We start from the raw sequence: 249847 nt of genomic DNA, 5'->3' as shown, positions 1-249847 counted from the left end.
GAAAATTTTTGTCTTGAGGACGATCCACGTGCGGGTGTCGAAAAAAAGTTTCAAGACGAAGAACTGCAAACTTTACTGGATGAAAATCCATGCCAAACTGAAAAACAACTTGCAGAGCAGTTAGGAGTAACTCAACAAGCAGTTTGAGTTCGATTGCATGGAATGGGAAAAATTCAAAAAGCAGGAAAATGGGTTCCTCATGAGCTAACCGAAGACAATAAAAATCGAAGAGTTGACATCTGCATGAACTTGCTTTCTCGGTATAAAAGGAAGAATTTTCTGCATAATATTATTACGGGAGATGAGAAGTGGATTTTGTATGACAATCCTAAGCGCAGAAAAACATGGGTTGACCCAGGCCAGCCATCCACATCAGTTGCAAAACCAAACATTCATGCCAAGAAAATCTTACTGTGTGTCTGGTGGGATTGTAAAGGAGTCATTTACTATGAGCTTCTGGAACCCGGTCAAACTGTTACAGCTGACCGTTATCAGGCCCAAATGATCAAATTAAGCGATGCTCTGGAGGAAAAAAGACCATTTACGGGCCAAGGAAGTCGGAAAGTGATATTGCTGCATGATAATGCTCGTCCGCATACAGCTAAACCGACCCAGGAACTCATCTTCTCGTTAGGCTGGGAAATACTCCAGCATGCGGCGTACTCTCCAGACTTGGCTCCTTCCGACTTCCACTTGTTCAGATCCATGCAGTCTCATTTAGCTGACCAACGATTCTTGAATGTTGAAGATATTCGAAAATGGCTCGATAACTATTTTTCGACGAAACCACTAAGCTTTTATCACGAGGGCATCCATCGTCTACCCAGTAAATGGCAAAAGACCATAGACAGTTATGGAAATTATTTTGATTACTAATATTTTCAATAACTATGTTTTTAATGAAGCTTAATTTCGCCAAAAAATGCTCAGTTTCTTTTTGTACACCTATTAGTTGTCTTATTTCCAAGCGCATCAGATCCAATGACGTCACCCAAGTTTTCAATTTTAAATTAATCTAGTTTAATTTTAAACTGTTAGCAGATATAACCCGAAGTTATTTCTTTTGTAAGTGGCCAACCTGGTTCTTATTTCTAAAAAAAAGTAGCCCTCGTTTGCAACAACTACCTCTATCTATTTCTGCTAATAGGTAACTGAAATGCCCCACTAAGATATCAAAAATGGGACACCATTATATATAGAATTCGTTTAATACGAACACGCTTAATACGAGATCACGGTTACAACGTCCAATTTATAAAGTTGCGTCAAAAATTATATAATATAAACACATATATTTGTGTTTGTTTATAACGAGGTGCTGTTTAGAAGGAGAACATTTTTAAGTCCTAATATTAAAAAATAATTGTATAAATGTTTGGACATAACAAGCAAGCTGAGTAACCAAATATCAAACGAGTCGTCAGTATAAAAGATAAAAAAAAAAAAAAAGTAAGAGAGAAAGAAAATTAAAGAAAGCCGTCGTCGTTAGGCGATCGAATTGCAAAAGAAATGTTGACGTCTTTAAATTTATATTGTTGTTTTCTAAGAATTCGTCAAACGTTAGAGTTGCATTCAGTTTTCAGTTTTCATTTTTCAATTGATATTCGAAGTGTTCACACAAGGGAATATTGTATGATGCACGTTAAAAGTTTTGAACAAAAACTGTGAAAAAAGTTAAAGGTAAATTATTAACATTAGATAAAAAAAACTAGAATGTATTCATAAATTACAGAATGGCTTTACAAAGGCTATCATTTGTTCTCATTATAAATTGAAAGTTCGACTGTTTCAGCCATATGGAAAAATCGGGAAAAATCAAAAGATTATGTGAATCAAAATCCCCAAATGTAGACAAAGACTTATTGAAATACTTTTCTATAAAAAGAAATGAAAAAGTTCTCATTACGGAAAACATTAAAAGCAAAAAAAAAACGTTTTTTAACTTGACATAACATCGCAATTCAACGCTTCTTAGATGGAAATGGTTTTTTTACTTTCATTTATATAAAATCTATTAAAATACTGGAATATAATACATCACTGGAAAGGAAATTTCAGGTAGACTCCAATTTTAGAAAAATCCAAAATGGCGCACATAAGAAAATCCTAAGTAGTCTATGATATCTCAAAAACCAATAGTCAAGTAAAAATACCGATTACATCAGTAGAAAGCCAGACAAAAAGTGCTCTAATAGTGTTTCATTATTAACTTTCTCCAAATAATGGTTTTCGAGTTTTTTTGACAAAAACGAAAATCCATATTTTCGGTTTTTTGGATACTTACGGATATTTCCGAAAGTATTCGGATTTTTAAAAATTCGCAAATGAATTATTGTTGAGCGCCAAAATACGTAACTTTTACACCTCCATTTAACCGACTTTGTATCTCTTACCGTTTCCGAGATCTCCATGCATAGACTCGAATTTGTTACACTCTGTATACACATACATACCGGGTGTTGCATCGCCGGACCGGCCGCCTTAGGAAAACCCATGTAAATTCCAACACCATCTAATATTATCTCCCTTATTCGTTCAAGGGCAAAATTGTATTACTTTTTTGAAGATCCTTTTATGAGGGACTTGCATGTAAAATATGAAAAATTTTCTTCGCACCATTTGCGAGATATTTTGAAAAAAACTTTCTAAAATCTACAAACTTATAACGCTGCCCTGATATTTTCCTTAATTAAAACATCAGAAACCACCACCTTATTATCTACTGTGACATTATGTAAACGAGTTTTGTTAAACAATTCTATCTTTATTAAAGTTTCTTAAAAAATATCGTACACAGTAGCAAAGAAAGTAAACATGATTAAATGATACTACATTGGAAACAGTTTTTTAGAGGAAAATATCAGGGCAGCATTATAAGTTTGCAGATTTTAGAAAAGCTTTTTTCAAAATATCCCGTAAATGGTGTAGAGAAAATTTTTCATATTTTACATGCAAGTCCTCATAAAAGGACTTTCAAAAAAGTCTAATACAATGTTTTCCCTTGAACAAACAAGGAAGATAATATTAGATGGTATTGAAATTTACATGGGTTTTCCTATGGTCAGTCCAACGATGCAACACCCGGTATATCTTATTAGAAATACAATAGACCCGATACAACGAGCAATCATTTATAATGAGAAACTTTGCCTGTCCCTTGAGTCTTTGTATTAAGCGAGTTGTACTGTACTTAGCTGTAACTTTTCACAAATATGTTTTCTCTATGTAATTCTTATAAATTCTATAAATTCAATTTCTCTTGCAGTAATAACAAAAACAACAGTAATGCGAGATAGTAGATAATAAAGGCTTGGCTTGAGTAGTATACCATTCACACATTAAAACATGTCTGGGAGCTGCACTAAAAAATCAAGAGTCGCCAGATCGCTTCACATCGCGTTTTGTGGTCCAAATGCGCCATCAGTTATTCACATTCACAATTAGAAATTAGAATCAACGTTTTAGTACCCTGCAGTAATTAGGTACTCATAATTCTATAAGCAGTTCACTCAACTCGCACGTTCAAGGACCGTTTGCTTCCCTTTAGGGAACACTGGATAGGTTTGTAAGACTCCACTCCGCTCAGCTTACCGAAGTACTCAATATACCGCAGAAGGTACCACTCACTGAATAGGCATCGAAACGTTTGGCGTAAAGGAGTATACCGATTTTAGAACGAAGTACGGATTGAATCGACTCGGCTAAGAACAATCTTAACATCGCCACCAGAAGCTGACCATTACCATTATGAAATGTGACGATATGAATGTCGTGACTATGGTTAATCAAAATTGTTTGGTAGGTACCATATGGCTACCAAGGATACTAAGGATTGTGGCTAAAAACAACCGAAAACGTAGCCGAACTGAGATTCTGTATTTACGTCTTAGCATTATGGAAAAAGATCCGAGATACGTAGGGTTTAAAATTTATAACACGGTACTCCACATTCATGGAAGCTTCGACGTGCCGGACAATATAAAATTGTTTAAAACATAAATTAAATCATTTCTAATTGGAAGAACATGTTCCGCAGACGATTTCATGTCTTCTTCTGCGCTGTATTTTTGATATGTTCATAGTTTATTTAAGTGTTTGTCTTTTATACAGTCGTGGTCATATAAATAGAACACGCGAAAGAAAAATTCTGTTATCCGTAATATTCTATTGATTTTGTTCAAATTTTGTATAACGAAAATTCAAATCAAAACTCAGTTTACATGTTCGAGCAATTTTTGAAAATTTAGTTTGTAAAGTGCTCTTCAGGGCCTTAAAAAAACCTCTGTTTTGGAAACTTTTTCTGTGGTGGAAATGTTTTAATATGATTGTAATAATCTTGTAGAGGGGATTTTTCTAAGTATACCCTTAAAGTTTGAACAAAATTGAACCACTAATAAGAGAGTTGCAGCCTTTTAAAATCGCCAAAAGTAACGATTTTCAAGCAAAATGATGAAATCGGGTCGGGGCGATTTTAAAAGGCTGTAACTTCCTTATTAGTGGTTCAATTTTGTTCAAACTTTCAGGGTATACTTAGAAAAATCCCCTCTATAAGATTATTACAATCATATTAAAACATTTCCACCACAGAAAAAGTTTCCAAAACAGGTTTTTTTAAGGCCCTGAAGAGCACTTTACAAACTAAATTTTCAAAAATTGCTCGAACACGTAAACTGAGTTTTGATTTGAATTTTCATTATACAAAATTTGAACAAAATCAATAGAATATTACGGATAACAGAATTTTTCTTTCGCGTGTTCTATTTATATGACCACGACTGTACGTTCCATTTTTTTAATTATTAGTTTAAACTGATGTTTTTGGGCGTAAAGAAGCACACGCATTGAATTGCTCCAAAAGGGTCAACTTAGCTAAGAACTATTGGCATGTTTTGTCATGCATGTGATTAAATGTCCTGCCAGGCATTGGTTCGGCACGAAATCATCCCATCAGTTTTTGCATGCATTTCATTTTTTCATTTTTCATCATTTCATTCGAATAATTCGAGGGGTAAAACCTGGGAAGTGCTCCGAAGCCTTTGAATCGTCTTCTTCATACATTCTCCCAGATGAAACTAATTCTAGAAGATTCTTATTTTTAATGCTACCTATTTCTATCTCAAGACATAAAACAAAACAAAATTGACATTGTTATTGCCATTTTATCTCCTTTAGAAGATGCTATAATTAAATGTCGACTTTTTAACCATCTGTTTATTTTCTGTGACTTTTATAGGTTTTTTAAGGACCGATTCAATCCGTGTGCTCCTTCGCGTCACAGGTGTTAATGCCGATTTAAGCATAAGTACCTTCAGTAATATTTAGTACTCTGCCGATCCGAACGTACCGTGCCGAGTCGGTCGTTCCGTGCCAATTCAACTCGTGTTCGCGTTTACGCTTTTACTCTCTGTGGTATATTTCGAAATTACATGGTCTATCTTAACTGAATATAGTGAAGAAGTACGTGTTGCTTGAGTGGAGCCATATACAGGGAGGACCTAAAAGCTTGTCGTATGTCCCATTTAAAATAAGAAAGTTACGGTGGGTGCGACGGAGGAGGCACGGACCTTAGGTCCTCACTTTATATGTATACAAAGTATCTGCGAACATAGTGCCATAAATTCAACCACATATTCTAAAACCGAAAATATCACGAAAACTTCGTATAAACATATTATATCGAAAGGTGCTTTGTTTTCGATGTCCAAGGTATAAAAGGTTGACTCCTGAGAATGATATTTTTATTAATATTTTCGAAACGTTTCGGGATAAGTAAATGAAATTCTGTGCTTTATTATAACATTTTGTGCTCTTTCTGAATCACTTTAAACAAATAGCAACATTTTTCTAGAAACGAGTAATACAGGGGCAGTCCTTAAAATGTACCTAAACATTTTTGATGTTTATTTAATAAAATACAGCATTCACGATTTGTTGAGTCTCAATTTTCTTGAAAACTTTTGGAGATTTCAACTTTCGACAAAAGTACCTTCAAGAAAATCTTCAAATTTAACATTTTTCCTATAAAATCTTCAATAAAGTTAAGTACAAAAATGTGTAGGTACATTTTAAGGATTGTCCCTATACTATCCGTCTCTAGAAAAATTTTGCAATTTCTTTATGGAGATTCAGAAAGAGCACAAAAAGTTATAATGAAGTGCAAAATTTTATTTATTTGTCCCGAAACGTCTCGAAAATATTAATAAAAAACCATTCTCAAAAACCAACCTTTCACACTCTGTAGATCGAAAACGAAACGCCTTTCAATATATTTTTATATGAAGTTTTCGTCATAATTTGAAACCTAAAATACGTAGTTGAATTTATGGCACTATGTTCCAAGACACCTTGTATAAAGAGACTAAAATTTGCTTTTCTCCGATAACTTCAATGCCAATAATATTCTCATATTTAATGTTAAACTTGATATTACAATATCAGACATCATCAAAGATTGAAACTATAAAACACGTGGGCAATTAAATGATTTTAAAAAGTATAATTTGGTGTTGATAAGTATCGGCGAACTAACAGATTTAGGTGATAAAAGCAATACTTCTTTTTATCATAATATCTAAGACTAAACGTAAAAATCGTGAAGGGAAAACTAATGTGAAATCCTGAAGTGCACCTGAAAGATGAAAATGTAGATAAAAAGCTGAATTCCATTGCCTGTTCGTGTTGTCCATTATACTCGGTTTTCAAACTCCTGGTAACTTTGCCAGCTATACAATTTCCGGAGAAAGGACGAAATCAGAACAGAGAACTGGTCAATTTCTCCATTCCCATTGAATTTCTCTTGCTGGCAAAGTGACCAGGAGTTGGCTATTGCTCCACATCACATCTTCTACCAATGGGAGTGCAAGTGGGAATATAATAAACGGCCTCTCATCAAGCCATTCATTCAACAATTTTGTAAAGGACACGAGCGAGGGAGTTAACATTCAGTGTTGCAATGTTCCTTTTAAGAGATGAGGTAGGTGTATTGGGAACTTAAGATTTATAAAGTTGAAAGTGACATTGACTAAACCAATTGAGATTTTCGCTTCCTTTAACTCTCTCAACTAACATCTATCACTTATGTATGTGACGTTGAAATTAGCTAACAACATTGTAGTTAGTTGAAACTACTCATAGTATGAAAACAATAAGTATCACAATAAAAATAACAATATTAATAATTATAATAATATTAATAATGATAATAATATTAATAATAATAATAATAATAATAATAATGATAAACAAGTGGACTGAAAATGATCAATACATTTTAAGACAAAAGGTATGAACGAGGTTTAGGAGGAAAAAGCACGCGTGCACGTAGAGCTCGCTTTTGCCATAATTATTTAAGCACTCTTAGATTTACTAAAGAAGAAACACATTAATATAACGAGCCTCCTTTTTTGAAGTAACAGCATAGTCACCCAATTAAAAAAAAATTCTGGCGGAAAATAGCAAGGGTTGCGCACATTACTTCATGTTGTGTTTGTTACACGTTTCTAACTCAAAGACGCTCTTCACTTTTAGTATAAAAGCCAATCAAAATTTGAAGCTTTAAATGTACTCCTATAAATGAAACAACAAAGCGATAAAATATCCTAAAATGAGCACAACTCTTTGATCTCAGGAAATATTTTACTCTCCTTCAAAAGTTTTGAAGGTGAGAGCGTTAAACGCGACTACAAAGGATAGTAGAGATAGTTTTTTACATTATTGTTTGAAGAGCTCATGTAATGGAAAAATGCTATCAATTTCCACACTTTTCGCTTAAACCTGGTAAAATATAAGTGTTTAATTTCGTATGCAACGCGGCGTCGGTTGATAAATTATCAGTCATTTAAATTTGATTGTGCTTTTCATGACACAAATTTAGTAGCGGTAAAGATTTCGGCAGTTTGGAAGCTAATTTAACAGTAAAACTAAGAACGTGAAAATTCATAATTATGCTTAGTATTAAAATCAGACTACAGGAGTTCTTACGTTTTCGTAATCATTTAAATCTCAAACTCTTGATCATTTTCCTAAATATCCCTATTCAAGAAGATCACATGTAGCTAATTTTTTTACCAATAATAAAAACAAAAATTTAACAATGCGGTTTCCTTTAATATCTGTCATAAGTTTAAAACCTTTGGGATTGATAAATGACTGAACTAAAAATACGCGAAGGAATCAGTAAAATTGCATTATAAATTTCAGCCCAGGCAGGCACATCCTCAGAGCCATTGTGAGCTATAAAAATCGTATCAAAGCTTAGCGTTAGCACAAACACATCTTTTAGAATCTTGCTTGCAATAAGCTGGTGAAGTGGCTCTACCTTGAGCTCCATAAATAGTGAACAACTTTCTATGTACTACATAAACGTTCTGGAACTTAAACATCTTCCACCAACGCCATCCCATTGCTTCTTTACACTATAGGGACTAAATTGTCAATCTATAAGGCGGAAAAAGGAATTTAAAGGAAATTTCATTTTTCTTTGTTCAAAAAAACCCTTCAGGCGTTTAATGAAAAGATACAAAATCTTTTCCCGACGCAATAGAGAAAACTGTTATTTTATCCGGGAGGATAAAACTCAAAGCTCGTTAAGCGCCCACTCGCTCAATCAGATAATCACTTTCACTCGATTAAGCGACCGGATCAATCTGGGATTGCAAATTTCAATGCGATTGTCAAAAAAAATATGATTGATAGTTAAATTCCTGCGTTTTGTAGAAAATTTAGAGGTGGGATGGAATGTACCCATAAGGGCAACAAAGCGTTATTAAAGTTCTAAAAATATGGAATAATTGATGCTGTACTGTGGGCGTTAAAAGTATCCGATTTAAATATTCTTCTTTTCTTTTGAGAGAACGAAATGAAAAGGGAAGAAAAATAAACGTGAAAATAAGCCTTTATCAGACATGTACCTTTTTTATTACGTCGTGCAATAAGGCTTGTTTATATGCATAAATGAAACAAGAGAAAAAAGAGGAAAATTGAGTAAAAATATACAGAAATCTGGGGCAGAACTCGAGGGTTTCACAAAAGAGGATTAACGAGAAAGTGGATACATGTTAGGGATGCCACTGAGAGTGAAGCACATCATATGGCACCTGCATGACGGCAATCCTCTTAGCTGGAAAGCATCCGAAATTAATAATATATGTAGGTAGACAGATAATTGGGCCTCTGGAAACCTGAAATTTAAACAAAAAATTCTTGCTAATGTAGCCGAAAAAGGATGAAAGGGAAAAAAGGGGGAACTACAAGCAGGTTTCAGCTTAAGCTTATTATAAAACACCCAAATTAATTCAAAACGATACTTCCAACTTTGGGTATTTCCCCAATAATTTGAGCTTGCTTCTGGCTTCCTCTTTTTCCTTTCATCCTTTCTAGGCTACACCTGCATGTATATGTCTTCGAACATACAATGAGTCCGTACTTACTTGCATGCGCACATGTCTGATGAAGCCAATAAGTAGAAACACGTGTCGCTGGATTTCTTACCACTCCTTTTTAATTTCTATTTAACGCTCCATTCTTTTTGCGGGCCTGCCACTAACAGTTCGCACTTTTGTAACAAATTTGAGAAACGGAAGTCACACTATTCACCCTAATTTGAATTTAATACCTAATAGGGTTAAAAACAACGAAAGTGGCGAACATTTAGATAAAATTTAAAGTCGAATATGTTGTGAATCTCTGATAGGATTGCGGTACTGTTTGAAGACTTACAGTGGGCAAAGATTTCCCTTCCTGACTGGCTATGACTGGTCGCTATTTTTTTTTAGATTTACGCTTAATGACACAATACAGCTTCGGTTATTCCACGAAGTTTTTTTGATAAGAGAAAAACCAGGAAGCTGTTAATCTTCCAATGTAAAGCCGTTTCACTAATACCTTTCCATTTAAAAGCCTATATCTAACACTGAATGGGGTTTTAAAATCTTTCAGGAAGGAATTAAATGAAACAGACTGAAATTCAACCTTTCAGCATACTTCTATAAATACTACTAAACTCTAGCAGTTTTTTTATTTGATGTAATGTAAAAGACAATATAAATTTAGCGAAAAGCCGGGGAAAATGGAGAATGCCTTCCGTTTCTGAACTTCAAACTTGCGACTGCATTGTTCGAATAATTAATCACTTTGTTTGTGAAAATTAATACCTGAGAAATATTGGTTGGCAAGTAATAATATGATCCTGTGTAGGTGTAACATGGGAAAAGAGACGTGTCTCAAACAAAAATGTAAAAGGAAATAAATAGTGCTAAAAATACACCTTTTACCTGTAAGGCATGGGCTGCGCCCATTTTCAAAGATGTTCTGATGTTACCTTTAGGACCATCAAAATAAAGTTTGTTACCAAAGCTCAACTTTCTGATAGCCTAAATTACAGAAATCTTTTTATATGCGAGGGTTTCAAAAGTTGTTGTTGGTTTTTTCCTCTGAGAAAAGTTTCTAGTTTAGTGATTGGGTAACGTCGAGATAAAGAAAAACTGACTTGAAAGTTTAAGTTGCTCGCATTTTATTGAAGAGTCCAAGTTTGAAGGCAATTTAGGAATCCGTGATGTTCTTTGTTCCGAGTTTTTCTGGATAGTATGCAGTTAGAATTTTCATTATCGTAAATTAACTGAAGAGTCGATAATCTGCTATTAACAGGTTATAAGATTGTTGTTAAAAACGTACACATTTGAAAAGTGCGCCACAAGTGACGCAAAACGAGCGGTAAACTTGCCTTACTGCACGTATTTGCGAGCCGAGTTTCACTCTACCGGACGTATGCTGTAAAAAGTTTTGCCGCACGGAGGGAGTCGGATTACGGTATATGCAAAGGCTCGAACATATTGATACCGCTCAAGCGATGCTTTACCGTGCGAAAAATCTCGTAATGGATTATATGTGTAGATATTCATATTGCACTGGTGTACTACTTCTAAATTTAAAATCTAACTAGTGGGAAACTTACTTTATCGCTTCCAAACAAAATTGTCAATATTTTCCGAACTTGCAGATTTTTTTTGCTTTTTTGCCATCTTCCAGTACAGGAACATAGCCAAGGATGTGTTTTTTCCAGTGCAGTTATGTAAACCTTTACTTTGGTTACGTCATTGGATCAGCTTTATTCGCGAATCGTGAAAAAATTCAAACATTTCTATTTTAAATGAGCCATTAAGATATCTCACAGCTCAAACCAAGTGAAAATTATAGTCGAAGATTCAGGAAGAAACGTCTTAATTTTTTGGTCCGACAACGGCGGTGAAGACGGGGTTGATAATCGGACGTGGAAAAACCGTCCATTACCTACATAAATAATATAATCATAGCCGTACAACTAGTTAACATTTATTTACAAAATGAATAAGTATCGAAAACTAACGATAATAACGGTGATATCAATTTTCCAAATCGTCGGTGGATTCTCCTGTCTCTAACATAATCCTGTGCTCCGTTTTCTTCTTGTTTTTCCGCTTACGTCGGTTGACGACGCCGACGGCTTCATCCATCATCCGAAGAATAAGTGTCTGATCAGAAGTGTCGAGTGGGGCCACCGAAATGTCGCGAACAGCCCGGAATTTGCCGCAATTGTTGAGGTGTTCATTTTCCAATCGGAAAAAGTTCCAAACGAATCTCCTGGGAAAGTGTTATAAATCGTGACCTGATTAAATCTGAAGGCTTGGATATATGGGACAAGTTTTTAGTCTATACCAACAGATGAGGCAATTATTTTTAGAGTGGAATAACATTTAGTGAATGAAAGTGTGGTTTTATACTTCGAAAAGAAAAAAATATTGATTTAAAAAAAATAGCGATAAGGAAATTATCGTTTAAAAATGACCTTAAATAGAGAATTACATCGCGAATTTCGTTCTTGTCACCGAATTATAAATAAGTTATTCAAAAATCTAAAGCGTTTGATAAGACACGATGATGCACGTCTTTTGTGTCCCTTAAGACCCGTTCGTGGTTACGTCTCCGCCGTCATAATGTATTTTTTGTACGAATAAAGCCTTCAAAATAACGTATGGAAAATATTGCATGAATATCATTTTTCCAATGCTAGTTCTAAGCGACACAATTATTGGCTGTGTTGAATTACTAAGGAATACGTTTCATCTCTCAGTTTCCAATACAATCGAATAATAGGCTAATACTCCTTGTTGACAGACTCGAACAACAAAGAAATGGTATCGAGTTGACACAATCAAAACTAAGAAAAATATTATAATGTTATCTTACACAAGTTTAATGTTATGCTAGATACTACTGACAACGCTGGGGCTGCTGAATGTCTTCAATGTCCTCTTAGCATTGTCGGTTGGGAAGTAAGTAAGAAATATAGAAAACAAAACGACAGAAAGAAGAAATTGTATCAAGTATCATGTTTTTTGTCATTCACTGGTGTTAATATTTATTGTTTTGGTAGCTAGCTCAGTTAACGTTTTTTTCTAATTATTGTAGGTCTAAAAGAGGACTTATTTATTAATATTCTGGTAAGAAAAATCTGCTAGCAAGCTATTTTCTACAGAAATAGTGGTTGTGTTATTAGAGCCACACCATTTGTTGAAACTGTCATAAAGTTTTAAACGCAAACCCTTTAATTTTTCTGTTGTTTCAAGTTCTCACTAATTAGTATCACTAAATCAACTTCACTCATTTAGATTGACTGAAAGTGAAAATGAATACTTTTCGTACTTACTTGACAATTTTTTTAATTAATTACTTTTTTTAATATTCCTGCAATTAATTACTTTGGTGTAGTTATCTAAGAAAACATCTGTTTGCTCATTACGCCACTTAAAAACGATCTTAGAACAAAATAAATTACGTTCTTTCCTTTAAGAACAAAAGCATTCAAACCATACTTGCTGCAAACATACTTTAATTTTCAAGATTGCTTTTCCAACATTTCTTAGTCAAATAGAACAAAAGTTTTCCTTTTCACTTTAACTCAAAGCGTACACTGAAAGCGTATTGACACTTTCAATATGCTTTTAATGTAACTGAATCTGAACGAAAGTGAAAATGATTTAGCGAGATTGCTAGTGAGAACGCAGTTTATCGGGTGATATAGTTTAGGCGAATGCTTAATTCGCATAAAGAAGTAAGGGATTACAACATATAAGAGATAAACATGAAAAAATGATCAAATAACCGTTATACTTTGCGGTCATTTATCTTTTTGGAACCAGTGTGCTACCTTTTTTCATCAGTTTTTTGCCGATTACCTTTTTGATTTATTGCCTAATTTGTATCCAATTACATTCAATTATTACCATAACTTAGTTGATGTATATTTTTGGCTATAATTGCACTAAACATTTACGTCATCAGCTGCTCGAGACCATATAAAAATTATTAATCTATTTGTTTCTTTTTATCAATATCGCTGTATTGAAATATGTATATTCATTTTTTTCTGTACCTTGCCTCATGATTGCGAAAGATTTATGCTCATTGTAGTGATTTCTAAAATTGAAGATTCATCGTTCGCGTTTTAATTTTATTATTTTTTATATTAGTTAATATTGATTAGCTCAGTTTTATTTATTTTTATACTACATTTTTTTATATTACATTTTTTTATTTATATACTACAAAATAAAGATAACTAATAAGAGTCTGTAGCTCAAATTTCAGCGTTCTAACTATGATAGTTAAAAAGATATATGCTTTTCAATTTAGAGCTATTTGTTGCCAAATCAGCCAAAAAAAAATGTTTATTTTGAAAACGGTTCATCGTAGCTATGACATATGATGCATAAACTGAGGTTTAAATCTTCTGAGAAATTCGAAAATCTAATAAAATACTGACTGTGCCATTTAAAATAACAAAGATGTGTTCAGTTACACATACATCTGGCAACGTCGCAATGATACCAACATTTTAATTTAATAGATCAAACTCCATTACATTGGTATCCAAAATTTCAGATCTCTAGCTATATTACAACCCCGTAAACTTTTAATAGGACACTCACCGTGAATGACCCTGTATAATATTGATCATTATATTGAATGTGGGAATTATGTTCAGACTGACAGTTCAGCTGCTGAATTGAACGATCGTCGTTTTTCCCGCTATAATGGCCTGTGATTTAATTATATAAGAACAACATGTTTTTCCTATGCGATGTCGTCAATTGAATTTTTTTAGTATGTAGCGTAGGTAAAAATGTCATTTTCACGCTGACATGTTTTTATAGAATTAGGACCCTATGAAGTGGTTTTCAGTTCGTGAAAAACTATAGAATTTTAACTTATCTTAAACATCTTGAAGATTTGCCAAATTTGATCAATTTAATATTTAGGCCAAACCTTCTATTGTTGTTTGGTGAAAATTTAACAAATAGCAGCATTTTGCTTCACTAAATTCCGTACAAATGAACCTAAGTGGAATATAATTTCTAAATCAATGCTGATTGCATGCAAAAAGCCCGTTATTTATCCTTCAAGGGTATTACTAGCCAAAATTGAATACATATAGAGCATATGTGGCTATTACTAGAAAAATAAAGGCACAATAATACTGTCGAAAATTCGAACCTTATATACATCTATTAAGTTTATCAAAGAAATCCAACCCATCATTACGGAAACACTTCGTCACACTTCTTTAGAAAATGGAATCAATAATTGTTTGTATCGTTGTAAGAAAATGTAAGAAAAAAAATTAATTCAACAAGGAATCCGATTTTCTAAAAATAAGTAGTCAATGGGGCACCATAAAAAAGTTGGTAATGATAAAGGTGCTTGAACCTATCAAAAATATCACCCCCTAAATTGAAAAATCATTTTGAAGGTTTTCCGACAGTGCTTATGATATTCCTCGAATTCTATAGTCTTACTAGTATAAACTAACTTAACCATAACCACTAACTCTCACTTTACCAGATAAGACACGAGGGAAAATACGTTCTCATCTTCTTTGTTATCAATTGAGGACAAATTTTAATTATATGGCCGAACTATATTTTATAGACAATTTTTTTAGACTGCATAACATTTAAAATGATAACAATCAATGAAGATCCTTACCTAAATACTTCTAATGGGGCTAAAATGCAGACCATGGTGTTTTCCATCATATAGCCCATTTCTGTTAAACCGACCAGGAAAGCCCAGCCGAATCGGAGAATCAGATCCTCGACAATGGCAAAATAGTAAAACCACTAAAAAGAAAAAATAAAAAACTTTAGGGGTCTCAAACCCCATGAGGTATAAAAAAAACTTGACGTGCATACTATCTAAAATGTATGTGCGTAAGAAATGCTACAAATATTGAAAAACTTGCAAAAATAATACGAAAATAAGGGGTTTAATAGTCATAAATTTTTTGCTCACCCAGTATGATTCGAAAAAGTATCAAAATATGCCCCCCCTTGTATATTAAACTATTTGAACGTCCACCACAGTAGGAATTGAGGTTTTCCCAGACCTTTCACCGCGCAGAAACAGTGTTGCAGAGATGCATTACCTTCATTATGACCATCATCACATATAGTGGAAAATGGTCAAAAGAGGAAGACAGCCGAAATGTAAACTCATATGAGTTACTTTAATTATTAGACTCTTGCGGTTATATTGGTATATTATATTGATCATTACACGTTATATTCAATTACAGTATGTTGATTTGCTCAAATTTACATTTCCATTTAGAATAAATGGACGCGAATTAGTCAGGTAGGTGGATACATTCTGTTTGGGTCCTATAAAATTCACCAGGGAGAGCTAAAATGAAATGCTGCAGAGAGAGTCATAAATAAACCGTTAAGTAGATATTGTTACGTTTCCAGGCTTGGGAATTTTCCTTTGAAAAACATTTTCCGTATTTATTATCTTGCTTGGAGAATTCTATTAAATCTTATAAAAATGAGAAAAAAAGAAGCATAATAAGATCTACATATTTTAATAAAAATCAGTGATTTCAAAAAACAATCTTATCTTTGTATAGTTTATGCGAAAGAATATTCTTTCTAAACAGAAATTATAAATCTATCTCCTATGGGTGATTCTTGACAGTTTGCAGTCATTGCGACAATTAGAAGCCAAAAATTCATACAACAATTGCCAGCAAACAAAAAATCCAACTACAAGATTTACACACACACACTAAATAAAAAAATAAACAAGAAAATAAAAATACTCTTGTTTATCAAGATTCCAGCTAATAACTACAACTGCGACTTTAATCATTTTAGTACGATTCATTACATAAATTAAAGCAAATCAAAATACCACAATCGAATCTAATATGTAATACGTAACTGCATAGCTGATTCATTACATGAATTAAAGCAAATCAAAATACCACAATTGAATTTAATATGAAATACGTAACTGAACTGCGGTGGATAATGACGCATTGGAACTGCGGTGGGCGTTTAGTTAATCAAATACTATAGTTACCGCAACCAAGCTTTTTGACCTTTACAATTGGAACACCTTGTATAATGCATATAAATTCAGATATTTTGATAAAGTTGATTATTTCCTTTTTTACATTAACAACCAAACTTCAATAGGTTCAAATTCACTCGATAACATCAGTTTTACACGGATGAAAGACTGACTGCTAAAAATTCATTTTCACAAATTTTTGGCAATTGATTTCGTCTAGTAATAATTAGAAAAAAATTCTTCGGCCTGCAGCCATGGGACCGTACTATCGAATTATTTAGCTTCATTTTCTACACAGTTTGCGAAGAACTATCAATGCAGATTTTACTCGATTAAATTTCTGAAGGTCTCAAAAATGATCTATAATTAATTAACTTTACTCCGATAACAAAAATACTCAGATAAAGAATAAAAAAATTATATGTATAAGAGCATATTTTGGTAAAATTTGAAGATGTCCGTTTTTCTATAAACGCATACACTGTGTATAACTTGAATTAAATTTTTATTACAAAATCAGAAGATTTGAATTTGTGTCGAATAAGATTCAAAATAAATATAACTTACTGTTCCCGAGTAAACGATCTCTTCCCTGAGAAATCGATTATCTCCCGCCTTTGCGTCGAAAAGACCCCAATCGAGCTTTATATCCCATGTGTAAGCATAGCAAGTGCTTATCAGGGAGGCACAAATCCACAAGTAGAAAAATGGAGAAAGTTTACCGTCATTTGGTGAATTATCTGAAACGAAATCCAATCTTTTTACAGATATTTACATATTCTCAAAAAGGTAACTAATCTGGGTATATTACTCAAAACAAGAATAGATATATCGGATTAATTTTACTTAATTTAAACGACCTGTAGGTACATACACGTGAAAATACGTTGATCAGGCCGACAAATTTAACTTAGATATGAGCCTCATGATAAGATAATTCTAACACGTACAGCCTAGAGATCCGTTCTACAGATTTCTCTTCGCATTCCTGGTGTTAACCTCAGGCATCGCAATCTATTGAAAATTTCCGATAAAAACTTAAAAAAAACATGATTTTTATTTCAATCTATTGCATAATGTTAATCAGTACTAGTATGGAGCCTTTCTTATCTTTCTTTTATTTTAGTTCAGAATAGCGCCTCAAACAAAAGTAGCGATTGTTGGAGCGACGAAATTGAGAGTTAACTGAGAATAAAATTCACCCGTTACTAATTCGATTCGGATGAAATTCTTTGTTAACGTTTCAGTGACCTGAGAAAAAATTTGCTATAAAATTAAAATTTACAAAATTAAAGGGTATTAAATGCGAATATGAAAACTACTAGTCTCAGTCTCTAAGGAATGATAGTTGTTAACAAGAGTCATGTCATCATCTTAAAAGTTTAACTTGAGGTAAGTAGTTAAAATAACGTGTTAAATAATTCTTAAGCGGAATTTGAAGGCGAAAAAGTATGTAATAACAAAATTGAAACAAAAAACCGATTCTGTAACAGGTAAAGTCATCCTTACATTTTTTATTAAGAGTAGAAAATATCACCACTGAAAAGGAAGTAGCGTACTTCACGGCATTAGCTATATGGGGAAATGCTTCTTTGGTGTCTCGGTAGCGTCTTAGACACTGTGCGAACCGAAACCAGGGAGGCAGACAGGCCATAAGAGCTCTGATTTCCATGAAGCTTTCAACACAGTAATTTGCATCTGAAAATAATAAATTTTATAATTAATTACAGAAAATATAGAATTCTCAACCAAAATGCAATTTATCTTTTAGTGACTCGTGAATATTGAATATGTGTGACTATAGCGAGAGTATAAACTGTAAAAGTAAAAAAAAGTTTGTGGGACTGGTCAGTTACATGTACGGTTGCAGATTAATACATTTTAAAAACTGTAATAACTAATTTTTCCCCTATTACTTTTTAATGAAGAAGAGTCGGTCATAATCTCGTCATCATGCCCACTATTGCTTTACTTATGGTTATCAAGGAAATAAATGTCAAACGAAATGTCACCGTTACCGTTCGATAATTAACATTTACCACACTCACTCAAGTGTTGTTAGTGGAACTCTTACTCAATTCACAGCAATTTTTTTTTAGATAATAGTTATAGGATTGGATATTTTTGTAGGAATTAAAATAAAACGACTGCCGGATGGTTCATTCTTTATTGGACAGACAAATTATACAAAACAAATTATCAAACGCTTTGAACAGGATAATGTATATAAGGCGGTATCAATGTCTGAGGACCTACATATCGACCTTTGAAATTTTACAGATTATTTGCAAAAAATGAATATATCGTACAGACAAGCAATTGGATCTCTGATGTTCCTTGCTACAATTGGTTGGAATGCCTAGCAGATATTTGAGCAATCATACTAATGTACACTGGAATGCTGTAAAAAATAATCAAGGACTTAGCTGGAACAGTAGATTATGAAATTTCTTACCTGAAATACAAAGATGTAACTTTCTACAAAATTTGGGATTTGGATCTTACCAACGATATATTGATAAGACGATTAACCATATGCATTTAAAATAGTAAATTCACCAGTAACTTAGAGGAGAAAACGGCAACGTATTGCCTCCTTATTCACAATTAAAATAGATACGCAGCAGTGGCACAAACAATAAAAAAAATTGTGGCTTCAACAGTTCTGAGGAGACAACATAATTGCCATCAGATTTTTAGTACACATTTTATCACTGAACCAAACACATAAGTATCCAATATCATTTCATCCGAGAGTGATCTCAACTGAAGCACCGGTTATAGTTATAGACATAATATAAATTCATATAACACACTATTGTATGAAACGTTATCTGATATAATTAAAAAAGAATATGTCAAATTTAGAAGCAGAAACGGATTTATTTTGGTGCCCTTTATTTGAACATCATCCAAAAAAAGGAGTTCAAATCTGGCTACCTTTCTGACCCATCTATGGCACCACGCCTTCCGAAATTTAAAATTATGTGCAATTAAGTACCTTATAATAAAAAGGATATCTTTAATTTGCATGCAGATAATAAACTGATGTGACCTAAATAAGTCATTTTGTAGTTGAACATTTAAAAAACTATTATGTCGTTGTAGGTATTATTATATAAAACATGTTTAGAATTGTACACTGAATTCGATTAAAGAAGAATTGGAAAGAAAAACTGAGTGGTTCCAAACAAAATTGACAATAATATATATACATAAATATTACATTCGAAATAGTTTTAAAATTGGCACAAAGCGGAAACTAAATCGACTTGTCAAAAAATCGATTTAATTAAAGTCGCGTTATTCCAAAGGTATTTGATACATTCCATAATAAATCACATGTTTGTATAAGCTAGTTTTTCTCCATACAGTCGGAAAATAAAGTTTTTTGTCAAAAGAGTCCAAATCTGACCACTCTGTACATCATAATTACAAGTGAAGAGTTCCAAGAATAAAAATTAAGCCCCATTTGTAATAAACAAAAATTTATGGGTCGTTCAGAACTTTTATGTGAACTCATAAATATATGTATATAAAAGTCAATTTTTCCATAAAAATCATTAATTCGTGTTGTTAAAACACGCCTGTCACATTTTACTTACCATTGCCATTTGACCAACTTCCATTGCTCATATAAAAGCAAATAAAATACTGTATATCTGTAAAAAGGGTGACTAGACTATTCAGCTGATCAGCTAGCCAAAAATCTGCGAATGTTACGAAGAAAAACGGAGCCGTCACAACTTTGCCCTGAAAATTAATAACAAATCTTTAAAAACATCCACGATTAAAAAATGTGTAAATAGCTATGGTAGTACATGAGCAAGTCAATTATTGGACCCGTAATTATTAATTCTGAAATCAAACAATTTAGTTTAAAGGAAAACATCCAATAATTGAAATTAGAAGCAAAATTATCAAAATAAATAAAAAATAAAATAAAAGTACCTATGCTCAAAATAGCAAATACAAAGCATGCATCAGCTACTACACACCAGCACTCGCAGGGCCCAAAATCGCGCCTCGTATCTAAATGTTTTAGTGGGGTTTAAAACGAATAGTAACATCATGGCAATCAATGCCAATGGATGTATGAATGCTGGTAATCCCACTTGGTCGCTGAAGAGGAAACACAGCACCTAAAATCCAATACTACACATAATAACTTGAATTAAATCAATAACATGTTTCCATTACAGAGACCGAAATTTTAGAAGACGCCCATACTATCTTTGATATCGACGTGTTAGGGCTTGTGTAGGGGACAGAATTCCCGTTAATTAATTTAATGTATTAGTTCGATAAGTTGTATTCTTCATAAGCCTAGTATTAAATGTGTGACTAGTATGTAAGAAATCCGTGTGCTACGCCTATGGACATTACTCGTTTCTCTTGCCACTTTGTCCGTATGACCAGATGTTGATTCGCATTTTGTTTGATCTTAGACTAACTGTGTAATAAAACTCCTCGCCGACCTTTTGTGCGTACTAGAATTTAGACACGTTCTCGATGCTGGTCATAAACGCCCTCCAATAAAACCCAATTATATTGTTAAAGTTAGGCAAGTCACAAGGACAAATCTAGAAGAAGCGCCGATGATGACCTCTTAGTTTCTGGTACGCCTATGTACGGTTACCATTAACTTTAGTATTTAAGATTTTGCAAGAAGAAAAATCTCTCTCTTCTTGTGCGTCTCCGTCGACCCTTAACTCCGTACTTTGCACGTTACTCGTACGCGATTACTTTACACACGGTTCCTATACACGGTTAATTACTACACTAATTAACTTGTCACGAAAAGTTGTTATTTCTTTGCTACATTACTCGAAGTTGTTAGTGAATAATAAACCTTTGTTACCGTTAGAAAAGGGTTTTGTTTTCATTTGCACGAACACGGTGTCTCTGAGACCGCGAACTCAGGGTGGTCCTTCGCAAGCATCCAGTCCATTGCTTACTAGACGTATCAAGAATTAGGCCATGTCTAATCAACATCTTGGTACCACGATCCACGAATAAACAGTTTGGTCCTTCGAGCCGGATCAACATTTTTGGTCCTACGAGCCGGATCAACATTTTTGGTCACTTCGAACCGGATATCACGGGACTGGATCAGAACCTGTGGAACATAGGACATCGAAAGCGGAATAAGGAGTAGAACGGTGGATCCCAAGGAGAGCAAGAAACAATCCCGGTGAGTCATTTCCTTTTTATCACGATTTTTCCTCTTTGAATTTGCATAACCTCATAATCCCGATTCCCATTTGATACTTTAAATGGTCGTTAGTTGTATGAGATTGATACGACTTATTTACTTTGGTTTATGCTCGATTTATGCACATTAAAGAAGTCGAAACTAGTTAATTTCTCCAGTAGTACTTCTGTTTGAATCGCGTAAATTGATTTATTTTAACGCCACGTTATCAATAGTAGTTAAAAATGACCACTAGAGCTCAAAAAGAAAAAATTTCAAAACGATCCGAAATGGAACTAGGCTCAGCAGAGTCTCTTAGCGAGAACGATGAATTTAGAGAACTTTTGCACGCTCGCAGAATTTTAACTAAACGTTTATCCCGTTTTGAACAGTACCTTCGTGAAAACAGAGATATTCAAGAAACAGTTCAATTAGAAATCCGCCTCAAGAACGTGGAGGAGGACTATAATCAGTTCGATAAAGTACAATCTCGTCTAGAATTTTTAAGCTTAAACGAAGAAGAACAACGTATTGAGATCGAATCAGCCTACTTTAATTTAATTTCAGAATTAAAGCAGTTAATAAATTCAATTAGCAAAAATCAAAATTGTACTAATACTCATTTAGGAAAACAAAATTCACCAAGAGGTCTGGGAAAATTACCAGATTTAAGCTTACGTTCATTTTATGGCAATTATGAAACTTGGTTCAGTTTCAAAAACATATTTGATTCCTTAGTCCATAGCAGAACCGACTTGAGTGAAACAGAAAAATTGTTATATCTAAAATTATGTTGTAAAGGCGATGCGCTAAATCTCATAGACTCTCTCGACATAACTCCCGATAATTATACAATCGCTTTAAATCTGTTACAAAAAAGATACGAGAATAAAAAGGCAGTTATTAACATTCACGCTAAAGGTTTAGTTCTTAATTTACCAAACGCGAATAAAGGATCATCTGTAAATATTAGAAAATTAATAGATGCAGTTCAGCAACATAAATCATCATTAGGAAAATTAAAATTACCCGTGGATCAATGGGATGTTTTGTTGATACCGATAATATTAAACAAACTGGATGATAGTACTAATCACGAGTGGGAGCGGAAACAATGTAATACTGAATTGCCGACTGTTGATCAATTAATGGAATTTTTAACCGAAAAATGTCGTTCGTTGGAAGCGGTTCGCGGCTTCTCAACCGTACATTCAAATAAACATGATAGGGATAGAATGCAAAACAAAGGCCACGAGAAAAGAAACGAATCACATCAGTTTAAGAATTATTCGTATTCTTTGACCGAAAAAATCAATAAGTGCTACATCTGCACCGAAAACCATTTCATTCATCAATGTCCTCGTTTTATCCAATTATCAGTGTCGAACAAATATAACGAAATTCGAAGACATAAATTGTGTAGCAACTGTTTACGTCCAGGGCATCTGAAACAGGAATGTAGATCAAGAGGCTGCAAAAAATGCAACCAAAAACATAATAGCACGTTACATATAGAGAAACGTTCAGGGAGTGGACATGTTCAAAATTCTAGCAACAGCAGCACTAATGAACCTTTCTCATCATTAACTGAACATGAATCATCGATCAGTTCTCCATCTAATCCTTCGGCTCACGATGTATTGAGAAGGTATGGAGAATCCAAACAATCTACAGTTTTAACAATCGGCCAAAGTAACGCGGTCACGTACGATACGGAAAACAATCCTTTGGCATTATCATCGTTAGGTATTGATAAAAATCAAGTACTACTATCTACGGCTACCATTCTCATCTCAGACAGAAAAGGAAATTGGCATAAATGCAATGCCTTACTCGATTGCGGAAGCCAGTCAAATTTAATGACAGAAAACTTCTGCAGAAAGTTAAACTTAAGTCCCCAAAAAATTGACCTTTCATTATCAGGTATCAGTCAAATTGTCACAAAGATTAATCAGCGAGTGCACACGAAAATAAAATCCAGGTTCAACGAATATGAATCTAACATAGCATTTTTGGTTTTGCCCATTCTTACCGAAAATCTACCCTCATTTAGATTTCCTAGTTCGGTACTTCCAATTCCAACAAATATCAATCTAGCTGATGAAAAATTTAATGAACCAAAACAAATTGATGGTTTATTAGGGGTAGACATATTTTATAATCTGTTAGGTTCGGGTAAACTTAAATTAGGAAAGGGATTGCCAATGTTACAAGAAACCTCTTTAGGCTGGGTAATATCGGGCAATTTAATATGCAGAGAATCTCAAAGTCGGAAAGTAGTATGTAACCTTGCGACTAGTATTTCAAATAAAACATTAAATGACTCGTTGACGAAATTCTGGCAGATTGAAGAGTTTGAAAATGTTAAATTCCTATCTAAAGAAGAAAATTATTGTGAGGAATATTTTAGTCAAACTACAACCCGCGACATGGACAATAGTTTTGTCGTAAGGTATCCGTTCAATAATCAAACAGATTTTAGTCTCGGTAACTCCAAATCGAATGCCCTAAAGCGGTTAAAAAATGTAGAGAAAAGGTTAGAAAAGGACAAAGACCTCAAGAAGCAGTACGTAGAATTTATGACGGAATATGAGAACTTAGGCCACATGACGCTTCAAGGGCCCATTGAAAAGGACATCTCTATTCCAAACAATTCTTATTTTTTACCCCACAGTGCGGTACTAAAGAATTCTATTACCACGAAGTGTCGCGTCGTTTTTGATGCAAGCTGCAAGACAAGTTCAGGAATTTCCCTGAATGACACGCTTTTGGTAGGACCAGTAGTACAAGATGACTTGTACTCAATTTTGATACGTCTAAGACTTCGCAAAATTGTTTTGAGCGCGGACATCAAAATGATGTACCGATGTATAAAAATTCATGAGGAAGAACGGAACTTCCAAAAGATTCTATGGCGACCAAATCTTAATGATCCGATTAATGTGTATAAACTCAACACGGTAACGTATGGCACATCGAGTGCACCCTTTCAAGCCACACGTTGCTTGATAGAATTGGCCGAGCGCAACAAAGACAGGTATCCACGAACAGCAGAAATAATTAAACGCTCGTTCTACATGGATGATCTGCTGGTTAGCATTGATTCGGAAACAGAAGCATTCCAAATTTATAGGGAACTCGACGATATTTTAAGTCAAGCTAATTTTAAATTGAGAAAATGGTCGTCCAACAGTAGCATAGTTTTAAATAGTATCCTACAAGCAAACAGTAACGAAAATCACGACAATTTAATTCTACCTCATGAAGATAAGCATCTAAAAACTCTTGGAATCAGCTGGGATCCTAAACAAGATACTCTGAAATACTCAGTAAATATTAAGTACGAGCCATCCCATGTTACCAAAAGGACTATTCTTTCGAAAATTTCGCAGATCTTTGACCCGCTTGGGTTGATCGGTCCCGCATTAACTAGGGCCAAGTTAATCATTCAAGCTCTATGGAAATTACATATCGGTTGGGATCAAGTAGCCCCGAATGACGTAAGACAGATTTGGGAGGAATTCTCGAATGAACTGGAGTGTCTCAATGAATACAAGATCGATAGGCTTGTAATTCCAACAAAGACGAATCATATAAGATTGTACGGATTTTCTGATAGCTCCGAAAAGGCTTACGGAGCCTGTATTTATGTGGCCTCGGAGGATGAGTCAGGTAGTCGCGAATTACGACTGTTGACAGGAAAATCAAGGGTAGCTCCAGCTAAAAAATTGACCTTGCCTCGACTTGAGCTTCTAGCGGCCCACCTTTTAGCCAAACTAATGAATACGGTAAGACAAATTTTAGACATACAAATATCAGACGTACGATACTTCACGGATTCTAGTATTGTTTTGGCATGGTTGAAAATTGATCCTGCTCACCTTAAGACCTTTGTTGCCAATCGAGTGGCAAAAATTAATGAATTGACCAAGATAACGGAGTGGGCTCACGTGCCAAGCAAGGCCAACCCTGCAGATGTAATATCGAGAGGATTGAGCCCAAGGGAATTGCTGGGATGTGATCTTTGGTTTCACGGTCCCGAATTTTTAAAGAAAAACACATCAAGGACGGAAGCGAACTTAGATAGCCATGAGGTTCCCGTCGATGTCTTGCCCGAATTAAAAAATAATCATACCACAGTATATAAAACAACGAGTGTAAATAGCAACAACTACGGACTTAACATTTTTGATAGATTTTCTACCTTCTTCAAACTGCACAGAGTAGTAGGTTACATATGCAGACTTAAAAATCGATGCCGCAAAGTGATGAATAAGTCAACAGCCTTGACAGTTGAAGAATTAAACGAGTCACTGCTTTTATTAGTAAAATTGGTTCAACGGGATAGCTTCGAAAAGGAAATTTCCGACTTATCCAAAAGTAAAAAACTCCCAAGCGAAAGTAAAATTTTGAATCTAAACCCATTTCTCGATTCAGAAGGAATACTTCGAGTCGGGGGACGTTTAATAAATTCACAATTTAATTTTGAACAACAACACCCTATTATATTACCGTATAAACATAAATTCACTGACTTGATAATACAGAATGAGCATATGAAACATCTCCACGCGGGAGTTCAAAACTTGCTTTCGATAATTCGCCTCAGATTTTGGATAATAAACGGAAAAAATGCAGTTAAACGTAACCTTAGTAGATGTATAAGATGTTTTAGAGTAAAACCGAAACCTTCGAAATTTTTAATGGGTTCCCTTCCGACCGCAAGGGTAACGCCTTCACGACCTTTTTCAAATTGCGGAATCGATTATGCAGGGCCTATACTCATAAAGGAGGGTACGCTGCGTAGAGCCAAATCCGTAAAAACTTACATATGCATTTTTGTTTGTTTTGCCACGCGTGCAGTACATATCGAACTGGTTAAAGATCTTTCGACCGATAGCTTTTTGAATGCTTTGGAAAGGTTCTGTTCCAGACGAGGAAAACCAACAAACATACATTCAGACAATGGTTCTAACTTTGTAGGGGCCAATAATTATTTTATCGAACTCTATAACTTAATAAATAATGAATCACACATTAACGCCACAACTACATTTTTAGCCAATCATTTGATAAAGTGGCATTTCATACCCGCGCGTAGTGCCCATATGGGAGGATTGTGGGAGGCGGCGGTGAAATCGACTAAGTTTCATCTTCGCCGCGTCTTAGGTGAATCATCTCTAACATACGAAGAGATGTACACCCTATTAGTAAAAATCGAAGCTTGTCTCAACTCGCGACCACTAATGCCAATCTCAAACGACATAAACGACTATGCACCCTTAACTCCCGCGCATTTCCTTATTGGTGACTCGTTGGCAAGTTTACCACAACCCGACTACCAGAACGCCGTTATCTCTCGCTTATCTCATTACGAACGACTTCAACAACTCCAGCAGCATTTTTGGAATAGTTGGTCCAGAGACTATTTGACAAATTTGCAAACTCGATGTAAATGGAAGAACACTGTAGATAAAACCATAGATATTGGAGCATTAGTTTTACTGGTGGAACACAATACTGCCCCACTGCGCTGGATTTTAGCTCGAGTTGTCGAACTCCACGAAGGAAAGGATCATGTGATACGTGTAGTGTCAGTGCGCTTACCCAGTGGAACTATATCGCGAAGATCATTGTCGAAAATATGCCCATTGCCCATGAATAACAAATAACTCTTTGTAAATAATTTAAAAGGTAACGACCTTTTAACGGGGCCGGCATGTTAGGGCTTGTGTAGGGGACAGAATTCCCGTTAATTAATTTAATGTATTAGTTCGATAAGTTGTATTCTTCATAAGCCTAGTATTAAATGTGTGACTAGTATGTAAGAAATCCGTGTGCTACGCCTATGGACATTACTCGTTTCTCTTGCCACTTTGTCCGTATGACCAGATGTTGATTCGCATTTTGTTTGATCTTAGACTAACTGTGTAATAAAACTCCTCGCCGACCTTTTGTGCGTACTAGAATTTAGACACGTTCTCGATGCTGGTCATAAACGCCCTCCAATAAAACCCAATTATATTGTTAAAGTTAGGCAAGTCACAAGGACAAATCTAGAAGAAGCGCCGATGATGACCTCTTAGTTTCTGGTACGCCTATGTACGCTTACCATTAACTTTAGTACTTAAGATTTTGCAAGGAGAAAATTCGCTCTCTTCTTGTGCGTCTCCGTCGACCCTTAACTCCGCACTTTGCACGTTACTCGTACGCGATTACTTTACACACGGTTCCTATACACGGTTAATTACTACACTAATTAACTTGTCACGAAAAGTTGTTATTTCTTTGCTACATTACTCGAAGTTGTTAGTGAATAATAAACCTTTGTTACCGTTAGAAAAGGGTTTTGTTTTCATTTGCACGAACACGGTGTCTCTGAGACCGCGAACTCAGGGTGGTCCTTCGCAAGCATCCAGTCCATTGCTTACTAGACGTATCAAGAATTAGGCCATGTCTAATCAACATCTTGGTACCACGATCCACGAATAAACAGTTTGGTCCTTCGAGCCGGATCAACATTTTTGGTCCTACGAGCCGGATCAACATTTTTGGTCCTTCGAGCCGGATCAACACGACGTATGCGTTATATTTAAAAAAACTTACTCATACTGAAATTGGTGGCATTGCCGGGCGAAATATTTTTACGTTTAAAAGTAATTTCGCCTATGGTGGTCCACTTTATAATTCTAACGTATCACAATATGGAAAAATACGTGCTACGCAAAAATAAGGCTCAATAAATCGTCGTTTTTAATGTTCTTAACGTTTTAGATTACCTTTGTAGCAAACTTCACAAATACTTTGGTTATTTAGGCAAACAGAAGTTACAAAAGATAAAACCAGGAAACTCGTTGCCAACGAAACAAAAAAATTCTCTATATTTTCTTTAGTTTGAATGATATGAGAAATAAACCAACAGATTGTGATTCTTCAAAAAAGTGTCTTCATGTCTCATATTCATCTTTTTATCATGAGTTGTTTTTTATTTATTTTAGTAAAAGTTAAAATTTGAATATTCGTTTTTTCTATTTGCGTAATCCAGTTGCTAGAAATTATTATCTTGGGCACACGATATAGTGGAAAATTGATTAAGATTATTTTTGTACATACCGAAACTGACCACATAATCCCAAAAATGGCAGCCAACTCAATAATATGTTGCTCCGACAAATGATTCCTTGGATCCATTTCAAAAATCAAAACATGATTTACACCAGACGTTCTCCAGCCATAAATATTTATACCCCATAGGAACAAGAATTCTATTATGAGTAAAGGGCCTCTATACAGTCTAGTTACTATTCGCCAATCTTCTTTTGATGTTCGAAAAATCCCTGCAAGTACAGAAGAATATCAACAAAAAAGTTCTACTTAATATACATGTTCAAACCTGTTAATAAAACAGCCACAATTAATACGATAAACGCCCCGGAAAATAATCCAACTTTAAACGTTGTCCAGGGACTCTGATGCTCTCCAAGAGGAGGCACTCTAAGCCTCTTCATGGCCCGTTGCCTGTCCCCCGATTCTAAGTCTTGAGTAAAAGTTGTTTCGGTTTCCCTTATGAGCCTATCAATATCTTTATTGGTGTAAAAATGTGAAATCTCTACGTTTTCTGTTCTCCAACGCGTACCTATGTCTACAGTTAACAGCTGGAAAATTATAAATGTTCGTATTTTAGCGCAATTTTTAAATTTGTACGAAATCGGCGATTTTAAGGCATTTCAAAATTTCAAATGTATATCATAAGTAAATTTTCAATAATACTCGCATATCTAATGTGAAAATTGAGTTAAGCATTGCATTTACACGGGAAATATATCAATATAACCACAGTGAAAAAACCTACCTTATCATGTTTCTTTAATATTTTCCTAAACCCAGTAAAATTTAAGTTTTGATAATTCTGGAGCAATATTAGACTTAAGTAGAACTCGCTAAAGGCAAGTTTTATGTCCTGCATTTTTCTGGCTGGCACGTTTTTTTTACGTAAAATGTTTTGTTTTATAGACTTCTTCCGGCTTTTGGAGGGAAATTCCACTTCCTGGGTTTCGCTCAGCTCACTTTTTAACGTTGCAAACCGTCTAGTGGCTTCAGCTAATTTTTCTAAAAACAAGTAATAATATTTTTAAATTCCAAAAAACCGCACGTTAACATAGTTTATCCTATTTGATTATATCACTACAAATAAAAATAAACTCTAATGTGTACTCAGTGAAAAGTATGTTTTATAACCATAGAGCCTAACATCATTTCTGCAGAAAAGTTTGAAAAATGGACCGTTTAGGGATGTTTCAAAGGAGGAAACTCTTAAATTACTTATTCGCGGATAGAGGCAAAGCTAGCACTCAACAACCTCATGGCATAGATCAACGATTTTCTGAACTGGTATGGCGAGGGACCTCCTTCGATACAAAAAAATTTTAGTAACTGAAGACGTTACTAACTGGATCCGCAGCATGTACAGGACGGTGCGGTTTCCATGGACATAGGGTATTGGCAGAATGGTAGGTAATAGATAAATTTAATCCAATTGCATATTTTCAGAACAGTAAACGGTACATGTTCAAACGACGCTTATACCGGAGCTTGTTTAAATAACTACATATTTAAATTTTTATTTTAATTAAAATGTAGTTGTTAGTAAAATAGGATGTACATACATCACGGTGGAAAATGTCCTTTGCTTGTCTCGAGCAACATCTTTTGCTCCCAAACCTGGATGCAACCGATTACGCATAAAATGGAAGAGGCATCAAATTAGAATAACCACATACAGGATTTCACGTAAGGCTGCTCAAGTGAGAAGACATACAAAAATGTGTCGAATGCGAAAGATGTGTAGAATTTTCATAATTTCGGCAATAAAACTAGCACCGTTTTCAGAACCTAGGAAGATTTATTATAAAAACCAAAATAAATGTTTTGCTTTTTTTGGAGTTTTTGGAAGAACTTTTTCTTTCCGTGGCTGTTATATTAAATCTAATCAAAACCGCAACATAAACTGAGAAAAACAACTCTGCTGAGGACTCTTTCCTATGAAGGTGTCCGATTGTACAATGAGCTGCCAATTGTAGCTGAACAACGTCATGGTGTTAAGGACTTTAAGAAGTACCAGAGAATTGTTCTTGGACAAGATGCATTTTTTTGATGATTATTGTTTGTTATTTGTACAAATGTGTGAGTTGCAATATTTGTGATATTGTAAAAACTGATTATAATGCTAATTAAACGAAATCTATTCTAGAAATAAGCTTATAAGCAAGAATGATGCAGCTGAATATGTAGAGTGTGTTCCATTTAAAATAATGGTTTCCACTTAAGAAAATGCGGCTTGGATTCCAGTCTAATCATAAGAGTAGAAATTCTGAAAGTGTTTTATTTCAACAGCATGCACTATTTTTAATGTACTAGCTATTTTTTAGATTTCGTATAGTTGTAATATTACTGTATTTTGACTGTAATCGATTGATATTTTACGATGCTGTTGACCTTAGTGGAAACCCTGTGTATACAATGAGCTGCTGTTTAGAAACCAGGTACCATATTAACATCCTATTAATATTAGTTTGAAAACTTCTCGAAAATTTTAAATGGTAATAAATGAAAACAAAAACTTGACAAATTGCTCTCAGGAAAATATTAATTCAAATGAATCTATGATTCATCTGAATCCACATACTATGTCTACAAAGTGGAGTAGGAAAAGTATAATAATAGAATCCAAATAATCGTAATTTATTTATATGGTGAGGTCAGCTTTAAAATACTTACCCGAATAAAAAGTATTAATTTTTGTGAGTTCCTTGTCACAAAAGCTAATAAATTGTTCATCAAATTTTGCAAAATATCTTGTCAAAATATCTGGTTCAACCAGTTCTGCAGATGGTGCTTGTTCCACTGCAGCATACAACATTGACTTCATTTCCTATGGCAAATAAAACAACGATATATATTAAAATACAGGGACTTCTGAAAGTAGGAGAATAATTATTTGTTTCACAAGGTGAAAAACCAGCCAATCTATTACAGCAGCCCTTTTTAACAGTTGAGTGGAACACGAGACTTTTAATGCAATCTAATTTCAAAATTTTAAACCAAAATTTCTCGAAAACATTAAATAATGATCTCTTTTCTCCTCTGCACTCTTCATTTCATGAATTTGTGATTACAGAAAATGCAAAAGTAGCAAAAAATATTTCGGGAATAATAGAGAGTCTAAATCGTGTGTCAAAGTCACATGGTTATTGAGGTATTTTCTGGGGCATTGTGCTGGACACACTCAAGGCATCTTAAGATATTTTTAAGTATCTCTAATGTATCGAATTTAATATATTTCCAAGGTATTTTCGAAGTATTTTGAGATTTAAAAGGTATTTTGATGAACAGGGTCTTCACACGAAAATGTACTCTTAAGCATTTTATTTTAAGACTTCGAAAAGTGTGTCACATGCAAATATTGCATAGAATTTTCTTAAGAATTTTATAAAGTTAAAGGAAAAAAAATGAATATCGGCTTTTTTAGATGTGACTAAAACTTTTTTTACCGTAAGGTATATTATTGAAAGTAAGGAAAAATGCATTACAAAATTATTATAAGTCGACAATAATACTTCAGCTGATTTTAATAAGATAAATTAGATCTAACGCCTGGCTATTAACTATCATTAAAATGAGTTTTAAAATTATTACCCCCACAATGGGGCTATAATTAGTAGAAAATTGAACAGTTATTAAATTTTTTGCTTCTATTGTACAATATAAATGTTTCCTGCGATACAACTAGCAGATTACAAGAAAGTGTGAACTCTCTGTAACCCCCCCCACCCCAATTCTTTTCCTAGACCAAAAAAAAAAACGAAGCAAAAAACCCCACAAACGTTTTGAGTCAGTACAATAATAGTCTTAAAATTAATGTACCCCTAATGCCGCTATAATTAGGAGAAAATTGCATACTTTCTTGTAAATTTTTTGCCACCCTTGTACAATATAGAATAGAAATATTTTATTAAACATCAATTTACGCCAAGATTTAGATTTAGAGTCAACTTATCTTATTAAAATGGACCGCGGCATTCTCGTGATACAGATTAGCTTATAAAAAAATATGAACTTTTTGAAAGATCCTGTATTTTTTTGCAGATTAAAAAACTGAAAATCGCCCGAAATGTCTCCATATCCAGAAAAGCAATTAAATGTTATTAGAACGAAAATTCTAAAATTTCCCCATCTACCAAATGTATTAGATTGAAATGTAACAATTCTGCATAGTTTTTCTTTACCCTGTATATCCTTGAAAATAAAGCTTTTATTTAGAATTATTCTTCAACTATAATTCTAAAAAATAACAAAATATCTTTAATTTATAAATTTACGTTAAACCATTTCCGAGATATCGGCCTTCAAAAATGACGCAAAATTTTATTGTGTGTTATTCTGTGAGCAGTTCACATATAGTTTAATAATATTAGCTTTTTAGAATCGTAGTTTGTTCCAGTTTCTGTTCTACATAATGATATGCTAAACAAAAAATTCCTATGCAAATATTATGGAAGAAAATTTCTTAGTTCACATGAAAATTAATGGTGAAAGAGGCCAATTAAAAATTTCTTAATTCATAGTACTCACGTAGGAATCCCTAGTCAAGCATGTTGCTTCAATGAAAACAGAAATTTTTCACTTGTTTGAAAATTAGTAAAGATACTACAATTAAACTTTTAATTTTAAAATTAGAATGAAGAGTCTCATACATGGAAATAATATACAGGGTGTTTCATTAAAATAAAAGAAAATTTCAGACAAGTCTTGAGAAAGTAATTGGCAATTCTTTTTTCTCTAATACTTTTTTGTTTGACATATTTTTTTAACTCTTCAAATAAAAAAGTTAAGGAGGATGTAGTATGTACTTGCACAAAACCCTATATAAAAATTAATTAGCAGTCTACTCCTCATTTGATTATGAAATTGATCTGACATATGCATGTAGTGCTCAACAATGATTAAACAAACTTTTCCACAATAAAAGACTACCCTGTATGTACCATTAACATTTAAGACATGAGACAAGTAGATTGCTTTGGTAGAGAAACTAGGCAAGTGACTTGATTTAGGTACTTGCACCAGTAGCCATATCCATATGCATGATCCATTACACCCTAATGAATTAACTATGAGATTAATAAAAAAGCTAAAATTATCCAGCTTTATCTCATATATTTCCATGTAATTTATAGTCTAGAGGTAATGATAAGTAGTCTAGTTTAACTAATAAACATAAATACATGCAAACAAATTAAGTTTATGACAAATTAGAGATATGAAGCTGTGGTAAACAGGTATGGTAAAAAAGTTGTAAAGCTAGAATAAAAAGAAATCTAAAATTTTGATGTAATTTTCTTCCCATGTTATTTGTTACTATGGCAAATAGAAGCAAGAGGATCAAATTTGCTTTTCCATAAAAATTTTATTTTTCTGGAACTGACTTTGAACAAAGTAACTTAGATTTAAATAGTGGTGAAGTATAGATCAGATGGTTTGACCTATTTATTTACATACAGGGGAGGACTTCACAGAAGGGTAATTCAGACAGAAGTTATTAAATCAATAGCTGAGTAACACTATTTAATAATTGGTATTTTATAAAAGAACTGCCACCTTGCCACCAATTTCATTGAAATATCAGTTTAATAAGTTTTGCCTTAATCCACCCTATGATGTGGTTCAATATTTTATGTGGAGAAACGGTGGTGGAACATAGACCGAAATTCGATAGCTACTTGTTAAACACAAAAGCTATGGTTTCAGATAATATTCACTAAAAATCCAGTTAAAAAACTGACTGAGAAGATTTCAATTTATTGAATCAAATGTGCAATGTACAACATGTAGCCAAGATAATCTTTAATCAAGGCTTTTAATATATTTTATAGTGGCTATATCTATTTTTGAGTCTAAAAATAAAATAAATAAATCTAGGAATGATCAGAAAATTAATTTATTGTGCCACTTACCTCGTAATTTATATATTGCTTTCGCCATTCCGGGGTAATATGAGCTGATAGATGTTCTGCAAACTTCATTCTCGGAAATTTTAATTTAAAAACAAATTAACTCTTCATCTAAAAAATTACTAAATAAATCAAATTTAAAAGCCTAAATGTTTTGAAAGAGCATCGCGACGCCAGATTGACAACGACGGCGACAGCAGATGAACCTGTATAACATTTACCTTTAAAACATGAAGCAGAAAGGCAACAGCGCATAACGCTACAATATTTGTGAACGCAAGAATATTTAATTCACTAAACCGGGAATAATAAATTTTGCATTTTAGATTTACAGACTTGATATTGTTGCAAGGAACAATTTCGATATTTGTATGCATTCTGATATTATGAGCCTTTGAACATCAAAAATATATTCTGAAAAAAAAACTTGTATCTCTACAAACTATGAAATGCTACACGGGCGCCATTTATAACATTTTTACTGACGTTTGCAATATCGATAATTGGTCATAACTATACTAATGGACAACTTGTTTCATTAGTTTAGTAAGTAAAAGATTAGAACAGTTTTACAGCGCATTTGTGTCTTTATACTATTTCAAAAATAGCTGATTAGTGACGTCGTTCAATCAACTTAGACGCATGCGTAGTTCCCCGTTACAGCATTTGTAGACGACGATTGTCAGCTGCTTAAGCTTGGTTTTTATCAGTTAAATTCTTTGAAATTATTACTCGCATTTGTTTTTCTGATTATAACCTCAAAAAAGGTGCTATATTAGTGCTATTCCGAATAATTTTTTTAAATTATTATATTTTCACTACTACAGTTGTAGTTTAACAATTTTTTAATTCAAATAACCTAAAGCGTCATAAGTACTAAACAAAATTAAAGAAGAAAAACTCTAAAGAATGTTGGCTGTATCCAAAGATTTATGCTTGCAATGTTTAAAAAATGTTGGTGTTATTTTGGAAAAATCTACTTAAAACCAACTAATAAATTCTATGAATTTTCAGAATTTTATGTTCTGTACACTTCGCAACATTTCAATTGTTCCTGATGCCAATTTCATTAAAGATGTATCACTGGACTCTTATAAACCAAAACATCATCCTGGACGAATGGATAATAAAATTCTTACACTTCCAGATACTTTTCTTAAGGCAGTTCTAAAGGCAGTTGAAGGTATGGTAAATATGGCATTACCACCTATTACACATAGTGCCGTAAATTCAACATGTATTCTAGGTCCCAAAATACGATGAAAATTTCATATAAAAATATATCAAAAGTAGTTTTGTTTTTGATATACAAAGTGTGAAAGATTGGTTTCTGATGATGGTTTTTAATTCATATTTTCGCAATGTTTCGAGATTAAGTAATGAAATTTTGTATTTGATTGAAACTTTTTATGCTCTTTCTGAATTTCTAGAACAAAATTACCACATTTTTTCAGGGGAGGATGAGTAATATAGGGGGAGTACTTAAAGAGTACTTAAACTTTTTTGTACAAAATTTTATTGATGATTTCATAGGAAAAATATTAAATTTGAAGATTTTTACATAAAAATGGTACTCCTGTTGAAAGTCAAAATCTCTAACAGCTTGTGAGAAAATTGAGATTTATCAAATTAGTGGATACTATGTTTCATTAAATAAACATCAGATTTAAAACTCAGTTGGCATTGAAATGAAACAAAAAAATATGTTTTTACATTTCTGTACATGACAGAGCACAAAAAGTTACAATCAAGTACAAAATTTCATTACTTAATCTCAAAATGTTAACAAAATATTAATTAAAAACTATAATCAAAAATCTATCTTTCACCTTGCATATCAAAAATGAAGCTACTTTTTTATATGAAGTTTTCATCATATTTTGGGACCTAGAATATGTTGTTGAATTTATGGTACTACGTTTAGAGACACCTTGCATCTAATACCTACAATTAAAATTAAAATTCAAAGTTCAAATTCCTGTTAGCTACTGACTGTTAGATTTTGAATATTTGCATGCTTGTGAATACAAGCATTCCCAAACATTGCTGCTGATTATTGAAAATATTTAATTATCAAAATAGACTAATTACCCCACTAATAGTTTTTACATGCTAAAAGTTAAATAACCTGATTTAAATTCTAAAACAAAAGATATTATTTTTAAATGAATTCCCAAGGTTTTTAATAAGGATCAACTTTTAATTTGTTTTAATGCTGCACAAATTTTCAAAAAATAATTAAGTAAAAAAAAACAAAAAATATCTAAATAAAACTTATGCAAATATTTACCATTTACAGATTATCCTATAAAAGCAGTAGTGGAAAGTGGCAGTAAACTGACTAGACATTTGAAAGGGCGCGTTCCCCTTATGGAGAAAGATATATTTCAATCAACAGTCAATAAAATAAAGAACAATCTGGAACAAAGGCATCAAAATATGATTTTAAAAGACGAAGAAGATGAGCAAAAATTTGAGAAGATGATAAATGATAAGCTTTACAACATTTTAAAGTATGGATACTTCTAAGGTTTATTTATAAACTGCATGTAATTTCATTATTAGGAGAAAAGTGTATAACTGGAAGCCTATTAAATACGACGTTTATACATCTTTAGCATATCTATTAGGGCGAGCACCTGCAGAATATGCAGTATTAACAAAAATATTTAGCGAAATAGTTAACAGGGATAAAGAATTTACACCAAAGAGTTTGTTTGATTTTGGATCAGGGGTAGGAACAGTTACATGGTAAGTTTATATGAATGATTCATTAGCCTTTTTAATCACCTGGGTTAATAATTGAAGGGCTGCAAATGCCTTTTGGAAGAAGCATATTTTTGAGTATTTTAACGTAGACCCGTCTGCTGATATGAATGACTTGGCACAAATTTTGTTACAAGGCGGAAAAGGTACCGGAAATGTAGTTAAAGGGACTTTCTATAGGCAATTTTTACCTGCTACTAATGTAAGTCAATGTGTTCCTAATTCATTTCTTAAATTTAATTATCTTTTTAATTATATCTACAAAAAACCGAATAGGTCAAATATGATCTGGTGGCGTCTTCTTATTCTTTATTGGAACTTCCATCTGCGGAGAGTAGGCTAGAGACTGTGTTAAATTTATGGAATAAAACGCACCAATATTTAATAATTGTTGAACAAGGCACCAATGCTGGGTTTAAGGTATCTATCTTCACAATATCTGAAGATTATTTTATTTAAATTGATTAGAGATATAAATCTAGTTACAAGTAATGTCTTTTAGGTGGTCAACGAAGTTAGAGATTTCATACTAGGAATTGATAAAGAGTCAAATAAAAGTCATGTTTTTAGTCCTGTAAGCATGGCAAAACTGCAATATACATATATATTTTTCGGTTTCACTTTTACATTCCGATTTCAGTGTCCACACGACAGTATGTGTCCACGATTTCTGGCCAATGACGGAACTCCTTGCAATTTCAGTGTACGTTATTGGACTATGCCAATTGGGAGTAATCCTCAACTTCTAACTGAGACATATTCGTATGTTGTATTGAAAAAAGGTAAAATAATAACAAAAAAATCATATATTTTGATAAAGGCTCTGAACCTTTAAACTTATAATAAAATTAGAATCTGCAATGATTTTTAATGTACCTAATACATTTTTTAAAAATAAATATATATTTTACCATTTGTAGGACATCGTGAGAATAATGTCAAATGGCCTCGAATAGTTCGCGCACCGTTAGTCAGACCAAGACATACAATTTGCCGAATGTGCACTGCAAATGGGAAACTAAGAGAAGCCACGTTAACACTAAAGAAACATGGAAAGTAAGTACACATCTTTGTTTTCTTTTCTTGATTAAGGCGATAGAACTTAGCACTGATTGCTAAGTTGTATTGAACTATTCTGCCGCACAGTACAATCAGTTTTCTAAAGCTTGAAGTTCCTCTTTTTAAACATTCAGAAAAAACTGGTAATTTCGATTCTCTGTTATTTTTTCATGTCTTTATATTTGAAGATTACTTTTTAGGGTACTTTTGGGCAGACTAACTTGCTAATACTATTTTAAAATTTTGACATTTGGTTTCTTCATTAATTTCACTTTTTTCTAACACGGACTTTGCTTTTGAATTACATAAATTGTTTGGTTTTGAGAGCCAAAAATATTTTATTTTATAACCCATAATATTCATCCTATAGCAAAATTATTACTAGGAAAAAAAGAAGTACGAATATAATGATTCACAATAAATGTGGTTATACTCTGCACTGCTGAAGCTGCCAACAAGCATCACAATATGTAATTGGTCCTACTGTCTACTACTTTTGCAAATATACACGACCAAAAAATTATACAAAAACGTAAAAATGTTTCAAAATTAAATAAGAACTTCAGCTCTAGAAATAGATGGTAAGGAGCATGCGGCAGAAAGATTGGTAAAATGGGATCCTAACCACCGAAACAATACCAGCCTATAGATCAAAAGTCGTAGACAAAGCATTTTTTTTGTTTTATTTTTTTACTTTCAGAACAACTTATCATTGCGCCAGATCTTCAAAGTGGGGTGATTTATTACCTGTAACTTTTGAGGATGAAAATTCTGATGCCGTTCCTGAAAATAATCATACAAAAAGTGATAATGATATAGATAACAAAAAAAACTGAAGAATATAAATTTTACAACACGGTCAATTGTTTGTATTAAAATCTTGAAGAAAAACATCAACTACTAAATTCAAATAAAAACGGCCACCCATCAAAATATTTGCCTGATTGACACGTAGTTCGTTTTCATAGAAGAAAAACTCATAAAATTTCCATATTCATCTTTAAAGTCAGAAGCTCTGGTGAAGGTTGAAATGGGTTCATTTTGTATCTTTTGGGAGTACCAAATTTTACAGGGTGTTTTTTAAAAAGTGTCTGATTTTCATAGGACGATTTCTCGGGTATTTTTAAAATAAAAAGTTCATATAAGCATGGATCCATCACTAAGATAAAAGTTAAGTTTTTCATCTTACAAAACCCCTAAGTACCAAGTTGCGTCCAAATTCGATACTATTTCAAAAATTACTTAGAAAAAACAAAAATAAAAATAAATTTTTAATACTCTGTAGCTCGACAAGTGAGGCCTTGCGGACTCATGCTTATATGAACTTTTTATCTTAAAAATACCCGAGGAATCGTCGTGTGAAATATCAGATACTTATTAAAAAACAACTTGTATATGTATGTATGATAATTAAAATACGAGAATTTACTGTCAGTGTTTTATTTTAATAAATGTTAACTAAGCATCATAAAACGGGTTCATCGTTATAAAAATGTAAAATATAAACTACACATTACACGCAATTGTAATTAATTCGAATATTCATAAGTGAGTACCTTAAGCAAAAACCAGCAGTGCCAAAGAGTCATAAAATTTGTTATAAGCAACTCAAAGGTTAGTTCAGGGTTACGTGAAATGATATCGGATTGGCAACATTTTTTTTTCAGTATTCTGGAATTACAATATTTTTGACATTGGACTTTTGATAAATACCCTTCAGTTGTTTTGCCCCTGTATAAATAATGGACAATAATTTATATAAGCTAAATTTCTAACCTTCTTGATTCAGAAAGACACTCAGAGCATTAGTATATTTCTCATAAAATTTGATGTTTGCTGAATTTTTAGCCTCACTAATTCTCAAACTCAACCACTGGTATACAGGGAAAAAACATCTGCATTCCATGGACATCTAATATTCTTAATCACTGGGAATAATATACATCCGAATTAACTATAAACGGACAATAGAGACTATTAAATCTGGTACTAACTAAAATTATACACAAAACAGCCTCTTTAATATTCAAATAATTTTAACATTATTTTCCATATACTGAACTCAAAAAAAGTCTCTGCACAAGAGGTAGCAATGCCATAAATCAAAAAATTTGTACGGTTTGCTACCTAATCACTTTCGAGTTAACAAAAATATGGCTACATCGGTTCATAAACTTCATGGCACTTTACAAAAAATTATTTTCCTTAACAGCGGTCTTACGTGAATGAAATTTCGGAGACATCGGCACGGTCACTTTGCCCGTTGGTTGAATTTTCAACTCCTTAAACTTCCTGATGGGTTGTGCCTTATACTCCGCTTGTTTGCGGAGTTTTAATATCTCTTCCTTCTCTCGTTTTTCTTGTTCTTCTTCCATGGAATTTTTAATCGTGGCCTGGATTTCCCTCCTCAATTTTAATTGTGATTCGAATTCCATGCGTTGCTGATATCTAAGTTCGCCTTCGAGTTGGAACGGTTGCACTTCAGTTAGAGGCTTAGTGTTTTTGGCAACTATGAAGGGCTCTTTCGACAATACCGTAGCCGGTTGAGCTTTAAACTGAGTTGTTAGATTTTCCACACTCGACTACGAAGGAAAAAAATCTGTTTAAAGAACCAGAAAAAATACATCTTTATGTGACCCCAATTTATTACTTATTATGCTGTCTAGTTAAAGTTGATCATACATTTTGAGACGTCACACCGCTGTGAGAGCACTTATTTGTTTATACTCTGTATACTTACCGTTACTGTGCAATTCCGAATAACTTTAATGTCGCTCTGGGCAGTCGCGGGGTCTTTTTTACAAATAAATTTTGGAACAGGATTCGCGTGAAACTCCCTCGCCTTTCGTTCCTCTTCCAATACCTAAATATTAATTTTGCTAAATGTAATACCTAAATCATCAATTATTTCACAAGTCTAAAATGTTAGGGAAGTTGGATAAAGAATGGTGATAAAAGCCCAATTAATAACGCGATTTGAGTTTAACAAGTCATATTATTATTTGCAAGTGGACAGGGATAAGTTTTGGCTATGCATTGAATAAAACTATTTTTTCGTTTATTTCATCTAAACTGATAATGAGTTTTTCCTGTAAATCACTCAAAGGCGGTGCATGGTCATTGTGACCAAACCAATCACCTGTGTTTGTCACATTAGTGGAATAAGAAGGGTTTCAAACGAATCACCATTCTTTCACCCTTATCTTGGATAATGCAGTCGTGCAAAAACAGACTGACTTCAATTGAAGTCAGTCTGTTTTTGTGAGAAATTGCAGAGAAATTTCTCTTTATACCAGTTAAGTTGGACATGTAATACAAGATTTTCTATTTTCTAAAACTAAAATGTGCATTAGGAACTGTTTATGATTTTGTTGATGTCCATGTGTGTTTCAAGATACGTATCAGACTATTGGGACAACTTTAAATATAGCTTTCCTCCTAATTTACAACACGCAACTTTTCAACGAGGGCTAAAAGAAATATTAGGGGTGGATTTCCTCAGGGATATGCTTATTGGCGAAAATAATTAATTTTAAAAAATATCGTTAAAGAAGTTCGACGAGAAGGAGATCCTCTGGGGATGCTGAAACAGTGATTTAACGTGAAAGAACCTGAAGAAACTTTGCAAAAATCTTACAAATCATAAAGGGATTTAAAAAAGAATTAATCAGAATACTATAAAAACTTGTAGAATTGTACTAGGGTCATTTGATAAGAAACAGAGAAAGAATTGGTCAGTTGTAACCTATGGTTAAATCCAAGTCTAGCCAAAGTTAGTCCAATCTTTTCTGAATTACGTTCTTGCGCAGTTAAAGAGACTTGAATTAGAAGTAGCTTTCATTCATATTAACAATTTAAAATTTAAAAACTATTGTAATCTAACACAAAAAACTAGGAAAAAAATATTCTTAGGGATAATTTGGGTCTGTGTGTAAATTGTATGTCAAAACGACATGTTTGCTATATCAATTTAGGAAGTACGATAAAATTGATCTAACATCAGAAACTGGGAGCAATGTTCGAAAACGATTAGATAGATTTAGTTTAACTATCTCTCAACTTCACTAATAACGGTAAAGTGAACATTAAATTTGAGACACACTGAATTTACAACAGTAAAATATGTAGTTACAAAAATATTAACATACCCGATTGAAATGTGCCTGCTTCCTTGCCGCCACTCCTTTATCCCTTTTATCAAAACTAAATGGCTGAAACATAGTTAGGCGTGGTTTATCTTTCGGAGTTTTAGCCAACTGTTTGTCATTTTGACCACCCGAATTCATCCTGAAACTTGGAGGTACGTAGTTCTTCATAAAAGAAGGGGTCACAGGTTTCGTTTGTTCGCGATGCTGAATTTTGGCTCGAACCTGTGGTTTCTCGGTTCCTTTCATTATTGGTTGAGCGTGAAATACAAATTTTTCTGGTGAAGGCGCGACCTGTTTGTAATGAGAAATTCACATATATATATAATATATATATATAATATATATATATATATAATATATATATATAATATATATATATATATATATACATACATAGAAATTGAAAATCTGCATTGGTACTATGCCCAACATTTTCTAAAGCCGGATTTATAAACTCGACGATTAATTTGGCATCGGTGCCAGCTCCAAACGTCGGCGTTGTATTCGTAGTACAGCCTGACGATCTAACATATATTCTTAAAATTAGATTTGCAAGACTTCGAAGGCTCTTAGACCTCACAGACGAATACTCGAACTTAGCCACATCAATATAATCCCTCATTTTATGTTTAATATTTCTCCAAAAATCAAAATCTTGCGCAGCCTATTATTCATTGAGGCTACGGTTTTGCTACGAGCGCCAACGTCAAAAGGACAAAATTGGCTTTCGCGGCATTTAAGCAATGGTTCAGTGACAATTTCACATCTGACGATGTATACAAATGGACCAAGTCAGTTTATTGGCATTTCTCTTTCAGAGCCAAAGTCATAATTAGGATTCAACGTCTAGTTTATAAATCCCACTTAAGCTTTATAATAGGTACGACTTGAAGACCTGAATATCCACTTTTCATGAAAAATTTGAATAAATTAAAAACAGATACATACCTTTTTTGGCGGGACTTGGGTGATATTGAAGGGCTGCGGTACTGTTACAGGTTTCTTCTCGACTGGTTCTAAGGGTTTAACTGGGCCGTGTAATATTTTTTTATTCACAGGATGCGCCTTAATTTTTAATCTGGAAACCATGGATAACTCGATTGAAAATCAAGTTTATACACATATTTGTGCTACAACTATACTTTGTTAGACAGAAAACATGTAACAGCCTATGACTTTTTTTTATTTATAGTGTTTCAGTTTTAATCTGTTTTTCAACGGACGGCAGAAGATCGCAAAATTAGACAACTTTGTAAGAAAACATCAGTTTAAAAACGCATATTACTCAATAATAGATTCGGTATATACAGGTATTTAATTCAAATTATTTCATTGATTACTACAAAATTTTTGAAATATGAAATACTTGATTTTATAAATCCAAAGAATGTGATTGTTTTATAATGTTATATAGATCTTACTTAGACGCGTTTAGATCTTAAATTATTCAAAAAACCATGGAAGACAGTCATAAAACATGCAGCTTTATACACATGGCATTTACTTTCTTACCTAAGTGTAAAATTGCAAAAAAAAATAAAAACCTACTTTTGGGAATTTTCAAATTCGATTAATTCTCTTTCGGTGTGCGACAAAATATGGTGTTGTTCTGGCCTAGCTCGATTTTTCGTTTGTAAAGCCGGACTTGCCGGAATGGTCCTGCAAAAAAAATTACCGATGGGCTATAATAAATTTTCAAGAATCTTAGAAGAATTCTAAGTTTCACTTAAAATCCTGCTGTAGTCGTTTTTGAGATAGACAGAGAGAAATAGAAGATACTACTGTAATACTGACTTAATCTAAGAACTTTATTAAATTAATAGAAAAATATAACAAAAAATAGAGACGTGATACCTACTCACATCAATTAAAAGTGTTTTGGTGCAGATGGCAATTTTTTTCCATTGCTACTTACACAGATAGTGGCTTGAATGCATGTTCAATCAAGTTGGGTTTACTACGAAACCTGGTTGGTGTTCGGGTTTGAAACTGATTTACAGCTTCGGCCAGCGGAATATAGGCGTTGGCGGTCCAATTTTTAAGGTTTTCGACAGAACCGAACCGCTTGGGTTGAGCAAGTTGATTCTGAAATAAACATTTATTACAAAGCTTTATGTGGAATTGAGACTATCGACATATCTCTAGTAATAAAATAATAACAATATAATTGTATGATAAAATCGACCTTACCATGCTGCCTTTGTTGAATGTCCCACGACTGGGAAGATTTTTCGCATTTTCCTTTTGTTTAAGAATATTAGAATTTTCCCTCAGGCTTTGCGTCGCTTTGAGATTTGGTTGATTGACAATTTTTCTGAAATATATCCATTAAGAAACTAAAATGGCCGAAAAACACACACAATCACCAAATGGCTAACGACATAAAAATCCTATTAATAAATTTATCCGCAGACTTACCTTGCTCTATTTCTGGAATCATAATCTTCTTCAGCTCTTTCATAAAACATTTCCAGGTTATCGACGCTGATTGATTTTCTAAGAGTTGATCTTTGCATCATTTCTGTCGTAGTTTGAGTATATTCCTTAGAACTTAGTGGAGATGCAGATTCTTCCTCTATCATTGAAAAAATTTTAATTTTTTCCTTGAACGGATTGTTGATCAATCACTAACAAACAATCTGTTCATGTTTTATTTTAAAATGCTTTTATAGTAGAGAAGTATTCCCTACTGAGGAAGATCTTACTACGATGTCGTGACTTACCTTTATTTGCTGCATCCTCGGGATCCACTTCTTCTAAAAAAGGACCAATAGCAAATAGAAGAATAGATAGATCAGTATGGTTCAGTTATACAGGGTGTCTTGGAAAATAGATTTCAAAAAATCCAATAAAAATAATTTTTTAGGAAAAATAAAAATAAAATCATTTTTTTATAATGCATTAACAAGATGATTCAAAATATCTAATAATATATAGGATATCCCATTAAAAAATAATGTATTATAGTTTATTGTGGCAAAATCTTCATTAGAACCCATTTTTACTCTCTCAGAATTTGGTTGATAAAGAAAATACAAAGGGGGTCCTAAAATATAGAGGTTTTAAAAATACCTGGTATCTATTAAACCAGGGTGGTAACAACTTTTCTACCATTGTTAACCTTTGGTTTCATAAAAATCAAGCACAAGATTACAAAAACTATATGCTCCTAACTTCAATAGTAACTGAGAAGTCCCATAAAAATATAAAATTCAAAACACCTTGTGTACCACACAAGATTTGAATAAGTGAACTTAGAGTTCTTGCCATTGCAACAAAATTAAAAAATTGTATGAGTATCAACAGTTGATTTGCAAAGCAGGTAATAACATACTTTCTGGGAGTCATGTTATGCCTCTTCTGGCAGTTACATGTTTACTGTTAAATTTTTATGTTACACTTGTTGTCACATGCTGTTTTTAAAAGCACTCATTATTTTTCAAAATCATTATCATATTAATATGTTGTATTCAAAAATCTAAATTTTTGTGCAATGGAATAATGACAAAGCAGTTTAAATGCATTTTGAAAACATGGATTGATACAATCATTAAGAAAAAACATCTTTAAGCCGAACTTGGTATCTTCTTCCTCAGTACTTCTGATATCAGCCCATCTCATGCCAAACTTGTAATAATAAATAGGAAAAAAATAAGAAAGATAAAGGCTATTTGAATAAAAAGATGGATTCAATGCCAAGTGGTACAGATCTAATATCTGGAACATTTTTACTTGGCAGGGTCAATCCTTTGACAACTGTTGTAAATACCATGCTCCATTGGTCATTCACTCGAATAAACCTATAGGGTAGGTACACTCTCACTTTCTGCCCTAATTTCTGATAAGTGAAAGTAATATAGTTAAATTTGCAGAGTTCTTGGAATGCAAGAATTAGAGAATTCAACTTAGATATATATTTTAAAAAAATTACTTCGCCGCAAATTTGGCATTCTGTAGCGTTGCAAGTACCATAGCTGAACAAAATATAAGAAGCTACAAGGGCTATGGGGACTACAGTAATATATTTTTTAAATACATCAACTTACTAAAAAAAATGTCGGGGTTGCTGTCTCTATCGTCCAATTGGTCGTCTTGGGAAAAGTCTACAAACTGCCGGGCATTGAAGGAATCAAAGCAGGTATTTTCCATGTTTCAATTAATTCGGAATTAAATCACACAAAACACGCAAACTAGCTAAGGAGAGCTTTGTATGAGAACAAAAAGAGAAAAATAAGTTACAAATTTTATCTCTAAACGTGACCCTGCACTTTTTTGCCAATTTCAGTTAGCATAAAAACTAAAAACCAAATAAAAACTTAAAACCAACAGGGAGAAAAGCAATCAACATTCAAACAGGTAACGGCCAACGGTCGAACTGTCAACAGAGTCGATAGCTGAGTGTCGAACATCGATTATCGAACATGGATGACAGGCGCACATTCAAATGAGGTACTTGACTTGTTCCATGACACTTCTTTATCTAATACATTGGCAAATAGGTTTAGCATCACTGCCGCTATTCTTGAGTAAGTAGCGCAGGTGTGCATTAGGTAGATATAGACTCTGGAAGCCGCTATGCATCGTAAATATTCGATTCAATACTAGAGGAACATGTGAGAGAATTTTAGACCCAATAAATTATAATTTTTTGGGTTTAAAATTAAATTTGAGGATTAAAACCGACTTTCTCAAGTAGGAATAAGATTTTTTGCGATTAGCACCCCCTTATACATCCTTTCATGTGCGCTGATCGATGCCGATTTTTCGTGGTACGCAGTGTAGTTTAACTCCGCCCACTATGAACGACTTAACCTAATCTCCAGGTGAAATACACTCGGTGCAGACCCTACAAGAACTGTGAACGCGCCTCTCAACTCATGAGGCAAAATTAGGCTTTTAAGATGTTTCGAAGCGATTAAGTTTGTGGTCTCACTCTCACGTGGTGCTCATATTCCTCTTTTATTGGGCCCACTATTCGCGCTGCGTTGCCGCTTCGAGGGCCTTTTCTTTTATTTTCCCAAACCTGACACATGGCATTTAACATATGGATATGACATGAGTAAATGTCAATTCATCTTCTATGACGTCACCGCATGACGTGATATGAAATTCCAGAAAAAGTATTTCACAACAAAAATATTGCCTCATTAGTCATAATGTGAATTTATTTATTAAGATTTTAAAAGTAAGTACAAGCTTTAGTATTTGCGTTATTCACAGTGTTAAACAAATAATATCGTTAGCTAATGGTTTTTGTAACCTGGAACGGCTCTCTGCCTTTAATTTACATTAAAATTGAAATAAACATTTGCCACATTGGCATCTACTTGATTAAACTTTATTTATTTACTATAAAAGTGACATGGATATTCTCTTTAAGATGCCAATACAGGCGCCGCAGTGGACAGAATATTTATCTTGCCAAGTGTGTTGCAATCTCTTCGATGACAAGCTACGCAGCCCCATAAGCTTAGGATGTGGACACACAATATGCAAGGGTTGCTTGTGCAATTTGCACCGCAAACAATGTCCTTTCGACCAGACCCTTATCAATGTAGACATAGAACACTTACCGGTAAATACCGCCTTGCTGCAACTGGTTGGGCCAACTGTGAAAACAGAGATCAAAGAAGAAATCCTTGACAGCACAATTGTACCCAGAAACTGCCATAATGACTATTTAAAATGTAAACAATATGTAGAAGAGCTTGCCTTGTATTTGAAGCCCCATTCTAATGGAAGTGGTAGTATATTGTCAAGACCAATGCAACGTAAACTAGTCACTCTGATTAACTGTCAGCTGGTAGAGGATGAAGGAAGGACTCGAGCCATGAGAGCTGCTAGGTCTCTTGGCGAACGAACAGTTACAGAGTTAATATTGCAACATCAAAATCCTCAACAATTGTCTGCAAATTTGTGGGCAGCTGTACGTGCTAGAGGATGTCAATTTTTGGGGCCAGGTACTAATAATTTTATAACATTAAAATATTTGCCAATTTCATGAATTCATCAATCATCAATCAAAGAAACAAATGTATCAGTGAATCTTTGCATACATATCATACTATACTGAATCTCATAAACACATTTTCTTAATATTTCTTTGCCATTCTGCAGTATTAGTTAATGTACTTCCACATTTTAGATATATGTCTCAGGTATAAGATCTTAAATGATAAAAATGATAACAAGGAGAGTATGTATTGAGCTTTCCATGTCTAATGTCACATTTTTCATCTTTTGGTGTCACAGACCCAGTATTGTTAACACTATAACAATGATTGCTAATGTGTGTACTAATGTAGGTCAAGTGTCTTCCAAATGCTTTAAAACTTGGATTCACCAAAAAAAAATTAAATACTAATAGGTACTTTGTTCAACACTGAAATGATAATTCATTGCATCCTCTGAATACTAATCCTGAGGAGTTAATGACATAGAGGTAAAGATATAATGTTTTGAATGAAAACACATTTAAGAATTGTCTTTATCTATAGATGTAGGGATAAGGCCTTCAAAGAATGAAATTTTACTATTTCTAAATTTTTAGAGCTTATTTACATCTATTAACAAACATAATAAGTCAAGAAACAAGTTTATTTACCTATTAAAAGCAAATAAATACTACCCTGCAATTTCTAAAGATATCAAACCTCATACAGTACAGTAAAAGATTAATTTGTTGTCTAAAGCAATATCAGTCAGTTTCTAGGTATCATCAGTATTTATTTATGTTAAGATAATAATCAATGAATTTCATTTTTTTAAAGAGAATAATCAAGTCCAATGAATATTTTTACCATTACTAAAATTAGTTTATTTGTTTTCTTGGTAAATTGTAAAAATTGTAAAATTTATTTAAAACATAGAAGGTATGGTACTTAAAGATACTTTAGCGTTCCATATGTTAATCGTTATTGGGTGTTTTTGCATCATCACTAATACACGTAAATGTAAACAGGAATAGACAAGTCTTGGTTGTTTATTATGAGTCTTTACTTTCATTATCAATTCTTTTGTTAATCTTATCTGCAAAATATGATCACTAGAATAATATCATAGAGTACAATTTGCACACAATTGTTAATTCTTACGTAAGTTTTATATTACATTGAAAAACCAGTGTCGCACTCTCTGTAACTGCAGTTAATTTCGTATGAGGTTCTATGGTTGGTGCAATCCTGCTGCACTGTGTGGACGGGAAATTGTCAATTTTTGCAAAGTTAATGTTTTTTAGAGGAGGAATAATTAATGCTAGTTGGATTCAGGAAGGACAATTTTTAAATATTTCCTTCACATTCTTGGCTTGGGAACAACCTAAATATGTGGTCAAAGTTTGCAACATGCAACAAATATACATTTCTTCATGAATTTTTTTTGGCTTTATAATCTTATGTATCTCATGCACTCATGCATAAAACTAATAAAATTTCTTATTGAAATTTTTTTTACAGAACCTTCAGTTTTATGTTTATTTTAAAAATGTTGTATTGACAAATTAAATTTTTTTTTCAATATTTTGTAAACCAAATGAAAGGTGGTAACAGAAAAAAATATGTACAAGTTATTCTTGTTAACTTAATTCTCATATGATCATAACAGAATTTTCAGTTAGTCTCATCTGAACTTTTCTCTTTGTAACAATGGATTTAAAGTAGTTATATTATTATTAACATTAACAAGTAAATCCTTTTGTTATTTATTTTTAGCAATGCAGGAGGAAGTACTTAAACTTGTGTTATTGGCGCTTGAAGATGGATCTGCATTATCTAGGAAGGTTCTAGTCATGTTTGTTGTTCAGAGACTGGAGCCCCATTTTCCTCAAGCTTCGAAAACCAGTATAGGCCACGTTGTACAGTTGCTGTACAGAGCTTCTTGTTTTAAGGTATGTAAATTTTGTTTTGTGGAAAAAAAACAATTCTTAATTTTTTCGCACAAACGTGTATGTAAACCTATAAACGTCTTTAACTAGGTCTCTAAACGCGAGGGTGATTCTTCATTAATGCAACTCAAGGAGGAGTTCAGAACTTACGATGCGTTACGTCGCGAACACGACGCGCAGATAGTTCAAATTGCCACCGAGGCTGGCTTAAGAATAGCCCCCGACCAATGGTCGGCTCTGCTTTATGGAGACACAGCTCATAAATCGCATATGCAGAGCATTATAGACAAGTTACAAACACCACAGTCTTTCGCACAGAGCGTACAGGAACTAGTGATTGCTTTGCAAAGAACTGGCGATCCTGGGAAATTGTCAGTTTTGAGGAATCCATTGGAGCTTTTGGCTGCCATCGATCCCAGTCCAGGTGAGACAATATGTAGTGTGAGATTGATGATATTGCCCAATAAATTGGGCTCATTGAGTTGTTGTCATCCTTACTTGCAATATTTCACATAGAATCTTCGTCTCCGGATTGGAAAGAATGCACTGATTGTCTGGAAGCAGTGAAACAAGTCGTGGCTGGATTGGTGGAATTTATCCAGCAGCACGGAAGTCGAAGAGTGCAAGATACGTCTCATTCTCAACATGCGAAGTATAAAATCAGCATGTGCCGAGATTTGACGCTCAGAGGTAGTTGTCCTAGAGGAACCAACTGTACTTTTGCCCACTCGAATGAAGAATTGGAAAAGTAAGTGTTGAGGTTCCTTCGATAAACGAAAACCACGAAAACAACAATTTGGTTTACGAAAGTGGACTGTATTAAATTTCACTTATATAAATAATGGTAAAGTATTGGTCTAAGTATGAAGTGGGAGTTTGCTTAGTTGGGAAGATTACGAGTTACGTTTACGATCACATGTCTAGAGCGAGCACTGGTCAAAGAGAGCAAAATTATTGCAATCATCCCTTAAGTACTAAACCCGAGGAACTTCAACCAGGGGCGCACCAACACCAGAAACCCTTACGGGCAATGGTCGCCCCTAAGGTCATAAAATCGCCGCCATCTGGCAAATACCTATACAAGTCGCTTTCATTGAAGTATTGCGATCCGCCGAATTGCGGATCGCGGCAAAGGTCCAATTTAGAAAGCTTCCTTTGACTAGTAGCGTATTTCCCAGCCATAAAGAGCCCTTCGATATGGCCTGATGGGTACGATGGTCTTGCGCCCAGATGGAATCCTTCAAATACGTATCGATGCCCATGGGCGTAACTTAAAGGATGAAAGTACAAAACAAATTAACTAAGCAAACTACGCCAAGAAACAATAACCTAAAGTCCTTAACATGAATAACCTAAAGTCCTTAACAGTAAGTTTGTGTTATGTTGTATTATAAATAACAGTGAAACTTCGCGTCCATGCTAGATCAACCTAAACGACTCAAAGTTGTGTTTATCAATTTTCTAGCCTCGCAAATTTCAACGTTTCTAATAATAAACTTACCAGAAACAGTGTAAATATAAAAGAACACCATTTACTTCCATCAGGTATCGAGCCAAAAACCGTAAAAACAACAACCGAAGCAAAGAACATCGCATCGAGTGCCAATCGCCCATCGAAAAGGTTTTCCCACAACCCGAAGAATATTACTCAATACCCAACAATACAGTCAGCCCAATCCCCATGCAACCTATACCCATAACCATTCCAAGGATGAGTTACGACCTGCCCTTTAATCCAAATTATCCAGCTTCTCATGCGCAATTCGCCCAACCCATGTACTCTCAAGTGCCAACATCTTACGCTGCGCAAGAAATCATGCCGACGACTGCGCACAATGTGGTTTTATCCAATGGTACACAGGCGGTGTATCCAGTGTCTCAACAACAGGAGTTTCAGAGTGTTACAGTGAATTCTGTACCAGGAGTTGATAACGGAAGGAGAGGTTGGGATCATATGGTAAACAAAATTTAATTTTTACGCCAGAGAACTGTACCATGAATACCCTCCCTTTTGGATCGAGCATTTTTTGTCAAATTTCTACTATAATGTGTAACTTCTGATGGCAATTTTACATGTACGTAACATATGATATACAAAAATTTCGTGAAAACGTACATACAGGGTTTGGCAAAAAAATGACGGTCAAGTATCTGTCAAACCAAGTAACGGAGAGAACGAAAGTTTTTTTAAAGTGACCTATTTCAAAATTGAATGAGATATTTGGATGAAATTTGGAGGTGTTACTAACTATAAGGGATGCATAATTTTCATTAAAACATATTTTCTATGCTACTTTAAAAAATCAAAATATATGAAAATCAAATTTTGTCGATTTACTTAAGTCGATCTAGTCGTAAACAGTGTAGATACAAAAGTTGTGGGGAATGTTACCCTTAATAAAATATGTATCAAATTTTTTATTATCAATTTTATTCGATTTCGAAAAAAATTCCACTTTTAATGAGCAGTTTTGTCATCTCACTTATACGTTTCTTTGTTATAATTATTCAGGTCATGAAACATCAGGCCTATCCTCCTTCCAAGCCGCCACGAAACCAAATGAAAACTTTAGCTGAATTACAACAGCTGCGAAAAGAGGTTTTGGTTCAATTGGAGAAAGTGGTGGGTAAAAATGCTGCTACGGAGATCTCGAACAACGCTTCAACTCTGGCGAGGCAAGAGTCCCAGCACGATTTGGACAGTCCATCTTCACCGTATAATTTCTTGATCGGACAAATTAACTCAGGTAAGCTACTTTTGTTTTCATCAAATTTGGTTTGTCAATAATATTGTCAATTTAATCTTCCGTTCTTGTTTTTGTTTCTTTGTTGAAATTGAATTTTCTTATTCAGGACCAACATTTGTACGATCAGATTCAATCTTAGCTGCAGACGACGACTACGTCCCTTATGAAGGACCCGCCATTAGTAAATTTGGTCCCATATCTAGAATGCCCAAAGATGGCAACGGTCTTAGTCAGTCCGTTCAGATGTCTGCTCCTTACAGAGAAGGCAATTTATCTTCAAACCTGGTGAGTAATTTAATATTTTTCGTTCACTCACGAATTTCAGATCTTTTAAAATTATTTTTGTATCTGTATTCATTATAACGCGAAAATCGTCAAAATCGCTATAGACATATTTGAAAACATACCTCGCTTCTTAAAAATTATTTAGATTACGTTTGTCATCATGGGATATTTTAGTTAATTCAAAGGACAAGTAGTTACCATTACCTTAAACTTGTGGCTGATTTTCATAAATTTTGTGAAGTCGCATTTTGACATTTTAGGCGTAAAAACAGTAACTTATAATCTATAGTTACACGTAATTTTAAATCATAATTTCATCGGAAACGAGATCTATTTCCATATTTCAAATAAAGTACTCTGTATATCTGCTAATTTTTGGATTTTACGCCAAACATGAGTAATTAACATGTAACATAACCTATACCTATTTCCTACCCTTTTCGCGGATATGGCATCCCGTTTTGTCATGTTAACAATAATAAAAGTCGATTCTTACTATACAATGCGTATCCATTCCATATTCTTGCCATATACATTACATATAATTTTGAAAGCATATAATTGAGCCGTCGAAAAAAATCGTGGCGGTTATCCTGTGCGGGAAGAGGGATAAGAAAGACATCTTTCTAGTGAACGATACCTATATCATGCCGAAGGAATCCATTAGATATCTTGGCGTCTAGTTTGGCTCGAAAACATAAAAACTCACAACACATAAAAACATTTTAGTTTCAGATTAATTTATTCTGGGGAGTAATCGCATAAATCAATGTTTGTTGAAATTCTTTCTTAAGTAACGTTGTAGTAACTTTTTTTAGAATATAATTTCTTCTCCTTAGGCGAGGAGGCCATTATCATCCGGGAGTCCAGTGGCATCTTGGTTTATTAACAACAACAACCACTATCATCAAAATGCAATCCCATCAGGCCACACCATTGTGGTACCTCCTAGTCCGGGTGTGAGTGAAGGTTATGTTACTTACGGTATGTTTAAAGGTAGGTTTACACAGCAAATAAGGTAAAATAAGAAATAAGATAAGAATTAAATAACAAATAACAATTTGTTGAACATTTTATATAGACCGACTAAGATAAAATAAAATCATTCTTTTGATAGTTTAATCTGCAATTTTAGTATTGTATATTTCTAATGTTTTTATTTTTATTATGGATTAGGAACAATTTGCGGTAACAGAAGTGTTAGCAAGAAGTTCAAAGTTGCAGAAAATAGATAATACACTACATTTCATCTCTTATTTCACTTCTTCACTTATTTCTTATTTTATCTTATTCACTATATAAATCCACCTTAAGTCAAATTAAATCATAATAATTATAATTACATAATAGCAGGAAGCAGTGGCGTATTGAGATTCACTTATCCCTAAAAAAAGTTGTGATTACCAATTTAACGCGAATAAAAAAAGGTATATTTACATAACCAAAATTTTACCGAAATTGGCAAATTCAGTGAATACTAACAATAGTGAAGAAAGGATCAGTGATTTGACATTTTTAAAAGAATATATTAATATAGGACCCAAATCAAATATGACTTATGTCGCATATTGTACCAGTTTTTGTAACTGAAACCGTTTACTCAACGGATGATATTCATATCAGTAACAACAATGGTTACTATAGTTTTGTATATACAGAGTACAATGTGAATATGTTAAAATATGTACAATCGTACCCGTAACATAAAAATATGAATTTTTTAAGTAGTTACATAAATAACTCTCATTTGTTGGTTTTAGTATATTATGTGTTCTTTCCTCGTGAAATTAATCAAATAATTTTGTATTGGTATCTAGTCAATTTTTTTAGTCTATATGCACTCAGGCGATAAAAAGCGACTAATTACAGTCACCATACTGCAAAGAAGCAAAACCGATATACGTATAACGAAAATTGTTCATTTAGAGTTTTAATGATTAAGAGAATATTATTAAAAATGTGAATCTTACACAAAATGTTATTATTTTTAGGGTCACCTCAGTATATTCTGCACTCACGCCTTCAAGACACATCGACTAAGGAGCTTCTTGCCGAGTCACAACGAGTCCAGCAACAGCTGCGAAATCTGGAAAAGCAGTTGAATAACTTAAAACTGGCCTCTCAAGGAGTTACGTCCTTAAGCGAGAGCGAACGGCTTGCGCAGCAGCTTCATGTGATTGAGCAGGGTATTCAGGAAAGACAGAAGGAGGCATGTTTGGTAAGCTTTTTTTTTCTAGATTATTTGAAAGTTTTCCAAATTTTTGAACTGACGTATTCAGATTTGTTGCCCTGAAGAACATGTGCCTAGATGATATAATAATTTCTGGACTTAAATATAAGCTTATTAGCTGGTAATAATGAAAACTTACATGAATTCATTTTTGCAATATTTAGAACAAAATAGTCCACTCTTTGACTCAAGGCAACCGAAGTTACAACGGAAACCTGCCGGCTAAATCGACAGACGATGCCATGTTCGAGCAGGATATCGCCAACGACATGCGCGAACTAGAGTTGCGGCTTCAAGAGGAGTTGGAGGAGTGGAGTGAAGAGGACTCTCCTAAGTAATGCCTTTCTTCCAGGTAACAGATGCATTTGTTTTAATGAGCGAGTATACGCTTTTTACAGCTTAAGCTGTAGAGCCCCAAATGCGTCAGCAAATGCCTTACCAAAACTTTTTTTGGGTAGGGCAGCTGTTTGATTAAATTTTTCATTGTTCAAGTAATTGACTGATTGAATTATCTGAGGTTTATTGAATTCAAACCTATTTGAAGTATTTAATAATATAATTCGAGCGACTTTTACGTGCGGTTTACATCATCGCAAGGACCTCGAAATCTACGTTGCGCAGTCGAGATCTGATCATGTGAGGAATCAGTCTATTTTTTAGAGTTATTATAAATCGTATTTACAAAAAAATGTTTATAAAGAAATATTTAGGTGTTCGGTACATTGACCACTTCTGTTATAGAACACAGTCGGTAGATGAGAAAAAGAGCTTATTTTTGGGCAATTTGTAGTGGTTGGTAATTTTGTCAATCTAAAGTCCTATTTTTACTATATTGAAAATATAAGACTACATTGTTGCGTTGCAGTTCGGATGGGTCAGGTTAGAGTACGGATTTCAGGTGTTGAACCAGCATTTTTTTAAGTTCAAGGTTCCAAAGATTTAGCACACTTCATCGTGCATAACCTTTAAAACTTCAATTACACCGTGACAGAAGCACTTGACCGTCTACTTTTACAATACCTAACCGCCCTGATGACGCAAAAAAACTTTTGTAAATGAACTTTAACGAATAAGTGATGACAGTATCTGTGAGTTAGCAGAAAGGACGCTTAATTTAGTTCCGGATCCCATTTATTTGTGAATGAATTTTTAACTAATGGTGGTTGGGCATTCTTATTCATAATAAGTACCAACCGGCCAATTTCAATTTTAATGAATTCGGCACGACGTTATTCCAGTTTTATGGGACATTGAGGCGTGCGTAAACAGAGTTTTGGATCAGCGTGTTTGCCGGCATTTTGGATGTTTCTGTTTTAGTATCAGTTTTTAACTTGATAAATTAATAATTTAAAGAAGTCGAATCGGCGGTTCGCCATCTCTAACTTGTCTTCCAGTTATTGAATCGATAAGTGATAAATGTAGGAGGCCCAGGTCATATGACTGCTCTATATTGTTAAACTGAAATAAATTTTGTCAATATATAAAAGCACAGCATAAATTGCAAATAAAACTTTTATTTTTGAAACAGAACGTGGGATAATGGATTTTGATGATACGACGTATTTCATCAAAGTGATCCATCAAAGACTCGTCGCATCTTGTTTTTCAAAACAGGAATTGTGTCTGGTTTGTTAATTGGCTTAGACAAGAGTTTTAATTTAAAACATAAAAACACAGGAATAAATTGCACGTAAAAATGCGATAGTGTGAATTTTTGTGTACATGTTTATTTTGTAATAAAAGTAGAATGTCGGCACTTTTTATGAAATAAATGTGTTTTAATTGCAATTAAAATGTTCTTCTATTTAGAGACATGATTTATTTCCGATTTTGAATTAATTTTTAACTTTCTAATTTAAGAGGGTTAAAAAAATTAAAACATAGACGGAATCTAATTCGTATGATTAAAAAGTTATAGGTAAGGGATGTCTGAAGAAAATTACAACTAAACGTTATGTAATCAGCAACTAAATTATGGAATATGTTTAATACAAAACCAATATCATTTTTTCGAAATAATTGCTAAATGCTTTTGTTGATTTTCACTAATTTTTGGAAGTAGAGTTACTATATAAATTAGTGTGTTTTGACGTAAGCCGGATCTTTTTTAATGCATGGAAATATTAAAAATGGCGCGTGGTTTGTACATTAAAGTTTGTACTTTTGTTACCTCCTGTACGAATAACTTTAGTTTTTTCTCTGCCACAAGGTGATTTTATTTTGAAACTTTTTATCTTTTGCAAATTTTCTCTAAGTATACAGTTTCTCTACAAAAAAATTATTTACGATACTTTGCAATTCATCATCGTTGTTTAGTCGGAATGAAACCATGAAAAAAGTATCAATTTTAAATAATTATAAAATTATAGTTTAATTACTATGACAAATGTTCAAAATGTTCACTGTTTTCCTGAATATACAAATGAATTCGTTTCAAAAAATTAATCCGTACTTTGGGCATTGTGTCGGGCTTATTTTTAAAATAATCTTCAGCCTTAAAAATTCTTTGCTGTAACTCAGCTTTCGTAACTATGAGGGAAGCATAGACTTTTGATTTAAGAGTTCTCCACAGGAAAAAATTTGGAGGCGTTAAATCGGATTATCTTGTTGACCAATTTTCGGGTGTATCATTGCTTCTTTTGATCCATCTATTAGGATATGTTTCATTTAAAAATTTACGAACCTTTATACTAAAATGAATTAGCATCCTGCAGTGCATAAATTACATTTCGTTACAAAGCTGTAATGGAAGATCCTCTAATAAATCAGTTAGAATGTTTTGCAAGAAGAGTAAATAGTTATCTCCACTTGACTGATTTGGCGTTACAACTCGTCCAATAAATCCAACAAAACAAAAAAAAAATTAATTGCTGAAAAAATCCTATTTTACTTCCTGGAAAAAAATCAATATTAGTTCCTGGGAAAAAAAATTCTCAAAACAGTTAATGTCTCGAATTAATTTCGATTCGAGACAGAGATGTACGCAGTTGACACCTGAAACACAAAAAAAATTTGGAAAATCTTTGGAACAGCTCAAGTTTCGATATCATTATTCGGCCACGTCTAAAGATGATCCTAAGTACCTTCCAAAAGAGTTAAAATCACAAATCATTTCGACTTTCAACTAAAGTTTCAATTAGGTCAGTCTCATTGATTTGACAAAACTTAACTGTATATAAAGTGGGTACAGAAAGTATTCGTACACCTCGAGCTTTCACAGTCAAACCCATATAACTAATTTTAATCAAATAGTAAATTTAATTAAATGTGCAATTAAAGTAGTTCCAATCTTCATCTATTGGAATACAATAACATAATTCGGGGATGACAGTAATATGTTTTAGTATAACATACATATTTATTTCAAAATGAAAATACGATCCAAAAAAGTATTCGTACAAGTACCGCAACATAAAGTTTTAATGAAATATCAAAGAAATGGAAGTTTGTCAATATTTTGTTGGATACCCTTTAGCATCAATAACAGCCTGTAAGCGTCTTGACATTAAAGATACTAAATTTTGAGTGACCTCACTAGATATGATAGACCATTCTTCCTGAAGAACTCTTCGCAAATCTTGTTTGTTTGAGATGACTTGTTTCCTAATTTCCTTCTCTAAGTGTGACCACAAATTTTCAATGGGATTGAGGTCGGGAGACTGTGGAGGAGTTTTTAACACATGGGACACATTATCCAGTAACCATTCTTGAACAAGTTTCGACGAATGTTTCGGGTCGTTGCCCTGTTGGAATCAATAAGCGTCTGCAATTCCCAAATTAATGGCACTTTGCTCTAAATTTTCATTTAAAATATCGCGGTACATAAACCTGTCCATGGTTCCATCGATAAAATGAAGATTGCCAACGCCTCCCGAAGACATACAACCCCAAACCATTTGACTTCCGCCGCCGTGTTTCATAGTGGGCTCTAAATATTGTTTTTTCATAGCGTTTCCCGCTTTCCTCCAGACGTATACACGTTCATCTGATCCAAAGATATTAAACTTATTTTCATCAGAAAATAAGACCCTTCGCCAGAACTCCATTGGCTTATTTAAATGCTCTCTTGCAAATTGCACTCTTTCTTTTGATTTTTTTCATTAATCCAAGGTTTCTTTCTAGCTACTCGGCCATTAAATCCAACTTCTTTTATAACATTTCTAACACATTGGGCAGATACTTTGACGCCAGTAGTAGATTCCAAATCTGATGCGATTTTTGCAGCACTTTTCGATGGATTTTGTTTAATGCTCCGGATAATGTAGTTGCATTGCCGGTTGTTAATTTTCCTTGGTCTTCCTTTACGGCTTCTTGTTAGTACATTTCCCGTATTTCTAAATTTGTTTATAATATATTGAACCGTACTATGGGCTTTTTTAACGTGTTTGGCTATTTCACGTAAAGATTTGCCCTCTTTATGGAGGTCAACAATTAGATTACGCATATCAAGACTTAGTTCAGCAGATTTTCGAGGCATTTTAGTAATTAATAATGCATTCACTTTACAGCCACAACACACTGACAATATATAAACTATTAATGCCAAGATTTCCAAGTTCAAGCGAATAAAGAATGTTAAACATTTGAATTTATCTTCGTGTACGAATACTTTTTTGACCTGATATTTCTCAGACGATCCAAAACATGTTAATAAAAAAAAAATTAGCGCAATTTAAAAGGTAACATTTAGGTGCACATTTACTATAATATCTGTTAGAACCGAAAATTTTTATATAATACGATTTCGAACGATATATCAGTGAATACAGAACATTAGATATTTATTAGTGAGGTGTACGAATACTTTCTGTACCCACTGTAACAAGAGACAACAATCGGAATTCACCTCCTAGCATTAAAACTGTGAACCAGAATCAAGTGAGTAACATCCACTTTCATTCACAAAATGACAGTTAAACGCCGCCCACTTTCACTCACTAAGTCATTGATTTACTAACGTCGTACCTCATGAGTCTTTAGAACAAAAGAAATTCCAATTATTATATTAAAGCAGTGCGTATCACGAATATTCTGTTCATCGCCGCACTAACATTAGAGTGAATCATGTATGAAGTGATATCGGTACGAAAACGTACAAAAAATTTATAAGCTGCCTTTTGTAAAGGCACAACTGATCGGTCTTAGAAACGATATGGGATAAAAAGTAATATGCAATGCCTGCATTTAGCAAAATGGGGAAAAGTTGAGAATTTATTGGCAGTGGTTTCATTATGTAAATCTACCCCGACGGAATAAAAAATACATTTTCTATTGAATTTATCAAAAAAGAAGTCTAAAGTTTTTCGAGAACAATATTAATTTAGAACTTCATATGGCATTAAATAGGTTATACTCATAATTTATATACATGTGTATATAATAGAGATGAAGCCACTATCAACCTTGACATTTTGTCTCGGTTGTTAAAAACTTAACAACTTCGAGGGCTGAATAATATATGTGAGTTTATAAATTTAATGCTCTTATAAACAGTAGTTATAAGCATCATGTCGCGATCTTGCTATGGCATCATTTCCTTCATCAAATTGTTTAAAATTGGTAATTTTTATTTTCAGCACGTTTCTGACTTATGCAGGCAAGTATTTCAATATTTGCAATAAATATGTAAACATAATTCTACCTCTCGATGAATCTCCTGAAGGCTTTCTTACCATTTATTTTTATATTGAGAATTATTGAGAACTCAATTAAGAATGTGTTTCTTCTGTACCTTGTATTTCCATAAATATTCTACCAATCAACCAGGATGGTTCTATATTTTTTTCTCCTCAATTTTAGGAGTTTTTTGGCGCTGGTGTTGACTTAAATGATGGGACCTGTTAGTGTTAAATAAATAATAAATCAATATGAACGATTTCACGGTCAACCATCTTAAAATTGCAATATCGAATTAATAAAAGGCTGTAAGTCCGCCATTTTGAGAAATATCTGTATATTTATTGGTGTCATTTTAAAGTTTGAAAAAATACTTTTTTAAATAAGCCACAACCTACGTGCTTTCCATTGAAAAAAAAGTAAGTTTATACCATATCTCAAAAATAACAACTGTCAGAAAAAATCAGGCTAGCTTATAAATAAACAAGCTCCTTACGCCGGCTATTGAATTGCTTCAGCATATTACTTTCACTATGTTTGCTTTTAGAAGACACTGGTTCAAAATTAAAATTTGACAATGGTTAAAAATTGAAAAAACGAATAAAATGCCTTGAGAAAAATTAAACAATCAGAAATCAAGCAGTGAATTAAAGTAACTAAATAATGTTTCAGGACCAAACATATCGGATACCTCAATTTAGACTAACCGTAATCGATAAAATTCACTAAAATGAAGTAAAATGGTAGGTGTTTATTTATCGAAATGACACATTAAATAGTATAGGAGATTTATAAATGAACATTGCCAACGTGCCAAGTAATTATTTTTCTTATTACAAATGTATCGATTTTGATTAATACACACTGTGTTTTCTACGGTATATAACAGTAGTTATGGACTAGGCGAATGTTTGTCTATTATAATTTATCAAAATTGATGGGTTGCCACAACCCATCAATTTTCAACACCATCGCCAGGATTGTCTTACAACCAATTGCCTGATTTTATATCAAATATATTCCATAATTTTACCGTTGCCTGATTTTAATAGGACACATCGTATATTTTGATTTTCGTCGTAGCATTAACTTTAGTTAAAAAAGTAAAATCTGTCCTTTCGTTTTAGAATCGATTTAGAAATCGATGATTATCTAATATAATCTGAATAGATTGCACAATAGATATACAGTTAGGTGCAGAACTGAGTCAATACTTATAAAATTCGTATTAATGGTGGCATAAACAAAATATCTAACAAGTATTCAAAGGAAGGCTTTTATTTTCAAAAAGTACATTAACATTAACATTAAAACCATACAAAACATTTGCCGAAAATAAATGGGGTACATCAAATAATCCTAAATAACATTGGTTCAGTTTTGCTCCACTAATATTAACATTGAACACTTTGGTCGACATTGACACTAATATTTGGTCCAGAGACCTTTAGCTTTTTTAACAGCTAGTAGACGTCTTGGCATGCTTTTTGTTAGTGTTTCACAGAAATCAGGTGGAATTTGGTCCCATACTTCTTCTATTCTCTCCCATAAAACTTTAAGTGAAGATGGTGGCGAATCGTAGTCGTCGACCAGATGATATTTCACGTAAGCCCATAGATTCTCAATGGGATTTAGGTCGGGACTTTGTGCCGGCCACTGCAAAACCTGAAATTTTTGGGTACCCAACCATTCCTTCACAGATTTTGCGGTATGCTTGGGGTCGTTGTCTTGTTGGAAAATTACTTTGCTAGTGGGATAAGGCATATTATTAACAGTATCTATTAGGTGATCATTTAAAATGGCTTTATAGATGTGCTGGTTCATTATCCCATCTATTTTCTTCAATGGGCTAACCCCATATCCCGACATACAGCCCCAAGCTTTAATACTTCCTCCCCCATGTTTCACCGTCAGAATGAAATCTTTTAGTTTCATGGATTCTCCCTCTCGTTTCCAGCTCCAATGTCGACCATCTGTTGCATATCTGTTAACTTTAGTTTCATCAGACCAAATAACCTTCATCCAATCCTTCTCGGTCCATGCCTCATATCTTTTTACAAAATCTAGTCGTGCCCTAATATTGTTCTTAGAAAGTAGGGGTTTCTTCTTCTTCTCCACAGCAACAAGTTTGGATTGATGTAAAGCTCGTTGGACTGTCCATTTGCTCACCGATTTCCCAGTATCCCCTCGCAGCAACACGGCTGCTTTGGAGGCCGAAGAGGCTTCACCACTGCCCAAATATCTAATTACTCTTCTAGTATCTTGCACAGACATCTTTTTTGGTTGGCCACCTTTATTTATTTTTAAGGAAATTTTGCCCTTATTTTTTACCCTTTGTACTGTGGATTGACTTATATTTAATTGAAATGCGATTTCCCGTGTGGATCTTCCATCAATCAGTGATTTTTCAATTAATTTTCTTTGAAACTTTGAAATCGGCTTCATTGTTTAAAGATTTTGAATTATGATGTTTATTAACGGAGGATATGCGATTAAATGGTTCGTACTCGTCTATATTAGCTGCACACTGCATTTTATGGCGAGTTTCTACTTGTTTGTCGACTAGTTTCTCGATCGTATCGTTTTTGTTCATGGCTGGAATTTGACGGTGCAAAACTGAACCAATGTTATTTAGGATTATTTGATGTACCCCATTTATTTTCGGCAAATGTTTTGTATGGTTTTAATGTTAATGTTAATGTACTTTTTGAAAATAAAAGCCTTCCTTTGAATACTTGTTAGATATTTTGTTTATGCCACCATTAATACGAATTTTATAAGTATTGACTCAGTTCTGCACCTAACTGTATATAGATTAGTAGGAATATAAAGAGTGTTGTAAAGGAAGCGAGACATAAAAATTGTTTAGTTAATGCCCTACGTTTACGGTTTATCACTTGCTGCTAGTTCTTTTTAATAATCACCAGTTATTTTTATTTCTAAATACGTATACATAGTGTGCTGAACAAATTTGTTCTGCATTTTACTACAAATACATGAGATGACATAGGGACTTTTGTTTTGGTGAGTCAACTCAGAAACATTTATAATGGAAACAAATTAACCGAAGGCGATATGGAATTGCTATATTCAAGAATTATTTCACCTAGAATATCTGTAGGGTAAGTTTTTTTGCCAAGGATTTTAAATTTCCAACTGTTTTTTCAGCATAAGAATTTAACTGGTGGTGATATGGATTACTAAAGCGAAATACATAAGACCACTTATTACCACGAACTTGAATTCCTTAGAATTGAAAGGCACGTGGTCAGCGGATAAAAGATCATGGCCGCCAAACTGGCGAAGTCTTACTACAAGACTTAATTATATCTTAGGCAGTTTTGTTTTCATTACTGAACGTTTAACTCAATTTGAGAATGAATCGACTAGAAGTAAATAGTTTTTATTTATTTTTACAAATAATTCTGAAAAGGCAGACTGCCAAGGGTGATCGCAAAATCATAATCTGTAAAAAGCTGTCTAGTACGCAATTTTGCTTTAATGATACTCAAATGAAAGCTTTGAATTAATACCAATTTTTTTCCTAAGGGAAGTCGATATCGTTACTTTATTACACGAAAACAGTCTCATCGGACAAGTAAATTTCGTTTTTTAGTGCATATTAAGATGTCAGCTCTTTAGATAAATTCTTGTTGAAATTTGGCCATTCAGTTTCATAATTATCGAATATGGTTGTTTTGAGGCTGTTCGAGGCATGATGTTTTGTAGCACAATTACTAAAATTTTCTAATTTCAAGTAGTCAGAAATAGCTGGAGTTTTGACACTTCGCATAAGAACTGTGTCTACTAGGACCAGTTCAAAATTTATGTTATCCTTGTTAATTCTCTAAAATTTTTAATAGGACACACGCGAATCACTCTGTATTATTTTCTTCACATAAGTGGTACGAAACAAAAATTGGCAGGTGTAGAAGGTTAACCGCTCCTTAGGTAAAAATTGATGTATATTTAAGACGTAAGACAAATATCTTACGTTTCAAAAGCTGAAGTTAGACTTTCAAGTGTAAATACCAAATTTTTGCCGGTGTTCTATATTAATTTTTTAGCAGAGCTAATTATCGTAGAAATATAATCTAATTGACAACAAATCACGCTTCAAACCTCTTTTTGCATCGCGCCTCAGAAAAGGGTTGGTGAAATGTCATCTCTTTATAAATCATACTGTGTGTGATTCGTATATCAATGTTGTAAGTTGATATTACATTGTTGACGTGAGCATTTGTTTGAAAATGCATCTTGACTAGAAATTTGGTTAAGTAAAAGAGTGGTCGATAGAAATATTATTATTCTTAATAATTATTATCACTATATTTAATTATTTAAATTTATTTATATCTAGGTAGTTTTATGATAGCTAGCCAGAGTTGTGTGGGGAGTGCGGTGTTTTGTCACATTATGTCATGAAATTTATCCTTAGTAAATACCTTCTTGTCTCCTATTTTTTTCATGTAGGTATACCATAACATTTTATGATCGCAATCATATTTTACACGGCTGTTTTGAAGTAGAATATTTTTTTTTGTTCTCCCATGGCAAATTCGACTTAACAAGGGTTCAGGAACCTTGTTCGAATGACAACGATATTGTCTAGTACAGCTGCTATTTGTGACGCATTGGGATAAAACTCGTTCATCCACTTAGAAGTTCCTCAGTATTTTCTGATAAGATTTTCTTTCAGAACAGTACTCGGAAATTTATTGACGTTTATCTTGTAAACTAACAGATGTCAGGATTGTCTATTTACGTTAACTTGCATACTCTTCGATATCTTTGATACTAAACCTTCACTCTAGGTTGTCAATGGCTTTAGCTAATCAAATTATTTTGCGACCTTGAGTGCTTCAGATGTGTTCAAATGTCTTTTCGAATGGATTAGATACTTTTGTTTATTAAAATTTATGAAAACCCTAGAGATCGTAGGTTTCCAAAACACTCGCTGCGCAGAAATCAGTTAAAGTTGTGCTATTGACTGAATACAGGATGTCCCAGAATAACGTGGATAGAAGGGAACCATTGATTCCTGAGTTGAAAATACGCCGACCAAGCTCAATTTACCTATGTGGGAAGTATTGAAAAAATAAACTTGCAGAAAAGTTTGCTTTTAAATATGTTATAGACATTGGTCAAGAAGCAATAATAATAAAAAATTGACATCATTTTCCCTCTTGTATTTGAAAATTCCATGGAGTTTAAATATTTTTTCACGTATCCGTTAGACAAGGATCTTTCTTCGTACCTTATTATAGTAGTACTCATCGATATAGACGAGCGTACTAAATTTGCTTCAAATTGTACAATACGTTTTTAAAATTATTAGAGAAACCCGCATTTTTTAATTTTTCAAATAGGAAAATTGAGCTAAATCGACCTATTAGAGCGTCCGAAATTAATAGTATCCTAACGCTTCTCTTATTCTAGGACACCCTGCATATTTTTAAAATTTTGGTAATTCTGCAACTTCTTGTAAGACTTGTTATTACATTTTTATTTGCTATTTTCCTTAAAATCATGGTTGCAAAGCTTACTAGTTTGAATTTTATTTCCTTAGTACTGCACATATTAGAGTTTTCCATTATATGTTAGTTCAAATTAATTGCTCGACGTCTACTGACTAAAGTAAAAATGTAATAATAATAATAAGTCAACCAATCAGAGCATGATCCTAAGACGTCATATAGTACATTTGGACTGTTTTTTTAATGTAATTTAATCTTTGGATTTGAAGATCGAGGTCTTTCTTTAAAAATGATGGGCAAGTTTTACAAGATGTTGTCAAATTGAGTTCCATAAATATTGAGAATTCATGTTAGTTTAAGCTTCTCTGAATTGAAAAGGGGACACAAAATCTTGAAAGAGATTTCACACAGACATTATGGTGTTGACATAAATCAAAACTTAAGACAACACAGGAAAAGAGAATTTTGTCCCTTTTACTTAGTGTGATTAATTGTCATGTTTACAAATAGAAATTTGTTATAGTGAATTGTTTTCTATTTTTCAACTTTTTGGTTATACACACATTTTTCTGTTTTATTCAAGAATGGCTTAAGTAATTATGGTTAGTTCAGTTTTCGATACTTTAATTCGTGAGGGCCTTATAAATTTCATCAACATAGCTTTGCAGCAGGCAAAAAAAAAACTTTATTTGTTTTATTTCTTTATTATTTCTCTGTAGCATTTTTATTTTATTTATTTTTCGTGAACTGTAATACACAGACTATGTTTTCTTTCAACAATATTTTGTGCTATAATTTAAACGTGTTAAAACGACTTGTAATTAACAAATCACTGACAAAATGTGCTTATAATTGTTCATAAAAGAATACATTTTTTGTTGGTCTTCAGTCATGTATTTAGATCATTAAACTTTAATTTAAAAAAATTCATAGGTGTTCTATGAAGAAAGGTGCGCTTCCTAGAGTATAAACACGTTTTTTTATTTATGTTGTATCAAGTGATAGCTCAAAATTTGCAAAGAAAATGCGGTTTTTTAATAATTTTGCGATGATTTGATAACCCTTATAGATATTTTGAATTCCATAGTATGCTGAAAGTGTACTAAATGACAAATCTTTTTCACCAGTTTACGCCACACTCATCTGTAAAAACTACCGTTTCGAAGATCCCAATGATGAGTAGTTCTTAAAGTGGCACTATGTGTAGTGTATCAATCTTTTCAAACATTTTTTAAAACAAATATAAAATTTTGTTTACAATCCAAAATTGATTTTTCTATTCACTTACGCATGTTTTTATTTAATAGATATATTCAGTTAAAAGAAACATTAATTTTAGCATGTTTTAGGTATAGGTATCGTGATCAACTAACCATAATTAGTGTCAATTCGAGATCGATTCCCTCTTGCAATATTCCCTTTGGCTGTGTGTACGAAACGTGGACTTGTTTTTCCTTTTATTACCTATCTGTAATCTGTAATGTATTTTTAATATGTTTTATGTTTGCCGGCGCAGTCATATTTTAGTCATATATGGCAATCATTTTTAAACGTCATGTTGCACATGTGGTTACTTAGTCCTACTTTATATTGATTACATTAATCACTAATGTATTTTAATCATATGGTGGAAGTATATATCTTATACTATATTAAAAAATTTATTATTGCATTAATAAATGTTGTAACCTGAAGGTATTGGGTTTCGTTTTATTTCGCCTTTACAGTACTTACCTACACCCTTTTGCAAACGAACCGGCAATTTCATGAAAACGTTTAAAATAAATAGCTATTAATGTAACGAAACACCTCCAGAGGAGGTACGAAGTCTCATGCGTGTAAAACTGTAACGTACTAGGCGGTAAACCGTAAACGTAGATTTCTAATTAACCAATCTACAGTTTACCATAAAACATCTAATATTAATAATAGATAACAGATGATTTTAACTAAGACATGTCATTGAAATGTTAATGCCTACTTGACCTTTTTTATGGTTAAGTTGAAAAAGTAACTCTTAACGCGCGAGCTTGAAATATTGCACACAAGTCGCAAACTGAGGAAGTCGCAAATTTGTGTTGAATTTAATACTTGTCACTCCTTCCTTTCCTCTCCCTTTTCCCATTAATTATCTTTTGCTTTCTTAAATCTTTGAAGGCGGAAACATTAGCGTTGCGCATGTGGAACAATTTCTTGCAATTTATACTATAGGGTGGGATTTATTTTTTGTTAAATTGCGGTTGGGAATACCCCGTTTATTTCCTTTATCTTAAATACCACGATTCCTTGATTTTTTTCGCTTACAGTTCATAAGTGAAGAATCTAATGCTGGTTTTCGAATACCAGTTTTTCAGTAAGGATAGGTATTCGAATTCAAGTATAATTTTGTAGTCATATTTACAGCTTGCCTTATATAAACTTATTAATATCTCGAAAACTATAAGAAATAGAGATATTACTATGCGATGATAAATTATTATTAACAGTAGAATGCATGACCCGATTTTTTTTCCTAGTGATACAACGATTTTCAACTCGTAAGACAAGAATCTATTGGTACCATTTGGTTACAAGCTTTCTAATACCACTATTCCAATTCAAGCTTATGTTTGATTACTAGTACTTATCTCTAACTGTTTTCTAAATTCCAGCAGTTAAACGTGAACTTGTTGCAACTTGTATAAGTAAAAAATATGGAATCTTAAGTTAAAATCACATACTAAAAATTAAAATGTTCTATATGACTATTGTTCTCAAAACAGCATCGATAATATCCGCAAGTTTGCGATGCTTAGTCTGAATAATCTGTTTCTTTATACTTCATTCGAGTAATTTCGACTACAATTTTGTGTATGATGTCCTGAATGTCCTCATTCTTCTTGTGATATATCAGATTCATCATCGTGTGATATATCAGATGTAAGCCGAAGATGCTAGACATATGTGCGGAAAATAAATTAAAGGAAAGTAGTTAGTAAAAATTAGGAATACCAATCATAAGGAGAATCTAAATTTATACCGAAATTTGGGTAAAAAAATTAGTTCTTTTCAAATATAAATTGTTTTTGTTTTTCGAATTCAGACAAATCATAGCACTTTAATAGTAATTAACAGGTGTCCGCTCTAATACAACGACAAGTATGTAAAAAACCAAATTTGCAATTACTTAGCTCTATTTTTAAAATGAATGTAATATGAACATTTTCAAACCGAAAATCTCATAATAAATTATTCTCCCGTGAAAAATCTTAAACAGAAATCTAGAGGTACTTCCGGTGCCATGTTGAAAGTCGATCTGTTCCATCTGAAAGCAGTTGAGGTACTTTTTTTTTACTAAAAGTATTAAATCTATCCGATTGCCCTTTATTTTCCTGTGCATCTAAACTTCTAGTACTTTGAAACGGTTACTCAAATCATTTGAGAATATAAGAAAGATATTGGAATTTAGCAAACATATTCTGATATGTGCATCCTTGACGCGACGAGCGTCACTTTATGTTAGAACTGAAAAACTGATCGCATTATCGATCGAAATTCAATTTCCTTCTAGCTTGAACACAAGAGATGATCGAACATTTTTTAATCACTTTACTAGGCTTGTCTCCAAAAAGGACACCAAGAGTGCTTTATTCGTTTTTTCCATGTCCTATAATTACGAAAATTTCCAATTTAAGTACCAAAATTTGTTCATTTTGTACGCGATAATCATATAAGACGATTTGGTCCTTTAGCAAGGATAAAGAATACGGCAAAGAGCGGGATAATAAAGCAGATGAGCATAAGGACAGCATTTTGGTTGGTTAGTAGGTAGGCAGCGGTGAGTGGAGGCAGGCAAGGAATGGGTACCGGATCTACGGACCAAAACAATGACAAGGCACTTGAAGATGAAGAAAATACATTGAGGGGGACAACATGGGCGGCAAGGTCAGCATGGATTACATGGACCGCATGGTCTCCAACGATTGAAGCAGTTACATGGACCACATGGAGGGCAGGACCCTCAGGGTGGGCAAAATGTGGGACATCTGCCACCTGAAACAAAAGAGAAAAGGAGTATTAAAAAACTGTGAACTTAAAGAAACCAACTATACATTAATGGACAGTTGCTCCACCTTCTCAGCCAGTGCGTAAAAATCCATGATAAGAAAATTCTATACAGCTTAAAAAAAAGTTAAGGAAAGTATGCAGTCTCATGTGAAGACCTTGTACAAGGTTTACCTAAGTTTCGACCTTCATTTCCATCGTTGCCTCCGCAAAGAGTGCATGAGAGTAACCGTACGTATGCTGGATAGCATTGGTATTGTTCCAAATTCTTCTCCTTGGGGTAGTATTCTGTCTTCCCTAGATATTTACAATTTGTGAATTCTATAGAAGTTAAACATTTAGGGCAACCACGGGTTGACCTTGGATATTCGTCTTGCAGCCCTGCAAATCTATTTCTTAGTAGACTCTTTAGATTAACTAGGTAGCTAACCATTATGTTTACTATAATGTCTGCTCACATGTAGGATATTAGCCCCAAGTTCTCGACTCTGACTTCTTGGTTCGTTGCTTTTAAACTTGGGTCTCCTGTAACAGGCCATTATCTGAGGAAGGTTGCAGGGCACACACGTGTGTTATTTCGGATTAGGATCGCACACCGGAAGAGATAGGGGCGGCACTGGCAATACAGGAGGTACTCTCACGAGTTGAGGTGATGGTGGGCAAATGGAGGCTGAGGCATTCGGAACGGGACAAGTACCTTCAAATAATTTCCACTCACTTAAGCAAGCAATATTACGTGTCTAACCTGGGATATAATTCGATGGGAAACATCCAGAAAGGCAGCAACCTGATGACAGGCATGGATGCGGACAAGCTGAAAGACAGCAGGGCTTACTTAAAGGCGGGCATGTGGAGCTGCAAATAGGCAAACAAACTTTCGATAACTGATCCGAGGCAACTATTTACTGACTAGCAACATGGGGCGAGACAGCAGGGTGAATAGCAGAATCCTGAGTCTTCATCACTTCTTTGATCCGTGATGCACCTTAAGTCATTTAGAAGATTCTTCTGTTTCTGACTCTTTTCGTGGCGCATGAACGCCATTTCGGTAAATTTTCATGTACCAAATTTGATTGGTTTTGCGACTACAAGTTTATAAGTCGTTAACGATGTGGGACTTGAATTTGGAACCTTATTTGATTCAAAGGAAAAATTACATACGACTGAGATTTTGACGTTGAAACATTAATTTGAGGTATTTTGAGATGCTATGGTAACTGAGGACAAACTGGAACCCACCTGCTAAAATAGGCACTCTCTGTTAATAATGATGTCATTTACTGTGGCCTGAAGGCCGTGTTTCTTGTCATTTCTGTGGGGATGAAGCAAAACGGTCAAGGTTGCTATTACTGCTAGCGTCGATTCACAGTTATACGGTGTCCTTCCAAAGAGTACCAGGGGCACACAAGAAATAAAAAATCGCATAATATTTGTTGCTATTTGTGAAAATAAGTTGTAAAACACAACCCTCATTCGCCACTATTCGGAATCCAACATGAAAAAGACATTGGCTTGAGTCAAATCAATAGGAAAAATCATGTATGGCCTGTTATTTTTTCCAATAGCTGGAAAATGAATATGAATAGGAAAGAAACATAAAAGCCATACAGGTTTCTACCTTAAAGAAGGTTTGCAAATTTCATGAAATTATGGTCAGTGCCCTCATAAAAACATTGGAGCGGCTAAAAGACTTCAGAAAAGTAATCACTTTGTGAATTGGCGGCATGATTTAGAAAGCCTAATTTACTAATTATGCACGCCATAAAGATATGTACACGCTCATCATTTAACTTAAATATCTCGAAAATTATAAGACCTACAAACAAAAATAAATCCCCGTATTTTGGGCGACAAAACTTTAAATCATAAAAATTCAAATATACTTTTTTAATTTTTAGGGGCTCTATCGCCTGATACATTTTTTGAATAATATCTGAATCGCCCTGTACTATTATCTAATTATAGAGCAACAAGTATGGCCGTTTTCAGAAAAGTATGAATATGTATCCAGGGAATAATTAATATTTTGCGGCAAAATGGAACACACGTAAATGTAGATTTTATAATCATAAAAATATGGGAAGTTGTGACGCAAAATTTTCCATTTTCCATGCAGTATCATATCAAGTGTATAACGAATATGAAATTTTAATATGGATAGTATAATCTATCCGTTTCATTCTAAAATACAATCGAACTTCAATAAGTCGAAGTCGATAACTCGAGTTAAAATTATTGTCATTGGAACCATGAGTCAAAATAGCGTGTACTTTTTACTTGATAATTCTAATTTCTTTTACTTGAATATCTCGATAATTCGAAAATAAACTTTAGCATTAGACTTGATAAGTCGAATTTTTCGGGGAATTTCCTAAATACATACAGTGTGTCCGGGTTAAGGATTTAACACTTTCGTAAAACCTTTATTTCTTAATCGATTTTGACGTTTTTTTTTTTGTTAATTAGATATTCAAAATGCGCATTCGTCTAGTGGATACGATCCCTCTTTATCCATAATCATAACCAATTACGTGCATTTTTATGGGATCAAATTTCGGAAAATACTATTAGGGCTTTTTTTGGGATAAAAACGAAAACAGATTCTTAATTAGAATGACCTAAAACTTACCTGTTCCGATTTTCATTTTTCTACTGTACAGGATTTTCGAGAAAATCAATAAAACATGTTTTTTACGTAAACAAATTTTAAAATTGGCAAAAAAATTTATTTTAACAATAATAATTACAATAATTCTTAGATTTTGGTCTCCAGCTTCAAGTGAATGAAGAAATTTTGGTTTAAAAGGTTTCTTACCACTTCTTTTTAAACATTCCCAGATATGGGTTTTAGAAATGTTTAAATTCTTGATAGCATCCCTCAGACTTGAATGCGGATTGGTATTAAAGTAATCTAAAATTATTTGGTTTGCTTGAGGCTCGCGATTACGTTGCTGGTCCGGTAGTTTTACAATTGTCCCATAACGATCAAAACGTCTGTTGATATTTGCGACTGTTACATGACTAATATTGCGTTCTGGATGTCGTCGATTAAATTCATTTGCTGCTTCACGAAAAGTACGCGTCCCATCACCAACTAATCTTATTATTTCTACTTTTTCTTGCAGCGAATAAGACATTTTTCGAACTTTTTACTTCTGTGAAATTGATTATGTTACGAACAGCAAGCCAACAGTTAGTACCTAACAGTTCGTAACCATAGCAATATATTGTTCGTTTTCACAGCACACTTAACTTGTGGATACCGCATACATTGCAGGTAGCAAAGGAAAAAGGAAGCAAAGTAATGAATTAAAAATATCTGTCTAATGTTTAAAACACTTTGGCATAATTGAAAGAACAAAATTGCAATGTTCTTCAACAACTTGTATTCTGGAATTAAAAAAATCTTACGTTTTGTGCTCGTATTACTAGTAGAGAAGCTTGTCAGAGCATAACTCCACAACGACTAAGTAAAGTACTGAGAAATAATCGTCGACGTATTGAAAAATGTATACGAGAATTTGGGGGGTTGATTGAAAATATCAAAATTTAGTTAATTATTGTTAAAATAAATTTTTTTGCCAATTTTAAAATTTGTTTACGTAAAAAACATGTTTTATTGATTTTCTCGAAAATCCTGTACAGTAGAAAAATGAAAATCGGAACAGGTAAGTTTTAGGTCATTCTAATTAAGAATCTGTTTTCGTTTTTATCCCAAAAAAAGCCCTAATAATATTTTCCGAAATTTGATCCCATAAAAATGCACGTAATTGGTTATGATTATGGATAAAGAGGGATCGTATCCACTAGACGAATGCGCATTTTGAATATCTAATTAACAAAAAAAAAAACGTCAAAATCGATTAAGAAATAAAGGTTTTACGAAAGTGTTAAATCCTTAACCCGGACACACTGTATATGAGTCTGCACTCGGTTGTTTTATATCGAAGAAATGCGGACAGTTCGGTTTGTGTCCTGCATGAGTTAACCTTTATTATTTATTTTTTGATACAACATGGAATATTCGTAATAGTGCGCTTACTCGCTTCGTTTATTACATATTTGTTGCAATATGTCATTGAAACGAACGTTGAAAACTTTATCTATTGAAGAAAAGTTCCGCCTTATAAAAGAAGTAGAAACTGAATCTCAAAAAAAGTATAATAACTGTGAAATATGGCATTTTAGCAGGTACACTGTTTATTATTAAAAAAAAAAACAAACAGTTATTAACGCTATTAAAAATTGAGAAACTAGTGGAAGTTCGAAGAGACTTAAAATGCCAATGTACGCAAATGTGGACAAAGCAGTTTTAGAATGGTTTAAATCAGCAAGAAGTCAGAATTTACCTATATCCGGGGTATTAATTAAAGAAAAACAGTTATTATTTAGAGGAAACCTGGAACAACTGAACTTCAAAGTAAATACAGATTGGCTGGATAATTGGAAATGAAGGGTGTATTGATTGTCTACCATGATAACTGGGAAATTAGGATTTAAAGTATTTTTCTTAATCTTGGATCTAACGTATCCCATAAGACGGCTTGTGGAGAGAGTAGTGATGTGATTAAGGACTAAATGGAAACGTGACATATTACCTCATTGTCTGGAAGGTTATGAAGCCCGCGACATATTTAATGCAGATGAAATGGGCTTACTTTTCAAATATCTACCAGATAACACCTTCACTTTTAAAAATCAAAAATCCCATGATGGAAAGCATAGAGAGTTACATTGATGGTTGATGCAGACATGGATGGATTAAAAAAATTGAAATTACTCTTGACTGGGTAAAAATGATCAACCCCGTTGCAATGCAAATACAAAGGCATGAATGACAAGAGAACATTTCGAAGAATGATTGTTGAAGTTAGACAAACAATTTCGAGACCAGAAAAGAAAAATAGTTCTCTTCAGTGACTACTGTCCGGCCCATCCTAAAGATATCCAACAAAGGTAAAAATGTATCAAACTTTTTTCCTCTGAATATTGTATCCAAATTGCAACCACTTGATTAAGAAGTGACACAAAATATAAAATTTCATTATCTCTATAGAATTTTGAAAAAAACTTAAAGTCCTTCGAAGAGAACAAAAAAATCAACATTACAATAACCGACTATGTTGATGAAATAACTAATGGATGGACTATAGATATAAAACCTGAGACAATTTCCAACTGTTTCAAAAAGCAGGTTTTTGGAAATTTTCTGAGTGAGATGAACAAGATGAATTTTCTTTCATTTTTTTAATTAACCTTTTGAATGGAAAAAGTGAAGAAGAAATTCAGCTACAAATGGAATATGAGGCTTGGGAAAATGTCAGAAGTGTCCAAGGTCACACTTTTGATGATTTTATGTACGTAGATGACTACTCCTGAGTATCCCACAGACTAAAAAATGATCAAACTTTGCAGTTCTGAAACAAAATCTGTACTATTGGAAAGAAATAAAGATGGCAGAGAAAGTGATGTAATGGAGGATGACTTGGAGGATGATTTGCAGCAATCACCATCAAATGAATTGGTTGTAAATTCGATAAGTGTTTTGCATTTTTATTTAAAAACCAATGAACACACAATTGATTTTCTTTATAACAGTTTAAGATTACAGCTTTTTTTGAAAATGAAAATAAGAAAAACACATACCAGTCGCAAATAATCCAGGTTTTTCTTACAAAAATAACAATATGTACGCTTGTAGCTCACATGTTACGTTATGTATGTATACTATTTTAGTATGTTTGTATATTCGATACTTTAAACAGTATACTTTGAAAATACATACATATGCGTTTTATTTGATAACCCGAAGTCCTGCTAGCTCATTTTTTTTGTAGCAAGTTGCGATTCAATTTATCGAAGTTCGACTATATTTAAGACCAATAATATATAAAATAAATACTTTTTCAATCAAATATTTTTTCTGTGTGGCGCGTAAATACTTTTTTGCCATGGTGCATCAATGCATTATTAGGTGAAATGCGTTAAGACACCATAGTAAACAACCTCATTCGGTTTCTTTTCAATAGCAGCGCCATCGGTACCTAAATTTGCCATTTCCCTTGGAACACTTCGCATGTCTGATCTGATTAGGGTATGATCGGTGGTAAGCAGCAACACTCAGTATACAAATGTTTCCGGTATTCTTGCAGTGGCTAGGCGGTGCCGGTTTGTTTCCGGGGCGGTGCGCAGCGCCACCTACTTGTTCGACCGTATAAAACAGTCCCTCCTTTCTATTGTTTTAAACAAAATCACATCGCCATTCATGGTATAGTTTGTTATCGCGTGTTCTACCAAACGTGACAAGGCATAATAAGCTTGTTGGTGGAAAATGGGTTTTATGAAATATTTACCGCGGTCGTATCCGTGTTTGAACTCCTCGTGTTTGGTATAATAAATATATAATAAATAATTCAGATGGTGCACTAAGGCGGGGTGTCGTACTGCACAATAATTGTCAAATGCTTGAGAATCTCGGAAATTTTACAAAACGAGCAAAAATCGAAGCGTGTTCAAAACTGCATCTTCTTCTCAGATACTAACCGGAACTAATGATCTCTTTGTTCAAATGTTTTTTATTCCAAACTAGATGAATCTATAGTAAACATACGTTGACAATTATAGAACGAAGTGACTCTAAAGTGGCAATTTCCAGCGATTTTTATGCAAAAATACCGGCTTGGATCCAATTTTTTTGTCAACAATTAAAAGTTACGACACCAATTGAGGAATCGAACATGTTTTTGTTTCATATCTTTGGAGGTGTTTCAGTTTTATCCTAGAATTTAGACTTCATACTTAACAATCTGAGATAATCAAGGTTTCTGTTGTAGAAATTCGTATGCTACTTTGACACCAAAATGCGAATAGCCGTAAGAGCTTTCTGTTTCTAGTCAAGAGTAAATTCAAAAATCTCTTAAATTAATGATCAAATAAAAAATTCAAGCATTTTTATTTGTGTTGTAAACTGAAGATGTCACTGAGCTGAGTTAAAATTCTACAAAGCTCGGCCCCTCGGTCTCGAAAATATTCTAATTCGTTGCTGACAATTAAAATGAATTTCAAGGCAATTAATCAGACTCAGTTAAAAATTTCCAAAAAAAAATTCTCCGCCTAAGAATTGTCTTCGAGCTCTTCAACGATTTTTTGACTTGTTTTTCAAGATTGCGCCAAGGTTGAAGAATTTCACTTAACCAGAGGCGTTGGTCCGAATATTTTTAATGCCCACTACGAGTTTTTTTTAAGTCAAGTCTTTTTAGAGTCGTGTCGCAAGTTTTTCCTATATAAGGCAAGGCAGTGTTAAAAGTTAAATAAAAATTCTTTGGAATTTGAGACGAAAAATTGTATCCGATTTTGAACATTTCGCCTTTCGTGTCAAGTTGTAATGTAATATTGCCCTTCTTGACATTCGTTTTGTTTGAAAATTACCAAAGTCGAGCCGAATCATTGGGATGTCGAAGTCGGCGAAGAATAGAGAGTTGGTTAAATGGAGGCAAAAGCAAGCGAGCTCAGGTTTTTAACAGCACTAACTCTCATAAGACCGAGCGTGCAATGTAAAAATAACCAAGATGTGCTAGTGGTGTTTATCTAGAATTTATTAATCACCTCGCGTGAATGGACATTTTTATGGGGATTATGTTCAATAATGTTCCGTTGCAAAATAAAAAAAATCCATGCAGAGATTTCGGAAATTCACATGTAATTCTTTCATTTTTTCAATACACTATACTATAGTCGATTTCTCTTCAAGAGAAGAGTTTTGGAACTGGCCGTGTGCGCCAATAATTTAATGATCTCATACTAGTTTCTCTAGCGGGTAATACGTTTATATTATATACATTATTATTATAATTATACATTATTATATAATACATTATATTATATTTTATTAATACATATTATTAATAATAAATTAAAGTATCAATAAATTTAGGTCATTGTCGCTATGAGAAAGGTTGGTGCACCTAGAGAGATTAAAAGTTGGCTCATTGAAAGAGACAGAGACACGTTACGGGAAATCACGGATTCAATTATAGTCTAGGAAATAGCCATTGACCATGACGTGACAAATTGCAACTCACTTGACGTCCCTTTGATTGAATGGGTATAGGAATCGCAGACATGAAATCCTATGACGTCATGGTCACTACATATTTCGTAGGCTATATTATACTTATTTTACACAGGGTATTTCTTAAGTAGAGAGCGCAAATTTTAGGGAACATTTTTTGGGCCAAAATAAGAAAAAATTGTGTATAAACATATGTATTGTTTCGTTTCAGAAATTCAGGGTGTAGAAAATTAGAAAAAATATCGTTTTTTACTGTTTAACAAAATGCTTGGACCAACTTAAATAAACTATTTCGTCATAAGAATATTATAGAATGTCTTTTAGATATATATATATATCTAATATATATAGTATATATATTAGAGTTTGTCCAGCAATTACAAAGGGGTATCCGTGAGGCTGGTCTATCCGAATTTTACACAAAAATAGTAATTCTCAGTAGATTATTGCAATTTTTATAATTATTGCAATTAGTTCCTCCCCAAAAAAACAACTTTTCTGGCCCTTTTTCGTACCTCGTCTGGTTTTCGAGATTAAAATTAAAATCCAGACTCTTGCATATCTCTGTACAAACCTAATACGTGTACCCAAAAAAATGAAAATGAATGGAGGGTTGTTTTTTTAACACCCTGTGCTTTGAAAATGAAACGATTCCGGACAATATTAATTTTAATTTTCGGAGTGTTTCTGCTACAATTTAATACCATACGAAGTGTTTAATAGCTGTAATAAAAGTTCTCGCATATAAATAAAATACCGGGGGCGGCACCTTCATCAAATGTTATGTGTTGGATTACAAACGATATACGAGTGCACTGCGTTTTTTTAACGTGGAACATAGGATTTCGTATGTTAAAATTTTAATCTCATGTTATCTTCTGCTCTATTAAACTTAAAGCCATGAAATTGGTAAGACATTATTTTGGAACCTCTAAATATACGCTTGTAAATCAACTGAGTTAAAAACATGCAAAGGGTCCTGATAAATGTATTTGTTGGAATAACATTCAGAGTAACATTCTCCATGGTTAAGAAATGTTATGGTATTATCAAAATATAGAAAGACAAATTAACGAATTTACAACTACTCGATTGCACCTCTACCTTTTTATATCTGGAGGGTCTATTTTCTGCCCCTGTCTTTCCTTTTCCGTTCCTGAGACATACCCTAGCCCTAAAAGGGATTCCTCAATACTTAACTATTTAGTAACAGCGGTAGAAATAATCTCATTCCACAGTGCTTCATCCCTATATGTATTCATTATCGTATTACTAACTTTAATGCTATAATATTAAAACTTATGAACTACCAAATCTCCGACATATTTAATTGTAATCTTTTAAAACTTCTTATATCTAAATGTTTAAAACTTTTTCATCTCACTTTCAGATGGCATATCAATATTTAACACATGAAAGGTGAAAAGTATACACACTTAAAAAAGAAAAATACATTTTTAGGCTTTTTTTCAGTTTTTTTTTAACTCAACTGATTTAATAGTGTAAAATTAGGAGTGTCAAATTAATATTTGCCAAGTTTCATCGCTTTAATTACCAGGACAGAGGCCAACATGGAATTGCAATTTTAACAATTGAAATTCTATGTTGTACGTTGCGGGTTACAAACTGTATAATAAAAAAAATGATGTTAAAAAATGCACTATAGAGTATATTAATTTAGCTTTTTGAAGAATTGGAAGTCTATCAACACAAACACACACAGAAGTTTTATACAAGTACAAACAAGTTTTTTTTAATAAAAATATAAAACCGTAAGTTGTAACACGTACACAACTAATATCAGAAATTGCATTATCATGTGGGTTGATACTGGCAGATTTCGAAAAATGCATAATAACTGCGTTGGACAGTCACTATCATACACAAGTGACAAAGGTAGATAAATATTTTGTGTTCGCCATATTTTTGAGAAATATTGTTTGCTTTGACCTCTTATTATTGTGTGGATTGAGAGATGCAGATACATAAGTACCTGGAACACAAATCAAATAATTTTTTATAAATTAGATAACAGTGTGAGATAATAGTATATTATACGCCAAGGTTGTGAAGTACATTATTATGACCCCTCAAGTTTAAATCCCGCAGAGCGCAGTTATCTGAGTGATCTGAGACGTGTGGAACATAAGTATTTCACAACCACGGTGTATGCACGATTTTTTCCACTAAGAGATTTAAAGATTTAAATAAATTATAATAAATTTACCTAAATTAAATATAACTTGAATTCGAAATACAAAAAGAGAACGTGTTTTGAATCATAATATCAACGGTGGCGTTTCATTTAACATTCATTTCCATAGCATTTCCATGGCAACCGCAACAAAACAATAATGGGGATTATGACATTTTCACAGCCAATCGGCCACACGACCCAACGTTGTGGGCGATTTACTTGCTAGGTAATTAATGAGCCCTATTCGTGTCATTATTAACCTGGTATTCAACTATTCTAAAAAAAGGTACTTTCACAGGCATTCAACCGGCCCAATAATCGCGTCTTTTATAGCTAGTGTAGGAAAATAGCTATTTATATGATTAGTTTATGACACGAGTTATATAAAATAGCATTTCATAAAGAGCTTAAAATATTATTTTTCATAATTTTTCACTGATATGAACAAAATCACAACAAAATAGAAACACACATACTGAATATGTTCTAGGTGCGTCCTGTGTTTCTAGATGATTGTTTGAAATAAAAGTACTTGCTTTCATTATGTAATGAGTTATGAAATTTAAGCTATTTAGTCATCGGTGTTCATTAGAAAAACTGACACTCTATTTGTGAAAATAAGTATACATTTTAAAAATAACGTTTTTTCGTAAGCCTAAAATTTCTTATCATTTTTTGACAGCTGTGAATTTTGTTTTAAAATTGACTGAAATTTTTTTATTTAAATATTTTGAATCATCTCGTTTTTTGAAAAAGTTTGCTTGCTGAGTTGATCTAGCCGAGTTTTTATTGTAGCTGTTTTAGGGAATACAAAATAGGGAAAACAAAAATAAGATAAATGCAAACATTTTGGGAAAGGTTATCTTGAACAAAAGCCCTTATCAGATTTTTTTTTTGCTTACTGTAATATTTGAAATGTAACATAAATTTATCTTTTTTAACAGGAGTTGTAGTAGAGTATGAACGCTTTAAAAAGTTTTTTCTAAGCTTTAAAATGATACCAATAACCTCATACCCATTCTTTGAAATACGTTTGATACGAAATACCTTTTTGTTAAAAATAATCTATTTTTATTACAAAAAATAAATTAGATTTTTTAAAATAATCATCATTTACACAAAAAATTGGAATTGTTAGCTTAGATGAAGCGATCCACCAGTCGGTGTGACTTATACTTTAAAACCGAATCTCATTTTATATTAAGTTTCTTCAATTATTTCCTTCATTTTGTGCCTATGTATGCTCAATTTCATTCTCTATTTATCGTTCATAATCAACTGCAAGCAATGCACACGCAAAACACATTTGATTGCCAATTTCTATTTTGTAATTTTATTGCTTCCTTCATATTCATGGTACCTATTTCTGCATAAATACTAAAAACTTCAAACTTAAACGGGAAATTATTACATCGCAATATATAACCAGACTTTTTAAACCGGGATAGTTAGCAGCGAAATGAGATGCAATTGGTGTCATTATGAGGCTTTAGTTAAATGATAAATATTCGCCTTACTATTGCATTACCGACAAGAAAATCCAAAAATTTATTAAAACGCATTTAAAATTCCTAACAATAAATACCCCATAATTTCTAATTTTTTATACCGTACATTCTCACGGATACACTGGTAGGCGTGGTAGGAAGGGATCTGAAAATAATTAAATATAATTGAATTTTCTGGACCGCAGACAGTGAATTTCGAGTGTTCTTGTGGTCTCGAGTTACAGGTCCGCCTAGGGCTATCGCTAACTGTTCATCAACGATTTGAAGGGATGTAATGGACCCCTGACCAGGAGCAGGTGTAACGGAGTGACCCATTCCAGTAAATCCACGAACAAACTGCTCAAATTATTCTTGGGAAATCCAGATGCCAGGAACTTCCATTATTTTTTAAAAGTTGCAAGTTCACTGGGCCGTAAATCGCCTTTCTAATTATCTTTTTTCCTGCAACTATTATAGATTTCATGGTTATCAGGAATGATCATTTTCGTTACAGCACGTCTGGGATTACCATTTTTAGCTGTTGTTACCTCTAACACATTTAAAAAATTATAAAATTTTGTGGGCACTTCTGATGAACGTACAAGTTTTATTATTTAGTCCATATAATTAATATTTGAAGGTGAATGCCTGCGTGTGCCTAGTCCTGTCCTGTGGCCAATGTTAATAAAATCCTAGGAGGAGCGTTATATTTATAACACAATTTCTCTCTCTCTCAACGCAGATAATGGCGTTAATAAACACCTTGTAGGCCTATTACCAGTTTACTTAGAAGATGCATTTATTTTATTACGACGCCTACGCAGGGAAGGAATCTACAAGCATTTATACGATCAGAAAGGTAGAGGATTAATAAATTTATTGTTTACTGCGGTAATTATTATTTTAATCGATTTGGCAGTGTAACGATTATTGGTAAGCAGTTGGCTTATCTAAAATGAACACCTCATACACTTGTGCTTTGGGCGAGACCACCCTAAAAGGATTTTAACGGGCTTTCTGTTTTAAAAGCTTGTACGATTTCATCTTTACCAGTTTTACTTCATCAGACAGAGAAAATGGCAGATTCCAAATTAACATTTTTTAGGTCACCTGCGTTGTTGTTTATGGGCCACTTAACTTTCGAAAATTATGAGCTGATCCATCAGATCGGTATCTTTAGAATTCCATGATTATCAGAAAGCTAATTACCCCCATTTAATTAATTTTTTTTTATGTTGGGGAGTGTTTTGGTACATCATGTGTTTCCTACTGAAGAACTTTTATACTTTGAGCTGTTAGGAAAGTAGATTGTGGTGTGTGTTTAAACTTTGGCACCAACTTAAATTATCGAAAAGAGAGAAATACTTCTACCATCATGTTTAAAAATATTTCGGGAGAAGTCATCGTCACATTCGTGTGTCTAATTTACTACAACACCTCGAAGAGCGGTTTCGAGTGCATTGACTTATCAGCTAGTTTCATTTCCAGTCAATTATATCTAAACAAGAAGAAAAATGGTAGAAAAACAATATTGGGTTTTGAATTACAGGAAGAACCCGCTAGTAGAGGCCCTTGTTTTCAGCCGTTCAAAAATCAATGTGGTTTTTCAGTTAATTTTTTTTTGTTCAATTGTAGATCAACCAAACTGATAGAAGTTAATAGACTAGAACCTAGTGAAGATAACTTCTAAAAGTTAAAAAAGTAGATGTCAATTCGGGCCAAAGGCGGGTGTTTGTTGTACAGCCTGGTAGTGTAATTTTAATAATCGAATGGTCTTTCGAATTCTAAACTCGGATAGGATAGATGGTTAGTGATCATTTCGTCTAACTTCGAACACAACTAACTGCCATTTTATTAAGTTATTGTACTCATTTTTCAACAGTTCAAGACATTTTCTCTGTACAATCTTCCTTTCAAGCGCCCAAATTTCTTAGAGAATTGAAATTGTAATAGCACACTTGTTCATGAGTACAAAGTTACTGAGTTCATAAGTACAAACATTATTAGCAGAAGCAACCTGAAATAATTGGCTCAAAAATTAGGAACCGGCATCAGTTTTATAGAAACGTTTCTAAAAATGTAGGAATTTTGAATAAAAACACTGAATACCAAACTCTAAAAATCCCTAGTCTTGTTTGTATAATTTTTTATAGGTCACCAGTATTCTAAATTACCTGCACAGTCACTATGAAACATATTCTATATGCAGCAATTTTTGAAATAATGGAGTATAAGTTACCCATTTTTTATATTCTAGGGAGCTATAATTTGCAAACTAGATGCAAATTTAAAAGAGTAATAAAAATACGAGAATAAAAATACGGTATCGCCTATTCTGCGTCGTACCATGATGCCAAATAGGCAGCTCTGAACACGATTTTGAGGCACATTTTCTATTCCAAGTAATTCGCAAATTTCAACCTGTAAGTTATGAAAATTGAGTAATTTTGTTCTATATTATTTCAAGAATCGGTGAAGATAGGTAAAGAAAATACTTCATAAAAATTGCGCCAAACCACCTCTAAAACACAAGATGACAATAACATTGGGGGTATCCCATATAAAAAATCTAATTTAGGAATACTTCAATTTCTTAAGATACCCTGTATATTTGTCTATAGTTAAAAATATGCGAAGCACGTCTTGCTACACCTGTCATACTTCATTTTTTCCCTAACTAGTGTTACAAAATGTGTCGACCTATTATCTAGGGTTAGCACACACTGTGCAATAGTTATGTGCTGTTAGTTAAAAATAGTTAAGATGCATAGTTTTATGTAATGAATGGGATTAAATAGAACGATTGAACCGAGGATCCGCTATATTGCACAAGTTAAATAAAATAGCGCCGCTGAGTGACTCACAACTGAGTTTCAGACATGCTTTTTCTAATTTTGCTGTGCGAACGTATGATGATGAAATTATAACAAAAAGGCATACATTTGAACATATTTAAGCATCGCCCCTCATCTATAAAACTAACTAAAGCGACTATTATTGTTACTAGTTGTGAAGTAAAACTCGCTTAGTCATCGGTTTAAATTACGAAAACTGTTATTTTCTTTGTTGTAATAAGAAAAATATAGCTATTAAGCCAAAGGTCGACGACAGAGTTCAGCAAATGAGTGCGGTAAAGTGACTTTACCGCACATGTTTGCGATCTGACAGTAGTATCTTTCTGCGTGTATGGTAAAAAAGGGGGTTTTAGCGCACGCCAGTCAAAGTGGAACCTGTCACAATTTTTGCGGGAAATTAATATTGACATGCGCGCGGTAAACCTTTTTACCTCACGTTAATATTTAAATGACCTTGTAAAAGATAATGAAGTTAACATACATGCGCTTACAGAAATATGTTGCCCTTAACACGTGCGAAAGTGTTTTTCCTCACTGGATTGCTGACTGAACGCCGCGAACCGGAGTTCGGCCAACTGCAATCAGCATGAGGTAAAGTATCACTTTCTGCACTTGTTAGTTATATTATAGTTATTATTTATCTTTGAACTTAACCTTTTAAATTAATAAAGTAACATTTCGTATAAGTTCTTTTCTTCATCCGGATATTCAAGATTTGACGTTCAGAGCTCACCGAGGCGTGTCCTAAGTCGGCTTCGCAGGCTTGCTCCGACTGAAGGGTACTAATTTGACTCTTTAATATTCCTATTGTCATATTTTAAAATGATGTTCTTTCACGCTTTGATTAATTGAATTAAAACACTGTATAATTTCGTATTTAAAATTTTGATAAGGCGACGGCCACCTGAGTTGCATGGATGGCGGTAAAAAAATTAACTATATTCGATATGTAAAGAAGCCTTGATGTGACCTGATAAAAAGTCACAAAGCTGTGAATTTTAAATTACATGTTTTTAAATTTTTTTAGAAGGAATTTCTTACGGAAAAATAATGTCGAGATTGTTATCTCACGAACAGATGCTGAGGTTGCTAAAGAATCACCAACTTTATGAATCAGTTTTCCTTTACTAAAAATATGCTGAAGGTATGTTGTAATGCTTGTGTAGGTAATTGGTCAACCCTTGCAGTGTTTCAAGTTGATTAACTGTTCTTTTATTCCAGATAGAGAATCCCAAATTATTTACGTTAAAAAACTGGAAAATACCTAGCGTTTTGCAGGGCGTGTCAAGTAAATGGAGTAGGAGGTTTCGAAAACTCTGCTAAATACATTTGCAATCGCGTGACATACGATTTTTTCAATTTACTGATTATTTATACATTTTTTTGTTGTCTGTATGATTTAACAAAACAATAACATAACAGCATGTTAAGATACAAGTTTTATAAGGCAGCGCATTGTCGCACCGGTCCGATAAAACTTTGCTTTCAAGTAGAAAAACTAGACAGGAATCGTACACTTTCTGGGCATTCGTATACAAAATGATTTACATTTATGGATTCGATTCTCGTAAAATTGTCATTTGAGTTTTACACATGAGTCATAACAGAGTACAAATAATCATAGCAGTACTGTAATGTAGCTCATAATCAAACTACTATTAGTACGGTAAAGTAGTCACAATAATTAGTGTTTTACGATTTTTATGATGAATTGTATAAGAAAGTCCTTAAAGTACTCCCGACATATTGAGAGACTCGACAGTCAGTGAAGTGTTTTGTAAGGGGCAAATGCTTTAAAGGTTTTTACACACGAATATTATTCAATATTATTTAGTAAAAGTACATCAATATTACAATGAATTGACAGATTTAGGCATCAAGATGTTTTTTTTTTAAATTTAATACGTAAGCACGTAACTCTTGTAGAATCATCTATTATAGTTAGCATTCTGACTAAAAGGGTTTCTCCATGAAATTTAAAAATACATATAGTATTGCACTATATTGATTTTGGTGAATGGACAAATTTGGTCCATGGACAAAATTGGTCGTGCACAGAGACAAGCAGTCTGTTCAATGCAAGGCATATCTCCTGTAGGTTCAGGTCCTTAAGAAAACTGACTACCTCTTCCGGTACTGGATTCTCTCTTTCGATGGTCTCAGCAGAAATTTCCTTAAATGACTTGGTATGCCTGGCTTATCTTTCCTTTTCCCCGAGATTTAAGACCTATGTGTTTCTGTTGTCAGTACATCATACAGGAAGGGGCGGTCTGAAAGAGCTGGGAATGGGTATACCCAGAGTTTCCCCCATACTTCGGGAACAGGTATATTCAGAGTCTCTCCCTATTCCAGTTCCCCAGTTTTACCCATTGACAATCCATCCTTGGGCTGTCCGTGTCTGTTACCTCTCTCTCTTCATCAGGGTTGGTTCCCTGGACTTGGAGGCGGCAACCAGGGGTCACCACATGGAGATGCGAATAGGTCTTTGCCGCCCGTTTAGTTGGTCTAGTCAAAATTCATTCAAACATCCCAAGGATGTGCACTTTGGTCTTATTTGAGATTATTCTGGGTATAGCTTTTTCCAGAACTTTTTAAACGTTAGAGATAACATTGGCAACATCTTAGTTCTGAAAATATATTGCTGCTGTCAGGACCGACATTACTAATAAGGACGGATCATAAGTAAATGGATGCGATAATGGTAATTAGTCGAAAATTGATGTACTTCAAGTGTGTTGTATGGGGGCAATAGGTGAGAATTTCAATGCATCCTTAAAAGAAAATAAGGCTTGAACATATTATACATACATACTATTTCCCAGACCTATCGGCGCACACATCATTTACCCCAGACTTAAACAAATTGCTTACTAAGTTAATAACTTTACTACACTCACTCTTGCCCACTTTACAACACGGTTTCGAGATTCAGTAACTTCCTACTACCAAGCCTCTACAAGCTACAGCATTAATATTTTTATCCTTACAATCGTCTTTCGTATTCAATCTCACACAATATAACAAATTATTTACATTGCATTTTAATGAAATTAAACACTTATAATGAGCAGAACGCGACGGTAATCGTACGAATAAGGCGTGTCTCGGTTGCCAATATGGTTGTAAATAACATTCCTTTGAGGTTATAGGGATTTTTATTTGAGCCTTAATGTGATGCAACCTCGCGTGAAAATGTAGTTTTTATTGAGAAACATTCAGATAGTTTACAAATTCAGTACCTAGTTAAGTATCCCAGATATGTCGTTTACAAGGAGAGACACGCAGGATTTTTGTCGACCAGTCGAGGTGGTGTAAACGGTTTGTTTTTAAGTAATCGAGGAAAAGCAAGACATCAGTCGATGAATGATTTATTGTCGATTATATTAAAAGCGCATTTTTTTACGCAATTTACACATTAATACAAGAGACGTAGTTAAATTCAGGCACTCAAACAGTGCGCACCGAGAAGGACAAAATATCCGACTTCTTCTACTATCGTTGTTTTATTATGCGATTTTGTAATACTTCTAATTTGTGATATTGAAGGCCTAAATAAATGTTTCAATAAACATCATTTGGTAATAGTTGTTTACCCAACACGTGTGGATCCATGAGACTGTCATTGAATTGAGTTGAAAATGGAGGAAGAGGTTTTTTTTTGCACGTCTTAGATATAACATTTTTTTTTCGAGTGCCACTTTATGTTTAATTGAACAAAAATTTACAGAAAAAAATAGTTTGGGTTTAGCGAATTAATAAAAAAAAAATCACTTTCCTAACAAGTACGGGAATAGCATATTGCGCATTTATTAGGAAAAGGAACGTGCTCTTGGCACATGAGGTAAATTGACAGGCAAAGCTCAGCTCGGGCTAGAAAGCATCAGAAACCGCGAATATGATTTCCCACGAGATGCATATGTTATTTTTTCCGCAATTCAAGATTATATCTATAGGGGAATATTTTTGAAGCTTGCTATTTACCCTGATGGCCGAATAACGGACATCCGAACCGTAGGTATGAGCAAAACCTGTAAGAAGAATTTTTGCGACATTAAATTATGCCAGAAAGTTGCTATTTCTACGGGAGTTACGGAAAAAGACAATGTACAAAAGAGTTAGGAACTATGACATCAGCTTTCTAAAACAGCACATTAGCGCACGAATTGAACTTTGTAAAAGGAGGAGGGAAGGGATGAGTGGGCAATAGATGAGGAGTGCGCCAATGGCCTTATGAATCATGCATCTTATACTGTTTCTTGTATTGAGGTCTAATAATTATGATAAAAACGCAAAACTATAAATTTGAAGAATCTAGGGAAATTAAGATTGTCAGAAGCTAGTTTGACAGCGCTGTGGACCAAAATATCACATTACTGAACGTCATTTTTTAATTTGTCATGTTAATTGTATACACCATTGGCAGCCAACACGGCAGAGGAAAAATAACCATAGCTGTATGGTAATATAGCTCATAATCAAATTGTTAGCGGTGCCGTAAAGTAGCCATAATTGTTCGGAATTGGAAAAAAAAATTCATAAGTGTCGATGGGGTAGATGTTTTTTGGATATTTGTAGTAATTTTCGAAAACTATATTTTCACTCGATTTCTTTTGTCCTGAGAACACAATCGATCTTCATAAACGTGGATATCATGGTCTAAATTCAGTACCTGAGAATGACATTTTCAATCGAGTAAACGGTTCCACTCATTGTTATGCGATTACGTTTTGAATAAGTTAATTTCAAATAATGATTATGTTAGAAAATTTACTCCGATTTGATTATATTATTATAACAATAAATATATATGTAAATAATAAATTATATAACAATCAGCGAATAGCAAGAAGTTTGGAATGAACCAATTTTGGGAGAGGTTTAACTGCCGAGTTTCACTAGAAAATGTTTTAGAACTAGATGTGAAGCAATAAATTTGCCTCGTATACCAATTTATTTTTTAGGAAAAATTTGGACGATTTCGTCTTGTTATTCACCTCGCAAATCTTTCTCTTGTTCGCTGTAGAACAATGAAAATCTTTGATACCCTGTATAGATTAAAGGGTAGATCAATCTAAAATATAAGCTTCTCAACTAAGAGGAATTCTTACAGAGGATGTTTCTCAATACAAATAACTTTTGATTGTGAACTTAAGCAAATGTACCATTTCCATGGTAATGGTTTACTAATGTTTAAAAAAAACCTATCATAAATAAAACTAAAAAAATCTAGAAACTTTGAAGATATTCGTCACATGTAATCCTGAAAAAATAGAGCGAAATGGAAATTGACTAGGTGGAAAACGCTCGCTATAAATCCGTTTATCAAGTCTGCTACTTTTAAATTCACCGTAAATCAGACGCAAAATAATGTGTCACATTACTAATGCCCTTTTTCAGTACTCTAAAAAAAGCTGGAAAACAATCCTATCCTTCATGCGAATACCAAAACTCACTAAAATGATAGTAATTTAGTTTGACTCAAGGATCGCTTATAATCACCAAACGGTAAATAAATTATATACTTATAATTTAATGCAAACCTGCATAATCATTATTTTTGGTCATCTCCTAACACTTCAAAATCTCCTTTACATTATCATAAACATGAAATTATTTGCTATTAAGCACACTTTAGCTTCTGCAACAGCTCGGCCCTTTATCTTTCGTAAATTTTTACTTTTAAGTATGATATTAAGCCTACGATAATTTTATAATCACCGGGTTATACAAGCTACAGGTAGTGATGTAATTGAATAATTACCACACTGTAGGTAGACTGTTGAATCGAGTGTATGCTCACCTGTAACTTTTTACCCTAAAACAAATTACTCAGATATGAGTGGCATGATGCGGCATGATGGTGCTTGTTTTGATGTTAATTACTTTTTTTTAATTTAAGTTTCATTTGGCTTTTTTTGAATGCGCGAACGCAAAATACAATTTTACTCCCCCATTTCCGCGCGTAGAATAGCAATTTTACGTTATAGCGCGTAAAAATCATAAAATGCCAGCTAAATTTGAATATTATTATTTACGAATGTATAATGACACCTTCACGTTCTATAGCCTAAAAATCCAACAGGGAAGAATATTTTTGGCTTTTGGAGAACCTCTGGGCATTTCGTTTCCCCCTGGTTTGGTTCGCTCACTTGTTGGTTTGGGCTTCGCTGCGACCTACAATTTCCGGGTTCAGTGTAAAGAGACCCACTTTTATTCCTATTAACATAATCTAGGATTTTTGCATCGACGACGTAGAACTCAGTTTTTACTCCCGCAACAGAAAGTTGCTGAGAGAGAGAGAGAGAGAGAGAGAGTAAGAGTGGGGGAGGCAAAGAGTACAAGAGAGAAAGGTTAAGAGGAACAAAAACACGAAAGATCGTGACTATTCGATTTATCTTTTTTTCGTTATTTTGTTCATTAGCAGCTAAAACTGTATTGTGTATTAACAGTTTTGCCAATTAATAAATAATTTGAGCACCAGACGACTGCTCTTCTAGTTACATTGTATTTTCGCTTGGCGTGACCTAATATACTTATAATTATTGTTGCTTTTTTAATGAACTTTTAATTGATTATTCAAATTTATTTCATAAAATAAATATTAAAAGGATCGATTAGTGGGGACCATAGGGCAAACCGTATCTAGTATTTTTCCAATTTGTTTCCAATATTTTTAAGTTAAATGTTTCGTAAGAAAAGAAGCATTACTTAAATGTACAGTTTTATGCAGAATATCAAAGGCTTTCAAAAAATATAACAAAAATAATAGGTCCGAATTTAAAAGAGTTGATGATAGTGCTTAAAATTTGATAGGTTGTATTAAAAACGTTTAGTAGTAGCCAAAAGGTGTTAATGAAGAAGTTAAATTTATTTTTAATTATCTCTTAAAATAAGTTCAAAGTAATATTTAAAAAATTTAAGTAACATCGGTTTTTCTGAATTATTTCTGGAACTAGTCGGAATTCCACAAATTTTAAAACGGAGTTTTCTTCGACAAATGTGGCTCAAACTTCTCCAATTTACTTATTATAACTTCGCATTTCTAACGATTTTCGAAATTCTAATGGAGAAGACTGCCACATCTTAAAACGTAGTGTCTGTTATTATTAATATTTTCAAAAAAATGAGAAAAATGTTATGTTTTAATATAGGAAATTAATATAAATGCTATGTTTTTGCAGTATTTCGTATATTTGTAAGTTTTTTCATTTTTTGTAACTAAAATGGGGAAACTTGTTTTGCTCATCTACAAAACATCGAAGTAGCTCAATATGTGTAGGGAGATGAAAATTAATTTTGAAAAAAATGTTAGTAACTGTGTTATGAAATACGACAGCCGAGTATTTCCTGAACAAAGAAGAGATAAAAATCGATATCAAACGATAAATTATCATATACTATAATACGAACAAATATTCGATAATTTTTGTAATATTTGCACCAGTGCTGGCTAATTAGAAAAAGCACACCAATGCAAGAGTGCACGCAGTACCCGAGGGCTTTTTTAAATTTAGCTTGTTTAAGTGGTAGGTAATTTACATATTACACACATATTATACACAGAACTATAATAAGCAGCAAATCCTGTCCAGAATCGATATTGTCCTTTTTATTGTAGCTAGAATTTCCATTTTGTTTTCAACTTTGAATGTCTCTATTTATAAGATAAGACAAAATATGAAAATTTACTTCTCGAAGTTAACATGGCAATTAATTAAAAAATTGGGTGTACACATACTGCGAGAAAATATTAAATCATAAATGATGAAGATATCAATGCCAGAAAACTAATAATATATATATAACAAAAGATACCATCACGCAAGTCATTTAATTTTGAAGCAAACAATAGCCCTTGTCGAGATATCAATCAGTAATTAACTTTAACAAAAAAGATTAAATTCCTGGTTAGATACCGATAGTAAAAAAGAGTAGCCGAAACTATTGTCCCGTTAAATTTACATTTTTTAAAAATTTAACCGTTAATATCATATTGTCTTCATCATTGTACATAAAGAAGTGATAGAAGGTAATATTGCGTAAAAGCTTTTGAAGCCAAAAAGCCGTTGTATCTCTCAACAGGGCGGTCGGTTCTAGTTTCACAAGAGCGAAGGACGTCTTATTGACCAGTGAACCGGCTCTAATTAACTTTAATAAAAAATAAGTGTGCATAAGTATATTTTACCCTTTTTGACCTGGTTGGCCGTAATAAAAAACTGATTGTCGCCAAATTAAGTCAGCCTGAAACCGATATGATAACCTGAACCTAATTGATTATCCGCAGTTTTGGAGATCCATCGTAACCGACAGGATATGAATAACAGGTGGTCTCAATTTGAGAAGCCGCCTGATAAATTTTTATGGGCTCAAATACGAGGACATGATGGAAATAAAGATGAATGGTAATGGTAACACTTTCGCACACCATTTTGTCCCATAGTAACTATGTATCGCTTGTCAAGTATGCTACACTTTCCCGAAGCGCTTGATCTATATTAATATTATTCGCTGGGAAATTTTATAAGACAACAATTACATCATTCGTTTCAAACACACGTTATATCTGTAAATGAAAACTAACAGGAAAGAAATAAAATAATAAATAATACCCTCAACTAAAAAAAAAAGAACAACTCATGTCTCGGTTCCCTTAACAAGCTTGATCTTCAGTTGATTGTCTCTGTGTCGAGCGATCATAAATCAGGCAAATAAGGTGGCGTAGAGCGTCCAGCTGATCAGCTGTAGGTTTTATGATGAAAAAAACTCCGTGTGTACATATAATTCTGTTTCTTAATTGGCTGTGTAATAATATTACTTTTAATAAACTATATGTGACCATGTCAGATGTTGGGTAATAGCCGGTATCGGGGATAATTTATTACATCTCTTTATTCACCGATAGTGTTTAAGTTAAGTAGAGAAATGTTTATTGCTGCCTTACTTTTTATGTTTGTTTGTTCGCATTGAAGTTTCTCTGATCCTATAGGGGCCCCGAATTCGCGCGTAAATAGCCCAAGGCGCAGCGGGGGACCCGCCATTTCCCTCCTCCTAAAGGTTTATCTTAAGATACTCACGCAAGTAACTAGAAAAATTAATTATTGCTCGACACGCATCTCGTAACTTCGTGGGACAATTAATAGAGCAAATGTGGAATGTACGGCAATAACTTAAATAATATTGTTCCATGTTTTCTCATGTATCCCATGTAATTGCAAATAAGCAGCAGTTGGTGATTCTAAATAGATCTTTCGCACATTTCTTTATATCTCTGGTTTATTAATAAGCTCTACTGTTTGAATATTATTTGCTCAAAATTTAAAATCGAGACATTTCCCATTTTACTTTGGTCTTCTTGTTTGGACGTATCTTCTTTATAAATATGTCTCCTTCGTGGAGTAAAATAATAAAATTATTGTTAGTTTTATTGAGGGGATTCGTTAGCTACATCGCTCGTGGGACAATATCTCTTGTGAAATCTCGAAATTTAATTTTTAATTAACACATTATACAAAGACACCTGTACCAGCCAAAATATTGATCATCTGAATCTATTTTGGGCCATACTACCTACACAGGGTGCTCCAGACCTCATAGTGAGTAATCGGTCGTTATCTCATTTTTCAGCCTTTCGTTTGAGCCATATATTAAATAAATATTAAATATGCAATTTGCAGAAGGAAGTGGTTATGTTAAAATCGTGGAAAGATGTACAGGGTGTATTGGAAAAGAGTGACAATCCTTAATTATATGTTTTAAGGAATATCATCAATGTTATTATTTTTTCGCGTTTTATGTCTAATTCGGTGCTTTCCTTAGAAGCATATCCTATATGGATTTTAAGAGGGAGGAGGAATTTTGAACGCAATTTCACATTTCCATGGCTACGAAAGTGCTCACAACTAAGCAGGGCAGAACCGCAAAAAATGAAATTTGACTAGTCGTTTCACCTATATAGGGAAACACTGTATAATATTCACTTTCTATTTCCATCTCAGATCTAATTGTTTACAATTTGGAGGTTTAACCCTCCTAAATCCTCATACTCGTACGTTGCTTGTTTGGGTTTGGAAGACTGCTGACTGGGACAATCTCCATATGCCTTTACGCCCGTTTCATACTATAGCGACGCACGCTCCAACCAAGCAAAGCTCAAAATTTAATGAATTGAACAAAAAATTCATGGTGTTCACACCAAAGTGAGCATCATGCTCAGATTACAGTTCTATTTATTTACACGGGATTCGTGTTTTTTGAGTATGAGCGTGAGCGTGAACGTTTCTTGATTCCTAGTATGAAATGTACTTTATGCGCTGGCGGTCAAGTGTACGAAGATGCTCCAGTATACATGACGAATTTCTACCACAAAATAGCGGTATAGAAGAAAATTGGAATAATTTTGATGAAATGTTGGTAGTTATTGCTTACGGCGTTCACTTCTTGTGTTTGGCCTAGATTGAAATTGTTCGAATCGGAGAAGTGCGGGAAGATTTCAAATTTTGTTGGGCTTACTTCTTATCGGAATGGTTTTGTCATTGAACTTTGATCATTTTGCATAATGGCTCTGGAAAAAGCACATCTTGAGCTATTTTTGTCAAATGATGGAAATTTGACCTTAAGACTTTCCTGCTACGGGTATCGTAAAATGTTCGGTTTCAAAAACAATTGCTTGGACCTGTCTTCATTAATTATCTGTCTGTGATATTTGCTCAAAAAATGTTCAGTTGGAAGAAAAATGTCTGTAAATTTCTTTTTTTGCCAATGCGGCGAAAATTGTCTATCGCCAGATCATCAGCCAGTAAGATTTTATCTTGATCAAAACTTTTTTTTTAGTATTTCTTTGAGTTCTCTGCTGCATGCTGGACGTTTGTATTACGTTATGACCAGAAATTTCGCGTAATAAACGCCGGAATTCGAATCGAATTATTGCCATCAGTTGCCATCAGTTTCTTTATTCTCAAGTGTCTCTTGAATACAAATTGGTAGTATTTATTGAATGAACCAAAATATGGAAAATTGAAGTTTTACCTGTGTTTTTTATCGGAATTCCGGTACGTTTGTGTCGGATTTGTGAAAGTCATCATATAATTAAAACTTGGAGTTTGCCCTATTCTTTGTAAATCCCTCGAAACAGTGCTTACAAAATCTTGTTATGAGCAGCATTATAATATGTTATATTTAAATACAATGGCTCAATAAGAGCTAATTATTAGTTTTGTATTTTCATTTAAAGTAGTATACGGGTGTATCAGAATCTTTCTGCCAACTGCTTAGTAGGTTCTTGTGACCGAAATAAGGTATAAAGTTCATATAAATAAATGTCCAACTGGCCTTTAGTTTCGAGATACAGGGTGTTAAAGATTAAGAAAGAAAATTATTTTTTAACTTCAAAACGGCTTAACATTTTTTAACCAAATTTCGTACATTCGTTTAGTATATCGGTAGGTATAACCCAAAAAATTATCAACTTCAACTATTCACCAGTGGCAGAGATATGGATGTCATTTTTCCTTTTTAGTTATAAAAAATTGTAACACTCAGTATAATATTTTGTTTAAACTACTCCGTCATGTGCGCCAATATGTTTAACAAATTTTTTCTTTCTTCTTGGTTTGTTGTATTTCAAGTAATGACCTTATTTCGGTCACAGGAACCTACAGTAAGCAGTTGGCAGAACGATTCTGATATACCTCGTATACTTCAGGTATAGTTAGAACTGGAAATTGACCATTCTTCTGTACGATTTGTCAACAGCATGCTAATATTTTTTGATTCTAGACTATCTACTTATTTTACATTCGAGACGCCTTTTGATCAATAATTTGTTTGGCGGATGTCTTCTCAATGCAATTTTTTTTTTCCGTAGATTTCAGCATTTTTGTTAAGTGATATGCGTATGCAAAATTTCTTGCAAAATCAGCAACAAAAACATTGTTCCTATATCTCTACGCGAAATATAAATGTAATTGCAGATCTTTAGTGCAGCATCGCCAAATTTTAAATATGTATTATATCTGCTATTCGGATATTGAATATATGCGCACTGGTTGAAGTTCAAAAGTGGACAACCCTGGTTCTATACAACTGTATATGAAGGCTAGTACGATGAATTGCCGATAGATGGCGACTAATGTTCAGGCCCAGATTATTTTTAGATTTAAACTGCTCCTGGTGAGCTTGTTATTAGGGATAGATTGTAATTTTTTTGCATGTATTTTTTTTATATCTTAAGTTGTATTTAGATATAAAATTTGTAGGATTAATCCAAAATCGATAAAAAATGTTATTGGCCCGAACAAAAGAACATTGGAAATTTATGAAAAAGTGCAAAGTTGGTAAATTTCTAATGAATTATGAAACACCCTCAAATTTTTTTTCCCATAACTCGACAGATCTTTGTTTATGACTGCAAAAATATGCGCATAATAAAAATACCTATGTTAACATTTGGTTCAGCCGTTTTCGAATTATTTGCATTTATAAATCATGATTTCATTATATCATTTAATCGTTGGATAAACTGAATCGTGGTTATCATGATTACGTGTTATTAAATGCTATATTCACGAATGCAGATAATTTGAAAAAAATTAATCATTTAATTGGTTTAGAAACTGAATCGCAGTTATATAGGATGATTACGTGTTGTGAAATAATATGCTATATTCACGATTTATAAGTGCAAATAATTTGAAAACATTTAATCATTTAATCGGTAAACTGAATCGCAGTTACATACGATGATTACGTGCTATGAAATAATATGCTATATTCACGATTTATAAACGTGAATAATTCGAAGACGGCTGAACCAACATCAACGTATTAGATATTTTTAAGATCAGAACGAAAAAAGGGACCAATTATCGAAAAATATATAGGGTGTTTTTAATTCAATTTGCAAAGTTCTTTATTTGTTTCATGCAATTATATATAGCGATTTTGCAGTAGTCTTGCAATCTTCATATTTCAAATATTTTACCATCTCTTATACTGAACTCATTAGAAGTGCTCTAAATACAAAGAAACACCCAGTACATTGAGCCCACTTACTTTGGGCCCATTTTCAACTGGAAACTGGAAATTAATCTTTATTTAGCACTTTATAAATTTCATGCAAAACTTATACTAAAAACCTTTTATAGATTCACAGATATTTTCAATAGCAATCTTCAACTTTGTGAAAAATAAAATCCCGTAATTTTTGCTAGAGAGGCTTGGAAACATATCTTAGGATCTAGGACATATTCGAGATTTTGAATCTGTCCTGGATAGTACATTTATGCCCTTGAAATGGAGACAAGCTTAAGTAGATCTACAGAGCTGCCTGTATTATTTAATATTTTATTTCATATTGTGCGGATAGATCAGTTTGTCTTATGCTCCGCTGTAGCGATTTGTAGTCAGTAAATCGAATATTACCGTGCCTGATACTGTGATGTTCTTCTTGAATTCTAATATTATATTTTAAAATCTGCATATTCCAATTATTGGGCTAGAACTTCATCGATTCAGAAGTATAAAATTATTAGCTTCTGGTAGTCATTTATAAAACATTGATTTTAGACACGAGGTTGATGGATAGATTTAAAGTTATATTGCTATTGCGCATGAGTCGCAGTTACGTTATCAAAAATTACTTGCATGTCTAAAAATGTTTATAAACTAATATGAATTGCTGTCGTTTCCGAACAGAAATTTAAGAACAAATGGTGTAAGCATTAACCGCCAAGTCAAACTGACAACCAATTTCGCAATTGCATGAGCTTTTATCGAACATATCTATCATTAAAATTGATTTGGAGTGAAGGGTTATAGATTTCATTCTTTAGAATATTAATACAAGAAATTCGAGGTCACCATTCTTGCGAAACACCTATTGCTCAATATTTCTACTGTTTTTGGATAGTTAGTTTAGTAAAATTGTCATCGAGTATTACCTCACGAGTGCAGAAGATGACTAGTGACGATATGAGTTTCTCATTTCTTTATTTTGGAAAATGTTCTGTAACAATACTTAATGGACTTGTATCGTATATTATTTTATTCGGTACAGTGGTCTAAAGTACAAATAATAACAGTTTTAAAGGAAGTATACTGGGCGTTTCAGAATTACGGCACTATTTGAAATATGTATTCTCTAGTACAAAATAAAAAAGAAAGCTCATAAAATCATATGTATTTTAAGTCAATTCATTATAGACATACTGGGGCATAAATGCTGTATTATTTAATAAAAATTTTTACATACACATACAACATACAGCAGTGGCGTACGAACAAATTTTTCAAAAGAATTTTAAGACGCCCGAAAATACACTACCCTGTATAGTAGAGTAGTAATAGAGTAGTTAGAGTGTAATAGAGTAGTTAGAGGAAATCTACACTCATATTAAGCAGCCTCTATTACCTAATACGCATATAAAATTTTAAAGTTCTATCTGCAGTAGATGAAATACAATAAAAAAAACAGTTTTTTCTTCATTTTTAACACCCTGCAACTCCGCTACCAATCGTGATCGGACGCATGCTTATATAAGCTTTTTTCTTTATTTTGTACCAAAAAATACATAGCTCAAATAGTGTCGTGCAATTCTGCAACATCATGTATATTTGCAAAATTGGGTTAATTTTAGTCAAATGCATGCAGTATCTATTTTATAAACATTAACCACGGATATTATTTATATGGAAAAAAGGTGAATATTGCAATGTTTCAAAAATTTTTTACGTTGAAATTTGTACTTGGTGCTTAGTATGATCACAGCAACAGAAAAATGTAATTTAATTAAGAGAAAATATGAAAAACCGTAGAAGGTTTGAAGACGATATTATTTTTTCCACTTTTGAAACTCGTTTCAGAGAACATAGAGTTGCATAAAAAAACTTACGTAGACTTACGGATTCATTTCTGTAATCGGTTTTTTTCATAGATGTGTTGATATTCTCCACACGTGTAACAAATCATTAATTTCAACGGGTTCAGCACAAATTAAAACTCGTAAGAAAATATGTTTATATTAAAAAAATAAAGTTGAAGATAGAAGCATAGGTATAAGTATCAATGTCTCATTACCTTTTCAAATAATCACCGAGAGTAACGAACGTTTTTCCAAAATTTTGTATTTTTTCGAGTATCTCAGTGCTCAACGAATGTCTACTTAATGAGAAAATTTTTCAGGAGATGGGATGGGAAAATCTTTTTTTTTTAATGGATGGAAAAAAGTGAAACAAATCTGACTATAATTGCAGTTTCGTCCAAAACGGGATTCTTTTATAACGGTCAGAGTTCAAAAATGCCAAAGAAGCACGGGGGAGGATACTTGTTAAGGACGATTTGTTCATTCACAATATTTGGCATCAATAATCCATTTATTTTACGTTTCTACGTTTTTAGAGATTTTGCTTCTTTATTTTCTCTCTAGGTCAAGCGAGCAATGTCCATTCGCCCGGCCAAACTTTTATACGTGTACTGGGTTATTTTCATTATTTAATTTTTTAAATTTCACTATTATCAAATCAAGGATATTCTTGGCCAACATCAAAAACGCATTTTTGAGAACCAGATGCCCCAAAACCTTCACATCAGCAAACCAATTATTTCTTGACATTCCCATGGATTTGTGGGGGCGGAATCGAGTTAGGGGGAACCCTCTCCTGGATATATCGGCTTATTTCCCGCTTTTACTTCATGTTCTTATTAAAATCAATCTCGCAGACGACAAGACTGCTTGTCAAATCGTAAACAGGAACGATCCCATATAACATATCTTTGTTTCTTATTTATTTGGTAGACAGTGGACGAGAATGAAAGAACCTTCGTATTGTAGGCCGAACTTGCTTTGTTTTGGATAACGAGGTTCTAGGATTCTTTTCAAGTATTTTTAAGAGAATGTCTATTACGTAAACATGTGTTGCGAAGAGGCATTCAGTATTTCATGTAGGAAGGTGTAAAAAATCTCAGTATGTGGTGCTCTTCTCGTCTTCTTATATTTTTAGTATAAGCCTATATCGCAAGATTGAGTTCCAGGGCAATAGCAACTTTAATATTCGCTCAAGAAAATTCTTCTGGAAATTAATGTGAATATATGAGATTTCCTGAATTATTTTGGTTTAGAAGGAAAACAATTTCGAGAATGGGAATTAATATTTTTTATGTGCCCAAGTTTTTCACCATACACGAGACCTTAAATAACTTCAACGGTAGGGTTGGTATGCATAGTATGAGACTCTCAACTCTTTCCCCTAAGCCACAAAGCCGTAGCCTCTGCATACGGTATGCAAACTAACTTCAAACAAAATACGACCTTTTGTACTTGTATAATAGGACTTTCCCATGTCGTAGGGAAACGAGCCCGGAGACTTTGATTTAAGATTTTTTCATTTACATACAACAAGGACATTAACATGCCTGAAATTGTATTGTAGTCATGAGATGCACCAGTGGCTTTCCCCTAAGCGCAATCATCAGCGATCGACTGCATATGAAACGGTACTGGTAGTAGAAGGAAAAAACGAATCATAGTGAAAAACTCACATTTTCGAATCCCAAAAGCACAACTCACTTTTATTAAAACTATGACTCGGCTATTTCGTATTTGCACGATGCTCCGGCGAAATTTGATAAATTTTTATGTGCCATAGCAGAAATGAAATCTACATTTCCAGGGTCCTTTATTAGTCGGAATGTCTTGGAAGCGAGCATTCCCAAGGAGGATCTGTTGCAAATATTGCTGCGCGTTTTGAATTGAAAATTGTTTATGCTTCAACAAGTGCCAGAAATGAGGGCCAGGTAGAGGCAGAGTAACACTAATCCTTTTACTATTATTACCACAGGTAATGCAGAATAAGCCAAATACAGGGTGTTTATTATAGATATAAGTAAACATTAAGGGGGAATTTATGAATAATTTTAAGCTAGAAAGTTTGCATTCACATGGATCTGTAACGGTTAAGTTCTCGAAATACAGTGTATTACTAATAATAAACTAATAACATTTATAGTTATTATTGAAAATGATCAGCACCTTTCAAAATACGTGCATTCGTTCTCCTGAACATTAATTAGCGAATTATTTCCATTATACCAGTTATACTTTTAATAATGGCACATGACTCTAAACTCTTGTTTCTTAGATCTCCGTTACTTTGGATCACTTCGGTTTTCATCGTTTTATAAACTAAGGACTTTAAGTGATCTCACAAAAAATAATCTAAAGGATGCAAATCGGGTAATTTAGGAGGCATTGCAGGCTGTTCTGGTTTTCTTATCCAACAATTAGACTAATTACCTAGAAATTAATGTGCAACTAAACTAAAATGTAGTGGTGCACTATCGTACATGAACCACATTTTGTCTTGTCCTGAAATCAACATCTTTTAAATGTTCAGAAAAATCGTATTCCAAAAGCCTTCGGTCTGTTCGCCCTTACTAACCTGCTAACAATATGATGAATAAGATTTTCAATCAGTCAAGTCAATTTTAAACGTATTAAGCTTCAGCGAATTGCAGAGAAATCAAATTTATATAAGGATAAATTCTATTGACTACGGCAGCATTTGAAATAGAGTAACTAGAGACCTATAGGGGCGCGATTTAACAAGTGCCAAAAAAGTTAGGAAAAAATGTAAAATAGAAAGTAACGAGCTAAGTTAGAAAAAAAAACATAACATAATAAAAGATCAATTAAATAAATTGCAATTAATTTGTTTATGGTCTTAAATTATTTTTTAAGCCGCTCTGGTATCTATGTACGAGCAAATGCTAACTCCTTAAAGAATTTAGCAATATTTTTCATATTATTCCTTCACTATTGCAATACTTCCTTAGAAGAAAATGAGGCGTAAACGTACTTTACGTAACTTACTCACCGTTCTGTGAGGATAAGTAAATTCTGTAAGTCTTAACAACTGGGAAATACATCTTACTATCTAAACAAATATCGTAAATGCCGAGATTGTAAACACTCAAATACAATAAATGTATCAGAAGGTCGTATAAAAATGTGTTTAGCAGGGCTGTCCAAGTTTCCACGCCTCACCTACGGCTCGCCCTGGAATCTACGCGGCTCGCCCTTTAAAACACTACTTTCCGGTCTTGTAACTATTTATTGTGGTTTAATAAAATTCAGTTCAGGTTGTTCATACTTCGAACATTTACTTATTACGATTTTCTCAGCATTGTGGTACTTATCAATGCTGTAGCATCAGAAAAACTCAAATGAAAAAAGCTCTTCTCGGCTTATAGGTACTGTCATTGGGACGCCATAAACCAGCAGAAAACAGCTTTTATGGACGACGACACTTACACACAAGGCAAAAGCCAATTGAATTTTGCATTTTTGCCGGCTAAAACCACCATAACAGCATAGAAATATACCGCAATGGCAAACAAATTTTCTCTCTTATCTCAGTTCTGCCACCTTTATTGCAATTTGCCGCAAAGCTTCTCTACAAGTAGATTGTCTCGCAATTTACGAACTTGTCTTGCCTATTGTGTGAGAATTGTTTTCATTTCTTTTTTCCCACTGCTTTTGCCTTTGAACGTCTTGAGAATGATGATTCCTATTCAGGGTGATTTGAGTTAGTTTACACTTTACTGAACCCTTGCAAAGCATTCGAAATGTAACAGTCAGAGACACTTCCACGTTGAGAAATATCAATCTCATCTCGCCATCTTTATGTATTGCTCATTCATGGCAAACAATGACTTCATTTACCACACAGAAACAACAAATCCCTTCACCGATAAAATTCTGAGCCAAAGAAGAGATAATTCAGCTGCCCGCTTCATAATCTGTTGTACATCTCATATTTTACCGGCTTGAATACCAGAAGTTATGTACGATTGTGTTTTAGAATAGGGAATGGTTATTTGCAAATAGGACATACAGTTAAAGCCTGTCATGGACTTGATTTAAATATCTTTGTGTGTGACTGGTTTCTCTTATGGTAGGTAGCTTTCCAGTGGCGTATTGTAAAGGATTTCTTATCAATAAACGAACAAATAACCAAGCCAGATTGGAGGTTTGAGAGTGGTGGGGAAAGAAGTGAGAATTTCATCAAACCTGATTAACGAGACCAAAGATTTTCGCCTGATTGTTACGTATAATCGGGAATGCAGTTTTGATTAGATCCTTCACTATCAAGATGTGCTGAATTTGCGTGGATTATACTTGACCATAATGAAAACTTTACTAAACTCTGATAAAATGTTCATCTCGCAGAGAAAATCTGCTGGTTCAATCAAGCTGTTTCAAAGAATGTATATAGAAATATGTGACCCTTAAGTGTATTAAAGGGTTATCTCCATTTCTGAGAGTGAGCACGTTCAACATCTTCTCATAAAACCTGAACTCTTCAAAAAGCACCCTGTAGAGCTTCTGTCAGGGAAAAATGTGATAATGGCTCTGGACGTCTTTTCAACACCATCGTCAGCGATTGTTTCTACTCCTTTTTGACTAGAGATAACGGAAAGCATGGAAACCGCACCAAGGGAAGGTTTAAAGCAAAGACCCGATATTATCTAAATTTCTTAACTTTGTAGTGGTTAGATAAAATAAATTTTTGAGCGAGTTAAGATTTGTTGAAACTTGTTATATTCAATGATTTTGAGGAGTTCACAGGTATGCGACAAAAACGTAACAACTTGGATGACTTGATATTAACTTCAAGTTTAAGTAGTGTTGATCTTTATGATGGATTCTCATCAGCGTTAAAGTGATAGACGCAGCACAAATTCATTTGATGAAAAATATCTATTTGATAGTTATGGTGTTTTCTAAGCCAATGGAATGGGTTTTTTCCACTGTGAATCTTAACAACGTACTAAGTGAGCCGTGAGAATCTCTGAGGAAACCGCGAATGAATCTTTAATTCTAAGCTTGAAAAGTCGCAAAACCTTCTTAAATTGCGTCTGGAATTAAATAATGATGACAGAATACATTGCGTATATTCAAAGAAAATCGTGTCATTTAACTATAGTTCCGAAGTCGGTCATGGAAATTTGATATATTATGATATATATGTATATGATGATATAATAACGGGAGAAATTATTTTCAGTTCAAACTCATCGAAAAGAAGCCGATTCGTCTCATAAAATCATTCATTACGTATTTTTTTACAAAAATTACTATTTCAAGGATGCGTTAATATAGGACGAAATAATCATCATCATAAGCACACTCATTATTCGATATGCAGGACAAGAATCTTCATTTCACCCATGATGCTGATTGTTGTGTATACTACCTTAATCGTATCGTTTGTAAATTTACCTTTAAGACCAGAGCGTTCTCTCTACCTCATCAGACAGCCTATCACTTTAAATAGCATGAACGTGGTTTACCCTCATGGATCAAATTAAAAGATCAGTTTTCCCCTCTATGCCTTAATATAGAGAAAGTGAAGTACTCAGGTCAGAAAGCAGTTTGAAGCAAAATAAATTTAGACTCTTATTCATCTGGAAAGCCCCTTTCGCTTGCCATTTTCCAATAATCCGCAAAAAAGCAAGTCATTACTTTTTCGAAAAATTACGGAATTCATCGAAGTTAAGTAGTCTCTATAACACTCCATTGAATTGTGCCATTTTGCTGTTCATGTTTGGGTGTGTTTAAAGTTAGTTCTTCAATATTTTATTAGGGACCGACACCTGTTAGCTACCAATTAACTGGTAGATAAAGCGTAACCGTTGACTAAGTTATTTTACATGTAGGTTTAGCAGGATTTTGAAGAACTGACCCTACTAAAGAAACCACTGCTCCAGTTTGTTCGCGAGTCTACCTTTCCCTTTTACAAACTTATCTAAAATTTACCTTCAGATATAAATTTTATTCTACGGATTTTAATCGACTGACATAGACTTTAGGGTGACCCTAAATGCCTCATATGGGGAGTTCTGAAGTCTTCCAAGTGCAGTTTGATGAATTTTTATTATAAGTCTCCTTCAAAATCTCGATAATAGGCTTCAAAGTGATCCCCCTAGAAAGTAAATGTGATATTGCACACGATTCATTTGAGCTGTTTTTTAAAGTAACTGCTCCACGGGTTCTCGAGATATCGGGGCTCAAGCTTTAAAAAGTGACAAAGAATTGGCGAATAAATTTGATGGTTTACAATGTTTAGAAATTCATATACAGAGTGGTCCCCCGTGAAATCCCTCGATCGATTACTGGAAAACTACAATTTGGAAAAATCGGAAAATCGAGAAATATACCTAAGTCGTTAGGGACACGCGTTAAAAATATTTTAGAGATGGCAGCATTTCCGGTTATACCGGAAAGTAGATGTCGACTCGCTTATTTTGAACGGAACTCCCTATATTTTATTGCATTTTTGGATTTTACAATGAATTCTGAACACCGCGAACATGAAACATTTTACACTTATCCTTAACTGTTCTGGAGATATTCACACTTAAATATGAAATTTGACAGTTACAGTTATTGATCCATTTGGCGATATTACGATAAGGGAAAGTTGTAGCGTTGCAGTTTTTTGAGATATTACTAATAAACCATTACTTTAGCCGCGTATGCAGTAAAACTCGTGAAACAACATACAGGGTGTTCGTAAATAATTCTTAAAGCTGACCATTACAAATCATTAAAAACTCTTGTTCTTGGTATGAAATCTATCAAAGTATTAGAGTATGAAATAAGTTGTTTTTTAATAAAACCGAAACGGTTGATTTTAGGTATAGGCATTAAAACATAAAGTGTTTTTCGAGCTTAAAACGATGACGTTAAGAAAAATGGGAGTTCCTATTAAAAAATAGGATTTTTTAATGATTTGTGATTATCAATTTTAAAAATTATTTATGAATACTCTGTATATTATCTCGTGAGTTTGAGTGCATATGTGGCTAAAGTAGTTCTTTATTAGCAATACCTCAAAAAATTGCAGCGATACAACTTTCCCTTTTCACAATATCACCAAATTAACCAATGACTGCAACTATCAAATTTCATTTTTAAGTGTAAACATCTCCAGAACGGTTAAGGATAAGCGTGAAACGTTTCATATAAAAGATATTCAGAATTCATCCTAGAGTCCAAAAATGCAATAAAATATAGGGTGTTCTATTAAAATAAACGAGTCGATATCAACTTCCGGTATAACCGGAAGTGCCGCCATCTTGAAAATATTTTTAACGTGTGCCCCCCAGCGGCTTAGGGACATCCCCCGATTTCCAGATTTTTCCAAATTGTGGTTTTCTCGCAATCGACCCAAGGACTTCCTGGAGAATCACTCTACATTTATAACACAAGGAACGACGGACGATGACGATTTTCAGATAGGTTAAGAGGGTATGGCAGAAAACAATTAGTAGAAATTGGTTAGGCAGGCGTGTAACAAGAGATAAAGTAAAATGGATGAAATTTATAGTAATATGGACCCCGACTTAGAGATAGACGGACAGTACGGACATGTGGGTTTCGTTGGTCATAATGACTACACACGAACTCGTAAAGTAACATCAGGCCGTTCTTGAAACAGCAATAGTCATCTTGAAATTCACAGAAATCTCTGCTCCTGGAATAAGTAGACAATTCGAATTTGCACAATAAGCAACACAATAAACAAGAAATAAACCATCTCAGGAAGTCTAGCAGCAAGCGAACACTTGTCAGCAGTCCTACTGTCATTTGACACAATGCAATATGTAAATCAAATAAGATATACATAATTGCAAATCAGCGTGTTCTTTGCCAATATAAATAGCTGTCCTGAAATAGGTTAGCATTTAATCTGCATTGAATAAGAGATTTGAATATTTAGGAGATTGATGCTTGACGCAAACCCAGTGGGTACTGATGAAACAGCAATTTTAGTACGTCCCAGGTGAGCACAGTAGTAAATACTTCGCCCATATGAAGACTCCCTTCTTTAAAGAAATTCAGGTAAGATTACCTTGCGATGGTTACCGTTTAAGTTTCGAATTTTTAGCGTTTGCGCAAAAGTATTGTAGATGTAATGCATATGAAGTAATTATCGGTATCGAATTATTGCAGAGAGATAGAGAACTAAATTGAACGTGAATAGCTCCAAAGTAGAGCGGATAAATGAAGATATTAAATAAAAAATATTTTACTTTACCGATAGAGATGTGAGTCAAAGTTAACACGTGGAATAAACGGATTAAACAAAACCTGGCCATTTTTGGATAGAGTGACTGTAAAATCACTTTCCGAAAACGAATTAAAAAAGTCGCAGAACCTCCCACCTAGAGTCGCTCTATCTAAAAATGGGCAGGTTTTGCTTAATCCGTTTATCCCATATCTTAACTTTGACTTACATTTTATCGTCAAACATAATTGTTGCCTTAATATCTTCACTTATCTGCTTTATTTTGCGGCTACCTACACTCATTTCCATTCCCTATTTATCCGCGATAATCGGAATAATCGCGGGTCAGATTTGCCTACGAATTTCCATTTTATAACTTCAATAGTTACTTCATATTCGTTGCATCTATTTCTGCGTGAACGCTAAAAATTCCGCACTTAAATTGCCTTGGAAATTTTGCTACATTAACGGAGCCATGAAAGTGGACAAGCAATAAACTAAAAGGGGGCATTAACATTATATCGGAAGCAAGAAAGCGTCTTTAAAAATTAAAAGTTTATGGAAATCACGTATATTCATTCTGCCTGCGTAAACATACACAACACGCTCTCGAAGTTGCCGACTTTTAAAATGAAAATAACTTGGGAGCAAAACAGCAAACTGTTTGACTTTCTGCTCGCTTCGTCCCAAAGTTCGGCCTTACGTATGCTTTTTATTGGAAAGCAATTTCCTGGAGATTAAATTTGAGCTTGCATAAAAGTGTATGAGAAATTTTTGGCATGAGAGCCGAGGCGATATTATGCAAATGTGCTCCTCAAAAGGGAAATAACAGTGCCTAATTTTGAGCAACCCCTTGCTGCGTTTGCGAAAACTTCCTTCGGCATGCATTAGCACCGTGGAAATATAGAACGAGGTATTTAAAATTCCCTAAATGCACCCTTTCGCATGTCGTTTCTCCTTTAGCCTTTCAAGCCATCAAAACAGTATTCATACCTGGTCGGGGCAAACTCCCATAAACTCGACGTGCCCTTCGATGTTCCCAGCAGCGGCGTTTGCATATTTAAATTCCTCATTAACCCTTTCGGTGTAACTTTCTATGCGGACATATTCAGTCCGAAATTTAAAATTCCATTTACTCGATAGCGAAAATAATATCGCTTACTCCGAGTCATAAAAGAATACATCATTTCCAACTCGAATGGCTCACAGAAGGCAGTCTGGCGCTTATTACCATACACCGAATAAAGAGTCCATTAGTGGAGTGTACCCGGGCAGAAAAAGTATCAAGTTTTTTAAATGTGTCGAGAAACGGTGGGTAAAAGGACTCGCCGAGAGGAGGAAGAAGATAATAATTATGCTGCTGCCTTTGTTTGCATTGTTCCAAAGAGAACGTTTGATTTGTCATGGATACAGCCTACCTTTTTATCTGGCTCCTTGAGCATTTTATTATTTGCTTCTCTCAGGAAAGTGTTAATGTTTCCTCGAGCCTCATACTATTTTGATAAGAAAATAACAGTACCTTTCCGTAAGCGAATGTTCGAACTTTCCATTTTCTTTCGTACATCACGATGATAAACCTTTTGAATGGGAAATGCCATCGCATTTTTTCTCATAATTTGCGTTTTTCTTGTGTATGCCTGCAGTTAAATTTTTGATATTTCATATACCAATGTTGCATGAAAATTGACAAAAAATTTACCAGGGCCGTATTAAAAAAAGTTGATGATTACTCTTGAGAAGTGAAATGTCACAGAATGAAACCAAAACTGTCATGTTAAAACTCATAAAAACTGCAAGAAGAAACCGAGTTTAGTTTCTATTTATCTTTTTCTGTAACTTTGAAAAAAATACAAAGAAATTCGAAAATTTCGATTTTTTCGAAATAACTTAAAACAATAAAATAATTTTGTAGATCGATTTGCATCGTGAAACTGCTTTGAATGCGCAATTTTTCTGTTAATTAACCAAGTCTAGATCTATTATCGCTTACGAGGTCCGCACGCTGGACATTCTTATATTGAACGCACTGTATTTGACGTGTGAAATTCTTTATTTTTAGAGTAGTTTTGATGGTTTTTAATGATTATTTTTTAAAATCTAGAGGTTTCTGCATTATAAAATTTTTCACATTCGCAAGGGATTTTATATCCAATTTTTATTTGTTCATATTTGTTTTGTGATTATGTCTTTGTAAGTTTTGAATGCAGTGTGTTTCTGCTCCAAAAGCTTTTCTACCATTGAATTTGTCTCCTAACCGTTTTATTTGATCTCAGATATGTATCTGCCATATATGGTATAAAAAGGGTTGTAATAGGTCTATTTTGACTTTTCCTCGTTATAGGCCGTTCAAAAGTGTAAAAAATGCCTATAAAATTAATACTACGATAATTGTTTTCCCATAAAACTTTTTTACGCATCTCTTTTCCACATTGAAATTTTGTTAGACATTTTTCATTAGAACATAGAAATTTTCCAATCCTTTTTTTATCATGATTGGATGGTTGGAATTCATTCAAGTAACGGTTTACGTGAGTTGGTTTCCAGTAAACACTTGTTGCGAATTTTTATACATCTTTTTTGATTATAAAAATTATACGTGTGTGTGAGGCATTACTCCCAAATATGGAGAAATGGAGACTCGGTCTCAAACGTATGGAACCTATTTGCTTGGGCTTGACTTTATTTTAAACCAACTCAACTGGCTAGAAAATTACATTATGCCGTGAATTGGAATGCGAAGTCAAACTAAAGCTCCCCATCGAATTTTTATAAATCTTCAACAAATACCAATTTGATTCTTACAAATACTCAGGAACTTTAGAAATCATTTAAATGACATTTAGCAAATAATCGGTCTGACTGAGAGGGAATGTCATTATCCATTCAACTGGAGGTGAATGAAACATTCTGATCACGAACCACGGACACCATACCCTTCCTCATCTCCTAATCGATGACTAACCTGAACTAACCTAATCGATGACAAACTTTCTGTTCGTAAAAACGATAACATCCCGAAAACGTATCTGCAACCCCTTGCCGATGACATAGGTGTGCGAACACTCCGTATCGACATGCACATCCGGGCATGCGCCCTCATCGAGGCTTCCCTGATCGATGCCGAAGGGAACGGGCGTTGCCTCGCGATTTCACCTGGATATAAACGGGAGATGAGGGGGAGCGGGTTAAGTGTTCGAAGAAGGATAAGTGCGAAATATAGGAGTGTTTGTTGCCGGGATACCGCGTGCAGAGAATAGCAGATGGGATTTTTCAGGACCTGCTGATAAACCATCAAGCGAAATTGGATATCAAAGCTCTAAGATTAGGATTTTATGAATAACGGGCGTTAGTCTCAGCCTTGTCGTTGATGCTCGGAATAGCTGAATTTTAATTTGTCCGATTCCCCAGGAAACCTTAGAAACAAAGTTATGACATATCCAATCACGTGGGAGTCCTTTAATTTGTTACCTATAATCCCACACAGTCGACCCCCTTCCTTCTCCCCCTCCCCTCTGCCCTTAATTCTCGATGATCTAAAATAGTCTACAAGACTCTTTGCAACACCACGAAATAGCGGAAGAACTTGAAGGAGTCACTTATTTGACCTATATAAAAGTAAATGAGATCGATGAGACCCCTTAAGACTGCACGTAATAAAAAATTCTCCCTGCTTGAATAAGATTTTTAATTGAAGGGTCGAAGACCGCGCTCCGTTCTTGCGGCCTTGACCTTCAGCTGAGGGGGAGGGGTAATTAGACGGCGAGGCGTCCCGAGCAGGCTAATTGGGACAGCGTCTTACTGTGTTGCCAAGTTTCGGAATAAGGCTCTACTGTTAACTTTCTCATGCCTATTGTTCGCACTTTCATAGAAAGTTAAACTTTCCTTTGTTTAAGGATAACTTTTATTGACATATCTAATTGGTTGGTCAGCTGCTTTGAAAGAAGATGAAAACATTGTTGAAGCTGAACAGGTAAAAAAATCTGTAAAGAAAATACTTTGGTGCGCGGTTTTTTGATCTCAATCAATGTAGTGGCTACAGGTGTAGAAAATCGCCTTTGATAATTAATTTTTATGGACTTTTTAACAATTTGCTTTTGGATGCATAAACACTGAGTGAAAGACAAATATTTGAATCGACCAATCATAGTACAACATTTTCCCAATTCACTTTCTTATAGCTTTTTTTATTAGTTTTTGAATATTTTAAACCTTCATAAATAGCGTTCAAAAATTTAACTTTGAAGCTCTGTATTTCCAAAAACGTCAATTGTGAGACTAAGATAAATTAGGTTAATGTAACAAGTAACAGTGGTAGACTAGAGACACCCTGTATCAATTAATGTAAGCAGGGTTTCAATGCTTTTTAAAAGGAATTTTTGATATAGTTCGTTTTAAGTCCTGGAAACTCATTTTTCCCATAAAAAACTCTTTAATTATTGAATACCATAAACCTATTAAATTAACGAAACAGTTAGGGTTATATATTTTTATCAGTTTCAGAGTAAATTAGGACCTGTAATAAATTGAGTAATTGAGGCTTGTCATCCTATACTTATATTAAACTATTTTTTTGAATTTGCAATGCATTAATGTTAGTTTACCTATAGATGATTTCTAGAAGAATTCCTAGAAGAGTCCTTTGTCAATTTCAGTTAGTTTTTAAGTAGTACACCACTATCATTGTCTATTCCTTAAATTTGTTGTAAGTCTTAACACAAAGGTAAGGTTAACTTTTGAACACCTTCTTCCATTTTTATCACAAAAACTAAACAACTTAGCGAACAATTAGCTAATATAAAGACAATGCAAGCTTTTAGAAGCCAAATTTCCCCCGTAATCCCCAATTTGTTGCATGTCGCGCAGTGAAAGCCCAGCATACCGCTTTGTGACGTCACATCTCTGCGAGAATGTTACGCGCGTTTATAAGAATTTTTCTTTTTCTTTTGAGTTTTTCCCATAGAACGATTTATTTCGATTTTATAATATATTCATGCAATTTCATTCCATCATGAACCATAATATCACTCATGTCTCGAGCAACTGTCTAAAGTTAACTTAAAAAATATCGCTTGACCAGTGGTTAGCTCAAATTATTTCCGGTTTTAAGGCCACTCCTGATTGACCATTTTCAACGGTGGCATATTTTTGCTTTATGTGGAAACGTGAGTCAAACTTATCACATACACGAATGCTTTAACGGTGGTTGCAACAGGAAGAGCATACTAAACGTATTCTATACACATTCTTCTACGTGGCTTCATTCTGAAAGGGGGCAGCTGAGTATTCTACTTACATTCAGCGTTAAGAATTTGTAAAAGGGAGAATAAATATTATGATTGCATATTCCCATAGATCCACATCTACAGGGGTTATCAAAGCTTTAGGCCTGTCATCAATGAGGGATAACACAGAGATAAAAGTCATAAAAAAGCGGACAGAGAAAAGCGCTACTAGGGAGAGAGCTTATGGACGAATGGAATTTCCGATGGGCAAGATATGAGGAAGGGTCAAAAGTCTTTGTTTTTGAAACGTGGTCCAGTTAAATATACGAGGACGGGAAAACTCAGCCGCTATCTCACGCAATACTGTTACGGAATTAAGAGTATTCTCTACATATCATACTTATACCGGACTAAGAAAAGAGAAAATCAAATTTCGCGATACTATGACGAGAGGAACGATGCTAGTCGCACAATCTTTTAAGAAACTTGATGATGAGCATGGCGAAGCGGAAATTACAATAAATACAAATGAACAAATGTCTGAAAGGAAACGTTGCAATCCGAAGAAAAATAAAATTATAAGCAGGAAATTGAAACGATTAATGGAAGTCAGTCATCGTCGTGGTATGTAACTATAATCCTTCTCCTCAAGTAATACCTATGTACTATGTGGTCCCAGAAGGAATCCAGGACGAAGGCCGGCAGAGTGTCATCGAAAGACTTCATCTTTCGTGAGAAAAAATGGTTAGTTCAGGTAAATTCAAATTTAATTAACTTTGATATTATCATTCCGACACATCCTGTATTATATATCATTGTTACTATATCCAGTGAAGCTGTTCTTATTGATCTCAAAAATATAACGTTTTATGTATTTCTAACCTGACCATACGCTATCCTAATTTTTGTATAACTAGTTATCCTTATGAAACAGATATTTTTCATTTGTGAAAAAACAGTTGTATTAATTAGAAACAGTTGTATCGAGCCTTATATTTTTAAAATTAGCGAAAAAGTCTCCATCAAAAAAATAATGTATAGGGTGTCCAATTTAAAACTCTAGTTTTGATGTAATTTCCTTTTAAATTGGAAACGGTAAAAACTTGTTCGGTAGTTATTTTAACGCATTCATTTGTTGCATACACTGAAAATATCATTTCAATTCGTCGAAATACAAAAAAGTTAATATGGGTCAACCACTTATTAGAGACCTCGGTGTATATGCTATTCCAACTTTTAAAAATTCGCGGTTTGCTATAAACTACAGATGTTTTTTCTAGTACAAACAAACAACAGTGGCAGCCTTTTTGCTAAATAAAGGTGGTTAAAGTTTTATCATACGTGAAAGTGTATTAGAAATATGTTTATCAGGAAATTTCTAACTTCACTCATTCAATTGCATGAGTACGAGATTTATTTTTTGCAAGAAATAGTTTAAGTTTGGACATTTTAGTGTTTATGCAGATGTGGGTGCAATGGATATGAAGTCATGAATAAAACGGAATCAAAGTGAAAATTTGCGGATATTCGATTAATCTTCACAGATAGATAAAGAATGAAATTGAGCTAAAATAGTCACATAATAAAGCAGATAATGGAAGAATTAAGTGAGTTAATGCATATACTATATGGAATAAATGAAAAAAGACTTACCCATTTTTGGACACAGTGACTGTAAAATCGGTGCCCTTTCTCTAACTTAATAAAATTTAAAATTATATATGGCTTTGATTCACTTTTTAGAACAATAAAAGTTGTTATGAAAATAGAAAAGATAAGACAGATATGAATATAAAGAAAGTAAGAGTTGCAAAATTGAAATTTGCAAGCAAATGTGCTCTGAGATCATTCCAGCGATTGCAATAAAAGATGTAATAAAGTATTGGAATAAGTTTTCATGACAATTTTGATAGTTCTGAATGGTGGGTCGACAAAAAACATAATTGAAAATTTTATTATTCGGATATACTTAGACAAAAAATACTGATGAAGCAAGCGCAATTACGCACTTACAGCAAATGATTTTACAGTCACTCTGTCCAAAAAGGGGTAAGATTGGTGTAACAATTTCAAATCACTCATATTTTAAACTCTAATTTAATTTTTTGCTTAATTTCTTCAAATATGTGCTTTATTTCGTGATTCATTATGCCTAATTTTGTTCTCTATTTTTCTGCAATAATCAACTGCAACTAGTGAAATTGCAGTAAAACAGATTTGCTTGCAAATTTCCATTTTTAATAAAATTGTTTTAGCGTTTTACCAAAATATGTGTGAAAATGATTTTTATATATAGTATGGAAGTTTTGGATGGAACAGTCCATATAATTAAGATGCTGAACATATGCGGCTAAAATCCTCGCACAAGTCGATTTTTATTTTTTCTTGTAGTTTTTTTTAAAATTAAATTCAAGTATACAGAGTAATCCAAAAATCAGGTACGACTACCAACTTCAAATCAAAAGTTTTAGTTTTTGATATGTTCAATCGTAAATTTCTCGAGGCTTGTTGCGTTTATGTAGACATGATACATGAAACACACTTAGAATTTTGCGTAGAATTCAAAAATGGAATAAAAAATAGGTGTTTCCGTTTAAAATAACAAAGTTGATGGTTGTACTTGATTTTTGGATTACCCCGTATACATGAATTTACCATCAAAAAAACCGCGAGAAAAAATAAATATCGACGTGTCTGAGGATTTTGGCTGCATATATTCGGCATCTTAGTTATATGAACGTTTCCATCCAAAACTTCCACATTATACGTTTAATATTAAACTTGTATTTTCTTATATTTTACATCTGTTTTAACAACTGTTTTTGATATAGTCAGAAGTTTCTAATCTATTAGTCTCTACTAAAAAAAAACGCGTATTCTCATTAAGTTTAGAAAGCGAAAACAAAGAAAAAAATGTGCATCACATTTTTCGATTTTCAGCCACCTCAAAATAGACAAGTTTTGTGGAGTTTAATCGACTTTATAACTTTTGCTCTAGGTTTGGTTTATATTTTAAATAGTTGTGATCTTCTTTTTTCCTAAATGGTGAATGGTAAGAAAAAAAGTTGTCAACTTTGGCAATACTACCGTTGTCAAGAATTCTTAAATTAGAACTCTTCCTACATTGATCTCGGGCAATTTTGTAGCCTGTACAGCATTTTATCTTTGTGCATATGATGTATTGTGGTCATTCACATAAAACTCTTCATAAAAATTTTTTCACGGGGAAGGACCCATAATCATGATTCTTGATTTTTCTTCTCATAAATCAAATGCTGTAATTTTGCTATTAATTTACATTTTATTTAAGTTAAAAAAAAGTCAATCTTGCTTTAGTCGTGTTATCTCCCTAAACTGGAGTGCATGGCGTTCAAAAAGAAATAACATTCTTTTCTTACTCATAGCTTATAAATCTTCAAAATCTGTGCAACTTTAAAAGCACTACCCGTACAATAAAACACGTCGTCAGCCACCGTCTGGCACCCCCCTGCCGCCCCCACGGAGCCGATAGCTCCGAGAATAAGAAAACGCTTTCTTATTCTTACTTTTCGTAGGCGGGGCGTTTTTCCACCCCCTCCGTCCTCGATTTTCTGACGTATGTGAGTGTATGTGGAGGCGGCATACGCGAGAAAAAGGATAAGGAAGGACATAGCCTATATGCGCAGGGGGGTGAGATGGGCAGAATTTTTATCGCTCGGGGCCTATAGGTAGAGCTAGAGGGATTGAGGCCCTATTCGCGATTGGTTGAGGAATTTTTTGATAGATTTTATGTAAAAAAGTGCCAGTTTGGGGATTACCAGCTCGCTTTATATATAAAGTGCATGACGACGGGAGGGTTTGTACCTCGTATCTCGACGTTGTTACTGTGCACACACAACCAAATTGGAACGTCATTGTTGCGAAACCCCATTTCGAAATAAGTAAAAAATAAATTAACGCAAACTTTCCCCTTTCCAGTGTAATACTGACCCTCCTACACATTTCTTTTATTTTAAAGCTTCGACCTACCCCAAACCTAATTTCTCCTTTGATCTTCTCTTTAAAAATTTCCCGAGCTTTCGCTCCTGATTGCGTCCGTACTCTTCTCCAATTACCATAACAAAACTCTCCGCGGTGTTGCCACGTCATATAATTATTTACCCAGATAACAGGAAATAACTCATGTTACAGAAACTTTAGAGTTTTTCATGATCTTTCATTGAAAAATGTTCGGACAAGACGATTCTGTTTCTGAAGAATTTTCTGTTGCGTGTATTGACACTGTTGCTAAATGTTAAATGGAAAGGGACGTCGAGACCCTCATATGAATGGCATTTCCATTCTCTTTAAGCCTACATCGGTTTTATGCCGTTCTGCATTAGCGGTATTAAATAGTTCTAGGCAATAAAAAATGGTGTTTTACATTTTTTCTCAATTTTTGATTATTAAATCGCGTTTTAATTACTGGTGTACTACGTACCTACTTACCAACAATTAAAATCGAACCGTAAGTTCTTATGACTGTCTCTCTAATTACGAGCTTGAGTAATAGTCCATTGCGTTATCCAAAGCCGCTGCTGACCGTTGCAATCTGGAAAATCATTAAGAATACGAAGTTGACTAATTTAGAAATCGGTTAAACTTGCGTATTTTTATATATGTCCAATAATGTTCAATAAAACCACGTTTTAAAATTAAAACATTTGAATATTTCTAGAAATGAGTATAAGGTGCCTATGTCTTAAAAAATAGAACGATTGAACTAAACATGCCATACATAAAAATCACCCTTTTTCTTTCTACAGGGCGTTTAAGAATTTTTTCTATTCTGTAAATTGACAATAAATTTAGAGTTTTTAATTTCCAGGTTTAAAATTAATATCTGTTTCAAGTTAGCTTATTGTCGCCACCTGCGTTTTACAATGCAATGCTTAACGTAAGAAGTCGTCTTACCTTTTTTACCAATGCTGATAATTTCAATATTTTTATACAAAATTGCTGATTCTTTGAATTCTTTCAGATAAAAAAGCTATATGTATATGCTAGAAAATTTTCATATCTCTAACGGTTTTTGGGATTTTTTCAAATTAAATTTTCCGTGCTAATATTATAGGGCCACCAACCAGCTAATTTAAACATAAATTATTGAAGACAAATTTGTCTTATTCAAAAACCTGTGAACATTTTTAGGTTACAAAAAGTGTTATAGACCTTGCAGAATAACAAGTAATTTTTGTATAAGGAACATTTAACTCAATTGCACTATTTTTCCACCCCCTAGCAAGACCATACTCATTTGTACCAATGTTTCTGCGACACTCTGCATAAAGAATTTTACGAGTCTGAAGCTGAAAGAATTTTTGTGTTGGTGGATGCAATATGCAGTCTCTAAGCATCATTTCTTCCAGTTTCTTGTAAAACTTTCAAATTTACCAACTTATCATGAGCTTAAATGTTGAGTTTACAACAAATGGTTATAAGTAACATTCACACGAGTATGTCCGTATAAACTATTTTAGAATCGAGTAGAAAACGATATCCAATCAATACAAAATGGCGCCCGAAAAGACCCCTATGGCGCAGCCAAGGGGAAGGGGGATACATTTACTTCCGTTCTTGGGATATTTATGGGATCCATTAGGAGCGAGTGCCGAACGGGCACATCTGTATTTATCGGTTTTGTATGTGTAAACGTCGTTTGCTCGCGCTAAGCGATTTCTTATTGTTGTCGTTTTTCCTTCTCCTCCAGACTTAATCGAATCGATACGCCGAGTCCCAAACAAAATGAATACTTATACAGTGTGTTCCATTAAAAATGAGTCACTCTTCATTCATTAAGTTACGGTTATATTACGGGACTTCTTTTGACGCAAGACTCAAAAGTGTCACTGTCATCTTGTCTCACCACTGCTATTGTTGTCAAACACTTCAAAATGGAAGAAGGGTCGAAAACCATCTTGTTCGAAATGTCTTTTTATTGTCTACTCAGCGATGTAGTGTTTGTCGATAATCTGTTAGCATTTTCTGAAGAATTAATGAAATAAAATCTAAAAAGTAACAGAGAATAATAAGTTTGTCAGGGTCAACTCTACTAAGTATTGTGAAATGGAGGAAAAGATATTTTTTAACTTAACCGTAACTTAATAATGTAGGGAGGCTTGTTTTTATTGGAGCCTACTATAATAACTGCGTAGGCAAGCTGAGCATCGATCAACTGAATGATAGGGACAGGACTATAAATCTGCTTACGGTTTATATCGATCCAACCAAACCATTAAGAGAATTATTTTTGCCACCCTATATCGTTTAAATTTCTAAAGGATAACGAAACGATGTTGGAGACCCGATTGTTATTTGCTCCTTTTATACGTACTCCGGGCGTCATTGTGATAAAATATGATGTCGTGCAGGTCCCATAATAGGTTTTTAATACACTTTTTCCGTCGACTGAGTATTAACACGTTCATTTAATATACAAAATCATTCATTAATTACCCCCATTAATGCATGATTTTTCATTAACTAGTGACTGCAAATTTGATAACTAGACCTAGTTTGCTGTTTGTCTCTAATCAATTACAGAGCGCTTATATGTTTCTTAGGTGATGAATGCGTGTAATTTATAAAGGTTTAATTTGTTGACTCTGAAGGGCATAAAACTCAATTTTTACGCCCGCAGCTGAAAACCCATACTATGCGATGGTAACAATCAGTTGACGGCATAAGACTTTTACGTCACGAGAGCACACGATATTTTGGGTACGGCGGGAATGTTTAATCGTTATGAAATTATTTATTTTTCATATTTGTCCACTAAAAATTGTTAGAATCATTCTTGTGGACTTTATGCAATGCCTATATTTGTCTAAAGCTGATGCAAAAAAAAATTAAAATATATTTTTCCGTTTTTTTGTGATTTTTACGCATTAGGTCATGAAAGTGACTTTTTACGTTGGCACATAATTATTAATAAATTCGCCATGATTTTTTAAATGATTTTTACGCCTTCAGTGGGGATATAAAATTGAATTTTTTGCCCGGATATACAAAGATAACTAAATATTTGATTTTTTTATGCTACAGAATACATTGCAGTATTAATTGCTTTTTTTGTACCCCTTCTCGGTTAATTTTCTGTCTGTAATTAATGGTGATAAATGTTCGCTTTTAAGACAGTCCATTGCTATAAGGAATCTCTAATTTCCCTATAATTAAGTAATTTATTAAGTTGGGGGGCCCAATTTATGATTCTCGGATGTGTTGATGGGTTTATCGTTCCGGAAAACCATGAATTAGGCCGTTTTGGTACCCATTTTTACCATTATTTAGAGTGTATAATTTTTATAGCTATGAAATATGTTTATGAGCATACGTTTGAAATTTTTAAATACCTCCTTAATTTGAAATAAATTTCAATTTCCTCTTAGGAATTATTTCTCAAATATCTTTTATTACAGCAGTCATTTTCACATTGATAGATAGATACATTATATTCAGGCTTGAATTAGCATAAGGGATTACTCCTCGGTAATGTCGTAATTTATGCGGGACTTCCAACAGAGTCCAAAAAGTAGCTCCCTGCATTAAATTATAACGGTATTGGAAAAAAATCGAATGCTCAGTGCAACCCGGTCCAATAATTACTCCCCGGAATGCATCGTTGTTAATTAAAATTTCTTTAGTAACCGAGGCATGCAACGTCATTGCTGGGTGAATGTATGCTCGAAATTATTAAGGTGGTTAGTAATTTTTGAGATATTTCTGAGTTTACGAACAACTTTACTTCGATAATTATGTTTATAATTATTACGCCATTCTACATGATTAAATCATGCGAAGTATGGAGAAGTTCACACACTTTTTGAACCGGATTGACACAATTAAAAACCAAAAAACGAGTTAAATGTAGGAATTATATTCCATTACCAAGCGTAGGAGAATTACGCCCTTGAGCGAATAATACTTGGCATAGACCCTCGTGCGTTCGCCACGAGCGTAATCGTCATCTTTCATCCTTCTACACATAAATAAATATTTTATAAAAAAGATGTAAAATTTATTTACGTAAAAAACCACGTAACGTAAAAGGATCGAGGACGTAAAAAACTTTTACGCCCGCAGCTGTAAGTTGTTGCCCCAGCTACGCGAGGGAAACAATTAGGTGAAGACATAAAAGGGTTTTTTTGTATTTTACGTCCTATCCATTTTTGACTAATTACCGTACTTGTTTTCAAGGGAGACAGCATCACTTCGCAGTTGCTAAAGTTCGCAAACTGAGAAGTGATTTACTTACCGTTCAGCTGAAAGGTGAGCAAAATGTAGAGGTAATCGTGAATTTTTAAGGTTTATTAAACGTCAATTAATTTGCTCACATACAAATAACTCATCCTGCGGATAACATTTTCAATTAATTGAAGTTATATTTGAAAGTGCATTTGTTGCAATTTTGAAAATTTACTGAAATAGGATCTTCGTTTGCATTACCGTTAATATTATTTGAATATACTCGAAATATACCTGATAAATTTACAGAATAAATATTATAGTTTGTAACCCTAGATAATAAATTAATACGTACAATTTTATCGATAGTTTTATCTTATTTAGAGTTCCTTCATAGTTCAGCCCTAGACCATCCACAACAATTTGACCTCTTTTTTTGAACAGGGTTTTTACTTTTTTACGAATAGAAGAGAGGAGAAGAAAGTGTAGTCGAAAACTCATAGTATATCAAAATGTATTTTAATGTAATTTTTTAAAACTCTATTTGTTAATAACGGTGGCAGATTTGTAACCGAAACGTTAACAAGGATTTTTATAGCTTTGAAATATGTTTATGAGTATACGTTTGAAATTTAGTAAAGGGTGAATGTTATTCTCAATTACAACTAATTGCACTACAATTGCACTACACTGCAATTACAACTAGCGCAATTCCATTGCTCCAACAACTACTACTTGCGTGTGAGGCATTAGTGCTCGGAAAACAAGAGGAAAAATAATTAATCCTCTCTCCAAAGTATGGAACATCTTTACCTCATATCTAAAAAATGACGATTGTCACAAATTCCGTTCTTTTGTACATATTTAAATGCGCATGGACTTGCTTAACAAAACGAAATGCAGTTTAAATTGGGTCCCTAAAACTGCAATTCTCTCCTCATTTAAGCGACCCTTGACACGTTCCGAGGTCGTTTCACTAGCCGTAAAAAATCACCCTGTATGTATTGGAAAAAATCTTATTTAAAAGTGAGTTCTCCTCAGCACTGAAATTCAATTTGAAAAGCACACAAACGAAAAAACTCATCCAATAATACACGTATAAGGTACCAGGAATTCTATTTGCAGACTCTCCGGCTCTGCATGGATCTTATTTCCAGCCATTTGCGCTAAACAAATAATGTAGTCCCGGCAATAGCGGCCCATTATCCTTCGTGCAAACAGGATCGGTATTTAAATTATCACACCGCGTTGCTACCAGTCTTCCCTTCGTCTTTTTTCACTCGTTATACCCGAAAAGGATTTCTCTTTTATACAGGACTTCGCCTCACGAATTTCGCTGGGCAAACACTCTTTTACCTGAATTTCCTAAACTTACTCTATTCAGTCTCTTTGAGAGATCTCGTGGAGTATTCTTTTGTACTTTTTAAAAACTTGCAAATCTATGGAATAATAATTGTTTCGAGTATAGAAAAGTAGTTATGGAGGCGTCCCTAGGGCCCGAGAAAAAACATTTGCACCTTTCCTCCTTGTCTTCCGCAATGAATTTTGATCACATTTTTCCGTACTCTAGGCAGGTATACTTACTGAAAACGTCGTTAGTTGAACGAGGCACTTGAGTGTCAAGCAGCCCTGTATATGAAGACGAAATTAAATGGACGATAATGAGCGAATATTTCGATTTCAATTTTTTCTATTGTGCAGTTAGTTCAAGTGGGTTTATGTCTGATTCGGTCTGATTTATGATATGATTGGGAAAATGTGAGAAGCAACAAATGCAGAAAGAGCTCCAACCATATCAGGGGCATTTAAACATATTGGGGACATTCATAATTTCCTTGAGTTTCGAAACGGTTTATAAAATGTTTTGAATGGATTAGTATAAATGAAATTAGACATTAACGACTTCCATTTAATGAAAAATAACAAGCTGCAAGAATCGACTCTTTCAAATAAGAGTCATAAAATGAACCTGTGAATATTAATAAAAACGTGTGTGTATAGTAATAAATGTATGATATTTATTACTACTGATGCCTATAGCGAACCGTTTTCGACGGTTTCTTAAGGTTCATTATAAGCGAATATTACTGTTTGTAAATGTATATACAATTACTGAGTTCATCTCAATGTAGAGTGATACGGTACATCGAGGCGATTTATTTAATCTGCACTATTTGCAATCTTTTAATACTTGATGTTTCAAAAATGGGAAAAATTGGATACCTCTCCCACTTTTCGGAAAAATTTCGACATTTTTGACGTGCTGTTTACTGCTTTAATTGACTGATATTGACCCCGGATGCCTCTATTGAGGCTCTAGAGTATTAATTATTAAAAATGATTAGGGTATTAAAAATGTAATTTTAAGACCTTTAATTTCAAGTCACTTTCATAATCGCGGAAATTTCCCTATATCTCGGGAACTATTAGGTCGTGTAGTATGAAATGAGTAGATTCTCGAAATGCCACATTCAACTGCGAATAACTTCACTCTAAATCTATATTTGGACTTGACTTTTTTAAGTGGAAAAGGCACATTCTTCCTCTTTCGATCAGAGTTTAAAGTGTTAAAAATTATTGAAAACTTTTATTTTTATAAACATTTTTGTGCAGCCATGCAAAATAGTGAAATTCGTGTGTTAATGAAATATGAGTTCCACCGTGGAACCACAACAGCTCAGACGGCTCGCAATATTAATGATGTGTTTGGTACTGAAGTCACTTCACAGCAAACAGTATCTCGTTGGTTCATGAAATTTCGTTCTGGCAATTTTGACCTAACAAATGAACCACGTGGACGACCTGAAACTCAAGTGGATAACGATCATCTGAAAGCTGTGGTGGAAGCGAATCCACGTCAAAGTGCAAGCGAATTATCGTTAATATTCAGTGTAACCAAAAAAACAATATTGACTCATTTGGCTGAAATTGGTAAGGTGAAAAAGCTGGACAAGTGGGTACCGCATGAGTTGAGCGACATACAGAAAGAACGACGTCTCGAAGCTTGTGTTTCTTTGTTGTGCCGGTGTAATAACGATCCATTTTTGAATCGGATTGTTACTTGTGATAAAAAATGGATCCTATATGACAATACCAGACGTTCATCGCAGTGGTTGGAGCAAGATGAACCACCAAAACATTGTGCGAAAAAAAAACTTCATCAAAAGAAGCTTATGGTGTCCGTTTGGTGGTCCAACGCAGGTGTCATCCATCACAGCTTCATGAAACCTGGTGAATCGATTACGGCTGATGTCTACTGCCGACAACTGACCGAAATGATGAGGCAACTGACGGTTAAGCAGCCAAGATTAGTCAATCAAAGCGCACCGCTATTGTTGCACGACAACGCTCGGCCACGCACCGCACAAGTCACCTTGGCCAAGCTACAGGAGTTGGAATTGGAAACTCTTCGTCATCCACCGTATTGACCCGACTTAGCACCCACTGATTACCACTTCTTTCAAAATTTGGATAACTTCTTGGTAGGGAAAACATTCAACTCCGACGAGGCTGTCAAAGCTGCCTTCCAAGAGTTTATCGACTCCCGACCTGCAGGCTTTTACAGCAGGGGAATCAATGAACTTCCCGTTAAATGGCAGAAGTGTATTGATAATGGTGGTGCATATTTCGATTGACAATAAAAACATTTCATATGAAAAAAAAATGACTAAAGTTTCAATTCAATTCTAATCATTTCATACTACACGACCTAATACAACAGGTAGAGCAACACATTAATATTTTAATGAAATTGCCCTTTCGGTTTCCCTGATACCAGCGTATTGCTACATATTACAAGTATCCGTTTTTTCAAGCGGAAGATGCAGTGTTCGAAATCATTTCGGTATATGCATTCCTTCCCTAATTGAACGTTCCTGTCACAACCTTATATGTAGTGACAGCTGAAGAAATACCACCTAAACCACTTTCATAAATAATGACTGTGCCTGTTAGGTAGTTTTGGCTACGGCTAATTAAAAAAAAAACGACGAAATATATTACTGGAAATCTTAATGGGTCGTGCGAAGAAAACGCTCTGTACATACTCATATTAAAAAAATGACCCAACAGAACAAGAAATAAAATACTTCAGCACCCTTGACGTCTTTGCCGACGTCGTCATCTTCTGCAGAAAGAGTTCTCTGCAGGCAGTGGAAATCCGTCATTATATCCCGGCCGAGGGCAAAGATCTTCCAGGCGTTCGCTACACGCTTCCGAACAATGGACGTCAAGAGGCATGTATACGGGGCATAAGGGTCTGAAGGGCAAAGGGACGATGGAGACAGGGAACAGGCCTATTATACCTGTCGGCCGTGTCACATCTTGACTGAAACATTTTCCTTTTACTATAAAATTCCTAATATTAATCACAATACTTTTAAAGAGCGTGCTAATCTGCTTACATCGCACTAGAGGCACTGCCTCATTATTCGTGGGACGATTCTGAGAAAGGGAGATTTTTAGACTTGATATCCTTATAGTAGGCCACTCCAATATAAAAGAATAAGGGTTCTCTCTTGAGGACCTGCTATGTTTCCTGAAATGTAAAAAAGGGGCCCATGAACACACACACTTGGGGATTATATAACTACACACTTATTATTATCCTCCGAGTGAAGATGAAATTTAAGAAAGTCACACAGAGCGAGGGGCAAGTGTATGAATTGAATTATTTATAGGGTTTAATAAATCTGCCTTGTAAAGGAAATAAAGTATCGGTAGGTAGGTAAGTTGTTTGGGTTTTATTGATGTTTCATAGGGTCGGAATTAAATTGGAGATTTTTTTACAATGCACAATTCGAAATCCGTTTCAGTGAGTAGGTACGCGGTTCATTTGTAAAATAATTTAAATAACTATGGCCAGAACTGCAGGGTTTGATCATGGGAATTGCACCACTAGGCTCCTAGCCCTTTTATATTTTTGTACAAATTTATGAATAATTTACGAAGTTCGTTTAGAACTAAATTCACACCTCGTTCACGATAGCCGTGAAGTGGAAACTCTAGAAAATGATTTTAAAAAGCCCGCAGTAGCGGCAAGAGCGGCAGGAAGAAAAAGTGGATTTTCCGTAGTCGATAAAATATTTAATTCCGCCGTAGAATTTGCGCGTTCGCGGCATTTAAGGAAAAATTATTAGATTTTCGAATAAATTGGTCGTCCATTAATTTGACGTAGAGCGAATTTTGCAAGAGCAAATCTGATTTGCTCCGCCGAGCCGTCCGGAATATGAAAGGAATGCTACGTGGCTCGTTTGGCTAAAATGGCGCTGAAATTGTCGACAAGAAGTGTCGTAGTTTTTCTCCTTTTAACACCACTGTTATATCCTAAACAGCTATAGAATTATTACGAGTGCTTCATACTTCACGTAAGAAAAACTACTAGAAAGTTGCCGAAAATGCTTGACATGCCACCAAATGCTGATGATTCTGAACCAGCAGTACCGATTCTTATTTTCAGCACCAATTCTTTAGTTTTCAAGCACTAATGCACATGAAAATATTTCTCAAGCGTGCTTCCTTCTATCAATGGACTATTTCAAGAAATTGACCACCATTAGTTGGTGATCAAAATAGTCAACGAAAATTCAACATTCTCAAAGGAGGGCAGCTGCAGTCGCCTTTTTGGCAGGTGCTATAGTGACAAATCAAAACAACAATGATTCGCGGTTGTCAGTATGGTTGGGGCACATCAATGATGTAGTACGATCATTGATAGGTCGTACTACCGCAACCACGTTTATTTTAGGAACCTTTTAAAGATTCTTCTTTGCAGAAGCAACATTCAATGCCGTCTTCGTTGAATCATGTTTGCTGTAATTACAATATGTCGGAGAAACGAAGAATCAACATCTACAAATTTTTAACTTCTTTGGAGAAGACTCTAGTCTGGTGAGACATGTTATTAATGTTGCAAATTCAGTAACTAGATAGAAAAATTTATAGAAAAATATAAAAGTGAGATATGTTGCCTCTTGTTATTTCAGCGTGTACATGTCCTATATTCATCCTGACGACAATGAAAAATATAACTAACAGGTATAGCCCAAATTGCCGGATTGAATAGTGGACTACGATTGGAAAACTGCGTTGCCAAATATCATTTAGTCTTAATATGATTTAGTGGTTTAACGGTGACTTAACTTGTGCTTTTAAGTCTAGAGTTGGGCCAAAATTTCTTTAAAAAAGCCTAATGATGACTTTTTTCCTAAAAAACTTCGAAACATGTAATATACGGAAAAAATCCAGTAGTATTAAAAAAAAATAAGTTGGGTCCAATATTTCAGTCTGAACGGAAAAAAATATAAACTCACAGCGTAGGACTAAAAAAAAATTTTTCGTATCGAATTTAACCCACCTTGTTTCTTTTATACTTATCAAGATTCTCATGGTTAACCTCCAGAAATGAACACCCCGTATACAATACGAATTGTTTCCATGCTGAACTTAATGTACTGAACATATCGCTGTTAAATTATAACATTTACATTCCAAAACAACCATGTTTTTTGGGGCTTAAAGTTTTGACATGCAAAATGGAAGATCTACGAGTATAACTTTGAACTAGGCAGGTCACTCTGTGGAGGGCACTGGCACCGGTGTGCACTCAAAGTAGCAATGTGGCCGGAAAAAGCTTTATTCGTCAATTTAACAAGAGTCTAAACGTTATTATAAAATCTGAACAGTGGAAAAGGTAGTTCAGATTTTATTTCGCACTGAGTGCGCACTCGTGCGGGTACCCAAATTCGCCAGTAGCGTTTACTGTACTTGTCTTCCTGAATTGATGGGAGTATTTAAACCGTATCTTAGTGCACTCTTCGCAAATACCAAGTAGGAAAATAAAATATATCTTATAAGCACGTACCAAATATGTTTTTGCTTCTCAATCGTATGGGGATAAATGCGTTTATTCCCCATAACAGAGGCAAAAACCTAATTTGCGATACCATCGTCGCAGGACGCGACATGTTAATTTGAGTGATGCATCTTACTGATGCCCATATACATGCAATTTCCGTTGAATGGTGCTTGGTGCTTGCTTCAGTGAAGATTTCGAATAATCCAACCAATTAGCACACTATGTTAATAATGTGCGCATAATATCTGATTTGTTAGCGACACGCTAGGAGGCCTTAAGTTTTTCATTTTTGCATTTGACACGTTGTTAAAAGTGAAAAACCACCAATTAAGTCTGCAAAAATTATGCAATGTAGATAATACGATGCCAATTGAATTTAAACATATATCCACAATACAATGTAATGTGATAATATAATGAAAAGTTCATAACACATCCACAAATGGAGTCTACCGTTTAAGTAGAAATGGAAAGGGGGATGTTGGACGCGTCGCCAACACGGATTTCTGTTAATTGACTTCATCACACATGAAGATGTATAAAATGCATACATATGTCACCGTACAACGCATGTTTAAAGACATGTCCATATGAGGGTGTACCCTTGAATGAAGGGATAGAAATAAATGGGACACCATAAGCAAGCATCACCTCAACCTTTTGTGGACACACCGAAAATTCCTCATTTTCGAGGATGTTCTCAGAACACTCACGGTAGCTTCGCGATGGATGTGGTTTACCTATCCAAAAAATTTAAAAAAATTACATTAATGGAAGGGAAAGTTGCTGGCATGCCCGCAAAAGAAATTTAACGTTCAAGAAGTGGTAAGAAGACGTTGGGCAAGCCGGAGACAGGTGTTTCTACCTACTTGCTTCATCATTGGCCATCATTGGTGTTGCACACCAATGATGCCTAATATCTGTGTATGTGAAATCCACAATGTCTATAGAATGGCTAAAAATTTGTTGTTCAAAGTATTTAGAAATCTATAATTTTCCACAATAATAGTGTGAAATTGATTTTTCGGGGAAAATGATTTTCTCAAGTGCCTTCGAAAACACATAATGCGTCTCCGTGAACAAAATCCCATCCATCCAGCACATATTACCACCTCCCCATCGCCAAATACCCCCTTTCTCCCAGTCCTTTCTTTTTTGTTTTTACTCGGGCTCGGCTCCACAAATCCCATCAGCTCCGGCGTTCCGAATTTATTGCAAATCAAAGTCGTCGGCGGCGGTAACGGAAGAAAATGGAAGAAAATGCAATAAAAGCGGGCCCCCGACGTGTGCGACACATGGCGCGGGGGGCGGCAGAGGAGGCAAAGCGTGGCGCAGGGGGAGGCGGACCGCCGCCTCCGGCGAATCAATCGCAGCGCGGCCCCCAGGATTCCCGGATTTTGCGAAAGAGTTCTCTACGTGTGTATGTGCCCGAGGTGGAGAGAAGGAGAACGTCACGTACATGAGACGATCGGGCCATTTGCCTTTACGAGTGGAATTGATGGGAATGGGATTTGGAAATTATCGGATCCGCTTTCCTAAAAAGCAGAATAAAAATTGGGCGAGAGGATGAAAAGAACGACGCTTTTTGTTTTAGAGCTGGAGGGAAAAAGTGCTAGTGAAGAATAATGTAAAATCTGGTTTAGTTGTTCAATATTACACATCTTACCTTTTAACAAACATTTGCACATTTCATAGAGCATATTTTAAAAGAAATATCATACTTGCTGTATGATAAAGAAATCACAAGTGCCAAAAATTTTAACACATCATGCTATGCCCTGCATCTACCAAATTACAGCAATTATTTCGTTGCGAAAAGTAGTTTTCATTGTGTAACTAGTTGCGAAATGAAATCTCTCTTAGTAACCGGATTTGATTATGAAAATGGTCGCACTATTTGTCAAAATTCCCAAAAAAAATGCTTTTTATATGACTACCTCGTAAGACACATTAATATTATAACCAGGAAAAATGCACTAACATAACTTAAAAATCACAGACTGCAGATTGCCAGCAACGGTAAATCATACACGCATGCGAATTCTTTGCATATTCATATGAGCATGAAAATCATATTTTTCTGAGGATATATTGCCCTTTTCTAGATTAAAATTTAATTTATTAAAATTAGATTAAAGCAAATAATTATACAATGATTTATTTAAAAAATATATGTAATTGAACATTAATTCGCAAAATACAGTTTTTACTGAATAGGCTACGACTTTTTTATATTCGAAGTAAAGGTCGTGTTAACTCGACTCCGTGTTAATGGGCATAAAGAAAACCTTAGTTCAATACAGAAACAATAAAAAATTAATACAATTCCATCACTTTCCACGAAACAAAGGAATTTGATTTTTTTGAAATTTTTTTAGATCTTTTTTTGAGTTTTTTGTAGGCAATCTTCTATCGACCTATCGATCTATCGATAAAAGAATTTTAAAGAAAAATTAAGAAAAACTGTTGTCAAGAATAAACGAGGCTTAAGGCCTAACACCACCACCAAACCTATTGAAACAACTTGATTTTGTACATGTTACCCCATTTTAAGCCATCATTCTAAATAATGATAAAATAATGAATTCATACTAAATTTTCCTGACATATTATGATTTGCTTTAACGTTTTTCATCAAATAGTTTTTATTTTTCTTGTCTTTTTATCAAATAAATACTTGTAGTTAATTGTAAGTTGTTTTTGAAAAAATTTAAAATAATTTTATTTACTGCAGGAATCTGATGAACGAAGAGTGAACTAGTGAATGAAGGTAAAGATGAACTGAATTAACAAACTACTATTTAGGTACTGTATATAGTAGGATATATACCGTGCGACTCTGAATTGCCCCTTCATGTTAACTTTTTAACATTTTTTTAAAATTTCAAAAGCAGCATTAAATAGGACAAAAAACACTATCTTGAGATTTGTTTTTTTATTTTTTTTATATTGTTTGCGTATATAAAACTTGAGAAGCTGAAAGTAAAAAACAAACCCCTAAAAAGCTTTTGTTGATAGTCTGAAAGCTAGAATAATGCTTGTCACAGATTTTTCTGCCTCTGAGGTCATAATTATGTTAGAAGTTTTTAATTCGATCGATTCGTTGAGTCAAAATATTTAAAAGAGCTCTGAGAAGCTTTAGTCGAAAAATGTTCTTTGCTCGAGCTACGGTCTTTTATATGTAGCCACCAAAAACTGATTTGAACTGTGTTTCTTTAAAACCGCTAAAATTCTTTAAAACTGTTTAAATACTTTTACTACATTTTATACTGCTAGCATAAGCTATAAATTGATTATACTAGAAATTTTATCCAGAGGCGTACATTCCAGAGACGTATTATGAAAATTATAACTCGGATAAAGCATATTTTTCTCTAAAAGTTAATAGGGAGTTTTTTAATGTTTTGGGTTGCGGAATCCAATTTTAAAAACTTGAAATTTAATTATGACTCATCCTGTAAGTATAGTACAAAAACATATGCAATAGAAATAATTTTGGTATATCGAATACATATCGCAATGTGACCTGCCATTGGTCGGTTTCATATGTCTCAGTGGTAGATTCGAAACAGTGAAAACGGTGAAACTACTCACTTTTTTGAGAAAAACGCTTCAAGCACAAAAGGGGGTTGTTGGAGCTGTGAAATTCCTCACTATTCTTAGTCAAAACTAACTGAGAATAGCATTTACTTTTTATTATGTGCTCGGATGAAAGTCCTTGTTAAGCCTAAATGAGATAATAAGAAATGTATCTCGTTGGTGTTAATACTGTATGAGCAAATAGATTTTTCAATTTTATTTTGCCAGGAGATTTAATCTTAAACTTACATATACTTACTATATAAAAATTGTAGTCCTTGTAGGACATATGTCAGATTAAGCCATGAATCAACAACTTGTCCTTGGCGTCTCAAATAAGTTCGGGCCAGTTGATCAGGCCAAATGATCGGGCCAAATGATTGGACCACATGATTGGGCCACATGATCGGGCCAAATGATCGTGTCAAATGATTGGGCCAAATGATCGGCCCAACCATACAGCGCATCATGGTATCCATTGAAGGTTAGATCGTAGGTAGAACGTTAGATCTCCAGATTTGTAAAATAAGTGTTTATTGGTCAGGTTCAACCATTGGATAATAGACCAGATTGAGGTCTTGACGACAACATAATTATATCCGTTTTGGGGAGGAGTTTCTGTTCATATTCTCCGAGAATAGAAAAATGATGGCTAAGTTGGATAAACTTGTTCCTCTTTAATGGTCCTAAACTGTACACTCTCATTATAAAAAACTCCAATATGTTCAAGAAACACGTTAATATTCCTCTAAGGAACAAGATGATGTTTAATTATGGTAGATACCATATTCATATTTACCCTCCTTCTATAACATTCTCCCGGTTGCCCAAATGCAATGACCTGTCCAACTCGAAATCTCCTTCAACCTCTCTCCAATCTTGCCTTCAAACAAATTCAATTACGCGAAAGGGGGCCAAAGAAACAATTATTCCAAGCGGTGAGGACGAGGAGACATGGGGACGGGGGTGGCACGCCGCCCGGAAGTCATTAAAAGCGTCCGCGGAGTTACGAAACTCCCATTAACGGCGACGGAAGGGGGAAGTTGCCGCGATCACTGAACTTTCTCTTACAACTTTCATTAGCGAACCCTGATCTTGTCCAACTTTCGCATCGACCCGGTAACCGACTTCAGTCGGCACCAATTAATTCTAATTCGCTCCGCTCCGACGTTGCCAGTTGTCTTAATTATTCCTTGAGTTTTGAACGCTAAAATCTAATTAAAATAAAAGTAATGGGACGTCACTGAAAATAAAAAATGGGAGAAGTTGAGTGGTGGAAATGGGCAGGATCTCGAATTACGAGATTGAAAAAAATTTATATAAATGTCTCCAACAAATAACTTTTTTCAGGCTATCTTTTCCAACCCCAAAAAAGTTCCACTAATCCAGAAGACGGCCTTGTCCACTTTGCATACGTATAATTGATTTACTTCTTATTTGCCTCGTGACTTGCGATGGAAATGTTCCTGTATAATATAAATAGCAAATAATGCCACAATGATTTTCTAATGGCAAATTTATAATCATCGTTATAAAGCGTCCAACAGCACAGCGTGATATCACTGCTTTAACAGTTATTTAACCAACGGTTAATTGTCCAGTTGTCATTGACGTCTGGAATAAATCTGAAAACGGTGTCGATGTGAAAGTTAGATGTCGAATTTGACTCATATTCTAAGTATTTATAAGTATTCCTAGTATTTTCAGTGGCTTCAAGGAGGTTTATAAAAATATTTGGGTATAAATTAGTCGAAATTTATGGAGGTTAAATTGAGATTCATAACAACAATTCGGCTGCAACTAGCCACTATTCATTATACTTAAAAATAAAACAAAAATAAAATAAAATATTTGAAAAGTGTCTTATTCAGGGTAACACTCTCAACTTCTGTATTTGAATTGTTTGTCTGGAATCAGTAATATATCGGCTAGATTGACTTAAAAATCAACAAATTTCAATTTTTTTTGTAAGCCATGAACTTAAAAAAAACACACACACACAAACATACCTAAAACTGCAATTCTTCCGTCGGCATCGTAACTCTGATTGTTTTCCGAAATCGCTTCACTAATTATTAAACAAAAACTCACCCTCTTTCATTTGTATAATATGTCTTACGGTTTGCGTTAAAGAACCTATAAATTCGACTTTAAATTATCTACTTGTTAGTAAAACTTATAGGCTCCGTTTGGAAGATTTCCTAAAATCACCCGGATAACGAAATAGAAAAAGATTGGTGAAATCAGCTGTAATGTCGATAGAGTACATGAGTTTTTGGATGTTCACTATTAAAGTCCTCCCTGTACGTAGTAAGGGAACATCTTATGCTTTTCAATACTTGCCTTATACTAAGAAGTTATTAAAATGCAGGGTGTTTCAGAGTTGTGGTGACAAGGGAGACTCCTCTGGCCAAAATAAGAAAAAAAGTTCATGTGAACATGGGTCCGCAAGTGCTTTGTTTTGGAGATACAGGATGTTAAGTTTAAAAAAAAGTGTTTTATTTTTTTGAAGTTCGTTCGGTTTTTCGAGCATTGCAACCAGCTTCACCATATACAAGAAACATATCTGTTAATTGAGCAAAACTGTGTTCCATAATTTTTTTCTACTACCAACAACCAAAACAGACAGATTTTAATATATAATGTTGTTGACTTTCAGCTCAAATCAATGCAGACCGTTTACAATAAACATACTCACTTTGTTAAAAAAAAAATTAAAAAATTCTACGCATTGTTATTTCTCCCTATGGAGTTCAGGGACGTGTCAAGGTATGACAATTTCATTGTTTCTCAAAAACGAAGCGAAACACGAAAAAAAGCCAAGAAACAAAAATGTACTATTTTTAGTGGGGTTATCTGAATATCACATAAAAATCGCAAACAAATACAGGGTGATAGGTTTTCTCTCAAAAGAACGACCGACTTGCTCGCTGGATACGTTACTAGAAATTCTGGATCAAATCTAACTGGCCCAGCAGGCGTATAATAATTGTTTTAATAAACTGTAAAAATGTTATTCAAATAGGCAAATGCGTTTCTAAGTGATAAATGAAAAACTTTTTTTCTTATTTTGATCAGAGGAATCTCCCCTAGGCTTTTGTCACCACAACTCTTAAACACCCTGCATGCATCTAAGGGTAGTGGTCAACTCATGTTGTCCACTAGCCACGTTGCCTAGCACGATTTCTCGAGTACATGTCTCGATTGTCAGAAAAGGGGAAAATAGGCTACCAGGATGGTGATTCTGAATAAGAAACTCCTATTAATTCTCTGTAGTGAGTTGATATGAGCTCTAATGTCTCATTGTTAAAGGCGGTATACGTTACTCCGGATTTTTGAACTATCAAATGTCGCTTTGTTTTTAATTAATATGAAATTGAATTAATTGTCCATATGTAAATGTACACGTTAATTATGAAATAAATGTTAGAGTATTCCAGAAGTAAATTAATTTATAGCAACCCAACAAATGCATAGCAGCCGTTACATCAGTCGCTAGCGCTAAGTAAGCGATAATATTCATTTCCGCGTCCGAAGCGAACAAGTAAAATTTCTCGTAAAATCACAATTTTCTGCTCTCTTTTGGAAGCGCAAAGGTAAATTACTGTTGGTAGAAATACGTAATTTAATTTTTATTTGCAAATTTTGTTTTACTTCAATGAAAGAATTTAGCTGAACGCTAAATTTAACATTTCAACAAATAAAACTCATTTTATTGTTAAGTTTTTGTCTCTCCAAAATGTTACGTATTAAAAGCGCTAGAAAGACTTCAGGCACTAACGGACAACACAATCGTATAAGTCCAGAAATGGAAACTAATACCAAATGCCAAAAAACCGAATTCTGCTTTCAAAGCACCAAATTAAAGCAGAATTCCCAACATTAAAAGCAGACGGTCATACAATTAAACCAAAAAACGACGTAAAATACTTGCGACTAACAAATTCATGGCAATAGTAATTCATAAACCGACATTGCATTTTCGATCGCTGGAAAAATGGACAAGCCCATATGCAGACCATCGTTAGATTATGATGGACGCATACTGAGGGAAAATGCAACGGAAAAAACTAAAAACAAACCCAACAGAAAGGTTTGGACTAAGACAGACATAAAGGTATGGCACCATAAGGCCGACAATCCGCTACACAATCCATCCAATGAATTACTGTACGAACGAACATGACAAGAATAACTGAAAGACTGCAACAAATTCAGGCAAGATGGACAGACAATCGTTACAACTGGACCATTCTGAACCTTCTTGGTCTTACAAGACCGACAAGATAATGACGTGTGAACGTCTGGATGCTATTTTTTTTTTTTTAATTAAGTTACTTGATATGTTTGATGAGTTGGGGACATTAAACATACATTTCACTGAATTAAATTTAATTAGATATTTTCCTTCTAGGTAACATAGTGAGACGATCTCGAACTACCTCTCTTGTGTACTCAATCTCTATTAGACCACTCCATAGAAAAGCCTGGGCCGCCGTGTTGTACAGATTTATAACCCCTTCCGCCGCACATAACATCCCTCATTCTTTGTCAGATTGGCGATAGTGCACGGATTTTATACCCACCACTTATCTCAGACAAAGGCTCTAATTTCGCTGCTGCTCTCGGAAGGAAATTTTCTGCTGACGTGGCCACTTCACAAAAAGCTTTTCACGTACACCAGCTCTAAAGGCAGCAGCTTTGGAGTTGGCCATTCGAAAGTGACTCGTTAAAGATGCTTGAAATTTGCCAGGGAAGTTATAAAGTTCAAAGGAACCTCCACTTTTAAGGAGTTTGCCACTGCTGTTCAAATTTGTTCAACTGTTTGTAATTATGATCAAGAGTTTGCAGCAACCGATAAATCAATCACGGCTTAACGGGTTCCGGATAGTTAGTTGGGCCGAAAAATACCTGTAACAAGGTACTTTAACTTAAAAATCATGTAGGCAAATATGGCATATGAGGAATTTAGAAAATCAATGCCTTAAAACCACTGAAGCAGACATTTTCCTTATAAGCACTAAGATATAATTTATTGTGCACATAAAGGTGGTGCCACAACTTAGAAAAAAATGCCGATAATGCTTGAACCAGAGTTATGCGCATTTTGTTATGGAGACCATTAATTGAACTAATTTGTTGGAAAGTTGTAAAGATTTCTGTTAAGGCGGGTAATTTTACGGAAAAATTTTCTTCGAATAGTTCAGACATATTGACATTTTGCGGCAGCCTAATGGTCAGCTAAATCATGTAAATCAGTCGTTATCAAATTTAAATCACTTGTGAATACTGCCACCAATCACGGATTCTGCACTGGAGGATTAAAACAAACGCCAGACTATAAATTTTGCCCGCCTTATAAAGATTACACTTCTCATTAGCCGAATGGGCAGTAATAAAGCGAGTGGCCATTGTGGCACATCTGAAAAGAAGTGTATTAAATGCGCCGATCGTGATTCAAGCCAATTGCGTTTGATTCGCTTAATGACCCCCCGAGGGTATTGAAGAACTGAAATTATGGCATTCAATGGACAAGTTGATTTCTTTAAGACATGACATTATTTTGTTGGCACTAGAGGTAACTACAACTGGAATAAATAGCTTTGTTAAATTAGGTGCACTTACTTCTCGTTTAAAATATATATGCATACACATATAAAAAAGCCTGATGATGGATTTATTGGACGAAAACTAGGGATAAAAGGTCCCAAAATATTACGAAAAAATCAGGTGCGTCAAAAATTTTAGTTAAGTCTAACATCTCAGGAACCAAGCAAAAGGACAGAAACAGCAAAAAGAAAATGTATTGAGATCAACAGATGACTAGTTGCTTTGGTTTGGAGTAGGACATTGATATTAATATCCTTGTTTGAATTACGGGATTAACTGTTTGGCATATTCTTCGATTCGTTCAAAAATGGTGTAGTTATTCTACGTGATAAATTTTGCATTTTCCACAATACAGGGTGTCCCAGAAATAAGTGCCTTAATTTGAATCAATAATAGAACTCGTAAAAAGCAACATTTTTTCAAGTACATTTTTTGCGTAAGAGGTACAGTTTTCCAGTTCAATTCATTAAAAGATCTATTACAATTTCGCTACCCGCCTATGGCATCTAAAATTGTTTATCCTATTTCGGATCCTTCGCATAGATACCTACCAAATTTTTTGCCTGCTTTCTGATATGCATGTCTTTTTTTGCGAATAGTCAATAAACGCTAAGTAGAAGGAGTTACTGGTTTTTAGGGTTTTACATTATTTACTGTTAAAATAATTTAAATTTTTGACTTACCTACAAGAGACCCTACAAGTCTAAACCTCCTACGAGCCCGATTAGAATTTCCACGGGCTTCCCCATAAGCTAACACCATATCAGTCTACTTATTGTTCATAAAACGCAACATTTAACACGAAAATTTCTTAATACTTTCAAACGCTAACACAATACCAGAAACGACACGTATCAATCGTAAACAACACAAACCTTCCGATGCATCGAGCTTGACTAACGGTTAGTAAAAAAACTTTACGATAAGAAAACATCAACAAAATATCCAGTGTGTATTTGGATTTTTTTAAAAATCCATAAGCGGTGCCATAGAGTGGTTTTAATAGGTAAAAATACCGGAAGTAAATGTGATGTAAAAAAAAACTTCTTTGATAAAAGTTGTTACTATTGATGAGTTCTGTTACTTGTTGAAATTATGACACTTATTTCTGGGACACCCTGTATAAATAGCTATTTTACATCTTAAGTATTATCACCTTCTTGTAAGGTAATTGCATCCGGTTAAGTGTACTAGGGGATTTCTGCCCATAAGAAGTTATCTTTATATATATTTTTTATTTACATTAGCCTTACTGTCAACTATCAAAGAATTTTGGTGCTCTGTAAGTGTCGCGTGAGAAGCTGAATATAAATATTTTCAGGGTATTGATATATACTGGGTGTTTAAAAAAAGAGGCGGCAATATTTAAGAGTGTGATTTTTCAAGTCATTTTATGAAAAAAAGTTCCTATAAACATAGAAGAAATTGATCGTTTTCAAGATACAGTGTTAAAATTTTTTTAAATAACGATTTTTGAAAAATAATTCAAAATCTTTTGACTAATTTTTTTGAAATTTGGTAACGTTGTTTGTAGTAATAAAGAGCTAATTTAGCCCTAACTAGATTAAAATTATCAATCCCAGTGGCGTTTTTGTATGATAAATGGATATGCAATAAAATGGTTTTTATTTTTTATTTCGTAAACGAAGCAAGATACGAGAAAAATTCAAGAGGCAAGAAAGTTGTGTTTTTAGTTGTTTTATCTCAAACAAATATAGAAATTTAATTAAAGTCACTGTTACGCGTACATTTTTTTGTCAATGAATTTGGTTAAGGTGTCCCCTCCTGACGCCACTTGACTTAATAATTTTAATCTAGTTAGTACCAAGTCAACCCCCTATTACTACAAACAACGTTACCAAATTTCAAAAAAATCGGTCAAAAGATATTTTAATTATTTTTCAAAAACCGTTATTTAAAAAAAAATGAACACCCTGTATTTTGGAAACAATACATTTCCAGACTTATGTTTATAAGAACTTTTTCCCGTAAAATGACTTAAGAAATCACCTCCTTACATGTTGCCTGTACTGATCCAAAAATTGGGACAATCTTATATTGCAGTACTTAATTGTTTTGTAAATGATACTTGTTACGGGCTTTGTTTTACATATTTTATTTGATTTTGAAGTGAACTCGGATAAAATAAACAAGTCTTTGGAGTTTTAAAATACTAAAAGTTTTCTAAATAGGAGCCCAGAAGAACAAACTATTATACTATATCTTGAACCCCCTGTATTTTTGAAATCACCAAGAATATCCTCATTGAGTAAAACAATGTAGGATGTGGCCGATTTGAAAGTCAAGTATTGCGTTATTTCCGCTTAAATCGGAAATGATAAAACGCGTTTGGCAACTCATAAATGCAATCTTTGGACAAATACGAAGTCCGAAAAAAATTATTTGAACCGGTCGAAGAACAAATAAGTTAACAGGAATTAATCACCTCTCAGTCACGAGGTATACAAATATATTTTAAAAATAAAAATGAAATTGGCAAAATATTGTATAGCTTTTACTTTTTTTAACTTGAGTTGATTATAGTCTCGGCTACGCCTTAATTTGCAAGTTTTTATCCCGCATGTTGTTTACTCATTCTCGACTTTGAAATGTTAAGAACTATTTCTTGCAGCGCGAGAGTTCCCCCATTCCAGAATCCATTACAGCTTATTCCCAACAAAACTTTCCATTTTTGGGGGATTTTAATATGCCGAAAACGGCGTTGTAGAATTTTTTTCGATTTCTGAGATTTTACAAAAAATGTTAAATTGGCTAAAAATTTTAATCGAAAATATTTCATAAACTGTCAGCCTTATCAAAAAAAGTTTAATAATTTCTTTTTTGTTTTTAATTAAAACTTTTTACTCCTGAAAGATCATTACATCATTTGCGGTTTTTGGTAATTAATTGAGATTTTGAGATTTTTTAACTTGATCTTTGGTAGGTTCCCAAATAGAAAAATCCATTGGGCTCGTTTTTGGTAGAACTGGTGGCCAACTAAAAAAAAGTGTTTAAACGGTACATTCATCTTTCAGCGTCAAAAAACGTCTTCGAAATACAAAATCCAGGTCTGCATTAAAAAATTAGTTTCTATCAATATCTCGAACGCAACATGTCATCTTGAAATAATAATACATCTATGTTGTATAGCGAAATAAACTAACAAATGTATATGTTTAACTTTTTTAATTGGGTTGATATCTTTTGAAATATCGTCGATTGAGCCTCGGAAACGAAAAGTTTCCAATAATGGAAAGCTTTTTCCCATTTAACCGATTTTGTAACTCTCCCCGACTCGGATATAGCAATAGTGGGCACACCTGAATAAGACGTTCCGTATGAAACTGAGCTAACTGGAACTGAACTCTACATAACGGTTTCTGGCAAAATTCAAGACAACGGGGAATTTTCTGCCATATGAACCAGTCTGGAATATTTTTCTAATGCGACTTTAATCAATTTAATGCGACATTATATTTCGAAACACCGAGCGTTCCCTGATTTTGTTTCCACTTTTGCCTTTCGTTGCACTCCATTCGTCAAGGGAACTGAATATTTTGAAGAGGAAAAGCTTTTATATTCATTATTTCGAAAGTAATATGTGAAGGAACAAGAGCGGCTGCATCCGTTGGCATCCTTTGTGCTATATACCATTTTTATTAATTTCGCTCCACTTCCCGTGGGAAGCGCAATATTTCAGATATTACCCGTTTTCGAGACAGCGGATGTAATTTCCGCAGAAAGAAGGCGCTGAGAGCTTTCTTATATTCTCTGCTTTCTAATACGTCCCACCGTTACTGCCTCTTTCTTAGACGATAGATGCAATAAGTATCTATCCTGGGAATACATTCCAGATATTGGAAATCAGACTAAAAGGACCAGGTTAAATATCTAACCTATTTTTCCAGCTAATGTGGCCCGGATGTTCAGTTCGTGCTAAAATTTCACAGACAGTTAAATAAAGGAGTTGCCCGCAACAAAGGCAAAATTGTGCTTTATTTGATGAGTTTTAGAAACTAATATGCCTGCTTATGGCTTTGGAAGGATTTTTCAACCAACTTTTCAACGGTAATTATGGCTTAGCTCCTGAATTAACCTAAGGTTTCCAGCAACTTATAAACAACAGGAGGCACCCCAACATTTGGCCACATTCAGTAAAGGTAACAGTTTTCTGCAACAATTTTTGAAAGCGTTGGAAATTCGGAGCAGAAACGACGTCGACTCCCATTTAAATCTATGTGGAGGGTAGAGTGTTATTCGTCTGAAATCCCACAAAGTCAACAGTTGTTCAGCAATTGTTGGCTCTGTTTAATCCGACCAGTGAACTGCGTAAACGGAATGAATCATCGTTACCGATACCAAAACCTCAAATAATAATTGTTTTTGAAAAAATGAACGTGCCGTGCGAACAATTCCGAGAGAACATTGATTCCTCAATGTTCAATAAGAAAAAATGGCGTTTTTTAACATCTTTGCCCACGATTTTATCTTATTTGTATATAAATTGAGTTTTTCTCATGTCAACATTTCTGATCAATTTATGAAATATGGGCAGTATATTTGACTTTCCAGGTTCTCCACATTTCAAACCCCCATGAACAATGATAAAACTTCGACAAATACCGACATCTGACTTCTGAAATTAGATTTTGTTCAATCTTGGACGTTATTAACTGTGAATGATATATTATGTGCGTGTCTCCAGTAGACATTTTTTTAAAGTTCAATGCAGACGCTCTGTCCTAAATTTGAAGAGACTTCCTCGTTATCTGCTTCGATGTTAAGAGTTTGTTTGAAGCAGTTTCTAGCTGAAATTTCATTGTAGAGGTTCTGCATGGCTATTGCAAGATATTTGGAACAATTATCGGATGGACGACTTCCCAGACGGGATGCATTTCGGCACAATCAGAAATATGCATTCAACAAGGCATAAAGAGCTTTGAACGACGAACATAAGGAAGAATTATTGGAAGTGTAGGCATTGCATCACTACGCACTGACAAAATTGCAAAGAAATTTATCAATGTATATTCATTTCGATGAACATTGAGAGATTTTTTCTATAATTCACCATTCTTTTAATGTGTATAATTTATCACAGGAACGACAAATTTAACCACTTATTTTTAAAAGAAAATGACACTAAATCATAATTAATTTAAACAATTGATACAACTATTAGCTCTAACACAGAAACTAAAAAATGTGCCCATAATTGGAGGGCGTGAAATAGGGGAAACCTGAAGAGTCCCATCTCAGGGTAATAATATTTTAAACGATCGCTAAATTTTGGCCTCAAACCATCTCTTCCAAAGTATATGAATGAGATAAACTCCCACTGAAATATTCCAGTAAGTTAGTAAAAACTGTCATCAAAATGCTTCAATACCAGAGAAAGAGACAGCCAAGTTGTTATTATTTATAGAAAATTTCCAATAAGTTTGAATCGCAAATTTTTACCTAAATCCTTTTTGTCTTCGATAACTTACTTCATAGCTATCTGGGTTGATATCGCAAGGCGGAGATGTGTGCAAAACGATGATGACTGTCTTTCTGAGCCCAAAAGCGAACTTTTTATCTCTAATTAAAAAAAAAAAAAAATCCTTAACAATCCCCACCTCTCAAACAAATCCCTGACATGGAGATCATATTAATAATTAACCGTTGGGTTAGTCTTTGAATAAATGAAAATAATTTGAAAAGACAAAAATATAAAGAATGTCTTCTTTCGATTCTTAATCCTCTGAATGGCAGGAAATACATAACTTTCTATCTTAAAATGAAAAAAAAAGGAAAACTCATTTGATCAGTAACAGCAATATCCCACAAAAAAAACTCAAAACACATAAAGATTTATGACGTAAAGCAATTAAATCTTTCACCTCAACGTTTATTAAACGAAAGATACCGCAAAATAGTTATTTATAAGACCCGAAAGTAGTGTTTTGCAGTACGACCGACATAGCTGAACTTAATTCATATTTTATATTCTACAGGGTGTCTGAAAATAATCCTAGTTTTTTACGGTATAATCTCTACTTTAAAAATGCTGCGTTAAGGAAAAAGAGTGTTAATTTTTTTTAATGCAAGATAATAAATCTCTTTAAAACAATTGGAGGTGTTTTAGTGAAACTTTGAGGGTATCAATATCAAAGAATAATAAATTTTAAAAAATACTTTCAGTGGCGCATGCGCCAGCATGTAATTGAATAATTTAGGGAGAAAAACTGATGCACTAGTGGGTTCTCCGAAAATAAAACTTATTTCTAAATTTCTTGTTCATTCCCGGAGAAAAAATTCTTTAAATTGTTTCGCACGTCGCGCCACTTTTGAATGTATTAATACGAGCCCTGCCTTAGTGAAGTTGCCCAAAACTAATGAAAATATGTTTTTTGAAGAAATATATCGTATTAACAGAAAATTTATTAAAGTTAGCACATTTTTGTAATTAAATATGATACGTTTATTATATATTTATTATATTCACTTTCGGCTTATTAAATTACACATTTTAACTAATAAAGAAAAATATTTTAAAAAATGCCTAATATTGTCAATAAACAGGAAATCCACAAAAATTAAATAAAATACTACCACTGCGTTACATCGCCTTTTTGACTTATTACTGCCTCGACACTTCTCAACACAGTGCTAACTAATGTTTGACAATCATCTAGAGTGAAACTGTTTCAAATTTCTTAGAGACAAGCACGCAACTCTGGAACGTTTCTTGCGGGTTATGATCGCAACTTCTTCATAATATGCCATAATGTATCGATTGGGGAAAGATCTTGACTGCTAGGAGGCCGTTTTAAAAGTAAAATATTGTTTCCTAACATACAATCTTTCACTTTTTGAGCCATATGGCAAGCGCTGCCATCTTGTTGGAAGATACATTTGATATTTTGAATGGTTGGGCCAACTTCACTGATACAGGGCTCGTATAGCTATGTAGTTATTTAGTCGTTTCCACAGTTGAATATTAGCTATTGTGTAGTCAGTTGGGAAATACACAGTTTTGTGTAACAAGTGATAATCTTCGCATAGGACGCGGGCCACAGAAAGTAGCACTTTTTATTACGCTTTACACATAATTAAAAATAAAATAGAAATTTGAACGTAAATTGCCTCACATCTTTAACAAGCTACGGCAACTATCGTTGTGACTGATCCTGGGGTTTAACTGACCTACGAAGTGACGGTGTATGCTTGCATTATTCAACTAGTTATGGAATAAATCTGTATTTCTACGACAGCTATCACTTTGTTTGCGAAATTAAAAAAAAATCGCTTTCAATTTATGCAGAAAGTTATTGTAATCTCCCTTTGGAGGTGACGGCTTAGATGCATGTTAAATACGTCAGAGTTAATAATGATTTTATTAACTTATACTCGACATCCAAAATCAGAACCCAAAACGTCTATATCACACTCCCCGAACGAATCTAAATTAATGCAACAGGGAGCCCCTTGACGCACCAACATGAGAATCATTTCTGGTTTGTCTCAGCGTAACGAGCTCCATGCATGACGTAAACGAAAGCGAATATATTACATAAGTATGAACGTGGCTTTATGATTTTGGGTGCGTCATTAAACTGGCTTCATTAATTAGCCGATGGGAAAAGTAAATGTGTGTTTCCTAATTACCATGTTTGTTGGAAGAGTTCTCTAATTGGCTTGATAAATTGAAGATAAAACTTTTTTGAAAGATTTCCGAATTAAAAGAATAAATCATTGAAAAAACACGGGCTTAAATTCTGACAAAATAATTACTAGTTAGCGAATGACCTAGTTCGGCGGACAGGTGGTTTTTCTCACCTGGGTCCCAAGATGCACCTCTGGCGTGAGCTTATGGGGCGAGCTTTTAATTATCTCGAGGGCCCCGCTTTAATTCTAAGACTTCTGCAGATGTCTTCTATCAAATGACGGCCAATTTACCTTGTAACGACAAATGCTCTGACATTTCGTGATTAATTATACCGATACGCGTTTTACGGCAGTAAATCATATCTCGCCTCCATATCAAGACATATCGGGTTTTCGCCCAGTTAATTCCGGGAGTTGTCCGATTTGCATGTCAATAAATCAGTCGAAACTCGATTGACAAACGACAGTCCTAACTGTGAATCTCTGGTAACATATGTAACCGATAAACCATTGGCCTTTCTATGAACGCGACAGATACAAATACTGGCCATTCGTTCATATCTATTCTGGTACATCATGATTAGCCGCGTTGCTTTAAAGATATAAAACGATTTTTGGAAGTGACAGGTATTTGCCTCTGTGTTACTCTCCGTGCATAAACATAAAAATAGGATCCCCCTCAAGAACAAAGATTGATGAGAAAACATTTGACATTATCGTGAAGTCATAATGTAGGCAATTATTTACCGGCAAGTTTGTTGCAGCTTGTTAAGAATTCCTAAACCGGCGGTATAAAAAGCTTGGATCACCATAATTTATTTGTGCAAGTGTAGACTTTTTTTTAAATTTAAATACATAGATATATGCTAACAGGCGATGAGGCATAACAATTAATAGGAGTGTATCACGAGGCAAGGCATTGAAAAGGTTTTTAACTGTCAGGGGACCAATTAATTAGCTCGGGGAGTTGTATAAAATTGCAATAGTTTATGCTGCCGCTAAGGATAAATAAGATAAATAACACTTGTTGAGAATCTTACACCTATTATGGAGAATGTGGGTAAATTAATTCTCTTTGAGAACATCGCAGATTAATTAGCGAGAAACAGCTAAACGTGGGTAAGTTGCATTTTGTATATGTAATTCCCAGAATATCGTATCCTTCCTTCCGGTGAAGACCTCGTCGTGCTTCAGAACTAAAGGCCTCCCCATCGGATGGTAGCGTTGAGATTGATGCACTGGCTGTCCATTTCGTTGAAAAGAATCTGACAACCATCATAGAATGCAAGTTCAACTACTGCACTAGAAGATTATCAAATAAGAGCTACATGTTTTTAATTGCAAACCAAAGCGAAATGGTATGAGATATCAATGTGATTTTTTTAAATTTTATTTATTGGTCCATGACATCTTTATTTAAAAATGATATCATGTAAATGACTGCCTCCGGATTTTTCAAAAACTCAATTCTGGAATAGCAACTTTCAGTTACTTTTTCACATAAACCTGCACTTATTCCACCAATGACACGAATAATGTTGATTTTAAGGTCATTGAGCGTTTGGGGTTTATTTAGAGTATATGACCATTGAGCTCTTCAATAAATTAATTGTGTCCCTAGATGTTGCGCCATCCTGTTGAAACCACAGGTTGTCCAATTCGAAATCATCTAACTTATGCCAGAAGAAATTCATGATCATGTTTCTGTAGCGTTCTGCAGTGACGGTAACTGCACTGTCATTATCGTTTAAAAAAAAAATGTCTAATTACCCCTCCTCAGCATAAACTACACCAAAATGTGAATTTTTGTGGACATGAAGGTGTCTCAATAACACAATATGAGTTTTCTTCATTGTAAATTCAACAGTTTTGCTTATTTACAAAGCCATTTAAACAAAAATGAGCTTCGTCGCTAAAGATGATTTTTTCATGGAACAACGGATGGGAATCAGTTTGCCCTAAAACCCAATCCGTGAAATTTCTATGCTATACTCGATTGTTTTGTTTAAGTTGTTGGGTTAATTGACTTTTATACTCCTTCAAATTCAAATCTTTATGAAAAATATTCCATGTAGTGTCATGCGAAAATCCAAGTTCTTGAAAACGACGAGTAATTGATTGTTCCAGATCATCCTCCACACTTCGGTATACAGTTTCGATATTTTCAACAATACGTTTAGTTTTTTGACGGGTAGAATTCTTGACGTCACAAACACTATCATTTGACTCAAATTTTTTAATTAAATTACGAATAACGAGCTCTGCAGGTCGATTATGTTGACCATAAATTTCACGTAATGCACGAAACGCAGTACGAATAGATTCATTATTTTTGTAATAAATTTTAACAATTTCTATACGCTGTGCCACTGTGTATCTTTCCACGGTGATTTGCCAAACTATACTGAACATAAATGTCAATTTTGGTGGAATTTAGGACAAAATCATGGACGCTATGACATTTAAAAAATGTATAAAATGTATTCGGATTTCATTTACGCTTAATAAAAATAAACACACTTACATGATAACCAGAGGACCAGCTTATTTTTGCTTGCTACTATAAATTAATGGGCTACAAAAAATCACTGGTCTATTGGAAGCTGGGCAGGGTCGAAATTGACGTTTTTGTTTCCTTAAATTTTTGACAACTTATTATAATTTCTTGATTAGTGCGTTAAATTAAGATTTATAGTGAATTTTGATCGATTAATTTACAATGTTTATATAAAATTTATGGAATTACGTCCTCCACCGATACGGCTGGAGCAGTTCCAAAATATGATTTGTATCCTCCCCAAAAACGGCCGTTTAAATGTCCGAGCAAAAGAAATGATTCTCAACATTTATCAACATGAAATGTTAGAACCCAGATATGGTAGTACATGAAGTCGAAGAGAAAGTTGCTACTAAAACCGGAATTTGTGCTAAAATAGTTTTTAATATTGTAAAGGAATAGAAACAGAACCATACATTTCCAGAACCAAAAAGAAAGCTACCCCACAAACAAATTATATAAAATATAGCCTGCAAATGTTACATTTTGTTATAAAAACAAATTTTGTTTTTATAATAAAATTGAATTTAACAAAATTTGAGCAACAAACAGAAATATTTGTTAACCCCTAATACTTATTAAAATTTGTGTAAATAAATGCCTTTTTGCATATACATAATTACAATATGTCAAATAATAATTTATTAAAAGTTTTGTTATGTAACATACGTCCCTGCTCAATTCAGATGTTTACGTGTTATTGTTTACATCAGGCGTAAATTCAATTCGAATAGACTATAGTACTAATTTGGTAACCCTTGATAAATCGGTACCGACCGATATTAACGATCTGCGAAGAAAAATCATCACGACTTTAACGACCAAAATCAGATGAAGCTACGTTTTAAGATAAATCAGAATTTAAGAAGGCGCCTAGAGGTGTTCTTTTATCTAGAGGGTAAACCCTTCGAGCACCTCTTAACTTTTCCTTTATTTACTTGTTTCTCAATGCGGTTTCCCAGGTTAGTTCATTGAAGATTTGAGGTAAATATCTCATAAACTGCAGGAGCTAATTAAAAAAATAGGATTAAGCTTTAATCCGACCTTACGTCAAGGAATAAAGCACTTCTTGATGTAGGTGTCCTTCAGGAGAAACGTTTTATTATAAACTCTGTTCGTGCTAGGTGTTTAGTATCACATCGCAAAGATCAGTTAATGAATGCAAACATTTTTGAATTATTTGTTTGCTATTGCGTACGATATCACTCGACCATATATTAATACCTACCTACTTACCACTTTATTAATACCAACCACTCCTATTGCTCGAGTAAACCTGCTTAACATCTACATTATCCTTGCCCCCTATATCAACTTCGTACAAAAGATGCCATCCTCTCATACACTAGTGAAATCCCGTTTCATGTCCCATCAGGTAAATAAAGCAATATACCCGTAAAGCCCCCTCGACTCCTATTATAAGTATGTATTGAATAATTGGAAAGTGATTTAGCAATGTCAATACTTATTGACGGTTTACCTTTACATGGCCCTTTGTGATTTATTTATCTTTTTGCCTAACAAAGCCGGTAGCATATTATTTATCAAATGGCACTAGGGAATTTATGGCGATTTTGCGGATGGGGTTTATGGTAATGTTTTGGGAACTGTCTGTTCATTTATCATTACTGGGAAAAGATTTAAGTTGCCTGCTTAAAGGATATTGGTTCTAATCAACGTCGCCCCTAAGAATTTTTTATTCTCTTGCAAATTTAATTCTCTAATGGCATATGACCGGCATATTCCTGCAGTGTTATCATTGCTGTCGCGCCAAATATGAATTGGAGGATATATTGCCCATTAACATAAAAATCGCGTGTCTCCCTCTCACCTGGGTTGGGCCTGTTACGATAACATTTGATTAATTTATATTTGAACGTACCTCCAAATAATTTACATGAAGGCGGTCTCTTCTGGTAATTTAGCTTCATTTTGCTCAGCTAGCTGCGCAATATATTATTTGCAAAGCGTAAAAGAATAAGCAAGAAAACACGTGTAATTTACATTCATTGATGAGGGAGACATGGCCATTTACCACATTCTTAAGTATTACAAATTAACATGCGATGTTTAGACACATAAGAGATTCCCTTCAAAGCAGTCGTCCAGAGTTAAGGTGGGATGCCACCCAAGCAATTAATTAATTGGTCACAACTAATCAGCATTTCAAATAGACTGCGTGTTTTATCAGGGCCTCCTGGGGCCCCAGGTGATCCGCGCGGGCATAATATGATCCTCGATGACACACGATGCCCTCCGCTCATGCATCTTGTCCCCAGTTGCACGCCACACCTTCGCTCTTCGTGACTTAATACATTTATTTGTTGGCCAGGGTCGCACACCAGTCATGCCAAGAGGACATTTTTTTTAGATAGATAAATTGATACGGGAGATGATGAAGCAATTACTAGTTTAATACGGTGCAAAATTGCCAAGGATTAAAGACGACGATACCGGCGAAACTGGAGCTGCAGAGCGGCTTTTGATTTTTATCTTGAAGAACCACCCAGGTGTCTTGAATGCTAATGCGACCCCGGTCATAGGAATAAATCATTTATGGCATTAACGTTCAAAGGCCAGGAAATCTTCACCATTCTAACGTTCATCCTTCCGGAAATAAAAACACGTTGTCAATGGTCATATTCTGTGGAGTTCAGGATTTACTAGATAATTATCTATGCGAGACACACCAAGTGCCGACTTAACTGTCGTTATTGGGAAACGTCTGTACTTCCAGTTAGAATGATCTGTAGGAGTAAATCAGCAATTGCAGCTAAGTGTTACGTAATGAACCTTCATTCTGTTATAACGTAACGGTGTTTAGCAGATGTAGGCCGATGTGTTAGTGTTTCCATAACTAGCGCATGCGTTGTTTCATGATTTTTCGTAATTCAAACAAATCGAACATCGTCTCAGAAGTTTATCAAAACTAAGATTTCGATAGGTTTATGAGGAAAAAGCAGTAGGGCGTAGAAAAAGCATTGCATACAACTCAGCAAAACAAAATTCATGACCTCTCCTGCGGCTCGGTCTCACACTTTCGTTTCGCCTGTAATATGCTTCTTGCTATTCTCGTGATGTAATATACTTTTCTCGCACGCACAACGTGCATATGTCAGATATATTTGGCAGTGTCAAAAATGTATGTAGGCAGTCGGGAAATTGACACTAACACGGGTGCGGTAAAATCTAATTGACATTGACATGAGTGCGGTAAAATCTAATTGACATTGATATGAGTGCGGTAAAGCCTTTTAGATATCACATAGATATGTGCGTGTAAATAATTTTATGGCAAGCTAATAGTAAATTAGACTTACAGGGGACAATTAAGGTGCGCTCATAAGAAAAATGCTGTACCTAACACTTGCGATAATGCCTTTATCGCACTCAATCGCTGACTTATAATTTAGATTAGAAAAACTTTTGACGAAATAATTTTAAAAGATTGTCAGGAAAAAATTTGATACTTCCTGAAGGCAGTAATTTAAAGACAAATTCAAAAATGTGAATATATACAAACTAGCATTATTTTGACAATTTTAGATTGTAGCTATTTGTATGAGAACGTACAGTAATTTAAATTACCTCTCGGTGAGAAAAGTACCGAATATTTCTCGAGAGAGAGAATATTTTGAGCTCGAGTTACATGTATGATTTTTTTACAAACATCCAAGTAAATATTTCGTTAGAATGAAAGATTTTCCTTAATGTGCGTAACTAGGAGAAGTTGCCATAATCCTCCATCCTTTTCGTACACCTTAAAATGTATTTGCAAAATATAACGGAAAAAGGGGTAAAAGGGTGTCGCGTATTTTTTTTAATAAGCTGAAGTTGGAAGTAAACTTGCGTCAAAGATCATATTGGTGGAAAATAATCCCTTAGTACACCTTATTTAGGGCCCCCGCAGACTAGTAACTTTTTGTCGAACGACAGTTTAGTAGGTTGCTTAATTGACGTAAATAGATGCGTGAATGGATACATAAACCGATCTTAAATCGACCGATAAATGCATGAGCATGATTATTCACCCCGACTCCGATTAAATTATCGGCCGACAAAAAGTCACTTGTATGTGGGAGCTCTTAATTGCAAATTTCACAAACAAAATTTTACTTTTTTTTGGAAATATCTGCAAATTTGGTACGGTGCCATTATTCACCGTGTTGACGTCGAATCTACGTTTTCTTAGTTTGCGATCGTGCAAGTTCACTGCAGTACATGCATGCAAAGTGTGCCATTTTAAACAGATCGGCTCGATATCATTTTAGTGGAAAATTGCACTGAAAGACTGTTCATCGATAAACTAATAATTCATCAGCTTTTAAAAGGAAATTAGAGTGGAGAAAAGGTACACATTATCCATAAAAAAAAGACGTAGAAGTTTTCTATGTAGTCAAATAACGTAATTTTCCTCTATACAAATAGTAATGTAATAATAAACATATTAGAAAAAGTTTTCGTTCCTTTGGGTTTTTCTACCAAATAGGTTTCAAAATAGGTGGCTAATACGTTTTCCACATAATGTTTCACGCCTTTCATGTAAACCATTTAGCCTAAAGTTCAATCGGAGAAAAATGGAACTCAAAATGTAAATCTAGTGCTTCCTATAAAAATCGAGGAACAGGCATGCCCAGAGAGTTAACTAACAATGTTAATTGTCACCCTAACCTGGACTAACCTATGTCGCAGATTTGAAATAACTTAAGATCATATTAAGTACTCCAAGAAATAAGAAAAATACTAAACAATGCTCTTTTCTCGTAGTCGACGCGAATCAAAGGAAAATTCGCCAAATTTTGAGAACTTTTAAAATTGACCCTAATAACCGCAATATCGCTAACCTGATCTAACTTTTCTAATAATAGTGATCATAATCGCTGAAATGGAACAAAACGTCACAGGGAGAAAAATATTTGTTAACGATCGATTGCTACCAAGCTGTGTCGTTAAGATAATATCAAAAACCAATATTGTGCATATCGAACACAATTCTATCATATTTGAATTAAATGCCAAACGAACACAAAGTCTTGTTAGTTATGACTAACTGACTGATTCAATTATGGAATATTAGTTTATTTTATTATCCTTACACAAGTATTTATCACCACTCAGTGATTCAGCTCCTGAGATAAAGAAAAGATGCAGATATAAAATGTAAGTACGTGCCCCTTCTAGTTAATCCTGTATAAGGAAAAAGGTCAGTGGGTGGCTATAATAAGTACTTAGTTATGAAACAAAAGATATGCTCAGTCTTTCTTAATCTAGCAAGCAAGCGGACAGTCACGTCATGTTTCTGAATAGTAATTTCTCTACAATGAGTTAGTTACCTACTGGGTACTAGGTCATGTGGGACAGTGGGACATAATGTGCTTGGGCGCGATTCCTGTAGGTTTTTATTGACAATATGAGCTTTACTTTTCATATAAAACTACTTTAGCGAACCAAATTATTTGAAATAGCATATGTACGTTTTCTTTAAATTTTTCCATTATCGATAGTTTATCCAATTCTTTGCAGAACATTTTGACATAAATGGCTCCCGATAAAGTTAGTAGAGTAAGTAAGGTAAACCATTTATATGTAGATGGTCCTAAGTTGCTGGCAAGAATTTTCAATTTACGAACAAGTATTTAACTAAGTCAAACTAAGACGAAAAAAAGTGTTAAAAGTGTAAGTGCATTTTGAACGATGAGGGTAGAGATAACGACATATGCATATGCAAATTCTGGTTGTTTTACTTAAGTGACTTCTGCTGTTAGAATCATTTTTCGCATGTTAGGGATATCACATGGAAATTTCTTAATTGCAGTTGCATCATTGGCTTAAAGGATGACTAAGCACAAGGAACATTAAAAAGTGCATACAGGGTTGTCACGAATGATGACAATAATTATTTTATTAAATTTAACAGCTACGTTATACAATGCTGAAATTGAGCCCTAGTGTTACCGAGAGGGTAGTATGTCTGTTTTGAATATCTAAGTAAAATTCAATAAATTATTTCTGGGAAATTCGTTTGCATTACAGTGATAATTTATTCAATACAATTAGGAAAAAAACGGAAAACAAAAAAAAAACTGAAATTAATACAATTTTGCTCCGAGGTACAGAAATATTGTCTAATAGAGGGAACATGTCCCATGCGAAAACATTTTAAAGCAGGAATATATGTGTCCAAATTCGAGACTATACAAGACATAATCAAAGAAGATTATGGTGGAGTAATGAATGTGGTGAATTTTGAAAGAACTGAAATGTAAAAATCAATGTTTTGGCAGGCAGTTTATGAAGCGAAACTATTGGAACAATATTTCTCCAATAGCATTGAATCGGAACTTGCATGAGAAAAACAAGTTGATTGAGCTATAGTATTCAATAAAAGAAATTTTTATTTACAATTCGAGTTTCCCTTCATGACGGTTTACCAATCATGACTTATGAGTATATCTGAATTTCGATTTTTTCCTTTGACCTTTAGACTTTTTCCTTTAAGGATTGACCAAAAAATTTTTTTCGTCATATCGCTCATTTCCTTTCATATTGCATAGTTTAATTAGTGTAAATAAAATATATAATAGAAGAAAATAAAAATAAATATTCACGTTTTTGAAAGCTATTGACGAAACGATTCAAAATATCTAATAATATATTTAAAAATTTATAATTTTAGTTAATTCAGGCTAAACTATAAGTTACAAGAAGCATGAAAGAATCTATGGGACACCGCTTACACTTTTCTGGAATTCGCAAAGACAACCGATTTCTGAAAGAGATCCTAAAATGGCTATTTCTCAAAATCACTCTATACGTATAATGATAATACGAGGATCATGACAAATCTGTTTATACCTTCGCTCGTTTAAGTTGGGTTTAGAAGATGATGAGCACTAGTTTGCCTCTAGGTACTACTAAAGCTACAAGAAACCGACACTACTTCTAATTCCTTTTATTACTTCTAGTTGTTAAATGCATCCTCATGGACTGTAGATAAGACTTCTGTACATTCAAGTTGCGTTAACAAATTGCGGAAATGCCTCCTCACTATGAACTATTCTATTCAAGGATGGAAGGTCAAAGTTTAAGGAAATTTCTTGGAAAGATGGAAAGCTTGATCATTGATTTGCCATGATTAAAACCATGTGAGATTCAAAAAAATCTCAAAGGTAGTGTACCACGTCCAATAAGATTGATTGATGACCAAAATGGGATAACGAAGAGAGGAAGACCTGAAGAGGATGTATTCGCCCGTTCTTGCCTGAGTAAAGCGGTAACAACGAGTATTGGGATATGTGGAAAAATGCGGAGAGGATTGAAGGCTGAAGTTGCAAGTAATTGGCATCACTCGCCATGATTTTAATTAGATAAGGTTAGTAGCATTTTTTGATAAGCATGGACACAATAAATTAATTAATTTTTTTTGAGCTGATGGGTGGCGCCAAATGCGTCTTACCGAGGTATTAAAAACAAACAACTGAAAGTATCTCGAAAACGGTTAGAAATACTAGTTCCTTTTATAGAATACTTTTTTAATATAGAAAAGTTCAGAGTGTCAAAATTCGTAAAATATCGAAGCTATCCATTGCAGCAATATCAAGTCTGTAAATCGAAAACTGCCAAATTTATTCCCAATTTACGGAACTAAAAAAACTACTTTGACATCCTGTAGGCTGAAAACAACCAACTTTTGTACGGAGCAAGTTTACCCGAATCGCTCTATTTTTTTACCCTCTAACACCATTGTTTCTGGGCTATGCTGTATATCTAAGCTCAAAGTTACTTAGGGATGTTCTTTACAGATTGGAAATTTGAGGCGCATTTTGGATTATTCAAGAAATATAACCAAACTGAGTGCCCTGTAACGGTCCTTTGCTGTAGCCTCGGAACAATACATGGAGATTAGCACAAGATAAGTCTTTAAAGGCTGTGTGATTTATGACCAAAATGATTAATAGGCATTAGGTTTAGTCTCACGTGTAAGGATAAAAAAGTTGGTTCTTTTAAGAGCCACAACACATGTGTGATATCTCGAAACTGATAACTGATCTAACGAAAAATCCGCAATGAACTTCTCTTAAGTCTCTGAGAAGTGACAGATATACGCTTGTCCTTTGAACTGAGATAAAGTCGGTTCTACTCTCAACATACTGCAAGACAGAAAGCTTCATCTCACTTAATGACGATGTGTGCAATTAGCAATATGTTGAGAGTGAATGAGTTGGGATACGTGAAGGTAAATCGATAGTGGCTGGATCGGGGTGTTTGAAATTTTTGATTTGGAGTTTTATGGCGGTAGGCTAATGCGAAATCGTCGTTTAATATTGTAGTAATTATTATAGGAAGAATGGCGACTAAAATACACTGCGAGTTGTGGCATTCTGCTAAATAAAAAATGTCTTAACCACTTTTGATTTCATACGTATTCGTATCTTACGTAATTGACGGAATTTTTTCATCTTTTACAACAAACAGCAGTGAGGTAGTGTAATGATCGCGACTGGCGGCATTCTTCTAAAATAAGCCGAGTCGCGTTGTATGTGAACCTGAACTAATTTTCATCTGGATTAATAGAATCTATTACGCTAACTACCCATAGTTGATTTTTTTTCAATAAAGAAACAATTACTGTATGCTCCGGTATCTTCACGCATTGACCTCTAACCCCAATGTTCCGCCACTGCGTCCAGCTAAATAATTTATCGACATTGCCCTCGGATTCAATTAACCTGTTGCCTATTTGGCGCTCCTCATCCTACTATATTTTACGCTGGTCAACCTATAGATATTGCATATCTATCGGTCGTTATCTATGATATTCGTTCGCCGATACCGTAATATAGCGTTTGGGTTTTGGTCGCCCCATTAATTATTACGGAGAACTGTAATTATACGGTTTAAATCTATGTTTGTTGCTGTGGGCCCAGGGGAGATTCCCACGACCTTGTAATAACAGTCAGACCAGCTCAATTTTATTGTAAATTTATCGTTAATACCAAAGAATAGAGCCGATTTTTTTTTATCATTTGGTAACTTTTTTTTGCAGAAATGTTAGTAACCATTGACCACTCGTTCACTAGGTAAAATGGAATCGTTAGGCAAATAACCTGAATATTACCCTTAAAGATCAGACTAGTTTTCCTACTAACAATATCATACATTTTTCACCTAATTCAACTTTCGATTAGTCTAGAATGGTTTCATATGTTTGAAATTCCATAAAAATTGTTATTAGCCTATATCCCTATGAAATCGTGAAGAGACCTTACGAGCAACTTATTCTCTTGACTCGTTACGTAAAGACTGATTTACGTAACGAAGAAGTGCTGAAAAATCAAAGATTGGCTGTCCCGACACAACTGTCCCGACAGGATAATTTCCATAGGAACGATGGTTTGACCGCTTTTTTTGGAAAGGCAGGTCATTGGCTAGGTCCTCGATTTCCACAGAAATTAGTGAAATCCATTTCCACGGCATTAGGATAATTTACCACTAATTTAACCTGATTGATTTATAACGCGGATTAGGTTAGCCCTCCTGCGACACGAACTGAAATCCGGGAAATGATGGATAAAGAACCAATCTAGTTCTAAACCTACCAAACTAATATCCAACTGTACATTTTTGAAGCAGTAAATAGTTCGTATCGTAAATAAATTAATTAAATTGGACTAATTAGTCTTATTTGAAATAATCTACTTTTGTGAGTTAGAATAGTCGAGGTTTTTAAACTCCTTGAGAAGAATCTCGGATGAAAGCTACTGGAGGAAACCTAAAATTAAGGCAAAATAGCCCACCTTTTTTAAATCCATCAATAGGAAACTGATAGTTATATGGAAAAAATTACACGATTAACAGTCTGATTTTCCTACGCTAAAAACACCAAACACCAAAACACGAAAAATTCGGGAAGGGATCCTGGATAAAGAAAATCACCCTCAAGAAATTGGAACTAATTTGATTATCCTAAGCAAAAATAGCGAATGATCTATAAACTTTCTGAACAAATTTGAACGAACTTAAATTAGTCTCAGATAATTTTAACGGCAATAGTGGCATATTCAATTCTATAGAAATGCAATGTCTATAGAAATACAATATCTATAGAAAACTTCAAATCGAAAGTCTGAGGAATGAGGAAATTTTCCCAGCTATTCTGTATTTTCTATGTTAACATAGGTACTTACTCCGGGTTGTACTACTTTCAGTTAATAAACTCCACTAAAGGCTAAATTGGAGATTTCGAAACAATGAAATATACATCAAATTTTAAATTTAAACTTCAGTTCGAGTTTGAAACTTGGAAAAACAATCGAGGCTTAGTCAATTTTATTGAAATCCTTTTAAAGAAACTAGATGAAGGAGCTAGTTAGAAATTACGAAACTATTCAAACATAAATGGAAGAACCTAAAGTTTCTAAACCAAAATAGTCAACTCGTTTCTTGAAACCTTTAAGAAAAGAATTCTGAACATAGGGGGCTTGTGGAACAAATCTGAACTAACGGTATTGAGGTGAGATAATTATTAGATTTCTGTCAAGTATCAAGCTATAAAAAGTATTAAAAAATTACGTAAATAAGTGTTTATTATTTAAGTATTTCCATATTCAAAGTCAAGCTTTCAGAGTTAATACAAAAGATGGATCGATAATTATCATTTTTACAAAATTGTGACTGATTTTTGAAATTTATAATTCTGCATTTAAAATTTTCAGGGGTCACTTTTTTCCAAAATAGAGTGTGAAACTGACAAACTGGCTGAACAGGCAATTGCCGGTATCTTTTTTATCTTAGTAAGGTGTTAAAAAGACAAATGCTATTTGATATTTGAAGAGTGGCCACTACAAAGTGGCCAAATAGGATTTTATTTTCAAAATAGCTTTCAAAAAACCTCATTCCTAGTTAACTTCAGAAAATAGATTTTAAACTCATAACAATTTTTTTTGGACATTGGCCATCGGATATCGGACGCATGAGAATCCGTGCTTAAAGGAGAAAGTTTGTATCATATCAGTATTGAACCGACTATTTATGTAGATTTATATGACCCAGTAATTGTGATGTTGCCTCACATGGATGGTAAACAAGCTCTTAGGGACTTTTAGCAGTGAAGATGTGACATTTTTCCATTGGACTTTTTTTATTGAATATGGATTTTTCCATTGGATTAAAAAAAAATGCGAGATGTTTCGAACTCTTAGACATGTGGGTCAAATTACCAAAGAAATATAGAACTACAATAACTCCGATCTTCAGGTGAAACTATCATGTTTTGTCCATTTTGTTCGTCGCAAGGAAGGCATTCGTTGCTTAATGAGGCCCTAATTTCGCAATATATTTAATAAGGAACTGGCTATTATTGCATAACAAGTGATTTGCATAGCATGAAGAAGAAAAAGTAATAGTAAATAGTTTGAGATTGAAGCTTTGGATTGGTGAACTTTCATATCAAAAGCAGACCTCTATTGACCGTCTACAGTAAAGTATTTTTTAGTACACTCACTTGAAGTTAAAGGGCTCTTAAGTTAAAAGTTACGTTCCAATTTTTGAATTAAATGTCCCTTAACTCTAACTGACCTAAAAATTGCCCGGTGCAAACGGCCGAAAGACCCATTCTAATGGCTACCGAAGGAATATGTCATTTTCAAATCTAAAATGTACCAAATATATTTCTTGAGATATTAGTTGGCATGTTAGGACACCCTTTGCATACATGCAAAACCACAATGAACTCGATGCCAAACAATCGTCCCTAAAATTAAATACTTGTTTTTTTGCTCGGTCTCTTTCAAAGTACCCTTATGCGAGCACGTATAAATCCGACCCCATCAAAAGCGTAGAGAAAGATTAATTTTTGAAGTCCTGCAAACCGCGTATTAGGCCTTTTTGTCCCTCAAGAGGTGTTGTGACGTGGCCCCTTTGTCGTCTAGAGCTTATATCGATGGGTATTAGCAAATAATAGACGCGATTTTCTACTCGTGAGCCGCAATTGAGCCCTACGTGGTATCGATTTTATTGGGGGCAACCTCTTCTTTCATAAGAGGATTTTAGTGTATTTGTATAGCCCGCAAATCATGAAAAATATAAATTCAGTTTCGAATTTATGACGTCAAAATTCATTAGAGATGACGGGTTTGAATATCGTTGGGCATTGAATCGATTTGGTTGCAATTACATAACGTTACGTGGGCCAGATGAAAAGTTTCCGGCCCCACAATGACTGAAGCATGATTTCTTTAATAACTCAATCTGTACATTGAGGGGCACGTTTCATTTGTTCAACTTTGTCATTTCTCAATAAAAAGTCCATTAGTTTTTTCGTTTTCACTTTTTATGCACGCATAAGTTTGATACTTGAAAAATAGAGAAGAACGAAGTGCGTGCGGTCATAAAATGATTCTTTATCAAAGGTTTAACGCCAACAGAAGTGAAAGCTGAGTTAGATTCTACATTAGGCAATTCATCCCCATCATTTTCCACCATTAAGTCATGGGTTGCGGACTTCAAGCGTGGAAGAACCAGTAGAAAAGATGCCACATGTTCGGGAAGGCCAAAATCAGCTATCACTAAAAAAATCATCTAAAAAGTGTACCAAATTGTTTTAGGTGACCGAAGACTAAAATTGGTTGGAATTGTTGACGTTGTGGGAATATCTAAAGAGCCGACACGTCATATCCCGACCGAATTTTTAGGCATGAGAAAGCTGTCTGCAAGATGGGTGCCGCTTCTTTTGATGCCCGAACAAAAATTGACTCGCGCAAACATTTCGCGTCAATGTTTGAATATGTTTCGAAAGAACCAGACTGATTTTCTGCGTTGTTTCATTATGATGAATGAAACATGAATTCATCATTATTCACCGGAAATCAACAGTCCAATAGGGAACAGTCCCGACAGTCGATAGCAAAGCATGAACCCGTTTAAAAAAAAAGCCAAAACTGTTTCATTAACCGCAAAGATTATGGCGAGTATGTTTTAAGATTTCAAAGGGATTCTTCTTATTGACTATCTTTCAAAGGAAAAAACCATCAACGGAGCATATTATGCAAACCTCCTAAAAGAACTACATCGAAGAATTCTGGAGAAACGCTGTGGCTTGGTAAAAAAGAAAATCCTGTTTCATCAGGACAGCGCATCATGTCACAACTTTCATGCCGTGATGGATAAAATTGAATAATTGGGTTTTCAATTATTGCCACACGCACCATATTCACCAGATTTGACCCCTTCCGATTTCAGTTTGTTTCGTATTTGAAAAAAGTGTTACTGCGAAGAAATTCGGGTCAGACGCTGAAGTGATATCAGCATCAAATACGTATTTTGAAGAGTTTAACAAACTTTATAACAATGGCATAAGTGCATTGAACTTCAGGGAGATTATGTGGAAAAATAAAATGATAATACCACCAATTTTCAATCGTTTTATTTTCGAGGCCGGAAACGTATCATCTCATCCTCGTAATTCTAACCAGAAGCACATTTTTTAATACAGTATTTCTAATGTTTTTTTTCCTTGTGATTGTTGTAGATATTTCTCACAACAATTCAAAACTTAAAATAAGAGAAGACCTTAATTGGCTTGAAGATTAATCTCGCCTATTGTGCCCCTCATGTCCAGGTGATATTTTTTGGGTGAATTTATGGCCGTGGCAGATCCAAATTATAGATCGTGGGCAATTTATAACGTTCTAAACGAATATATGGTAATATGACAAGCAACCCTTTTTCACCTTATTAAAGATTATCGATCCTGGGGGTGATTTATAAGGCGAATCACAGCTGGTTATGAGGTGAGATTATATAGGGAAACTAACAACAATAATAAATATAGTAGACATAGACCATATAGGCGATTTCTCCAATTAAAGTGCCGCGATTGACACCAAAAGCGGGATATTTTGCGTGCCTTCGCAATACAATAGAAAGTACTCTGGTCATAATAATTGAAAGGCATGTTGTGTCTAACCTTCGACACCACACGGAGAAATTTTTAACATTTCTGTGAAACAACGGCCCGCCATTATTGTGCGTTGCCAAAGGAATTCTTCGCGTGGCCAATTAAGAACTCCAAGTTGTAAATTTGCTTGCTGTCTATTGTGAAAGAACCATTGACTTACACCGAATGTACGAGGGTTTTACATTTGGTTAGTCTGGATAACAAAGTTTGTTAAAAACAAATTAAATAGAATAGAAGAAAGAATGAAAATCGGCAAAGAGATAAACAGGAACAAGGTTAAATATAAAAAATTCCAAAATAAGACATGTGCATATGAAATTCGGATTTCCGTGCATCGACCATTGTGAACTTCTAATCAGAACCACACCTACAGGGTGCTTTAATTAAGGGGCAAAAATGGTAAATGCAACAAACCCCGGAAGGTGGGAAGACCGAACGAAAGATTTGTGTTTGGGCCAAATTTTGAAGCAATTCTAAGATATCTTTGTCAGAGAACACCCCCGTATCTTCCCTTAATGAAGCAATGCGAATTTCTGACGATAATAAGACACTAAATATTCGCATTAGCAACATTGGCGTTCATTGGAAATCGTGATAGGCAAGATAACAGTGCGTGTCTAAGCAATTATCGCTATAGGAACAGAAAATTTTCTACGTGATTTTGGGTTAGTTTATGGTTGCTTGAGGATATCTCATTAAAGCTATGAATACTATTTATTGTAATATCGCTTTTGCGTTTTTTTGCCTCACTGTGATGCTTTTAGAGATTTCTGATGTCAAAATTCAGGTTAGTTCAGGTTAGTCTGCGTCCGTGGATGCAAGTAATTCAATCGTTTTAGGAATAAGAGCAGTTGTTCTTTTCAGTTATCCAAGACACCCAATTTTTTAAAGCTTTTAATTCGTTTTTTACACGTTTGGGATTAAAATATGTATTTTTAATTTACATAGCTACGTTCTGGTCAAAATTCGAATCGTATATGAAACTATAGACTATTTGCAATTTCTCCATGATATGTCCACATGGAATGGTAATGAACGGTTGGCATCCAGAACCATTCCCAGAATTTGATTAATTATCGCGTATTTATGCTTCTATAATAGTATTCAAAATAACTGCATGTGTACGAGGTGATTCGTTATATTTCATCTACTGGATGTCCTCGTTATTATCGGTCTACGAAAAATTTTAAATTAGCGAAGTTTCATATCTTTATCCATCTAAATCTATTTGTTGTTCACCTATTAAATATGTTTCGTCAACTTTGGAAATCTGATTGAGATTTTTAGCATAACTTCTCAACACGTGAAAAAGAAAGATGAGTAGAAAAAAACTTTCTGAAGAAATATCGAAAAAAAATCTGAAGAGAAATGACACCATTTTGGTTTTTTTAAATAGATTTTTTTTTAAATGAAAACAACTTTTTTCATTAGCTATTTCCCAGATACTATCTAAACATTGGTAAATAACTATTAATATAGGTACAATTGCCTGTCTGATGAATGCATAAATCTAATCTTTTTAATTATTCTAAAACCTTTTTTATTTGTTTTTTGATACATAGTACAGGCAGATAGGCATGACCTCCAAGTTTCCCCCCCATTTAACCCATCGTTTGGGTTTAAAACGGCTAAAAAATAAATATGTAAATATACTAAGTGACATAGAAACCCGAAAACCCAGTAAAAATGTTCCGATTTCGATAATATTTTGTACAAATATGATTACGTATTTAGTTTCATCAGCCTGCATGTTTTGGGTATTTCTTTTTTGTTGAGTATTTTTGTGAAAGATAGAAAAACTAACCTTTGAAGCCACAGCACGATTATTCTTCGAAAAGAATACTTTTTATCAACTTTAGACAGTGTTTAAAATGCCAAGAGTACGAAGAAATGCAAATTATCGACACTTAAGTGACTTTGATAGGGGAAGGATTGTTGACTTACGGGAAGCCGGACTTTCATTTCGGGATATTGCGGCTACAGCCAACAGGAGTGTAGATACCGTAATCAGGCGTTGTCAGGCATGGATCGAGGAACGTCGGACACAAAGAGCCAGGGGTACCGGACGAGTTGGCAGGACGACACCACTTCAAGATCGTTCTCTAAGATTATTGGATATACGGGATCGATTCTCTATCACCAGCAATTGCCAATCAATGGTTTGCAGAACACGGCAGAGTTATTAGAATGCGAAATGTATACCGACGAATCAGAAGCTTTGGTCTATTTTCATACCGACCACAATTTGTCATATCTCTAACTCCGGAGCACAAACGAAATCGATTTGGGTGGAGTAGAGAAGGATTAGCCTGGAATGAGGAGCGGAACGCGATAGTCTTCAGCAACGAATCCAGGTTCTGTTTGGACATGTATGATGGTCGAGCAAGGGTTAGAAGGCGGCATGGAGAACGACGAGATCCATAACTTTTTGTTGAGAGGCATTGTTGGTGTTATAGAGTGGGATGCCATTCCCTATAACTCTAAGTCACTTCTAATCTTTACTAGAAATAACATGACAACATAATGGTACATTCAAGAAATAGTGAAATCTTGTTTGGTTCCATATTTAAAAACCCTCCAAAATCCTATATTTTAACAGAATAGTACCCGGCTATACGTGGCAAGGATAATGTTGGAGTACTTTCAACAAGCTCAGATTAAAATGCTGACTAGGCCTCCAAAATCTCCAGATTTATCTCCAATTGAACACGTGTGGGACATTATCGGTAGGAGATTGTGAACTTTACAGCTTCAAACTTTGGCAGCGCTTCGACATGAGATAGAAGTTGCCTAAAATGAAGTACTCTAGGAGGATATTTTTCATCTGATCACGATATGCCTACACCCATTAATGAATGTGTAGCAAATGGTGACGCATCCACACATTATTAATTATAAAAATCTCAATCAATTAATTAAAATTATCCAATTTACTTGGTACTTTAATCATTTACTTATTTTGACCTCTCTGACATTTACATAAAATATCGAGAATTATATAAATTATCGAGATCGGAAAATTTTTACTGGGTATTTGAGTTTCTATGTCCTTTAATATAATTACATTTTTGAAAGCGAAGGAAAGAGATCTTTTGATATGTGTAAAAAAGCACAAGGTGATTTATTAAAAAAACTCAGGAGTGGTATTATTCGCTCATTATTACAATGGGTTTTGATCATTTTGAAGAAAAATATGAAGCTTTACCAACTTAAAGATTTTCAGAAGATTGATAACAATGGAAATATCTATTGAATCGAAAACGCTGAAATCGAGTCGTAATAGTGGCAGTTAACAAGAACTCGACTCATCCTCTAACGTCCGTTGCCAATAACCCTGTATACGTATAAAAATATTTTTGACTCAAACTTTGGGTTGAAATCTAAGTTTGGAATTTTAACGCTTATTATGAAGCAGTAGATATAGTGAATACGAAGTAAGCAATAAAATTACAAAATGGAAATTTGCAAGCAATTCTTCTGTTCAATTTTGGTTTAAAGCTTTCTATAATATACCACGCTCTAGTGCCATTTTCTGACAGTACATAATGGTGAATGAGGGCATCGACTTTAGTAAATACAAATGTCAGAAAACCGTAATCAACTCTTTCCCGAAAAGGCTCCTGACCCCTAATAAATAATTGAACAAACGACTAAGCCAAAGGTCCCTTACTTAGATATACACTTCACTATAAATTTCCATTAATTCGTATAAGGTGTAAACACTTTTTCATTAATATTTGCAAGTTTAAGTGCAATTATCGCTCATTCCAGTTAATTTGCAGGTAATTGACCTACTTAGTTAAAACATAGAAAATCAAGATCAGATGCCATAAGAGATCCCGCTGTCTATTGATGGCATCAAGCAAATTATGCCGGGAATGTTTATTGTATGTTCATTTGCACCGCATAGAGGACGTCTTTGGAATAGCAAATGTATCAAAGAATCTTACCACCCGCAGTGAAGATATTGTCTTGTTTATAAAGAAAATTTATTGGATTGCGTGTGAGTATTAAAATTAATCAGTCAGTGATGGAGAGGCAATTATTCGCGCAAGATATATGATATGTGGGAATTTTATTCAAGACATCGAACTTAGGCGTTTTGATTGGCGTAGAAAAATGTCGTTTCCTTTGCAGTGCGTATACTAATCCCAACTATACCCACTCAGATAAATCACATACTATCGGAAAAGGCATTCCAGGGCAAATACCTCCAAGTAGCGTGCAGCGTTTATGCAAATTAAGGTTATGTATCTGGTATTATCAAGCTATTGGAGCGACAGATAATTTAGCTGAAAAACCGCCGGTAATGTTCTATTAACAAATTGCATTCCGCGGATTATTATAGTAAGCACAATAAATATTCTTCTTATTTGTCTAAAGGCATGCTGCAAATGCGACTTATCTGTGCCATTGCCCAAGCGATTAATCAGTCAGAATAAAAGTGTTGGTTTATTGTCTTGTGGTCAGGTGAGAAAAATTAGCTAATTATTCAATTTCAGTTGGGCAACAATTGAATTCGATATATTACTCTTTGCTACTACAGAACAATTCGACATTCAATTTGCTTAGTTCGAAAGGCCATTTTTAAACGATAGAAATTATATAGGGTGTTTTAGAGTTGAAGTGGCAAAAACCTAGAGGAGATTCCGCTCAGCAAAATATGAAAAATTCATATGAACATGGGTCTGAAAATGCGTCGTTTCTGAGATACGAGGTGTTAAGTTTTTTTTTTAATTCAGTTTTTTATTAATAGCTTAAAAACGCTTTAGCCTCAAAAACAACCAACTTGCTCGCTGGGTACGCCTCTGGAAGTTCTGGACCAAATCTAATCCAATCAATGTCTGATAATTGTTTTAATAAACCGTAAAAATTTCATTAAAATCGTCTAAAGCGTTTTTAAGGTATTAATAAAAACTAAATTTAAAAAAATTTAACACCCTATGTCTCGGAAACGAAGCATTTTCGGGCCTATGTTCATATGAACTTTTTTCATATTTTACTAAGCAAAATCTCTCCTAGGCTATTGTCACTTTAACTGTGAAACACCCTGTATATTAGAACATTAATATACTTTATAGTCCCATAAACAATGGTACCAATGAATAATGGGTGCTAGAGGGTAAAAAAATAGAGCTATACAGCTAAACGTGTCTAATACAAAAGCTTCATTTTACAGGGTGTCAAAGCAATTTTTTCAGTTCCGTAAATTAGAAATAAATATCACAGTTTTTTATTTGCAGATCTGAAATTGCTCCTGAAGAAAGCCTTAGGCTCGATTAATTCATCCAAAGTACTGGACACTTAAAAAACTAGAGTGTGTCGGTGTTACAGGGGAGTGTTCGCATTATAGACCTAGCGTTTTAAATATTTTTGTACGACTCCCCATAAAAGTAAACATAACAAACAGAGATAGGATCGCGCAGACAAGCAATAAAACACGAGTGCGTTAGAAGAAACAAATTAATGTTAATCATCGCGCAATGAACCTCTCTGGCCAAAAAAAATAAGGCACGTAAATGTTTTCAAATTAGTAAGAAGATGTTAATTTTGGTAATAATATTCAATAAAATAGCAAATGTGTTACCTAGTCTACCATTATAATAAAACAAAATTGAATTTATGCTATAATAGCGATCTGGCTTCGATACCACGATTTTTTTTTAATATGGTTTATGGTCGTGGGAAAAATAGTGAACATAACTTTCAAGAATGTTTCTTAACACACTCGCGTGATTTCTGAGCCCTCGCCTGCGGCTCGTGCGCAATATTTTACACCGCTCGGTAAGAAGGATTAGTTTCCTCGCTTGTTATGTATATAAACGAGAAAAGTAGTTTACGTTTTAGTAGCTCTTAAGTAGTATGTAACTAAATAAAGCAATAATTGAACTATTAACAACTAATTTTAAAAGATCAACCGAAAAACTCGATTTTTGGAATCAGAATTTGTAATGTTAAACTGCGAAAGGAATACCGAGACGTCCACCTTGGGACTATTGTAAAATAATTACATACACTGCGAAATTTAACTTTTAACAAACAATAAACCAAATCTATCTCGAACTATAATATTACAGGTGACAAAACATGGAATTTACTTTTTTGGCGGTGGAACCTTTTTTGCTACTTCTTAAATGCTCATTGATTTGAATAATAGTAAAGAATTTACAAAAATATTAACTTTAGAATTAAATCAGTCATGTTTTACTCTTAACTATTTATAGAAAGTGATACAAGGTTTAACATATGTGACCTGGTAAAACGGTAAGAGACATAAAAAGCCCTTTATGCTAATCTAAATACATGGTTGGCTTCTGTAAACTGTTGTAAAATCGGAAAAGTTGCAGGAATGATAGAAAAATATATAAAAAAATTCCGTAAAAAAATCCAATATTAGCATGGTTTGAAAAGGGAACAAGGAATATCTTTAGGCATGATTTAATAAATAGCATTACCAACCACCCAGTTTCCACTTAGGGTTTTTGAGAATAATAACAAAAATACTTAGGTCAGTTTTACCTGTGTTGATGTAGTAGGTATTATGGAAACGGCATTAATAATTATTAATTGCTCAACCCAATTAGATAGAGGATACACATTCGGACGTTACTTCTAAAGATGCGTTTCTAGGCCAAAACCCTTCATCGATTGGACTCACTCTATGTCAGGTAATTCAAGCAGTACCGTTGTGAATACCTAATACAAAAATGTCGAATAACGTACACGCAACCTCTATTAAAGGATGTTAGTAGTTGTGGTTAATCTTGTCGCTCACTTTACCTGTATGCAGATTTCGCAAGTACTTAATGCATGAAACCGTTCAATATCTTGGATTGCTCCGGAAGTGAACGCACCATTACTAATCATATATCATTGGTTAGTGAGAAAAATGAATCGAGCGATTTCTTAGCTTGCTGCAGCAGGTATTGTAATAATAATAATAAGAATTTGTCAAACAAAGACATGCAAGACCATGGACATTTTTGCCTGCTCCAGCATGGGCTGCAATGACGGTTGTGTTTTTGTTCTTTACTTTATAAAGCCAAGAAATCTGTCCTTTTTTTATTATATTTTTACTGACTGATAGTGCATGGTTAGCAGTGGCTCGCTTGCACTTGGAGGAATCCGAGGACTCGTTCAGCGGTTCCATGTAGTACCCGAAGACATGTGGGGTAAGCGACATGCTTGGTTACTGCTGCTAACATCCTTTCGTAGAGGTTGCATATTTTTCGACATTTCCATAACGTATTCATAGCGGTACTGCCTGAATTGCTTGGCATGGAGTAAACTTAAGTGATGAAGTGTTTTGGCCCAGAAGCGCGTCTTGCGAGGTAACGCTCACGTAATGTGTATCCTACCTCTAATTGTGTTGACAATTGTTATTTTTGTTTTCACAAGACCTGTTACACACTACATCAACATAGGCAACTTATGTATTTTTTCTACTAGCAGCATTAAGACACCATTATTGGGTGTGCTTAATGCGGTGAAGTTTTCTCGCCTTGTTTATAAAACAGTTAAATGACAGGTTAATAACGGCACCCAGTAACTTAGCGAGCTAACAAAGGAGTCGGCCATAATGTCGTCGTTATTCTTATTGTTATTTTACTTATCGTTGCCATGGAAATGAATGTCAGTGAAACGTCAAGTTTGTTCACACTATGTTAGACTATGCTTCGGAACGCCTTGTCTTTTTGTGTTTCGGATTTAATTTATGCTTAATATAGACAAATTTATGCTAATTTTATCAAATCTAACAATGTAAAAAAGAATCTCTTCAAAAACTGAATTCTGTATGTTCTGTTCTGATCATGTTGTTTTGATACCTTTTACACATATTACGTAAAACACGTGTGTTACGTATACGTGTAAAATTCTGCATTTCCTAGCCATTATAGCCCCAGAATATGTGACCGACTAACCTTATAAAACATTAGCAAACATTTTTGGTAGTTCGATGGATCATAATAGTGCTATGCGATAACCACCTCCAGGCAGCTTGGCAAAGAAGCTTCAGGTAGCATACACTCATTAACATAAATTAAAAATCAGCGTTCTATACGAAAATATCAATAAATCACTATACTCAAGGGGGTTCTTAGGCCCCTTTTCTCGGGCATCTCCGGCTCTACTCACTGAGTCAATGTGATACAAATGCAAATACAAAATTGATAATGATCTGCAAATAGTTTCGTTGTAATTTTTCAACCACTTTGTCATATTTTGATCTTCGACGATTAGCTAGTGCACCCTTAAATAATTAACAAATCGCCTCAAAGAATCGGGAAGGTTCCCCCGTACTCAGGTACGGGAATTTCCGTACCTGAGTACCATCGTTCCTGTGCGTGGTCAAGCAAGCCGTAAGAAAGAACTACCCTGATCCTGCCGTGCTTATAAGATATGGCATATCTGCAATTTATGTTATTTTGTTTTTTTTAACTTTGACTTACTCGTTTAATCATTAACTTTAGTTACATAAAGAAAAAATTATACGCTTTTTATATTTTAACTCTTTTTCTACAGCTTACATGGGGCAAAATAGAAATGAAAACCCTGTATACAGAGTCTACTCTAAAGTGCGATCTTTCGATAGTAATAAATTATTTTCCGCGTAAAACGATCATTTTCCATTGACATAATTCAACTTACGCGTGTAAAAATATGACACTAACTCCATACTTTCACATCCAATTACAGACAATTCTATTCGACAGTAAAATTTAAATAGCACATTCCAAAAACCGTAATTTGGCGTAACCTAAAATCTTAAACGGTTATTAATTTTAATGATTTCCTTTAGGAAATACCATACCAAGTCTAATGGGAAAATCTCATTATACCGTACCTTAAAGAACCATATCTGGTACTGTAATGTTATGATATTATTCAAGTTTTCAATAATAATTGTCTGGTATTTAATATATTCGCAGAGTCAGACGAGTTTGCATTAGATATCTGGTTGCATAAAAAGGTTGTAATATAAATTAGAATAAGACTGGAGAAATTTAACGTAAAAAATCTTTAGTTGCTGTGGTGTGCGAGTCGATTTTGTATGGGCTTAATGAGGAATCTGATAACAACGAAAAAACTTGCGTGCAATAGTAATTATAGTGGTTTTCATTAGATATTTTAATAATGCCTATATCAGATCATCGGCACTTTTATAGAATTATTCACATGCCTGGCTAGTTCCTGATATGGCAACGATGTTGTTGATGGATTAGGTCGAAAATGTCTTTATATTGTATAAGGCGTTCGTAACAAGGACTGAACGTCCCTTTCTGGCCACCCCGTATATATCTAAAAAAATAAAAAATAAGTCGATAAAAAACAAAAGAGACGCAATCAAATTTCAAACATATCAAAATTTTGATTTTGATTTTTATTATGAAACAGCCTGTATATTATTATTTTGTTGGATGAGCCTTTTCATGCTGTTGTGAAAAAAGTATATTTTCAGGAGTTTATCTGAAATAGTTCTTAATCAAACCAATTATTATTTGTATTCCGTAAGGATAATGTGGAAGGAGAGCATCCTTATTTCGATAAGTAGAGGTGCGACATTAAGGTGCTTTATTCGTTTGACACACTATCTTTATGATGATCCTAGACGTATCTAAATGCCACGAAACTTATAAAGAGTGTTGTGATTCTGTCTATAAATGATGAGCGTGATATACATACATATGTATGTATACACATAATATAGGGTGTGAAGTTTTAAAAAATATTTTCGTATTTCAGTTTCGATATCGATTTCATGCATTTACTAAATTGCAACTGAAATATGTTATTAAAGTTTTTTTTAGGCTGAATTACATTCATAGAATTTTTAATATAAATAGTAGGGAGCATTGTAATCGATGCTATGCATTCGTTTAAACGATCACGCCTTTTTCGTGCCTTTTATATTTTGATTTATCTTGAAAATAATGTTTTTTTAATTATATTTGTCTATAAAAAATAGTGTACCTGGGACAAAAATCCTTTTCGACTTTTTTCACATTTTATCCATAATTGCGTCTTTATCGCAATAAGTGCATTAATTGCGTTGATGAACGTGAGCTACAGCAGTTATTAACTTAGAACAAAGTACCGAGTACCCAATTTTGGTTCAAAATCTTATTTATAATAAGTTAATGAAAGAACGAGGAAATAAATTTCAAATTTTGACATCTTCTGTTATGAAAATTAGACAATTTGCGACCTTTTATTATTTAAATATTTTTCATCATTTCGTCAGAAAAGTTTACCATTAAAGCTTATAACATGATTGCATTAACACCATGCATACTTGAAATCAACACGAAGAAGCCCATAATTAAAACAACATTACATAGGGAGTTCGTGTATATTATTAATTAATTCTTTTATTCTACCTTTTAACCGGTATTTTAAAATTCTATAGGTGTCATACATAAAATAGCTATATTTATTTGTTGTAATAAATACAAGGTGACTCAAAAGTAAGAAGTGTTCAGTCATACTTGAAACGCGCTTTACTTTAGCTTGGCTCGATAATCTTCTGGATACTATATGTATCTTTCTTAAGCCTTTTTGCCATCTAGAGCCTATACTGACCTTTGTTTTTATCGTATTTGTAGCCAATCAGGTGTATGCTGTTTATACGTTAATTTTATAACAAACCTTTAAAAAATGTGCAAGGTTTAAATTCTAACTTTTATAGCAACGTGGCCTCCTGTCTTTATTCATTGATTTTTTATGCTGCATCAAATGCTCTTATCATTCCACATCTAGGGGAAAAATCTCCAGCGTAATTACAAGACTGATTATTGCACATACTACATTTACTAGAGTACCATCACTAGTCAACCAGACAGTTTTTCAATTTAAATTATATAAACGCGACTTACCATAAAAGATTAGATTAGATCAGCTTTCATTTCTCCGTAAAACAGATAAAATAAATCGGTGAGGTATCTATCAGAAGGCAGGCTCAAGCAAATTAGATTTAGCTCTTCATTCACTTGAATGTTTAAAAATAAGATAAGATAAAGGTGAGCCAATTCTTTTTGGAGATATCTTGGGATTCATCAATGTCACTTGAATTATTGAATCATGCATAGTTGATCATCTGTTGTACTCTTCTGTAGAGACTGCCTGGATGTTATGACTGCCGCTGGAAATGCGAGTATTTGTTTCGCTCAAAGTTAATTTGAATAGAATCGATATAAAAGCTGAAATAATGAATTAAAATTAAAAAGCATCTAGTTTTAAACATGATTTAAAAGTGGCAAAGTTGACATTGTTGTTAAGCTCAATTCACAATCAATAGCTACCATAAAGGTGATTTGAGGTTGCACATTGACTATTGACATGATTCAATGACATCTGAAAATTTTGTAAAGTTTGAAAAATTCGTCGCACTATTATAAATCCAGTTTATTAAAATAGGTTGTCAAATATACAGGGTGTAATAAATTTGAGTCTATATATGAGGATCTCGGAAACAGAAAGAGATATAAAGTCGGTTTTCGTATTTGTCAAAAAACTCGAAAACCATTATTTAGAGAAAGCTGATAATGCAACATTATTAAAGCACTTTTTATCTGGTTTTCTAATGGTGTGATTAGTATTTTTACTCGACGATTGGTTTTTGAGATATCATGGACTACTTTAAATTTTTTCATGGACGGCATCTTGAAATTTTACAGAATTGGAATGTACATGAAATTCCCTTTCCAGTGATATGTTCCAGTATTTTAATGGATTTTATATGAATAAAAGTAAAAAAAAACGTTTATTGACTTGACATGGCAATACAATTCAAGGCTCCTTAGATAGAAATGTTTTTTTTTACTATTATTTATATAAAATCCACTAAAATACTGGAATATAATACATCACTGGAAAGGAAATTTTATGTAGATTCTAATTTTGTAAAAATCCAAGATAGCGCCTATAAGAAAATCCAAAGTAATCTATAATAACTCAAAAATTAATCGTCAAGTAAAAATACTGATCACACCAGTAAAAAGCCAGGCAAAAAATGCTCTAATAATGTTTTATTATCAACTTTCTTCGAATAATGGTTTTCAAGTTTTTTGACAAAAAAGAAAATCCAAATGTTCTATTTTTATCGAACATTTCCGAAAGTATTCAGATTTTTTTAAATTGACAAATGAATTATTGTTGAGCTCCAAAATACGTAACTTTTACGCCTCCATTTAACTGACTTTGTATCTCTTACTGTTTCCGAGATCCATAAATGTATATAGACTCGATTATGTCACGTGCCGAATTTTTTCGGTAAAAATATCTAAGCAAGTTTGGTCTGTAATGTATTGCTTCATATATAAGAAATCCTTATCTTCACTCATCCAGAGAACTAAGAGGAAGATTGCTTCATCTATCACCCTGCACATTCCGTGCATACTCATATCACTGCAAGCTTATCCGAACCAATAAATTTTAATTCCAGTAATCACCGTAACGACTACTATACATTACGCAGGGACAATGACGGTCATCTATTACCATTAATTGAAACATATCTTCGACCGATCATCTAATAATAATTGCCATTTGACCTTAGTTGCCTTATAAGGTGCATTTTAATTGGTGGCGGCGTGCTCTCTGAATACTCATGAACATTAGACAAGACCTTTGTCGGCTACACCTACACAAGGCTTGATAAACGTGATATAATGGACCTTTTTGTGGTTATATTGCTTGCGCTTTCAAATGTCACTTACTATTGTTAAGATTGGAGGTAATTTATTTATATGCCACTAAGGCTGCATGACGCACACAATTCTTAATATTCCTGAACTAATTTTTTTTTGCGGTCATGAGAAACGATATTCAAATGAATAAAATAATTTGCATGTCCCATCTTAAGTCATTATTGGAACCCTTCAGAACTGAACTATACATTTTAATTAAAGTCTCTCATAAACCTTTATTCTAATTGGCTTGTTTATTGCAGTAAAATAAATAAACCATGCAAGTGTGCAATTAATACTATAAAATTTAAGCCTGATATCGGTTTTGCTTCACATCTCCTCCCGTTTCGAATGCACCACTTACCACTGCCTCTTTTTATCATGAATATTTATTAGGAATTTATTTTGATATACGCAGTTTGTATTTATTAATAAAATAATTATAATGCAATGTGACAACCCGGGGGGCACTTTGCATAAGAACGACTTAGAGAGACGTCACGGACATGGACAAAATTTACCATGCAGTTTGCATAATTAATTTTAATTATTATTTAGATGGCTAATCGATAAATTGGGCAGAATTCATAATTTTATTCATTGACGAATTAAAAATTCAATACCAAAGGAAAGCATTATATCAACAGAGGGTTTTCCGAAATTGGTGTGTAATAATTTAACAGCCCATTCTATGTCGAAAAATATGACGAACGGTTCATGTGAACGAGGGTTCACAACCTCTCGTTACCAAGATACATACTGTTAACTTTTTAAATTTTAATCTATTTTTGCTGAGAGCGCCTACAGTTCATTACATATTTAGTTCAAATTTGAAACATAGGTACGTATATACGAGTATTTTTCCCGGTATGTTGCACAACTGTATATACTGTAAGTTTACTTGTTAAATAACTGTGAAAATCTACAACTCACAGGGTCATTTTTCTCTGGGGTCAGTCAAACGTTCTTCTGGTAAACACCACTGAGTAATCATCTGCGTTTCTTGTTTTGTTTAGAAAAATTACTAGCTTTTTTTGTGCATTTAATCGAAATACAGAAATTTTTAACTAAGCAGTAGGAATATTTTAAAATTATTGATAAAGATATAACATTGAACTGAAACTATGATGTTCGATCAGTACTTTCCATGTTCACTAAATGTTAAAAAAAATGTGTTGAATTCCTAAATTACTGAAAAATATTTAAATATTTTAAAGTGAATAATGTCATTAAACGTCTTAAATAATGGCCTGTCTATTGCAGCAATTATCACATTTCCAATATTGTTAATTGTCATATTCCTATCATAACGTTTACTGCCTTTGAAATGTGTCCTGAAGGTTGTTTGATAGATTAATATGTGTTTTTTTTTACTTTCGGTGTTAACAAGACATTGTCCTGGCCTCCAAGATTATCACACTTGATAGAAACAACAAAATTGACTACGCAGGTGGAATTGTTAAAATTCCACCTGCGTAATCAATTTTGTATGTGAAGTTTATACTAACAATTGTTAACATTTTGGATTAAATCCGTGAATTCGTTGTTCCATTAAGTGACAGGTAAGATCTCACTAACAATATTATATTCGGAATAGTAAAAAGGGACGTGACACACATTCGATAAATTTTTTCAATCATTTGCTAGTTTTATTTAAGAAGAGCATTAACGTGCTATAAACGCTCCAAATTAGGACTTATAATTATAATTTTTAAAAATATAATAAAAAAATTAAATTATAAAATTTAACGTTCTCTAGTTTAAAACATTTCCGAAGTTATGTTCATACCAGCTTTTCGCTAAATAACGAAAGAACCCTCTGCAGCTATGCCGGAATTTCAGTAGCTTACTATTCAGGGAGCAACAAATTTGAGTCTATGTATGGGAATCTCAGAAATGGTTAGAAATAGAACGTCCGTTAAATGGAGGCACAGTTGTGCATTGGCGCTCACAACAATCCATTTGCAAATTAAAAAAAAGCCTAACACTTCTAAAAATGTCCGATAAAATCCCAAATTTTGAATTTTCGTTTTTTTAAAGACTCGAAAAGCATTATTTGGAAAAAGCTGATGTTGAAACATTATTAGACCATTTTTTGCCTTGTTTTCTACTGGTGCGATCGGTATTTTCACTCGACGATTGGTTTTTGAGATATCATGGACTACTTTGGATTTTCTTATGAGCGCCATCTTTTACAAATCGAAATCTATGTAAAATTTCCTTTCTAGTTATGTATTAAGTTCCAGTATTATAGTGGATTTTATATAAATAAAAGTAAAAAAAAACTTCCATCTACTAAGGAGCTTTAAATTGCATTGTCATGTCAAGTCACCAAATGTCAGATCGTATTTTGTTAATTTATTTATTACTCAGCCCACTAATTTTATTAAGCAATGAAGTTAACAAAATACGATCTGACGTTTATTGTCTTGACAGGGAACGCAATTTAAGGCTTCTCAAATGGAAAAGCTACATATAACATAATATATACAGTGGCTAGCAAAAATCTAAGTACATAATGATTTTTTTTCCTTCAAGTTGAAATATAACATTATTATACTATATCAATCGAATCCAGAAATGATATATTTGAAAAGTTCAGTGTTATAATCGTTTAATATGGATAATCGATTAAAAAAAACGTCTTTCTTAAATTATTAGGTCGTGTAGTATGAAATGATTAGAATTGAATTGAAACTTTAGTCATTTTTTTTTCATATGAAATGTTTTTATTGTCAATCGAAATATGCACCACCATTATCAATACACTTCTGCCATTTAACGGGAAGTTCATTGATTCCCCTGCTGTAAAAGCCTGCAGGTCGGGAGTCGATAAACTCTTGGAAGGCAGCTTTGACAGCCTCGTCGGAGTTGAATGTTTTCCCTACCAAGAAGTTATCCAAATTTTGAAAGAAGTGGTAATCAGTGGGTGCTAAGTCGGGTCAATACGGTGGATGACGAAGAGTTTCCAATTCCAACTCCTGTAGCTTGGCCAAGGTGACTTGTGCGGTGCGTGGCCGAGCGTTGTCGTGCAACAATAGCGGTGCGCTTTGATTGACTAATCTTGGCTGCTTAACCGTCAGTTGCCTCATCATTTCGGTCAGTTGTCGGCAGTAGACATCAGCCGTAATCGATTCACCAGGTTTCATGAAGCTGTGATGGATGACACCTGCGTTGGACCACCAAACGGACACCATAAGTTTCTTTTGATGAAGTTTTTTTTTCGCACAATGTTTTGGTGGTTCATCTTGCTCCAACCACTGCGATGAACGTCTGGTATTGTCATATAGGATCCATTTCTTATCACAAGTAACAATCCGATTCAAAAATGGATCGTTATTACACCGGCACAACAAAGAAACACAAGCTTCGAGACGTCGTTCTTTCTGTATGTCGCTCAACTCATGCGGTACCCACTTGTCCAGCTTTTTCACCTTACCAATTTCAGCCAAATGAGTCAATATTGTTTTTTTGGTTACACTGAATATTAACGATAATTCGCTTGCACTTTGACGTGGATTCGCTTCCACCACGGCTTTCAGATAATCGTTATCCACTTGAGTTTCAGGTCGTCCACGTGGTTCATTTGTTAGGTCAAAATTGCCAGAACGAAATTTCATGAACCAACGAGATACTGTTTGCTGTGAAGTGACTTCAGTACCAAACACATCATTAATATTGCGAGCCGTCTGAGCTGTTGTGGTTCCACGGTGGAACTCATATTTCATTAACACACGAATTTCACTATTTTGCATGGCTGCACAAAAATTTTTATAAAAATAAAAGTTTTCAATAATTTTTAACACTTTAAACTCTGATCGAAAGAGGAAGAATGTGCCTTTTCCACATAAAAAAGTCAAGTCCAAATATAGATTTAGTGTGAAGTTATTCGCAGTTGAATGTGGCATTTCGAGAATCTACTCATTTCATACTACACGACCTAATATTACAAATTATTTTAAAAAATAATATATTTTTGATACACAAAAATCTAGGCACACTTTAGGAAATAAAAAAAAGAAAAGTAAATGGAATAAAATAACAATATTGTGTCTTAATCAATAATTGATAGGGTAACCTTTCAAATCAATCACTATTTTAAGACGATTTGGCATTGATTGTACTAACTTTTGAGTAATATCGTTCCTTATCTTCTGCCACTCTTGCACTACAACTTGTTTTAATTTTTCTTTGGTCGTTACTTCATGGCATCAAATTCTTCTTTCTAACCCACTTTACAGATGTTCAGTATGGTTGATATCAAAACACAGCGGAAAGGTTTCAAGTCTATGAGGAGTATTATACAGCAGGCATTCGCGAACAATGTAAGCCGTGTGTTTTGGGTCATTGCCTTGAACATAATAGTTGCCAGTTAACCTAAGTTTTTGGGTACTCTCTTGAAGATTTTCATTTAACATATTTACATAAACATGTCTATCAATATTTCCGTCAATTATGACCGAATTTACAACACTCGACGCCGCTATACATCCCCATACTATGATGCTTTCATCTCCATGCTTAATAGTTTTGATCGTATTCTTCGGGTTAAATGCTTCTCGTGGTTTCTCCACACTTTTTTTTAAGTCGTCTGATCCAAATATGTTGTATTTACTTTCGTCAATAAATATTACCTTATTTCAGAACTTCATATCACGATTCAGGAGTTGTTCTGCAAACGTTGCCCTTCTTTCTCTATTCACTTTACTAACAAAAGGCTTTTTCCTTGCGGTGCAGGATTTTAATCTAGACCTATGAAGCGATCTTCGTGCAGTATCCGCATGAACTTTTTTTTGAAAAAGTTTGTCTATCTCTGCGGCAATTTTAGGGGCACTAATTCACGGATTTTCTTCAGCTAGACGTGATTTTTTTCTCTTTTCTAATTGTCAATTTTCTTGGACGTCCAGGACGTGTTTGATTTTCAATTATTTTTTCGTTTCATATCTCAAAATACTAGTTCTGACTATATACCGACTTTTGCCTATTATTTTCACAATTTCACCATAAGATTTATTCTCCATGTGTAATTTAATAATCAGATCTCTCTCAACTAATGATAACTCGTTGCCACTCATTTTTTACAGGAAATAAGATTACAACTGAGACAATTACGATCTAACATATCATTGTTCATCAGTTATTTTTAATCAAAAGCTACTTTAGCAATTTAGAGCTGCTAGATCCTTTAATAATTGAAATTTAGACAGCTGTACTTGGATTTATGTAACCAAGAAAACATGCAAATTCATTTTTTTTAATTTCTAATATTCAATTGACTTATTATACAACAAATTAATATTAATAATATTTCTTGTAGATGACAAATGAATAATTTAACACAGAAATTTGAATGATTCCGTTTTCCAAAACTGATAATTATTTGCAAACATTGGCAAGTCTTTGATATGCCTAGACTTTTGCTGACCACTGTATATATATTGCTGTATGATGTACATCATTAGAAAGGAAATTTTACGTAGATTTCTATTTGTAAAAGATGGCGCTCATAAGAAAATCCAAAGTAGTGCATGATATCTTAAAAACCAATCGTCGAGTAAAAATACCGATCACACCAATAAAAATCCTGACAAAAAGTGCTCTAATAATGTTTCATTATTAGCTTTTTCCGAATAATGGTTTCCGATTTTTTCATAAAAACGGAAATCCGAATTTTCAGTTTTTATCGGTTGGTTCCGAAAGTATTTAATTTTTTTAAATTCGCACATGGATTATTCATGAGCGTCAAAATATGCAACTTTGCCTCCATGAATCGACTTGGTATCTCTAACCGTTTCTAAAATTCCCATACATAGACTCAAATTTGTTACGCCCTGTATATGAGATCGAACTAACCTGACTGGCCAGGGCATAGAGACTCGTCTGATTAAAACCACACTTTATCAAAATAACTATAGCTTGCAAAGCTCAGCTCATACAAGAGCTTTTGGGCGGTAGTCGTTCAAGGTTGGTTTACATAATATGGTATACCAGGTATTTACATTGATTTTTTATTCAGAATTAAGCTTAGTGATTGAAATTCCTATGTTGTCCCTCCCAAAGGTGTGCAGAAACTAAAAAGAATAATTTTCCTTTTCTTCATACAAAAATAGATTGCGATATAAACTTTGCTTTGAACAATTAAACCAATTACGTTCTTTATAGGCCTTTTTATTAGGGTTTATCTAATTTCATAATGGAAAAACATGTCTTTCAGGCTCAGTACATGCCATCCAGCAATTCAGGGCTAGGTGCGTCAAAGATGTGTGCGTGGCAAAGTGCAAATCGTGAGGCAAATTAATAATACTAAGTCGCATTAATTTCAACCTACGGGGTTTTGAGCCTACTCGCTATATACAGTTGTAGACAAAAGTATGGAACAATTTTAAAGAAAATGCTTTTTTGTTGATCGTTCATGTTTTTGTCGTTAAGATTTATGGATAAGGTAAGGTAAATGTTGAATTTATCATACGATATTTGCCTCAAGAATATTATAGTCAAAACCAGTTTTTTTTGCTGCACAAAAGTATGGAATACTATGTAGTTTTGTTATCTATGGGGGCCTTATCAGTTGTTCAGCTTTGATTGTGGTGAATTTTATAGGTACTAAAGCAAAGAAAAAGATTTTTTTAAAAGATTTTCGAAATGCAATAGTTAAAATGTCCCGCCGTGGTTGCAACCAAAAAGAAATTGCAAAGACTTTCAAAATTAGTCAAGGGATTGTCTTCAACATCTTTAGGAAATTTAAGACTTTCGGAGATGTAAAAAATTATTTATAACCTGGACGTCCAAAAAAAAGAAACACTACTACTGATCAACGGATTGAAAAAATATCAACTGGAGATTTTCGAAAGTTATCTAGGGCTATTCAGAAGGAAATTTGTAATAATATATAAATGATCGAACTGTAAGAAGTCGGTTGTGTTAAATGGGCTTGGTAGGAAGGATTGCAGTGAAGAAACCATTCATTTCTAAAAAGAATAAGAAAGCAATAATAAAATTTTCTCAGGAACATATATTTTAGTCCCCTTCAAAGTGGGGGCACTGTTCTTTTTAGTGATAAAACTAAAGTTTAACTTTTTGATCCAGATGGTAAAATTTATGTCCAGCGACAGGTAAGAGCTAGGGTTAACCTTAAGTATCGAAAGTCAACACGTAAACATGGTGGTGATATAATGGTGTGGGGATGTTTTTCGCCATCCGGTGTTGAACCATTGGTAAAAATTGACGGAATTCTGGATTGGTTTTTATATAAAGACATTCACGAACAACATATGTTACTATTTGCAGACGAGGAAGTGACTTTAATAATAGCGTTTTCAACACGACAACGACCTAAAATTTTCATCCCGCCTAGTTAAAAATTGGCTGACAGAACATCAAATTACTGTCTTAGAGTGGCCGTCTCAATCACCGGATTTAAATCTGATTGAGCATTTTCTGGGAATATCCAAAACGAAAAATTAAGGACAAAAATGTGTCCAATCAAGATGAATTGTGGAAAGTTCTGCATGAAGAATGGTTAAAAATTTCCATTTCTATCTGCAAAAATCTAGTCGACTCAGCGCAACGTCGATGTCAAGCTGCTGTAAATTCACAAAGATATGTTACTAAATATTAATTTATTTAATGTTCTGATTTGTTTTTAATAGAATGTGCAAAGTATGTATTCCATTCTTTTTTCCAGATTGGTTCATTATTTTTTATTTTTTAATATGTGTAGAAATGAATTCCACATTTTTTGTTCATAATATTATGGAAAATATACTTTTGTTTTTATATTACATGTTTATTTTTTAATAATCAGTATTTTGACGTGAAATTATTATACGTTTAGGATATTCCGTATTTTTGGCCACCACTGTATACGGCACACAATGTTTTATTTCGGGTTATGATCAATGTTAAAAATGTAAAACATAGGAAGCTTTACAGGTTTTAAAGATGAAATTTCACCGCTGGATCAAAACAGACCGTATGTATATTTTACATTTAACGCACAGTGTTTGCTTCATTTCTGCCGTGAAACATGCAGTAAAACGAGACACCGACAAACGTTAGTTGCAACTAGTGGTTTTACCGATTGTCGAATTGATAAGTTCAAAGAAATCGCAAGTGCAAATTGCAAATACAACTTGTCTACCACTGCAGTTATTATACGAGGGCCGTTTGATAAGTTAGTGATTTTTCAAATTTCTCGCATAATAACTTTAAATGCAACACTACTCCCGTCAACTGTTATCTGTTAGTAGACTACTGTCAAGTTTTGAGCAAGCTACGTCATTTAGATTGTGCTTAACAGCCATTGAAAGCAGACGACGTCGTGAATTTCGACGAAAATGGAAAAAATTGAATTTCGTGTACTGATCAAGCATTATATTTTATGTAAAAAAAACATCACCGAAACCAAGGAAAGACTTGATAAATACTATGGGAGCTTTGCGCCATCAATTTCAATGGTTAAGAAGTGGTTTATTGAGTTTCGTTGTGGTCGTACCAGCACCAGTCACGCAGAACGTTCACGTCGTCCAAAAGAGATCCTCACGCCAGAAATTGTCGATAAAATCCATGGAACGTTATTGGACGATCGGAGTATGAAAGTGCGTGAAGTGGTTGAGGCTGTAATCATCTCAACTGAACGGGTACATCACATTTCACATGAATATTTGGATATGGAAAAGCTATCCGCGCGATGGATGTCGCGATTGTTCACACTCGACCATAAGCGCTCCCGTGTGACCATTTCAAAAGAGTGTTTAACGATGTTCAGCCGCAATTCGAACGAGTTTTTATGCCATTTCGTAACCGTTAACGAAACCTGGATCCATCACAACACAGCAGAGACCAAGGAACAATCGAAACAGTGGGTTTCTCCAGGTGAACGTGCACCTAAGAAGGCCAAGATGGGTCTATCGGTCAACATGGCCACAGTTTTTTGAGATGCACGCGGTGTCATTCGCATCGATTATCTTAAAAAGGGTAAAACGATCACTGGTGAATACTATTCAGAGCTTTTGGACAGATTCGATATCGAATTGAAGCAGAAACCACCGCATTTGGCGACAAAAAAAAGTGCTATTCCATCAAGACAATACACGGGTGCACACGTGTGTAGTCGCCATAACAAAAATTCATAAATTAGGCTACGACTTGCTACCCGGCCCAGCATATTATCCAGATTTAGCCCCCTGCGACTATTTACTGTTTCCAAACCTGAAGAAATGGCTGGGCGGTAAAAGATTTGAGTCGAATAAAGAGATCATCACTGAAATGAACGCCTATTTTGAGGACCTTGAGAAAACCTATTATTTTGAAGACATGAAAAAATTGAAATAATGCTGCACTAAATGTATCGAGCTAAAAGGAGACTATGTTGAGAAAAAAAACGTTTTTTGGCCGAAAAAAATGTCTTTCATTTAAAAAGTCACTGACTTATCAAACGACCCTCGTATTTTTGGATCACATTCTACATCTATAGAATAAACTGATATCGATATCGTTGAAGTTGCAGCAACGTAAACAATTTTTCAATTAACCGCTTTTCACAGCTTCAGACAGTAGAGCTAAACAGGCGACAATTAAATTATCTTTTTTCTAATTCCAATTAAACGCTTAATACTTGTTGCAATTACTACTATTTCTTTATGACAATTATTTATTTAGCGGATGCAGTATAAAGTTTCGTAATGGCAGCAAACAAATGCAATTAACCTCGATATATCATTTTAGGCGTCCATTAAACTGAAAACTGTCCGAGTGATTAAAGAGACAGGGTGACACTAATTTATGTGTACGCTTTGTCTAATGAAAATTACGTCATCTTAGTTTACCAACTTAATTCATCTAATTGTCGAGTCCATATGCCCGTTCGTGCATTGTAACCGATGCACTATTACTCTTCATTATGCCAAACGAAGAGGGCTTGTTTGTTTTAACTCGTGTTGGAGGTGTCCTTGTTAATGTTTCTTTAGACATATGTATGTAGTTGAAATTGAATCAATTGCACTCTATACAAACAATAAAAAATAACTTGGACAGTGTGTCCTCGGATAGGTGAACCGACTTCTTAAAAAGATATATAAATATCTATTTAAACTTACTCCGTCTGGGGTTCAGCTGTTTGGTTAAAAATTAATGGCTAATAAATTTTGAAACTTGAAAATAAAACATGTGTCAGAAAATTTCAAAAGCCTTATTTTTCTCTCGAGTACAGTGCCTTTTGTGCAGCAAATGCGACAGAGTAACTAAGAAAAGTTGTTTAGAATCAACATTTATCACCAATTTTCAAATCTTCAGCCACTTGTGTTCTTCCATGGTTTTTTCAAAGTTCCTAAAACACACTTGATATTTCAGAACTGAAATTATGATAAAAATTAGTCCTTAACCAAGCAGGATTCAACCTCAAAAACAGTAAATTTGGTCGAGAATTTTTTACTTTTTACAAGAGTCGTTTTACCTACCCGGGCACATATAATATTGTGTGTTATTTCAACTTAGAAAAAATATTAGGTCGCCATGTGCAACCCAACGATTGAAGCCCACTTTCACCCTTACACTGGGTATTAATTTAGTATGTAGACGAACTTTAAGTGATGAATCCTTGAATAGTTTTAAACTAAAAACTTCATATTAACATAGGTCCACAACGGCTAAGTTCTCGAGATGCAGAATATTGAAATTACAATAGTAATTTCTTTTTTTGGTTACATTTTTGGATAATGCGCGGCATGCTGGCCAAATTTGCATATCGGGAAAATTTATGATGAGAATCTGAAATATTTACTTAGATTTTTCATTACCAATAGAGGGCGCCACATGTTGCGGCATGCCTGAATTTAAGTAAGTATAATCGTTTTGTAGCTCCCTGTATGTCTTTTTTGAAAAAAAACTTACTTTTTATTCATTTACACAGATAAAAGTAACCGATCCGGACAAAAATGGGTTTAAAATTTGAAGTTTTACTATCAAAATAACAAAATACTTATAATTCATGTCTAACGTAGCAATGCACAAGAAAGTAATGCATGTAAAGTAAACGCTGGAAAACAACGCAACAATACAGCAAAATCAGAAAATTTCTGATAATAGGACTTTAAAAACGATGGTTGTCAAAATTTGAATTTTATGTGCATTTTTTATATTTTTTGACTAATAAATTGTAGGTTGTGGTTAAAATAGTCTAATTTATCAAGGCAGAAATGGTAGACATGCAAGCCTTTGAAGATACTCGGTGGGGAAATTGCGGTTAAAACCTTCGTTTTATCGCTTGGGCACTATCGTTAGCCATTTCGTAGATATAATGAATGCCTGCTATTTCTACCTTGGTAAATTGGACCATTTTAAACACAAACCACGATTCATTACCCAAAAATTCACGCAATTTTTTTTAAATACATATAAAATTTAGATTTTGACAATCATTGTGAGGGTTTTAAATTCATTATCAATAAATTTTCTAATTTTGCTACATTATTGCATTGTTTCCTTGCGCATTGTCGCTGTAGGGGTAAATTACAGAGTGGATTTTGTAAGTTTGATATAAAAGTTGAAACTTCAAACGCGTTTTTTTCAGAGCAGTGTTTCCTTAGAACGGCGGGTTTTAATGAGAAATACTAAAAGTGCCTCTGCAAAAGTTAAAAAAAAAACATAGATTAAGATACGAAAATGGTATGGTAATTTTAATTCAAGTATATAACAGTATGCCCTCTATCGATAAACCCAAAACTGAGTAAATATTTGAGTTTCCCATCATCAACTTGGTCGATATGCAAAATTTCGTCCGAATGCCGCGTTATTGTCTAAATCGCAGCTTAGCCGTTACGGATTTATGTTAATATGAAGTTTTTATCTCAAAATCCCTCAAAGACCCATTTTTTATACTTCACCCCTTAAAGTTTGTTTACATACCTTAACACCCTGTATGTTAAAAATTTTAGACATAAATAAATATTACTTAGCCAAAATTATCAGAACAATCATTTATCAGCGGAATAGACTAAGGAATGATCAGAGCAAAAACAGAAAAAACACTATTGCATTAAAAATTACATTTTTGATAGTTTTACAGACGCACATACATGCGTACAAATTCACGCTCTTTTCAAGTGTATCACTAGAATGCACTGCAAGCAAAAGTTTGCATCTAAAGCACATTGAACAAATGAGTTCCAAAGCGTTCTAGAGATTTTTTTATTTGAACACCCGTTATAAATGTGTACCAATAATTTCCTGTTACTTCGTTGCCCAAGAGGTCTTAACCGATATACCGAAGGCAAATAATGACGCGTTTAGTACACACAGTACGCTGACACACCTATGTATAGGTTGGTTAATGTTTTCCTTTGCAGTACTGCGGTTATTAACTTTCTTAGACTGGGCAATATCCGCAGGAAGCTTTGCAGGGGTATTTGTTCTCGACAGTATCGTACGTTCCACCCAACCTACGTGATCCCCGGATTAGAGATTGGAGAAATATTTCTTGTTAAATACGTAATTAAATTGTCAATAAATGCAAGTATTTACCAATGAGTTGGACTCATTGTGTTGTCAGTCAAATGCAAATAATTACGAATTGTAATGCATTCATCGGAGTTATCAAAGATGAAGGAAATAGAGGATAAATCGCGTTTATCTAATTGTTAAGCCTCGATTACTTGGCAAATACCAATTTACAATAAATTGATAATTATATTGGTAACAGCTTTAGCTGTCACCCTTTTAATGTGATTGTATCTCGGGAAATGCATGAATGATCTCGCAACGGGGAGTGTTGGCTGCTTAGCATTTGAGTAATTACAAAAATCAAACCGGAGCATGAAACAAATCATCGAGATTATACCGATAGTTTTGTGGTCAGTAAAATATGTCTGCCAAAATTTGTTACCGAATAATAAATTACAACCAGCGGCTTATAATCGTCTTTTATCCAACTCCTGAGTACAAATATGAATATTAATCAATAACAAATTCTCTCCCCATGCCTTCATTGGTAACTAATTGGAAGTCTTAAACCTAATTTTCATCACAAAGCGGCCAATAAATCTTAGCTACCTTACGAGACGGGCTTTAACCGTTTGGAAGATCCTAAAAATTAATAAATCGGGATCTATCAGTAAAATCGGCATTGCGTAGGTGTCGATTGCCAAGTGATGCTATTAAATTGATTATTTTTGCACAAAGGAAATTTGTTAGCATTTCTTTAAAAATGATCTGTTCCAAGATGATGAGATTGGCAAATGCCGCTATAAGGCGTGGGCATGTCATGATATGTGGTTTTGTCAGCCGTGAGGAGAATTTTATATGAAGGTTGTAGGAGTTTAAAATTTTTTAAATAATTTGTCAAAGTCTTCCAGCGGTTTTTTCGGTGGTTAACTTGGAAGAAGTACTTAGTTATTGTTTTAGAAGGCTCAGTTTTCAAGTCCTATTGAAATGTTTAGAATTATGATGCTATTTTGAATGTGCTGTTCCATTTCAGGCAAATAAAGTGGAACCTGATGCTTAGAGACAGGCAGAGATGTCGAGATGTGTTTTGATCCGGATAATGCATTTCCTACTTCCTACCTAAAAGTTCAAATTGGATGGATTTTGGATTTGTTAGTTACTTGGTTCTCAACATAGACTCCTCCTAAACTTTTGTGATAAAAACTGGCTTATAAATATTTGATAATTTAGCTGTTAATTATTAAGAAACAAATATTTAAAAAAATATTAAAATTATTAAATCATATTTCAAAACGATGGATGTCCCGCCCATTATCGGAGAACAATAAGAGAGTTTTTAAATAATAAATTTCTTGAAAAATATATAGGACGAAATGAACCAATATTATGGCCTGCCAAATCTCCAGATCTAACCCCAGCCGACTATCATATCTGGGGACGAATGAAGGAACTGGTATACAATGAGGAAATTCATGATCGAGACCATCTCATTTGAAAAATTAATGGGGCAGCAGAAGTAATGAAAGTTGAAATGAGGCTAGGAGTAACCACTACAGAGACGAGATGAAAATGTCAATGTTGTATCAGAAACGGTGTTTCCCAATTTGTATAAATAATAATTACTTATTAATTTTTTATTCAATTTGTTAAATCGCCATATGCATTTTTTCTGTAATTTTTTTCTTTTTTAATTAAAAACCTTATAAAATATTAAGTCTGCGTTTTTCAATACATCATTCGAAAGAGCAATGGTCAAAGAAGTTTTTAAAGATATTTGAATGACTCTTCCATTTGCATCTTTCTTTTTATTCGCTTACAAAGTCGAGGATTGATATTCGAGAAATTCATCTTTGGAATTTCAAAAGGTCACAATTTTTTTTTCATATGTAGACACTACTAAATGTTTGATATCGATAAAATACATATACGAAAAAAGATAGAGTCGCAACAAATGTTCAATTAAATTTTTATTGTAACTTATACGGAAATAAACAGCGAATTTGGTGAAATTAAGAAAAATGACGATATCTGGAAATGCGTGACACTTTGTATAATAGTATACATATATGGCCAAATACGTTCACAATTATCTTATTTACCATCCTCTTTCGGATGTGTATCGATAAACCAAACATCCTATATATTCGTAAGTCTGAAATTCCTGCTCGAAGTCATGCAGTAACTCGTGCAGTTAGTAGGTAATTACCTATGTTCTGTGTTGTTATTTGTTCATTAAATCTTTTAGCTTTGCTGTACGTAGATACTTATATATTTTATGTACTTACTTACCGTATGAGCCCAAGGCAATGAACGATTCAGAAGAACACAATTATTAAGAGCTCTTGTTTTCTTACAAAGGAACCAACAGTATGTAATTCTTACTTTTTTATATAAATTATTAATAATTTTATTTTGTAATTTTCACTAGTGTTCTGGTTGTTCCTGATATGTATTGGATGGTAAAGAATGTTAAGTTTAGAAACGATGGCAAGTTAACTTCCACCAGAAATCCTTTTGTTTGGTTCTGACAAAAATAAATTTGATTAGAAGTTTTATTTTCTGGTATAAATAGTTCCAGTTTGAAATTTTTAGCATTTACACAGAAGTTCGTACATTGATAAAAAAATATACTAAAATTAGAAAATGAAAATCTGCAAGCAAATCTGTTTTGCGGCTATTTCACTGGTTGCAATTGATTATTCTAGATAGAAGTAAAATTGAGCATGATCATAAAACAAAACGCAGAATTGAAGGCTTTAACCAAAAAATTAGGTTTGATTTAGACGAATATGAGTCAAAATTAGCATATGGAATAACTGATTAAAAAGTTTACACATTTTTGAATATTTTTTATAAGGGAGACATTGCTTATTGATCTAAATTCAAAGCACGGATTTGTGTTAAGCACTTTTGAGACTAATATGACTTTTGTTATATTACGTTCGCCACCTCCATCATTTTTCATTCACTTGGCATATTTCTTTAGATCCCCAATGGACGCCTCCCCGAACATCTCGATGGATGATTCCTGTGCAGATATCAATAAATTCTTCTAGGCTTGACTGTCTATCTATGAACATCACCGATGAACATGACTATGAACATTTCCGATAATCTGTTCAACACTCAATAAAAGAGCCACTCTAATCGTTGGCCACACATCTCTTGTAAATGACTGCGCCGTTTCAAAATTTTATTACGTTCGTTCCATAGGTCGTTGGTATCCTTCTGAATTGATCTCTTATAGCAGCTATCTATGGCGCGGATTCTATCCATAATGTCATTGGCGATCCATTTTATGTTTTATGCTTAATTTTTGCTTAGAACACATTTGGTTCGTGACATCTGTTATGCCCACAATTAGGGAATTTATCAATATATTTACTTCACTTACATCTATCAGTACTTCAAAGGACACTCGATATTAAAGCCCTTTGAAGTTGCTCATTGCAATCGCCGATTTTTTCTTGTAAACTGTTTTATTCCGATCAACGTCCAACCCTTCATTTAAGTACATACGTAGTAAAAAAATGAGAGTAAAACTTTAATTTGAATACTCTGTATTTCGAAGACTCAGCCGTGGCGCGCCCATATTAACATGACCTTTTCACCCTAAAACTCTTCAAAGATTGACCCATTGAAGTTTGTCTACATAGTTAATTAAATCCTGCATAGTGGTGGACATGAGTATCAATTGTTGATGCCTTAAATTCGGAGAAAAGTTTATGGGATCCATCGAGCATACTGCTCTGCAATTTTCACATCATATATTAAGCTTTTCGCTCAATAAGATAAATTTTTACCTTCACACAATATTTCATGTTTCCAATTTCGTTGTGTATATGGCACAATAACAGTCCGAAAGAGGCCAGAATAATTCCGCGAATGCGTTCAGCTATGGCGGAGAGAAACTTTTCTTCAGAAGACAATAAAGCTCACTACTCCGGAACCGATTTTACTGCGTTTAGTCTGTAAACATCTAAAGACTTTAAATCCTAAGTGCTACCAGCATACCCGACTAATTGCATTATATTACCCGAGCAATTTTCCTAATAGTTTTCTATAGGAGCGTTTATAGGTTTTTGCGGAAGCGGTCTTTATTCGATTTTGCTGTTAACCTACGTAAGCTTTTATGTCCCATTGTGAGAAAGCTTCAAAGAAAATTGCCACAAAGTAGGCTTTGTTGTTACCATCCATGTGTGTATCCAGTGGCATACCATGTGACCGGTAGTGTTTTTTATTGCGGTAAAAATGACCAATGCTAGCCTCTTAGAGAACCACACCAATGAGCTGATCAACTATCGAATTTTCTCACGACAATTTCAGGATTAAGTAACGTTAATATTCAACTGAAACGCAATTAAATGTATTCCTACCGAATTCAGTAATGGGAATCGTAAAATTTGATCCCGAACATTCACCTGCATTAAATTTGAACACCGGTCGGTGGTCATTAACAAAAGTTTTATAGCTTTTGGTTTTTTACAATCCAACTTTATAGCCGCATCTACATTAATTCTCCATTCATATGCTTAAGTTTTATTCGCTGTGTTTACATCGAGCGGTTAACGCTTAGACCACTAATTTTAACACTCTAAAACCTAACAGCTGAAAGCATGTCGTCATATGTCGGACCTCTTTTATACTTCGTTACCACACATTGCTGCCTTGGACGGATAGCGAGCGCTACAAGATCAGTTTCATGTGTGAGTACTGCCTTATATGCCGTCAGATTGAATGAGGTAGAAGTTACTGATATCCAAAAGCTTCTATTTAGGCGGCACAAAAGCATAATCGATCTTATACTTGAAACATGACAAGGTTTATCTAAATTGTTGTTGCTACAAGCTTGTCGAAAGACACCCGCACGTGTTCTTAAGAGCCTATTAAACAATGTCAGACACCAAACAAATCTGTAAGTGAGCCGCTATCGAATCTGACCATTTTTAAGCCGCATATCTGCAATGCTCATTTGTCGATAAGCCTCTATAATAACACTTAATCACTCGTGAATTATAGTCCGTAACGGCAATAAAATGACAATAGTTACGCGACAGTTAACAGAGCCATAAAAACAATAACAGACAAGGCTGAATGTCTTACGCTAATTGTCTTTGATTTCGAGAGCGATCATAAAGCACCGTTCACGTAATTCTTTTTTTATGTTGATAATTGATCTTAGGGTCACATATGCCACTACATTCACTATAGGAGATATTGATGTATAAAGTATCATTATTCCCCTGGCAATAGCATTTCTCTCCCGATCCCGTGCATAAATCTAGAACAGAATTTCTTTGTGAAGTTTTCCGTGTTTGGTCTAATGCTCACTACCACCTATTCTTCCAGTTCAAGTCCAACCGCCCTACCAGACTACCTGATTCTTGATGGGCACTCGCACTATCTAAAAACCCAAGTAAAAATATATTACTTTAAATAAACTCTTTCTTTAGTAAAAAGTCCGACTCACTAGGGACGAGGAGGCTATCGTTCGCATTTAGGGAGTTTTGACTTAAATTACAAATAATGAACCAATAAATCACGTGTGAAAAAAATCTCCACTACTTAATGTAAAAGACACTATTAAGTAAGTTTTCTTACGTTGTTTTAGAAAACAAGTTAATAATGACAAGTACAGGTGGTCAAAATTGGATGTGTATATAGAAAATCTCGGGAACTACAAGAGATGCCGACGCACTCTAGATTACTTTTTCGGCGAAAACTCCACTGAAGTGATTAAAATATTTCACTCATCGCTTGTTTTCGAGCGAAAAGCAAAAGTTCGATTTTTTCCATTATCGATAAACTCTCGCCAATAATTATCATGTTATCTATATATAGTTATTATGAGAGTTCAGGTTTATTATTAGGACGCTTTTTGGAGCAGATTGCGATAAAGTAAAACAATTTTTGATATTCTGATAGTTTTTCAGTTACAACGTAGAGTTGTATTTTTTAAAATAGAAGTCGGTATTGACTTATACATCATTAAAAGGAGAATTTATTTACTTATATAATGACGTATTATTTATTGGAAATAGTATGGACCAAGTAGTATGGAAGTTACTTTGTCTACAAAAAGCTTATTATAATAGATATATGTATCTTTTCACCTATCCATAACGCGCTTTGTTGGTTGTTTATTTAACAAATTGGCAAAAATTTTAAAACATTCTGTGCTGATTATTCGACATCATTTATTCTTAAAATATTGAAATGTTTTATGTAAAGTAATGTAACATCGACTTGCGTCCGAAACAAATTTCAATTGGTATCCTCAGAGAAGGCAATCTGATAAATCCATTCTTTGAGATTGCAAGAAAATCTATCCGATCATGGAGCATTTAAAACTAGCCTAGACCAAGAGCCTACAATATTAAAAATGGTGAGATCGTTCACATCAACGATTGTGAAGGGCTTATGACCCTCACGACTTAGATCTCTCAGAGCTGCGCGCTTTGGGATTTAAACTTGACATTCGGGTCATAACGATGTATTTTACAATCATAGTATATAATATATTAATAGATTAGTAAAATCTATTGTTTCTTAGGAGCAACTAGGTGTCTTGATCATATTTGTTTAAGGAGAAGAAACTTCATTTCACCTGAAATAAGAAGAATAAATAACGGTCGTGCTTGTTGCTAATGCATCACGCCCTTGAATAAAATATCCACAAGAGTATGGTGTATTATACAACAAGGTTGTGAAATATATTATTATGACCCGAACGTCAAGTTTAAGTCCCGAAGAGCGCAGCGTTCAGGAATCTAAAACGTGAGGGTCATTTCAAAACCGTCATATATTACTAGATATCACTAGATTTTATAAAATTGCTATAACCTTTCCTAAATCAAAAACACCAACGATGAAGTTTCATTTGATATTCATTTCCATAGCTACCATAATTAAAATAACAATGGGTGATCACGACATCGAAGCCAATTAGCTACCTATGTAGGTACATAATGAGCAATATACGTGTCATTTTTATACCGAGTTATTGCGTGTATTGAATGACTGTGAAGATGGTTTTCTCGCTTGTTTTCGAAAACAGTTGAACAACGGGTTAATAATGCCACATATATGACTCATTATTTACCTAGCTACTTAATCGCCCACAATGTCATCATGATCCCATTGTTTTTTTAATTATAGGTGCTATGGAAATGAATGTCAAATAAAACTGAATAACTTAAAATAACTTAAAATTAAAAATGGTATTTCCAGGTGGAGGTATGTTGGATCGAACTATTTGGAAGACATGAACGAATTAAAATTTTTTTAGGGTTGAAATTCTTCTTTTAGTTTCTCATAGTATTGTCTCAAGAATTCTGTTGGCGAAACCCGAAAATATACGTTATTTGGTGACAAAACATTCTTTGTCATGTCAAACCAGATTTTATTTGATTTTTATATGCATCTTCTCCATCACTTCTAATTTCATGACTTCATTTGCAAAGCAGATGTTCATTATACGTTTTTCCAGAACAATAGATATAGATGCGTCTTTGGCATCTTTCTACATTCAAATAGCTCTATTCTCAATCTTTCTGTTGAAAAAAGTTAAATTTTTTTGCAACTTCAAATTGACGTGTTCAAATGAACGCTATTGTTAGATGTGAAAAAATTGCCTTTAACATCCATAAAAATGTCTCCAAAACCCACTCGAATGTGAATCTTCATCTACAAGAACGAAAAAATTGTCTGAAGATAAAATTCTAAAACTTCTTAAATTTCTGGATAATTTATTTTCTTGAACCTTTTGGTCCAGAAACAAAAATCCTTCCTGTAAGTGAATGTGTCTAAGGTAGTTAAAATGCCACTCTGTTTCTCTTACAAGTACAGTTTGAGATGGTCATCAATCGACTTCATATTGCTGTTTTTCGCATATTATGATAATGTGCAGATGTTGACTCTACACATGTTTATCGCCTTCATGTTACACTTCTTATAGGTAATTATATTATAACTTATCCACAATGTCGATTCTATGAAACAATAAAACATACAAACACTCCATTCACCTCTCCATAACCATTCTGAGGTAGTTGATCATTTTCGAATCAGATAAGGAATAGCAGGATACCCAAGTAGGTATATCTCAATATCTGTGCTATGAGTGACGTCTCCAATATATCAGAAATAAAATATTCACTTAATATTCCGCCATGCATCATATGTATTTATTGCTGGTATATAACGGAAACACGTGACTATGGCTACAGATATAAAAGGGAAAAGCTTATTTCAAGCTTGTTTCAGGAATTCTAATGTTGCGACTACAGTAATTCATAGGATCAAGACTGCAACATGGTGCAGGGTGTTAATTAATGGCACGCCGATACACCACTGGACAATTCTTGATTGATTTTAAGACAGATTTTTCACATGATAAGCATATGGGCCCGAAAATGTTTCGTTAAGAAGATACAGGATGTCCAAACTTAAAGACGGTTCTCAGTCTTCTCTTTGCAGCTCCTAGAATTTATAACATGTTCATTTCAAATTTGCGGTAATCATAATCTTAAGGCCATCATAATCTTAAATATAACGATATGAAGTCACAGTTGATGCCGCATATCTACTTGGTGGTGTTGTTTTGTGATGAAAGATTTGCAGTACCATGCTGGGACGACATATCATGTATACTCTAAAGGTTAATAATCTCGACAAACAAAGACTAAAATTGTCATAAATTCTAGGAGGTCCAACAGAAATATTGAGAGCCACTTTGATATTGTGACTTGCTAATGAAGCATTTCGGAGCCTATGCTTATATGAAGAATTTGTGTTACAACCGAGCAGGGGCCTTGTGACGTATCAACATGTCATTAATTACACCCTGTATAGAGCAGGGAGCCCAACATGGATGCCACTGTCTAAAAATTCCAAAATGAACGCAGATGCTTTTCAAGTGCCTCTTGTTTCTTGCTTTCAATCCTAACTAATGAGAAGGCCTGCATAGTCATCAAAAATGAATCTCGACTGACAAAAAATTAGAAAAAAATCTCCAAAACTACAGTATCCACTACAATTAGAACAAAGCCTAGTTCACGTATAAAAGAAAGCCGTTTGTGTTTTTCCTGAAGTATGCAGGGCGCATTATCTCGGCAGGCGGCTGGAGAGCAGGAACGTGCTGGAGAGGAGATTTTTGGCACGAAAATACCTTTTGTAAGGCCCTGGAGGGTTATAATTAAACTCGGGTGTAATCCGAGCCTGCTTCTTTTTGTCGTGTGTTTGTTCCATTTGCATGTGAGAAGAGATTACATTGTTTCAATCTTTGCGATGGACGTAATTCGATATTGGAGAGCACACACACGGGGTCTTTTTTTCATTTTTTTTGCATGAAAGTGGCTTTTTGTGGGGTGAATGTGATATCTCCATCTGATTTAATTCAAAACCATCTGACGAAGGAGGGTAAATCATTTTTGAAACATTTCGCTAATATTATTTATCATTAAACGTCCTAAATTCGCCTTGTGAAACTTCTCAGACCTAAAAGCATTTCGTGAAACTCCAACAAATATTTATTTAGAGCTGACAATCTTTAAACAAAAAGAAACCGTTCGATACTACCAAAATCTTTGGAACACCTATATTTTTTCTCTAAGTTGTAAACATGTGTGGTTGAATGTACCGAGGGTCCAAAGACTAAATAGCCCTTTTTTTTTTGTTATCTCGTATTTATGTTAAAAATAAAAAAAGACCCTTTGCCTATACCCGTAAAGTTTATAAATACTTTTAAATTTTTGGTAAACGTAACGTAAACATGACGGGAAAATAACTAGTAATGTCACTTTTGCGGGAAAATAGCTCCTGATTTCCGCACTAGTGCGGGAAAGTATAACTTTCGCAATCAAATATTTGCAAGAATGTGAGCTTATCCGCGCGTGAACTGAAAAAAGTAAGTTTAACTGAAGCACGAGAACAGCTAACTTTGGGAATAATGTAAGTTGCGTCAAACCATCGTATTTCGACCAAAGGAATCAGTGGAAAAATCAAACATGTTTAAACTTGGATTGCACAGATGACTTACAGTACGGCACTAGTCGATTTCGTTATAAAGCACGGTTATTCAAGTGTTATATTATGGTTTTTTTTGTTTATACGTAAAGCTGAATTATAGACAAATCAACCAAACACAAGAATTACTGCTAATTGATTGCAGTATAGGCCAATAACGGTGATGATACAAGTTAAGGTAATTTCTTAATAGCATTAAGACTGACTTTAAGTATTTTGATGGAAGATAGAGGTGGAGAGAATTGGGGACAAAAAAGGAAATAATTGTAGGTTGAGCCTCGATTAGGGAATAAGGAAATGAAAAGTCATCTAGATTATATTAGCCACTTCATTAAAAAGATGACAAGATGAGATAAAAACAGGTGCAAAATATGGTTCTTCGTCTGGTCGTCGCGATGTCCCGTTTAGATAAGAACAAGCTGTATTTTGCTCGATTGTGACACTGGGTTGTGGGCAACATAATCGTGATAACAATATAATATTTCAATTTATTGGCTTGTTTCGAGAAAACAGCTGCCCGGTGCCTGTTAATATAGCCAATATGGCGGATTGTAAAGAAGTGTGAAGGGTTACAACTTATCTCTTAAGTGATGGAGTATTTATACAAAACATCACAGAATCGTGACCAATACTTATTTCCAAGAGTACGTGAATGTTCGATTTTAGCTATAATTGTTTTCCTCTCTTAATGGAAGAAGATAACAGCGAAAGCCTTAAAAGACGATATCAGCATTACAACACGACACTGAAAACGCTACAAAAACCTAGACGTGCCTCGAAAAAAGAAGTAGATTATGGTACTCCAACGGGGAGTCATCAAGACTAATTCGGGGCAAAGAGGCATAAATCTGGCCAGTTTTTATGCGGATGCGACTTAAAAGGTCTCTGAAGATTTCCCGAATCGTAATGCGGAAGGATGAGCTGAACGTGATGCGCTTGAAGAAGAACAATTTACCGCATTAGGAGTTAATACCGGCTTACGAAGAACTGGGCTTTTTGCAGGAAGTAATATGGCCATTGATAGATATAATGTTACGCGTCAATGGATAAGCTGTTGGGTGTGCACCTGTTTAAGGAGTTTTCTTTTGCATTTTTTTGAGGAAATGAAATCATAGTTGCGTTTATCAAAAGCGGACAATCGTTAAGAAGAAAAATTTACGTCCAATGTCGAATTTCTATTCGTTCTAACCTAAGTGAGTCTTCACACGCGACCCATAATGAATGGACGCTCTTGCATAATACGCCGTCATTAAAAGAAATTTATTTTCGGTTTCGCCTTGTTCACTAGATCTCCAATAGAGATGTGAATGTGAAATGTGGATTGAGGAAATCGTAAAAATTCTTTATCAATTCGGGACAAGACAATTCATAGCGGTTTTAACACCTAAGAGGGTCGTCGGGCGAGTTGTAAATCATTCGCAACAATGTAGATGTAACGGAAGTGATTAACATTGTTTTTCCTTAATTTTAATTAAGAATTTAATCGCTTGGGGTTGAAGATTTGCTTAAAAATATTGTCGTTTTTTCTTTACCTGCTTTGATCCCATTAATTTCCTTTACTGAATTTTTTCAAACTCTATGAAAACTGAGATTGCGGAACATTTTTATCTGTTTCTCGGAAGTTGTTGGAATTTCTAACAAATGATTGAGAATCTATGTTCAATTTACACTAGCTACAATATTCTAGTTTATTGCAAGTACCTGTTTATTCGTCGCTGAATAAATAGTATCTGACCTGTCATCCCTTGGATTGAACAGGTCAACGAACATGAAAACTGTAACGTTATGATCAATGCTTACTTCATACTCTTTATCAATACCCTTTACTTGTCTATTCTACAGGATTTCAGGTCAGAATTGTTAGCATTATTGCAGAACTAGGTACAATAAATATGAAATAAGAAATAAAATTTCAAAATAGAAATTTGCAAGCCAATCTCCTTCGCGGTTATTCTATTCATTGCACTTGATTATTCTAGATCGGGGATTGTTGATTCTGAATGCATAAATAGTCACAAAATAAGTAGTTAATTGAAGAAATGAGGCAAAAACCTCAGATTTTATTTTGAAACAAGTCGATGTCAACCGATAGAATAAATCGATAAAAAACTTATTCATTTTTGGATAGAGCGCTTGTAGTTACTTTTTGCAGGAGCGTAATTGTGCTCGCTTCTTCGTTGTCTTTTCTCTAATTAAAATTTCAAAATTATACTATTTCCACCAGAAAATAAATCTTCTATTCAAAAAAGGAAGCCAAAATTTAAATACTCAAATTTTCGGATTTTTTCTAAATCACCTGTAAGTGTACAAGAATCACAAATAACGGAAACCGAAATGGAAGACCCTGTATATTAAATTTTTCAATATTATTATTTCAATTTTGATCTATTTTCGAAATATCCACGTTTAAAATATGACAATAACTTCCAAATAGTTTGAATTGTGACGAAATGGCTTTTATGTTGTTATCTTATGCCTACTGGTACAGTAGGTAGTACCTTATGAGGGTCTCTCTACTTTTTAAGCGTCCCTAATTGAGAATTTGCTTGGTACCATGTAAATTTTAACCCCACCTGGTAGTGATAAGCAAAAATAGCTTGATCTTGCATTCTTGGTCTTGGTCTTGAATTAAGACCAAAACTAGATATATGAAAGCAAGATCAAGATCAAGACTGTCCATACAAAAATCAATCCAAGACCAACCTTACACGATTGCAAAAATACAAGAGTTACTTGCAAGAGTCTTACACACACACAAGGAATTCGTTTAAGTCAGATTACTGTTATTGAGATGGCAATGTATTTCTTCTGGACGTCAAAATTTACGAGGGTCAGGTTTAGGTGAATCAAGCTTAGGCCATGATTCAATACTTCAACTCAGCCTTAGTATCATAATTCTAACTTTCACACCAACACTACAGCCGGTGATTCTCCCTTTCTTCATGCCTCCTCGCGACGACTTAATTAGAAAATGAATTGTCAAAATGCTAATAAACCTTTACAACCAACGAAACCACGCACCACGGTTGATTGCTCAACAACTAAAGTAATACATCATTGAAAATTAACACCCACAGGGCTTTTTTATCACCATTTACCGTTTGGCTCGTATTTAATTTAGCACTTTTATTACTTATCACCTACGGACACATAATTATAAGCACATTATCGGACTTTGCATTATACCGGGCTTATTAAACTAAGTTATTGTGCGCGAATGTGTTTCAGGACATTCGTCTCCCTAAGTCTGGGTTATCGTTACTTTCGCACCCCTGTATATAGTCCGCTTAACAGATTTTCTGATAAAAAATTAGTACTAATATGGGTCCGCAACGGCTAAGTTCTCGAGATTCTGACAAAACTCTTAATTTAGTGTTTTGATTATATTTTTGTTAATGCGATATTTTTATGACATTTTAAATAACGGGAAAGTTGATGGGAAACTCAAATATTTGTGTGATTTTTTTTTGTTTACCAATAGAAGGCTCCGCATTGCGTGATAAACCTGTACGTGAGTTTAAACGGCCAAATAAAGATATTAAGTTTTAAATTCCTATTACACTTTTATATTTTAATTTATTTAACTATAAAATTAGCCATCATTATAATAGAAAGTGTTTGTCAAGAGGATATACCCACTAGCATCACTCATTTTACCATCAAAAGCACTTCTTATGGTAGATCGAGAATAGTAAGGTCCTTCAAGTTTACTGGTCAACGACAATTTCTTTACTGTTTTTGTAGTCTTAGTAACAGAGACACGCGCTTCACCGTCTTTTGCACAACTACAGGAAATGCTCCAAAATAGATAGGTCGTACACAAATGAATTTACCCATTTTAACAAGGTATTTATCGTCATACCTGGTGTTCCTCAACAAATTAGTTTCAAAGAGACAATGCCCACGTCTTAAAGTGAAACGATAGCCCGCAGAGCTTCCTGCTAACTTGTAACCAACGCAAAGAAACATTTTAAATATAGTTTCTAGCGGTTGCTACTGTAATTGGCCAGTCCTGCTTTTCATAGATTCATTGCCTGCAACATGGCTAAAGAAAGATAATAACCGCAGGAATAAATAACCGCTGTTTACGAGACAGTAGCCTGAGCCACATTGTCATCGGCGACTTATTTAAAGCCAAATAAATCAAACTTTGTTTTATAGCCACTTTTGAGGTAAGTAAAAATCGTATGTTTAAGAAGAGTGATGGTACTTGGGCATGTGCATGAGTGTATGACAAGATTCGAAAGATACGCTAATTACTTGAGTAAGTTTAACGAGTTTCGTGGAAGCCATAAGTAGTACTGTTCAAAATGGATTTAAATAGATGGAGTTATCGGCACTTCTGATTACCGTTCCATAAACCCAGAAAGTTTATTATCCACATTATATATCATCCAGACTTGATTTAATACGTTTTTCAAAGAGCAGTGTTTTCCTCATTGTGTTAGAGGCGCCTGGGTTTCAGAATAGTGATTTACCCAGAGTCAGGTCTAGATGTTTAACTTCTGCTGAAAACGGTATTGTTACCTTAATGAGGAACGGTGCCTTTCGGAACTCCAGTTTTCTTTCTTTGGTTGAAGGATTAATTAGTGTTTTAATAGGATTAATGGACGGGTTTTTCTTCGCACAATACTCCTACTTCATTAAGTACCACCTTGAGTGATGTTTGAGATAAAACTTTCTAGACGGTTCCTTATGACTGTTGCTTCGCTCTTCGCATAGGCTTATCGTTGTAATTTCCACAGGAAGATATTGGTCAGTAGGTGATTAGAAGCAGTAGCCATCCCATTCTGAATGCCGCTTTAAATCTGATTGTGTCCTCATGTAATGTGATAGTGACTACCTTCAGCATATTCCGTAATTGCCACCTCAACACACCCTATTTTGACTGCATCAGTGATAATTCCCTTGTTAATTGCTTCGTGTAGATCCAAGAAGATATTCACTGAAATAGCCTTCCAATACAGAAATGATCTTTGACACTAGGTGTAATGGTGTATGTTCGGCTGATTTAACCGTTTATTAGACATACTGTTCGATCCCAAAAGGAAGATCTTGTAAGCCTCTTCTTTATTCCAACAAAGAGAATTCATCTTAATTTTCAGCAAAAATGATGTTGTAAGTTAATAAATAAAGCCATTCAGTCATGTATGTTACGATCGATATCGAGAGCATAGATAACCCGGTCTCGGCTAGTCTTGGCACTCATAGATTCCGTAACGAGGATATGATAACCATAAAATTTATTGTTGTAATTTTTTTAGTAGGGGATTTATGACTTTAAAAAGCAAGAAGATAAGGACTGTCGTTAAAAAAAAAATGAAAAAGTTTCCCATTCCTTGAATAATTTGTAGGTAAAAGTAAATAATTATTAAGGTGATCTGCAGTCTAGTGCACTTGGAACTTTCTCTACTTTCAACGAATAATGAATCCTCTTGGAATTTCAATTTCCCAAGAATAGTATGAGTACTTTGTTCGTGGATTTCCTGGCATGGTCCACCCCACTACACCTGCTCCTAATCAAAGAGTTCACTGCATTCCTGCAAGTTGTTGACGAACAGCCATGGGAGACCCCAGCCGAACCCTCTCTGCTCAAGGTCACAGGACTTCTAGAATTCAGGCCCGCAGTTCGGTCGATTTAATTAAGTTTACAGAGAAAGTTTAGGGAACAGTCTCCCCCAATTTCCTGGCAGCTAATAATTTTCAAAACAATTCAAAGCTCTTTTGACGAACTTTTTTATTTTAAAGTGGGTAAGTGACATATTTTAAGTCCTGATGAACAACGGTTCTCAGCAACATCTTGGAGAGAATATACATGCTTATTAATTTCTGCGTAACCGCTTCAAATATTTTGATGATTTTGGATGTTCAGTGATAAGGAATTCTCATATTTTGCAATAAAGAAAATATTTTTGTTTCCATTAGAGTGACGCTGATCACATCGCTAGATATTTATGAAGAAAAATATAATACCTTAACATTTTTCGCAAATAGTATATTAGCTATCTAGGAGAGAATTGACCATCCTGAATCTTTGTAACGATTCTGTCAGAGACAGTTTTTTTTATCAAAATTTTCTCTCTTCAAAAGCGTACCAAATTAGTTTTGAATTATCCTGTATAGTTCCTGGCTAACCTTGTTGTGCGTAGCTACATCAATAACAGTCAGCATAGGAAGCAGTAAAGGGAAGGGGGGCACGTGTTGCTTGACCTTGACGAAGGTTCATGATTTCATACATTAAAATAGTCCTGGGTAATGGCAGTTTGCCAAAAACCACAACGTTTTCACGGCAGAAGACGTGCTGGATCCGTCTGGGTGTTTGATCAACATCAGCATATGTTTCTACTTTCTGATTAAAATTTTGTATTTTCTAAATCCTATGTGTAGTTTTTCAATTCCCCAGTAGACTTTTCTATGACATCCGTTAGGCGTACCGAAATTTCTCGTCACAATCTATTAGTGCTCTTCTGAGATGTTTTGACTTTCTAATAGTTGAAAATTCTTGTTTCTGCTGATCAACGAAACTTCAAAAGGAAGTCATTAGGAAGATTTCCTCCCAGAATCTACAGATGTTGGTTAGTTTGACGGATAGGGTCAAGAATCAAAGTATGAGTGTGTTAACTTTTTCAATGTTAAATTATTCATCTGAACAACGCAATTCTAGACAAAGTACAACAGTTTCTACGCAGTTATAGTGTCAACAGCAATAATTGTGATGTAGGCATACTTTGCAGGTGTTTTAACTTTTGGATGAGACAACCAATCTATCCAGACATTTTATATTTATTAATGGTTACTACGCAAGTTAAAATAAACTAAAATATATTCGCTTTTCAATTTCTAAAATAGTTGTTGTTTAACCAACACGTCAATTAAAGAAGGCAGTTAATAATGCAGACGGTTTTACACGTAAGCGAAGTAAACGCGTTAATATAATTCAGATTAGTAATCGCTCATTAATATACGAGTTAGTAATAGTATTTTTATGCCGACAACAGGGAGTGGTCACGGTCCTTGAAGAAAATCTAATATTGAATTTAATGTAAATTAAAATAGTTCATTATTTCAATTTGAATGACAAGAAGTTTGATAGTTATGCGTAGGCGTAGCCCGCAATTCATATGAGCATTATTGGAATAACGCGAATTGCTTATTTCAAAAATTCCAACTAGATGACAGTGACAGAATTATGCTATGTAGGAGCATTTATCGAAGTCATTAATGAAGGAATTTAGTATACGTTAAACAAACATGTTAACGGTCAGTCGACGGAACTAGTTATTCAACCAATAAGTGTATGATGAAGACGATTAATAATAGAAACGATTTAACGTTTGAGGACAACGGTAATTGGAGTTGAGATTATTAATCGCTGAGAGAGATGAAGTGACCTTAGGAGCCGAGTCTGGAAATTGTCAACGAGTGCTGTAACAACATCTAATTGACGTGTATCCTATATTATGTTTTCTACGACAATGAAAATAAACAAAAACACACACTGAGAAATTTTCTTCACCGCTGTAAATAGAAATCTAAATCTACATTATTACGATAGTAAACTAACTTTATGGGCTTAAATAAACATACTTGCTGTAACAGCAGAAACCACATTCTGCTGTTAGAAAAGTAATTTTTAGGTCAAATTTATTTTCTATTCCAGTAAAATTAGTTTAACATAGATTGCATTTCTGTCTTAGTAGACATTTCTGCCATAACCCACGTTATTTTTTCTATGACAGCCACGAAAATAATTTGTGTCTGTAAAACATAATATGTATTAAAGAACTAAACTTCACCAATACCGACGCGGACGGGGTCCAAGGATTCATGCATGGCTATATCCAGCCCACCTCTACACCAAATATACCGGGTGTATTAGTTTTAAGTGCCTAAACGTTAATGACGTGTAGTACGTCAAAAAATAATGACAGTTTGCAATATAATCCAATATCCAGTAATGCTTTATTTACAAAATACAGGTTGTTCCACTTGAAAAAAAAATGGCATATTTTGGAACTTCTCGGACAGTTGCAGAAACGCCGCTGAGCAACTTTCTGTGTGGTTGTTCTCGAAAATTGCTAAAATTTACGTTAAACAATCAAAATGGACAGGTCGTACAAACAATAAAATTGAATTAACCCATGTAATTAAGACATGCAATGATAACACCTTTTCTTTTTGACTCTGGAACCGGGCGTCAGTCGGAAAAAACACAAGAGAACTTTTGTCTCCCAAATTGGACAGCCTTTTCAAAAACAAATTTTAATTTGAAGGAAGACAGTAGCGTAACATTTTTTTTATCAAAAGTATCTTGGCGTACGTTAGTGCACACGTTACTGTTTACGTCAAAAGTCAAATTTTTTGCTTCACTGAAGACGATTTGGATGGGAGATAATCACACAAAAATTTCATTATAACATCTCAAACGGTGGCCGAGAAATTCCAAAATATGCATTTTTTTTTAAATTTAACACTCTGTATTTTGCAAACGAAACATTACTGAATATTGGATTATATTGCAAACTACCATTATTTTTTGACGTACTACACATCATTAAAGTTTGAACACTTAAAACTGGGACACCCTATATAACAGCAACTTTCATCGACATTAGAAACATTTTCCTGCCGGCTGAAGAATGTCTTTACCAACATACCTTGCCAGTATTTTTATTGAGGCTGATCAAACATAAAAGGGAACTACACAGATACACTTAACATTTCAACAAGAGTATGAACACATTGGTAGACCAACATCGAGAGAACAAATGGTTGGGAACATGCCAAGAAAACATATACTGACATACAAACATCATACCTAAAGGGTAAAAGATCAGCAAGTCTATTTATGGACATTAATCAGGTATTTGAGACCGTTTGGCATAGTGGTCTACTGTATAAATTATATAAATCTCAAATGCCAAATTACAAATTATGATATCAAAACCCGTCGGAAAACTGGCAACTAGAAGTATCAATTGACGATACTCATTCGTTCTGCTTTTCCCTGAACAAGGTCTTTCTCAGAAATTGTCGCTTTCATCCTTCCCTTAAAATGTATATAATGCCATTTAAAATGTACATATGTATATGGCTTAAAGAACAAAAAATATAGAGATAATGCATACATATTGTAATACGCTGACGATACTGTACTTATTGTAGATGACAAAATTACTAAGGATGCTGTAGAAAGGCTTCAGACACTAACGCACAACACAATGACACGGTTCTATAAGTAGAAACTAATTACCTAAACTAATTGTCACAACGGAACCATTCTGAGCTCGCTTTACCTTATAAGACCAACAAGACAATCTCGTTTCATTTGCCCTTCAACCATTCTATTGCAACATTTCCAAATGTATTTTTTTCTTTTCTTTGCACTTTGTGATTGATTATGTGTATGCTTCAACGTCATTTTGTACATACTCTACTTCTCATCCTGGGAAAACTTGCCCGAAGAAGCACGAAAACACTGGACGGTTACTACCTTGAAACATAATTTTCAGCTACTTTGATTACATTTGAATATAAATAGCGTAACAACAACAATCTTCTAGCTAAAATCGCAACAAACGTTTTTGAGATTATGATGAAACAAATGAAAGAAACTTCTCGGAAAAGCCTATCTTTCTCTAACCCGTACGACCTGGGAATTCGAGACAAGGATAGATAGTTTACTTGACGAATTCGGCTTCTTACATCACTCGTTTATTATCGATATTGACTTCCTTATCTAGGTTTCATTTTAATGTTTCCGTCTTTTGTCTTACGAGCAGTGACCCATTAACCTACATACCTTCAGAGCTATCTCTTTATTAAGTGGAATATCCCCTTTAACTAGCGCTAAAACACTTGACAGTGGAATGTCTGGCATCTAGGTCAGTAGGTGAAGTTCTTGGAAGTGTTCTTTTTTTTTAAGGGGCGCGGCTATTTAAATATTAAAGGGAGTTTTAAAAGAGACTTGAATTAATTTCACAGATATTTAACATACATATATTTGAACATTAAATATACAGTGTGTCCGGGTGAAGAACTTATCACTCTGGTAAAATCTTTATTTCTCGGCCGATTTTCACGTTTTTTTTTTGTTAATTAGGTATTTAAAACGCGCATTTGTCTAGTGGGTACGATGACTTTTCACCCATACTCAAGGCCAACCGCAGGCATTTTCATGGGATCACATTTCAAAAAGTACTATTAGGGCTTTTTTAGGAACAAAGATTATTGCAGATTCTCAATTAGAATGCCCTAAAACCCACCTGTCCCGATTTTCATTTTTATGCGATATAAAGTATTCGAGCAAATCAATAAAACATGTCTTTTAAATAAGCAAGTTTTAAAATTGGCAAAAAATTTATTTTAACAATAAAACTGATTGGCGGTGGTTCAAGAAAAAGTTTATTACTATTATTAAAGAACTTTAAACTGTTTAAATACTATAAACTAACCTTTTTATAATAAATTAATGTTAATTTCAATTTTAACATAGAATAATAAATTATTAACTGGGGCCAAACAGTTTTTCGGGTTAAATATTAGTATTTTCAATTAACTCCCCAAATTCTCTTCTACATTTTTCAATACGTCATTTAGTTGATGTCAAGTAATGCTCCGATAAACTTCTCTAATGCGTGTTCTTCACAGGTTCGGGGTCTTGTGGCATAAACTTTATTTTTTATTGTTCCCCAAAGGAAAAAGTCCATGGGCGTAATATCCGGAGATCGTGGCGGCTAACGAATAAGAGGACTATTTCATCCAATTCAGCGTTTGAGAAAATTATCATTTAACTAATTTCTCCCATTAACCGCATTATGAATGGGCGCTCCATCAAGTTGGAAATGTAAACTGTAGCGATAATCAAGAGGAAGCTCATCAAGTGCGTTACTAAACCTGTTTTGTAGAAATCTCAAAAAACGAACAACAATCAAATTTTCGTTGAAAAGATATAGCCCAAAAATCTTTTGATTTACAATATCATAGAAAACTTTTGAGGAGTATTGTTCTTTATATTCGATAATTCTATTCGGGTTATGATCACTTCACCTTCTACTATTTTGTGCGGACTCTACATCGTTTATCGTAAACGTAGCTTCATCGGTGTATAAAATAAAGTTTTTTTAAAAGTTAGGATCTTCTTGATACATACCCTGCAGCCATAAACAGAACTCCATTCTTAGATTTTGATCTCAAGCTTCAAGTGCATGAAGAAATTATGGTTTAAAAGGTTTCTTACCACTTTTTTAAAAACATTCCCAGATATGGGTTTTAGAAATGTTTAAATTCTTGATAGCATCCCTTAGACTTGAATGCGGATTAGCATTAAAGTAATCTAAGATTACTTGGTTTGCTCGAGGCTTGCGATTACGTTGCTAGCTCGGTAATTTTACAATTGTCCCATAATGATCAAAATATCTGTTAATACTTGTAACCGTTACATGGTTAATATTGCACTCTGAATGTCGTGGATTGAATTATTCTGCTGCGTCACAAAAAGTACGCGTTCTATCACCAACTAATTTTATTATTTCCATTTTTTTTTGTGGTGAATACATTTTTCCAACTTTTTTACTTCTGTTAAATTGATGTTACGAACTGTAAACCAACAACTAGTGCCTGACAGCTGACAGCCATAACAAAATATTTTTTGTTTTTACAGCATACTTAATTTCTAGATACGGCATTATTACGTATTGCAGATTACAAGGAAATAAAAAGCAAAATAATGAATTAGAATTCTTTGTTTAATATTTAAAACATTTTATCATAATTGAAAGAACAAAATTGAAGAGTTGAACAACCTGTATTCTGGAGCAACGAAAATCTCTGAAATTAGTTTTATTGTTAAAATAATTTTTTTGCCACTTTTAAAACTTGTTTACATAAAAAACCTATTTTATTGATTTTCTAGAACACCCTGTATAGGAGAAAAGTAAAATCGGTAGACGTGGGATTTTAAGTCATTCTATTTGAGAATCTGTCTTCACCTTTCTGCTAAAAAAAAGCCCTAATAGTACTTTTTGAAATTTGACCCCATAAAAATGCACGTGGTTGGTCATGAGTATGGGCGAAAAGTCATCGTACCCATTAGACAAATGCAAGTTTTGAATACCTAATTAATAAAAAAAAAACGGCAAAATCGGCCAAGAAATAAAGATTATACAAAAGTGATAAATCTTTAATCCGGGCACACTGTATATATCATGTTCAAATATACGTTACAATAGGTCAGTGTGCGTCATGGAGGGGGTCAATTGAAGAATGTAAGTTATAAAAATAAAATTTCCGTTTTTTCTCAGTACTACTGCAATAGGTGTAACCCTTTATTTAAATTAACTTTTTTATTATCTTCATTCAGAAAGTGTTCCCTTAAATTGTGCTGCATATTTGCGAAACACCATGTATAAATTATAATTTTAAAATATGCATAACAGTTGTTTCTAAGTCTTGCATTTAATTTTTTACGTTAATTCTAATGCTCCAAGAGATATCACTGATGTTGAAACGTTTAGTCATCTTAAATAATCTTTGTTTATTACATGGTTTGCAACTTGTCTACCAAAGAAGTAGAGGACATAATAAACGACTGGGTTCGACAAATTGAAAAAATGGGTAAAAAATACTAGATACAACTATTTGAGAACTGTGGCGAAATGATAAGCTGCTCTAATCTTCGCCCACATTGCCAAATTTGGTTATCAAGCTTCATGCTCAATGAGTGAAGAATTATTGACCAAAATCTTAGAAAATACTACGAGCCACATAGGAAACCATTGCTGAAAGATTACGTTTAACATGACCTTAAAAAGCAAAACCGTATAGTGACATATAACGAAGAACGGTTGGTAATGGTACCTTATTGGCCCTTTGAAATTATAGTTCTACCTAAAAGATAAATCCAAAGGTTCACACGCATCGCCAAGGAGTAAAGCGCAGCTTTACCCAAAATAAAACCTTGCCAGTCTTGGTAGTGATATACGATAATCTCTTCAAATGCAATTTTCCTTATTCCATGAGGTGGCATGGGGCGTTTACTGGGCCTGTTTTAAAAGAGTATCGTCCGCAATGGACTTTTCGTGGACTCTATTTCTGTTCATTGCTTAGATCGCCTACTGTGAGGAAATTTATAGTTGGTTATGAATTGTTGGCCCAAGCTCAGCGAATTGTGACATCCGAAAAGGCTGCTGCCTTATTGAGGGAACAGGATGATAAACGATTCAAGTGATTCTTATTTTATAGTTCGATGGCCTTTCTGATGTTATAAATAAACTGAAATTAAATATTTAATGTCTTTCGCTTTCCGGCGATATTTATGTCCAACTTATCCAACGCAAACACAAACTATAGACCTATTACATTACCCCCGGAGTTCAATAAAGTTTTTGAACACATAATGAAAAACATACTCCTGGAACTGATCGGAAAACATATTCCAATATATCAATTCGGTATTAAATCGAATAACTCGACTATTCATCCACTATTGATTTCGACGATCCAAATGCAATTAATATACCTAACTAACGGAAAATCGGCAGGCATTTAACAGCGTCTGGCACAGTGGTCCACTATACAAATTATATACTGCGTGACATAGAAAAGAGAACACCCCGTAAAAATGGTTTAATTTAAATAATTTTTGGTATGCATGTTTGTTTATATGTATAGCAGAAACGATCAAAATTTCACTCATATTTATCTACGTATTTACGAGTTATTCGGAATTTTAGGTTTTTTTTAAATATAAAAATTGCAATAAAATATCAACAATACAACTGGAAAATAACATTTATTGGAGTGTAGTGTGCTTAGAAACTGCGTAGAGATATGCCTAGAACCAGAATAGAGCGAAATTTTCATCAATTGAGCGAGTTTGATAGGGGTCGAATAGTGGGTCTACGAGAGGCTGGTCTGTCATTTAGGGAAATCGCCACTAGATTGAACCGTAGTGTAAACACTATAGTGAGATGCTGTCAGGGATGGTTCGAAGAAGGGCAAACAGGCAGAAGAACAGGTACTGGACGACCTCGAAGAACTACAGAACGCCAAGATCGCCGACTCCGAATTATGGCCCTAAGAGATAGGTTCATCTCGTCGAGGACGCTGGCGGATCAGTGGTTCGCTGAGTATGGAAGGCCCATTGGGATACGAACCATTTATCGCCGCATAAGAAGTTTTGGATTGATTTCCTACCGTCCCTATCTCGTGTTACCCCTCACATTAAATCATCGTCAAAATCGACTACAGTGGTGCCAAGAACGGATACATTGGACTCTGGAATGGGATAATATCGTGTTTAGTGACGAATCCAGATTCTGTTTCGGTATGCATGATGGTCGGGCAAGAATACGAAGGAGACGGGGTGAAAGATGGGATCCTCAGTTTGCAATACAGAGGCATGTCCATCAGACTGTTGGGGTAATGGTTTGGGGTGCCATTGCATATGGTAGCAGGTCACCTTTAGTTTTCGTCAGAGGCAGTATGACAGCCCAGCGATACATCCAAGAAGTCCTGGAACCTCATCTTGTGCCTTATCTGGAAACTCTTGTTGATCCAGTTTTCCAACAAGACAATGCACGACCACATGTGGCTAGAGTGACTATGGACTTCTTCCAACAAAATGCAGTCAATTTGCTACCTTGGTCACCTCGATCTCCAGACCTCTCACCGATCGAACATGTATGGGATATTATAGGTAGAAGGTTGCATAATTTACCCCATCCCCCGCAAACCCTAGCGATGCTGTGTCATGCTGTCCAGTTAGCCTGGAATGAGATCCCCCAAGAGGACATCAATCACCTCATTAGATCCATGCCTAGACGTGTACAAGAATGTAAAAGACACCGCGGAGGACCGACAAATTATTAAATTTTTTTTAGTTTTTAACAATTAAATTTGTTCAACTTTTTAATGAAGTATTTGTTTTGGCGTAAACAACATGCATACCAAAAATTATTTAAATCAAATCATTTTTACGGGGTGTTCTCTTTTCTATGTCACGCAGTGTATAAACTTTGAACCACAAAATACCTACTTTCCATTGTCAAAAACCTACTTGAACATCGAGAATTAGAAGTTTGAATTGATTACACACTTTCTTTCCCCCACATGGTTCTAGAAATGTAGATACCTAATACCATCAAAAATCAACTTCTATTCTCAAATCACAATATTAATGTAAAATGATCAATATTAAAAGTAGATTGTCACACAACTAAATCAAAAACGATATAAAATACTTGAGAGTAACAACCGGCAAAAAATAGACATAATTAAACAGACGAAATATTTTCAGTCGCTGACGGTGAAAGATAAAGGAATCAGTATAAAAAGTGCTACAAAAATATACAAGCACATCTGCAGACCATTGTTAGACTACGGATACATATTGAATATAACATATTAAAGTTATTTTAAAATTGTAATTTTTCGTCTGCTTTTGACTTCACCTTTAATACGAAAAACCCGTTTTAATGTTTTATAATTTTGGTAGTTTTTGTGTATTGTATCTTAATACTTGGTCTTAATTGCCTCATTATACAGGATGCCCCCTGTACAAAACTCTACCATTATTAATTCGTGAGGTCAAAATACCAAAACAACTCACCTTTGCCTAAAAAACTACAATTTTCGGAATACACGACATCAAAGTTTATTTTGATACTTTTGTACTGATTGTATTTGAGCAAGGTCTCGTATAACATTATAGCTGCGCCGCATGCGTGTAAGTTATAGGCAAACAGCATGATGTGTATTCCTATCTACTACGCACATATGTCTCATGAAGCCAATAAGTAGAAACATGTATGACCGGGTTGCCCATCATCCTCTCTCCACTAGTACTTTAATACTCAACTCCTTTTGAGGAGCTGCGATAAACTTTCCCTACACTGATGTTTATCCGAAGAAAACTTTTCTATTTTTTTACATACTCAGCAGGATAAATCACAAGAGGTATCCATGGAAAAGTTGCCGAGAATAGCTTGAACTCAGCATGACATCACTCATGAGTTACCACTAAATTTTCCTATATTTACCTTCATCCGCACAAAACTTTTTCCGTATATCTCCCGCATAGTGTAGATATGCGTGTTGGATTCCAAGCTTTTAGTTATGCTAAGCTCAACATAATACTAAGATATATTAACTAAATATGCATTTATATGTATGATATGCATCAACTCGAATTTCTTAAGCTGAAACTGATTTTGTTTATGGCCATGACTGTTTCAGAATAAATCTGTAACACGAATTAACACCTGACGCGAACCAGATAAACCACAAATAACCAGATGGGCAAAATCAGAATACAATGGCCGGAATAATATTAGAATAATTACAACATTACACCTTAATCGTGAACGGAGAAAACGACTTCAGTGCCATGTCACTTTGTCTTCTAGCCCAAGTCGTTATCGGGAAACATTTTTTCATAAACCCTGTAAAGTCCTTCGTGGGCAGATAAACGAAAATCTCGGGGCCCACTCTCATTTCCTGTCATGTATGGTTCTTGGCAGTAATTAGAAGGTGCGGTCTTAGAGACACTTGGATCATTATGCATCAAAATGAAGACAATAGTGGAGAATTAGGTAATTTTGTTAATTATGGTAATTGAAAGGAGCGGTTTCATTTCTTCACGACACTTACCTTTCTATGTACTGGTTCTGTGATCGATTTTCTAATAAAAGATCAAAGAAAACATGCATTCCCGGCATAATACATAACTTACGATTATTTGCGACACAAAGCCCAACCCAACAACAGCAAGCAACATGTTACCAGTCGTCGTTTTTCTTTTCTTTAGGTTGTCGCGAAAGAGCTACGAGTCTGATGACATGTCCGACGACGGGCCATTTGTATCCATCTGGAGTCCGGACAGCCGGAACTCCCGGAAGAAGATGGATGGAAACGCAGGCCGCCGATGAAAATGGCGTGGCTTTGTCCTGGTTGCCACACACTGCCTCTCTAAATGGTTTCGCTGTCATTGCATCGCCTAAAAATAAAGGAAACACCTTTGGATGCATGCGAAGCATAACAATCCCACTGAAAGTGATGAATGTGGTATTTATTATCAAATTTGTAATGGCCGGGATGTTTTTACTTCATTTTGAAATAAATTTATTTTATGTCCGACTTCATTATAAAAGGCTCTTTATGATACATTTTGGCGGCCATAAGCTGACTCATTATAGCCCTAGTACATTAAAACGAGTGAATTTATAATCCCACTAAAATAAGGCGTGTAATATAGGCCTTTAACTGTAGAACTGACAATGACTGAATATTGACAGACGGACATAAATTTCTTTTAACGAGCGTTCGAGGTATTTTCATTCTGGCTTAAAAGGAAAATTGTTACCAAATTATGATGGAATCGGACGTACAACGCCGTATGTAATGCGTACGTGAAAAGGTTTTATTTAACTCCTGTACAGAGTATCTCAGAAATAATGGTTTAAATGAGTATTGGGTGCTACAGAGCAAAAAATAGCTAAATTTGCTTTATACAAAAGTCTTTTGTTTTATTGGGATTTTCAATGCGTTTCGCGTTCCGACATAAACCAATTAGATTTTTTTACCCAAAAAGTTGCAATTACACAGAATCACTTAATTGAAAATATCTCGAAAATCGTTAAAGATACGAGTGTTTTTGCAGAATAATTTATGTATGTAGAAAAGTGCAAAGCAGCGGAATGCGTAAAAATATTGAAGTTATCGGCATTTATAAACAAGTTAAGTTAGTCAATTTCAACTTTATATTGTTAATACGGGATACCCTGTATAGATGTCAAAATTGTCAGATATCGTGTTTGATTTTAAATTTCTGTGAAGCAAAAATGCAAACGAAGTAATCGATATGTTTATTTTTCTTACGTTATAACGTTACTAAATCGAGCTTTAACCTTTACATCGCTGTAAATTAGCTGTATTGGATTCCTTATGGCATTTTATGCAAATATTAATAGGGGTAATATAAAATGTGCAACGAAAATTATAAATAATTTTGGGGAAGGGTGCATGATTGCAATAGGTGCACTCGTGCTTTTTTTAAGTCTTAAGTTTTTAAGTTAAGTCTTTTTAAATCGCATGAATGTAAAGTTATCAAAAATTATATATTCATTTTCGTGGTATGAATTGTATTTAAGAAGAGAAGTTTTGGAATCACGTCCTTGAATACGGTTCGTAAGACTGAAATATTTCAATTTGCTACAACTTTGCTCGCACGACTAAGGAAATTTTCGTAAGAATCGTATTCATCTGTTAAATTTAATATTTCAACAATATAATATTAGTTTCTTATTGTTACGCCGAAACAATCATTGGAGAATTACATACAGCGGTAATTTGCACTAGTGGAATTATGGTAATAATTTCATGCTAGTAATGTTGTAACAAATTGAAATATTTCAATCTTGGAGCCATATCCAAGGATATGATTAATAAAATTATCTTTTTAAACATTCTTCTGCAACGAAAATTAATCTATAATTTTCGACAACTTTACGCTCGTGCAACTTACGCTGAAACAGTTCTTGCGCACTCACGCTCTTCTTCAACTTAATTTGCAGTAGTGTAAACTTTCCAAATACTGTTGATAATTTTTCTCGCATTCATTATTGCTGCAGTAACTAGTGCAAATTGATAAACGAAATGAAAATCTCGACAGAAAAAATTAGTTCCTTTAAAAATTATAAGTTAAAGAATATCCATCTAATTCCTTTAAAGTTAAAAAGCACATGATAATGGTAAAATTTATCCGTTATGGTTAATGCTAAATTATACGTCGATACCATTTTTACTCAAAACCGCCATTTGTATCGCCATGCCATATAACGAATTTATGAAATTAGCACAGTTCGGTAGTGGGTTAACGTTATATTATACCAATGGTGTAAGAGAAGGCTTCAGCCAATAAGAACAGCGCAATTTTAATAATTGCGTCATAAATAATTCGCCATTGCACTTGCAGGTGTGTATTATTAATGCCACCAATTGCATAAGAAGATTCATTGGCGTGTAAGTTGGCAATTTGCTTTTAAGGAGTTGCTTTAATTACGTGTTATATAAAGATATGAGCCGCTAATGAATATGCGATTAGCATGGAAATGTGTGGAGAGGACCGTACGAACACCCTTTGGAATATCTTTACCTGATGGTTCCAAAATTATTTCTGGGCAAGCACTAACTGATTCTCATAAATTTTGCTTTGTACATAAATTAATGGTATGTCAAGTGTTGCGAAAACCTTTTATGAGATCTTCTCCACGATTCATGTATGTTCCATGACATTTAAGATATTAGCATGTCAATCAATCACCTGACCTCGAAATTAGACTAAAACGTTTCATCCTCTCTCTGTAAGCTACGCAAGCTGACTGAGGATTTCACGTCATTATGTGGCTATTCAGGGGGCTTTGTGCATAATGTGGCTGTCATGTGACTTTCTGCACCTAATTAATCACCACTACTCCTCACTAAGGGCCAATTTTTCAATTGTGTGTTAAAATTTTTCAATAAGTAATAAATAGTATTAAAAGTAACTTCTGCCATTGTCCCCTGGGAAATTAATTTCGACAAGTATTTTCATTGTTATGGAAAAAATCGCAGTAGTAAACTCAATATCTCAACGCTCGCAGCAATTCAACACTAAAATAATCCCACATCGATTCCAATATTCCAAAAATTGTTATTTATTTAGAACGATTTAAAAAAATTATTTTACATTATTTTGTCGGATTGACTTCAGTATATTTGGCAGTATCTGATTTATCCTGAATTAAATGGTGTGCTAGAATATGACATTAAGGTTTTTCAAAATAAAAAAAAATCTTTAAAATTCCTGCTAGTGTAGATAAATGAAGAATACTGAGATTATGGTCAATTTGCCATGATCCTCTAAATTATGTCATTAGAAAATTCATTGCTTTGTGAACACTCATAGATCGCTCTTATTATGATCTATACTTGCCCTCCTATTCCTTGATGTGCAATGGCAAAGGTCTAGGTAAGTTATACATTACACGCCTCTTGGCTATATTATCAAATAATTTATACCATGAACTGTACTGAACAATATATATAGATCTTAGGAACCATACGAAATATACATAAAACATTGTTGCACAAGATAAATGAACTGCCTTCAAAGCAGCAGTACCTATATCTCTGCATTTCAAATGGTTTAAAAAAACTTGATTTAATGCTCATATTATTATCCATACACATTTCCAGTTTCTTGACGATTCCATTAGGTACAGGAATGCGACTATAAACCATATACCTTTGCCAGTCCGATGCACAATATAATAAATTAAACGACGTTTTATATTAAATTAAATCCTGTCAGAAATTGTAGTTTTCGAAAAGAATACCAACTCGTAAACCAACAAAAACTGGTGCTAATTGTCAGTCGGGGCTAATTAATGTGTATGTGGGAGATTAACGTTAGTGATAATGAGGTGTGGGTTGTGCACTTGTGTAATAAATGTTCTGAACTTATACTGTTAGAGATTCTACTGTATGAGCATTAATTAGATGTAGTGTGAAAATGGGATAGAACTTGAAGAATTAAATAAAGATGTGTTTGTGGTGATATATTTGTTGCGCTTAAATTAACCTAGAAGTCACACATACCACATAAAATTATATTAGGAAATCTTATTGGAGTTAAGAGCAATCAAGAAATTAATTTTCAAGCAATATATTGTGTGTCCGCGGATGGACTTCACTATACTTGTAAAAATGTTTATTTTCAGTTTTTAGAAAAAGTTATTTATAATTTTTTTACTTGTTGTATAAATGCGACTCACTTTCAGAAACTTTGATTTTGATATACAGGATGCGCAAAAAATGTAGATTTTCCAAATTAAAAATTTTTTAATCAAACTTTTTTGAAGCATCAAAATGAAAAAGCTTCAAAAGAGAAATCGAAAAGCCAAATAAAGTTTTTCGACAGGATTTGTGGTTGCTGTGATATTTTATTTAAAAATTTAATCGCTGGAAAAAATCAATAATTTATTTAACTTATTACACTGAGATAAATGATAAACAGTCAAATTTATTCAACATGGAACCATCTAACATCGACACGTTTGTTCATTCTTCCTCGAAATTCGTAATAAACATTGTGAATTGTATCTGGTGTCACTGTAGCAATGGCGTCAGTAATTCTTTTTTCTTTCACAAATCCTATTGAAAAACTTTATTCGGCTTTTCGATTTCTCCTTCTAAGCTTTTTCTTTTTGATACTTTAAAAAAATGTGATCCAAAAATCTTTAATTTGGAAAATCTAAATTTTTATTTTTTTTACGCACCCTGTACATAAAAATCAAAGTTTCTCAATGTGAATCGTATTTATACTACAAGCAAAATAAATTATGAAGAACGATTTTTTTTGAAAAACTGAAAATAAAAATTTTTACAAGTATAGTGAAGTCTACCCGTGGACACACAGTATTCCATAAAAAACTAAATATAATTTTTATTACAAGCAAACCCATAACTGAATGCTTTTGAACTTCTCTTTTCAAATTATCTCCCTCAATTTCTTATTGAATTTAGACTTCCCATATTCGTAACGGAGTTTCAAAGTAGAGCAATTGTTGATATAATCACTTAATGTATACAGGATAATGTCGTACCCGCTTTAACGACAAAATGAAACAAACGAGATATTTGATTCTGAAAGTTCGAATAGAATGATAGGAACTATCCGAATGCGAGGATGAGTATTACAAATGCGGTGAGATACAAAGAGCTCGGGGCGGAATCAATTTTGTCAGATACATTGGAAAAAATCCAAGTTATCTGATTGCTGGTATGTTCCCTCTTTTGCAAAGACATACCTTCACGGAGGTCATGTCTTCAAAAAGGGATGTTATTATTTTATGAAGCAGCGTGAAAGTGGACTTCTCATTCGCTGGACTGTGAGTGCTCGTAGAAAATATATTATACAAAGTGTCTTCCCGAGGTTCTTAAAAAATGTTATTTCCTACTCGCATGCGAAAAGTTGCACTTTTCGCACTATCAGTTGTAATTTTACAGGTATTATTTAATATAAGTGGGATTGACATGTCCAAGATGGATTGGACATTGAAACTGAATTTATGAATATATTCAATATGAATATCCAATCCACCTCGAACAAATTGGTGATCTCGACGTGATGACTACAATACATGACCTACACTACACTCGCCACAACACTTCCCTCACAAATACGGAGTATTGAAATCGGCAATTGAATAAAATGGAAAAGGTAGGGATCAACGTTAAAAGCAATGAAGATGTACAAGTTGTTATATCAAAATCTTAACTAACTAAACTGCGAAGTAAAAGTTATAAATAGGAACTTGAGAACAAAAACAGAAAGCATTTTCCTGATTTAGGAATCAGCGAAATGCATAGTCTTTTTTCTTACAAGTATTGAGCTTTTTGATTGCTCGATAATATCATACGATTGATTAACATTAGATCCGGAGGTATTAAAAATGCTGGCTTTAATCTATCTGTAGAAATATTCACTTCATTATTTTTAACAAAAACTGTAAAAAACTTGTCACGTTTTTTAACAAGGAATGAGCCTTCATACGGAGGTTGAAGAGGTCTTTTAACTGCATCATTTCGGATAAAAATGTGATTGGAAGTATTTAATTCAGGAGCTATGAAGGTTTTCTTACTTGAATGGTGGATGATTGGGACTGGTTGTAAGGATGTTATCTTTTGTTTCAGGGTCTGCACGAAAGAAAAAGGGTCGACATTAAGATTTCCATTCCGCAAAAATTCGCCCGAGAGTCTCAGAGTTGTGCCATACAACATTTCCGCTGGAAAAACTTCCACCTCCTCTTGTAAGGTACAACGTGACCCCGACGTAATGAGTACAACACCTGACCTACACTACACTCACCACAGACAGTTCCTTTCCTACACTAATTATTTGTGAGATCTTTTTATAAAACTGAGTATCTCAGGTCTTATGCTCGTACTACTCAATATACGTACACTGCGGAAAGTGCCTTTCCACACTTGATTAGAAAATAACTAACTATACAAGATTTTTTGTGACATTTAAGCCCTAGGGCGTCAAAGTACTATTCTATTCCAACAAGTGGGAGGCAAAAATTGTACTTTACACTCGAACGCACAAAAAATTTTTTTACGTCATGCCAACCAAAATCTATTTAGCGGTGCTCCCCTAGTCCCCAAGACAGGAAACCCATCCCAAATCTTCATTTGAAATTTGATCCAACTTTTAGACATTGGGACATTAGGAAAATTATACAAAACAATCGTTTTTTATAGGCCATCACAGTTATTAAAAGCGAGGTAATAAGGCCGGCCCTGCATCTAAATTATTCCTTGACTCGCACATACGTTATATTTTTTTCTATATTTTTTTCTAGAATGAGCTTCCCCTATGAGCGAGAAAAAACAATCGAAAAAACTCCGAGTAACAGGGGGTTGGCCTCGAGGGTTAAAGGGTTGCCCCAAGCTGCGTGGTCTTTTGTTTTATGGCGGGCTCGTGACGCGGGATCTTTGAAAGATCGAAATTAAAATGCATTTCTAATGTCGACAACAGCTGGCCGACGATTCTCTCTGCTGGATTTATGTTTGTGTGATTGTTAAGATAAAACAGAGTTGAATGGGCCATTTTAATTTTTTTTATATCAGCCCTCCGTTTTTCATTGTAGTGATTTACATATGGTGTTGACCGCGGTGAAGGGCTTAATTTGAATCTTAGACCTGCAGAAGAACACGAGCTATTAACGAGGCAAATAAATTGATGGCGGCCCATTAAGACAATCCGTCTTTAACATAAACCTTGGAGAATTTCATTTCATTTTTAAGCTCATTTGACTCAAATTAAAATTTATTCATTTAAGCATTCAAGTGCATCTTCACTTGAGAGTTACACTCGTTTCGAACCTAGAGCCACACACGAACCATCTGCCTTCGGTAATGACATTTCACGCAATGCCCTGTACATAATGGAGGCATACTAAATTAATCGTAATGCTATCTGATCTAGTTAAAAGGGAATGCGAAAAAAACTTAAAAAAAAAGGTTCACGCCAGTTGTACACATTTAATTTAATATACGACAGTGCTATATATAATTTTCCGTTGAACTGGTTCATTATGCAAGATGAAGTATTTTTTTCTAGTTTGATACTTAGGAAGTGGAAAAGGCAGGACCGGATTCAGTACTGAATATGATAGTTGTACTTCCTCATCATTTCAACAAATGTAGAAAAGACTTTTTGATAAAATGATTTGAGATGATGATGATGAGGCAGGATCAAAAACATATTGTCAGCAACTACAAGGGTAAAATATGGAGAAAAATAAAGATAAAAACAAAACGACATTCTGCATGTCTTATTGTTTTTAACTGCTACATTTGGAAAGTAGGTAATTCTCCCCGTAGGGTTTCTGAAATCAATTTATCTGTTAGTCACATGTTTGATGGTAAATCGCAAATTGCCTAATCAACGCTCTACGTCTACGATCCACTGTTTCCGAAGAGGCGGCTTTTTTGTAGTGGTCATCCATTACATCCACATCTCAAAGCTTTTCTTTTGCGATTGGAGATATTCGGACCCCCATTAGAAGACTAAAACAAGATAAAAAAAACTTCCCAGAATGAAAGTCTACAGGGAGGATCTCTCACTATTTTATTTATGGTTGCCATGGAAACAAGTGTCAAATCAAATGGCATCGTTGATGTTATGATTCAAAACGCGTTGTCCTTATGTGTTTCAGATTTAATTGATGATTAATTTAGCTAAATTTATTAATTTCATAAAATAATTCAATTGTACATATACTGTGATTGTGAAATACTTTATAAATTATGAGCCTTATTTCGTAAATTCCTTAGTGGTGTGCTCTCGAGATTTAAAACTTGACGTTCTAACCATAACGATGCTCTTATAACCTCATGATGTACACTCACTTTCACATGAAATGCACCACCCAGTAATAATAATAATTAAGTCTTGTAATTTTGGCAAAATAATGCTTCATAATAGAGTATCAAATGATCAAACTTTCAGTTAAAAGATACAACATTTGATAATGAAAAAATTAATAATAAGTGACATCGCCTCGTACGGCAATGCAAGCGCGTACACTTCGCGCTATGCTTTGCAACAAATGATCAATATCTTCCTGGGGTATTTCATTCCATGCTACCTCAAGATGATGTCGTAAGTCATCCACATTGTTTGGAGGTCTCGGTAAATTTCGAAGGCGGTGACTCATCATATCCCAAAGATGTTCGATGGGCGATAGGTCCGGTGACCGTGCAGGCCAAGGCAGTATTTCCAATTGTGCTTCTTCCAGGTATCTTCGAGTAATGTTCGCACTATGTGGTCTTGCATTATCCTGTTGGAAAATGCCATTTGGTAAAGTTTGCATGAAAGGTACTAATACTGGCCTCAGAACATTGTCAATGTAGCGACGTGCGTTTAGGGTGCCTGGAACGAACTGGAAAATAAACTGATATTTCCATGAAAATATTATTTTATTTATTTACAATTGAATAAAAAATCTAATAGGTTGATGACAAAAAAACCACTAGCATTCTTTGTTTTTTACTGAAAGTCTGATCATTTGATACTCTATTATGAAGCATTATTTTGCCAAAATTACAAGACTTAATTATTATTATTACTGGGTGGTGCATTTCATGTGAAAGTGAGTGTATAATATACCTACTACTATACTACTACCTACTACTAATAAAATAGTAATGTAGCATATGTACACATTGGGCCTTAAAAATCAAAAGAAAAGCCGCTTAATTTATTTTTTCTATTCGCGTGTCAAAAAAATATCCACGCTTGTGTGCTGAAAACAGGATTCGGTGTAATTTTGCAAGTATGACTTGTTTCAAAAATCGCACCAGTGACATTGTCATAGGCAAATGTTACGCGATGCCCGTTAACGACAAGTGTCACTTTGACATTTTTTATGAATACCGATGACTGTATTATCATTTTACTTTCGGAATCACACATTAATTCTAATGGTTTTTTCGTTAATATTATCTTTTTAATTAATAAGTAAATAGATCTTTTCTGACAAGTCTACAACAGTGTTCTGATCGAAATGGAGGACAATTTGAGAATGTGTTGTGAATGCCTCGTTTGCATAAAAATAAAATAATTTCCTGCAGTTTTAACACTTTTGGATTTTGAACATGATACCGTCGAGAAAATTAAGGCAATTCATTTGAAATAAGTAAGTTATTAAATTTTGAAGTCATGTAACTTCGGATGCGAATTTTGGAGGTTATGGTTTTTTTTTTTTAATTAAAACACGTCAAAGCGTATTTTATTAGGTCCTTTTGGAATCCCATTAGAATGATTCCGAAACTCGCAGCGGTTAGGATACAGCACTGATTTATGTGAAGCCTTACAACTGTCAAAATTTTGAAAATTTCCGGAATAACTCGGAAACGATACAATTTTGACATAAGACCCTTCACATAAACTGAATTTAAAATTTGACGATAAATTCAGAGATGGCAAAAAATTGGGGGGTTTCGTTTAAAAAAACATAATTTGGTATTACCACACTTTTTGACAAAACTCTGCAAATTTTCAAATAATTTTAAAATACGCACTTCTTAATGCCCAAAAAGTTGGGCATTAAGAAGTATTGAAAGTATTGAAGAGTATTGAAACATTTGCTTGTAAAATTAATATTTACTAATATACCGCATTTTGACACAGTAATGAACAACCCTGTATTAAAATATTATTTATGTTAGGCATAAAAATTTTTTTTTTTCGAAAATGTAATAAAATATAGGGTAAAAACAAATTTGAGTTATTAGGTCTTCAGACCAAACGGGGAGGGTGGTTTGTAAAATTATGGTTGGATACACAGGTTACATAAGCCTAAAACCACAGCTAAAGAGATCGTAGTCCAAATATATTTTTACAAATATTTATTTTAAAATATGGTCGCCTAGAACGATCCTTTCAGAACAAAATAAATATTAGCGAAACGTGGGCGGAACAAATACCCATCTGTGCGTGTGTATTCAGAGACATTTACAGCTACTTTATAGGTATTATGCAAACCGGCGAATGGTACACATAAAACCAAAGACCTCCTCGGTTTTATTTATTGAAAAAATCTGAAATGTGTCTCTAGGATAGCTAAAGAGGCGTGAGATTTGCGTAGGTTCGAGTTAAATTCCTTGCACATGCCGCTTATATGAGTATTTACAAGAGAAATTTCTAAATATTTCCTCGAACATGCGAGGCATTAAGGCTACATACAACCTTTGCACGACCATTAACCGCACCTGCAAACTCTATTACAGTAATCTGGCCAAACACACCGTAACAAGTTCGGATGTTATTCCCAATATTCGCTCCACTAGGTATCAGTAACTAGTTTTTAACTGCCAACTTAAATATCGCTCTGTATTGCTTCCAATAGCAAACCGCCATATTACGGTAAACACCATTTTAAAAATCTCCTTACATTGAGTTGTTAAAGTTCATATCCGACACACCCAATTTGAATTCCTCATATGTCGGTAAAGTCGTGAATAAGGCCGTTGTGGGTTCCAGATTATCGTAATATAAGACTTAAATGCCCTACTCATATTAAGCTAACTAAGAATATTTTTCGTGTCTGCTAATGGTAATTACTAATGGAATCTTATTAATTAAAATTTTGAAGTTCGAAACATAAATCTTCAGGATTTAAATATCTAAGAGGGTTCGGTACCTGTTATCATGATTTACTACAGGTTTTTGGCGTAGATTTAAGAACCGTTTCACAAGTACGAGTTTTTTATCTTTACCCGATGAAGACCATAAGGTCTTTCCGACTATGAAAGACACATGGATACTGCATCTTTCACAAAAAGGTAATGTGGGATATAATTTTTAATATTTTAAACTTTTTACATTGTTTGCAATTTTGCGTGTTATCTTCAATTAACCATGTCAATAAAACGTTACCAAAATTAACGTTTTAAAAATAATACTATTTATCGGCCGATTAAGCGTTTATTCGATGATGTAAAAATGTTAAATTATACATACATGCTTCGAAAACATTTTTATAAATTACGTTATGTTAACATGTGAGAGATGTTTATCTGTTTTTATGTGTCTAATGGGTACTTTTTAAACGGAAAGCCGTGGTGTATTTTTTTCTTTATGAGGTTATTTTCCTAGCAAAGATGCGTCATGTTCTGAAATTTAATTTGCCAAAAAAAATGGATAGAATTGTAAAACACCTTGCAACATCCACTTGTTCTAAACCGTTTTTTCCCCCAGAAACTTTCCCTAATCAACCGACTTGGTAACTCTGTTAGTTGCCCAGATTCCTTTACTAGCTATTTTCACAATTTCTTCTGTATTGCCTCCAACAGCAAATGGCAATATTATGACACATACCATGTCAAAAATCTCCTTACGTTGAGTTGGTAAACACACCATTTGAACTCCTCATATGTGTATCGGTAAAATTGTGAATAAGGCCGCTGTGGATTGAAAAGAATATCCCCCATTAAGATAGTCAAAATGTCCTTTGATCTAAATTGAAAACCTAACTGAATGGGCATATAAGTACATAAGTTATAACCCTCTAATGCCAATCAGTTGTGTAAAATACTCTTACTCCCACCCCCTAGACTAAAAAAACCTTTAAACCACCATCTCCTCAATTATAATTTTTAACTTGAAAACCCTCGCGCATTCCCTACATTTTTTTGTGTTTTTTTCTGCTAATTCTAACCTAAAAACGATTTTTTTAAATTCAAAATGGAATCTTTTTTTTTCAGAATGGGTTGAAGGTCCATTTTTTTCTTCCAATGATAGGCATTTTTATGGCAAATCTAAGTGTATATGAAATGTGTTATTTTTAGGCTGCTCCATATTGAAAAATGCAAAAAATTCAATTTTTTGGCATTTTTTTCAATAGTGAACTAAGCATTTTGACAAAAAATGCGATAAATAGATTCTATTGAATTATAAGAAATGTATCAAATGCCCAAAAAAGCCGAAAAATGTGGTAAATGCGCGAAGGTTTTTATATACTATATGTGTGATCTTTTTCAGATTTTTCGAAAAACGAGTTTGCAAGTTAAAAATTATAATTGCAAAGATAGCGGTTTAAGGTATTTTTGGTCTAGAGAGTGGGGTTAAGGGTATTTTACACAACTGATTGGCATTAGAGGGTTATAACTTATGTACTTATATGCCCATTCAGTTAGGTTTTTAATTTGATCAAAGGGCATTTTGACTATCTTAATGGGGGGTGCTCTTATCGCAATATACTCATGTCAAATTAACCGAGACGATTTTCTGTGCCTGCTAATAGTAATTACTAATGCACCTAATTAATATAAATTTGGAAGTTTGAGACACAAATCTTCAGAATTTAAATATCAAACAGGGATCGGTTTCTGTTATCATGATTTATTATAGGTTTTATCGTAGATTTAAGAATCGTTTGAGAAATACGAAAATATAATGTTAGACTTATTTGTAACGATCTATTCCTGTCAGAAACGTTATTTATGGGTTCTATTTCGATGCTGTATCGATGCATTTTAAGTAGATCGTTGGCTGCAGCTCGTACATTTAAGAGAGATATTTCACAAACAAAAGCCATCAATGAATGCCAAAAATGTGTAATGCTTTAATTAAGAGAGTTGAGATATCTCTGCTAAATGAAGACAAATGCAGATATAAAAAAACAGCTCGTTTGATACTATCAAAATATCTCCGAGAAACGTTGTTCGGAATAGAAGAGCGAGCCATTTACGTAGGTTCCTTTATACCTTAAGTTCAGAAGTATTTTATTTCATTTTATGTTTCTTGCTGCCTCGGAAACTTCCCCATTGTTCTTCGAGGATTGATTCTCAAGGATATAATTTGAAATGCTATAGGGTTACTCAGGTTGCTGTTTTTCTGGGGATTTAAATCTGATAGTTGACAATGGGAAATATCATAATTAGCTGATTGCAAAATTGAATATTGGCACCTGCCTAAGCTTTTGCAATGTATTAGTGATAAAGATATAATAAAAATTTTTATTGCGAATATTTAACTGGATTTTTAAAAGTAACGACTCACTTGGCATGAATCTATAGCTAAGCTGAATCTCCAGTTAAATTAAAAGGTTAACGAAGAGCTGACATTAGCCGTTTTATCCCTTCCAATAACCTTGCTTTCCAAATGCACCAAAAATGACTTCCATTTTAATTCGGTAACATCTTTTTCTATTTTGTTTATAAATTGACCAAAAGACATTTATCTTGCACAGGAAAAATCACGAATATTGATGAGAAGTTATGATCGCCTGATTGCTAAACATTAGAGTTTAAGTTTCAGCTTGAATTGTCAGTAAAGCTGGAATGTAAAACTGCCTATCAATCTTTCGTAAATTTTCACAAACAGTTCAAGATTGAATACAGGGTGTCTCGAAATTAAGTGGTGAAAGTTACAAAGCGAAATTTTCAATGGACAAAATGATAATTCGTGAAAATGACCTCGTTAGTTGCAGAGCGTTTTTTTAATTTCTTTGTCTTTTCTAAATCAAAAGGAATACCGATTAAGGTTAATTAATCGTTCACATATTTGTGTACGATTTAATTCAATCTGATATACTAACACGCGAATTGTGAAGGGCACAAAGAAAAAAGTTAAGAGTATTTAAAGTCAGCTTCTATATCTAAATATACTTTGTATATATGTACACTTTGTCATACATTTTTGCAAAATAATAATATAAAAAATGAAAATAATAATCAATTCAAAAATATCAAAAATAATAAATATCTCCGTTTTCTGAAAAGTGTTAAAGTTTTATTAGTTTTTTGTTTGTGGGAATCGATTTCATACCAGATAAATAAAGTAGCCTATTCGACAAAAACTATTTTTGTGCTCAATTATGGTTTGCTTCATCAAATATAAATGTTTATACTAAAGAGGTCATAGGAGTCATGAGAATATTATTATTTTGCAGAACAATTCAAAAATTAAGAAATTTAAGGAAATAAAATTAGAAACTATATTTTTCAATTACCTTGTATAATAACGTTTCCATGGCTCACATAAATCTTTGTCGCCTTGTAGAAAATATTCTATCGACCTTAATTAACTTTTTATGGTAACTCGTCAAAGACCATAAGATGGCCTTTTAGAGTATCAAAAACATATGCAGATTACATCTTTTACAAAAAGTTAATGTCGGATGTGGTTTTTAATATCTTTAACTTTTTTCCTTGTTTACAACTTAGCATTTTATTTACGATTGTGTTCAATTAAATAAGTCAATAAAACGTTATCAAAGTTAACGTTTTAAAAGTAATATCATTTATTGGTCGATTAAACGTTTATTTGATGTTGTAAAAATGTAAAATTATACATACATGGCTCGAAAACAGATTTCTAAATTAGGTTATATTAACATGTTAAAGATATTTATATGTTCAGTGTGTACTTTTCGAATGGGAGACTGTCATATATTAGTGCCCATGTGACATTATTTTCCCGCCGGAATTATATTATCAGAATAATATGCAACGTATATATGTACATATATATGTTGCATATCATTTTGATAATATGATAACTTAGACCAAATTAATAAAAAATATACATTTGACTTGCCTCATTGATTCTTTTCTATGTTATTTTTTTAAATAACTCATTTAAAAACTATTACAGATACGAGTGAAATGCAGGAGGTAAATATGTTTTGTAATTCAACACTGCAAAAAAATTTGCAGTGGTAAAAAGGACCTGATCTGAACTATCCCGAACCCCAGATGTATGAGAGGAACTATTCCTAAATAAAATATTAGAATAAACAAATGTCTTTCATCACAACATAAAAACTGCATATGATAAAACCTCATTGAAGGATTGGAAAGTCATCAGTTTTTAACTTGCTCAAACAAAACTCTGATAAAATACTCCAGTCGTAAAGCACAGTGAATTATGAAGAATAACGGAAATGAATGGTACTTTACCATGTAATTTAGAATTACACCTACAATTTCAATACAAAAGTAGACATGTTATAACAAGTTTCCGACAGCATATGAACTTATTCAAAATGCACCTGGTACTCCCTGAGCTATTACAACATAGCTGAAGTTCTACTGAAGCTAGAAATAAGCAACATTTAGATGTAAACTACCACTTTCGACACACCCAGCTGGAATTCCACATCCCATGAAGAGCCATCTCTATAAATTACCATTTGCGAATGCCTGATCTCTGTTAATGTAATTTGTCTTTTGGACATTAATCCTTCGGAAATCGGTTGGAGATTTATTTCGAAACGGCCGAACACTTGAAATTTACTTGAAGATATTTCAGCATGTTTCGAATTGCTTTCTAGCCTTCAAGATAAGGAGGATGCTGGTATCTGATGCTTCTAATGGGATTGTGATTTTAATGGGAAAAACATTGAAATTTTGTAAATAATTTGGAATCTCTAACACATGATTTGGTAATCAGTATTCTGGTATGGCCACATTAATTAAAGGCAAAATGCGTTTCCAAGCTGTGACATACCTCCCCTGATCTGTTTAGCATTAAGTGGAAGTCGTTCCCATTCATGTATCAATCAACCTACAAGACAAGACAAAAATAGGCATTTCCAAAGCTATAAGCGCTTAATTAAGCCGTATTGTGCATTTTCAATTCCAGTTTTGAACCGCCTCGAAGGGTACCGCAAAAATGCGTCCAAGGTTCCAAGTGTGAGAACCATATGGTTCCGGCCGAGAACTTTGTCAACCGACAATCGCATTCCTGACTTCCATTCACTGGTACCGGAGGGACTTTCACTTCGCGCCTTCCACGGCTTGCGTCACGATTAAAATCATTTGATCACTGAAGGAAACACCTTTCGATTATTTTCTTATGGTTATGTTGGGGAAATATCTATTGAAATTGGTTATTCAGTGGGAGATGTTGGTTTAAGTTAGAAAATTTATTATTCAGTATCGAATATACTTATTTAGCAAAGAATATCTTTCATGAAAACGAAGCAACCCCTGAATGATTACAACTGGACTTACAAGATATAACCAGTTAGGAACTGCATAGTTGAGTGTCTCGAGTAGGATATTGCGAAATGAGCGAAATCCAGCAATACAACACGAGTTTCATAATGGTATTTTCTAAAATTCTTAATGTTTAGGTAGGAATAATGGTTTCATTGGCATTTTTCAGCTTATTTACCAATAACATTCCGTATTAGTTTTGCTACACCCTTAAGATAATATTGATTTTAGACCTTAATTTTTCAAGAAGTGATCATCCAAAATTAAAAATTAATTTGGCATTGAAAAGGCAACGAAACGTTAAATATGACAAATTATTTATTTCGTAAATAGTAGAGCCATATTATCAAATAAAGTATCGCTGTTATAAAATTAGCAAATTTACAGATTCAATATTGTCCGTTTCCACAGCTTTTAAGAAAGAGATTTATGATATATGATTTGGCAGTAATGGTGACAACATCAAAGAACACACTTCAAAAAACAGAATCTAAAGAGCTTTATTTCGATACTACTTTGAGGTCATAACAGTACGGTAAAACTGTCATTTCGAATGCAAATACAAAAATTATAAGATAGAAGGAAAAGTATAGACCTAACATAATTTTAATCATACAGAGTGGCATAAGGCTAAGTGCATTAGAATTCAACTTTTTTATTTTAAATGCAATATTATCGCATTTTCCGATTCATCGCCAAATTTTAAGATTATGTCCTTTCCCTAAATAAATATTAATTTTTGAAATGGGGGCGAAAATTTTTACATTTTGGACCACATATGTATGTATGTACATACACTATTGCTCATATGTAGAGCAACTAATTAAACATTTAAAATACGCATATTTCCAAAAAAACATTTTTTTTAGAGTTAATAAAATATATTTCTTGTTGGTCTAAATATTGTTTTTAATACATATATTTTGTTTATGTCCTTTTTTCAGACTGTCTTGTTTTTCGTAGGATTCATATGTAGAGCAATCAATTTGTTTATTTATATTATTGTGTGATACGGACATTGCTATTCACAGTGTTGATTGAAAATATTTCAAGATGCCAAGAGATTTATCACATCAGTTAAAAAAAATCTTAGACAAAATTCAAAGAAATAAAAAGCAGTGTAAAATTGCAAAAATGTTTAAATTTAAATAAATAAATAATATTAAAAGTGATTTCCAACTTTAACAATAAAGGTACCTTAGATGAACTTGCAAAGTGTAACCGAAAACGAAAAACTGATAAAGTGATAAATTGATGGACTGGTGGAGAAGAACTAATATGCTATTCATCCAGGATGTGTTCAAGGGTGCAAGTCGCATACAACAAGAATTATGTGCTTTAGTATCAGTGATTCCCATAAAACGAAGATTAAGAAGTGCTGGTTTATGAGGAAGAAAATCCGCATGCGTTTTACGAAAAAGCATATAAACTGATAATATGAAAAATAGAAAACTGTCTTTTTCTCAGATGTACATTGATCTAAAATGTTCAAATCAGGCGGAATTTGTTAGGTTGGAAGACCAATGACCAATAAATGAACGATTTAATCCGAAATACTAAATTGACGGTTAAACATGGAGATAAAGGTATAATAGTTTAGAGGTGCTTTGGAAAGTTTGGCATGGGCCCATTAGGAAAAATTTATACTATTATGGATAAATATATTTATAAAAATATTCTGGAAAATTACATGCTACCCTAGGCAAAAGAAAATATGAGCCTTCGGTAGTCGTTCTAACACGACAACGACCCGAATCGTACCCCCAACTTAATTAAAGAGTGGTTAACTATACATAACGTTGATGTGATGATCGGGCCAGCTGAAAATTCCAATCTGAACCCCATAGAGATGGTCCCTTTAGGATGGAATTAACAAAAGAATTCATTAGAAAAGAATAATAAATATAGCGGATTTATTCATAGAAGTTCAAAATACTTGAGACTCAATATCTGAAAATTATATTAAAAAATTATTAAAGCCTATAAACAACAAATATTGAGAAGTAATTAAAAATAAGGGATATGCTACTAGATACTAAATAAAATATTTAATTGTAAGGGAAAATAGAAGAAATGTTTTGGTTGCTCTACTTTTGACCCATATGTTTCGAATATTTTTTTATTTACAGATATATTTTTTTTTATTTACAGCAAATTTAATGTAATAGGTTATATAAAATTTATGTTGTTATAGAAAAAAAATCAAATTTAAAAAGTTGCTCTGGATATTATATAAGAGATAGTGTATGAACATGCATATATCAATCATGCCAAATAATATTATAGGATAAAATAAATAAATAAATTTAAATAATAATATAAAATAATTTAATATTATAAAAAAAACATATAAAATGCACTTTAAAATATCACGATGCCAGTCTAACTTTTAGAAGAAGCAACAAGTAAATAATTTCCGTGATAACGTAAACTAACTTGAATTTTGATGACAATTTGAGTATCAGAGTTTAATGAGTGCGAATTTACTTAAATTTCAAGTTTAACAACGTGCTACAATCTAAAACGCTTGAAAACCTGAAGATAATGTGAATATATGCTAAGAAGGCTCTAGTCAGACTTAATCAATTCAAATGGTCTTCTTCGGTAAGTGCGGTTTTCACTTGGACCAGATCCAACTGCTTTTAGATACTTTACTCACGATTAGTTCTTGGTTTAGTACCTTTAAGTAACATCACAGTTTGAAACCGTCAGAAATTAACAAAATCTGAAATTTTGCGCTTGTATCGAAGGAATTTATATAGCCTGTATAATGGCACATGGCAATTATGTTATTATTTAGGTCGCTGCATTGAAATTCGCTCGTGTGTAGAATATCAATTTAAAGAGTTCTCTACGCGCTTCTACGAGTTGGCAACTTGAGCATCAAATCCTATAATTTAGATTAATTTGAATCAAATTCAATGAATTTTAAAAGCCAAGTTACAGCGCACTTCTCACGACAAACTGGGCAATTGCTTTGCTTTCAATAATGCTTTCTATCAGTGAAGACATTTGATTCAATTTTCTGAAATATCAACTTAATTTTAATCAAACTCATAATTTATGAAAGGACTAGGTTACATTGCTTACGGTTCATATTGTGAATGGTTAAAATCAAAATGTAGGCAAACAGTTTATTGAAATTGAAATTAACATTTTTGCTTTCATGTTCCTTTATTTGAACTTTATTTTATGTGCACCGTGAAAATGTATTTATTTAAAAATTACATTTATTTTGACCATCATCTAATGACGTGTTAACTTTGACGTGAAAATCCATTATGTTTGCCCGCAGCTGGAAGAACGGGAAATCTTTGAGTAAGCATGATTTGTGTTGTGAAAAGCGAAAGGAGCAAGATACAGTTCTAAAAAATTCTTTGTTGCAATTATGAATGGAACAAGTCATAAAACTTTATATTTTTGAAATCGGGAAGAAAAGCCCAATCGAACAAAATAAAATATACAGGGCGCCCCATCGGCAAAGCACAAGTTTCCTTTGCAATTCTTCGTAAAAAGTTTCCATTTAAAGAAATTGCAGTCTAACAAATTAAGAACTTCAAAAACGAACAACGGACTGCTTTATATCCTATATAGGTCGATAATCATATAATTGTCCTATTCTCTTCTATAAACAAAGGTACAACCGCCTTCACTTCATTTGCCTGGGCACACATGAGTATTCAGAAAGGCACTGGAGGAGTCAAGCAAAAACTATGAAACATAATTTTTTGTTATTTTATGAAAATCACTATTTAATAGTACTGAATAATTCTCAATATTCCTGAATACTTATTGAGGGTAACTGAAACTGCTTGCAAGAAATCCATATAGAGAATTAGAATAGAAGTTGCCACATCCTTCATTTCCCACATCTTGAAAATTAGGTTCGTACTTGAAATTTAATTAATTTTCTAGTTTTTTCATGTTGAATTTAACGATATTGCCTGCATAAAAGAAATTCAGGATAAGTTTGTTGACTAGTCGCAAATGATCTTAGAACATGTACGCTCGCGGAATCTTCTGGAAGATTTAAATGATTAGTGAATATCTATTGAGGAGATTTGTTGAAAAAAGAAGATACATTTTTTTAAATAACAGTTGTGATTCAAAAATAAAGAAATTCATCAAAAAAGGACAGAGTTTCACAACAATAAAATAAGCGCATAACGATATGGCTAGCAGCTTCTACCCATTGCAGTGGAAAACGTTTCGTAATGAAGGTTTCTATTCGAAGATCTTTACGCCCATTAGAGAACGTGCTTTTGACGTATAAAAATAAATTAATAGTTTAAATTTATCGTCAAATTCCATATAACTAATTTTTTGACAAATCAACCTCGATTATAAATGAGCACTAAATAAAACAAACGCGCATTTCAGTGTGATACGAACGAATTCTCAATACATACCATTCCCTTTCTTATACGTATGAACCCTGATTTATTCTCACTAATTTAATATTAATGGTCTCACCTAACGTCTTAAATTTATTTAATTAAAATATTTAATCTCACGGCCGCATCTTTAAATTTATGAGCGTTGTCACGTATGTACAATCCGTCGTTGACCAGCTCATCAGCTAGTATCATATGGAATACTTACATACGTAACGTTCGCAGCATTGCAACTGAATTATTACTGCTTTATTAGCAGGGAACGATATACAGGACAAATTATAATTTTGCTCCATTGACGTTTGCTCTTCTGATCATTAAGCCTTCACATGATACAGTTTTCTAGTGATCTGAAAGGTTAGAATCAGCATTCGATGTCTTGAAACAAAATGCTCACGTGACCAGCCAGGTGCAATCGTGCAAGAATAGTGCCACTATTCGCAATATCTGCATGAGATTTGTCGTGTTCTTGTTGTAACGTTTTGCATTTAACATATTCGTTTATCGTAGTTCCCGACCTGACCGGAGATCGGAAGCGTGAGATTCCGAATAAGACAAGACTTTGTTTTATTGTAATTTGCTGGGTTTTGTTGTTTCAGCAGTTTATATGGTCGCAGATATGATGTCGTAATTTTCAAAGCCTTCTCAGAGATTAAACTCGGGTCTTGATTTATGTTCTTAGAATCTATATAATTTAATGTAACTTTTGTTGGAAAATTGCACGGCGACGTTAGCTTACATCATATCTAAACTTTGGGAATATCGTAGCACCGACAGGCATTTCCTTCTTCGAAATATCGAAGATACCATTAATGATGGTCCGCATGACGAGATCACGAAACGCCATCAGGTAACCTTTCCAATTTGCATTGATCCGACGGTGCTTCATCATCCTAAATTTCTCAACAGGTGTTTGAGGTCCATATTTGTGAAGACAAACACTCGACGAACGAGCGTGTCCGCACATTGTTAATAAGAAATTATCGGTGATAATTCATCTTGGTATTGATGTCAATAGTTACGAAATCTCTAGGATCTATATCCAATTATTATTAAATTATTAAAAAACACTATCGGGAATGTTATCCATCAACGTCTTTAACGTGTTTGGTTTCTGCCCAATTATTTCACCTGTTAAAGACGGTCAATGTATGTGTTCCGTCAAATGATCGTTTAGTAACCGTCAGGCAATGCGGTTACAAAGGATTATTAATTTTTTGTGCGGTTTAATTCCAGCTTATTAAATTGATTAAAGCGTGCATTAAACTCTGCTAATGCTGTTACACTGTTCAACTGTTATCTATTGTCAATATCAGATTTTTTATAGTATTCGTGTGAGGTTGTGTATAAAATACGTCACAGGATTGTAACTGTTATCCGGAAATAGTACATCTACCGAATTTCAGCCAGTGCCGAGATTAGTAGGAGGACACTCAAGTTGATGAGTTCTTTACTCTACTTACTAATTAAAAAATAGATGTTAACAACAGCAATCTTAAATAATTAGATTCATTACAGAGATTATAAAAACTGTTTCAATACTTCTCATCATTTTCGACACACAAAAGCGCTTTTATACCTATAACATTTAAATTAACAAGATTTGCGTCAATTTGAATTAAATGAAGAAATTTGAAATTCTCAAGTTAAGAAAGGAATTTCTTGATGTAAGTTGAAGCTTTATTTTAATACCATAATTACTTAATAAAAGCGTAGACTGCAATAAAAAAATTGAGCTCCGCAATGCAAGTAAACATATCATGTTACGAATATATGAACCTGAGAATATTCAATATGTTACATTAATATTTAATTAAAAAATTAAATTTTTACCGTGTATGTTTATTTTACCGTGAAAGCTTTTTAATCAGTTTTGCGTGTTCTATGCCTCTGTGATTCCGTAAACTGTTTTATATGCATAAGTTCCAAGAGGTAATGTAATATTTACCTGATTATTAAAGTTTTATTTCAAGAATATTGTTAATAATGGTGTGCGTGTCCACTGGAACCTGGAAAAGCCAAAATTCTTTAACAGCCGATGAAGAACTGGTAGCGTCCATAATAAAATATTCGGAAAGAGGTCTTTTACTGCCAGAGAAGTAAGTAATGCATCATATTGTATAATATTGTGTAAATAATCTGTAGAACCCACTTTTTTAACCTGTAGTTGCAGATCGGAACTTACGTTTTTCTACAATCAAGAAAATTTAAGTGAAAAATATTTTCTTCTCAATTGCTCTAAAACCAGCGATCTCGAGAGAGTAATGTAGTTAATACCACCATTTTGGACATAAGTACCATTCGTGGAACTATTTACTTTATGCCTGAAAGTAGTAAATAGGCCTAATATCTTTTATTACTGCAATTAAAAGACCAAAATTTGAAAAATGTACAAACTAGGTTTCCTCCTTATTAGAACAGCTACTAAGGAGTGAATTATTTTTAACTCTTTGCCAGATTATAAACCTGAAATTGACTTTAGATAAAAAATGATCTTAAACATGGACTTATTGAACTTTCATTCAGCAATTAAAACATTGTAGTTTTTAAAAAATATAAAAAAAGCAAAAGAAGAAACTTTTTATGAATTAATTTTTGTTCATGAAACTTGAATATTCCAAACTTAATCAGTACTTTATTCCGTGGTTTTCTTGTGAAATGTATGATACTTCACGTATATGTATGTATATGATGCGTCTATTTTACCTATCTGGAGATGTTTCGTTTTCAAAAGTCGATTAAGCAATTTTAGAGAAATCTAATTCGAAAACGTGACTTAAATTTTGTTGGCAACTACAAGGTTGTGTGCGAAATCAATGGATTTGTTGATAAATTGAATTAGAAAAGTTTCTTCTGTATATGGAATGATGAATGCGCTTGATGATGATTCTTTATCACATACTAGTATATAAGGGAAAATCGAAGACCATGTATTCAAGCAAGTTACAATTTAGGAAGTTGTACTATTTTCGATGGGTTTAGTACCAATGAAATACAAAATTGTGACCTCCAAAGAGGTAAATTTAACCTGAAACAAAAAATGTTCTTGTGTGTCATATTATACAGGGAGTACTATGTAAAACATTCATGGCCAGCTACGCCACTACTGTTAAATGGAATGAATATACCTGTAAACTTTATAAACGTCTTTCATGAGACTCCATTGTTCGATTTCTAGCAGTAAACTGCATCTTTTATCTAAAAATCTTGGTCCTTCTAAGGTAAATGCATTTTTATAATTCTACTGGTATGAGCGAAATGATCAAAGATTCATCTTCATCTGCATTATTTAACATGCCGCTAATTTACATAATTCCCAATACATGTAACCAACTTTTACATGGCTGATTTGCTAAACTTCCCGATCTGCTCGGACAAGATATTAGCCTTTTGTTATGGTGTAACAATAACCATTATCTCGAATGATTGATCTGCTGTAATACGATGTGGGTGGAAATCTAAGACACATTACACGTTGTTATTAGTGAGAAAGGAAGTGGATCTAACGTATTTTATTGGACTTCGTAAAATGACGTTTACTAATCCTTAGTTATACGTGGAGCATTAAACTCCTACATTAAAGCTCATTATCTGGTTGGATATGCCTTGAAAAAATGTGGGCTCATTAAGTAGAGGTATTGTGTCTAAAATAACGAAAACGATGACGTATTTAGTGGGCCCTTTAAACATTTTTTCACATATCTAAGCATGCAAGTGACCGCTTTAAAGGTTAGTGTGTTTTTCTCTTAAAAGGCGAAACTTGTGAACGAAAATTTATAGTTATGCCCGCATGGCCGCTCCTAATCCCAACAGAAATTTATGTAGAATGGTCACGATTGGTTGGAAGTATTTACAAATTACTTCGCACTTGCCTAGGATAGTAATTATGTTGTAATACTTACATTGTGAGCATTCCTGCTGTTAGCATGACAAAAAAATGTGCAATTTATTGTCACTAATGTGTTTATATATTTACTAAGGGAAATTAATTTTATATTTATGGAAAATCAATATTTCTTATTGTACATTTTCGAAATATACAGGGTGTCTTTAAAAAGTCTGTACAAAATTTTACCACAAATTGCTGAAGCGAAAACATGACGATTTAACCCAATTTATTTTAGAACAAAAGTGGATGATTTCCAACACATTTTGACACCAACAGGATGTCAAAGTGAAGATTAAAAAAAATAAAAAAACAAATTATTTCGTTTGTAATGCTACTATCTGAACAAAGTGCCACATCAGGGAGTTTTTAGGGGCGAGAAATCCGAATTCATTTACATTTTCGATGCGTATTGTAAAGAGCGCTGTTACCGTTAGGCGAACCCTCTTTGGAGGGGCTTAAGTTTTTTATCACCTGGTATAAAATTTATTTATGACTAAATTTGTATTTTCCTACATGTATTATAAAAAAAGGTATCTTGGTACAAGTCTGTACGGGTATTCCTTCTTGAGATATTTAAAATTTAAATTTCGCAGCATGTCTTGAAAAATAACTTTAAAAGCATATATTTATTCGTACAGTACAGCAAAATAATAAAAAATTGATATAACCAAATAAAAACATGAAGATTTTAAAAAATATGATAAGAATTAAAGATGAATTGAATGTTTTGATTTTTTTTCATTTCAAATGTACAAATAAATAAATAGGCTTAATTTTCAAATCTTTCAGCGAACTTTAAAATTAGAAAATCTCAATAAGTTGTGCCCATAAGAATTTGTACTAAGATATTTTTTTTTCATAAAACATGTAAAAAGCACAAATTTAGTCATAAATGAATTTTATGCCAGATGATAAAAAATTAATGCCCCCCTAAACAAAGTTCACCTAGCGCTAACAGCGCCCTCTACAATATGTATCAAAAATGTAAATAGATTTTGATTTCTCATCCCTTATAACCCTCGATGCGACATTTTGTTCAGATGGCAACATTACTAACGAAATAATTAATTTCTTTACTTTTTTTAATCTTCACTTTAACGTCCCGTATTTTGAAAATCATCCACTTTTGGATTAAGGTAAATTGGTTTTAAATCGTCATATTTTCATCTCTAAAAACTGTGGTAGAATTTTTAGACACATTTTGTATATTACTTTGAGTAGTTACTGTATATTTTTAAAATACGTCACGCGCACGACAAATAAACCGCACTCTAATAATTGGTGCAATCTACGTATTTTTAATCAAATTATGCTCAGTTTTAAAGAATTAAGCTGAGGAATCATCCAATTAGAATTCCGAGTGAAATGGGTAGCATCGGATGGCATGCATCTTAAGTTTAATAACTCTGACCTCAACTTGCCATTAAAAGTAGAGATCCCATCTATAATACTTATCTACCCATGAAGCGAGTCCTATTCGACACATTCACATACATATTCCTTTTAAGCAGTAAGTGGAGAATTTATAGGTATCACGGATTGGTTTCATTTTAATAAATAAAAGTCACTCTTTTGTATTGTTCCCTCGAAGCTCCTATATTCATAGTAATGCGAGTCAGAAGACAGATGGTTTGTTATTATCCCCCGTATAGTGTCAGTTCTTCTGATCATTCGTCGGAAGTCTAATGATCATAAGTGGCATAAGAGCAAAGAAATTTACTTCGACCTTAGAATCCACCTGCAGAGTGGCCAGAAACGTATTTTCAAGAAATATCTAAATTTTCAAGATATGCGTGAGGAAATGTCCAAGTGAAAAATTATTCAATAGATCTTGGTTTGATTATTGTAGTATTCGAAAATGTAGTGAATAGATTATTGCTCACGCCCCCTATTCTATTTGGATTATTAAATGAAGTACAGAATTTAATGTCAACATGTGAGGATTCACCTTAGTTACATGACAAAGGTGAATGCTGGCCTGCTATGGACGGCAAGATTGGCCATGGAAAAAAACAGAAGAAGGGTGGTACCCTTCATTGTCACTGTCATTGCAAACGTAAGCATGTGATCACATGATCGTAACCATTTCAACTAATGTTGTCACGGAGCATCAGAGAAAAAACTGCGTTACAGAGCGAGATAAAAATAAGGTAGCAAACTGATTTCTATACAAATTTCCAATGGTATCGTCCCACTATACGCCCTATGCCTTTCTCCTTTGACGTTCCGCCATAAGATCTGTTTAAAGCTATTACAGCCCACGTGATCATACACACGCGCTCACAATGACAGTGACAGTGAAGCGAACCACACATTCGACATTCAGTAGCACGTCAGAACAAGGACAGTAATGCAGATCAAAAGGTGGACAAAGTAACAATACAATGCCATGTGACATGTGAAAATAACGCAGATAAAAAGATGAATAAAGAAACAAAATGCTCTATTAAATCGGTTGCGTGATTGTTATAGCCAACGGTAATACTGTTGATTCTCCATCAATGTTCACAAACACATTCGGGGCACGCAAGAAAAATATATATTTTTTTTAATACCTATAGCTGAAAATGATTATTTAGGTAAATTGCTGATATTGAGTTTAACTTAGTGATATTGAGAATATTTATGTGTTTATGCAATTGATTGCATATTTAAGGTAATCAGGTATTAATGGTTGTAATGAGTCGAGAAACTTTCACATATTATTGATAATTTGCCATTATCATAGTAATCACAGTGGTCAATCCATCGATCATGATAATACATAAACTTCAACCAATAGGAACTAGATCTTCTTAGAAAATGATAATAATACGTGTGGATAAAAGCCTTATTTCTGAACCTGCACGTTAGTTCCATTTCCAAGACATACCTACTCGTACACCACTCAGTTATATTATTTATGAGTAAAATGAAGCTCATTGCTTTTAGCCTCCAGTACTTTAACAAAAACAGTTTATTGCCTATAAATTAAGTAATCAATAAACCCACCTAGTGTCAATTCATATCTTGTTTTGAGTGCATGGAAATATGTATTTGCTATGTTAATCGACCATAAAATGATCTGATCTCAGGGTTTCAATTATTTTCCCACACTGTTTTAAGGTTTCCCCTTCAAGATATATCATATAGAGATTATGATATTTATGTAAATATGACAAATTTGAACCTAGGACCGGCAAATAATTTTTATTTCGCTGCCACACCTCGTTAGTTATGTGTAAATTCAGGCGCGCTCTATAATGGGTCCGACCCACCAAAGCCATAAATCCAGGCTCTTTGCGGCAAGAACGTCGCCATTAATCGTCGAGAAATATCCTATCGAATTTGCCTAATAAAGGTTAATAAAATAATATACCATCACGACCTATCGGTTATTAATCGATCTCACTCTGAGATAAAGCCGAAGATCGTGCCGAATCCTTCTATATACCGCGGCGTAATTTATAATTCCATTGTTCCAGTGGGTATCACTTTTTTATTAACATCTGTTAATGGTGGGTTAAATAACGTGGTTGCAACGGTATTTCGTTGCTACCAAATTCTTGTTACACGCCATGGAGGATGTTGGTTAATATTCATCGCAGCGAATATGCTCACTTGTATGACTACCAACTACTCATTCAATAACACAAAAATAATTTCGAATGCAGATGTTGAATATTGCAAAGCACTATTTAACAGATGGTGAGATGTATCAGCAGTTTCAAGGAGAGGAGTGTGGTTTTAGTGCCATTTTCTCTATTTTATTCCCCCATTTTTCCAACCCGAAATTTAAATTATCTCCCAAGTACGGTATAAAAGGAACTCAAACTTTTGTTGTGTTAACATTTAAGGGATGAGAAAAATAACGCAGGCTGTGCTCTTTAATTACCTTTCTAATTTATTCATATCAAATTATATTGTTTAATCATTTGAAAACGTACCATCCCTACTTTTTCCTAATTGTCAAACATTTTTAAAAAATCCTAAAACATGTCATTAATATTTTCAATCAGGGTGAATAATGGCACTACCTTAAGTCTCCAGAGGGGAAACCTTAAATTCAACAGACACATTTATAAAAATGTTAAATGGAATGTATAGTTTTGTTACACCATATTTGAAAAAGTATATTTTTAATTGTATTTTTGGTTTATTATTTTTTTAAATTGGATTATCATATCACCGTTTTTTTACCTTTTCCCTACGATTCTTTGGGCTAAAATTTTAAAATTGATGACAATTGAGGCTCTCAAAATTGACATTAGTTCTCATTTTCGCGACTCTCTCAACATTTTTCTTCGAAATATATCATATTAGCGTCACCAAATGTTTTATTTAATCAAATTCTATGTATAGCGCCTAATAGGTGTTTTTTGTAATTTTTTTTTCATTGAAGCAAACAGTGTACTTCAATGTTAGTACCCTCGAAGTAGATATATTTAGTTGTTCCTTTTTCGCATTATTTTCTACTGTATTCTTTATTATAGTCAGTGGAATGGCCGACAAACAGATTCGCTTCATATCGACTTTATATACACCTCCGACTAAACGCTTAAAATTACAAGTTTAAGCATATTTTTTGTGCCACGTTTTATAGATAATTTGAATAATAACATTGATTATGTCAACTTTTCAATCTAAGAAACGTGTACTTTTTAGTACAACTCTATTTCAAATTAAATAAAAAAAGTAGCTGCAACAGTCACGCGCTGTATAGAAAATAACGGAGTACGGGTAATGAATTAAGTAATTATGATATTAAATTAATTATACTATTTGATTAATATAATAGAGTCATTAGAAAACAATTTGTAATTTAGCAACTGCGTAACTTTGTATCTTCAAGTGATTGATTCCGTTAAGGTCATACTTTAAATATGGTGCTAAATTTAACTGCAAACTAATTTCTGAAACGTTGTAGTAGAGTCTCAATATCGGCCAGATTTTTTGTTTTTTTTTTTTTAAACAGTTTGATATTAAATTTGATAGCACATCAATAGATAGGGTGATAATTTAAAAAGCGTGAAATAGACGATGAAATATCAGTAGCATGTCTAAGATCAATTCATCTGGTATTCAGATCTTTGATAGTAAGTAATAAATTGGTTAATCAACGCCCTACGTTTACGGTTCAGCACCTGCTGCGAATTTTTTTATATGATCACCCGTTATTTTAACCCGTAGGGAAACTGTTCAATGTATGATGCGGCTACTGTAGTTGCGTTTCTGTGTAATTTCCAATAGAATTCTGCAAGGTCCACTTTGTCTTCATTTGAATAATTTCGCTTGCAAATCTCTTTAAGCATTTAGAGTAGTATCTTTTATTGGCATGATGAAAGACAATACCCTCCAAACCCGCTAACGACAAAAGTTTAAAAAGCTTCAATTTGCACTTTAGAAATGAGGTAATGGTGTCAATAACTGCATAGTTAACAACGTTTTTAAGCGGTTACCGAAAATTCAAAAATTCTAGATGGGATTCATACGAATTTACAAGGTTACCACACCGATCTCGGAAACCAGTGACGATAGAATTATTTTTAATACGTTATCCTATTTTATGAAAAGAAGTGCTCTAATAAGGTCTTATTTTCAAAACCACTTTCGGCTTAATTTAGATATTACAGAGCCAAGCTAAAAACTTAATCGCTCATTGTTATAAATTTTTCTTGAAAACAGTAAAATCTAAAGCAATTTTCAAACTAGTCATGAGTTTCTCATAAAATTCTCTAAAACGCTTCCCATCTCTGTATCTGACTCTGTATCTCTAATGGTCCACAATTTGGGGGAAGCTTACACTGAAGAACAGCTGTAATCCAAAAGATCAATCAAATTGAATTTACATCTATCCAAATCCATATGCGACAAATTATTCATGTACAATTAGGAAGTAAAATCAATTTTGAAATCAACTCTCTCAAAGTATACAGGGTGTTTGAAAATATATGTCAGAAAATGAAGGGAGTAATTCTTTGGCTCATTTTAAGAAAAAAAAGTTCGTATTAATATAGATCCGCAAACGCATCGTTTTCGAGATACAAGGTGTCAAAAAACAGTTTTCTTTTTCAGTTTTTTGACGACATCTCAAAAATCATTTGAGATACAGAAATAACATTTTGTATACCTATTATCATTAATATTAGTTACATTTTGAGCGCTACTTCAATTTTTCCCCATATGCCAGAGACAGAGATTTTAGGGTTATGTGAGATTTTTTTGCCCCTAACTTTTACGCCACTGGGAAAAATAGTATTTTAGAGGCACGTTTTATATCACCAATGTGTTCTACACAAAAAAGGTACTCATGGTCAAAAGCTCTAATGCGAAGTATTGTCGAAAAAAATGACATTTTGTGGTGAAAAACATGTAAAAAATTAGCAACATGATCAAAAAAATTTATTTAAACAAAACTAAAAAATTAAACAATAATCACAACAATTGTTGAAAATGGCTACCTCCTACGGTAATGCACGAAGGTTAGAGGCTGTAGATACTAGAACGTAGGTTGGAGACCTGCATTACTGTAGGGCAAAAAAATCTCATGCAACCCTAAAATCTTCACCTCTGGTATATGGGGAAAAATTGAATTCAAAACGTAAGTAATATTAATGATAATAGGTGTACAAAATATGACTTCTGTATCTGAAACGATTTCTGAGATATCGTCAAAAAATTTAAAAAGAAAACTGTTTTTTGACATCCTGTATCTCAAAAGCGGTGTGTTTGCAGATCCATGTTAATAGGAACTTTTTTCTTAACATGAGATAAAAAATGACTACCTCCATTTTACGACACATATTTTGAAACACCCTGTATAATGCCCGTTGAAGATTGTCTCAAAAGTTTCGTTACATATGGTACAGCAGTAATTGCCCGCTAGTTATCGGTCATTGCACAATACCGTGATAATTGCACAACGAAAATTAATGACACTGTAGACGACTTACAGAGTTATTATTGATGCAATTATAAGTTGAAATACGCGATAGAAGCCGTCTTGACCTTTTTTATTAATTTTTTGTCTGTATCCTAGATAATCATATTCTCTGTATTTCTAATCTCCTTCTGAGTTAGACTCTTCCGCTACAATACAAAAATTAACTCGTACCATACAGTTCTTAGGCAACAAGCTTTCATGACAGATTCTCTATAACTTTAATGCTCTTGTGCAATTACCCCCGACAACATCCTCACCGAAATCCTCACGTCACACCACTATTACGCAACTTATTTTATTTCACTTCCACTAAACAAATAAGTAAATAGTAAATCAAAATTCAAAAGTCAAATCCAGGGTGGTGACTACAGGTGTCAAAGGAAGGTTCCTGCGATAATTAGTCACCTCACAGCATCGTGTTACTTCAAAAATTCAATCATCAAGGTGACAAAGCTAACTCCCCTTATACTTTCACTAACGATAAGCTCTGACAATGAGCGCGAATAAAAATCATGCTGCAGCTATGCTTGATCAATCAATTATCACTCTTCGTCGGTGGGGTAACACACAACTTAACCCCTCCAGAAGCAAAGGAGCTCATGAAACTTAAAACGAAGTGGTAAAATCATTACGACATGGGAGTACCAGATCTATCCAATCGTACCTCCAATTTGGTTAAGAATATCATCAAACTCTCGTTAGTAAGTTGAGAGATAATATAAAAAAAGAGCTGCCACGCTAGAGTCATCTTCATTATCAACCAACAGCAGCAATAATATGAGGTCTGATAGCAGTGGACCATTCATCAATTGTAATAACTGTTTTTAATTGCGCAAATTTTAATAATAATTAGTAGGAATAGTTGCTGTAGTAATTTAGTACAGCTCTGTACACCAGTGTTTTTATAAATAAACTTTGTATACCTACGCTCTGGTTGCATGAAATTTATACATATAATATGGCAATGTAATGAATCAAATTCATATTTGAGAATAGCAAAATGAAACTATTATGAGTGTACTAGTACATTGCTATAATGATGGATAATTACTTTAATGCAATTATCGCTATAAATACTCTAATGGAATTATGGTTACAATTTGGATAAAACGGATGATGGGATAAGATTGCCCGATGAGGGATTAGCATTATTAATTTTCACTGGAATATAATTTAAAATTGAATAGAATGGGATCTCTTTCTAGACACACTGCACAAGAGATTTCGTGAAATGATACATGTACAAGGCCTAAAAAGAATTTGTCCCATTTAAAGGTCCACCCAGATGGAAAGTCACTGTTAGAAATTACACAGTTTTCACCTAAGCAAAACATTAGAAATAAATCATTGTATCGTTTTAACTAATGATACCAGTGAATACGATTTTTGAGTATTTATTTTTCTAATCTGATTCTAATTTTTCTTATCTAGTTATAGAAAACAATGCTCTAACTCAAAAAGTTTGCTTTCGTGGCAGCTAGAACGAAATTAAACGTATTGATTTTACGAATATACAAAGGACATATTTGTTATATACCTAACTTTGTATTTACAAACATAAACGAAATATTCATTTTACCAAAAGAAAAAAAACTATTGAATTAGAAGTTTAAGCTCATCCACGCTTATGGAAAGTTTCCCATAAGCGCACAATAGCCGTTTAAAATTCTCATTACGAAGTATTGGTATATCGTATTGCAAGAATCTCCCCGAGTGTAGCAAATATGTACCAAAAAGCGAAATTTTACATGTATTTTCCCCACTAATCCAAATCCTTAAACATTAAAAACCCGTATTCAAAAGCGATAAAAATTGAAATATGTAGCTATTGATCATGGTACAAGAGATAAAAGCAAACTTTTTTAATTAGAAAAATAACCATAAAGTTTGTTATTTTTAGTCGGAAAAAAATCTGAAAACGACCATTAAACTACAGACATAAAAATAAAAGTTTTTTTGTTGACCTGTGTATTATTACTTACGTGTTCGATGTATTTAATGAATATAATGACTATTTTCCGAACAGGCGAAGAAAATAGTATTTCCCAAATGTGACTGTTTTTGCACGAAGAATGTGAAGTGCCGCTCTGGCCGATGTTCATTATAATGCGAGTACTATACTTTAATCACGGCTAAACTTCCGTACTCTCTGCAAATTAGCCCCATTTAAATAATTTCATTAGAAGGAGTCACTGGCGTTTACCTTTAAATGATTACACAATTCATTTTGAGTAGAAATTTCTAACCGATTAGGCTTTAAATCACTAAATAATTAACGAGGAAATCTATATTGTTTTGACGCTTTACGATTACTAAGTTAACGAAGGCCCACTGAAACTTGACATTTAAGGCCTACTAAATACTCTGGCAGCCGTTATGTGTGTGGAAATTTTATTAGGCCTGCAGATTTTATTACACTCGGTAGCATTTGTTGCACTGTGGGAATCAATAAGCCTTCTTATGTGTATATAAACAGAAGTAAAATTGTTACATTCTTATACGACCTTGGACGAAGGCATTTCCCACAAAAATTACGATATAATATCTAGGAGCACATTTCGGCCCCAGATACTCTGTTTGTTGAACAGATATCACAATCACGTTCCGGAAATCAAGGCGAGAGAGTAATCGCCACTTTTGCGGGAAAATAGCACTTGATCCGCTTCCCTGCACTATTGCGGAGAGGTGCAACTAGACACTATCAAATCCATGTGCGAAACTGTTCTTCCTCGCACGTACGAAAGCGCCTCAGTTGTCATTTGTTAGACGAGTCTATTCAAAGTGTCTAAAATGATGTATGATGTCATGTAGCTAAGATGAATAAAAATCATTTATTAATAATAAATATTTGTGATAATTGCAGTTTAATCATTTTGCCTTAGAGTCAGCGCTCTGTGGAAGCTAGACACAGCTTCTATCAGACCCGAAGTATACTTGTGTATTTAATAGTATCGTACAATATGTGTTTGATTACTTAAGCGGAAAGCGAAGTCCTGAAAGACTGAGAATATGTAGTTTACTATAAATATTTTTATCTATCACCTTACGGTAATTAACATTTTTCGCATTGATTTAAGTGCGAAGCGAACTACATTGTTAAAGAGTGGCAGGTTTTTAGGAATAATTCCATGCAGCTATATAAGGGAAAATTATACTATCGATATATTGAAGAAGTAATTAATGTAGAGTAATGAGCTTAACGCTAGAGGTTCGAAAAACTGTTACTACTTTTTAACAAAGAAAACTGGTCCTGGCCACATTCCCGATAATAATGTGTCAAATCGTCGCGATCGTATCGTGAGTATGTTATTGCCGTTTCTAGTTACCAAAGATATTGACTTAATTATCCAACATACATAAGCACATGCTGTGCGATAATATTATATTACCGCACATAGCCGTGTGTTGATAAATAATACGCGAGGTAATACTTTTTTACGGGACACCATTTTATTTTTGGAAATTAGTATGGGGACATTTGATGATATCACGATTTTGATATGGTTGCCGATAAAGCATTGTATCTAATGCGTGTGGTACTTGGTTAATGCCATCGTTGATTGTTTTCTCCCCAATTATTACCATATGTGATAACTTCATTACCGTGCGGTAATAAGCTGCATTATATTATATATATTATATAATATGCTACAGTTTACTAGTTTCAATGAATGTTTCGAAGTTTCAATTCTGCCAAACAGCTGAAAATAATAATGGGAAAGCGAGTCGCCCAAAAAGGCCAACTGCAATATTTTACAGTTAAGAGCTAAATTTCTGTGCATTGCTTGATGAACTGTCATTGAAATCTTAATTAAAACTACTTGACTTATTAAGCGAAGGTCCTATATTTTGAACTCACACTACTATCCTACTCGAGTAGCTTAAATTGCGGTTTTATTGCCATCAAAAAGGCAGTTAACCGCTAAAGGGGCTTCATTGTAGTGATGCGGGCAATTACCCGATAAAAATCTAAAACAGCTTTTAATGCTGGAAGATGAAAATTAAATCAATTACATTCAAGAACTTATACACAGGTAGCCACAAGTTCGTCCATGAGTTAAAATTATTATTCTTGAAATATTATCAATTTCTGTCTTTCAAGGTTTGTGGAAATAATTACCAATTCCTTCACAGAAAATTAGACCCACAGATCGAGTAAACAAAATCGTCGGGGAACTGGGGTCATTGAATGAGCGTGGTGCAGCGACGGCACCAACATCGGAACCCACTAAAATGTGTCGTCGTGTCCGGTGATGACGCGCCACGCGTTGCACCGGTCCAAAA

At 33.9% G+C, this 249847-nt stretch overlaps 4 protein-coding genes and 4 pseudogenes across 8 annotated transcripts; 4 read left to right on the top strand and 4 right to left on the bottom strand.

Moving 5' to 3' along the window:
- Positions 1-11306: 11306 nt before the first annotated feature.
- Positions 11307-34821, bottom strand: LOC136414243 (solute carrier family 53 member 1-like). Its single transcript, XM_066398143.1, has 11 exons — positions 34594-34821; positions 31358-31511; positions 29433-29689; positions 28974-29235; positions 28694-28917; positions 20385-20528; positions 19992-20139; positions 17896-18084; positions 16954-17126; positions 15022-15155; positions 11307-11616 (listed from the first exon to the last, which is right to left on the bottom strand). The coding sequence occupies exons 1-11, from the start codon at positions 34660-34662 to the stop codon at positions 11379-11381; spliced, it is 1992 nt and encodes a 663-aa protein (XP_066254240.1). The 5' UTR covers positions 34663-34821; the 3' UTR covers positions 11307-11378.
- Positions 34822-35403: 582 nt separating this feature from the next.
- Positions 35404-39269, top strand: LOC136414247 (ribosome assembly protein METTL17, mitochondrial). The gene is made up of 10 exons (XM_066398151.1): positions 35404-35544; positions 35605-35773; positions 36890-37103; positions 37156-37341; positions 37399-37558; positions 37633-37776; positions 37859-37930; positions 37997-38138; positions 38277-38412; positions 39116-39269. Exons 1-10 carry the CDS (start codon positions 35500-35502, stop codon positions 39249-39251), a joined length of 1404 nt encoding a protein of 467 aa, XP_066254248.1. The 5' UTR covers positions 35404-35499; the 3' UTR covers positions 39252-39269.
- A 591-nt stretch (positions 39270-39860) lies between these two features.
- On the bottom strand, positions 39861-46829 carry LOC136414246 (targeting protein for Xklp2 homolog). 2 transcript variants are annotated; one of them, XM_066398149.1, is made up of 10 exons: positions 46610-46829; positions 45287-45319; positions 44982-45138; positions 44754-44877; positions 44479-44648; positions 44112-44222; positions 43512-43641; positions 42564-42854; positions 41156-41278; positions 39861-40997 (listed from the first exon to the last, which is right to left on the bottom strand). In XM_066398149.1, the coding sequence occupies exons 1-10, from the start codon at positions 46710-46712 to the stop codon at positions 40602-40604; spliced, it is 1638 nt and encodes a 545-aa protein (XP_066254246.1). In that variant the 5' UTR covers positions 46713-46829; the 3' UTR covers positions 39861-40601. The 2 variants fall into 2 exon arrangements, with proteins under 2 accessions (XP_066254246.1, XP_066254247.1); XM_066398150.1 differs by lacking the exon at positions 45287-45319 and having other exon boundaries at positions 39862-40997; positions 46610-46827.
- Positions 46830-47629: 800 nt separating this feature from the next.
- roq (roquin) lies at positions 47630-121975 on the top strand. Of its 4 annotated transcripts, none has more exons than XM_066398140.1 (11): positions 47630-47748; positions 47944-48523; positions 50273-50448; positions 50536-50869; positions 50962-51193; positions 51991-52402; positions 52958-53192; positions 53299-53477; positions 54317-54473; positions 55469-55695; positions 55872-57069. In XM_066398140.1, the coding sequence occupies exons 2-11, from the start codon at positions 47944-47946 to the stop codon at positions 56043-56045; spliced, it is 2706 nt and encodes a 901-aa protein (XP_066254237.1). In that variant the 5' UTR covers positions 47630-47748; the 3' UTR covers positions 56046-57069. The 4 variants fall into 4 exon arrangements, with proteins under 4 accessions (XP_066254237.1, XP_066254235.1, XP_066254234.1 ...); XM_066398138.1 differs by lacking the exon at positions 47630-47748 and adding an exon at positions 121958-121975 and having other exon boundaries at positions 47761-48523; positions 55872-56059; XM_066398137.1 differs by lacking the exon at positions 47630-47748 and adding an exon at positions 64492-68495 and having other exon boundaries at positions 47761-48523; positions 55872-56059.
- LOC136414292 (uncharacterized) lies at positions 70528-71888 on the bottom strand (annotated as a pseudogene).
- Positions 121976-124536: 2561 nt separating the features above from the next.
- On the top strand, positions 124537-125619 carry LOC136414314 (histone-lysine N-methyltransferase SETMAR-like; annotated as a pseudogene).
- Positions 125620-177404: 51785 nt separating this feature from the next.
- LOC136414291 (histone-lysine N-methyltransferase SETMAR-like) lies at positions 177405-178711 on the bottom strand (annotated as a pseudogene).
- Positions 178712-209846: 31135 nt separating this feature from the next.
- LOC136414290 (probable galactose-1-phosphate uridylyltransferase) lies at positions 209847-210532 on the top strand (annotated as a pseudogene).
- Positions 210533-249847: the final 39315 nt, after the last annotated feature.

Source organism: Euwallacea similis, chromosome 17 (assembly GCF_039881205.1).
Source record: "Euwallacea similis isolate ESF13 chromosome 17, ESF131.1, whole genome shotgun sequence".
NCBI classification, from domain to species: domain Eukaryota; kingdom Metazoa; phylum Arthropoda; class Insecta; order Coleoptera; family Curculionidae; genus Euwallacea; species Euwallacea similis.
Note: the sequence above shows the minus strand (reverse complement) of the source record. Positions and strands in the feature narration are given on the sequence as shown.

Excerpts from the sequence above, each read along its gene's own strand:
- LOC136414243 (XM_066398143.1), bottom strand. The coding sequence starts at position 34,662 with ATGAAGTTTGCAGAACATCTATCAGCTCATATTACCCCGGAATGGCGA. Across the intron at positions 28,918-28,973 it reads TGTGGCTGTTTTATTAACAG|GGATTTTTCGAACATCAAAA; the intron begins GTTTGAACATGT and ends CTGTACTTGCAG. Across the intron at positions 11,617-15,021 it reads GCCCCATTAGAAGTATTTAG|GAGATTCGTTTGGAACTTTT; the intron begins GTAAGGATCTTC and ends ACACTTTCCCAG.
- LOC136414247 (XM_066398151.1), top strand. The coding sequence starts at position 35,500 with ATGTTGGCTGTATCCAAAGATTTATGCTTGCAATGTTTAAAAAAT. Across the intron at positions 37,777-37,858 it reads GCACCAATGCTGGGTTTAAG|GTGGTCAACGAAGTTAGAGA; the intron begins GTATCTATCTTC and ends AATGTCTTTTAG. Across the intron at positions 37,931-37,996 it reads AAAGTCATGTTTTTAGTCCT|TGTCCACACGACAGTATGTG; the intron begins GTAAGCATGGCA and ends TTCCGATTTCAG.
- LOC136414246 (XM_066398149.1), bottom strand. The coding sequence starts at position 46,712 with ATGGAAAATACCTGCTTTGATTCCTTCAATGCCCGGCAGTTTGTAGAC. Across the intron at positions 45,139-45,286 it reads CGAGGATGCAGCAAATAAAG|AGGAAGAATCTGCATCTCCA; the intron begins GTAAGTCACGAC and ends TTTCAATGATAG. Across the intron at positions 44,878-44,981 it reads GATTCCAGAAATAGAGCAAG|AAAAATTGTCAATCAACCAA; the intron begins GTAAGTCTGCGG and ends GATATATTTCAG.
- roq (XM_066398138.1), top strand. The coding sequence starts at position 47,926 with ATGGATATTCTCTTTAAGATGCCAATACAGGCGCCGCAGTGGACAGAA. Across the intron at positions 50,449-50,535 it reads ACAGAGCTTCTTGTTTTAAG|GTCTCTAAACGCGAGGGTGA; the intron begins GTATGTAAATTT and ends GTCTTTAACTAG. Across the intron at positions 54,474-55,468 it reads TACTTACGGTATGTTTAAAG|GGTCACCTCAGTATATTCTG; the intron begins GTAGGTTTACAC and ends TATTATTTTTAG.